This window comes from Rana temporaria, chromosome 3 (assembly GCF_905171775.1).
Source record: "Rana temporaria chromosome 3, aRanTem1.1, whole genome shotgun sequence".
Lineage (NCBI taxonomy): Eukaryota > Metazoa > Chordata > Amphibia > Anura > Ranidae > Rana > Rana temporaria.
In genome coordinates this window covers 372,787,564-373,075,921 of record NC_053491.1, presented here as the reverse complement: position 1 = coordinate 373,075,921, position 288,358 = coordinate 372,787,564, and the positions used below count along the sequence as shown (strand labels likewise).

Below are 288,358 nucleotides of genomic sequence, written 5' to 3'. Positions count from 1 at the left end.
ATCTGTGGGACGTCATCAAAACGTGAAGGTGGGGGAACACAAGGGACCAGATTCACAAAGAGATAAGACGGTGTATCTCATGATACGCCGTCGTATCTCTGACTTACACTGGTCGTATCTATGCGCCTGATTCATAGAATCAGTTACACACAGATATGGCCAAGATCCGACAGGTGTAACTGTGTTACACCGTCGAATCTTATTTGTAATTTAAAAATGGCGCAGGGGGCGTTCCCGCTGATTTACACTGAATAATATGTAAATTAGCGAGATACGCCAATTCACGAACGTACACGGACCTGACGCAGTGTTGTTACGACGTTTCCGTAGCGGCTTTCCCGGCGTATACTTACCCCTGCTTCTATGATGCGCAGCCAATGTCAAGTATAGCCGTCGTTCCCGCGTCGATTTAGAATTTTTTTATGTCGTTTGCCATAGGGTTTTTCCGATACCACTTTTTTAGGACTGCGTACAAGTACCGATACTTTTTTCAAATACTCGCCGATACCGAACACCGATCCTTTTTTTTAAATGTGTCCCCAAATGCAGCCATGTCTCCCCCCATATCCAGCCATGTCTCCCCCCATATCCAGCCATGTCTCCCCCCATATCCAGCCATGTCTCCCCCCATATCCAGCCATGTCTCCCCCCATATCCAGCCATGTCTCCCCCCATATCCAGCCATGTCTCCGCATCCCCGCTGCCGCCGACTGGTTAATACGCGCGGGGAACATCACAGCTTTCATTTGAATAGCTGTAATGATTCGCGCCGCGCATAGACGCTCGGCATTGGACAGTTCACCCGAGCAAGGGGGAGTGTCTATACGCGGCGGCGAATCATTACAGCTATTCAAATGAAAGCTGTAATGTTCCCCGCCCGTATTACCCAGTCGGCGGCAGCGGGGATGCGGCGCAACGGCGGCGGGAGGTGCAAGTATTCTATTTCGGTATCGGGGGTATTTGCGGGAGTACAAGTACTCCCGCAAATACTCGGAATCGGTCCCGATACTAGTATCGGTACAACCCTAGTTTGCGTAAATCGTTCTGTAATACGGATGGACGTCATTAACGTAAGCGTCGAAACCACTGACGTCCTAGCGACGTCAGTGGGAGCAATGCACGCCGGGAAAATTCTCGGACTGCGCATGCTCATTTAAATCGGCACGGGGACGCGCCTGATTTAAATAGTACACTCCCCCTAGCCGCGGAATTTGAATTCCGCGGGGGATTTACGATCCGCCGCCGCAAGTTTGGAGATAAGTGGTTTGTGAATTACCCACTTGCCTCTAAAACTTGCGGCAGCGTATCTTAAAACAGATAGATTTTGCGGATCTAAAGATCCGCTGATCTTTCAGAATCTAGCCCAAGGTGTCTAACATTCACCAGCTCTGTGATGTCGTCATGGAGGAGTGGAAGAGGACTTCAGTGGCAACCTGTAATGCTCTGGTGAACTCCATGCCCAAGAGGGTTAAGGCAGTGCTGGAAAATAATGGTGACCACACAAAATATTGAGACTTTGGGCCCATTTTGGACATTTTCACTTAGGGGTGTGTACTCACTTTTGTTGCCAGCAGTTTAGACATTAATGGCTGTGTACCGAGTTACTTTGAGGGGACAGAAAATGTACACCGTTATACAAGCTGTACACTCACTACTTTACATTGTAGCAAAGTGCAATTTCTTCAGTGTTATCGCATGAAAAGATACAATATTTACAAAAATTTGAGGGGTGTACTCACTTTTATCATTGTACCAAAACCTTACTGGGAATGAGGTGAGGGTGTATGCTGAACACTAGGCAATGTACACTAATCAAATTTGAGCTTTTTTTTTTTGGCAGATCAGGTTTGGCATGTAGCTTGCTGCGGGGGAAAAAAAAAAAAAAAAGTAAGAAATCTACCTCCCACCAAATAACGTTTTTGGATTTTAGTTCTGCTGACCGCACCTACAGCACCCCTGCCAGTGAATTGTGGCATTTCAGCACCACCAAACAACAGTTTTCTTTGAGAATCCTAGTGCTGAAAACATGGTGGAATAATGCTAGAAGGCACTAAGCCAGGGGTGCCAAACGAGTGGCCCGCGGAGCCCTCTGATGTGGCCCGCGACCTCCTGCTCTGAAATAAAATACTGTTATTAAAGGCAAGTTTATTACTAAAAATCACAGTGTGTATATATGGGCATATCTGTTCTGCAGTGGTTACTGGGCTGCTTTCAAACTGATCCACAGGTGCAGAGAAGTGCACCTGTGGGTTACCTGCACTGAGCCATAGACTTCTATTATCTGCGAGTTTGGTGTGCTGAGAGTAGAGTGGGTTTTATAGATCCGAGTGGGCTGCCATTCACCCGCTCTGCTCATTGTGGCCCTTGACCGATTACCAAGTTGCTTAAGTGGCCCTTGCTCTTCAAAAGGTTGGGCACCCCTGCACTAAGTGATGTAGATGCAGCTTTCCAAGTGAGATGGGAGCCCCTCCATTGATCTACCAATAGTCGCCGCAATCAAATATGGGAATCTTCATTTTGCATGGAGTTAACCTTTAAAAGAAACACTTACGCAGGACTCATGGTAGAGTACTGTCAACAAGTACATGGCATAATCCTCGTTCTGCATCCTTAAAGGACACCTGAATAACAGAAAGAAAAAATAGTCACAACCATACTGCTGCCCTCAGACTGACACCATGTCCAGTACCTGGATAAGAGAATGAGACATAAATAAGGACACTTTCAGTCACCTGTCTGTCTGGATTGTCAAAGTATCCCTTTCTGCATTGTACCGAGACCCTGCAAGTTTAATCAGCTTTTTCCTGGCGTGTTGATCAAGATTCAAATTAGAGAGCTTTATCTATAAAGAGAAAAAAAAAATTGTATCAAGTCTAGCAAAAAACAGTGTATGAAAATCTATTAGATTTATTTCATACAAGCATTAAAGACCTTAACTGGCCATAAATCACATAACTTTACTAAACACTTTTGTTGCTTATTTTGTGATCATCTAATGAAGCCCATGTACCTCTGCTCCTCACTGTCCGATAGTGGGGTGGGAGAGAAATTTCAATACGCGACAAAGCTCTGAGCCCAAGTAATATATGAAAGAACACATCCCTGGCATTCCTTTACACATGCATGCCTCCTTGCTGGCCAATGGGTGGTATAGACTTACTGTGGTTGTTTTACAAAAGGTAAATAGGCTGTGCACTTTTACAAGTGCATTTGCTCCAGAGCTTAGTAAATGAGGAAGAGTTTTGCCGACTTCCATCAGCCAATCATGTGCAAGAAAAAATGCATTTTGTTTTTGCATTTTACTTGCGTGCGATTGGGTGTTCTTTGTAAAGTGAAGCCTTACCTCATTTACTAAGCTCAGAAGCAGCTGCACTTTCAGAGTGAAACTACACTACAAAAGTGCAGTCTATTTGTCTTTAGTAAATCAACCCCCAGGTGTCCAATCTGCTGATCAGTTGCTTGATTACATACCATCAGATCTGCTTCTGGAAAAGATAGCACAATTAATATCTACAACACCCAGCAGTGAGAAACATGCACATCTAAAGGGATGTCACAAAGGTGTTCTTTGCATAACACTTGGGCAAGGCAAAGAGTGTCACACGGGGGAGTATTAATGGGGAGAAAAAAGAGGAAGTGCAGCCCTTCGTGCCAGGGGAAAACTGGGAATAAGCACACTGAGTGACAATGATGATTAAGCACTGATTATAGTGTGAAACGCGTAGGCTGTTATCTCCTCTTTTTTGCTGTATTTTGTAGTGCATTTTCCACCCATTTTATAATAAAGACAACCTAAGGGTCCTTTCACACGTGCGGACCGTTTTTTAGATCAGTTTTTTTATCATCAGTTGATCCGTTTTTCATCCGTTTTTTTTTTTTTTTGTTAGAACTTTATTTTTATTACATATTTTGATGAAAAACAGATGTTCCGTTTTACGCTATCCCATTGGAAAGCATTGCAGTCTGTAAACGGACGTATGAAAAAACGGATGAACGGTCCGCACGTGTGAAAGGACCCTAAAAGATTTTTGGAAGTGCGGCGGTCCATTCTTATAGCCTCTACGTTTTGCCTTGTGCATTGCCGGCACTCCTGAGAAGCTATTGATTGTTCAGCATACCCACCTGGAGCGGTAATCCCCTTTTACTGAGTGACAATGCTGAAGATGGAGTATCCGCTGGAATAGCATTGCCACACAGCAAGAGCAATTGTAGAGCCAATGATACTTTAAATATTAGATGCAAATCTGTTGACTACTGAGGTGTATTGGTAAAATGCAACTTGGTGGGAAATAAACAGTTCTATGAAACACAATTTCAATAAAGTGTCTGAAAGCATGTATTAAACAAAATGCTCAGAGGGCAAGCAAAAGAGAAACAGAATGTTGACCAGTGTTGTATAAAATGAGCCACCACCAGGATGCCTTTGAGTGAGCGTGCCCCTTATTTGTCACTGCCATCTGGTCACAAGCTAGCCTAGGCATCTAATCATGAGGCTAGAAACATTTCCCGATGTAACCAAGGATGACATTATCAGGAAATGAAACACAAGAACTGGAATGATCACACAACCCACTTTCGGGGGACAGCAAGAGAGAGAAAATAGGGCGTGGTTATATTCGCAATTCGCACTAGTCGTAGACCATGATTTCCAATAAGTACCATTCATATCTGTGCGACTTCAAGTCACAGCGACTTCAAAGTAGTCTCTGCAGTACTTTGGTCCCACTTTGATGCGACTTGAGGTCCACAGACCTCAAGAATACACAGGCATTGCTTCTAGTCGCATCAAAACTGCACGGCTTTGGGGTTGCAATAGTGGAAACCTAGGCTTAGTTAGGAATAGAACTAAGGTGTTTTACAAGCATGCTTTCCTTACAGCTTGAGTTACTGCTGCATGCGTTAAAGAATAACTTACTAGACAAGGCCAAAATAAACCATTAGAGCTGGATCAGAACATTACAAGACTTGCCTTGCTGTAGTGAGTGTATCTGGACATTTAGCACCATCACATGAAGAATTCCTCAGTGTCTAAATAATATGTTTAACCCAAGATTTGTGATATGGTGCATTTTGCAAGGGAATACTACAGATCAGACACGTTCTCCATTATAATAGGTCACTCTGCCAAAAACTGCCACTGATGCTTTTGCCAGGTGCTGAGGAATGAAACCACCTGCTGTCTCTTCCATCTCAGGGTTTCAACTTCTGAGTTCCCAGGTCTGCATACCTGCTGTGTCCATTATGAGAGGTTCCCACCATCCCTGCATTGAGTCCCCCAGATCTGTGCACCCGCTAGGGAGGAAACACCCAAAACTCCCAGGTGGACTGGAACAGAGTTGAGAATGATGGCAGGGAGATCTAACTGTCAGACACTTCAACAGATTTAAAATGCCTGCGGGTGAATCGCCCACCAATTCCATTTGTATCAAAAATACCACTTTTGAGTGAACTGGCCCTCTAAAAATCTGTAGAGCAATTAAGCGTCCTGTTGTGGTTTTGATACAGTTCTCAGCTTTGATAACCTAAATGAACAAGCCGTTTCACTCACCTGCAAGGTCACTACCCTGGCTTCTGGGTTGCGGATTGACGGCCCAGCGAACACATAATCCATAGACTTTAGCTCTATTGGGAAATGCTGCTTGCACTGGTCATCGTCGGAGAGTGCAGCTGGCCACTCAGTTGCAGAACTCTATAAAAATATACAAACACATCATATCTGCCCATACCCAAAAATAAACTGCATTATCGGAAGCCAACCTGATCGGCTTCAATCAAAAGGACTTTCATATTTTTCATTATAAAATTGAAAATGTTATTAATAGGTTTTCTTAAAGAAAAAAAAAAAGTCTGTCCCCTACATCAAAAACCTACACAAATCTATGACCCTTAAGGCCCCTTACACGCGGGTGGGTTCCGTTGGAGTCCCCACTGCTCAGTGGAGATCCCCATCCATCCATTTTTAGCAGACAGGACTGGATCTGTATCGGATGTCGACAGGTGTCAAACACGTCCGCTGACACCAGCCACTCCCTAAAAGAGACTGGAGGGTCTGCCTGAAAAACGGACAGGCACAGACAAGATTATATTTATATATATATATATATATATATATATATATATATATATATAATATATATAAAAAAAAACCGCACATCCCTAGTTTAAAATGTATCTAAACCCAGGAACAAATCTGGTAATGTATTGCAGCTTGCACCGCATTGGTTTTTCTTTTTTTCCCCAATTTTTTAATTCATGGTCCTGCCGGAATCACAATTCCTCTCCTTGGGTGACAACACTCACTTAATGTATCCATGGTTGAGCAGTGTTGTCACCCTAGGATGGGACTACAGTAACAGTCCCTCTTTTCCATATAAAAGAGAAGAGTTGTTCTGTAGTTCTCAAAGTTGGGAACAATTTTACTGATAAGAATTCAGCAGACAGAAAACAAAAAGGGAAGTCAGCTGACATGAGCAACATGAATTTTTTTAAACTTGCGATTGTCTATAATAAAGTGGTATGTTTAAACAGACCAAAATATGTTCATTGTTGGGGTTTACATACATTTCAAAGGGTTAATGCACCCACAACTGACTGTATGCGGTATAGCTGATGGTGAAGTCAACAAGGAGTGGGTTAAATGGCAGCCTGTTCCAAGGTCTCCAGGAACCCAGCAAATGGATTTCCCAAGAATCTCATGTCCCACTCCCTCACTGTGAAAAAAACTAAACCTGCTTTTTGCTGGAGCAGACGTCTAAAGTAATTATTCATGGAATCCAGCAGGGGGGGCAGATGATTATGATTTTATACCATTCTTCCTATCCAGCCAACAGAGTGGCATTCTAGTCCCATAGTACCCTTCTCAGCAGTGCTGAAAGGTAGACCCCCGTCTTATAAAACTCATTAAGGTCTCCACAGCAGAAACTCCTCCCTACCAGAGGAGTTCACCAAGAACCAAGGTTTCAATAAGACAAGGAGAGCCTCAGAGCAAGCTGTCTTTGCATCTCTTTAGCTCCTCCATAGGACATCATTTTTAAATGTATTGATGTACTGTAAGTAAAGTGTATGTAACCCAAACCATTACAGTGAGTCCCCCAACCATATGAACGTTCAACTATTGCCAACTTTCAAGATGCAGAACATGTGTTTGCATGTCCAATCATGGTAAAGTCTGGTACACGGCACTAAACTTTTTTTTCATTCAACTCAGCATGCTGAACGAGAAAAAAAAAAAAAAAAAAAAAAATTTGACAGATCAGCATACTAACACAAGCAGTGTTGGTGCTGCGATTTCCCCTACTGTGCTATTGTGTTCTGATAGGGGTACATAGAACACAATGAACAGCACTCACAGCCTTTGTCTGCAAGCGCTGATCTTTGTTGGACTTACGAACAAGCTCTAGGAATGGAAGGCGTTTGTAAATAAGGGACTTGCTGTATAAGAAATTATTGGTTTTGTCAAAGTAAAAAATACAGGGGGGGGGATCACACTCCTATTATAAGGGAATAAGTTGGCTCTACAGGGGTCCCAATGCATGTGGGATATAAGCCGATTCTCAGCGGCAAGCCTAAAATGAACCAAATTCTGATGCTCCATGCAGTCACCACAATAAAAGCTTTGAAAACCTCCCATTACTGCACCACCTGCAGATGTTCTTGAGTAAAAGCAAAAGAATGGTAACTGCCACGTATGGCACAATTGAAGTTGAAGCAAGGCACAATAAAATCATGGTAGACATAGTATCTATAGTGTAGTTCAGCTACTGTAAAACTAGACAATTGGCCAAAAGCTCTTCCATAAAGTTCAGTTCCACACCTTTTGCATGGTGTGCGGGCCGCATTTTTCTCGGGCACGGCAGCCCATTGATTTGAATAGGCCACTGTGCCTGTGTTTCCTGTAGAAAAAAGGTGCATGCACCGTTTCCAAATTGCTGGCCCGCAGGGAAATCCCTTGCAGTCCCTGCACCTACAAACATGCTGCGTTCTTTCTGCGATTGGCTGAATTGGATCGCATTGGGTGTGAACACACATACCATCCGATTCCAGTGCGTTTTTGAAGCACCTGCTTAGAGCCAAAGGCTCGAATAGGCTTTAAAAAAGATGAACTGCGAGTGCAAAGCATTGCGCTCACAGTCCACCCTGGTGTGTTAGAAAAGCGAACGAATATTCGCTTTTCTAACACTGACCGCCTCTCAATCAATCAGGTAGCACGGGTCTGATACCCATCACCCGATTGGCTGAAAGGAAAGGGTGTTGCGATTAGACGCCTATCAGGAGTAGATGCATGGAGGTCACAGGAGCCACTGTTCTGACACGCTACAAGATCCCACAGCTCGCCGCCCTCACCCGCTGCCTGACCCGCCACTGAGATAGGGTAAGTGCACAGTGGCGGCATTTGATTGACACAGTGAGGCAGCATATGTTTTTTTTCTGAATTTTTCAGTCGTTTGTGCCCCCAAAAATTTGGAGCACCAGCCGCCGATGTCTGATGTAAAATAAAGAGATGAAAATCTCCATAATGAAATACAGATTTGAGTGTAGTTGTAGTGAAGTTTCTACCGACCAGAAAGCAGAGCACTTACCTTTCAGAACAGCACAGTGCTTCTTAATAGCCAGGGGGGTTAGGTGCAGGAAGTTAGGAACCTGAAAAAGCATCAAGGAAAAAAAAAAAAACAGCTTACCGCAAAGCAGAATTTTTAGGGTAGAGGTGAAATAAAAGCTTTGGCGACATTTAGTTACTCAGAAATATTCAGCCAGTAGTTCAGCTATGTAACAATGTAACAGCACATCTTCACAGATAAATTGGTGAAAAAAAAATAAAAAAAAATAAAAGCCAGACCACACCCCTTTATGGGCGGCTGCGAGCAAATGGACTGCGCTGTCCATTTACAGCTGGCTGCCTCTGATCTGGTTCACCCAAATGGAAGACAATGCAGTCCGCTTCCATTTTTGTAGCGGGCCTGACTGGACCCAGAGGTAGGTGGGTGCAAATGGACTTGAGCTTCTGATAATGTCCGCCTAAAAAAAGTGACAGGCGAACCTGATTGGACCACCCATGTGAAAAGGCCCTTGATCTACAGATGAATGAAACAAAGCAGATACAAAAGCCAACAACGTAACTTTGCTTCTCTTGGTCTCATGTCTGAACAATGTTTATAAACACTGCACCAGACAGTCCAAAAGAGAAGCAGCCAGGGTTAGACTAGGTTTACATTACTGAAGGTCAGGACCGTTGCACGCATTTCTGACCTGCAGCAAACGCACTGCTCTTTAGCAGACGTACATTGCATCTGCAAACCCAGCACAAATTTTCATGCAAAATGCGACTCGGTGTGGCACAATTTAAAAAAAAATGGGACTGGGACTCTCCCCCCCCCCCCACACACACACACACACAAATCTGAAATTAATGGGATGCTTAGTCACAATATTGTGAATCTGGTCTTGGGGCCAAGTAAATCCTTGGCAAAAAAAAAAAAAAAAAACATCTGCATAGCTTTATTGCCTCCATTATCGTACTGACTGGCAATTATCACCAAAGGTAACCCCCGATTTCCATATTTCACCAGATGCTCCGCTGAAACTATCCGGCTTTTTATCACATTAACATGAGCGAACACATAATGCAATTCAACTCATGATACAGCAATAAAGTTTTTTTGTTTTTTTACAACTGCTTGACACATGCAAAGTAATACATTTTACCTTCATAAGCTCCAGATTGCCATACTTGTCTGGGGGTGCCCCCCTTCTCAGGGGATTGCCCATCCGCACAGGAAGGGGCACAGCTGAAGGCTTGAAAGATGCCGCAGTTGGATACACGCTGGTCCAGTCTTGATCCGGAAGCATTCTTTCTGTACGTGGAGCATAAACCTGAAGCAGAGCATTAAAATTAAATTGTGTTAGGATCAGTTTTATACAGAGACACATATAGCATCAACATCTTTCAGCGGCTACTGAACAATATATTTTTTTTTTAACACGGCCCTTTTTAAAAATTAAAATAAATATAAAGCGCGCACAGAAGAAAACGCATACGCAAGTCACGCCCCCAAATGTAAACAGTGTTCAAACCACACATGTGAGGTATCGCTGCGCTCGTAAGAGCGAGAGCAATGATTCTAGCTCAAGAACTCCTCCAACTCTAAACTGGTAACCTGTAGAATTTTTTAAAGCGGTGTCTATGGAGATTTTTAAGTTCCGTAGTTTGTCGCTATTCCACAAGTGTGCGCAATTTTAAAGCATAACATGGGGGGGGAGGGGGGGCTGTGTGATTTAAAGGGATCCAGAGGCACTGGGGCTGTGTAATTTAAAGGGGTCCAGATTATTATCTTAATTCGCAGGTGAAAGCAGCCCTCCATGCATTCACATACATTGAATCTGGCCCCTAAGTGGCACCATAGTTGGTGTCAGTGGGAGAAACCCGTGCCCCCCCAATCAGAGGTATCCACGGGAGAAACCCGTGCCCCATCCCCCCATCAGAGGTATCCACGGGAGAAACCCGTGCCCCCCCCCCCCCCCCCCGGGCCACAGTTTGGAGACCACTGCTCTAAGAGGTGAGAATATCACCCCAGTGTATTAGATGACGTTAGGCTTTAAACATTTTTAATTCAGTATTTGTAATGCTTCAAAATGCACCCAACAAAAAAATAAATACAAATTACTGGTATATGTTGTATTCTGATAAGTGTATATGGTTAATACCGCACGATAGTATTCAGTATATGGAATTTTTGAGAAAGTAGACAATGGTATTTAGTAAGAGGCATGACGAGCTGTAATTTTCATACGGTCCCCAGTGAAGAAGAAAAAAAAAAAAAAAAAAGATAGTTCTACTTTTGAATACTACCAGACTGCATCACAAGCCATTTAGGTTTGGTCCATAGTTACAGTAAAGGCATCTTACTGTTCTGGTTCGTCTCTGTGGAAACCGCTGTCCTCTGCGGGCTGGAACTGAATACAAAAAGGAAAAGAAGACAAAATTAAAGAACAAAAAAAAAAAATATATGCAATGCTACTTACCAGGTAGGTTTGGATACAAATGGTTACTGTGAACATATAATACACACACAACTTTACTAAACAGTTTCCTGGCATTTCATATACAGTAGCATTATCATTCATCAGAATAGATCCACCTTCTATCAATAAAAAACCATCATGAAGTGCCAGTCAGTGGCTTTGCCTAGGCTCAGATGATGTCATCAGTCTGCTGCAGGCAGGAGGAAGCATTTCCTCAATCTCCTCTCCCCAATGATCAGACTGTACATTGTAGTAAAATCACAACGTAAGGAGCAGATCTGTGTCAGACATTTGTGAACACTGCCAAGAACTGCACAGACACCAGGATTTACATGATTGTGTCATCTATGAGCTGAAATCTCAGTGCAGGAAGTAGATGGTGACCTGGATAAATATCACCATATCATAGTGGGGGGGGGGGGTATGTGATCTCTGTGAGGGGTAATAAATATCACCATATCATAGTGGGGGGGGGGTATGTAATCTCTGTGAGGGGGGTAATAAATATCACCATATCATAGTCGGGGGGGGGGGGGGGTGTAATCTCTGTGAGGGGGTAATAAATATCACCATATCATAGTCGGGGGGGTATGTAATCTCTGTGAGGGGGTAATAAATATCACCATATCATAGTCGGGGGGGGGGGGGGTATGTAATCTCTGTGGGGGGTAATAAATATCACCATATCATAGTCGGGGGGGGGGGGGGAATGTAATCTCTGTGAGGGGGTAATAAATATCACCATATCATAGTCGGGGGGGGGGGGGTATGTAATCTCTGTGAGGGGGTAATAAATATCACCATATCATAGTCGGGGGGGGGGGTATGTAATCTCTGAGGGGGGTAATAAATATCACCATATCATAGTCGGGGGGGGGGGGAATGTAATCTCTGTGAGGGGGGAATAAATATCACCATATCATAGTCGGGGGGGGGGGAGTATGTAATCTCTGTGAGGGTAATAAATATCACCATATCATAGTAGGGGGGGGGTATGTAATCTCTGTGAGGGGTAATAATATCACCATATCATAGTGGGGTGGGGGGGGGGTATGTAATCTCTGTGAGGGGGTAATAAATATCACCATATCATAGTGGGGGGGGGGGGGGTTATGTAATCTCTGTGAGGGGGTAATAAATATCACCATATCATAGTCGGGGGGGGGGGGGTATGTAATCTCTGCGAGGTGGGTAATATTCACCATATCATAGTCGGGGGGGGGGGGGAGGATGTAATCTCTGTGAGGGGGTAATAAATATCACCATATCATAGTCGGGGGGGGGGGGGGTATGTAATCTCTGTGAGGGGGTAATAAATATCACCATATCATAGTGGGGGGGGGGTATGTAATCTCTGTGAGGGGTAATAAATATCACCATATCATAGTGGGGGGGGGGGGTATGTAATCTTTGGGGGGGGGTAATAAATATCACCATATCATAGTGGGGGGGGGGGGGTATGTAATCTCTGTGAGGGGGTAATAAATATCACCATATCATAGTCGGGGGGGGGGGGGGGGGGGGGGTATGTAATCTCTGTGAGGGGGTAATAAATATCACCATATCATAGTCGGGGGGTGTATGTAATCTCTGTGAGGGGGGGTAATAAATATCACCATATCATAGTCGGGGGGGGGGGTATGTAATCTCTGTGAGGGGGGTAATAAATATCACCATATCATAGTCGGGGGGGGTATGTAATCTCTGTGAGGGGGGTAATAAATATCACCATATCATAGTCGGGGGGGGGGGGGGTATGTAATCTCTGCGAGGGGGGGGGTAAGGTAAATATCACCATATCATAGTAGGGGGGGGGTATGTAATCTCTGTGATGGGGGTAATAAATATCACCATATCATAGTCGGGGGGGGGGGGGGGTATGTAATCCTGTGAGGGGGGGTAATAAATATCACCATATCATAGTCGGGGGGGGGGGTATGTAATCTCTGTGAGGGTAATAAATATCACCATATCATAGTCGGGGGGGGCGGGGGGGGGTATGTAATCTCTGTGAGGGGGGTAATAAATATCACCATATCATAGTCGGGGGGGCGGGGGGGTATGTAATCTCTGTGAGGGGGGGTAATAAATATCACCATATCATAGTCGGGGGGGGGGTATGTAATCTCTGTGAGAGGGGTAATAAATATCACCATATCATAGTGGGGGGGGGGGTATGTAATCTCTGTGAGGGGGTAATAAATATCACCATATCATAGTCGGGGGGGGGGGGGGGATGTAATCTCTGTGAGGGGGGTAATAAATATCACCATATCATAGTCGGGGGGGGTATGTAATCTCTGTGAGGGGTAATAAATATCACCATATCATAGTCGGGGGGGGGGGGGGATGTAATCTCTGTGAGGGGGTAATAAATATCACCATATCATAGTCGGGGGGGGGGGGGGATGTAATCTCTGTGAGGGGTAATAAATATCACCATATCATAGTCGGGGGGGGGGGGGGTATGGTAATCTCTGTGAGGGGTAATAAATATCACCATATCATAGTCGGGGGGGGGGGGTATGTAATCTCTGTGAGGGGGTAATAAATATCTGGAAGTGATATAATGTCATATTATACATAGCATGCTGCACGTCACAAAATAAAATACATCTGGTGACAGGTCCTCCTAATATCCTGAACTCACCTGTGGGTTTTGGCGGACCCCTTTATGCTATTCTATCTAGTCTCACCCCAGTCAGAGACACTGTTCATGCTGATATTTGTAGTGCAACCAACAGAGGACCCCATTAAGACATATAGAAGGCACACTGGGAGTTGTAAGTGCCCCCTGCGGGAGGCAGAAAGAAGAATGCTGGGGAGTTGTGGTCCACGTGGAAAGCACGCTTACCTTTTCCTGACACGGCCGGCTCATTGGTGTAGTGCTCTCAGCCTCCCCGGGGCCACACCGCATAGCCCAGGGGTCCGCAGGGTCACACTTAACCCGGTTTCAGCATGGACGCCGCCATCTTGCTACACCCAGATTACGGACGCGGCCCAGGACACACCAGGGAAGGGGCGGAGCAACGACCCGCCTGCCAATCACAGGAGGGAGTAGGAATCTCAACGCCCGCTGCTGTCAGTGGTGCGCTGTGTGCTGTGTGGTGCGGAGATCCAGCACTCCATCACTATCCTCTGTCCGTGTATGCAAAACCAAATACTGTAAAGTATATTGAAAGAAGTTTAGATATCATAATTATTTTATCATTTTGTTTATGAATTATTAAATAAATAATACAAAATTAAATCTAAACTTGTTAAAGTGGTTTGTAACCCCCCCCCCCCCAAAAAAAAACAAAAAACTGGCAAGACAAAGGAATAATGAGCTAGCATGCATAGCATACTAGCTCACTATGAATTACTTACCTTAGATCGATTCCCCCGCAGCGGTCCTCGTCCCCCCTCTGGCAGCGACATCTCTCCCAGGGGTTACTCCTGGGTATCGCAGCTCGGGCGCTGCGATTAGCCGGAGACGCAATTACATCACTTCCGCGAATGCGTGCGGGAGCTGCTCGGTAACGGCACACGGACTGAAGCAAGGGCACATAGATGCCATTGCTTCAGTTTGCTTTAGTGCGCATGTGCCGATGACATTGGCACATGCAGGGGACAGGTGATATCCCCATAAACTGTGCAGGTTTAGGGGATATCCTGGGTAGCTGCAGGTACACCTTAATCTAGGCCACTTACCTGTAGCATAAAGTGGTTGTAAATAAGCTCAGGCGTTAGAGACAATTCAAAGCATTTCTTACTCCAACACTTCATATTCCTGATATGTGCCCAGGGCCGCCATCAGGAATTATGGGGCCCCTTACACAGCTTCAGGCATGGGCCCCCTGGAGCAGAGAACCGGGGGGGGGGGGGGGGGGCTGCCGCCTGAAATTGAGAAGGGGGGGGGGGGGGCTGCCGCGGATTGAGAAGCGGGGGGGGCCCTTTACACAAAAAAGAAGATATAAAGAAAAAAATGTATAAAAAAAGGGGGTAGCCATCTGGGGCCCTTTAATAATATATATAAATGTTTGTGTGTGTGTGTATGTATATATATATATATATATATAAAGAAATTACAAAAAAGAGGGGGGTTGCCATCCGGGACCTCTGGGCCCTTTAATAAAAATGAAAAAAAGAAACCTCTGGGCCCTTTAATAATAAAAAAAAAAAAATATATATATATATACATGGGGCCCTGGGGACCTCTGAGCCCTTTAATAATATATTATATATATATATATATATTATATATATATATATTATATATATATGTATATATATATAAAAATATATAAAGACAAAAAAATATATATATAAAAAAAAAATATATATAAAAAATATAATTTTTTTATTAAAAAAAGGGGGGTTGCCATCCGGGGGCCCTATAAAAAAATATATAAAGACAAAAAAATAAAAAAAAAATATATATATATATATATATATATATATAAAAATATATAATTTTTTTATAAAAAAAGGGGGGTTGCCACCCGGGGCCCTGGGGACCTCTGGGCCCTTTAATAATAATAATAATAATATTATATATATATGGGGACCTCTAAAAAAAAAAAAATGGCCCTTTATTAAAATATAAAATAAAAATATATAAAATAAAATATTTTTTTTATAAAAAATAAATAAAAAAAGGGGGGTTGCCATCCGGGGCCTCCGGGCCCCTGGGGACCCTCTAAAAAAAAAAGTTGGCCCCTAAAAAAAAAAATTTTTTTTTTTTTTTTTTTTTTTTTAAAGGGGGTTGCCATCCGGGCCCCTTACTGGTGTAATGCCTGTACCCCCCTGATGGCGGCCCTGTATGTGCCTACTGTAACATGTACTTGTATGAGAAAGTATCCTGTTCTCTCTGTATTGCTTCCTTTATGTGAAATCCCTGGTGTTCTTGCCAGTCCCTATGCTTTCCTATTGAGAACTGACCACACTAAGCAGGAGAGCACACCGTGTCACGTGGTCAGTTCTCTAGCTATGCTGGGAACTCAGTGTGCTCTCCTCCAATGATCAGACTTATCCTGACAACGCCCCCCACCCCCACTGCACAGCCATTCACTGAGAAGATCAGTGTGCTCCATTTTTTGGGGGGCAGCAAACAAACCCCCCCCCCCGCTAGGTGTGCACCTACCCATCCAAGTTGTGGCTTCCCTGGCTTCTCTTTCCAGCTAATCCGGTCTTAAGATCTCCCTCCTGTCCTGATTGGCCAAGAGGAGAAGCCGGAAGACCATAGCGAATATTGATCCGCTGATGTCACAAGTGGGTGCGCCCCCGAGCCCAACATTCTTCAAGCCAATTAAAACCTCAGGCTCTAATCATGTGCTTCATGAAAAAAAAAAAACTCATAGAAAATAGTTTCTATGAGTCCGGTGCTCCGCATGGAGATTAGGGGGCGGGGCATGGAGATTAGAAGGCGACACATGGAGATTGGGGGGGTGTCCATGCGCCCCCTTATGGCCCCCCCGCTGGAACAGAGGGAATGTGATCACTTATAAGAAAGGGGAAAAAGGTATTTAGAATTTTTTTATATCTATACACCAATGTTTTTGGCCTTTCATTTCTATTTTAAACTGAATGGGTTGTTTGACAAGGGGATAGTTTACAATCACTTAAAAGAGAAAGGGTTTTTTTCTTTTCTTTTTTCATACTTACTAGGTGGATGCAACATCGGTCTGATGCTGCATCTGTGCCCGTCACCTCTACCCTGAGAAACCGAGCGATCGAACATCGCCCATCACTCGGTTTCAGAGCTCTGTGAGCAGAGAGCTGGAGACTGTCAGTCACAGCTCTCTGCTCTTCTCACTCCTCTCTCATTGGAGCACTGGGCTGTTGAGGGGGCGGAGCATCTGTCTCAGGCTCTCAGGGGCAGAATCCATCCATGCGGATCCGCACGCCTCAACAGGGAATCTCTCGGCTGATCCCCGCTATGCAGAGCGGACACAGACCGCTGGTCTCTATGGGGCGGTCGGATAGAAACATACTTCATGCCTGTTTCCATCTGATTGTCATCCGATCCACAGAAGGATGACAAACGTATTCCCATCTTTCTGTTTTTGGCGGACCGGATCAGGTGATGGCAGACATGGGTGCTAGCTATAGGGGGCACAAGAGTCACGATCGTGACCCAGCTCCTGACTCCCCTGTCAGTCTACACTTGTGTGAGCAGAGTCGGGGGGGCTGAACCATCCACTGCCCATACTGAACACGTCTCACTGCCCTAATGACAATGTCCACTGCTCTACTAACCACATCCACTGACCCACTGACCACATCCATGCACTATTGACACGTCCACTGCCCTACTGACACCGTCCACTGCTCTACTGACCACGTTCACTGCCCTACTGACCACGTTCACTGCCCTACTGACCACATCCACTGTACTATTAACCACACCCCACTGCTCTACTGACCACATCCTCTGCCCTACTGAACACATCCACTGTACTATTGACCACGTCCACTTCCCTTACGACCACGTCCACTGATCTATTAACCACGTCCACTGCTCTTCTGACCACATCCTTGCCCTATTGAACACATCCACTCTACTATTGACCACGTCCACTTCCCTACCGACCACGCCCAATGTACTATTGACCACGTCCACTGCTCTACTGACACGTCCACTGCTCTACTGACCACGTCCTCTGCCCCTACTGAACACATCCACTGTACCATTGACCACGTCCACTTCCTACGACCACGTTCACTGTACTATTGACATGTCCACTGCTCTACTGACTACATCCACTGCCCTACTGACACCGTCCACTGCTCTACTGACCCACGTCACTGCCCTATGACCATGTCCACTGCCCCTACTGACCATGTCCACTGCCCCTAGTGACCAACATCCACTGCCCCTTACTGACCACGTCTACTGCCCTACTGGCCACGTCCACTGCCCTACTGACCAAGTCCACTGCCCTACTGACCAAGTCCACTGCCCTACTGACCAAGTCCACTGCCCTACTGACCAAGTCCACTGCCCTACTGACCAAGTCCACTGCCCTACTGACCACGTCCACTGCCCTGCTGACTGACACCATTGACAGTCCACACTGACACCACTGGCGGAGCTACCAGGGTTGCAAAAGTCCCACTTGCGACTGGGCCCTGGCCTTCCTTCACCATGGCAGGGCCCAAGACAGAAGGACTGCACAACATGAAAGGGATCCGCTGCAGGACCGTAAGGGGTCGTGGGATCAGTGGGAAGGGCTTTGGGCTCAGAGAGAATGGCCCAGGTTGGAGGTTAAGGGAAACTGGCAGTGAAGCCTTACCTGGAAATCTCCTGCGGCGAGGTCTCCCGGAAGTGGTGACAGTTACCTGCCAAAAACAGGTCTCCCCCCCACAAAAAGTGCCAGATGTGACACCAGAAGGGAGGAGGAGTCAGATAAGCGGGGCTTCCACTTTTGGGTGGAGCTCCGCTTTAACATGCTGCACCTAAGATGTAATATACATCTGATGACAGGTCCACTTTAAGAGCTGTACTGTGCATTTTCCATCCCTGGCACAGCACAGCACCGTATTTTGATCCAGAGGATTCATTTAGTTATGAGATTTGCGGTTACCAAAGACGGCGGAGAGGAGATATAAATAGCGAGCAATGCAGAAGCCAGATCTTCCGATACGTCGCCGAGGGAGGAGGGGAATCGTAATAAAATATTTGGGATCAGTAAATATTTGGCAGGCCTGATAATGACAACAATTGTTCTGTATGGTAGTCGGAGGGATACGTATTAAATAGGAAAGGCCAGACAGGCTGATAGAGGATAGAGATGACGCACGCACATTTCTCATTATCGCAGCGAGCGATCAGAGCGGCGAAATTGAGCAGAAACTATTTTATTTTTGTGTGCGCCGCGTCCTCCATGCTGAGCATATTAAAGGTAATTCCTGTGATATAATAATAATGTCACATTTCACTAGAAGCTGAACTCCAGGGCCCGGATTCACAAAGGACTTACGAAGGCGTATCTCCACGTACGCCGTCGTAAGTCCGAATGTGCGCCGTCGTATCTATGCGCCTGATTCTTAGTATCAGTTACGCATAGATTTGGCCAAGATACGAGCGGCGTAAGTCTCCTACGCCGTCGTATCTTGGGGTGCATATCTACGCTGGCCACTAGGTGGCGCTTCCGTTGATTTCGGCGTTGAATATGCAAATGACCTAGATACGCTGATTCACAAACGTAGTTCCGTCCGGCGCATCTATATACGCCGTTTACGTAAGGCGTTGGTCCGGGGTAACTTTACCCCTCATAAAGCAGGGGTAAGTCATGTTAGGTATTGACGTCGGAAACGTCGGAACAGCGTCGTATTTTACGTCGTTTGCGTAAGTCGTCCGTGAATGGGGATGGGCGTAGGTTACGTTCACATCGACTAACATTGAGCCGGCGTAATTTACGGATAAAATTCGACATGATACTGAGCATGCTGCGCGCATGCGCCGTTCGTTAGGTGCGTCATTTACGTAGGGTCACGATTTCATTAGCATACAACAGCCCCCTACCAGCCTACTTTGAATTAGGCGGGCTTACGCCGGCCCATATACGCTACGCCGCCGTAACTTCGGGCGCAACTTCTTTCTGAATAAACTACTCGACTGACTAAGTTACGGCGGCATAGCGCATATGAGATGCGCTACGCCCGCCTAAAGATACGCGCATCTTTCTGAATCTGGCCCCAGGATTCCCTTCAGGCTTGCACAGTTGTACAGGCTCCTCTCCTCTACTAAAATGACTTTGATTTCACTGCACACTGTGAGCTTCTCAGGCACAGCCCATCTCAATTTCTGACTGGAGGACCTCCAGCATCATCTGGCCCTTTCCTCCCCTGCTTGGCTGTCCCTGGCATGCCCCTTTTATTAATTGGATGCAGGGCTGGGGAAAAAATCGATTTGAATTCAAAATCGAGATGCAAGGTCAAATCGATTCAGGTTTTCAAAATAATCCTGTGGGCAGGAGTTTTTAGGCTAGTCCGTAAGGCCAGGACACCGACCTTGACCAAGTATTCGATGGTCGGCTTTGGCTGACCTAGGAAAACAGGGTCTGCCAGGCCCGTCTGGCTAGGCAGACCATGGAAACCCTTTGTATCTGTCAGGAGTCTTGCGTCCAGGGGGATCAGGGTAGAGGTCCTACTCCTTTGGGGGTGGACCTAAAGCACAACCCAGAAAAAATAAAATAAATTGATTCTGTTCCCTTTAAAGCATGTTATACAGCACAGTGCTTGTGCTGTGCAATTTGGTCCCCTTTATACACTCCGCCATGAAAACTGACCCACAGTTAATCATGGCTGCTGAGCCCCGACACCGTGGTCAGTTTACATGCCTCCGTCATCCGTAGCCCTCCTCTCTTTGCTCTCCCCCATCCTCTCCCCTCTCCCTGCCTGGTCAGCTCCATCCTCTCCCCTCTCCCTGCCTGTCAGCTCCATCCACTTCCCAGCCCTCCCCTCCTGCTGCTATCACAACACAGTAAAAAAGAATAGATTAGGAAGATGGTTATATTCTATTCTGTTATTTTTTTTCTATACTATTGTGTTATTTTCTATTCTATTCTACTCTATTCGAATGGATTCTATTTGAGTTTTGGAAAATGGTTAAATGATTTCTATTCTATTTTTTTATTCTATTCCTTTCTATTCTATTCGAATTTCAGAAGATGATTATAATCTTTCTATTTTATTCTATTCTTTTTTTATTCTATTCTATTCCATTATATTCCATTCTGTTCTTTTATTTTCTATCCTATTTTCTGTTGTTTTACTCTATTATATTATATTCTTTTATTATCTGTTATATTCTTTTTTTTTCTATTCTATTTTTTTCTATTTTATTCCATTATTTTCTATTCTATTTTATACTATATACTCTTTGGAAATTGGAAAACTATTCGACTTAGAAAACGATTTGAAACATTTTCGAATTAGAAAACTGTTCTAATTCGAAAAAAAATTGAATTCGCAAACTACTTGAAATTGATTTGAAAACTTTTCAAAACGATCCAAATTCGAAAAATTTGAAAACGAATAAACATAACGAATATTGAAAACAAATGAAACAAATTTAACTAAACAAATTTATGTAAATCACGAATCGAGACAAAACTAATTTTTTCGTTTCTACTCGCTGAGTTCTGTAAGCAGAGCACAGCTCCGGATATCATTTAACCGCTTGCCACCCGCCGGCCATCAAATGACGGCTGGTCGGTGCGGCTCTTGTTCTGGCCGGGCGTCATATGATGTCCTCGGCTTCTATGCCCTCTAGTCACTTGGGAACCGATGCGCATGCCTGGCAGCTGCGATGTCCGCCGGGCACCCGTGATTGCTCGGTAACAGAGCAGGACCGTGGATCTGTGTGTGTAAACAGACAGTTTCGCGTCCTGTCAGGTGAGAGGAGACCAATGGTCTGTTCCCAGTACAGAGGAACACTGAACACCTCCCTTTGTGAGTCCCCTCCTCCTACAGTTAGAATCACTCCCTAGGTAACACATTTAACCCCTTGATCCCCCCCCTAGTGTTCACCCCTATCCAGCCAGTCACATTTATACAGTAATCAGTGCATTTTTATAGCACTGGTCGCTGTATAAATGTAAATGGTCCCAAAATAGTATCAAAAGTGTCCAATATGTCCGCCGCAATATCACAGTCATGATAAAATCGCAACATCGTCACCATTAGTAGTGAAAAAAAAATCATAAAAATGGCATAAATTCATCCCCTATTTTGTAGACAATGGGGTGGATTCAAGAAGCAATTGCGCCTGTGTAACCATAGGTTACACAGCGCAATTGCTTACTTGCCCCGGCGTAACGAGTGCTCCTGATTCAGGAACCTCGTTACGCCGACTGCAGCCTAAGATCTGCGTGGCATAAGGCTCTTATGCCCGCATATCTAAGGCTGCATTCTTGCGATGGCCGCTAGGTGGCGTACCCGTTGTGCTCAGCGTATAGTATGCAAATTGCATACTAACACCGATTCACAACGTTGCGCGAGCCCTGCGTACGCAATTTACGTTGTTTCCGTACGGTGGTTTTTGCGTAAGGCTGCCCCTGCTATTAGCAGGGGCAGCCAATGTTACGTATACCCGTCATTCCCGCGTCGCGAAATTTGAATTTTACGTAGTTTGCGTAAGTGATTTTGTGAATGGCGCTGGACGCCATTCACGTTCACTTTGAAGCAAATGACGTCCTTGCGACGTCATTTGCCGCAATGCACGTCGGGAAAGTTTCCCGACGGAGTATGCGCTCTACGATCGGCGCGGGAACGCGCCTAATTTAAATGATCCCGCCCCCCTACGGGATCATTTAAATTGCCCGCGCTTGCGCCGGGCATTTTGCCGGCGTGCCCGCGCAATTCAGGGCAGCGGAGCAAAATTTGCGTAAATAATGCGCAATTCTACCTGAATCCGGGCCCATATAACTTTTGCGCAAACCAATCAATATACACTTATTGCGATTTTTTTTACCAAAAATATGTAGAAGAATAATATCAGCCTAAAGTGAGGAAAACATTTTTATTTAATCTTTTTTAATGGATATTTATTATAGCAAAAAGTAAAAAATATTGTTTTTTTTCCAAACTTGTCACTCTTCTTTTGTTTATAGCCCCAGGGAATTAAAATCGCAGAGATGATCAAATACCACCAAAAGAAAGCTCTATTTGTGGGGAAATAAATCATAAAAATGTAATTTGGGTACAGTGTTGCATGACTGCGCAATTGTCATTCAAAGTGTGACAGCGCTGAAAGCTGAAAAAATGGCCTGGGCAGGAAGGGGGTTTAAGTGCCATGTATTGCAGTGGTTAAGCAGGGATCTTAATCACCTACCCAGATGACCACTAGAGGGAACATTTTACACATCTGCAAATGAAATGCAATGAACAAAATATGGAACAGCAAGCCATTAAAAATTGGAAAAGTGTCATCAAGCAGTTGCTTTCAGGTAAACGTTACAGTAACAGCTCAAAAAGTGCCCTTGCTAAGAATACGCAGAGGTTTCTTCTCTGGTTAGTCTAGCTTGGAGCACAAACAAACAACGTGGTGGAAAATAGAATGTCCTTTGTTTCGGCTGGCGGGAACGGATCCCATCAGATTAGAGAATCATTTGGAGGAATTGGACAGTTATGCGCAATGATATGAGGTATCACGCCGCGGGCACCAGATCGACAGCCTGCGCTCATGGGGACAGATCGCAGATAAGGAGCTCATGTCTTCACTTCTCCGCTTTCATACAGATATAGAGACACAGAAGAAATCAATTATTTGTGGGATATATTTCAGCCCTCTGGTCACATACCATCCCCAGCTGGATATTTACAGCACACTATCCATTTCCACATGGAGCTCACGCTTTTATATTTGATTAAACATCGTAATTGTTTTCGCTTGTTATGTTTGGCTTACACTTATTCCGTCTTGTAAATATTAATGAATTAATTATTTGTAAATCTGAGACAAAATAATGGGTTTTTGTGGTGAAGTAGAGTAGAGTGTGACTGCTTGCAGGTGCATTATTGCTGTTAAAGAGACGAGTATCTCAGGATACTCCATCGTATCTCTCTTTTTTGACCCGCGTATCTATGCGAGTGATTCCTAGAATCATTTTCGCATAGATACGCTGAAGATCCGACATGTGTAAGTCACTTACACTGTCGGGTCTTAAATGTAATTCGCCGCCGGCCGCTAGGTGGCGTTTACGTTCAGGTCTCATTTGTTTATGCAAATGAGCCTGATACGCCGATTCACGAACGAAATCGCGTCGCGTAACCGTCGCTTACGTCGTTTGCGTAAGCGTAAGGTTACCCCTGCTATATGAGGGGTAACCTTACGCCAGTCCCACGTATGCCATGTTAAGTATGGCCTCGGGTCCGCGTCGTCTTTTCCCGTCGGGTACATCGTTTTCCTAAGTCGTTCTTGAATACGACTTTACGTCAATGACGCACACGTCGGCGTCATTGACGTTTTCCGCCGAGAACTGGAGCATGCGCACTGGGCTATTTTTAGCCCGGCGCATGCGCAGTTCGATCGAAACGGGGGCGCGCTTAATTTAAATATAAGCCGCCCCCTTTGAAATACGCGGGGATACGCCGGGCCTTTTACACTACGCCTCCGCAAACTACGGAGCAAGTGCTTGAGGAATACGGCACTTGCTCCAGTAAGTTGCGGCGGCGTAGTGTAAATAGCTTACGCGAGGCCGCCACAGAATATTGGAGAATCTGGCCCCCTGTCACCAACTTTAAATCTTACAGGTAAATGCACAGGAAGGCCAAGTACAGTAAAACCTTGGTTTGAGAGTAACTTGGTTTGAAAGCGTTTTGCAAGCCAAGCTAAATATTTTAATACATTTTGCCTTAATATACAAGCGATGTCTTTTATTCACTTGCAATGTGCCTCAGAACTTCCAAAAAAATATGACTACTCCAGGTAGAGTCAATTTTAATAGTACAGCCCCCTTCCTCCCTGCACGTCTAGCCCTCTCCTCTTTTAGGAGTTTCTGTGCTGACCCAGCTCCCCTGGCCCTCCCGTCACCTCCCTGCATAACATGACATCACTTCCAAATGTTTTTTCCTGTCGTATGAGAATTTTAGTACTTTAATAATATTTGTTTTCGATATGGAAATTAGCATCCAAAAAAAAAAAAAACATATGATCATTCGTCTGATAATCTCAATGGGGCAGATCCACATACCTACGCTGCGCCCGGCGCAGATGTGAGATACGCTACGCCGCTGTAACTTACTTTGCAAATCGTTGAATCCTGAAAGAATTTGCGCCATAAGTTACGGCGGCGTGGTGAATCTCTCGCGGCGTAAGGGCGCGGAATTCAAATGCGGCGAGTAGAGGGCGTGTTTCATTTAAATGAAGCGTGTCCCCGCGACGAACGAACTGCGCATGCCCCGTCCGTCAAAACTCCCAGGGTGCATTGCTCCAGATGACGTCGCAAGGACGTCATTGTTTTCGACGTGAACGTAAATGGCGTCCAGCCCCATTCACAGACGACTTACGCAAACGACGTAAAATTTTCAAAATTATACGCGGGAACGACGGCCATAATTAACATTGAGTATGCCACCAGATAGCAGCTTTAACTATACGCTGGAAAAAGCCGAACGGAAACGACGTAAAAGAATGCGACGGCCGCTCGTACGTTCGTGGATCGTCGGAAATAGCTAATTTGCATACTCGACGCGGATTACGACGTGAACGCCACCCAGCGGCCGCCGGAAAATTGCATCTTAGATCCGACGGCGTACTAAGGCGGATCTAACACAGATGCCGTCGTATCTTGTTTGGTGGATACCAAAACAAAGATACGACGCGCAAAATTTGAAATTACGCGGCGTATCAACAGATACGCCGGCGTAATTTCTTTGAGGATCTGCCCCAATATGTGTGCTAGGCTTTAGGCACACGCCTAGGTCTTCTTGCTCTACCATAAATGATTGGGTTATCTCAGTTGAATGCCAATCAACCTACCAAATCTTTTTTGGGTGGAAATCAGAGAAGCTGGAAGGACGAGTAAACTCTATGCAGTGTCCCTGCAGAAAATTCAAGCATACACCCCAGTTCTGCAAGGCCAAAGTGCCAATGACTCATCATTATCATAGGTCATTATCATAGGTCATTATCATAGGACTGTAATGGCTAATCCATTGGCCTCTAACGACACTGATCCACCACTGACAGATCTGGGATTAGCGGTATGTGGTTTGTGTCCGCTTCCTCCGTGGTCTGCGTTTTCCTGCGCTCCAGCGCCTGAAGGTCCAACGCGTAACAGACTCCTAAGTCATGAATCATTTGCCTGGCATTACCCACATGGAACGCACATACGCTCACACCCAATAGTTGTCCACCATATGCAAATTAGAATTTTAAAGTTGAAATATAGGTAGATAGAAAAGAATTCAGCTCTGTATTTATTATGACATCATTAAGCCCTCGTTCACATTGAATGCGGTTTTGAAATTGTGCAACTTCATCTGAAATCGCACAATTTCAAAGCTGCATAGTTACATAGTTACATAGTTAGTCAGGTTGAAAAAAGACACAAGTCCATCCAGTTCAACCACAAAAAACAAAAAAACAAAATAAAAAACACAGTACAATCCTATACACCCAACTCCATACCCACAGTTGATCCAGAGGAAGGCAAAAAACCCCAGCAGAGCATGATCCAATTTGCTACAGCAGGGGAAAAAATTCCTTCCTGATCCCCCGAGAGGCAATCTGATTTACCCTGGATCAACTTTACCTACAAATCTTAGTACTCAGTTATATTCTGTACATTTAGGAAAGAATCCAGGCCCTTCTTAAAGCAATCTACTGAGCTGGCCAGAACCACCTCTGGAGGGAGTCTGTTCCACATTTTCACAGCTCTTACTGTGAAAAACCTTTCCGTATTTGGAGGTGAAATCTCTTTTCCTCTAGACGTAAAGAGTGCCCCCTTGTCCTCAGTGTTGACCGTAAAGTGAATAACTCAACACCAAGTTCACTGTATGGACCTCTTATATATTTGTACATGTTGATCATATCCCCCTTATTCTCCTCTTCTCAAGAGTGAATAGATTTAGTTCCTCTGATCTTTCCTCATAGCTGAGCTCCTCCATGCCTCTTATCAGTTTGGTTGCCCTTCTCTGCACTTTCTCCAGTTCTCCGATGTCCTTTTTGAGAACTGGTGCCCAAAACTGAACTGCATATTCCAGATGAGGTCTTACTAATGATTTATACAGGGGCATGTCAGTGCCGAAATCACCAAAAGTAGTGCAGGAACAACTTTTTCAAACTGATGCGGCTCCACAAGGTTGGAGTCGCAAACAAATGGATCAGTGCAATTGCCGACAATAGGGTGCGACTTGTCATGCGATTTGACCTGTCACACTCCAATGTGAACGGGGGCTAAAGTCTCACTATCTAAATTTGTACCATCCCCACCCCCCTCTGACCTATTCTGACAGTCTTTTTTGCCCCCTTGTGAAGCCAGCAATACTCACCTATAGGCCTGTTCACACCTGTGCGTTTTTAGTATGATACTTGGGAATCTATGTTTATCATTCCTTTTGTCAACTTTCTATTGAATTTCAAATATTATCTTTACTACGCATTTGGATTGAAGTTTTTTGCCCTATGGGTAAGTGGTCTGCCCAGTAGTAATTATGTGATGTATTTCCATGTATTTATGTATATGCATCTTACATTGTTGTGATAAATTGTTTTCCCTTTCTTTTTTTCGTTTTTTATCTAAAAACATTTATTCAAATATATTATACTTGTTCTAAGTATGTGCACTGTACATTGAGCTTGTCAAATGATTATTGTCTCACTCTCAATTAGGGTTGTCCAGATACCGATACCAGTATCGGTATCGGGACCGATACCGAGTATTTGCGGGAGTACTCGTACTCGCGCAAATACCCCCGATACCTAATAGAATACTTTCCCCCCCCCCCGCCGCTGCCGCCGCATCGCGCCGCCGCATCGAGGGACATGGCTAGAGGGACATTGCTGCATATGTGAGGGACATGGCTAGAGGGACATTGCTGCATATGTGAGGGACATGGCTGCATATGTGAGGGACATGGCTAGAGGGACATGGCTGCATATGTGAGGGACATTGCTGCATATGTGAGGGACATGGCTAGAGGGACATGGCTGCATATGTGAGGGACATTGCTGCATATGTGAGGGACATGGCTAGAGGGACATTGCTGCCATATGTGAGGGACATGGCTAGAGGGACATGGCTGCATATGTGAGGGACATGGCTAGAGGAACATGGCTGCATATGTGAGGGACATGGCTAGAGGGACATGGCTGCATATGTGAGGGACATGGCTGCATATGTGAGGGACATGGCTAGAGGACATGGCTGCATATGTGAGGGACATGGCTAGAGGGACATGGCTGCATATGTGAGGGACATGGCTAGAGGGACATGGCTGCATATGTGGGGGACATGGCTGCATTTGGGGACACATTTAAAAAAAGTATCGGTATTCGGTATCGGCGACTACTTGAAAAAAAGTATCGGTACTTGTACTCGGTCCTAAAAAAGTGGTATCGGGACAACCCCACTCTCAATGTTTGATTGATTTTTTATACATGATTATTTTTCTTTCCTTATAGTATGTCTTGTACAAGCTCCTGATGAAGCCCTGCTCAGGGCGAAACATGTTGGGCACTCCATGTACAGGTTATCATTGTGGCTCCTTCTAAAGCCATGCATATCCTCATAGGATCAAAATGTGGTTGTTTCTACTTCCATTTTAATTATGTATGTTAAAATCAAATAAATTATGTATTTTTCTACTTGACATATTTTTCTCTTTATTGACACCGTTTAAAGTCCCTGGGTATGTTACCCTTTCCCCCTCTCATTTCTCTGTTTTACCTCTATACTGTGTCTAGGGTTGATGGTGGTGTTGAGAGCAGTAACTGAATGTCCAGATCGTTGCTTGACGTTTTCAATGCTTTATTCTCCGGTCAAACACGACCAACATATCAACTTGAGGTAGACAGGATAGGTTGGTGAAGGAAGAGCAACTTCACAGAATCAGGCTATGGATAGTAAGGGCAGTCCTGCCCTTTAGCAATTGTATTCATCTACGTCGCCACTCCAGCCGGAGTCGGTAAAGTGCCCCCTGGACAGACCTCTCCCACAGGCCTGGCAGCCAGAGCACCACTTAGAGTTTCTGGGAGGAACAAGTCTCTGCCACCGACTTGGCTCTAATTAAATTGGGATGTTAGGATGAGACCTCTGCCACAGGCCCAGGGCTGGACTGGGACAAAAATTTGGCCCTGGACTTCATCCAGACCGGCCCACTTTAATTCAATAAAATGCTGCCCCCCACCCCCCGAAAAATCACGCCCACCAAAAGGCCCCTACATCCATTATTGTATATCATGAGAGGGTGAGAGAGAGGGAGGGTTGAGGGAAAGGGGGTGAGAGAGGGGGGTGAGTGTAAGAAAAAGAGAGTGAGTGTAAAAGAGAGGGGGTGAGTGTAGGACCCCTTTTTACACTGAGGCGTTTTTTAGGCGCTTTTGGGCTAAAAATAGCGCCTGTAAAGCGACTGAAAAACGCTTCCGCTGCAGTCCCAGTGTGAAAGCCTGAGTGCTTTCACACTGGAACGTTGCCAGGGCGTTAAAAAAAGTCCTCCAAGCAGCATCTCTCTTTTAAAAAATAGCCCACTGAGCCATCGGCCCACCGGGAAACTCCCTGTAGTCCCTATGGCCAGTCCATCCCTGCACAGGCCTAGTGCTTGAAAGTTTGAAAGATAGAGCAAATCCTCCCAGCTTGTCTTTAGGGTCACCGACTGACAGTTTGAATGTGACCTGTCAATGTCCGGTACCCAGATCCCCGGTGGTTCGTTCAAGCCCTGTTGGATCACCTGCCTCTGGGTTCTCCTCAGACCGATTCCCCACCGAACAGCACCCAGCTTGGCATCTTCTCAATAGGGTTGGGAACCCAGTAAGTCACTGGGGTCCCCTGGCATCATCAGTTGCTCCGGGCTATGAGAGCCCAGAATCAGGAACTCCGCGTAGCACGCGACCCCGGCCCGGTAGGCCATAGTGGTGGGGCCCGTGATGTGCGCACACCCTAAAGGTGGGTGCCACACCTGGAACCAGGAACCCGCGAAGAACCCTAAACCACGGCCTCCGCCACAGAAATACCCCTCCCCAGCATGTCCCGCAAGGGAAAACTCCTCTAATTGGCTGCTGGGAAGAAGCGGCTCCGCCTGGACCCCCTCTGGCGCCACCTGCTGCCCAGAGATGAGACTGCATCCCTGAGGCACAGACTGACCCACAGGACAATCCAGATTTGGCGAAAGCCAAATTTAACAAATTAAGGAATGAGAGCAACATAACTCTCTCATTCCCCCACTAAATTTAAATATAGCACCTGTACGAAAGTACACAGGCGCTACATATATATTTTTGGGTGATATATATCAGAGCAAAAAGTCAAAAATATTCTTTTTTTTTTCAAAATTGTCGCTCTATTTTTGTTTATAGCGCAAAAAATAAAAACCACAGAGGTGATCAAATACCACCAAAAGAAAGCTCTATTTGTGGGAAAAAAAGGACCTCAATTTTGTTTGGGAGCCACGTTGCACGACAGCGCAATTGTCAGTTAAAGCGACGCAGTGCCGAATCGCAAAAAGTGGCCTGGTCATTGACCAGCAAAATGGTCTGGGGCTGAAGTGGTTGAAGGAGAAGTATAGGCAAAGCTTGTTTGGCTGTACTTCTTCTATGGATCACAGGAGTGCAGTTCGTTCTGCACTCCTGTGACCCATTTAGGAAATATCGCGACCATATGGTTGGGATCTGCCAACATGCCTGCACTGGCATCTGGCTTAGCTTCTCAGCGAGATGCTGAGAGCCTAAACTGGTCCACGGTCCAGCGCTCCAGTGAACGTGGGGGGGGGGGATAAGCAGAAAGACGGTGACTGACAGAACCTCTGAAAACCGAGCGATCGGCGGTGTTTGATCACTCAGTTATCAGTGTTAGAGCTGGCTAGGAACTGTGAAAGATGCAACATCCACCTAGGTAAGTGTAATTCTTAACTAAATTCCAATACTTCTCTTTTTGAAATACTGTTCCATTAGGCAGGCACTGTGGCTTGCCATATACCTGATATTTTGTTTTCCCTGTCTGTACGCATCTTCTTTAAATAAAAAATAAAACAAAAAAGAAAAAGAAATACAGTTCTAGGTTAGTGACGCCAAAGTTTTGAAGCCAGGGGACCAGTGTGACAGCCATGAAAATAGCATATTCAGAAGGAGAAGTTAGCAATGGCTGCCTTTGTGTTTCTCTTTAGATTACATTTCTTCTAAATGCAACAAATCTTTTGACTTCGGGGAAAGCACAGGTTGATCAACAGTTACATCAAAAGGGCTCTTTCAGCACCATCAACTGGCCAAAATGAATAGTGCAGCTAATGGGCTATGATGGTGACATTTTACAAGACATCACAAAGCGGAGTTCCAGTCATTTTTGTGTTTATTAAAAGTTAGCAGCTGTATAAAGTATAGCTGCTGACTTCTAATAAACACACACTCACCTGTCCCAGGATCCAGAGTTGTGACTATCCGAACCCTTGATTCTCTTCCACTCTTCTCCCCAGCGCTGGCATTACAACTGTGGGCACCCGGCTATGACAGCTTATGGCGAGTCGCGATGTGCTTTCTGAATGGTTGACCGGCAATCTTCTGGGACGTGTCCCAGAAGATTGCAGGGAGGGAAAGAGGAGAACTTCCGCTCGGATCGCTTAGGCAGTCTAAGCAGAAGTGGGCACCTGTCAAAACTAGATACCTGCTCCCCCCCCCCAAATAAAATGACATGCCAAATGTGGCATAGGAGGGGGGAGGAGTGCTTAAAATGGAACTTCCCCTTTTTGGTGGAGCTTCGCTTTAACCACTTAAGGACCGGACCAATATGCTGCTAAATGACCCAAGGGGTTTTTACAATTCTGCACTGCGTCGCTTTAACAGACAATTGCGCGGTCGTGCGACGTGGCTCCCAAACAAAATTTGCGTCCTTTTCTTCCCACAAATAAAGCTTTCTTTTGGTGGTATTTGATCGCCTCTGCGATTTTTATTTTTTGCGCTATATACAAAAATAGAGCGACATTTTTGAAAAAAAAAATCTAAATTTTTTACTTTTTGTTATAAGAAAAATCAAATAAACTAAATTTTAGTGAAACATTTAGGCCAAAATGTATTCAGCCGCAATAAAAAAAAATAGCTACCTAACGGGAACAGCGACACTAATACAGCGATCAGAAAAATGATCGCTTAGTGACACTGGCAATAGGGAGTGAAAGGGTTAACTAGGGCGGTGATCAAGGGGTTAAAACTTTATATGGGGGGGATAGGGGGCTACCCTGGACCTAACACTAACTGCCTGTCACACTGCCTGTCACACTGACACTAAATGCAGTAATCAGTACCTATATGATCACTGCATTCAGTGACACTGTGACAGGGGGGTGATCGGGGGGGGGGGGGGTTTAATGTGCCTGTGTGTAGTGTGTGTTAGTGTAGTGTTGGTGCGACTTACTGTGTGATGTGATCTCTCCTCAGCGGCGGTTGAAAATACCGCCGAGAGGAGAGATTACATCACTTCCTCCTCCTGTGTTTACACAGGAGGAGGAAGTGACACGCAGGGGGAGCGTGCGGATTGGCTGAGAGCGATCCGGAGGGGGCTGACAAAAACAAACAGCCGCCCCCTCATCCCGGATCGCTCGGACAGCCACGGGGACCTCCGCAGGTACCGGGGGGGGGGGGTCCCGATCGGACCCCCGACCCACGTCTAGGCAGGGACGTACAGGTACACCAATGTGCCTGTACGTGCCATTCTGCCGACGTAAATGTACATGCGGCGGTCCGGAAGTGGTTAAAGTGTTACTAAATGCAGGACCCTGCATTCACTATATCTGGTCTGCCACAGTACACAGAACATGGAAATGCAATCATTTTAGTAAACATAAACTGCTGAATATCTTTCATATCAGTAGTATATAGCAGTCTGTTGTGCCTTCTATCAGTGTCTGGTTAAAGCTTGTAGAAGGAGTTTTTATTCTACTCTGATTGTCCTATAAGGCTGCAGGACCCCTGACCCTCTGTCTGCCACCTCTTGGGACACATCACAAAGCACAGCGTGACTCAAGCATGCACAGTGGGACGCCAGTTTACCACAGTTAGCATGGCGGGGCTAGAGACTCAAAGACTGGTGAAGAATCAACCTGGGTGAGGACGGTGCTGGATCCCTGGACAGGTAAGTGTCCATTTATTCAAAGTCAGGTATATAGCATCCCCCAAGGGACTAAAAAGTAACAAACATATAAATGTATAAACATTTCCAGGATACATAAAAGTCCAAAGTAAAAGTCTATAAGTAAATAAGTTCAAGAGTCCGTAACACCTATGGCCATAGCCCCAAAAAGTGTCTTTCAAAAGTGTTTCCCAGTGCTAAACGTTTCATCCAATTTCTAAATTGCTGCATTTGTACATTTTAAAAGCCAATATAAAGGAATACTGGGCCAGATTCAGCAATAACTGCGGCGACGTAACGTATCGTCTTTACGTTACACCCCTGCAAGTTTTCAGCGTAAGTGCCTGATTCACAAAGCACTTACCTGTAAACTTGCGGCGGTGTAACGTAAAGCCGCTTGGCGCAAGCCCGCCTAATTCAAATGGGGCATGTACCATTTAAATTAGGCGCGCGCCCGCGCCGAACGTTCTGTGCATTGTTTCGGTAGTAAATTTCCCGACGTGCTTTGCGCAAAATTACGGCGCCCCGACGTGTTTGTGAATGGCGACGTGCGTAACGTACTTACGCCGAATTTTTTTTTTTTTAATTCGGCGCGGGAACGACGGCCATACTTTAACATGGCTGGTGTAAAGTTAAGGCATGAAAAAGCAGCCTTAACTTTGCGACGGGAAAAAACGACTTGCGACGACGTAACGCACGCGAGTACCTTCGTGGATCGCCGTAAAAGCTCATTTGCATACCCGATGCTGGAAAACGACGCAAACTCCACCCAGCGGCGGCCGAAGTATTGCAGCCTAAGATCCGAAGGCGTACGAAGCCATAAGCCTGTCGGATCTTAGCCAAAAGCCGTTGTATCTTGTTTGTGAATCACAAATTAAGATACGACGCGGCAAATTTGAAAATACGCCGGAGTATCAGTAGATACTCCGGCGTATTTGTTCTGTGAATCTGGCCCACTATTTGTAAAAAGAAACCTCTTGTAGGTTTAATTAAAAAATTTTTTGTATAATTCTCCTTTAACCACTTACCACCCGGCCTATAGCAGAATAATGGCCGGTCGTGGTTGCGCTATCCTGACTGGACGTCATATGATGTGCAGCAGGATAACAGCCGCCGTATTTTAAAAGTCAGCAGCTGCAGTATTTGTAGCTGCTGACTTAAAACATTCTATATATTTTTTTAGCAGAGACCCTAGAGAACAAAATGGTGGTTGTTATATTTTATGTCACACTGTATTTGAGCAGCGGTCTTTCAAAAGCAATTTTTAGAAAAAAATACACTTCAATCTTTTATTTTTTTTTAAAGCAGTAAAGTTGGGACAATTTTTTTGTATAACGTGAAAGATGATGTTACGCCAAGTAAATAGATACCTAACATGTCACGCTTTAAAATTTGAGCATGCTTGTAGAATAGCAAAGATCTACGGGCCAGATTCACAGAAGAGATACGACGGTGTATCTCTGAAACGCCGTCGTATCTCTCAGAGTATCTATGCGACTGATTCATAGAATCAGTTACGCATAGATAGCCCTTAGATCCGACATGTGTAATTGTCTTACACCGTCGGATCTTAGGATGCAATACCTCGGCCGCCGCTGGGTGGAGTTTGCGTCGTATTCCAGCGCCGGGTATGCAAATTAGCATTTACGGCGATCCACAACGGTTTTCGCGGTCGTTACGTCGTCGCTAGTAATAGTTTCCCGTCGCAAAGTTAAGGCTGCTTTAACATGGCTTAACTTTAGTCGAGCCATGTTAAAGTATGGCCGTCTTTCCCGCGTCGAATTTCAATTTTTTTTTTTCTTGCATAAGACGTCCGGGAATACGAAAGTACGCTACGCACGTCGCCGTTCCAAAAAATGACGTCACTTCGCGCAAAGCACGGCGGGAAATTCAAAACGGAGCATGCGCAGTACGCCGGCGCGGGAGCGCGCCTAATTTAAATGGCACACGCCCCTTTGAATTAGGCGGGCTTGCGCCGGAGGCCGCCGGTGTACGTTTTCACGCAAGTGCTTGGTGAATCAGGCACTTGCGATGAAAACTTGCGGCGGTGTAACGTATATACGATACGTTACGCCGCCGCACTTCTACGTGAATCTGGCCCTACAGTACTTAAAAATCTCCATAGGCAACGCTTTAAAAAATGTTAACAAACTGTTTAGAGTTACAGAGGAGGTTTTGCACCAGAATTATTGCTCTCACTCTAACGATCGCAGCGATACCTCACGTGATTCGCACACTGTTTACATTTGTGGGCGCGAGGAAAGGGGCACTTTAAAATAAAAATAATAATGTTCTCTTATTTATTGTAAACATCCCTTGAGACAGTAATAGGCAGTGACAGGTACTCTTTATGGAGGAACCTCAAACCCCTCCTCTGCATTTCAAAGTATTCAAAACGCCAAGATCTGCGTTTTTGAATATTTTGGATTTTTTAAAACTGGCGCCCTTGGCGGCCGAGTAAACCATAAGTGACGTCGCTTCTCGGTTACTACATCAGGGACCCGTTCAAAGCCGCTCCGGCTTTGTTCAGGACTCTGGCCAGCTGGCAGATGTGTTGGCTGGTCGATTGGGTCTCCCGGATGGGGCAGGAAACCGGGGCGGAGCAGCAGAAGGTGGCAGGAGGGGGAGGGACATCTCCTCCAGCTGCTTGTAATAGCAGTCAAAACAGCCAAGCGGCTGCTTATTACAAGAAAGTCAACCGTTGGCTCTAAAACAACGGAACCAGGGTATCACCCCGGTACAACCACTTTAGCAAAATGATGTACAGGTACATGATTTTGAGGGAAGTGGTTACGAAGTGGGCTGGCTGGTGAGTTGAGCTGGGAATTTTTCTTAGTTGGCGTTCGACATGCATTTGCCCTTGCTGTTATAGGCCAGTTATAAGTTGTGGGAGTTGCCGTTTTATATATATATATATATATATATATATATATATATAACCTTTATCCCAAAAGCAGTGGCGGCTGGTGTTCTTTTTTTTGGGGGGGGCAAACAACCACCCCCGGTCGGCCGGCAGTGAACCCCCCTGCTCCAGTTTCACACTTACCCTATCTAGGTTGCAAGTGGGCAGCACTCCTACGGGCAACAGGCAGCGGCCTCTATTGGGTCTCCTCTCCTCTGCATCATGGCGTCCTCTGCCGTGCGTCTCCTCCCTTCTCCTCCTAGGCGTCCAATAGGATTGCCTGTCCTTTTAGCCAATCGGGTGATGGGTATCAGGACCAGCTTCCTGATTGGCCAGGAGGAGGATCAGTGTGGCAATAGCAAATTTTAAGTTGCTATTGTCACACAACTGGGTGAGCTCGGAGCGCAATGATCTGCGCCCCGAGCTCACCCTTTTTTGAAGCCTATTAGGCCCCGTACACACGGTTGGACCGAACCGATGAGAATGAACCGAAGTTCAGTTTCATCGGACCAAACCGTCCGTGTGTATAGCCCATCGGTCTGTTTTCCTTCGGTCCAAAATTTTAAAACATGCTTCAAAACTGAACCGATGGACCGCTGCCCCATCGGACCAAACCGATGGTTAGTACAGAAAAGCATCGGTTCAAAACCCGCGCATGCTCAGAATCAAGTCGACGCATGCTTGGAAGCATTGAACTTTGTTTTATTCAGCACGTCGCGTGTTTGACGTCACCGCGTTCTGACCCGATCGGATTTTGGACTGACGGTGTGTACACATATCAGGCCGTACGGCCACTTCAGAGGTGAACCGATGAAAACGGTCCGACGGACCAGTCACATCGGTTTGGTCCGACCGTGTGTACAAGGCCTGAGAGCTTCTGACTCTAATCACGTGCTTAACCCCCCCCCCCCCCCCAATTGGAATCCATGGTCCGGTGCCCGGCATGTAGATCAGGGGGCCGGATACATGGATAGGGTGGGCGGCGCCCGTGCACCCATAATGGACAGGCCAGCACTGCCCAAAAGGAACAAAACAGTTTCTGTAACTGCTTATGAAATGTTAGCTGGGGTTTGGCTTAAATTATTTTAGGGTATCCAAATCTGCTAATACATCTAACACTCCCTCCTACGCAGACTGACAAGGCTGCTGTTCAAAGGTGTCTCTGTTTCTCCCTCATCCAGAGTGAAGGCACTCTAATGCAGGAGAAGTGTTACTGGCCGTATCACCAGAGGAAAACAGAGGAAAAAAATTGCATAAAAAAGGAAAACAAATGCAGCCACCACATCTAATGATTAATAAGTTTCAATATGTTGCCTTTTTGGTTTAGGGTTTAGAGTATGCAACAATGTATACTTATGTGAACGTGTTTCTTTAAAAAGGATAAAGCAATTTTTAAGTCCTGCTTGGCACCCGTGCCACGCTTTCACACCCTAAATTCACACCGCCACCGGTTCTCCCTGGACTCTCCACTCACTTGCCCATCACAGTGTACAGAGAGTATCCCCCCCCCCCAACCTTTTTCCAACGTGTCACAGACCCCCCTCCTTGTGCTGTGCCCACACGTAAGACAATGATAGCACACTTAAAGTAATTGGGTGAGGGTCAGGTGACACAGGAATTTCATATAATATCCGTGCCCTGGGAACAGACACCTGATCCGCCCGGTCACACAGCAGCCTCACACCGTCCCTCGCCTTTCATCGGCACAATGACACTGGCGAATGCATCTGTAAACAGTCCCCAGGGCTTACTACTAATTATACCCAGCGTGGCGGTTCAGATTCCCGCGGGAAGCTCTTTATGCGCAGACGGTTTAATGGTTACAGGACGACTCACTCTGAGAATCTTCCACTGACCCCTCGTGCGGCCAGGGATCAGCTTTGTTTCACGTTATTTTTAAAATGCCTATTGTAATAGGTAGAGAGTTTCCAAATGTGTAAAAATGCAAGACAAAGACAAAAGGCTCAATTCACAAAGCTTTGTGCAAGGATAGGCATCTTTATTTTCAGCCACGTGACTGCATTTGTCAAATCTCATTGGCTGGAAATAACTGTCACTTTTCTGAAAATAAGTATCTTTATCTTAACCACTTAAGCCCCGGACCATTTTGTTGCTAAATGCCCAGGCCAGGTTTTGCGATTCGGCACTGCGTCGCTTTAACAGACAATTGCGCGGTCGTGCAACGTGGCTCCCAAACAAAATTGGCGTCCTTTTTTCCCCACAAATAGAGCTTTCTGTTGGTGGTATTTGATTATTTTTTTCGCTATAAACAAAAATAGAGCGACAATTTTGAAAAAAATGCAATATTTTTTACTTTTTGCTATAATAAATATCCCCCAAAAACATATATATAGAACAAAAAATGTCCTCAGTTTAGGCCGATACGTATTCTTCTACCTATTTTTGGTAAAAAAAATCGCAATAAGCGTTTATCGATTGGTTTTTTTTTGCGCAAAAGTTATAGCGTTTACAAAATAGGGGATAGTTTTATTGCATTTTTATTAATTATTTTTTTTTTACTACTAATGGCGGCGATCAGCAAATTTTTTCGTGACTGCGACATTATGGCGGGCACTTCGGCCAATTTTGACACATTTTTGGGACCATTGTCATTTTCACAGCAAAAAATGCATTTAAATTGCATTGTTTATTGTGAAAATGACAGTTGCAGTTTGGGAGTTAACCACAGGTGGAGCTGTAGGAGTTAGGGTGCACCTAGTGTGTGTTTACAACTGTAGGGGGGTGTGGCTGTAGGTCTGACGTCATCGATCGAGTCTCCCTATATAAGGGATGACACGATCGATGCGCCGCCACAGTGAAGAACGGGGAAGCCGTGTTTACATACGGCTCTCCCTGTTCTTCAGCTCCGGGGAGCGATCGCGACGGAGCGGCTATAAACGAATAGCTGCGCCGTCGTCCCGGATCGCTCCCCGCGGGAATCCGACCGCCGCATGTAGCGGGGGGGGGGGTCTCGATCGGACCCCCGACCCGCGGAAAGGCAGGGACGTACATGTACGCCCATCTGCCTGTACGTGCCATTCTGTGGACGTACATATACATGCGGCGGTCGGCAAGTGGTTAATGTCTTAGCTTGGTGCAATGAGCCTTCATACATCAAGTATACCTATTGTGCCTTGGAAAACTATTTATACCATGTAAAATTTTCCACATTTTGTCATGTTACAACCAAAAACGTAAATGTATTTTATTGGGATTTTATGTGATAGACCTACACAAAGTGGCACATAATTGTGAAGTGGAAGGAAAATGATAAATTGATAAATTGTTTTCAATTTTTTTTACAAATAAATATCTGAAAAGAGTGACGTGCATTTGTACATACTCTGATACCTCTAACTAAAATCTAGTGGAACCAATTGCCTTCAAAAGTCACCTAATTAGCAAATAGAGTCCACCTGTGTGTAATTTAATCTACAACTGTTCTGTGAAGCCCTCAGAGGTTTGTTAGAAAACCTTAGTTAACAAACAGCATCATGAAGGCCAAGGAACACACAAGACAGGTCAGGGATAAAGTTGTAAAGAAGTTTAAAGCAGGGTTAGGTTATAAAAAAAATGAAAAAGAGTATGGCACAACTGCAAACCTACCAAGACATGGCATTATTCCGAGAAGCAGCCAAGTGGCCCATGGTAACTCTGGAGGGGCTGCAGAGGTCCACAGCTCAGGTGGGAGAATCTGTCCACAGGACAACTATGATGCCGCGTACACATGACCGTTTTTCGGGTTCTAAAAAATTTAGTTTTTTTTATGTCATTAAAAACGATCATTTTTTACAACCTTAAAAACGACAACGTTAAAAACGTTAAAAAAAAAAAATTGACCATTTTTTAGATCGTGAAAAATGCTCTGAAGCCCACAGGCTTCAGAGCATTTTTCACGATCTAAAAAATGGGCAATTTTTTTTTCGAACATTTTTTAACAACGTTTTTAACGTTGTCGTTTTTAAGGTTGTAAAAAATGGTCGTGCGTGGACTTTAACGACGCTCAGAAGCAAGTTATGAGACGGGAGCGCTCGTTCTGGTAAAACTACCGTTCGTAATGGAGTAAGCACATTCATAACGCTGTAACAAACAGAAAAGCGCGGATCATCTTTTAATAACACGAAATCAGCTAAAGCAGCCCAAAGGGTGGCGCCATCCGAATGGAACTTCCCCTTTATAGTGCCGTCGTACGTGTTGTACGTCACTGCGCTTTGTTAGAGCATTTATTTTTTCACAATCATGTGTAGGCAAGGCTGTTTTAATGATCGGGTTGAAAAAAACATTGTTTTTTCTAGACCCTTAAAAACATAATTTTTTAGAACCCGAAGTACGCGGCATTAGTCGTGCACTCCACAAATCTGGCCTTTATGGAGGAGTGGCAATAAAGAAACGCTGTGAGTCTCCCGGCAGGGATGTAGTCCCAAAAGGGGGGGGGCAAGCACACTGACTAACCCCAAGCCAGAATGGCTCGGATTATGGGGGCAAGCTTACTGAGGAGGAACAGGAAGTGAGAAATTCAAACAAAAAAAAAAAACATTTATGCCATGTACACACGACCGTTATTCATGTCATTGAAAAAAAACAAAGTTTTTCTCTACGTGATTCCTCTCAAGCCTGCCTTGCATACACACGATCGTTAAAAAAAATGCTAGAGGAAAGCACTGTGACGTACAACACGTACAACTTGCTTCTGAGCATGCGCGTCTTCCCCCCCTCGTTAAAGCCTACACAGGATCGTTTTTCATGACGTGAAAAACGACAAGAAAAAATAGAGCAGGTTCTAAATTTTTAATGGCCATTTTTTGCGTTGAGAAAAATGCTCTGGAGCATACACACAACCGTTTTTTACGACCAATTTAAAAAATTGCATTTTTCTTGCCATGAAAAACGGTCGTGTGTACGCGGCATTAGAAGGGAAATCTGAGTGTAGCGCCTGGGTACTTTATAGTACCAGTGCTAGTTAAGTTTTGAGGGAGATCTGATCCAAATTGTTATGTGCAAGGCAGGGTCTCTGTCTCGGCTTGGCTGTGCTGTGGGCTTATTCTGTTGCACTGGGGTGTTCTTCCAACCTGGGTGCTGCAGGTAGGAACAGTGGAGTCAAGGTTTGGATGCTCTTTCCCAGCAGCCAATCGGGAGGGTTTGGCGCCGCTGTGCATGCTGGGGAGAAGTATTTATGAGGCAGACGCCATTGGTTCTGGGTCTTCTTCTTGGAGTGTGGCGCCCACCTTTAGGGTGACCACATCACAGCGCCCCGGCGTTATGGCCTACCTGGCCGGGGCGTGCGTGCCACACAGTGTTTCTGGTTCCGGGACTATGTTGGCCCGGAGCATCTGAACAGCGACGGGGACCCAGCCAGTGACTGGGTTCCCACCTTTGAGGATCCCAAGCTGTAATACTGTTCAGTGGGGAGTCCGTCTGAGGAGCGCCATTGAGAGGCTGGCGGTCCAAAAGAGCCTTGACAAACCACTGGGAATCAAGGTAGCCGGACACTGAAGGATTGATCACCTGTCAGTCGGTACCTGGGCGACAAGTTGAAGGACACCCAGGCGTAATTCATCTAAGGAGGATTATCTCCGTAACTACAAATCAGAGAGGGCCTGTGGCAGAGGTGTCTCTCTGAAGTTCACCAAGGAGGGTCTGTGGCAGGGACTTTATCCTACAAATGTTCGAGTGATACTCCAGCTGCCAGGTCAGTGAGAGAGGCTTGTCCGGGTACGCTAAACCCACTCACATAGGAGTGGCGCAGAAAAGTGTTACACTTGGGAGCAGAACTGTTTCCCTACCATCATGCCTGAATCTGCTGTTCTCCTTTCTTCTTCAACTTTACTTTCCTCACCACAAGTTTATTGTTTTTACCGGGCTGGGTAATAAAGAGCACAGCAAAGTGCTCCTGTTGCGGACATTCCTTTACTTCTACCAAATGCAATACGCATCATTCACCCCTAGGAATTTGGGGGAGCCATGGGGTAAATGTGCCACCCAAAACAACCAGCAGCTAATCTGGGGGTAGTGCTACACGTGGGGGCTCATCCGGGATAGGCTGTTACCTCAAAATACCCGAATTCAGAAGTTTAATCTGCCATTAATTCAAGGAATTGTCGTGTGTTAAATTGTGCCTGGTGAGGAAGGAGTTAAAGTCACCATTGAAGTTGGGCGCACGTGTAGAAAAGAAAGAAAAATATCTTAGGTGGGAGCAGTCACCCACCCCTGCGTGAGACGCAGACTTAGTTTGGGGCCAAAGGACAGAGTGATTGCCCGCCCACGAGAGAAGGTCTGTGCCATCAACGCCATTCATGATGCTTCGACCCCCGATGTCTGTGCCAGGGGTCAACACGATGTCTGCTACTGCTGGAGTCCCCCTGACAGATACCGGAATTCGAATGCGGACCCAGGGGAAGTTCGTCCTATTTTCCAGCGGTAGCGTGGAGGCACTCGGACTGTCCTGCCCCTGCTGTTCGGAGCTGGCTGTCCGTCTTTTGTCATTTGCCAGGTGCAAAAAATGCCAGAGTTATTTGTTCCAAGTGGAGCCACCGACTGAACCTCCTCAGGAGTAGAGGGTGGATTGGATTACTGGGACAGTGACCGCGGAGGAGGAGGCCCCATGGCCAGAACCCTCTTCAACTGCTGTGATCGCTGATCCAGAGACCGTGACCGTCTCGTCTACATTGACTCTGCCATCGGCTGTTACCCCAATCGTGTCACCGGAGGTAAGCAATGCGGATGATGAGTGTGTGACTGTGGTGGAAGCGGATGCTGTAACGAAGACAGCGCTAACCAATGTGGTCTCTGTGTGGCACGCTATCGCTAAGATGGGCCCCGCTCAGGCCTCCCACGGCTGTGGTCGAGGCCTGCCTGTGAGCAAGAATGACAAAGCTAGTATCTTTGCTGGAGAGTGTACATGCCTGCCTGCTGAGGAGTATGACACATCGGACTTAGACTCATTATCTGATGATGGGGATAATAAATGGTTCGAGCCCGAGTTTCCCGAGTCGCAGCGGGGTAAAAACTCCCGGGCTACCAAGCCCCGTAGACACAAGAGACACTTTAGGGATTCCGCACCACCTGCGGATGTCCCACAGCTAACATGGGAAGTTGAAGTGCCAAGCACCAGTATTGTTAACCCCATGCCTGCTCTTCTGCCTGTACTGAAGAGAGCTCCTGATGCTATTGTCTTGTTGGGACTTGGACACCCCCGTACTCTGCCGAAACTGGCCCGCCTGCAGCGCATCTTCATGAGAAAGGTAGCCATGGACTACGGGTGGGAAAATCCCTATGTGTACAAGTGAAAAAAAGTGCGCAACCAAAATGGGCAATAAAAATTGCATGTGGAAAATTCATATACACAGTAAATAATGAATAATGAAAAGCATTCAGAATGTCCTTATTGCTGTGCAACAAAGGGTATGTAATAAAAACTAGCAAAGTGTCCTCATGAAGTTACATCAGTGCAATGGCTCAAACAGGGTCTAAAGCTTCTGTCTGATGACTGAATGGATGCATATAACTTCAAACAAAATTCCCACGAACAAAGGAAATAAGTGGCCGCTTACCAGATCTGTTGGATCCCTACAGGGATCAGACAGGCTCAAAGACACAGATGTCCGCGGTTGATACAAAGCGGTTACTCCTGGTTCACTCCTCTGTTTTGGATCCAAAGGGAAACTTCCATGGTCTCTTTTACTCATTCCAGGGATGGACCAGCCTCACACAATGTTGTGGGAACATATAGGTAAGAAGGAGAAAAAGCGCTTCATAGTGCAATATTGATTAAAAATGTTTCTCTTTATTCCATGCAAAGGAAAAGAACTGACATCTGATATAATATCAAGGACATAGGAAGCGTATACAAACAAACCAGCCTCGGCTCTGGCTGATCAGCTGGGGGCGTGGTGACGTCAGCAACTCTCGCTGTGTTTCTCCCTAACGGGCATTGACTGGGATAGGAGGCCTCCTTTCCCAGTCGATGCCCGTTAGGGAGAAACGCAGCATTGGGTGGAGTGAGAGTTGCTGAAGTCACCACGCCTCCAGCTGATCGGCCAGAGCCGAGGCTGGTTTGTTTGTATAATATACAGTATATATATATATATATATATATGTATATATAATTTTTTGCACAAATCATGACAATAGCCCTTACGAAAAGTTCTAGGAATGTTCTCATTCTAGAAAATGCATAAAAAGTGTTCTATAGGTAGTATTATACCCGAGCTAGACTGGCTCGTTTTATCCCCCTCCTATTCCCCTCATTGTTTGCGGGGTTGTTCGCAGACAGGAACCATGGCCCACATCTGGTGGACTTGTCCCAAAGCTTGCTGACTATGGGTCAGGGTCTACACCTTTCTTCGTAACATCCTCCATTCCAACCTCAAAAGGGACCTCTATGAAGCCCTCCTGTGTAAACCTATCCTTGAACTCCTCCGCCTGGAACGCCAACTGGCCCAGCACCTTTTCATGCACCTTGCATGCAACTAAGTTGACCATTGCAAAAGCATGGAAAACCTCAATACTCAGCTTCGAAGCAGTTAAAAACCGCATGAATGACATTATGATAATGAAAAATTGGCAGCCCTCGCCTCTGATACTCAGGCCTCGTACACACGACCGAGGAACTCATCGTAAATGAAACATTGTTTTCCTCGACCAGTTCCTTGTTAGGCCCCTTTCACATGTGCGGACCGTATGTCCGCTTTTTCATCCATCCGTTTGCGGATGAAAAAGGGACATACATTGGTCCCTATGTGATTTCGGGTGTCAGCGGATAAGCATCCGCTGACACCAGTAATCACCCGCCTCCGCAAAGATCCAATTTTGTGGAAGGAAGAAAACCCTATTTTTTCTTCCGTCTGCAGGTTGGATCGGATGAACACGGACACACGGTCCGTGTTAATCCGATCCCCCATTGTGGAGAGTGTGCGGGGACCGCCAAAAGTGTGCGGGGACTGCCCTGTCAGCCGCCGGCTCAGCGGGGATATACGGAGCGATCCCCGCTGAGCTGAGGGACACACAGAGGCAGATCATTAATGATCCGCCCCGTGTGAAAGGGCCCTTAGGCTTGTCGAGAATCTTGACAAGCTTTCTTTATGTACACACTGTCAAGACAAAATCTCGTCGTTCTCAAACGCGGTGACGTTCAACACGTACGACGGCACTATAAAGGGGAAGTTTTATTCCACTGACACAACCCTTGGGGCTGCTTTTGCTAATCTCATGTTACTGCGTGTTAAGTAAAAGTTTTGTAAGAGACGATTCACGCTTTTCAGTCTGTTAAAGCGTGACAAACTACTTTTACCGAAGGTGCGCTCCCGTCTCCTACTTTATGCGGGTTTCAAAGCATACACACAAACGTGTTTTTCGTCGTAAACCAGCCCGACGAGAAAAACGACGAGGAAATTGAGACTCCCGATGAGGAAAAAGAAAACTTGTTCTCTTTTTTCTCGTCGAATTCCACGTCAGTTTTCTCGACGAAAAACATACACACGACCGTTTTCCTCGGCAAAAAAGCTCTGCCACCAAGTTTCTTGATGGATTCTGTCGAGGAAAACGGTCCTGTGTACGAGGCCTTACAATAAGTTTCTTAAGGTCTGGCAACCATGGATATCATACAACCATCCTTCCAGGTTTAACAACCTACTACTTTCAATCTGAAGGTCTCTGGATTCACCCCCCCCCCCCCAATGTACTCGTCCTTTCTCTCCTCCTCCTCTTTTACTATCTCTGTCTTCTCCCGCGTTTTCTACGGTCCTGTATATTTTCTCTGACACTCCTGGTTTACAGGGGTCGATCCGGTGTAGATGGTAACAGTGATAAAATAGAGAATGAATAATAAATTAACGATAAATAAAGTAATCGCCAAGCAAATAATCACTTCTCTCTCTTAGCCATGCTCACTGTGCAGTTAACCTATGTCTGTATGTACCCCTCTTTACCGTTTGGGGTTTCTGAGCCTTTGCCTATCATACGGTTTATACTGAGATATTACTAGCTCTTTATCACGACAACGTGTTGTTGTTTACAATCAATTGATAAATATTGTACTATGCATATAATATCCCTTTGTTGGGACCTTCTTTTCCACCTTATGTTTGATATAACCATTCCTGCACTGTTGCACTAATCTGTTGTATTTACTTTTCTACCAATAAAAACGTTGTCAAATAAATAAGTATGTGTATGAAGAGTTTTGACTTCACTAGTTGCATGCTTGCTTCTAGGAAGAGACTCGGGTGTGGCGCAGCCACGGGATTAACATAACAGCCAGTCACCTGGTAATTTTCAGAATAAACTCTTCATTACTGGGCACTTAAACCCCTTTCCTGCCCAGACCAATTTTAAGCTTTCAGAGCTGACGCATTTTGAATGACAATTGCGCGGTCATACAACACTGTACCAAAATTATGTTTTTATAATTTTGTGCCCACAAATAGAGATTTATTTTGGTGGTATTTGATCACCTCTGCGGTTTTTATTTTTGGCGCTATAAACAAAAAAGACAGAAAATTTAGAAAAAAACACAATGGGCCAGATTCACAGCAGTAATACGCCGGCGTATCTACTGATACGCCGGCGTATTTTCAAATTTGCCGCGTCGTATCTTGATTTGGAATCCTCAAACCAAGATACGATGGCTTTTGGCATAGATCCGACAGGCGTACGGCTTCGTACGCCTTCGGATCGTAGGTGTAATTTTCCGGCGGCCGCTGGGTGGAGTTTGCGTCGTTTTCCAGCGTCGGGTATGCAAATTAGTTGTTTACGGCGATCCACGAAGGTATGCGCGTTCGTCGCATTCTCTTACGTCGTCGCTAGTCGGTTTTTCCCGTCGCAAACATAAGCCTGCTTTTTCATGGCTTACATTTAGACCAGCCATGTTAAAGTATGGCCGTCGTTCCCGCTTCGAATTTCAAATTTTTTTTTGCGTAAGACGTCCGGGAATACGAAACGACGTAACGCACGTCGCCGTTCAAAAAATACGTCGGGGCGCCGTAATTTCGCGCAAAGCACGGCGGGAAATTTTCACACGGAGCATGCGCAGAACGTTAGGCGCGGGAACGCGCCTAATTTAAATGTTACAAGCCCCATTTGAATTAGGCGGGCTTGCGCCGGATGGCTTTACGCTACGCCACCGCAAGTTAACACGTAAGTGCTTTGTGAATCAAGCACTTACGACGAAAACTTGCGGCGGAGTAACGTAAAGGGGATACGTTACGCCGCCGCAATTTTTCATGAATCTGGCCCAATATTTTTTCTTTTTGTTATAATAATATCCCAATTTTTTTTTTAAAAAAAGATTTTTTCCTCAGTTTAGGCCGATACGTATTCTACTACATATTTTTAGTAAAAAAAAAAAAAAACGCAATAAGCGTCTATTGATTGGTTTGCGCAAAAGTTATAGAGCCTACAAAATAGGGGATAAATGTATGATTTATTTTTTATTTTTTACTAGTAATGGCGGCGATCTGTGATTTTTGTCAGGCCTGCAATATTGCGGCGGACACATCGGACACTTTTGACACTATTTTGGAACCATTCACATTTACACAGCGAACAGTGCTATAGTAATGCACTGATTACTGTATAAATGTGACTGGCAGGGAAGGAGTTAACACTAGGGGGCGAGGAAGGGGTTAAATGTATTCCCTGGGAGTGATTCTTACTGTGTGTGGAGGGGCACTGACTGGGGGAGGTGACTGATCTGTGTCCCTATGTACAAGGGACACAGCATCGGTCTCCTCTCTCCCTGACAGGACGTGGAGCTCTGTGTTTACACACAGAACTCCACGTCCCTGCTCTGTCACTGGCGATTGCGGGAACCTGGCGGACATCGCGACCACCAGGCACTCGCATTGGCATCTCAGCGATGCGCCGGGCACAGTTTTTTCCCACTGCGTGCCCCCAGCGGTGCACGCGGGGAATGCAAATAAAAGGAGTTTAGAGCCGCGATGTGGACGTCTTTCGTCTAGAGCGTGGGTCTCAAGTGGTTAATGCCTGAAGGCAAAAACAAATTCTACCACCTGAATGCAGTTTTAGAACTTTAGGCCCCATGCACACGAGACGCTGGTAAACTCGAGTTCAGAGGCATTTGGGCATTTTTTTAAACTGCCCCTGAACACATTTAATGTTATCCTATGTGTCAATGCACACAGTCACGTTTTTTTGCGTTTTAAAGCAGTTGGGTTTAGGCTCGTTTTTGAGACGCAAAATTTTGGGTTCAGACGCAAACGTTTTTGCGTTTCAAAGCTTTGGGAGGGTCTACAATGTCTTTGTTATGAACGCTGATAGCCGCAAACGCGGTAAAACGCCACTAAACGCGGCAAAACCATGTGAAATTTGCGGCAAAAACGGGCGTTTTAAACGCCGTTTTTTGCCTTTGAAAACTTGAGTTTACATGTGTTTGCATTTGCTTCTCGTGTGCATGGGGCCTTATGTGCCAGTAAAGTTGCTCTTAGATTGTAAGCTCTAACGAGCAGGGCGTTCTGATTCCTACTGTATTAAAGTGTATTGTATTTGTACTGTTTACCCTCAAGTTGTAAAGCGATTTCGCAAACTGTCAGCGCTATATAAATCCTGTATAATAATAAATAATAACATTATAAATTACCACAACTACTAAAGCTGGCTACACATTATACAATTTAGATTTACCTTCAACTATGTAGTGCAAGGGCTTTCCTGATTGCATACAATTTGAAAGTGTTTAGGTGTACCTAAAATGATATGATTTTGGTAACGCTAAAGGAAAATTGTAATGTGTAGCCAGCTTTAATGTATCCAGGTACATTATAATTTTTTTTTTTTTCGGGATAAATTGGACCTTTATTAGGTGGTAAAGGGTATAGGATATATCCTGTTATTTTCTTATTATCAAAGAAAAATGGCCCAAATTTTTTAAAACATAGCGGTATATTTGCGTGTCATTACCATTACCCACCATCAAAATAAATAAATACATTTCTTGAATCTCCCTTATTCGTATCCTACATGAGATAAGTTAGTCACTGTCTCTCCTTTATATGCGCAAGCCATATTCAGTTGAGCCACCATTGTTAGACACCATTAGATACAATTATAGAACTTATGGTGGTCCCCTCTGCTGGATGCTACTATACTGTTTCTTTTTTTCTTTCACCCCCTCCCCCTTTTTTTTTCTCTTTCTCTTTCCTTCTCTTCTTCCCTTTCTTATTTTTGTTTTCAATTTCGTTTTATTCATCTTTTTCTCAAATACAAAAAGCTTTTACAATTATACAAGATTCAGTTACAATATACATTGTTCCCACTAATTATTCAATATACCGAATCTTGATAAGTATCTACTAGTTACTTTCTCATTAAACAATATACCCTTTATCATTTATCTACTTATACTCCTATTGTCTTCCATATCCATTCGTCCTCACATCCATTCATCCAGAACAAAACCAAACAAAACAAAACCAAACACAACAACAACAAAAAAAAGAAAAAAAAGAAAAAACAAAAACAAAAAAAAAATACCTTTTCTTATTTTTGATTTACCCTGACTTAGTTTCTCCCTGAAAAAGTTGGCATTGATTTAAAATTTTCTTTCACTGCATATTTGTGCAATTTTGAATGTATTAGATGCTCAATGGCAGGTGAGTATGATGAAACTTACAATATACATGGCTAGAGTACTTCCATTAAAGGGGTTGTAAAGGTTAGTTTTTTTATTTTCTAAATAGGTTTCTTAAGGCTCCATTCACATCTATGCGACAAAACGCCCGACGCCGGACGCTCGTGCCGCTAGAGGGGGGAATTCCCATTGCTGTCTATTGAGATGGTTCACATCTCATAGACGCCATACGCCTGTCGCCTGAAAAAAAGTCCCGGACCCTTTTTTTCAGGCGACATTGGCGTTCTCCCATTGACAGCAATGGGAAGAATTTGAAAAAAAAAAAAAAAAGTTTCACACTCGCGGCAAAATACGCCGCGTACGCCGTACGCCGTTGTCGCGGAGGTGTGAATGGAGCCTTAAACTAGTGCATTGTTGGTTCACTTACCTTTTCCTTCGATTTCCCTTCTAAATGTTTTTTTTTCTTTGTCTGAATTTCTCACTTCCTGTTTCTCCTCAGTAAGCTTGCCCCCATCATCCAAGCCGTTCTGGCTGGGGGTTAGTCAGCGTGCTCGCCCCCTCCCTTGGGACTACATCCCTGCGGGGAGACGCTGTGAATGTTCACATCATCTCCCCGCAGGGATGTAGTTCCAAGGGAGGGGGCGAGCACGCTGACTAACCCCCAGCCAGAACGGCTTGGATGATGGAGGCAAGCTTACTGAGGAGAAACAGGAAGTGAGAAATTCAGACAAAGAAAAAAAAACATTTAGAAGGGTAATTGAAGGAAAGGGTAAGTGATCTAACAATGCACTAGCTTAAAGGGATCTATTTAAAAAATAAAAAACGAACCTTTACAACCCATTTAAGTGCTGTTATTTTCATTATAATGCAATTTCCCTTTTCCCTTTTTTTAAATAAAAATATATTAAACATAAATAAATAAATTCTCCTACTTTTAGCTTTCTTGGTGATACCATTTATGTGTGTTTTATTTGTTGTTTGGACCCATAGACCACTTTGCACTACAAGTGCAACCTTTGCCCCAAACCCTTACCTTTAAACCCAACATTGACCCTGACACTAACCTAGATCAAGCCCTGATCTAGCTACTTTAATAATATAAAAATTATTATTATTTTGTATTATTACTGTTTTTTTTTTAATGCATTTTCAATTCTGGTTAGGAGACAAAGGGGGTTATTTACAAAGGGCAAATACATTTTGCACTATGAGTGTAAAGTGCACTTGGGTGCACTACGAGTGCAGTCGCTGTAAATCTGAGGGGTAGATCTAAAATGAGGGGAAGCTCTGCTGATTTTATTATCCAATCATGTGCAAGCTAAAATGCTGTTTTTTATTTTCCTTGCATGTCCCCCTCGGATCTACAGCGACTGCACTTCCAAGTGCACTTTACACTTGTAGTGCAAAGTGGATTTGCCTTTAGTAAATAACCCTCTATGAATCTTTTTTTCTCCACTCAGAAGAGAAACAGAGTACAGTGGCAGGTTTTACTGACTACATACCTCCCAACTTTTTGAGACGGGAATGAGGGACACCTATCAGCAAACACATGTAGGCATAGGACACACCCCCTTGCCACGCCCCCTTAACTACTTCCCGACCCGCGTATTGTAAATGTACGTCCTCTTTTTAAACATGGATATCTCAGTAACGGCAGCAGCTGCTGCCACAACTGAGATATCCATGTTTTCAGCGGGCGGCCGTGTAAACGATAACGGCGGTCTCCGCGGCGGATTCGCCGCGAGATCGCCGTTATCGGTGGCGGGAGAGGGGCCCCCTCCCGCCGATTTTCCGCGCCCTCCGCCGCTTATCGGAGCCGTCGGTAGCGGCGGAGGAGATCCGATGCTGCCGCCTGGAGAGTGAGGACTTGAGTGAGGGCAAGATGGCCCCCACCCGTCCTCATAGCTCTGCTGGGCGGAAGTGACGTCAAAACGTCAGTCCCGCCCAGCCTCTTAAAGAGACAATTTTTTTTTTGTCATTTTTTTAAATGACAAATTTTCCTTTTTTTATTTTTTTTTGCATTTAAGCCTAAATATGAGATCTGAGGTCTTTTTGACCCCAGATCTCATATTTAAGAGGACCTGTCATGCTTTTTTCTATTACAAGGGATGTTTACATTCCTTGTAATAGGAATAAAAGTGATCATTTTTTTTTTTTTATATTTTAGTGTAAAAAATAATAAAATCAATAAAATTAAATAAGAAAACAAAAAATTTTTTTTTTTAAAGCGCCCCGTCCTGACGAGCTCATGCGCAGAAGCGAACGCATACGCGAGTAGCGCCCGCATATGAAAACGGTGTTCAAATCACACAAGTGAGGTATCGCCGCGATCGTTAGAGCGAGAGCAATAATTATAGACCTAGAGCTACTCTGTAGCTCAAAAAATGCAACTTATAGAATTTTTTAAACGTCGCCTATCTAGATTTTTAAGGGTAAAAGTTTGACGCCATGCCACGAGCGGGCGCAATTTTAAAGCGTGACATGTTGGGTATCATTTTACTCGGCGTAACATTATCTTTCACAATATATAAAAAAATTGGGCCAAATTTATTGTTGTCTTATTTTTTAATTCAAAAAAGTGAATTTTTTCCAAAAAAAGTGCGCTTGTAAGACTGCTGCGCAAATACGGTGTGACAAAAAGTATTGCGATGACCGCCATTTTATTCTCTAGGGTGTTAGAAAAAAAATATATAATGTTTGGGGGTTTTAAGTAATTTTCTAGCAGAAAAAACTGTTTTAGTCTTGCAAACACCAAATCTGAAAAACAGAAAAAAGAAGAATTGTACAAAAAAACAAGATTGTGGTTAAACCCACAAGTGCCTTTTTACCACTACTATTCCTTTATATTGGCTTTTGGAATTTACAAATGCAGCAGTTTAGAAATCAGATGAATGAATTAGCACTGGAAAACATTTTTTCATAGATAAAAAGTGCATTTTATATTAGACTATGTAGATCAGACCAAAATGAGGGACAAATGAGGAGGAATGAGGGACAGAGGGACATTTCTCCAAATCAGGGACAGTCCCTCGAAATCAAGGACAGTTGGGAGCTATGTGACTAGCTATCACATCATGTCATCAGGTCTCCCAGCTCCCGATCCTTAGTACGAGGCCAAGAGCACTCGGTGACAGCTTGGTCTCCATGCTGGGAGTGCACTATAAAGTCCTCTTACAGTACAAAATCACATATATGTTATATACAGTAAGCTCCTCCCCTGGACTGAAATAACCTATCCTGATTTCAGTGCACACTGTGAGCCTCTGCCAATGTGCATTGAAGTAATACTAAAGGTACCACCCTTGGCCTTTTTACACAATGCGGGGGATTAACCCCTTAGGTTCCACAGTGTGTATAACAAGCATGCTGTACTGCATATACACACTGATTTCACTGTTGTGGGTTTAGTAACACCTTAAATAAGACCTCAGTAAGAAAAGGTAATAAGCATGTAGAAGAATTTTAAATTATTGGAAGCTGAATATGGGCACTGCCCTGCTTTATAATGCTATAGTTATCCACACTAGGGGGCAACGGAGAGATGCAGCACACCTCTCAATGACTCCCAATGATTGTATAGCAGGGAGGGCACAGACAATTAATTCTGAGTGTCTGATTTAGATCATTTATTTTATTATTAGCAGCCCTCCTATCTTCAAAAACATAGAATTGTTAATTGGGAATATCTATACATCTCAACATCTTTGCCATTGGAAACATTTTTGTCAATTTTGACTTTCCTGACTTCACTAGTCACATTCTTGTTCCAGATCAGTGACTTAGAAAGTGCCCAAGCCAGATGGAACCACTTACATTTTAAGAACAAGTCAGAAATGGAATGCTTTTGGCAATACAAGAACCCAGAGCACTGCAATGCACATATTCTTACCCTAAAGCAGTTATTTTAGGTCTCCTTTACACCAGTTGCATTAAGCTGCGTTGTTCTGCATTGATCAACGCAGGCTCAACACAAGGGCTCAAAGAAAACAGTTGTTCCCAATGTGCCCTTGCATTGAGCATTAGCCCTCATTCACAGCGGTGCGATTTGTCATGCGGCAAAATCCCATGAAAAGTCGCACCTCATTACCGGGGGTTCTATAGATTTGTGCCCTCCGCCGACAATTTCCCAAGTATGAGCAGAGCGGAAGGGCACTCCAGCTGATTTGCCGATCAGCTGGCGTGATGTCACTATAGTGCATGCGCACATCGTAGGATTTTTTTTTTTTTCTACGGGAGATGCCATTTCACAGGCACCGTAGATGTCAGATTCTGCGTCGATATAAACCCGCGGCGCAACGGCGAGGCACAGTATGACAAACATGGTGTCCCTCCACTGTTTGTATAGCATTAAATTGTGCCCGAGAAATGGTATCTCCCGTCGAAAAAAGGCTCCTACGATGTGCACAAGCGCTATGGTGACGTCGGGAAATCAGCTGGAGTGCCGTTCCGTTCAGCGTATGAATGGGCACTTTTCAATGCGGGCACATATCGACAGGACCCCGGCAAAGGAATTGTTCATATTGTTCAATTGTTGACATGTCGCAGCAATTAATAAAAAGGTTCCTGCACTACATTCTTTCGATTTTATTGCGACTTGCATGTTGGAGGAATTCGCATATTACTGTTCATATCTGTGCAACTTTAAGTTGCAGTGACTTCGAAGTAGTCCCTGCACTACTTTGGTCCCACTTTGATGCGACTTAAGGGTCCATAGACCTTAAGAATACACAAGCATTGTTTCCAGTCACATAAAAAAAAAACGTAGCAAAAAATCGCGGCAAAAACCTGCTACTTTCTGGTCGCAATAGTGGAAACAGAGCCTTAATCTAAAGTCATAGGCCCGGATTCACAAAGCACTTACGCCAACGTATCTCGAGATACGCCACGTAAGTGTAAATATGCGCCGTTGTATCTATGCGCCGGACTCTGAAACCAAGATACGCCTGAAAATGGGCTTCATCCGACCAACGTAACTTTCCTACGCTGGCGTATTGTGGGGCGCATATTTACGCTGGCCGCAAGTGGCGCTCCCATTGATTTCCTATTCAAATATGGAAATGAGGGAGATACGTTGATTCACGAACGTACTTGCGCCCGGCGTATAATATACGCGGTTTGCGTAAGTCGTACGTCCGGCGTAAAGTTATTCCCCATATAGGAGGCGCAACCCATGCAAAGGTATGGACCAGGGAACGCAAGCCGTCGTATCTTATGTTGTTTACGTTGTACGTGAATATGACTAGGCGTAGGTTACGTTCACGTCGTAGGCAGTGATCCGTCGTATCTTAGGGAGTAGTTCCGACGTGATTCTGAGCATGCGTACTGGGATACGTCCACGGGGCGGCGCATGCGCCGTTCGTTTTAAGTACTTGTATGGCGCTCGGCCCATCATTTGCATGGGGTCACGCCTCATTAGCATGGCTCATGCACCCCTTCCACCTACGACGGCTTAGGCCGAGGAAACCCAGCGCAGCTTGGGAGGCAAGTGCTTTGTGAATTCAGAGCTTGCCTCTCTGCACTGCGTTGGCGTAGCGTATATTAGATATGCTACGGCGGCATAAATATGCACCGATGTATGTGAATCCGTGCCATATTTGGGTACACCTTTTTCTTAACTATATTTACAATTTTCTGCAGTGCGTTGCAAAAAGACATACAAAGGCAGCACAGCTCCAATTCACATGTGTTGCAGCCCACCAGAATGCACGGTAGGGCACTAAGGGCCAGATTCACAAAGGAGATACGATGGAGTATCTCAGATACTCCGTCGTATCTCTGAGGCCTCGTACACACGACAGAGTTTCTCGGCAGAATCCGGCTCTGACTGAGTTTCTCGCCGAATTCTGCCGAGAAACTCTGTCGTGTGTACACTTTCGGCCCGATGGAGCCGCCGAGGAACTCGTCGAGAAAATAGAGAACATGTTCTCTATTTTCTCGTTGTTCTATGGGAGAACTCGGCCCGCCGAGCTCCTCGGCGGCTTCAGGGCTGAACTCGCCGAGGAACTCGACGTGTTTGGCACGTCGAGTTCCTCGGCCGTGTGTACGAGGCCTTAGAGTATCTATGCGACTGATTCATAGAATCAGTTACGCATAAATAGCCCTTAGATCCGACAGGTGTAATTGTTTTACACTGTCGGATCTTAGGATGCAGTACCGCGGCCGCCGCTGGGGGGAGTTTGCGTCGTAAACCAGCGTCGGGTATGCAAATTAGGAGTTACGGCGATCCACGACGGTTTTTCGCGTTTGCTACGTCGCTGCTAGTCTAGTTTCCCGTCGCAAATTTAGTCGTCGTTTTGGGTGCCCTAACTTTACACAGCACACGTATGTGCTGTATAAAGTATGGCCGTCGTTCCCGCGTCAAAATGTAAAAATTCACGTCGTTTGCGTAAGACGTCCGGGAATACGGAAGTACGCTACGCACGTCGCCGTTCGAAAAAATGACGTCAGTTCGCGCAAAGCACGGCGGGAATTTCGAAACGGAGCATGCGCAGTAGGTCCGGCGCGGGACACGCCCCTTTAAATTACGCGGGCTTACGCCGGAGGCCGCCAGCGTAGGTTTTCATTGCAAGTGCTTTGTGAATCAGGCACTTGCGATGAAAACTTGCGGCGGTGTAACGTATCTACGATACGTTACGCCGCCGCAGTTCTACGTGAATCTGGCCCCAACATACTTTGTAGTGCTCCGTGTTGCCAATAGTGGGGCACATCCACTTTCTTGGATGTTTTGGTGCATTTCCAGCCCACACAGCAGCGGAAAAGTGTAAACGCAACAAAAAAACAAGTAGTGTACATAATAAACTTTGCAAACCCAATTATTTACCTGGAATTTAGTTTAACATATTATCAGCTATGCCTTGCATGTCCTGTGTTTGGTAGTGATGTGTGCGAGTGCTGAGACTTGTAGTGCCTCTGCAGGGGGTGGATAGAAATGGCACAGGTAATGCTGTGGTTAAGTAGGCAGAATGGCATTACCGTTCTCTGCAGGATGGATGGGGAGGGGGTTAGGCACTGATGAGCCAGGAGGAGGGGTCATAGCCTGAGCCTTCAGTGGAGAGGCAGAGAGCCCCACACACCCACGGGCAGGTGCTGAACAAGTCATGGATGGTTGACAAGAGCCCTGTACAGCAAGGGGTTAATGGCAGAGTCTGGTGGAGACCACTGAAGGCTGATCGTCCCTAAATGTCACCGCAAGGAGGACCAGGTCCTGCAGGTAATGTTTGCCATGGCACAAAATTCTTCACCCTTGATACAGCTGACCTCTGCTGGAATTGGAATTATTTACTGCTGCAAAAGTTGGTGGGGGGCGTTGCGTGCTAACGTCTGCAGCAGTGCAATAGTCTGCCCATAGTGCAACAATCTGCAGGGGCAAAGGTTAGTGACAGCGCAATAGCCTGCAGAATACTTAAGTGGCACCTCACTATGTAACAGTCTGCAGCGGGCACAAAGGGCAAATAGACCACTGCGAAGCAATTGCAGTCGTGTTAACTGCAATTTAATGTATGGTGCAATGTTCTGCAGAGGGATGGATGCGACATATATTGAAATAGGAAGGTTTCGAAATATCATTTAGTTATTGATCAAGAAAGGGGAACAGTGTTTAAATCCAAAGGTAATGCTTTGCATTTTTTAAACTGCAGAAAGAGCCATGGCGTCCCGACAGCGATGGAAATAGAATTATTTGTCTCCATTTTCTTACAGGTGTGCACACTTACAAAGATTTCTTTTCAACTGTCAGCTTTCAACCGCTAAAACAGCGCATTAAGCATTTGGCGAGTTAAAAATTACGCTTTTTTTTTAGAAACAAAATAATCAACAACTGGCGTATGGGAAAATGTATTTGAATTTGCATTACATCTCCGTCGCAACTTATTGACACCAGATGTGCAGGAGGTAGATCTGCTTGTTAAAGAAAAGTTGTCATGACGCTGTAAATATTACACCATCTATAACACTAAATTTGACATTATTTGTAAACTTGATTGTTCAGAAATCAATTTATACCACTTTATCCATCCCCGGGGGTATGTGGAAAGTGTACTTAGGTACCCTAATGAAGAGTAATGAAGCTGGGCATTGCCATTTTGGCAAAGCATCCATAGTACATGACTGACCTGTATCATAGCTTGAAGCTCATGCAGCCGTTAGAGGACTACAAGTCCCAGCACTGTGGAGCACTCTGAGACTTGTAATACTCTGACAGCGGGACGGCTGCGGTGCTGCATTGGCAGATCACTGTGGGTGACAGTAAGAGTTATGCGTATTATGTAACTCAGTCGCCTCTCTGCACCAGCTTATTGAATAAGCCTGAAAAGATTGATGCATTTTGTCCTGCATGTGTTTTTTTTTTTTGTAATTTGTGTCTATTGCGTGCTGTGCTCTGAGCCTACCAGGTGCACTGACCTTGTGTTGTTCTTCTTGTTTCAGAGCTATGAGTGACAGAGGGTGACAGCAGGTGACACCGAGTGACACATCTGTGATCCTGTCTGCGGTGACTCTGAGCAAGACACTGATAAGAGGGATCAGGTCCCGCGGGAGCTTGCAATCCAACACCGGCAGCTGAGGATGTGAAATATTGATCAGCAGCAGTCTGCGCCATGTCGTGCGGTTCGGGGGAGTGCAGGGGGCTCCCCCTTTACAGCTTCTACACAGCCCCCCCTGCCACGGACCCTATGCATTACTCCTCGGTGTCCCACGACCCGGATCCCCCCTTAAACAATGGCTCTGGGACCCCCTGTTCTGCCCAGGACCCCACATTGCAGGTGAGCAGCCCCGCTGGGGGCGTGAAAGAAGGCCACCCGGACAACTCCCCCAAGCCTTTCTACCGCCACTATCTCACTCGAACCAGCATGCAGGGTGACATCTACAACTTCTTGGAAAGACCCAGTGGTTGGCGTTGCTTGATATACCATTTTAATGTGTGAGTACTTTCTTTTCTCACCCTCGCCCCCCCCATCTGCAAATTTGCGCTTATGGGCGAACTCATTGCTATCCTCACTGGTCACCTGAGCCTGGTCTAGTGTCCCTCTTATCTCTTTAGCCAGTCTCCTGTCCTCCACCTGTCTCTATTACACTGATAACACATTTACTATCTCCTCCATTTCCCCATTGTCAGATTGAGAATGCATAATTCAGGTTTCTACTGGCGGGATTGCTTAGCTGGGGTATTGTCCAATCGGAAAAAAAAGTCACCTGCTCAATCTTGTCCTCTAGATAGGCAGACACTCAGTTTTATTTTTCGGGGTTTTGGTTTTTCTGCAATCAGTCCTACAATTTAAATTAGACAAAAACTGTGAGGCCCCGTACACACGTCCGAGAAACTCGATGGGCAAAACACATGGTTTTGCTCGTCGAGTTCCTTGTGAAGCCGCCGAGGATCTCGGCGAGCCAAGTTTCCCCGTTGACTAACGATGAAATAGAGACCATGTTCTCTATTTGGCCCGACGAGATCCTCGTCGGTTTCCTCGGCCGAAAGTGTACACACGGCCAGGTTTCGCGGCAGAATACGGCTCCGATCGAGTTTCTGGCTGAATTCTGCCAAGAAACTCGGTCGTGTGTACGGGGCCTAACTGAATGACATTTAGTTTGCTCTGTGTATCATAAAAATCGCAATTTGTGTTATAAAATACTGCTTTTACTTTTTTTTTCATCAATTTTGCCATCTTAATGCTGCTGATCTCCCTCAGTCTCTATTAGCCACGTCCTATCTATATGCACTCGCTACAGTGTTGGCTGCTCATCATTGCTTTGGACTATCTTCCGATAGTGACAACAGGGGACCATGCCTGCACTTTGTGTGTCAGCACGGCCACTTGTAGCCTCCACCAGGGGTGCATATGATAGAGTGACAACGCAGGAGCACATTTGGGAGACAGTTGTCATTCAATCACATGAAGTGCCTGTACAAGGACCTTTGGGCCAGATTCACAAAAGAGATACGACGGCGTATCTCTGTTTCTATCTATGCGACTGATTCATAGAATCATTTACGCATAGATATCCATAAGATCCGACAGGTGTAATTGTTTTACACTGTCGGATCTTAAGATGCAGTACCGCGGCCGCCGCTGGGGGGAGTTTGCGTCGTAAACCAGCGTCGGGTATGCAAATTAGGAGTTACGGCGATCCACGACGTATTTTCGCGTTCGCTGCGTCGCCGCTAGTCTAGTTTCCCGTCGCAAAGTTAGTTGTTATTTGACCAATCGTATTGCTGTATAAAGTATGGCCGTCGTTCCCGCGTCGAAATTTAAAAATGAACGTCGTTTGCGTAAGCCGTCCGGGAATACGGAATTACGCTACGCGCGTCGCCGTTCGAAGAAATTTACGTCACTGCGCGCAAAGCACGACGGGAATTGCGAAACGGAGCATGCGCAGTAGGTCCGGCGCGGGAGCGCGCCTAATTTAAATGGCACACGCCCATTTGAATTGGCCCGCCTTGCGCCGGACGTCTTTACGATACACCGCCGCAAGTTTCCAGGTAAGTGCTTTGTGGATCGGGCACTAAAACTGAAAACTTGCGGGGGTGTAATGTAAACGGCTTAAGTTACACCGGCGCTATTGTTCGTGAATCTGGCCCATTATGCCCAGATCAACAAGGTTTTTTTTTTAATAGAAGCTGCAGATTTGAAAAGATTTAAAACATTTTTTTAAATAACATTGTTGAGATTTTATTGACTGGGTTTAGATCTACTTTAATGACAGCCAGAGTCTCCAGCTGGCAAATTTGATATGGTAAAGCAACACTCTACACTCTGCCAAGAGTCAATATTAACTCACTGTATGAAAGTTTTTGGAAAGTCCATGTCCTGCTGTGCAGGTTTTCCTACAGCGGCCTACAAGGAGCTCAGAGAGAAAGAGTATCATATTGGAATAGAAAGCCGGAAAGCCTCAGGCCTCGTACACACGGCCGAGGAACTCGACGTGCCAAACACATCGAGTTCCTCGGCCAGTTCAGCACTGAAGCCGCCAAGGAGCTCGGCGGGGAGAGAGCTCCCATAGAACAACGAGGAAATAGAGAACATGTTCTCTATTTCCTCGTCGAGCTCCTCGTCTGCTTCCTCGGCCGAAAGTGTACACACGGCCGGGTTTCTCGGCAGAATTCAGCCAGAAACTCGGTCGGAAGCTGAATTCTGCCGAGGAAACTGGTCGTGTGTACGAGGCCTGACATGCATTGGCGGCACGTGCGGTCACACATGACCGCAGCTGCCAACATTGTCATTTCGCTGCCCTCTAAGCTTATTGCATACAGTGTTGCCTCTGCAGACCACAAATGATTGTATAACTAGCGATGGCCTATATAACTTTTGTACTACATTTTAACCAATGTTAAATTTTAAGAAAGGACCAGGCCATAATAATTGATACAAATAGTTTAAATAAGACCCATTTCGAACAGTTGGTAGTCAGTAAAATAAATGGATTAGGTCTGCGTCCTGTTCCGTTTTTCTGGATCTAACCATGATGGATCAGAGGTAGAGTCTTATGTTAATAAAGGCAAGTCCATTTCTATCCAGCCGGCAATGGATCCAACACGGGTCCAGAAGGCTCCAGTTTGCAAAGGCAGAAAAAAGTGAATGGACGCGGATGTCACAAACGTGTTTTGATTTAGCACGGATCTGTTTGTAGATCCCCTGCTGATCAGACGAGACAGTGCCCATGTGATGACTTTTGTAAATCGGAATACTTTAATGCAGGGGCGGAATGACAACTCATGGGGTCCTCGGGCAATAGGAGATTATGGGGCCCCCGGGCAATAGGATATTAGGGGCCCTCCGGGCAATAGATTATGGGGCCACACAGTATACACACACACACACATACAAAACACATACACAGTATACACACACAGACACCCTGCTTTAAAGCCTAGTACACATGATCAGACAGTGGGATGAAAAATACAGCTTTCAGGGCGATCTTACGATAATCTGGTCGTTAGTCCGTTTTGAGAGCCGATCGCGACAGTTCATGACAAATTATCCGAAGGTACAAATACAAAAATGTTCACCATACAGTACCAGAAAGTATGATTTTCGTTTAATCAATACAGTATACATCCGAACAAAATCAGAAGACCATGACCATGCATGCTCCAAAACTACAGAATATAATAAAATACAACACATTACATCATTTCTGAAATTGTATTCTGTCGTAAGAGAATTTTCGTAACTTTAGTAAACCACTAACTTTCTATATGAGAGTAGCATGCAAAAAATTGATGGTCATTAATCGGATATTCTCATTGTGTGTACCAGGCTTCAGGCCGCGTACACACGGTCGGACAAAACCGATGAGCATGGACCGAGGTTCAGTTTCATCGGTCCAAACCGACCGTGTGTACGGCCCATCGGTCTGTTGTCCTTCGGACCAAAATTTTAAAACTTGCTTTAAAATCGAACCGATGGACCGCTGACCGATCGGTCCAAACCGATGGTTAGTACAGAAAAGCATCGGTTCAAAACCCACGCATGCTCAGAATCAAGTCGACGCATGCTTGGAAGCATTGAACTTCGTTTTTTTCAGCACGTCGTGTGTTTTACGTCACCGCGTTCTGACCCGATCGGTTTTTGAACTGATGGTGTGTACGCACATCAGACCATCAGGCCACTTCAGCGGTGGACCGATGAAAACGGTCCGTCGGACCATTCTCATGGGATGAACCGGTCGTGTGTACAGGGCCTTAGAGTACTTTGTAGCTGCACCTGCACCTTTCTTTTCTAGTTGAATGGTGACTATTTTCTCCTTTGCATGGGCATGGTGTCTACATAGGCTAGGTCTTCTTCTTCTGCCCGGAGCAAGTCTAGATCTTCCATGTGTTGCTGTAGCTTTAGGGCGGAAGGACAGCTTCTGATCCAGCATCATAATTGTCAAAGTTTGTGCACAGCTGACCATCACACCTACAATATGGCTAAAAATGTGTGGACCCCCCTCCAAATAATTGAGTTCAGGTGTCTCCAGGAAAGGGTACTGTTAATACTACAACTTACATACACATTTTAGACAATTGTGTTCTTTCAACCTTATGATAACAGTATGGAAGTGGTCCTTTTCTGTTCCAGCATGACTGTACCCCTGTAGTACAAAGCCAGCTCCATAAAGACACGTTTTGAACAGTTTGGTATGGAGGACATCAAGTGTCCTGAACATAGAACTGACCTCAACCCTACTAAACATCTTTGGTATGAATTGGAACACCAATTGTGGGCCAGGTCTTCTCATCCAACATTAGTACCTAACCTTAAAAATGAACACAAATTCCTACAGCACCCTCCAAAATCAAGTGGAAAGCCTTCCCAGAGAAGTGGAGGATGATATAGCACAACTAGGGGCAATTCCATATTAATGCTTATGGTTTGGGGAATGGAGAGCCAACAAACTCCTACAGGTTTGATGCAAAGTGTTTGCAAACCTCTGGCTATATAGTTTATACATTGTGTTGTATATGTTCTGTTGTTGCTGTTCTTTTACATTGGGAAAGGAGCATACGATATACTAGTTTGGCACTATGATACTGTGAGGCCCCGTACACACGACCGAGTTTCTCGGCAGAATTCAGCCAGAAACTCGATCGGAGCCGTATTCTGCCGAGAAACCCGGCCGTGTGTACACTTTCGGCCGAGGAAACCGACGAGGATCTCATCGGGCCAAATAGAGAACATGTTCTCTATTTCCTCGTTAGTCAACGGGGAAACTTGGCTCGCCGAGATCCTCGGCGGCTTCACAATGAACTTGACGAGCAAAACGATGTGTTTTGCCCGTCGAGTTCCTCGGACGTGTGTACGGGGCCTGACATGGCTCACATATGTATGCCCGAGGTTGAGGGGTCTGTTTATAAAGAATGCTGTGTTTGCCTTTTTTGTACAATTCTCAGAGCATTTTCACATTTTGCGCTATTTATAAAAATGTGAACTTAAAAAGAGTGTACTTTAAAAATTCCAAAGTTAGAGATTTCTCAAAATTATTCAAAAAGGTGCATTGAGATTGGCAAAACCTTGCTCGCTTCAAACTTGTGTAAAGCGCCTGCGTTTTTCTGATTGGCGCACACCTTGGGCCTAAGGATGACTGGTGGACAGGAAGGGGAGAACTTTTATCAAAATGCAGAATGATGACACCATTGGGGATCGTATGACGATGATCCCCCGTTTCAATGGAGGTCCGACAGCTGTCAAAGTTCACCTATGTGTACAAAGAAAAGCAATCTCCATTTGTCAATATAGAAATAATTGCATAATTTTTCCACTCTTTTTTGTAATTAATAGACAAAGCCGCAGAGAAACGATTTTTAGCTCTGAAACCTGCAACTAGCCAAAAGGCAGAAAAGACAAAAGGGATGAACTGTGTTTAAAAAAATCATATGAATAAGTAAATAAATTGCATCACAAAAAAATTGCATAAATTGCTTCTCACCCATTTATATATAGCAATTTTTTTTATCATTTTAGAAATGGGCTTTAATTAAGTCCCCTTTGATGGCTAACAGGTTGAATTGAATTGGATTTTTTTCCAGAATTCATTAGCTTTAAAAATGATGGATATTTCCAGGGACAAAACATTCCAGGGACAGATCTCCAAAACCTTGGACCGTGGTGACACCTTCATGATCGCCCAGTTGTGTTGTTTTTTTTTACCTTATTAATTATTTTCTAATATGTACAAAAAGCACGCCAATGAGACGGAGGGAATTTTTTCTATTTTCAATCCTATGGGCTTTGTAAGACCTGTTGAACATCAATTAACCAACTACAGTTTTCAAATTCCAGAGATGGGGTGTAAAGCGTATACTTTAGATTTAAAAAGACTGAAAATGAAGCAGCATTAAAATGTTAAAATTCCTATGTGATTATAATGATAGGATTCTACATTATATACTGCAGCAGGTATGTGCGGGCACAATAACGTACATGTACGTCATGCGCCTGCTCCCAGTTCAGGAGTGTGTTGCGCACTTCCCCTCCCTGCGATTGCAGATTACAGTGTTTTTTAGAATAATGCAGATCGTCGGGCAATGCCTATGACGATCTGTGCATGCGCGGTAGTGACGTCACTCCAGCTGATGGCTGGCTGGAAGGGAGGTAGTGCTGGGTGGAAGGGATGGAGGAGGGGAGAGGAGGATAGAGAGGGGCCAGCTTATTCGAAGGCGGCTCAGGCACGGCGAAGGCGAAAATGCATAGATCGGGTGGGTGGTAGATCGGTGTTCCCCCAGGAGAAGGACAGACCGGGGATGGGCACATGGGTGGTGTCTATATCAGAGTGTCCCCCCTAGATCGTTCCTCCCCGTGGGAGAGTAGATCGGTTTTTCCCTCGGTGAAGGATCGGGTCTGTCCCCCCTGCTGGGCGGTGCAGTGTAGCAGGAGAAGAAGGAGGGTAGATCCCGCTGCTGGATAATCAGTAGTTTCCCCCGGTGTTGGGTTGCCCCTGCCATGCGGTGCAGTGCTAGGGTCATTGACAGCTCTGTGCACATGGTTTGCTGATCGTCAGATAATGCCTCCGATGATCTGCACATGCACAGTGTTGACCTCACGCCAGCTGATCGCCAGATCAGCTGGAGTGACATCACTATCATGCATGCGCAAATCGTCAGAGGCATTATCCAACGATCTCCATTATTCGACAGAACACCAGTACTTAGGGCCCGGTGATCATATGATTGCTATGCAAATTCATTCAAAAGCTGTTTTTCCTATGCTGGGATTAGCCCATAGCTATCACATGTTCCCTGGGCCAATTGCAGCACCCTGTACCAAATGATTAGCTGTAGCCAATCACAGATCACTAATGATCATAACTGTCATGAATTCATGAAAACGTTGCTGTTACAATGATCTTCATTGTAACAGGAAACAAAGTGGCTTCATATACACATTCGCCTTCTTTGACATCCGGCGGTCAAAACGTTCCTATACTGAACACTATTCTTCTGTGTTCAGGAGAAGCTCCCCTAACCTCAGCAGCTCCTAAACTCTGCTAAAAGCCTTTGTATACATGGAGTTGAGTTTAGGAGCTTTGGCAAAAAAAATGCCAAAAGCTCCTAAACTCAAGTTTAGGAGCTGTAGTGTACATGAAGCTTAAAAAGAAAAAAAAATCCCTGATTACGTCTCAAAGTAGTACAGTGTTACTATGGTGACATGGAACTACTCTGATGAAAATATGTAAAAAAAAATAATAATTAAAAAAAAATGAAAACAATGAAAAAATTAAAAAAATTAAAAAAAAGTTTACAAGCTTGAATAAAAAACAATTTATTTAATTTATTTATTTTTAACATACTGACACCAGTCAGTGCCCTTGATCAGTCATATGATGACACTGCACTGCATTGGTAACAATGGGCCAGATTCTTAAAAGGCTTACGACGGCGCAAGGCCATTTGCACCGTCGTAAGTCCTAATCTGGCTCGGAGTATCTATGCGACTGATTCTTAGAATCAGTTACGCATAGATATCCCTTAGATCTGACAGGCGTAAGGCTCTTACGCTGTCAGATTTTAAATGCAATTTTTTTTCCCGCCGCTAGGTGTCGCCTCATCGTTTTCCCCGTCGTCTATGCAAATTAGCTATTTACGCCGATTCCCGAACGTACGCGCGGACGACGCAGTGAATTTACGACGTTTCCGTAAGCGTAAACTTGCCCCTGCTATATGAGGGGCAGGTTTACGAAGGTCCGTCGTAAGCCATGTTAAGTATGGCGTCGGGTCAGCGTCGTCTTTTTTCGTCGTTTACGTCGTTTTCGTAAGTCGTTCGCGAATACGACTTTACGTCAATGACGCTCACGCCGGCGTCATTGACGTTTTCCGTCGTGAGCTGGAGCATGCGCACTGGGCTATTTTTATGCCCGGCGCATGCGCAGTTCGATCGTCGCGGGGGCGCGCTTAATTTAAATACAAGCCGCCCCCTTTGAATTACGCAGCCTTACGCCGGGCCATTTACACTACGCCGCCGCAAATTACGGAGCAAGTGCTTGGAGAATACGGCACTTGCTCCAGTAATTTGCGGCGGCGTAGTGTAAATGCCTTACGCTACGCCGCCGCGGATTCTACCAGAATCAGGCCCAATATGTCAAAAAATAAAATGAAATTGTTAAAAAAGCCCAAATTTGATTAGATTATATATATATATATATATATATATATATATATATATATATATATATTTTTTTTTTTTTAAATGTGATACAAAATTACAACTTCCAAAAACTTGCCATGCCCCTTACTAAATTCCCCAGACTGCCTACTTTCCAAAAAGGCGTCATTTGGGGGTATTTGTACTCTCCTGGCATTTATCGGCCATTAGGACTGGCCAATTTTCAAATATATATACCATAGTTTGTAGATGCTATAACTTTCACACAAACAAATGAATCTACACTTATTGAAATTTTTTGTTACCAAAGAGATGTAGGAGAATACATTTTGGCTGAAATTTATGATGAAATTAGATTTTATTGAATATGTTTCATAATAGTGGAAATTTTTATTTTATTTTTAAATTTAGGGCCAGATTCACATACAAATACATTACGCTGCGGCGGCGTAACGTATTCCATTTACGTTACACCGCCGCAAGTTTACAGCGTAAGTGCCTGATTCACAAAGCACTTACCTGTAAACTTGCGGCGGCGTAGCGTAAATCTGCTCGGCGCAAGCCCGCCTAATTCAAATGGGGCGGGCACCATTTAAATTAGGCGCGTTCCCGCGCCGAACGTATTGCGCATGCTCCGTCCGTAAAATTACCCGATGTACATTGCGCTAAATGACGTCGCAAGGACGTCATTGGTTTCGACATTAACGTAAATGGCGTCCAGCCCCATTCACGGACGACTTACGCAAACAACGTGAAATTTAAAATTTCGACGCGGGAACGACGGCCATACTTAACATTGGTTACACCTAGAAGCATCTCTATGGAAACGACGTAAATTTAGATCGACGGGCAAAGCGGACGTTCGTGAATCGGCGTAACTAGTCATTTGCATATTCTACGCCGACCGCAATGGAATCGCCACCTAGCGGCCGGCCTAGAATTGCAGCCTAAGATCCGACAGTGTAACACAGTTACACCTGTCGGATCTTAGGGCTATCTATGCGTAACTGATTCTATGAATCAGGCGCATAGATACCACAATCGTATCTCAGAGATACGACGGCGTATCAGGAGATACGCCGTCGTATCTCTTTTGTGAATCTGGCCCTTAGTCTTTTTTTATTTATAAAATTAAAAATAAAAAAACCCAGTGGTAATCGAATACCACCAAAAAAATCTTTGTGTGAAACAATTTAAATCAATTTCATTTGCATACAGTGTTGCATTACAGCGCAATTGCCAGTTATAGTAGCGCCGTGCTGAATAGCAAAAAATGCCCTGGTCATGAAGGAGGTAAAACCAATCCGGAGCTGAAGTGGTTAACTTTAACTGCTTGCATGTCTAACCTATAGCATGTTGTTAAACGCATGTCGTTGGCGTGATGCCTAGATGTGAACCTAAAGGCAGCGAATGTTAAAACAGAAAACCTATTTCTTTGTTGTTTCAATAGGGTGCGATTTTTCTCTTTTGGTGGCGGGTTCACTGTAGGTCAGCAGGGCTCCCTCTTTCTCACTCTTTGTAAACAATTTTGGTGCCCCCCATCCTTCCGTCCCTGCTGTCACCCAGGCAAAAGATCCAGGATTGTCTGATGGTTTCTTGCCAAGTTTTGGGATCGGCCCCTCTTTCGAGGACAGCGGGCTCAGGCGGTAATCGCTGAGTGTGGATAAGCTCTGTCAGCTGGGCAGATGTTGCAGTGAGTGGCTGAGATAATCTGCAGCTTTATCCTGGTGTGTGCTGTGCGGCGTGAGGATATTATGGGCTTCTGCGTCCGTTCCACATGGCATCTGATCTGCGGGCCCCTTCACTCCTGGTTTGCAATGCGATGCCAATGGATAGTTCCAATTTATTATCGTCTGCCAGTGGCAGAAGGCTATTAGGTGATGATGTCACACAGGTTACAAATGCATCAAAGCTCAGCTGCAGTCAAAAATGTTTTTTATTCGTAGAAAATATTAAAATTATGTTCAAAGCTTTTTTTCATACTTCTACTGTGGGTCACAAGACTACAATTACGTTCAGTCTCCTGTGACAGCTGACTGAGCAGAGCCATGCAGGCTCAGGAAGAATCCCGACAGTATTGTTAGAATCCATCCCACTGCCTGATTGCTCTAGTGGGTCGGAGGGGTAGAGCTCTCTGTTTGGGGAAGCCTCCACTTTTCGGAACCCTTCCCCCCTCCGGTGTCACATTTGGCACCTTTCAGGGGGGTTCAGATGCCTGTATAATACAGGTATTTGCACCCACTCCCCCCTCCGCTGTCTTCTGGGAAACACACAGGTCCCAGAAGACAGCAGAGACCAGTGAGGACGCGCAGCACGACTCGCGCATGCGCAGTAGGGAATCGGGAAGTAAAGCCGCAACGCTTCACTTCCTGATTCCCTCACCGAGGATGGTGGCGGGGGCAGCCGAGAGCTGAGCAATTGATCGGCTTTGGCTGCCGACATCGCGGGCACCCTGGACAGGTAAGTGTCCATTTATTAAAAGTCAGTAGCTGCAGTATTTGTAGCTGCTGGCTTTTAATATTTTTTTTAGGCTGACTTCCGCTTTAAGGACCAGCTGCCGTCATTATACTGCGGCCGGTTGGCTTTCCTGGGCGAATCGCCGCTTTAGAAGTGATAGGGGGTGCGCGCGCCCGCGACACCGGAGCCGATGCGCATGGCCGATGCCCATGGGCCACCCACAGTCGCTCCACAGAAATCTGTCAATCTAAACAGACATCCCCGTTCTGACAGGGGAGGAGTGACAGATCTGCTGTTCCTAGTGATTAAGAACAGCGATCTCTCTCCTCTTCCACTCAGTCCCACACCCCCCCCCCACAGTTAGAAACACCTCCCAGGGAACACATTTAACCCCTTGATCGCCTCCTAGTGTTAACCCCTTCCCTGCCAGTGACATTTACAGAGTAATCAGTGCATCTTTTTAGCATTGATCGCTGTATAAATGTCAACGGTCCCAAAAATATGTCAAAAGTGTACGATCTGTCCGCCGCAATGTCGCAGTCTCGCTAAAAATCGCGAATCGTCGTTTTTGTTGGCTTTTATTATGGATATTTATTATAGCAAAAAGTTTAAAATATTTAAATATTTGTTTAATTGTTGCACTTTTTTGTTTATAGCGCAAACAAAAAAAACCTCAGAGGTGATCAAATACCACCAAAAGAAAGCTCTATTTGTGGGGAAAAAAGGACATCGATTTTGTTTGAGTACAACAGCGCATGACTGTGCATTTGTCAGTTAAAGCGACGCAGTGCCGTATCACAAAAAAATGGTCTGGTCATTAAGGGGGCAAATCCTCAAAAAGTAAAATTTCTTCATAAATTTAGGCCAAAATGTATTCCGCTTCATGTCTTTGGTAAAAAATAAAATGAAAATCCCAATAAGTGTATGTAGCGCTACCCCCGGAGGAGCCGCTGGTTAGATTTGGGATCGGCGTATTTAAGTTACCTCTGTGATGTGTCTAGGGGTGATGATGGTAATGAGAGCAGTAATGGAATGTCCAAGCTGTTGGTTGACGTTTTTCAATGTTTTATTTCTGGTCCAACACGACCAACAGTCAACTTGAGGTAGACAGCATAGGTTAGTGAAATAAAGATAAACTCTGCAGACCCAGGTTATGGATAGGGAAGCAGTCCTGCCTCCAATAATTGTAATCGTCATGTCGCCACTCCAGCCAGAGTGGGCAAAGTGCCCCTGGACAGACCCCTCTCACAGGCCTGGCAGCCACAGCGTCACTTAGAACTTCTGGGAAGGAACAAGTCTCTGCCACAGACTTGGCTCTAATGAAATTTGGATCTTAGGATGAGACCTCTGCCACAGGCCTAGTACTTTAGAAGTTTGGATAGTAGAGCGAATCCTCCCAGTGCGTAATTTGGGGCCACCGACTGACAGTTTGCCGCATACAACCTGTCAGTGTCCGTTACCCAGATCCCTGATGGTTCATTCAAGCCCTTTTGGATCACCTGCCTCCGGGTTTTCCTCAAGCCGATCCCCCACCGAACAGCACAACTCGCTTGGGATCTTCTTAATAGAGATGGGGGTACCCAGTAAGTCACTGGGGCCCCTTTGCAGCATCAGATGCTCCGGGCCATGAGGGCCCAGAGTCAGGAACTCCGCGTAACATGTGCTCCCCGGCCTGGTAGGCCATATCGCCGGGGCCCGTTATGTGTGCACATCCTAAAGGTGAGTGCGGCACCTGGAACCAGGAACCCGAACCCGCAAAGAACCCCGAGCAACGGCCTCCGCCACAGAAATACCCCTCCCAGCATGCTCCGCGAGGGAAAACTCCTCTAATTGGCTGCTGGCAAGAAGTGGCTCCGCCCGAACCCCTCCGGCGCCACCTACCGTCCAGCATCTCTGGAGAACAGAGTGACCCACAGGACAGTTCAGGGCTGGCGACAGCCAAATTTAGATAAATCAAACACAGATGAGAGCAAGTAAGTCTCTCATCCCACTAGATTTAACATAGCACCTATACTGATAGGTACACAGGCGCTACATGTATATTAATTGGTTTGTGTGAAAGTCATAGGGCCAGATCCAGAGAGAATTGGATCCGCGCAGCGTATCAGAGATACGCTACGCCGCCGTACCTTACCTGGCGGAATTTCGAATCCTCAACGATTTCGCGCCGTAAGTTACAGCGGCGTAGTGTATTTCTGGCGGCGGAATTCAAATCAGGGGGCGGGTTTCATTTAAATGAAGCGCGTCCCCGCGCCGAATGAACTGCGCATGCATCGTCCAGAAATTTCCCGCCGTGCTTTGCGCGAAATGACGTCGCAACAAAGTCATTTTTTGAGATTAGACATGAGTTACGTCCATCCCTATTCAAGGACGACTTACGCAAAAAAAAAAAAAAAATCAAATTTCGACGCGGGAACGACGGCCATACTTAACATGACAAGTCTATCTATACGCCGCAAAATACCAGCTTTAACAATACGCCGGAAAAAGCCGACTACAGACGACGTTAGAAAATGCGACGGGCGCGCGTACGTTCGTGGATCGTCGTAAATCGCTAATTTGCATACCCGACGCAGAAAACAACGCAAACTCCATCCAGCGGGCGCCGAAGTATTGCATCTAAGATCCGAAGGCGTACGAAGCCGTACTCCTGTCGGATCTTACCCAAATGCCGTCGTATCTTGCTTTGGGGATTCAAACTAAAGATACGACGTGAGAAATTTGAAAGTACGCCGGCGTATCAGTAGATACGCCGGCGTACTTGCTCTGTGAATCTGGCCCACAGGGTCTACACACTATGGTATATATACTGGAATTTATGCAGCTATAGATGATATACTTGGTGATGGCAGTGATCAGCCATTTATAGTCTCAGGCCTCGTACACACGACCAGTTTCCTCGGCAGAATTCAGCTTCCGACCGAGTTTCTGGCTGAATTCTGCCGAGGAAACTGGTCGTGTGTACACTTTCGGCCGAGGAAGCCGACGAGGAGCTCGGCGAGGAAATAGAGAACATGTTCTCTATTTCCTCGTTGTTCTATGGGAGCTCTCGTCCCGCCGAGCTCCTCGGCGGCTTCAGTGCTGAACTGGCCGAGGAACTCGATGTGTTTGGCACGTCGAGTTCCTCGGCCGTGTGTACGAGGCTTCACAGTGATAGGGTGGCTGGAAATCTAGTGCTAACAGACATTGGCAGGGAGGGACACTAACTGACACTGACGTCACTATAGACACTAATACAGTGATCAGGGATAATACTGTACACTGACTCCCAACTGTCCCTGATTTCGAGGGACTGTCCCTGATTTGGAGCAATGTCCCTCTGTCCCTCATTCTTCCTCATTTGTCCCTCATTTTGGTCTGATCTATTTTGTTGTATATAAAATGCACTTTTTATCTTTCAAAAGGTGTTTCCCAGTGCTAAACTTTTCTTCCAAATTTTAAAGTGCTGCATTTGTACATTTTAAAAGCCAATATAAAGGAATAGTAGTGGTAAAAAAAAAGTCCTTGCAGATTTAATTAACCTTTTTTTTAGCTAATTCTCCTTTAAGGGGGTGTGGCAGGGGGCGATCAAAGGGTTAACTGTCTGCCTAATCAGTGTTTTGTGTACTGTGTTAGGTGCTTTTACTAGGGGAAGTGATGGATTTTATTCCCTGCTTTGCAGGGACACAAAAAACATCACTCCCCCTGTCAGAATGATGTTCTGCCATTTTTACATAGGCAGAGCACCGTTTGGTGTCTCTGCCCAGCGATCCGCGGGTTCCGGCGGACATCCAGTGCCCGGCACCCGCAGATCGGCTTTTGCTGTGTGTATGACAGCAGACGCGCGCCCCCTAGGCAGAAGTACAGAGTCATGTATATCATTATATATACGTGATTTTGCACAGGAGGGCCATCCTGTAGCATTATATCTGCTATAGGGCGGTCCATAATTATGAAGTATTAGGAATATTTATTTAGAGATTTATAAGAATTAAGGGCCAGATTCACAGAACAAATACGCCGGAGTATCTACTGATACTCCGGCGTATTTTCAAATTTGCCGCGTTGTATCTTAATTTGTGATTCACAAACAAGATACGACGGCATTTGGCTAAGATCCGACAGGCTTACGGCTTTGTACGCCTTCGGATCTTAGGCTGCAATACTTCGGCCGCCGCTGGGTGGAGTTTTCGTCGTTTTCCAGCGTTGGGTATGCAAATTAGCTTTTACGGCGATCCACCAAGCTACTCGCGTGCGTTACGTCGTTTTTTTCCCGTCGCAAAGTACACGCCCCATTTGAATTAGGCGGGCTTGTGCCGGACATCTTTACGTTACTCCGCCGCAAGTTTATACTCAAGTGCTTTGTGAATCAAGCACTTACGATGAAAACTTGCGGCGGTGTAACGTAAAGACGAAACGTTACGCCGCCGCATTTGTACCTGAATCTGGCCCTAATTATTCATGTTATAATTTACATTGATACACATTTGACATTTTGATTTTTCATTGAAGCACTGTGTGTTAATTTTTTAGGGGGTATAGACCCTTTTATATTAGTGTAATGTAAAATAAACTTATATAAAATGTACAGAACTCTGTATATCTATAGCTCCTGTGGGGGGGGGGGGGGTTAAACATTTTCCACAATGATGCATAAGGGCCCTTCACACCAGCCTGGTCTGCAGTGGTGTGCTAAATGTATACATGTTAACGCATGTTGTATAGCCCATTAACACTCATTGCATTAGGGAAGCTCATTCAGCTTGACATAAAAATTATGTATAGAGAATTTTTGGCAGTGAACTGCTACACAACAGTCGGCACTACAACACATGGCTGTGGGCAAATTGCCCATAAATGGCACAGAAATGCATGTAACGTGTATTGCTGAGTTTGATGGTAGCGCGTACTAACATGTACATTACCGCATTGCTGTAGTGTAAATGGATCTTCTGATAGACTGATGTTAGGATGTCCTTTTTACTATGATGTTAGGATGTCCTTTTTACTATGATGTTAGGGTGTCCTTTTTACTATGATGTTAGGATGTCCTTTTTACTATGATATTAGGATGTCCTTTTTACTATGATGTTAGGATGTCCTTTTTACTATGATGTTAGGATGTCCTTTTTACTATGATGTTAGGATGTCCTTTTTACTATGATGTTAGGATGTCCCTGCACATTTCATCCCCCTCCATATACTGTATATCCTTGCTTGTCACACCAGAACTAGAAGAAGGAAAAATGTAAACATATTAAAATTTAATGAGACACCTGTTGGCAGCAGGTGATTATGGTGTTTACTGCCCTTTGTTGAGCTTATAAAAAGTGAATGTTTTCAAATGAGATCAGGCTGACATCAGACGGATAATATAATATTCATTTCTGACAGCTGAAAGCAAACATCTACATACTAAGCTGAAATGCATACATGGGCATAGTTATACTGGGCCAGATTTTGAAAGAATTACGTTGCTCCACGGCAGCGTAACGTATCTGATTTACAAAGCTATTACCTGTAAACTTGCGGCGGTGTAACGTAAATCCGCTCGGCGCAAGCCCGCCTAATTTAAATGGGGCGGGCACCATTTAAATTAGGCGCGTTCCCGCGCCGAACGTACTGCGCATGCTCCGTCGGGAAAATTACCCGACGAGCATTGCGCTAATTGACGTCGCACGGACTTCATTTGTTTAGACGTTAACGTAAATGGCGTCCAGCGCCATTCACGGACGACTTACGCAAACGACGTGATTTTTTAAATTTCAACGCGGGAACGACAGCCATACTTAACATGGCTTAGAACAACTAGAGCTCAGCCCTAATTTTACGACGCGTATCTCGACGGAAACAACGTAAAGTTAGAGCGACGGGTAACGCGGACGTTCGTGGATCGCCGTAACTAGTCATTTGCATATTCTACGCCGACTGCAATGGCCTCGCCACCTAGCGGCCGGCATAGAATTGCATCCTTAAAGCGGGAGTTCACCCAATTATTTTTTTTTTTCTCTTTTCCCCTTAGCTTCATGCTCGTTTTGTCTAGGGGAATCGGCTAGTTGTTTTAAAATATGAGCCGTACTTACCGTTTTCGAGATGCATCTTCTCCGTCGCTTCCGAGTATGGGTCTTCGGGAGCAGGCGTTCCTTCTTGATTGACAGTCTTCCGAGAGGCTTCCGACGGTCGCATCCATCGCGTCACTAGTAGCCGAAAGAAGCCGAAAGTCGGTGCGGCTCTATACTGCGCCTGCGCACCGACGTTCGGCTTCTTTCGGAAAATCGTGACGCGATGGATGCGACCGTCGGAAGCCTCTCGGAAGACTGTCAATCAAAATAGGAACGCCCAGTCCCGCAGCCTATACCCGGAAGCGGCAGAAGATGCATCTCGTAAACGGTAAGTACGGATCATATTTTAAAACAACTAGCCGATTCCCCTAGACAAAACAAGCATTCATCTAAGGCCCCGTACACACGGCCGAGGAACTCGACGTGCCAAACACATCGAGTTCCTCGGCCAGTTCAGCCCTGAAGCCGTCGAGGAGCTCGGCGGGCCGAGAGCTCCCATTGAAAACGAGGAAATAGAGAACATGTTCTCTATTTCCTCGCCGAGGTCCTCGTCGGCTTCCTCGGCAAAATTGTACACAAGGCCGGGTTTCTCGGCAGAATTCAGCCAGAAACTCGGTCGGAAGCTGAATTCTGCCGAGGAAACTGGTCGTGTGTACGGGGCCTGAGGGGAAAATGTGTCATGTGCGGGTGAACCTCCGCTTTAAGATCCAACAGTGTAAGTCAATTACACCTGTCGGATCTTAGGGCTAGCTATGCGTAACTGATTCTATGAATCAGCCGCATAGTTAGGACGGGCGGATCACAGAGATATGACGGCGTATCAGGAGATACGCCGTCGTATCTCTTTTGTGAATCTGGCCCACTGTACCTGCCAAAAGATTTCTCTTCAACCAGTCTTGAGATCCAGGCAGGTATAAAGACCTAAAAAAAACACAAAACACCCACGATCAATAAAATCAGAAAATAACACTAATGCCCCATACATACGATCGGAAATTCCGACAGCAAAAGTCCAATGTGAGCTTTAAAAAGGAAATCTCGACCATGTGTATGCTCCATCGGACTTTTGCTGTCGGAATTTCCGCTAACAAAAGATTGAGAGCTGGTTCTCAAATTTTCAGATGGAAAAAATTCCTATTGGAAAATGTGATCGTCTGTAGCACTTCCGATGCGCAAAATTCCGACGCATGCTCGAAAGCATTGAACTTAATTTTCTCGGCTAGTGGTGTACGTCACCGCATCCTTGATGAGCGAAAGTTCAGAGAACTTTGTGTGACCGTGTGTATACAAAACCAAGCTTGAGCGCAATTCCGTTAGAAAAAAACATCCAAGGTTTTTCCGACAAAAAAATCGGATACTGTGTACGTGGCATAATAGTAGTATGGAAAAGCTGCTAGCACAATTTCCCTGGTATAGAAAGCAATAACAATGTATTATAAGTACAGTGCTTATACAATGTTAATAGTCCAAATTTTCAAAAGAATATGACATCTTCATATAGATGAAAGTCAAATAAGTTCAGGTCCACACAAAAAGGTACTGGGAAGGATCCGTCACCAAAAGAAAAAGTTCACACTGACCCTGAATACTCCACTGCAGCTCTCCACACATGTGAGATGATACTGCGCAATGAAATCTCTGCTTGCCTATTTCCATACATTTCTGCTGTGAGACCTCATCCAAATAGGATCGTATCTGTTCTTAACCACTTCAGCCCCAGACCATTTGGCTTTCAAATGACCGGCCCACTTTTTGCGATTCGGCACTGTATCGCTTTAACCACTTAAGACCCGGACCATTATGCAGGTAAAGGACCTGGCCCCTTTTTGCGATTCGGCACTGCGCCGATTTAACTGACAATTGCGCTGTCGTGCGACTTGACTCCCAAACAAAATTGACGTCCTTTTTTCCCCACAAATAGAGCTTTCTTTTGGTGGTCTTTGATCACCTCTGCGGTTTTTATTTTTTGCGCTATAAACAAAAATAGAGCGACAATTTTGAAAAAACATTTTTTTACTTTTTGCTGTAATAAATATCCCCCAAAAAATATATAAAAACATTTTTTTCCTCAGTTTAGGCCGATACGTATTCTTCTACATATTTTTGGTAAAAAAATCACAATAAACGTTTATTGATTGGTTTGCACAAAAGTTATAGCGTTTACAAAATAGGGGATAGTTTTATGGCATTTTTATTAATAATTTTTTTTTACTAGTAATGGCAGCGATCAGCGATTATTTTCGTGACTGCGACATTATGGCGGACACATCGGACACTTTTGAAACATTTTTTGGGACCATTGTCATTTTCACAGCGAAAAGTGCTATAAAAATGCACTGTTTACTGTGAAAATGACAATGGCAGCGAAGGGGTTAACCACTAGGGGGCGCTAAGGGGTTAAGTGTGCCCTAAGGGAGTGATTCTTACTGTAGGGGGGCGTGGCTGGACGTGTGACGTGACTGATCGTCGTTCCCTATAACAGGGAACAGACGATCAGTGACAAGCCACAGAGAAGAATGAGGAAGGTTTGTTTACACTCACCTCTCCCCGTTCTTCAGCTCCTGTGACCCGATCACGGGACACCGGCGGCGATCGGGTCCCGTGGGCACGTTCACGGAGCTTCGGACCAGGGTCGCGAGCGCACAGCCAGCGCCGTGCGCACGGCCCACGGCTGGGCACTTAAAGGGCAACGTACCTGTACGTGCCTGTGCCCAGCCGTGCCATTCTGCCGACGTATATCGGCGTTAGGCGGTCCACAAGTGCTTAACTAACAATTGCACGGTCGTGCGACGTGGCTCCCAAACAAAATTGACGTTCTTTTTTTCCCATAAATAGAGCTTTCTTTTGGTGGTACAGTATTTGATCACCTCTGTATATATATCTTTTCCATTTTGCTATAATAAATATCCCCCAAAAATATATAAAAAAACACTTTTTCCTTAGTTTAGGCCGATACGTATTCTTCTACATATTTTTGGTAAAAAAAATTAGCAAAAAGCGCTTATTGATTGGTTTGCGCAAAAGTTATAGCATCTACAAAATAGGGGATAGTTTTATGGCATTTTTATTAATCATTTTTTCTTTTTACTAGTAATGGCGCCGATCAGCGATTTTTATTGTGACTGCGACATTATGGCTTATTGATTGGTTTGCGCAAAAGTTATAGCATCTACAAAATAGGGGATAGTTTTATGGCATTTTTATTAATCATTTTTTCTTTTTACTAGTAATGGCGCCGATCAGCGATTTTTATTGTGACTGCGACATTATGGCGGACATATCGGACACTTTTGATGCTATTTTGGGACCATTCACATTTATACAGTGATCAGTGCTATAAAAATGCACTGATTACTGTATAAATGTGACGGGTATTGAAGGGGTTAACCACTAAGGGGCAGGGAAGGGATTAAGTGTGTCCTAGGAAGTTATTCTAACTGTTAGGGGGCGTGGCTTACTGTGACACGTCACTGATCACTGCTCCCAAAGAGAGGGAGCATATGATCAGTGCTGTGTCACTAGGCAGAACAAGGAGAAGCAGTGTTTACACTGGCCTCTCCCCGTTCTGCAGAATCTATGGGGCATTGCCAAGAGAAAGATGAGAGACATGAGACCGAACAATGCAGAAGAGCTGAAGGCCGCTATTGAAGCATCCTGGTCTTCCATAACACCTCAGCAGTGCCACAAGCTTCCATGCCACGCCGCATTGAGGCAGTAATTGCTGTAAAAGGGGCCCAAACCAAGTACTGAGTACATATGCATGCTTCTGCTTTTTAGAGGTCCGATATTGTTCTATGTCACATCCTTGTTTTTTTGATTGCATGTAATATTCAAATTTTCTGAGATTGTAGATTTGGGGTTTTCATGAACTGTAAGCCATAATCACCACAATTATGACGAATCAAGGCTTGAACTATCTTGCTTTGCGTGTAATGAGTCTATCTCATATATTAGTTTCACAGTTTAAGTTGCATTAGTGAAATAAATGAACTTTTGCACGATATTCAAATTTTTCGAGTTTCACCTGTAAGTGAGGGGAAATCTCTTAAATGGAGGAGACCTTGTAAAACCACGTAGAGAATAATGAGATTTCCATTGTAATGCACTCCAGTACAACTGCAAATTCGGGGCAAAAGGCACTAATGTGAATGGGGGCTTAGTAATCTGATCCTTTTCCACTGTCCCACAAAATGTTATCGTTTTGGTTGGACATATACCTTAACCACTTAAGGACCAGAAGATTTTCCCCCTTAATGACCAGGCCATTATTTGCGATACAGCACTGCGGTTATTTAACTGACAATTGCGGGGTCGTGTGAAAATGTACCGAAACAAAATTAACGTTATTTTTTCACCCAACAAATAGAGCTTTCTTTTGATGGTATTCGATCACATCTGCAGTTTTATTTTTTGCACTATATGCATAAAAAAGACCAACAATTTTGAAAAAAAAAAAAAAAAGTCTTCATCAGTTTAGGCCAATATGTTTCTTCTACATATTTTTGGTAAAAAAAAATCGCAATAAGCGTATATTGATTGGTTTGTGCAAAAGTTATAGCGTCTACAACAGGGGTGTCCAAACTTTTTTCAAAGAGGGCCAGATTTAATGTGATAATGTGAACATGCGTGAGGCCCAACCATTTTGCCTGACATTCTTTGAACCTTTAAAATCCGGTCTAATAGCTAGATTCAGAGAGACTTATGCTGGCGTATCAGTAGATACGCCAGCCTAAGTCAGAATTTGCGTCGGCGCTAATTTAAGCGTATTCTGGTAACCAGATACACTTTAAGTAGGCTCAGATATGCGCGGCGTAAGTGTCTTACACCCTCGTATGCTAAAGTGTAATTTTTAGGCTGACCGCTAGGTGGCGCTTCCATTGCGGTCGGCGTAGAATATGTAAATCAGTAGATACGCCTATTCACGAACGTACGCCCGGCCGACGCAGTACAGATACACCGTTTACGTAACGCATTAGCAGGCCTAAAGTTATTCCATCAAATAGATGAAATAGTAATGTTAAGTAAGGCCGCGGTTCCCGCGTCGAAATTCGAAAATTTTACGTCATTTGCGTAAGTCGTCCGTGAATAGGGATTTACGTAGTTTACGTCCACGTCGAAATCAATAGGCTTGTGCGGCGGACTTAGCTGCAATGCACACTGGGAAATGTAGGCGCACGGCGCATGAGCAGTTCCAAAAAAAACTCAATCACTTCGGGTCAAGCCTAATTATCATAAAACACGCCCCCTCAGCCTAATTTAAATTAGGCACCCTTACGCCCGCCCGCTTTAGGCTACGCTGCCGTAACTTAGCAGGCAAGTACATTGTGAATCATGTACTTGCCTCGCTAACTTACGGCGGCGTAGCCTAAATGCCATAAGCTACGCCGCCGCAAGTATGCGCTCGCCATCCTGAATCTAGCTATAAGTGTGTTCATCCGAGCACTAATACACTGCCCAACAAAAATTCTCTTGCCTTTGTGGCTGTGTGTGGTGAAGAGATGAGCTTGGGCGTTTTATTGGGATATACCGTATTTATTGACATATAACACGCACAGGTGTATAACACGCATCTTCATTTTAAGAGGGAAGTTTCAGAAAAATAATGAAATTTTAAATAAAGAACTGTGAACTAAGGACCAGTGCCCATCAATGCAGGCGAATCGTCCAATGGCAGCCCAGGAGACGGGACTTCCTATTACAGACGCCGCAGAGTAAACAGGATATTCTCCTGTATGTAATCTGACAGCACTTGTCCCGCCCCCTCCCTGTGCCCTCCAAGGCAGCTCCTGGGGGGCCACCAAAGATATATACAGTGGAACCTCGTATTACGAGCATAATCCATTCCAGGAGAATGCTCGTAATCCAAAGTACTCACATATCAAAATGCGTTTCCCCATTGAAGTCAATGGAAACAAAAATAATTTGTTTCCGCATTGACTCTAAAGGCATACAGTACTGCATGCGGCCAAAGGCGGGGGCGCCGGAGAGCCTCGGAAACAGCTGGAAAGGCCCGAGGGCAGGTCCGAGCATTTCCGAACGGCTCCACCCCCCCCCCCCACCTCAGGTCAAACGCGGTACTGCACACTGCTTTGGCCTGAATCCTGCTTGTTTTGCGAGACAACACTCGCAAACCGAGTTAGGATTTTTCAAAATACAGTGCTCGTATTGTGAAACGCTCGTTAACCGCGTTACTCGCATTCCGAAGTTCCACTGTATATCCAAATTACCAGGGGGGCCGTGCAAATCCTCAAACAATCCATATTAAATCCAGGTTTGAGGCAACACAACACGAAAAATGCCAAGGGGGGTGAATACTTTTGCAAGGCACTGTATCCATCTATGGCAAGCATTATTTTTTCTGCTTTCTTGTCAGTAGTGTTGGGTGAACAGTTCGACCCAAGCATGAATTGTCATTCGACTGTTTATTCAGCCCGCCTAGCACCCCACAATGCACTGTGCGCCACCTGATTGGCTGAAGCAATGAAGGATTTGCCCAATCGGGGGACAAAACACTGTCAGAGCCATAATTGGAGAAAGTAATGATGACTGTGCCCAATATCAACTCATTGCCCATAGACCCACCCCCCACTATAAAAGGATCCTTCCCAGAGCAGCAATTTTCAGTGCAATATTGGAATGGAGATAGATAGAACAGGGCACTGTTCATTGCTAGTTAGTGTGCTTTTGTGATTCTATTGTGAGTGTAGTGTGAATATAGTGATAGTTCAGCGTGTAGTGCGACCATTCATTTTTACTTTAGTGTCAGTTTATTGTTTCAGGGCAGGTTTACTGCAGTATATTGAGGTGCGTTGGTGAACATTTACTGCAGTATATTGAACTACATTAGTGCACGTTTACTGCAGTATATTGAATTGCATTAGTGCACTTTACTGCAGTGTATTGAAGTGCGTCAGTGCAGTTTCACTGCATTATATTGCAGTGTGTCGGTGGAGTGTGTCTGCGTAGTGAGCACTCAAGTTAATTGAGTGCACCAAACACCACTTTCCATTGATTAAAGTGCATCCAAGTACACATTTTCTCTTCTCTATTACATTTTTGTAATAAGCCCCCCTCCTTCATGTCTGGAAGGCCAACAAGGAGAGGCAGAGGTTCCCATAGCACTGTGAGGGGGCCATCAGTGTCTGTGTCCACAGGCAAAGGTAGACATGGTCAGTCCTCAGGCAGGGCACTCTTTCCTCTGTTTAGTGATGTTGCCCGCAGGAGCGCTGATAGAAATCATGGGGCCCCGTACAGCCTACCTGACGGGGCCCCCTTCAGATCCACCCCCTGGTCCCTCCTTTAGCCCCACTCTGGCTCCACCCCTGGCCCCTCCCCAGATGCCATATTGTGCTGCAGACAGTGCCACCCATTCCATGCCTCCTGCCAATGCCATATTGTGCTGCAGACTGTGCCACCCATGCCGCCAATGCCGTAATGTGCTGCAGACACTGCCACCCATACCGCCAATGGCATAATTCTACTGGCAGCATGGGTGGCACTGTCTCTACAGGCAGCACATGCGTTATGACATTAGCGGCATGGGTGGCACTGTCTGCAGCACATTACGGCATTAGCGGCATGGGTGTCTGTCTCCCATGCTGCAATGTGCTTCAGACAGTGCCACCCATGACACTAATGCCATAATGTATGTGCTACCTGCTGACAGTGCCACCCATGCCACCAATGCCATATTGTGCTGCACACTGCCACCCATGCCGCCAATGGCATAATTCTACTGGCAGCATGGGTGGCACTGTCTCTGCAGGCAGCACATGCGTTATGACATTAGCGGCATGGGTGGCACTGTTTGCAGCACATTACGGCATGGGTGGCACTGTCTCCCAATGCCGAAATGTGCTGCAGACAGTGCCACCCATGACGCTAATGCCATAACGTATGTGCTACCTGCTGACAGTGCCACCCATGCCATATTGTGCTGCACACTGCCACCCATGCCGCCAATGGCATAATTCTATTGGCAGCATGGGTGGCACTGTCTCTGCAGGCAGCACATGCGTTATGACATTAGCGGCATGGGTGGCACTGTCTGCAGCACATTACTGCATTGGTGGCATGTGTGGCACCGTCTCCCATGCCGCAATGTGCTGCAGGCAGTGCCACCTATGATGCCAATGCCATAACTCATGTGATACCTGCTGACAGTGCCACCCATCCCGCCAATGCCATATTGTGCGGCATGGGTGGCACATGCATTATGGCATTAGCGTCATGAGTGTCACTGTCTGCAGCACATTACGGCATAGGCGCTTTGGCGGCATGGGTGGCACTGTCTCTGCAGGCAGTACGTGTTATGGGCAGACAAAGCCACCTATGCCACAATGTATAGGTGCCATTACCAGAAACAATGCAAATAGAGTAACGCAGTGTTACTAGAGGTGCCATGCTACAAATAAAACAGTGGTTGTAGATCTTTAAGCACCCCCCCCCCCAAGCAAGCACACACCTGACCTGTGTAATTGTTGGCTGGGCTAAGTCACTTATTCCTGGTGATCCTGTTGCTGCCTGGACTTGAGGGTCTCCAACAAACTTCCAGTCAGATGATCATCATGGGATGCCTCTGCTCTGCCGATGCCGATGCCGACATCCTCTGCCGCCACTGCTCCTCTTGAGTAGCTTCACTGCTATTTCTTCACGTGGAGCGAGAGGGGGGGGGGGGTGTGACGGCTAAATGGCTTTGGTGCTGGACGATGTTAAGGGACCCTGATCGTTTTTTTTTTTTACATTTCGCTAGTATTTTGTTCAGGTTGCCGGGCCCCCCTACTGCCCGGGCCCGGTACAACTGGGCCAGTTGTACTGGCCTATCAGCGGCCCTGGTTGCCCATGCTATCCACAGCATTCAGAGGAGGTGGTGGATTGGCTTACTAAACCATCCTCTTCCTCCTCATTCTCTATCACCCAAGCAGAGACTAGTGCGTAGTCCACCGCAGCTGCCAGAGTGGCATATTCTGCCTCCTTGTCCACTGCTACTTTCAGGGCAGGCCCTACCATGGGTCCCAGTACAACCACATATATACAATCAACCGTATGTTCCGCAGCCATGTGGGCTCTATGCCTGTAAAGTGTGGGCATTAATCAATAAAATCACTGATATTTAACACTAGGATTCGACTAGGAGCATCACCTGGATTGCATCACGATCAGCTTGTCAGAGAAGATCCACTGCTGCTAAGCAACCTGCAGGGAGCTCAACTGTCTTAAACCAATAGAGATGGGCTCGGGTATGTTTGAAATCCCACATGCCCGATCCCGCCAGGAAGCCGACACTCCAAAGTGCTAATCACAGCCACTGAGACATTTCCTTATCTGTGCAGCTGCGGACCGAGAAATGTCTCACTGCCTGTGATTAGCGCTGTGCAGTGTGGGCTTCCTGGCAGGCTCTGGCATGTGGAATTTTGAACATGCCCAGCCCATCTCTAACAACAAATTGTGCTGGCCCTCCTGTGCATCAGCCCCATAAAGTAACCAGCACTGGGTTCCAATGTGCTGCCGCCGCTGCCATGGAGACAGAGACCAGCGCTGTGAATAGCCGGGACAGGACAGCAACTCTGGTTGTTCCAGCACTGGTCCACACTGGGAGGATTCCCCCATCCACCTATAATGTGTAGATGGGGGAATTGGATCATTTCTTTTTTTTTTCATTCAACCTAATAGTTGAATAAAAAAAAGTGATCAATGTATGGGCTGCCTAAGAGCTAAGACCTGCCATAGACAGTTTAGATCTCAGCTGGTTCAGCAGGAACTGGCTGAGATTTGAACCATTAATGAGCAGACTAATTGAACAACCCCTTACCGTAACCATTTGTTCGTCTCACCCCTATTGTAACCTACAATAAAGACACTGACAACGACTTATTCTTGAATGGACGTATGGGTCGGCCACAGCTTTATTTTGTTAAATTACAACATGAACTTGTTAACCTTTATCAACCTTTCAAAGGTTGCTCACCAGGGGGAAGCAAACAGCCAGCCGCCGGCCTAAGCCGACGGGCATAATAGCCTTCCACCTCTCATTTCCATGGCTTTATTCTCCTGTACCGCCAGCTGTGACTTAAATAAGCAATAGAAACACTCATACATATCAAAGCAAATAAAAACCAGGGCCTGTCAGGCCAACGACATAACACCCGCGAAACATAAATATATCGAAATAAGCCCGCCTTTGTTTGCTGTATCCATTTTTATTGTGTTTTTTTTTTTAAAAACCTGGTACTCCAGAAAATAGGGGCGGGAGGGCGGGAAGCTTTCTCCGCTGGCGCTGTCCAGGTAAGAGGAAGTGGGGAGGGGTGTCACCCCTCCTTTTAGAACCTCTGTCCCACCTAGGCCTTCCCCCCAACTGGAAAACTATTGGTCCCGTGCCAACCTATGGGACGTCCCATCTACAGTAGAGAAAGGGAGGGGGGGGGATGAGGCTCACTTAACCCTGTCATGCCACCACCTCACTTAGTCAGTGACACCTAGGCCTAATTGGCCCGGTGTCAACCAGACTAATTGAACAACCCCTTACCGTAACCATTTGTTCGTCTCACCCCTATTGTAACCTACAATAAAGACACTGACAACGACTTATTCTTGAATGGACGTAGGGGTCGGCCACAGCTTTATTTTGTTAAATTACAACATGAACTTGTTAACCTTTATCAACCTTTCAAAGGTTGCTCACCAGGGGGAAGCAAACAGCCAGCCGCCGGCCTAAGCCGACGGGCATAAAAGCCTTCCACCGCTCCTTTCCATGGCTTTATTCTCCGTACCGCCACAGGAGGAGCTCGGTCCCTCAAACTGAGCTCCGACCCCCACCCAGAATATATAGGGCCTGCTCAATGCCATCCTGAAGGCCAGATAAGAATATATCCATCCCGATGTCGTTGAGGTGAACGCCATCTTGGCTCATAAGCCGCCTATTATCCCCTTCCAACTGTCTGTGCCGGACTACCACCCCGGACCTGGCCCTAACATAACGGGACATACGGGAATTTACGGTCCTGCGCGCCCTCTCTATGCCCACCGCGTCCCTGTCCTCCTGCCATGTGACCCGAGGGACAATTTCCGACCAAACAATAATCATTTCGGAAAAAAGAAAAACCATTCTCTCAAGATCCATACGCATAAGTACGATTATTTACGGGACTCGCAGGGAACGTATGTCGTTCCCACCAGCATGAACCACTAACACCACCGGCGTCCGAGATACACCGGCAATCTGGAAAACTTCCATGAGGATCCGGGACCAAGGGAGACCCCCAATACCTCTCCAATGCACCTTCACCGGAAATCCCAATGATCTACCGCCCGGCCGGCAGATAGCCCTCTGCGCGGCCCGATGAACGTAGGAGTGCCCCACAATGTGCACCACCGGAGCACGAGGACCTAAAAAGGGGAAAAATTATTAGAGCAACAATTCTGGGCGAACGTAGCCCGCATAGCACCCCGATTTCCACCTACCAATTCTCTGAATGTCGCCCACCGACAGCCCAACAAACTTCCAGTCAGATGATCATCATGGGATGCCTCTGCTCTGCCGATGCCGATGCCGACATCCTCTGCCGCCACTGCTCCTCTTGAGTAGCTTCACTGCTATTTCTTCACGTGGAGCGAGAGGGGGGGGGGTGTGACGGCTAAATGGCTTTGGTGCTGGACGATGTTAAGGGACCCTGATCGTTTTTTTTTTTTTACATTTCACTAGTATTTTGTTCAGGTTGCCGGGCCCCCCTACTGCCCGGGCCCGGTACAACTGGGCCAGTTGTACTGGCCTATCAGCGGCCCTGGTTGCCCGTGCTATCCACAGCATTCAGAGGAGGTGGTGGATTGGCTTACTAAACCATCCTCTTCCTCCTCATTCTCTATCACCCAAGCAGAGACTAGTGCGTAGTCCACCGCAGCTGCCAGAGTGGCATATTCTGCCTCCTTGTCCACTGCTACTTTCAGGGCAGGCCCTACCATGGGTCCCAGTACAACCACATATATACAATCAACCGTATGTTCCGCAGCCATGTGGGCTCTATGCCTGTAAAGTGTGGGCATTAATCAATAAAATCACTGATATTTAACACTAGGATTCGACTAGGAGCATCACCTGGATTGCATCACGATCAGCTTGTCAGAGAAGATCCACTGCTGCTAAGCAACCTGCAGGGAGCTCAACTGTCTTAAACCAATAGAGATGGGCTTGGGTATGTTTGAAATCCCACATGCCCGATCCCGCCAGGAAGCCGACACTCCAAAGTGCTAATCACAGCCACTGAGACATTTCCTTATCTGTGCAGCTGCGGACCGAGAAATGTCTCACTGCCTGTGATTAGCGCTGTGCAGTGTGGGCTTCCTGGCAGGCTCTGGCATGTGGAATTTTGAACATGCCCAGCCCATCTCTAACAACAAATTGTGCTGGCCCTCCTGTGCATCAGCCCCATAAAGTAACCAGCACTGGGTTCCAATGTGCTGCCGCCGCTGCCATGGAGACAGAGACCAGCGCTGTGAATAGCCGGGACAGGACAGCAACTCTGGTTGTTCCAGCACTGGTCCACACTGGGAGGATTCCCCCATCCACCTATAATGTGTAGATGGGGGAATTGGATCATTTCTTTTTTTTTTTCATTCAACCTAATAGTTGAATAAAAAAAAGTGATCAATGTATGGGCTGCCTAAGAGCTAAGACCTGCCATAGACAGTTTAGATCTCAGCTGGTTCAGCAGGAACTGGCTGAGATTTGAACCATTAATGAGCAGACTAATTGAACAACCCCTTACCGTAACCATTTGTTCGTCTCACCCCTATTGTAACCTACAATAAAGACACTGACAACGACTTATTCTTGAATGGACGTAGGGGTCGGCCACAGCTTTATTTTGTTAAATTACAACATGAACTTGTTAACCTTTATCAACCTTTCAAAGGTTGCTCACCAGGGGGAAGCAAACAGCCAGCCGCCGGCCTAAGCCGACGGGCATAATAGCCTTCCACCTCTCCTTTCCATGGCTTTATTCTCCTGTACCGCCAGCTGTGACTTAAATAAGCAATAGAAAAACTCATACATATCAAAGCAAATAAAAACCAGGGCCTGTCAGGCCAACGACATAACACCCGTGAAACATAAATATATCGAAATAAGCCCGCCTTTGTTTGCTGTATCCATTTTTATTGTGTTTTTTTTTTTTTTTTTGAAAAACCTGGTACTCCAGAAAATAGGGGCAGGAGGGCGGGAAGCTTTCTCCGCTGGCGCTGTCCAGGTAAGAGGAAGTGGGGAGGGGTGTCACCCCTCCTTTTAGAACCTCTGTCCCACCTAGGCCTTCCCCCCAACTGGAAAACTATTGGTCCCGTGCCAACCTATGGGACGTCCCATCTACAGTAGAGAAAGGGAGGGGGGGGGATGAGGCTCACTTAACCCTGTCATGCCACCACCTCACTTAGTCAGTGACACCTAGGCCTAATTGGCCCGGTGTCAACCAGACTAATTGAACAACCCCTTACCGTAACCATTTGTTCGTCTCACCCCTATTGTAACCTACAATAAAGACACTGACAACGACTTATTCTTGAATGGACGTAGGGGTCGGCCACAGCTTTATTTTGTTAAATTACAACATGAACTTGTTAACCTTTATCAACCTTTCAAAGGTTGCTCACCAGGGGGAAGCAAACAGCCAGCCGCCGGCCTAAGCCGACGGGCATAAAAGCCTTCCACCGCTCCTTTCCATGGCTTTATTCTCCGTACCGCCACAGGAGGAGCTCGGTCCCTCAAACTGAGCTCCGACCCCCACCCAGAATATATAGGGCCTGCTCAATGCCATCCTGAAGGCCAGATAAGAATATATCCATCCCGATGTCGTTGAGGTGAACGCCATCTTGGCTCATAAGCCGCCTATTATCCCCAGGGTCCAAAGGAACTGCGGGCAAGGCAGGCCCTCCTGAGCCGCCCCCGGGCACAGCGTGCGGAACTCCTGGAAACGGAAACGAGACAATAAATCAGCAGTCACATTGACAACACCGGGAACATGTCGAGATCTGAACCATATATTATACTCTAGACACCTGAGAACCAGGTGACGGAGGAGGGCCAGGACCGGAAGGGAGGAGGAAGACAGACCGTTAATACAATGAACCACACTGCAATTGTCAGTCCAAAAACATACCTTCCTATCCCTGAGCTTGTCCCCCCAAAGTTCAACCGCCACAACGATGGGAAAAAGCTCAAGGAGAGTCAGGTTGCGACACAACCCCTCATCCCGCCATTGTTGCGGCCACAATTCCGCACTCCAGTCCGATCCGAGAATTGCACCGTAGCCCACCGATCCAGCCGCATCGGTGAACAGGGACAACTCCTGATTACACATCTCATCTGACAAAAAACATGTACGACCGTTGTAGCGCCGCAAAAATTCACGCCACACCAACAGGTCCGCTTTCAGAGATGAAGTCAGACGGATCCGATGCTCAGGCCGCTTAGCCCCTTTGGTGGCCAAAGATAGCCGACGTGAAAAAACCCGACCCATCGGCATGATACGACATGCGAAAACCAAGAGACCCAAAAGCGACTGCAACTGACGCAAAGTGACCTTCTGAGCTCCGAAAAAAACGTCAATTAAGCTTATTAGTTTCTCGAGCTTGACCACCGGTAACCTAAAAACCATCTCATAGGGAATCTATTTCAATGCCCAAAAAGGACAGATTAGTAGTTGGACCCTCCGTCTTTTCGGCGGAAAGCGGAACACCAAACCTGCTCATCAAGGCACAGAAAGAATTCAACAAAACTTGACAAGTGGGAGACTCACCCGGGGCCACGATCAGAAAATCATCCAAATAATGAATAATAGACCTGCAGCCAGTGTCACGTCGCACCACCCATTCCAAAAAAGAACTGAACATTTCGAAATAGTGGCACGATATGGAGCACCCCATCGGTAAACAGGTATCATAGTAAAACAGGCCATCCACGCAGCAACCCAGAAGATGGTAGCAATCCGGGTGTACCGGCAACAACCTGAAGACGTATTCAACATCCGTCTTGGCCATAAGGGCGCCCCGACCGGCTTGCCGGACCAACATCACCGCCTTATCAAAAGAGACATAGGAAACCGAAGCCTCCTCCTTGGAGATGCCGTCGTTGACCGATGAGCCCTTCGGGTAAGACAAATGGTGAATTAGGCGAAACTTACCACTGTCCTTTTTGGGGACCACTCCCAAAGGAGAAACCCTCAAATTGGAAAAAGGGGGGTATGAAAACGGGCCCTCAATGCGACCCAGGTTACCTTCTTTACTAACCTTGTCCCGAAGAGCCTCCGGATAAAGTGCAGCCGATTGCAAATTGCCAGCCAGTTGAGGGGACGCTGAAGGAACAAAGGGGATGAAGAAACCATACAAAAAACCTATGCGCAGTTGTTCCCCCTCAGACCTATTGGGGTAGCGCTCTAGCTAGGGCAACATCTCGTCCACGCTCACTGGCGTCTTTCCCATCAGCAGGCGCTGCTCCCCTCTGTGCTGGTTTAGCACCGCGGGGGCAACGGACTCCACCGTGGGGGCCCCCACAAGAGGAGCACTCGTGCTTAAATTTGCATAGCCCGAAGAACTTGCAATGGCCCTCGTTAAAGAGCCAGCAAGTGCCGGGTCTTTTCGCGGCCGCCGCGCCCTGCTGACCTGCTGAGGACGCCGCGGCCCCGCCGAGAAAGGGAGTCTGTCTCTGCGCCATCATAAGACGCAGCCAGACGTCCGTGGCCTTGCAACCCCACCCCACTTCGGGCTGCAACGCCAAGCGCCTTCGGAACTCCTCATCGTATCTCCACCAGGCGCTGACGCCATGAGATTTGAATGCATTGTAGACCGAATCCAAATAGATGAAGAGTTCAGAACAGCGTTCGGGATGTTTCTCTCCCATTATACCACCCAGCACCGCAAAAGCCTGAAGCCAGTTACCTATTGTCCTGGCGACACGGGGCCTGCGCTCAGCTGACCTATCCGTAAAAGGCTTGCGCTCTCTATCAATTGTGTGTTGGTCCACCGATACCAGCGACCAGATGTCTACATACTTGTTATCCCAAATTTTTTGTCTAATGTCGTCGCTAACATGTGAACCCAACGGGCTAATCCCGCAGAAAAAAGACTCCTTGTGCACACCAGCTCTTGGCGGAGACGGAGCCCGTTTGCCGAGACCGCCCCCTGGGAACCGGACTCCAGCTGCGTCAACAAGGCCTTAAGGGCCGGAACCAACACCTGCGACCCGCCCCCAGCCCCCCAGGCCCCCGCGTAGTCAAACTCACCAACCACGGCAGGAGACGGAGAAGGAGGCATCTCTGAAGAAATCACGGATTGGCAGCATCGCCGGAGGAGCAGGCGCTGGATCACGTGGAGGCAGCACCGACATCGAAGGGAGAGCCCCTGGGACAGGAGCAGCCAATGGGATAGCAGAGGAGGCGGCGCGCCGGACCTGTCGTCCACGCGAGAAGGCTGCCTAGAGCGCCTTGACGATCCGCACCTGGACCTATGATGACCCTCCCGGCCCCTAGGGGTCCTGGAGCGGCTGCGAGAGGAGGACGGCGACCTCCAGCGGGAGGATCTAGAGCGCCTGGACCTACTGCGACGCCTGGGTGACCTATGGCGACGGCTCCTGCTATGCCTGTAATAGCTTCCTGAGCTGTGGGAGGAGGACCTGGAAGGAGACCGTATCTCCCGTCTGCGGGAGCGGTCGCGCTTGCGACACGCGGCGCGGGGGAGGTCATCAACGGTGGTAAATAAAAGGGGGGAAGAGGGGGCTCCAGCGTCCTCCCCAGCATCTTCAAATACAGACGCTGGGGGGTCATTATCAATGGGCTGATCGGGAGGTGGGTTTATAACATGTGCGGCTGCAGCAGTGGGGACAGCATCAGTGACTAAACCAGCCTCCTCTGTAGCTGAGGAGCTGGATCCACCTGGGGCGTTTGCGTTGCCCATAACTGTAGAGCTGAAGTGTGGAAGGGGACAGCTCTCCACAGGCACTCTGCAGGGGAGTGAAAAAATCCCACGAGGAGAGCTGCAAAAAGAAGGGGGCGGAGCTACCGCGCCAACGCGCGTACGAGCGGCGGCCCCGCCCCTTCCCCCCCTCCCAGCTCCAGATGCCACAGAGCTCCCCCGCCGCTGTGAAGCTCTAAGGGGGCTTGGGCTCAATCGATCCGGCGGCCGGATGGCCCTACGAGGGGCCCGCCGACCCCCCACATCGGTACCTGTAGTGTGGCACGGCGAGGAGGGCGGTCCCGGCACTCCCAAGTCGGCGGCGACACGGGCGAGGAAGTCGCCATCGGACCGCACCCGCTCCCGGGGGAAATCCATCAGCTCATCAGCCATCGTCAGCCAAAGCTTTCTCCGCTGGCGCTGTCCAGGTAAGAGGAAGTGGGGAGGGGTGTCACCCCTCCTTTTAGAACCTCTGTCCCACCTAGGCCTTCCCCCCAACTGGAAAACTATTGGTCCCGTGCCAACCTATGGGACGTCCCATCTACAGTAGAGAAAGGGAGGGGGGGGATGAGGCTCACTTAACCCTGTCATGCCACCACCTCACTTAGTCAGTGACACCTAGGCCTAATTGGCCCGGTGTCAACCAGATTCTCTTATGATTATCACTAGTGGTTGCTGTATAGCCACTAGTGAGAATCACTGTTTGTCAGGGCCAGGAATGCTGCTGATTTTCATATTTCCCGCCCACACATCCCCTCTCTTCAGATACAGCACACCGGGATAGTGTGGGCGGGACTGAAAGGAGGAGGAGGAGGAGCTGTATTCCTCCCTGCTCGTATGTGAGGAGAGTGAGGGGGGGGGAGGTGGCTGGACTCGCTGGGCTGTAAAAGAGTGTCATAGACTGACACTCGGCTCAGCTTGCAGTCACCACTCTCGGAATTTACAGGCTGGTTCTCCTGTCCTCCTATCCTAAGGACGGAAGAAATCATATCCCACATTTTGAGTTGTCCCTGGGGATCCCCAAGGGATTAGGTTTGCATGGATTTCCTCTCACTTCCTGTTTGGCTTTTGGACAGGAAGTGAAGAGAAATCTCCAAAATTGGACACAGATGGCGAAAAAAAATCTGACAGGGGTTATAATCCTTTATTTCTTGATCCAAAATGAAAAAAAAAAAGCTAATTCTAACCCACCAGCTGAATATGCTCACTTATGCTGTACTCCCCACTGATTCATTGAACACTGGGTAAGCAAAGCAAAAGTGAGTATGTGCAGCTAGGTAGGCCAGTGCTTTCAGGGCTAGAGACTGTCTCCCTGCTGTTATGTAACAGCACTGGATGCATGTCTTAGGCCCAGTGGCGTATCATCTATGTGTGCAGGGTGTTCACTGCACACAGGCCCCGAGAAGGGGGGGGCCCAATGTGACCCACACTGCACACGTGGATGGTCCCCTGGTTCACAGCCGGGGATGATCGGTGCGGCAGGAGGGACAGCTGCAAGCACCAATCTCACTGTATAGCTATCAGTGAAGCAGCTGACAGCCGCTTCTCCTCCTCTCCCTCCCACGGCTGTCAGCTGAAAAGCAATGCAGGGAAATCGGTGCTCACAGCTGTCCCTCCCACCACACCGATCATCCCGACTGTTCCCTGAGTCCTCCTCCGCTTGTCTCTGGCCCTCCTTCATGTCCTGCTCCTAGTCCGCCCCCCATGTGCTCCTTTGGGCCCCCCCCCATCCCCCGCAGCCGGCTTCCCTCCTCTCCTCTCCCGCTGACTGCAAGAGCTGTGTCAGGATGGAGAGCGGAGGAGGGAATCAGTAAATATTTGATTTGCTGGGCTCTTTATTTTCTAAATTGGACACAGTAAGAAATCGCTACCGGTCTCTCCTGTGTCCCTGTAACAGCTGAGCACATTAACCTGTGTTTGCCCTGCTTCTGTTTACAAATAGACAGGAGCCACTGTCTCCTGTTAATTAATTTTCAATGCTGAGAGAGGGACTGGGGAATATCTGTCCTCAGTCCCTTTCTCTGTCTCAAAGGGGAGATGTCAGAGGTCTGTTTAGACCCCTGATATCTCACCAAAGCGCCCCAACAGGGCTGATTAAAATAAATTGCAATAAAAAAAAATATATATTATATTGTCAAAAAATTATAAAAAATAAAATTGTTAAAAAAATTAATAAAAAAAAAAAAAATACTGGCAGCACCCCCCCCCCAGCCCTACTGACACTGGGGTAGATTCACGAACGATTTATGCCGGCGTAAATTCAAAGCTACGCCGGCGTATCTATTTTCTGTATTCAGAAAGCTAGATACACCGACATTAGCCTAAGATATGACTGGCATAATTACGCTGTCGTATCTTAGGGTGCATTCTCACGCTGGCCGCTAGGTGGCGCTCCCGTAGTTGTCAGCGTAGAGTATGCAAATTACCTACTTACGCCGATTCACAAACGTACGTGCGCCCGGCGTTCGTTTTTTTTTACGTCGTTTGCGTTAAGGCTGGTTCGGCGTTACGTTGCTCCTGCTATTAGGAGGCGCAGCCAATGTTAAGTATGGACGTCGTTCCCGCTTCGAAATTAGAATTTTTTACATCGTTTGCGTAAGTCGTTCGCGAATAGGGCTCGACGTAATTTACGTTCACGTCGAACCCAATACGTCGTTACGCCGTACTTGGAAGCAATGCACACTGGGATATGTACATGGACGGGGCATGCTCCGTCCGTACAAAACGTCAATCACGTCAGGTCATCCTTAATTTAAATAAAACACGCCCCCCTTCAACATTTGAATTACGCGCGCTTAAGCAGGCCCCTTTTACGCTACGCCGCCGCGACTTACGGAGCAAGTGCTTTGTGAATACAGCACTTGCTCCTGTAAGTTACGGCGGCGTAGCGTAAATACGATACGCTGCGCCGCCGTAACATTGCGCGCCCGTACGTGAATCTACCCCACTGTCTACAGCCCCAACCCTCTCCCCCCAAAAAGCAATTTTTGGAATTTTTTAATGCAAATTCAATTGTAAAAAAATAAATACATAAAACAAACTGCTGACACCATCCACTGCCCTAATAACACCATCCACAATGTCTTTGACTCTTGTCACCAGGGCAGGGTGATAAAGTGGACAAAATCTCCCAAAGACAATGACAGCAATAAAAATCTTATAAAAGTTCTGACCCTCCTTCACTCAAAGTGTTTCAGTTACTGTCTGTATCCAAAAAACAATTGAAAGGGTTCCGTGGCATCACTCACACATCTATATAGGTGTTCTCTGCAGTGACAAGCTAGAAACATTCCACTCCGCATAAAACCATAATAAATACTTTTGCTGTCAGGTTGAACTTCCTGCCTTGTACACAAAGCACTCTTCAGATACATGTTATCTCCATCATCATTTTCGCAGCAAAATGACTCAACCTCATTAAATAGGAAAATGACTACTCTTAAAATAGAAGGCAATCCTTAAGCCCTCCGGCTGTCAAAGAAATATGAACCCCAGCATGACCAATCATCATTAACTATATTATATGGCCAAAATTATGTCCCGTCCCGGCGGACGTATCGGACACTTATGACACATTTTTGGGACCATTAACATTTATACAGCGATCAGTGCTATAAAAATGCATGGATTACTGTGTAAATGGGACTGGCAGGGAAGGGGTTAACACTAGGGGGCGATCAAGGGGTTAAATGTGTATCCTAGGGAGTGATTCTAACTGTAGGGGGCGGGGACTCACAAGTGGAGGAGACGGATCCGTGTTTCTCTGTACTGGGAACACACCATCGGTCTCCTCTGACAGGACATGGATCTGTGTGTTTACACACACAGATCCACGGTCCAGCTGGGCAATCGCGGGTGCCTGGCCAGACATCGCGGCCGCCAGGCACGCGCATTGGCTCCCAAGTGCCGGGAAGCCCAGGACGTCATATGACGCCCACCCAGGATGGGAGATCCCTCCTGCGGACATCATATTTACATGGGCGGGATGTGTAGTGGTTAATGTCTAGTGTAGAGTGTAATAGAATTGTATTATGATCTTGTTCAATGGTCCTCGTGGTTGAGATGTAGTGTTCTATGTATAGAGAGTAATAGAATTGTATTATTATCTTGTTTAGTGGAAGGATGTGTTGGAGGTGTTATTATCTATGTATAGAGTGTAAAAGAATGGTGTTCAGTGGTCGATCATGTTGGAAGTTTAGTGTTCTTCTACATTGCCTTGAAAAAGTATTCACACCCCTTGAAATGTTTCAAATTGTTCCACATTTTGTCATGTTACAACCAAGTTGAGTGATAGACTAACACAAAGTAGCACATGATTGTGAAGTGGAAGGAAAAGGATAAATGGTTTTTAAGATTTTCAAGATTTTTTACAAATAAATATGTGAAAAGTAAGGCGTGCATTTGTATTCAGCCCCCCTGAGTCAATACTTTATAGAAACATTCTTCTTTGCAAAATAGCTCAAGCTCTGCCAGATTGGATGGAGAGCGTCTGTGAACCGCAATTTTCAAGTCTCGCCATCGATTCTCAATTGGATTTAGGTCTGGACTTTGACTGGGCCATTCTAACACATATGCTTTGATCTAAACCATTCCATTGTAGTATGTTTAGGGTGTTGTCCTGCTGGAAGGTAAACCTCTGCCCCAGTTTCAAGTCTTTTGCAGACTCTAAAAGGTTTTCTTCGAATGCCTCGTACACGCGATTGGGATTTCCGATGAAAAGAGTCAGACGAAATATTTTCATTGGAAATTTCGACCGTGTATGGGCCCCATCCGACTTTTTCCTGTCGGAGTTTAGAAATAGAGCATGTTTTATTTTTTTCCGATGGAAAAAACTCCTATCGGAAATTCCGACGGAGAAAAAAACACGCATGCGCAGAATCAAGTTGATGCATGCTCGGAAGCATTGAACTTTTTGTCTCGTTGTAGTGTTTTACGTCGCCGTGTTTTGGACGGTCGGAATTTGGTCTGACAGTGTGTATGCAAGACAGCTTGAACGGAATTTACCCTGTAATTGGCTCCATCCATCTTCACATCAACTCTGATAAGCTCCCCTGTCCCTGCTGAAGAAAAGCTTACCCACAACATGATGCTGCCACCACCATGTTTCATGGCCTCCACAGAACATCTGTATTTATAGTAAAATGTAATTATTATTTACTAATTAGGTGACTTCTGAAGGCAATTGGTTCCACTATATTTTAGTTAGGGGTATCAGAGTAAAGGAGACTGAATACAAATGCACACCACACTTTTCACAGATTTAGTGTAAACAAATGCGAAGACCATTTATTATTTTCCTTTCACTTCACAAGTATGTGCCACTTTGTGTTGGTCTATCACATAAAATCCCAATAAAATACATTTACGTTTTTGGTTGTAACATGATAAAATGTGGAAAATTTCAAGGGGTATGAATACTTTTTCAAGACACTTGTATGTTTAGAGTATAATAGAATTGAATTAGAATGGTGTCCAGTGGGTGTTTATTTTGGAGAGGTAGAGTTCTATAAATACAATGTAATGGAATTATATCATGATCGTGTCCAGTAGTAATAGTTGTGTATTACTATGATCTTGTTCAGTGGTCAGTCATGTTGGAGGTTTAGTGTTCTGTCTAAATTGTAATAGAATTACTGTAAATCATGATTATGTCCAGTGGTCACTTATATTGGAGGTGTAGTGTTCCGTGAATAGAGCATGATAGAATTGTATTCTGATCATGTCTAGTGGTCGATCATGTTGGAGGTGTAGAGTTCTTTGTATAGAGTGTAACAGAATTGTATTATAACTAGTAGTCGATCATTGTTGTTTATAATAGTTTGTAGTTTGTTATACAGTCAGGTCCATAAATATTGGGACATCAACACAATTCTAATATTTTTGGCTCCAAATCAGGTGAACGGTGTAGGAATTACAACAGTTTGTATATGTGCCTCCCACTTTTTAAGGGACCAAAAATAATGGGACAATTGGTTGCTCAGCTGTTCCATGGCCAGGTGTGTGTTATTCCCTCATTATCCCATTTACAAGGAGCAGATAAAAGGTCCAGAGTTCATTTCAAGTGTGCTATTTGCATTTGGAATCTGTTTCTGTCAACTCTCAATATGAGATCCAAAGAGCTGTAACTATCAGTGAAGCAAGCCATCATTAGGCTGAAAAAAAAAAAAAACCATCAGAGAGATAGCAAAAACATTAGGTGTGGCTAAATAAACTGTTTGGAACATCCGTAGAAAGAAAGAAAGAACCGGTGACCTCAGCAACACCAAAAGACCCGGAAGACCACGGAAAACAACTGTGGTGGATGACCGAAGAATTTTTTCCCTGGTGAAGAAAACACTCTTCACAACAGTTGGCCAGATCAAGAACACTCTATAAGGAGGTAGGTGTATGTGTGTCAAAGTCAACAATCAAGAGAAGACCTCACCAGAGTGAATACAGGGGGTTCACCACAAGATGTAAACCATTGGTGAGCCTCAAAAACAGGCAGGCCAGATTAGAGTTTGCCAAACAACATCTAAAAAAGCCTTCACAGTTTTGGAACAACATCCTATGGACAGATGAGACCAAGATCAACTTGTACCAGAGTGATGGGAAGAGAAGAGTATGGAGAAGGAAAAGAAATGCTCATGATCCAAAGCATACCACCTCATCAGTGAAGCATGGCGTGGTAGTGTCATGGCGTGGGCATGTATGGCTGCCAATGGAACTGGTTCTCTTGTATTTATTGATGATGTGACTGCTGACAAAAGCAGCAGGATGAATTCTGAAGTCTTTCGGGCAATATTATCTGCTCATATTCAGTCAAATGCTCCAGAACTCATTGGACGGCGATTCACAGTGCAGATGGACAATGACCCAAAGCATACTGCGAAAGCAACCAAAGAGTTTTTTAAGGGAAAGAAGTGGAATGTTATGCAATGGCCAAGTCAATCACCTGACCTGAATCCGATTGAGCATGCATTTCACTTGCTGAAGACAAAACTGAAGGGAAAATGCCCCAAGAACAAGCAGGAAATGAAGAGAGTTGCAGTAGAGGCCTGGCAGAGCATCACCAGGAATGAAACCCAGTGTCTGGTGATGTCTATGCGTTCCAGGCTTCATGCTGTAATTGACTGCAAAGGATTTGCAACCAAGTATTAAAAAGTGAAAGTTTGATTTATGATTGTTGATCTGTTCCATTACTTTTGGTCCTTTAAAAAGTGGTAGGCACCTATACAAACCGTTGTAATTCCTACACCGTTCACCTGATTTGGATGTAAATACCCTCAAATTAAAGCTGAAAGTCTGCAGTTAAAGCACATCTTGTTCGTTTCATTTCAAATCCATTGTGGTGGTGTATAGAGCCAAAAAGATTAGAATTGTGTCGGTGTCCCAATATTTATGGACCTGACTGTAGTTTGTAGTTTGTAATAGTAGTAGTTTGTAGTTTGTAATGTATTATGATTATGTCCTATGGCCAGTTATTTTGGAGGTACTGCATCTGTATACTGGTATAGTATTGTATTATGGTCATGTCCTCAGGTCCCATTGTCAGACAGGTTTTAGTGCTCTTGGCCAACTCTAGTTTTATGTTTTTGTCTATGTAGTAGAAAAGGGAACAGCTGTGATTGTTTTCGTGGAATTATAAATATTTTATTAGATTCTGAGCACACTGTAATGTTGTAGAATAGATAATACAAAATATATCCCCTAGCTAACAAACATAAACAGTTCATTCTCTATCCAACAAAAACAAACAGTTCTCTAATGCCGCGTACACGCGATCATTTTTTCAGGTTCTTAAAAATTACGTTTTTCAGGCTCTAGAAAAAAACAAAGACCCAGATTCAGGTAGCAATTGCGCCTGCGTAACCATATTCTCCTGATTCAGAGAACTCGTTACGCCGACTGCAGCCTAAAATCTGCGTGGCATAAGACTCTTATGCCACGCAGATTTTAGGCTGCATTCTTGCGTTGACCGCTAGGGGGCGCTCCCATTGTGGTCAGCGTATAGCATGCAAATTGCATACTTACGCCGATTCACAATGTTGCGTCGGTTGCGACGCCTACGCAAGTTACGTCGGTTGCGTAGGGCGTCTTTAGCGTAAGGCTGCCCATGCTAAAAGCAGGGGCAGCCAATGCTAAAGGATACCCGGTGTTCCCGCGTCGCTACGTTCGAATTTTACGTCGTTTGCGTAAGTGAATCGTGAATGGCGCTGGACGCCATTCACGTTCACTTTGAAGCAAATGACGTCCTTGCGACGTCATTTGCCGCAATGCACGTCGGGAAAGTTTCCCGACGGAGCATGCGCTGTACGCTCGGCGCGGGAGCGCGCCTAATTTAAATGATTCCCGCCCCCGGCGGGATCATTTACATTGCGTGCGCTTACACCGGGCAATTTTGCCGGCGCACCCTCGCAATTTACGGAGCTACTGCTCCGTGAATCGAGGGCAGCGCAAATTATTTGCGGGGGCGTAGGGCAAAATCCTTGCCCTGTGCCTCCGCAAATAATGCGCAAGTCCTACCTGAATCCGGGCCAAAGTTTTTTTCAACTTGATCATTAAAACGGCCTTGCTTACACACGATCGTGAAAAAAAAATGCTCTAGCAAAGCACGGTGACGTACAACATGTACGACGGCACTATAAAGGGGAAGTTCCATGCGGATGGCGCCACCCTTGGGGCTGCTTTAGCTGATTTTGTGTTAGTAAAAGACGATTCGCGCTTTTCTGTCTGTTACAGCGTGATGAAGGTGCTTACTCCATTACGAACGGTAGTTTTACCAGAACGAGCGCTCCCGTCTCATAACTTGCTTCTGGGCATGCGCGGGTTTAAAACGTAGTTTTTGCCCACACACGATCATTTTTAACAACATTTTCAGAAGCCGAAAAACAATGTGAAGCCCACACACGATCATTTTAAATGACGTTTTTAAAAACGTTGTTTTTTTTCCATGCTGAAAAACGACCGTGTGTACGCGGCATTAGCGATTGCAACCTGAATGCGCAAGCCCTCAGCCATACATCCAAATGTTATAATGTGAAACATGACATCCCATTACTGAATTCTTCCTTGCTGGCCATAATCTGGGAACACCATCAGGCCCATGAATTAAATGTGCCACAGGCAGACATTTCCTTCGCTCAGCTGTTTTTTTGCTGCATAGAGTGTATAATGGAAGTGTGCAGATATAAAGCACTGCTGACGAAGAATACAAGCTTTTCATGTCCTGTGCCCAACGGTCACAACTGGAAATGACATTTCTGTCGGAGCTGCGTGTTGTATGACCACAGCATGTTTTGCAGCTTTCAGCTATGTGTGTCACATGCCCGTGTGTCATATGGTGCTCCCTGACACACAGCGCTGGTCGGATTAGCCGTGTCTTGATCTCTTCATCTTTTATTCAGAGGTTACAGTTGTTCCAATCTAACATTACACACAGACAGGGCTGCCATGCTGTACTTAACACAGTGTCCCCATGCGAATCCAACTCTCTGAGCTTTCTTTCATGCTTATATGTCTTGACAACGTGTTCCCTAGCCTACCAGGGTACCCATGTGCTTGCCTATACTCCAGACCTTTTCCCCTATAATCTGTGATCTATTTTACCTGGGTACCTATGCCCTATGTTCTCATCCTTACCCCAGACCTTTATCCTTATAGTTGGTGACCCATCCTACCTGGGAACTTGTGCCTTATGTCCTTCCTTGTCCTACCCCTATAACCTGTGACCCATGATACCCAAGTACCCGTGCCCCAGCTGGTGTGTGCCAGTGTGCTTCCTCCAAGCTTGTATGTCTACAACCTATGACTCATCTTACATGACTATCTGTGCTCCAGCAATGTATATCCTTCTTACAGACCTGTAGCCCCACAACCTGTGCCACATCCTAGCCAGGTACCTGTGCCCCAGCTAATGTGATCCCTTAAGGCCTGTGTCACTATAATCTGTACCCCATCCTATCCAGGTACCTGTACCTTGTAGCTTTGTCTTTTCTCCAGACTAGTACCCCTACAACTTGTGCCCATCTTACCCAGGTACCTCTGCCCCAGCTAACACGCACCCTTGTGCTTCCTCCAGACCTGAACCACTAATCCTGTGCCCCATCTTACTTGGGTACATGTGCCTAGGTCATATAAGTTTACTAATGTTTGTTTGATGGCTTTTCTCCCAACATGTAACTCAATGACCTGTGCCACCTTTGTTCTTCCTCTAAACCTGTACCACAACAACCTGTGCCCCATCCTACCTGGGTACCTGTTCCTCTCTAATATATTTACAGATCTGTACCCCAATAACTTGTGCCTCGTTGTACAAAGGTACCTATTCTTCAGCTAAAGTGTGTCTCGTGCTACCTCCATGCCTGTTCCTTATAACCTATGCCCCATGTTATCTGAGTACCTGTGTCCCACTAATGTATGTTCTTATACTTCCTTCAGACCATTACCTCTATAACCTATGCCCAGCCCTACCTGGGTGTCTGTGACCAACTAATTGTCCTTGTGCTTCCTCCAAACCTTCTATAACCTGTGCCCCAGCTTACCCAGATTTCTGTGCCCCAGTTATGTGTGTCATTGTCTTTATATGCCTGTACCCCTTCTGACCTGGGTATCTGAGGCACAGCAATTGAGTGCCATTTTGCCACTTCCACTGGTCCTTTTGTGCCCCATCTCTCCTGGGTATTTTATGTCTTAAATCATTGCTTGTATAGGTTAAACCTCCACTAGTGTTTGGGTGAAGGAAGAAATGAACCAATATGAATATAGCCAAACACTTTCCAGGGAAAAACACTCCAAAGGGGCACTCAGGAAACCCCAGGACATAAATTCTTCCCGTGCAGCCACCATCTTGCCCAGGGCCTTCTTTAAGGCAGGGCAAAAGGGGACGCTGCCCTGGGCCCTGTCATTGTTGTGGGGCCCAAAGCAGCTGCCTCATTCTTGCCAACTATCCCAGTTTAAATTCCCTTGTCTCTTAAAAGTTTTAGTCCTGTGCTGTGTCCTGATATCTCAGTGTGAAGTGCTACTACTAATGCTACCCAGCTCTACCCTATTGTTGTGTACATATGACTCACCTGCAGACCATGTGTCTACATGTAAATAACCGGCATTCATATGTAAATAGCGGGAGCATTCATATGTAAATAGCTGAGACCGGTGGCATTCATATGTAAATAAAGGCGGCATTCATATGTCACAAGCCCCTCTGTAGTGAAGAGATGATGTGCTGTAAACTCTAACAACCAATCAGCGAGCAGTATTACTGTACAGTAATCTCTAGCAACCAAACAACAAGAAACCATGTGCTGTAACCTCTAGCAACTAATCAGTGAGCCGTAATGTGTGCTGAAATCTCTACCAACCAGTCAGTAAGTGGTAATGATATGCTGTAACCTCTGGCAACCAATCGCAATCGCTGCCTGATCTGATACAGTAAACTGATTTTAAGTCTAGCTGATATTTATTGTATGTTTCAGAGCAGGTGGAGCGCAAAATTGCATGGGGGGGGGGGGGTCCAATCAACATTAACCACTTCCCGCCCGGTCAATGGACAATTGACGTCCGGGAAGTGGTTGTGAAATCCTGACTGGCAGCGCGGCGATCGGTGATGCGGGGTGTCAGTTTGACACCCTGCATCTCCGATCTCGGTAAAGAGCCTCCGGCTGATCACGATGTAAACAGAAAGAGCCGTTGATGGCTCTTCCTCACTCGCATCTGACAGACGCGAGTAGAGGAGAGCCAATCAGCGGCTCTCCTGACGGGGGGGGGGGGGTTCGCGCTGATTGTTTATCAGCGCAGCCCCCCCTCGGATGCCCACACTGGACCACCAGGGAAGGGCAGTAATAAGAAAAGGGCAGTAAAAAAAAAAAAGAGAATAGATGCCAATCAGTGCCCACAAATGGGCACTGACTGGCAACATGGGCACAAGTGATGCCCAGCAATGCCATCAGTGCCACCCCTCAGTGTCCATCAGTGCCACCTCTCAGTGTCCATCCATGCCCAGTGCCCACCTATCAGTGCCCGTCTGTGCCACCCATAAGTACCCATCAGTGCCACCCATGAGTGCCCATCACTGTCGCCTATGAGTGCCCAGTGCCGCCTATGAGTGCCCATCAGTGCCGCCTATGAGTGCCCATCAGTGCCGCATACCATCGCCGCCCATCAGTGCCGCCTCAAGGGTGCCCATCAGTGCCACCTCATCGGTGCCCATCAGTGCCACCTCATCGGTGTCCGTAATAAAAGTAGAAAACTTACTTATTTACAAAAAAAATTAACAGAAAAAAATAAAAACTTTTTTTTCTTCAAAATTTTCGGTCTTTTTTTAGTTGTTGCGCAAAAAAAAAATCGCAGAGGTGATCAAATACCACCAAAAGAAAGCTATATTTGTGGGAACAAAATGATAAAAAATTGTTTGGGTACAGTGTAGCATGACCGCGCAATTTTCATTCAAAGTGCGACAGTGCTGAAAGCTGAAAATTGGCTTGGCGGGAAGGTGCGTAAGTGCACTGTATGGAAGTGGTTAAAGACGGCCCTGATCCTGCATCTATCCATTCAGATTCCCTATCACTCATAGACTTTCACAAGCTCCACCCTGGGTTCAGTAATGGTGGGATAAAGATCACAGGCCACAATACCAGGTCTCTTACCCTTCCAGTGGACTACACCGAGCAGTATCACACCTCAAGCCGACAGCCCCCTGAACTGCACTTATACAGTTATTTATGGCAGAGGAATGTTAAAGCGGATCTCCACTCTAAAGTGAAGTCGCGCTGATCGGCACCCTCCCCCCCTCCGGTGTCACATTTGACACCTTTCAGGGGGGAGGGGGGTGCAGATACCTGTCTACAGACAGGTATCTGCACCCACTTCCGGCCCTACGATACGGGCAAAAGACGGGTTTTTTCTCTGCTTCCCGTCCGTCCCCCGTTGTATGCTGGGAACACTCGGCTCCCAGCACACAGCGGGAGCCAATCGGCGGGCGCAGCGCGACTCGCGCATGCGCCGTAGGGAACCGGGCAGTGAAGCCGGAGCGCTTCACTTCCTGGTTCCCTCACCGTGGATGGAGGGGGGAGCAGCAGGGTGACGAGCGATCGCTCGTCATCTGCTGCGATCGGCGCTGGACTCCAGGACAGGTAAGTGTCCTTATATTAAAAGTCAGCAGCTGCAGTATTTGTAGCTGCTGGCTTTTAATATATTTTTTTAGTGGCACATCCGCTTTAAATTCAAGATGAACCTAGGGCCAGATCCACAAAAACCTGGCGTAACTTAAAAAATCCCATTTAAGTTACACTGCCTTAAAGTTTCTACCTAAGTGCCCGATCCACAAAGCACTTATCTAGAAATTTCAGGCTGTGTAACTAAAATTTCGCCGGCGCAAGGCGTTCCTATTCAAATGGGGCGAGTCCCATTTAAATGAGGCGCGCTCCCGCGCCGGCCGTACTGCGCATGCGCGAAGTTACGTTACGCCGAGTTTTGAGGATCGCGACGGCTTAAAAAAGTTGCGTCGGGAAAAAAAAAAAATAATGACAGCGTCGCTCGGCATGCATTCCTGAGGGAGAACTCCATGCCAATTTTCAAAGAAAAAACCGGCATGGGTTCACCCCCCAGGAGCATACCAGGCCCTTAGGTCTGGTATGGGTTGTAAGGAGACCCCCCTACGCCGAAAAATCGACGTAGGGGGTCCCCCTACAATCCATACCAGACCCGTATCCAAAGCACGCTACCCGGCCGGTCAGGAAGGGAGTGGGGACGAGCTAACGCCCCCCCCCCTCCTGAGCCGTGCCAGGCCGCATGCCCTCAACATGGGGGGGTTGGGTGCTCTGGGGCAGGGGGGCGCACTGCGGGCCCCCCCACCCCAGAGCACCCTGTCCCCATGTTGATGAGGACAGGACCTCTTCCCGACAACCCTTGCCATTGGTTGTCGGGGTCTGCGGGCGGGGGCTTATCGGAATCTGGGAGTCCCCTCAAATAAGGGGGCCCCCAGATACCGGCCCCCCACCCTAAGTGAATGGATATGGGGTACATCGTACCCCTATCCATTCACCTGTAGGCAAAAAGTTAAAGTTAGTAAACACACAACACAAGGCTTTTTAAAATAATTTATTATTCTGCTCCGGATGCCCCCCCTGTCTTCTTTATTAGCTCTATTAGCAGGGGGGTCTTCTCCGCTCTCCGGGGGTCTTCTCCGCTCTCCGGGGGGGGGTTTCTTCTTCTGCTCTCCGGGGGGGGGGCTTCTCCGGACTCCGGGGGTGTTCTTCCATCTTCTCCCCTCTTCCGCTGTTGACTCGGCGAACCCCGGTTCTTCTGCAGATGTCCGGTGCCTTCTTCTTCAGCGCTGGCTGCCTGCTATCTTTGTGTGTTAGCTCAATTACTAACAGGCAGCCGGCGCGGTCTTCTGTGACGTCAGGGTCTTCTCTTCCCTTCTTCCGATGTTGCCTCGTCGCCTGTTGTCGCTGTAATGATGGAAGCGCGCCTTGCATCCCATTTATATAGGCATCACCGTCCCATCATGCTCCGGTAGGTACCCACGTGGTGGGTGCACGTGGGTAGGCACCCACCACGTGGGTACCTGCCGGAGCATGATGGGAGGGTGATGCCTATATACTCACAGAAGACCACGCCGGCTGCCTGTTACTAATTGAGCTAACACACAAAGATAGCAGGCAGCCAGCGCTGAAGAAGAAGGCACCGGACATCTGCAGAAGAACCGGGGTTCGCCGAGTCAACAGCGGAAGAGGGGAGAAGATGGAAGAACACCCCCGGAGTCCGGAGAAGCCCCCCCCCGGAGAGCGGAAGAAGAAACCCCCCCCGGAGAGCGGAGAAGACCCCCGGAGAGTGGAAGAAGAAGCCCCCCCTGCTAATAGAGCTAATAAAGAAGACAGGGGGGCCTCCGGAGCAGAATAATAAATTATTTTAAAAACCCTTGTGTTGTGTGTTTACTAACTTTAACTTTTTGCCTACAGGTGAATGGGTAGGGGTACGATGTACCCCATATCCATTCACTTAGGGTGGGGGGCCGGTATCTGGGGGCCCCCTTATTTTAGGGGACTCTTAGATTCCGATAAGCCCCCGCCCGCAGACCCCGACAACCAATGGCAAGGGTTGTCGGGAAGAGGTCCTGTCCTCATCAACATGGGGACAGGGTGCTCTGGGGTGGGGGGGCCCGCAGTGCGCCCCCCTGCCCCAGAGCACCCAACCCCCCCATGTTGAGGGCATGCGGCCTGGCACGGCTCAGGAGGGGGGGGGCGCTCGCTCGTCCCCACTCCCTTCCTGACCGGCCGGGTAGCGTGCTTTGGATACGGGTCTGGTATGGATTGTAGGGGGACCCCCTACGTCGATTTTTCGCCGTAGGGGGGTCCCCTTACAACCCATACCAGACCTAAGGGCCTGGTATGCTCCTGGGGGGGAACCCATGCCGGTTTTGTTTTTACAAATTGCCGTGGAGTTCTCCCTCGGGAATGCATACCAAATGCCGTCGCTGGAATAGGCTTTTACATGGTGTGACTAGTTTACACTTTGTAACATCAGCCCTAGTTTTACACTTGCAAAATAACACTTACGGCGAAAAAACGAAGCTGGAAAGCTTTGTGGATCGCCTTAAGTGCTAATTTGCATACTAGAAACGGCATTTCGACTCGAAATGCCCCCAGCGGCGGATGCGGTACTGCATCCTAAGATTCGGCAGTGTAATTCAATTACACATGCCGGATCTTCTGCCTAACTTTGGAAAAAGCCTTTTGAGGATCGTTTCCAAAGTTAGACACAGACTGAACAGCAGTTAAGTCGGAGTATCTCTTTTGAGGATCTGGCCCCTAGTCTCAGATATATTTCTTCAATTCCTAATTGCAGCATGCTATGTAATATGTCACTGTAACACTAACAGGTATTTATTACCTACCACAGAGATCACAGTATTCCCCTGACAATTACGTTGTATTCTTTTCTCTCCAGAAAGACAGCGCCATCTTTAGTCAGGCATCATTCAGAGTCACCGGGGCAGATTCAGATAGATCAGCGGATCTTTAGATCCGCGTAATCTATCTTATTTACGATCCGCCAGCGCAATTTTTTGAGGCAAGTGCTGTATTCAGAAAGCACTCGCCTCAAAAGTTGCGCCGGCGGATCGTAAATCCCGCGGCGGAATTCAAATTCCGCGGCTAGGGGGAGTGTATTATTTAAATCAGGCGTGTCCCCGCGCCGATTGTACTGCGCATGCGCCGGCCGCGATTTTCCCCAGTGCGCATGCTCCAAATGACGTCGCTAGGACGTCATTGGTTTCGACTTTAAAGTAAATTACGTCCGGCCGTATTCGCAAACGACTTATGCAATCAACGCAAAAAATTCAAAACTCGGCGCGGGAACGACGGCCATACTTAACATGGGATACGCGGCACTTACCCCTGCTATAGCAGGGGTAACTTTCCGCCGGAAAAAGCCGAACGCAAACGACATAAAAAAAAGCGACGGGCGGGCGTTCGTTTCTGAATCGGCGGATCTCCTCATTTGCATATTCGTCGCGTATACAAATGGAAGCGCCACCTAGCGGCCGGCGGGAGAATGCAGTCTAAGATCCGAGGGTGTAAGTCACTTACACCTGTCGGATCTAAGGGAGATCTATGCAGAACTGATTCTTATGAATCAGTCGCATAGATCCGACCGTCGGATCTCAGAGATACGACGGCGTATCAGGAGATCCGCCGTCGTATCTCTATCTGAATCCAGGCCACCATCTACTTTCTCGACTAAGATGCCAGTTCAGAGGGAACACAATCATGTAACTCCTGGTGCCTGTGCAGTGTTTGGCTGTATTCACACATATCTGACAGAGATCAGCCTATGCTGCAGCCTCTCACCTTGTGATTTGCTACAATGTCATAGTGTTGTAATCTAATCCTGCAACAAAGGATCCTTCTAGGAATTAGTGGTCATACTCAGCTGTTCACGGAAATGCATTCTTCTCCATTCAGGCCATTCGTACCTGTTCTCTTTCTTCTGTGGATACCCATGCCACCGCTAAAGAGAGTAACTTTACCTTCAACTACCTGTGCCTCCTTAAATACATGTATCTGTGTCTCCTTCCATACATAGTTACATAGTAGATGAGGTTGAAAAAGACAAGTCCATCATGTCCAACCTATGTGTGTGATTATATGTCAGTATTGCATTGTATATCCCTGTATGTTGCGGTCGTTCAGGTGCTTATTTTATAGTTTTTTGAAACTATCGATTCTCCCCGCTGAGACCACCGCCTGTGGAAGGGAATTCCACATCCTTGCCGCTTTTACAGTAAAGAACATATATCCTTCCATACATGTACCAGTGCCTTCTCCCATACATGTTCCCCTACATCCCCCAATACATATACCTGTGCTTTCTTCCATACATGTTCCTGTATCTCCTTCAAAGCATGTACTGTACCTGTGCCTCCTCCCATTCATGTACATCATATGCCTAGGTCCATACATGTACCTGTTTCTCATCTTATATGTTCTGGTGCCTAATTCCATATCTGCACCAGTGCCTCATTCCATAGATGTACTTGTGCCCTCTTCTATACACGTACCTGTGCTTTCTTCTATACGTGTTCCTGTGCCTCCATTTATACATAAACCAGTCTCTCCTTCCATAATTGTAACTCTGCCTCCTCACAATTGTGCCTTCTTCCATACCTGTATCTTCTTCCATATGTAGCGCCCCCTTACTTTCAGTATGGGCACTACGCTAAAGTTAGTGGGGAATGGGAGAGTTATTTTGCTCACATTCGCAATTTGCTAAATTGGGGCTGCTGTCCTTTCAGAACTGTCCTGTGGGCCAGTCTGCGTTCCAGGGGTGCGATCTCACTCCTGGGCGACAGTTGGCGCTAGAGGGGTTTTGGCAGAGCCACTTTTCCCCAGCAGCCAATTAGAGGAGTTTTTCCCTCGCTGGGCATGCTGGGGAGGTGTATATCTGGGACAGACGCCATTGATGTGGGTTCTTCTTCTTCGCGGGGTCCCGGTTCCAGGTGCGGCATCCACCTTTAGGGTGCGCGCATCCATGGACCCCGCTGGCATGGCCCACCTGGCCGAATTTGCAGGCTTCACAGAACCTCATCCGGAGGTATAAGGGGAATCCAGTGACATACTGGCTCCCCAGTTCTATTGAGAGGATCCCAGGCTGGGTGCCGTTCGATTGGGGGTCGGCTTGAGGAGAACCCGGAGGCAGGTTGTCCAACAGGGCTTGAACGAACCAATCGGGGATCTGGTGACTGGAATGCTGACAGGTACGCTTTACTGTCATCCGGTGACCTATGCTAAAACTTACTGGGAGGATCCGCTCCAATCATCCATCTAGTTCGCTTAAAGTAATAGGCCTGTGGCACACACATCGAGGGGGACATGCAAGGAAAATAAAAAACAGCATTTTAGCTTGTACATGATTGGATAATAAAATCAGCAGAGCTTTTCCTCATTTCAGGTCTCCCCCTCAGATTTACAGCGACTGCACTTCAAGTGTACTTGTAGGCTAATTTCAAGTGCACTTTGCACTTGTAGTTTGCGCTTATAGTGCAAAGTGGATTTGCCTTTCGTAAATAACCCCCAATGACTAAAACTAAATTGAAATTTGACGTCAAAATTAACACTGGGTACAAGTATGTAAGGAGACACAGGAAAGTGTAAGGAAAGAAACACGGGTACACATATGGAAAGAGGCAAATGAATACGGTATGTACGGAAGGAGGCACGGGTACATGTATGAAAGAAAGCACAGGAACATGTATAGAAGAAGACACAAAAATCTATTGAAGGAGGCACAGGTATGTAGGGAGATACAGGTACATGCATGGAAGGAGACTTGTGAACCAGTATCCAGCATACAAGTTGCCCAAATTTCAATCACATGTGCTGTGATCACAGAGTACTTTCCAACGTGGACAAGCCATTGTGTTTTTTCTGGGGTCTAGAGCCTAGGGTTGCCATCTTTTCTTTAAGCCAAACCTGAACATTTTGCGGTACAGGGCAATTTTTTTTGTTGCAGTAAACACTATAGAATTATAAAAGACCTGGGACACATTTGGGTGCCCCAAAGAGAGTAGTAACATAGCGCACAGAGCGTGCCAGTGGGTGTGGCCAAATTGCTCTTGCTGACACCATCACCCCACCCTTCAGTGATGACAAACCTGCCCCCAAACAGCCACCCGCAGCGGAAACAGATTTGTGTATGACTATCTTGGTTACTTGGGGTTACTCAGGTGGACTGAAACCCGGACAAATGATTCAAAACCTGAACTGTCTGCGTGAATCCTGGACAGGTGGCAACCCTCCTGGAGCCGCACAGTGTGGCTCTTTGCTGTGAGACGGCTCAGTTTAAGCTTTCCATGTAATTGAGATTGTGTCAATAGAATCCTGTAACAGAGCTTGTTTAGTGAACTCTTGCTCATTCGATGAAGATATCCTGTACAGTTGGTGGAATGTTAAATCAGAATGACTTATAAGGTTTTCCTTTAAGCAATAATTTGATAAATCTTAAAATAAATAAAGAGCAAATTCAAAAGTGACAGTGCAAATAATATGAATATTTGACATTTGTTTGCACACAATAACGTAATCTTCACGCACCATAAAGGTGCCACAGTGTGTAAAGTGACAATGCAATGAATAACGTGCCCAGTCAAAGAATTTCATAGATAAAAGTGCGTGTGTGACATGAGCAGAAGCCAATACATCCAGTTCATATGAACTTCCACCATTTGTAGTGCAGTGGTTTGCCCCAGCCTCTCACCTCAGATAAAGACCACTACAGGTCTAGTTGAGCTTATGTATATGCGTGACTCCACATTTAAAACAATGGATTCCTACTCCTGGGACTTCCAGTCAGACAGGTTAGAAGTATTCCACTGGTGATATCTTTAACGGATCCTCACTTCCCTTCATATACTGTTCACATGCAACATAAAAGAATCTCCATGGTGCAGTCATCCGATTATATATATTTTTTTTACAGTAAAAGTTTTTTTATTTTTGAAGACAGACAACAACATACACACAATAATGACAGTACAAAGATTGCAAAGATGACAAAACGAATGCATAGAATCATACTTAAACAGCATAGACATAGCACAGTCCTGGTGGGGTGTTAGGTCAGCAATACCTACAAAGAGACACACAACACGGACAAGAAAATCGCCAGTCAAGGGGCGGACGCCACAAGGGCGTCACTCGGTCGTCATTCCCGCACCGTCACCCCCCCAGGGGGAGCGAGGGGGGCAAAGGAGGGGGGGAAACCACATGACGGAAGGCGGGAGGGGAGGGAAGAGAGGAGAAAAAAAAAGGGGGGGGGGAAAGGGGGAAGGGAAACCCCAGCCGCCCACAGCACCTCAGCGATCAGGACGCATTATAAGGGGAATTATCAGGAGTCACCAGATGAGTCAATCCATTTTGACCAGATTTTTTTCACATTTTGCTGGACAATTCCTGCTCTCGTACGTCAACCTATATAGTGGGAGCACTCTGTTGATCGTGGCCAGCCAGGAGGACACAGTGGGGAGGTCAGAGCCCCGCCATCGGAGTAGGATCTCCCTTCTGGCATAAAACAGTGCAAAGGTGATGCCCAGTTTGGTATATCTATCTCCCACGATCTCACCCAGGTAACTAAGGAGGAACACCGATTTTTTTTTTAAGACAGCAGTAGACTTTCAGTTAAAATCACGATAAATGGCTTCAGATATAACAGAACTTCCAGTCTCAGCCGAGACCGGAAGTGACATCACTGGCTCATCCCGACGCATTGCGTCACTGATCACGTGACTTCATCAAGGGTACCCTCAGTGACGCAACTCATTGGGAAAAGCCGGGTAACGTCACTTCCGGTCCTGGCTGAGACCGGAAGTTCTTAATGTTTTATTTTTTTTGTTGCTTCATTTTTAATGTTGGTAATATATTCAGGTAATATGTGCAATAGCACTACAGCCAATAGTTTACAGTTTTTTTTTTTATATCTTTAACCGCTTGCGGACTGCCTCACACATATATACGTCGACAGAATGGCACAGGCAGGCTAAGCAACGTATATATATGTTGCTTTGAATCCTGCCACCCAGCAAGCGCGCACGCGGTCTCCGTTACCGTGCAAGTGCGACCAGCGGACTCGGTGTCTGCCGGTGTCCCGCGATATGGTCACAGAATGGCGGGATGCCTTTGTAAACAAGGCATCTCCCTGTTCTGCCTGGTGACATGTCACTGATCGTCTGCTTCCTCTCATCGGAAGCAGCGATCAGTGACATGTCACACGTAGCCACGCCCCCTAACAGAATCACTCCCTAGGGCACACTTAACCTTTTGCCGCCCCTAGTGGTTAACCCCATTCACTGCCAGTCACATTTATACAGTAATCAGTGCATTTTTATAGCACTGATCGCTGTATAAATGTGAATGGTCCCAAAAGTGTTGAATGGGTCAAAAGTGTCCAATGTGTCCGCCATAATGTCGCAGTCACAATAAAAATCACAGATCGCTGCCATAACAAGTAAAACAAAATTAATGATAAAAATGACATAAAACTACCCCCTATTTTGTAGACGCTATAACTTTTGCGCAAAACAATCAATATACGCTTATTGCGATTTTTTTACCAAAAATATGTAGAAGAATACGTATCGGCCTAAACTGAGTCGAAATTCGCTTTGTTAAAAAAATGGGGGATATTTATTATAGCAAAAAGTACAAAATATTGTTTTTTTTTCAAAATTGTTGCTCTATTTTTGTTTAATAAAATAAAAACCGAAGAGGTGATCAAATACCACCAAACGAAAAGCTCTATTTGGGGGGGAAAAAAGGACGTCCCTGTGCCTGCGTGGATTTCCTCCCAAACTCCAAAGACCTGCTTATAAGTTAATTGGCTCCTGTCTAATTGGCCCTAGTATGTGTATGTATGAATGTGAGTTAGGGACCTTAGATTGTAAGCTCCTTGAGGGCAGGAACTGATGTGAATGTACAATATATATATATATATATATATATATATATATTAAAATGTATCAAACCAATAGACCCAAATCTGGATCAAAACATTATAAAACAGCTCTAAGGTTGGATGAACTCCAAAATCACATAAATAAATGAATGATGAAAGTCCCAGTGTGGTTTGTCTGAACACAGTTCAGAAAGTGGTAAGTGCTTCTAGGGTTGGAATAGTAGTGCACCCTACACCAGCTCCCAATCTTTACCACAGAAGTGAGGCACACTCCCCCTCTGGGGTTCACACTCACCAGATGACTGAATAAACTGAGCCTTGTATACAAATTCCTCCTGTTTAGAACAGCTGCTGCAACTTTTATCATATCATACTGATTGGTATTTAATATTGATTTACATATTTATTTATTTATCTATTTCTATACTCCACTAGTGAAACCTCATCAACAGTTAAGTTATTTTCTTTGGGTTCCCTTGTTTTAGTGTGCACCTTCTTTATATATATATATATATGTAAAGGGCTATATATATATATAATTTGATGTCTCTATATTAATACCTGTAATAAATAAAATAAAAAATTCCTAGTTTGGTTACATTTTAACATAAAGATCAGAAAGGCTCTTACACAGATCCACAGGAGTAGTTGTTAGTGAGGAGGTAGGATCTCAGTAATGCTTAAATTTTGTATCCAATTGATCTGCAATTCCTTTAAAACAAATCGAATCTGCAAGAATCCAATAGCCATAACTTCCCTTCCACTTGACTTATGCCACGTACACACGGTCGGGCTTTTGCCCGGCCAAAAGCAGATCGGAATTCCGACTAATTCCATTGGAGTAAAATAGATCTATATTTTAAACTCCGATGGAATTCATCGGAAATTTCCGATGGGGCATACACACGGTCGGAATTTCCGATGGAAAAAGTCCATCTGACTTTTTTCATCAGAAATTCCGATCGTGTGTACGCGGCATAAGACTCAGTTTTGATAAGATGCAATCACACTGAGTTGCTCAGCCAGGGCAGAAAATTATTGATTGTTTTGCATCATTCTGCAGCACTGAGATACTTTGTTCATGAATGCGATCGTATTTTGATCAATAAAATTATTAGATTACATGGTGGAAACAGAGATAATCAATAACTGATGATTGCATGATCCAATCTTATCTTAACTATTGATCTAAATCCATGTTCAATGTGTGGCATAACGATTGAATGGGTTGTTGACTATAGATGAATTATTTTGAACAGAAGAGATCAATTGGAAAATTAATCGATAATTTATTAAAGCATTTATGGCCACCATTAGACCACGTAGGCCTGACAGCTGCCCAGGAGTTTGGCGTCTCTTTGGTGGAGATTTCTTTAATTCATTATTTATATATCCTTATCAATGACAGTCCACGTGAACAGAAAGAGCCATATTTGCCAGGGAGATTCATGCCCACTATCCAATGTTGATTGGCACTGATACTGCAGGTACACATCAGTTACCATTAATCAGAGCTTCATACAGAGGGCAGAGCCCCAGTCCTCCCACTGACCTCCATCTCCCTCTCCAATTGTCAACTGACTTTTTTGAGCATGTCCCATATTACAGGCTGGGTACATGGCCTTGGCATCAACCAACAAGATGGCGACAAAATCATACAACACAGAGAAAAGACAAATAGGTAGATTCAGGTAGAGTGGAATAAACTTGCGGCGGCGTAGCTTAGCGTGTTTAGGCTACGCCGCCGTAAGTAAGCTAGGCAAGTACTTGATTCTCAAAGTACTTGCCTGCTAAGTTACGGCGGCGTAGCCCAAAGCGGGCGGGCGTAAGGGCGCCTAATTCAAATGTGTCTAAGGGGGCGTGTTTTATGTTAATGGAGCTTGACCTTACGTTTTTGACGTTTTTTTTAAACTGCACATTCGCCGGGCGCCTACATTTCCCAGTGTGCATTGCGGCTAAGTACGGCGCACGGGCCTATTGATTTCGACGTGGACGTAAACGACGTAAATCCCTATTCACGGACGACTTACGCGAACAACGTAAAAATTTCAAATTTCGAAGCGGGAACGGCGGCCATACTTTAACATTACTATTCCATCTATTAGATGGAATAACTTTAGGCCTGATAATTCCTTACGGAAACGGCGTAAATGTACTGCGGCGGCCGGGCGTACGTTCGTGAATCGGCGTATCTACTAATTTACATATTCTACGCCGACCGCAATGGAAGCGCCACCTAGCGGCCAGCCTCAATACTGCAACCTAAGATAGGACGGCGCAAGCCGTCCTATCTTAGATATGTTTAAGCATATCTCTGTTTGAGAATACACTTAAACATAAGTCGGCGTAGATTCTGAGTTAGGTCGGCTTATCTACTGATAAGCCGGCCTAACTTTTTCTGAATTTACCTAAAAGTGCATTCATCCTTTTTGCCCCCTTCCCTGACCTAACCAAATCCATCTTTCCCCTCCACAGATGTATACTTACCTTTATCTGACGGCTGCGGTTCAGCTGTTTGTTTAAATTGAGCGGTTCAAGTCTTCACGGTTCTGCCCGCCCCTGCGCATCGGTGTTCTGAGGCTGGGCATGACAGTCCTATAGAAGTCTATAGGGTTTTAATGCACATGACAATGAAAACTTGTGGTGCTGAAACTGGAGGGGATGGGGGGGGGGGGGGGGGGTTGTCAGGTCAGAGAAATAGGGCAAAAAAAGATAAATGCACTTTGTTTTAAACTAATTAACTGAACCTTAAACTAATAGATAGCAATCAAAGAAACAGTATAAATATGTGTAAAATAATGAAAACAACAAAGGAAAGCCATACATAAATATCCCTACTACAATATAATTACATCCGCACAGTAGATTATCTTTGTATGATTTCACGGATTTTCCATCAGTAATCTGCCAATCGTTTCTGGGGCCAGCTGTCTCATTATTCATTAATGTGATGATCATTATGGCTGGTCTCATCTGTGCGGACTTAATGCTAAACTGGATCCCTGATTACCGTCTCGTATTTAGCAGCTGTGGGGTGTCTTCGCCGCTTCTGTTATGACTAATGACAGGGCCTCTTTATGGGGTAGAGAATAAGCCATGAGATGCTTAAAGGATGGAGGGTTGTATGTTATATATATAGATCTGTTTTCATCTGCTCTCGTGTTCTTGACTGTAAGCCAAATTCGTTCTGTGAATCCTCTTGGCATTGTTCGGTCTGCAATGAATAATTCACCTGTTTATAAGTACTGCTGCCTGCAGATTAAAGTGAAGGGAGGAACAAAGTTATTGACCAAGAATCTGCAGCCGCTGCGTACGAGCACTGTGAAAAGTTTGCTGAATATGGTTGCCAGATTAAAGGATAACTGTGAACTGATGGCTGCCTTCCAGCTACTATGCCCCAGATGATCATTATAGTAGTGTCATGCTCTTGTTATAGACCTATTTTGCTGTCAAATGTGGATGCCAAAATTCTTAGCCCCCCACCTCAACCGTGTAATTCCAACTTTAATTCATGGAGACCAATCTGGCTCCATGCCAGGTACAGGCTGAAAGATGCAGATAATAACCTTCGGAAGTTATTCACTCTAAAGGCTTTTTCACACGGAGCGGATCCGTATTGATCCGCTCCGTTAGCCCGTTTGTCTCAGCGGGAATTCCTCCGTAAATCCCCGCTGAGCTGTCGGCGGACAGGGCGGTTCCCGCACACAGTGCAGAGACCGCCCTGTCTCTCCTCCGCTCTCCCCTATGGGGAATCGGATGAATACGGACCGTGTGTCCGTATTTATCCGATCCGTTCCGCCGGACGGAAGAAAAATTGGGTTTTCTCCCGTCCGCAAAAGCGGATCTTTGCGGACGCTGATGGTTGCGGACGTTAGCGGATGCATCATCCGCTAACGTCTGCAATCCCATAGGGATGCATTACAAGTCCGTAAACGGACTTGTAATAAACGGACCGTTTGTCCGTATGTGTGAAAGGGCCCTAAAAGCTTGCTCTAAGACACAGGTGTCAAACACAAGGCCCGCGGGCCGAATCCGGCCCTCCAGGCCATTTCATGTGACTCTCGTACCTCTCCTGCAGCTGCAGGAGAGCTCCAGCCCTCCTCTAGTCCTCCTCCAGACCCTTAGGCCTAGTACACACGAGAGGATCGATCCGCGGAAACGGTCCGGGGGACCGTTTCCGCGGATAAATCCTCTGGCGGATTTTGATCTCATGGTTGTACTAACGATGACGCGGCGACGTGCGCGACGCTGTGATATAAGGACTTCCACGCATGCGTCGAATCATTACGACGCATGCGGGGGATGGATTCGGACGGATTGATCCGCTGAGTCTGTACAGACCAGCGGATAAATCCGTTGGACTGGATTCCAGCGGATCGATTTCTTAGCATGTCAAGAAATTTTGATCCGCTGGAAATCCATCCCCGGGGACAAAAATCCGCGGAAAAAGATCCGCTGGATCGTACACACCAGGGGATCTATCAGCTGAAACCGGTCCGCGGATCAATTCCAGCGGATCGATCCTCTCGTGTGTACGGGGCCTTACTTTCTGCTTTCAAGCAATGCATTCAGCTTCTTCCCAGCAGCAGCATAAGGAAAGGGGGGTACACTGTGATGTAAGGGAGAGTGGGGGACTCAACTTCTGGTGGTGGGGTGGCTCTTGACATCTAATGTAAGGGGGAGGGGATGCGCTGGACATCTAATCTTACAGATACAACCGGCCCTTTTAAGGGGCAATCATAATGCTGATGCGGCCCACAATGAAATTGGGTTTGACACCCCTGATGTAAGACATTGGACACATCTGGAGTCAGAGCCTCTCTGGATGCTGAGAAGGCCTTCAAATTAGTTAAATGGGAATACTTGTGGAAGGCCCTCTGGAGGTTTTGTTTATATTTATTTTGCCACATTTTAGCTTGCAGTGGTGGACAAGGCAGGATTTCCCCCTATCACATGGTATATTTGCTCCAGCTATGGAACCGTTGGCTATACTCCTGTGCTTTTCTACCATAGTCCAGGGCTCGACAAATCCCGGTCGCCAGGTCGACTAGAAATAGTGTCCTGGCGACTTGGCTTGGAAGGGGGGCTGGCGCCATCTGGTGGTGAGCCGTTGGTATTACAAGTTATTACCACCAGATGGCGCCAGCTTACACATCTGGTGGTAATAACTTGGCCGTTGGTATTACAAGTTAAGCATTACAAGTTAAACAGCAATTCTAATGTAATTTTTCACTATTTTTCACTATTTTCACTGCCATCTTCTTCCCTCTAATTAGAACCCACAAACATTATATATATTTTTTATCCTAACACCCTAGAGAATAAAATGGCGATCGTTGCAATACTTTCTGTAATGCCGTATTTGCGCAGCGGTCTTACAAGCGCACTTTTTTGGGAAAAAATTACACTTTTTTTAATTAAAAAATAAGACATAAGTAAAGTTATCCCCATTTTTTTTAATATTATGAAAGATAATGTTACGCTGAGTAAATTGATACCCAACATATCACGCTTCAAAATTACGTCCGCTCGTGGAATGGCGACAAACTTTTACCCTTTAAAATCTCCATAGGCGACGTTTAAAAAATTCTACAGGTTGCATGCTTTGAGTTACAGAGGAGGTCTAGGGCTAGAATTATTGCTCTTGCTCTACCAATCGCGGCAATACCTCACATGCGTGGTTTGAACACCGTTTACATATGCGGGCGCTGCTCACGTATGTGTTCACTTCTGCGCTCAAGCTCGTCGGGACGGGGCGCGTTTTCTGGCTCCTAACTTTTTTAGCTGACTCCTAGATTCCAAGCAAATTTGTCAACCTCTGCCATAGTCCAATGTGTTACTATGGAAAACTAAGAGGAGAAACCAATCAGGAGTATATAACTGGAAATCCTTGCCTCATCCCAAATAAAGAGAACATTTTGGAAAAGGGGTGCCCACAATATCCCTGGGGCACCCTTGTGTTACTATGGGATCACTGGAAGAGAAAATACCTCTGTATGCTGATAACCCTATTGTGCCTGGGGGACGCTTCTACTTTGTTGACAGCAGCCCTTGAGGTTATTGACACCTTTGTCACCTTTTCAGATATTAAAATCAATTGGGACAAATCATTCTAATTTCCTTCAGGCACCCCAGGCATACTCTCACATGAAGTTCTTGTAATCAAATGTCCGTTTTGACTCCAGAGCAGAGCGGACACGGACCTGTCATCCACCTTCATTTATTTTGCACAGCTGCTTTAAATCAATATCAATGACATAGTATTGACAATAGCTCATTCTCTTGTATGCTGCCCTTTAACCACTTCCAGACCTGCGCACGACGATGTACGTCCTCTTTTTAAAGATGGATAACTCGGTAACGGCAGCAGCTGCTGCCACAACCGAGGTATCCATCTTTAGTGTGCGCGGTCCTGTACACGATAACGGCGGTCTTCGCGGCGGATTCGCCACGAGATCGCCGTTATCGGTGGCGGGAGAGGGCCTCCCGCCGCTCTCCCGCGCCCTCCGCCGCTTACCGGAGCCGTCGGTAGCGGCGGAGGAGATCGGGTGCGTTCGGCTGCTGACTGGGGACGAGACTGAAGGAAAAATCTCCTTCACCCGTTCCCATAGCTCTGCTGGGTGGAAGTGACGTCAAAACGCCTCTTAAAGAAACATTTTTTTTTTTGTCATTTGAAAAAATGACAGTTTCAATTATTTTTTTTTCTTGCATTTTAGTCTAATTATGAGATCTGAGGTCTTTTTGACCCCAGATCTCATATTTAAGAGGACCTGTCATGCTTTTTTCTATTATAAGGGATGTTTACATTCCTTATAATAGGAATAAAAGTGATCAAATTTTTTTTTTCAGTGTAAAAAGTAATAAAAATAAATAATAAAACAAAAAAAAAATTTTTTTAAAGCGCCCCGTCCCGACGAGCTCGCGCGCAGAAGCGAACACATACGCGAGTAGCGCCCGCATATGAAAACGGTGTTCAAATCACACAAGTGAGGTATCGCCGCGATCGTTAGAGCGAGAGCAATAATTCTAGCCCTAGACCTGTAGCTCAAAAAATGCAACCTATAGAATTTTTTAAACATCGCCTATCGAGATTTTTAAGGGTAAAAGTTTGACGCCATGCCACGAGCGGCGCAATTTGTAAGCGTGACATGTTGGGTATCATTTTACTCGGCGTAACATTATCTTTCACAATATATAAAAAAATTGGGCCAAATTTATTGTTGTCTTATTTTTTAATTAAAAAAAGTGAATTTTTTCCAAAAAAAGTGCGCTTGTAAGACCACTGCGCAAATACGGTGTGACAAAAAGTATTGCAATGACCACTATTTTATTATCTAGGGCAGGGATATGCAATTAGCGGACCTCCAGCTGTTGCAAAACTACAAGTTCCATCATGCCTCTGCCTCTGGGTGTCATGCTTGTGGCTGTCAGAGTCTTGCTATGCCTCATGGGACTTGTAGTTCAGCAACAGCTGGAGGTCCGATAATTGCATATCCCTGCTCTAGGGTGTTAGAAAAAAATTTATATAATGTTTGGGGGTTTTAAGTAATTTTCTAGCAGAAAAAACTGTTTTAGTCTTGCAAACACCAAATCTGAAAAATACCTAAGGTCTGGAAGTTAAGCTAGGAAAACCATCCTTTCCAAATGCAAGCTATCTGATCCTCCCACTTTTACAGCAATGGAGGTCTATGGTAATATATGGTTACCATTTTACAAACGTACGTATTTGGAACACAACTGCCTCACAAAATGTGTAAACATATAGGGGGAGGGGCATGGGTTGTGGCAAGAGACCAGCAGAGTAAGATATTGATATTATGGCTGGAAATATTTGAGGTCCCCTGAGTTTTGAGCTGGTCTTTGTTTATACCTGACTATCCACTCAATACATGCTTTTCGTTCTTGCCTCCTCTTCATAGTTCTTTGTCGCCCCCCACCCCTTTGTTTCTTCTCACACCCCCCCCCCCCTTTTTTTTTTGCTTCTCTAACCCTCTTTTGCCCCTTCCCTCCTTTTTTCTCCTGATTACTTTCATGCATATATGAGGGTTAATAGGCAATGCTTACTTGAGTGTCTATATTGTGTTTCCTTGTTTTGGATTCTACTACTACTGTTATTTAACCACTTCATTACTGGGCACTTAAACCCCCTTCGTGCCCAGACCAATTTTCAGCTTTCAGCGCTAACGCATTTTGAATGACAATTGCACAGTAATGCAACACTGTACCCAAATTATATTTTTATCATTTTTTTCCCCACAAATAGAGCTTTCTTTTGGTGGTATTTGATCACCTCTGCGATTTTTATTTTTTGCGCTATAAACATTAAAAAAATGAAAATTTTGAAAAAAAACACAATATTTTTTACTTTTTGTTATAATAATATCCCATTTTTTTTTTTAAAAAATTAAAATTTCCCTCGGTTTAGGCCGATACGTATTCTTCTATATATTTTTGTTAAAAAAAATCGCAATAAGCATATATTGATTGGTTTGCGCAAAAGTTATAGCGCCTACAAAATAGGGGATAGATTTATGATTTTTTTTTTTTTACTAGTAATGGCGGCGATCTGCGATTTTTATTGGGACTGCGATATTGCGGCGGACGTATCGGACACTTTTGACACAATTTTGGGACCATTCACATTTATACAGCGATCAGTGCTATAAAAATGCACTAATTACTGTATAAATGTGACTGGCAGTGAAGGGGTTAACACTAGGGGGTGAGGAAGGGGTTAAATGTATTCCCTGGGTGTGTTCTAACTGTGTGGGGGGAGGGGACTGACTGGGGGAGGTGACCGATGCTGTGTCCCTATGTAAAGGGACACAGATCGGTCTCCTCTCTCCCTGACAGCACGTGGAGCTCTGTGTTTACACACAGAGCTCCACGTCCTGCTGTGTCACCGACGATCGCGGGTGTCTGGCGAACATCGCGCCCGCCAGGCACACGCATCGGCTCCTGAGCGATGCGCCGGGCACGTTGTTTCCCCGCTGCGCGCCCCCAGCGGCGCGCACGGGGAACAACAACAACAGGACGTCCAGGGACGTCCACCCGGCACTTGAGAGCCGCGCTGTGGACGTCTTTCGTCCATAGCGCGGATCCCAAGTGGTTAATGAATGCTGATTATAGCCGACCATAGATGGATCGACTCTCGGCTGGTCCCTGCTGAACAAGCTTATGCCTCGTACACACGCTTGGGATTTCCAACGGGAAAAAAGAGGGCTGGTTCTCTTTTTTTTTCCGGCAGATTTTGGCATTTTTTCCGTCGGAAAAACTGCGAGGGAGGATACACACAGCTGGGATTCGCGGCCAAAAGCTCTCCTCGCAGTTTTTCCATCGGAAAACACTGTATTTTCCATATTACATCCTGTAAAATAATGCTAGTCAAGAAGATCTAATTGTTCCGTTATAATTCCCTTCTCTGTTTTATACACAGGTTTCTCCTCGTTCTTATATGTTTAATATTCAGTGTCCTCTCCACCATAGAACATTACTCTGAATTTGCCACAGGAACTTTATTCTGGATGGTGAGTAGCAGAATCCCTTTGAAACAAACTAGGTTTCCAGCAGTGCAGAGTATTTCAAGAGAGGAACATTAGAGCAAAGAGCAGAGTCCTCAAGCAATGCAGAGTATTTCAGGAGAGGAGAGTTAGAAAGAGGAAGGTGAAAAGTCATCAAGCAATGCAAAGTATTTCAGGAGAGGAGAGTTACAGCAAGGAACAGAGTCTTCCAGCAGTGCAGGCAGTGGCGACTGGTGGGTTCTCCTTTTGGGGTGGGCGGCAAACATGCACCAACCCCCGGCCACCGGGCAGCGCGGCACTAACTACAGCAGCACCCGCGGACCACCCACTGCTCTGACCACTTACTTACCTGCTGTGTGGCGGGGATTTCCTTCTCTCCTGCATTGGCGGGGCTGTCCTCCCCCTCTCCTGCAGTGGCGGGGCTGTCCTCCTCCTCTCCTCAAATGAAGGCAGCGGCGGCTCCGGTGTCCGCTCCTCAGGCTTCCTCCCCTGTGTGTCTCCTCTTCCTCCAAAGCGCTAGGCATCCAATGGGGTCGCCTGGCGCTTTGGCCAATTCGGGAAACAGGTCTCACAGACCTGCCTCCTGATTGGCATGGAGGAACTGTACTGTGACCATAGCAAAAATGTATTTGCTATCGCCACACAACAGGGTGGGATTGGGATGCAGCGCTCTGTGCCCTGAGCCCACCCTATTTTGAAGCCTATTAGAGCCACTGGCTATAATTACGTACTTCAAAATACACACCCCCTGCCTATCCCCGCCATAGTAATTCATGTGTCCGGCATCCTGAAAGAGGCCGGGCGCATGGATAGGGAGGGCGGTGGAGGTGTTGGGGGGGGGGGGGGGGTTGGCGGCCACTGAGTTCAGAGTATTTCATCAGCGGAGAGTTAGAAGAAGGAACAGAGTCCTCCAGCAGTGCAGAGTATTTCATGAGAGGAGAGTTAGAAGAAGGAACAGAGTCCTTCAGCAGTACTGAGTATTTGAGGAGAGGAAAGTTAAAGTAGAACTATAGGCAAAACTTTTTTTTTTCATTTTAGATAGAGTAAGGGAGGGTTATAACCCCTGTCAGGTCTTTTATTGCCATCTGTGTCCCATTGGGGAGATTTCTCTTCACTTCCTGTCCCATAGCCTAACAGGAAATCCCTACAAATTAAGTTAATTCCTTGGGGACCCCGGGTCACCAGAACTAGTGTCCCCATTGAAAGATTTCCCTCCTTTTACTTTTCTGAAGACAACTCATAATTTGGGATTTTCTTTTACTTTTACTTTCAATGATATTGGTAAACAGGACAAACGGGGACATAGACAGCAATAAAAACTGACTGTTTTAATACTTCTCAACTCTATCCAAAACAAAAACAAAAATAGCTTTTAGTTATACTTTTAATAGAGAAAGGAGCAGAGATCTCAATTAGTGCAGAGTATTTCAGGAGAGAAGAGTTAATAAGAGGAAGGAGCAGAGTCTTTCAGCAGTGCATAGTATTTCAGGAGAGGAGAGTTAGATAGAGAAAGGAGCAGAGTCATATAGCAGTGCAGAGTATTTTAGGAGTGGTAAGTTAGATAGAGGAAGGAGCAGAGTCTTTCAGCAGAGCATAGTATTTCGGCAGAGGAGAGTTAGATAGAGAAAGGAGCAGAGTCATATAGCAGTGCAGAGTATTTCAGGAGAGGAGAGTTAGATAGAGGAGGGAAGGAGCAGTGTCCTATAGCAGTGCAGAGTATTTCAGGAGAGGAGAGTTAGATAGAGGAAGGAGCAGATTCCTCCTGTAGTAATTCTGGTGACAAGTGTCAGTTATGTGTTGCTGAATTAGCCTGGTCTGTCAATAATCATTCTTTTCTCCCTCACCTTTATCCTATTCTCTTCTCCCCCTCTAGGAGATTGTACTGGTCGTGTTTTTTGGTGCCGAATATCTTGTACGTCTGTGGTCAGCCGGCTGCCGCAGCAAATATGTGGGTTTCATGGGGCGAATACGTTTTGCTAGAAAACCCATCTCGATAATCGGTGAGAGCATCTTTTTCTGTGTCCGGGGTTTCATTATACCGGTAGGACAGTGGTTCTCAACCTGGGGTCGGGACCCCCTCGGGGGTCAAATGATGATTTGCCAGGGGTCCCCGAATCCTGGGCTGTTCTTGAAGCATGCACCGCTCTCCCTGCCTTTTTGTGGCTGCCCAGCTGGGCTGTTCCTGGAGCCCGTGGCCTCCCACTCAGCTTCTTCGCAGCCGCCCATTCAGTTCACGGCATGGGTGGGGGAGAGGCTAGAGGTCAGCTAACTGGTGAGGAATGTGAAGTGGGAGGGGCTGGAGGAGACCCAATCTCCTGATTCCGGCATAGGTGCCACTGCTATGAGACGCCACAAAGCCGGAGGCACAGTGAGTAACACAACCTGTGATTATAGTTGCCATTAAAAGTCCTCACAACAGTGTACAAGTGGAAGGGACTCAGGGAGCATTAAATGTCTGTGGTTTAGGGGTGCAACTTACTTGTCTTGTCCCGGGTGCTGACAACCCTCGATATGAAAATAATTTTACTGTTAGGGGTCCCCACAACTTGGGAAATTTTATCAAGGGGTCACGGCACTAGAAAGGTTGAGAACCACTGTGGTAGGACTTGCTGTTGGGTTATCCATCAGACAAAAGAAACCAATGAGGTTAAGTGAATCAAATTGCATGTTTAAATCTGAATTCTGAGAGGTTTCTATAGGCAGAACTGTTGGATATCCATCACAGAGTGCAAAGAAAGGTCTAAAGGATTGCTGCTAAGCATTTATTGTCACCGAACATTGCAAAATACAAATTATGTGCAAAAATAAAATGTGCTGTTAGTGGCTCCCGTGTCCAAGTGGCATTAGGGATAAGCTAAATTTATAGATTTATTGCCCTAAAATTTTCAACAAAATTAGGAGATTTGGGCAAAATTTGGTAATTTTGGTGAAATGCATTGGAGTTCAAGGGGAAGGTGAAATGAAGGTGGTTTTGGTGTGTTTTGTAAAGCCCAATTAATGTTCGATCTAAATCAACTACCGTATTTGCCGGCGTATAAGACGACTGGGCGTATAAGACGACCCCCTAATTTTCCAGCCAAAATGTTGGTTTTGGGATATACTCGCCGTATAAGACTACCCCCATTCCTACTAGTCATGCCTCGCCTCACTGTGCCACCATTACATGCCAGACTGTGCCCCATTACATGCCAGACTGTGCCCCATTACATGCCAGACTGTGCCACATTACATGCCAGACTATGCCCCATTACATGCCAGACTATGCCCCATTACATGCCAGACTGTGCCCCATTACATGCCAGAATGTGCCCCATTGCATGCCAGACTGTGCCCCATTACATGCCAGACTATGCCCCATTACATGCCAGACTGTGCCCCATTACATGCTAGACTGTGCCCCATTACATGCCAGACTCGCTGTGCCCTTACCTTATCCTAAGACATGCAGAGTCGCGGCCGTACTGTACGTTTTTTCAAAAGCCGCGCCTCCTACGTCTTCTGTTCCGTGATAGGCGGAACAGTCAGCTTCCCAGGAAGCACTGTGTTCAGTGTTCGCCTATCACGGAGGCCCTCTCTTTTTTCTTTAGAAAGCAGCCACAGCTTGAAGGGAAAATCCTGTCCCTTGCCAGCATGCTGCAGAGATGGACCCGTGCTCTCTGTGTGGAAGCAGTAGCTTCTCTGAAGAGATCAAACACAGCCAGATATTCAACTCTGCAATCAATAAAGCTAATTGCTCCTGACTGGAGTTCTAGCTCTGACTTAAGCTGGCCATACACCATACATTTTTCTTATTCAATTTTCTTTAGATTTACCTTTACCATACAAATTTAAAGAGTTTAGGTTTGACCTCCTAGTGGGGTGCTTTTAACCCCCGCTAGCGGCCTAGAAAGGCCGCAATGTGCTGGTGAAGCGGTATAGCTGCGCTGTCCCATTGAGTTCAATGTGGAGGAGTGGTAAACACACCGCTCCTTCACCGCTCCAAAGATGCGGCTAGCAGGACTTTTTTTACCATCCTGCTAGCACAACGCTCCAGTGTGAAAGCCCTCGGACTTTCACACTGGAGACAATGGAGCAGCTGTTTGAGGGCTGATTGCAGGCGCTATTTTTAACACTATAGCGCCTGCAATACGCCCTCAGTGTTAACGGGGTCTAAAGGAAAGTTGTACAAGAGAACTGTATAATGTATGGCCAACCTTAGCAAGGGAAGCCCCCTCATAACAGACATGGCAACAGACCCGGGAATTCAGCCCAATGATAATGGGAACCCCTAATAATGGGCACAACAGTTGTACAGAGCCAGGAACTCAACGCACGGGTGTTGTGACTGGTATTCAACAGTTCTGTCATAATGGGTACAGCAGGTGTGCAGATCTGGGAACTCAGTGCTGGGATGGGAGAAGCAAGTGTACAAACCTAGGACTTCAGGCCGGGGATGGTGGCAACCTCTTGTAATAAGTACAGTGGGTGTGTAAACTTGGGAAATCAGCACAGAGGTGGGGAGAACCCTTCTCAAAGGGCACTGCACATGTGCAGACCTGGGAACTCAGTACAGGGATGGTGGGAACTCCTCATGATGGCACACCAGTTGTGCTGATTTGGTAACTCAGCACAGGGATGGTGGGAACCCGTCGTAATGCTCACAGCAGGTGTAAAGCAATGGAATCTCAGTGTAGGGACTGTGGAAACCTCCATAATTGACAAAGCAAGTATGCAGAACCAGGGATTGGTGGGAGCCCCTCATAATGGGCACGACAGCTGTATGACATCCATGACATACGCAAGGAGCTGTCGTCATCCATCAATTACTGAAATATAAGTTTGAGTGGACCATCCTTGTAATTGGTTGTATTTGATGATTTCAATAGCTGCTCATCTTACAGCGGTGTACAGCCTCTCAATTAGAGCGGAGGTCTTCTTTAACCTGTCAAGGAAATCTATAGGCAATGATGGCAGACAGAGTATAGAAGACAATAGAGTGCCATAAGATATACGTATAGGGTCTCCGTTCCGGTGATAGACACGAGCGGATACGGCTCTCACAACATGCCCTGATGAGAGACATTTATACCATGTGAGATTAACTTTCAAAGAGAATGCCACTTGCTGATTGTAAGCAATGCCTAGTTTTACAGTGGAGAAATATGAAATTGAGCTTGCAAAAATTATTTTTACAGCATTTAGTTTGAATATCAAAACATTAAAGGGCTGTGTTAATCAGTGATGGGTGAATACACTCTCTGGTTAAATCGCTCTTACAGGAGGTGTTGTCAGCCATTAAAATACTAAAAAATGGCGTCAGAAAGCTGGTATTTAAATATGGAACTTACTTCGAAGCTGAACATAAGATTGAATAAGTAGCAGGATGTGTCCTGATATCATCCCCCACTAGGAGTGGGAGGGGCAAAATACTGAGCCAATTAGGGCTCCATTGCTTTGCCAAGTGCTGTCAGTCTAATGCCGCATACACACCATCACTTTATGTGATGAAAAAAAATGACGTTTTTAAAAACGCCACTTTAAATGACCGTGTGTGGGGGAAAACGTTGTTTTATGTCTTCTGAAAAACGACAAAAAAAAATTGAAGCATGCTTCAATTTTATGTGTCGTTTTTCAAAACGTTGTTTTTTACTTCACAGAAATTGACCGTGTGTAGCAAAAAACGTCCTTTAAAACAACGTTTTTACACCCGCGCATGCCCAGAAGCTAGTTATGAAGCGAGCTTCAATGGAAAAAAGTGGTGAATGTAACCTCGCTTTGCTAGAACATTGTGAAAAAACGATGGTGTGTAGGCAACTTCGTCTTTGAAAATTTAAGTTTCAAAAATGTCGTTTTTTACTTCACAGAAAATGTCGTTTTTTTTCATCACATAAAGTGATGGTGTGTATGCGGCATTACCCTCTGAGTGTGCTTACAGGAGGGAATGTTAGTATGCAGCCTCCCTCTGATTGCCCAGGCAGGGGGAAGGTTGCAAACTAAACCGTATTGCTTAATCGCTGTAGAGAAAAGCATGGTCACCGAAGTTCTGCAATGTCTGGCAGGGGTGCCTTGATTGCAAACCTGGCTGAGCAGAATTTTTAAATCTTTTGACATGTAAAATAGTTCAAATATACAAACGTCTTTCAGTAGCTTGCCTGGATTTCAGTTTTATTTATCAAGGCTACAGGGCGTGTTATAACTCAAGGCCATATCTAAGGCCCCGTACACACGACCGGATCGATCCGCTGAAACTGGTCCGATGGACCAGTTCCAGCGGACAGATCCGGTCGTGTGTAGGCCCGAGCGGACAATTGTCCGATCGGACAGTTTCCAGCAGACAAAAATTGCTTAGCATGCTAACCAATCTGTCCGCTGGAAACCTGTCCGTCGGACGTGTTCGGTCGTCTGTACAGACTTACCGGACACGTCCGACCGACCGCCATCCCTCGCATGCGTCGTACTGATTCGACGCATGCGTGGAAGCTTTGAACTTCCAGGGCCGCCCACGTCGCCGCGTCATCGTCGCAGCGACGGCGCGGCCACCCCCCGCGTATTGTTTACGCACGGATTTCTGTCTGATGGTGTGTACAACCATCAGACAGAAATCCGGCAGCGGTCGCAGCGGATCTATCCACTGAAAACGGCAGACCGTTTTCAGCGGATCGATCCGGTCGTGTGTACGGGGCCTAAGAATGCATCTTTAGTAGGTATTTGCCACCGTACGTCTTGGGAGTTTTTCTTCATCAGGTGCCCTGCTGCAAAACAAAGCACCACTTTGTAAATTAGGTTACTTTAATGCAATCTCTGCCCGAATATTGTCCCCTAGTGGTCAGAATAGCACAAAATATACAAGTACAAATACAAATATTTACCCTGTTTCCTCTCATCCTCAGATCTCATCGTGGTCATAGCCTCTATCATCGTTCTCAGTGTCGGCTCCAATGGGCAGGTCTTCGCCACGTCTGCAATTAGGTTGGTGAGTTTATTGGGGTCCTGAAATTATGGCGTTCTGAAGTTCAGATTTGCCATCAAGCGAGCGGACCTGCCATTAAAATTCACACTTCGCAATATTAAATAAATAATTATTTTGAGTACAAAAAAAAATTCACAGGCCATGGATAAAATGATAATGAATTTTCTAATCATCTATGCTGGATCTTGCTGGAGGAGGCTAGCAGCCGGGTCCTACATAAAAAAACATGAAGTGGTCTGTAAGGTACTTGTGTTTATTTACGCACATATAGATGCATAAACATCCATACAGCATTTAGGTGCATAGATCTCTAAGTCAGTTCCATTTATTTGAGGCAGGTATGTGTGTACGCATGTACTCGAGTATAAGCCGACCCGAATATAAGCCGAGGCACCTAATTTTTTTGTAAATTATTTTTTATTATTTAATTTCAAACAGTACAGGTTACATCATGCCACGCAACCGGCCAATAGGGTGCCAACATATACAACAAGGGAGAAAAGGAGATGAAAAAAAAAAAACGTAATAGTTATAACAAAAAAGTCATCACATAAACCTGTGATACATCCCCCCCCAATGCTTGCCCAGACAGGTACGTAAACTTGTATATGAAAAAATGGAAAGAAACTGCGCTAAAATAACAGAAAAAAAGAAGGAGAGAAAAAGACCTGCAACGTAGTCACAGTCTATTCACTCCGAGTGCTGCGATTACCGTGTAAACAATAAATACAAGAAGTAAACATGAGAAAAATATAAATTGCGCTACCTCTACAACCCTTCTTGACAAACACAAACGTATACAAGTAGGTAATATCTAGTGATATATATGAGAAGCTCACTGCTATATCAGAACAGTGGAGTATGATGGCCACTAGGGTGCACTATGCAGCCACCTCAACACCCCTCAATAATAGTGATAATGGTGATTAAAAAGGGGAAAAAAAAAATTACACTTTGATCAGAAACCATAAACTGAAATTAGATTATAGCTCTAAATAAAATTAGTAGACAGTCCAAAATATTGACAATAGAAAAACCATAAATGTTTAGCAGGTGAAATGTCAAACACCCGTGCATCTGTGAAACATTACAGATTAGTTGCAAACGTGTCCAAAGGAAAAAAATGTGATGTGTCCTCCACCAGACTTATAGGGGCAGATTCACGTAGATCTGCGGCGGCGTAACATATCGCATTTACGTTACGCCGCCGCAAGTTTTACGGGCAAGTGCTTGATTCACAAAGCACTTGCCTGTAAAGTTGCGGCGGCGTAACGTAAATCCTCCGGCGCAAGCCCGCCTAATTCAAATGATCCGGGTAGGGGGCGTGGATAATTAAAATTAGGCGCGTTCCCGCGCCGAACGTACTGCGCATGCGCCGTCCCTCAAATTTCCCGACGTGCATTGCGGTAAATGACGTCGCAAGGACGTCATTGGTTTCGACATGAACGTAAATGTCGTCCAGCGCCATTCACGGACGACTTACGCAAACGACGTAAAATTTTCAAATTGCGACGCGGGAACGACGGCCATACTTAACATTGGATACGCCACCTAGGGGGCATGTTTATCTTTACGCCGCGTATCTCTTACGGAAACGGCGTAAATTTACTGCGACGGGGAAGCGTACGTTCGTGAATCGACGTAACAACTCATTTGCATATTCTACGCCGACTGCAATGGAAGCGCCACCTAGCGGCCAGCGTAAATATTGCACCCTAAGATACGACGTGCGGGCCGTCATATCTTAGGCATGTTTAAGTGTATCTCAGTTTGAGAATACACTTAAACATACGACGGGCTTAGATTCGGAGTTACGTCAGCGTATCTACTGATACGCCGGCGTAACTCTTTGTGAATCTGGCCCATAGATTGGCTCCTTACCAGATTTCCACGATCCCTTATGACAGGGGATCAGAAACAGCATGTATTAGGTCCAAATTTCGCAGTTTCAGGCATATACGGTCCTGATGGATCTCATTCACAAAAAATTTCACCGGTATCAATGCCCACCATGTAAGAAACAGTAACAGCTCCACATAGTGTATTAAATGAGTAGGAAATGTATTAAAAAGTTAAAATCGCACTTACTTATGCAGTTAAAAAATCGCCTTGAATCTAATGTGCCGGCCGGTACACAAAACTCTCAGGCACCCGTCCACTGGGGGAACGTTTGGAGCTTCTTTGGTGACGACAGCGCGCTGCTCCGCCCTACGTCCGTTTCGTAAAATATTACTTCTTCCAGGGGCACGGGCAGCGCGCTGCGTCACCTCCATATATATGAACACAAATAAACCAAGCCTCACTCTGGTTCATGGCCACCTCCCCAACCTGCACACATGACAGGAAAAAGGTCTACAATATGGCCCCCCATTATCGCAGACATGCTGCGCAACCAAAGGTGGACAGGGCTCCAGCATAGCACTTGACACCATATCTGGCCCCACTATAGTCACCCGGAGTAGACAAAACATATGTATCTAAAGCCTAGCTGCTCGTCATGGCGCGGATTTAATTAAGGTAAACACTAGAATAGGTTTAGATACATATCTTTTGTCTACTCCTGGTAACTATAGTGGGGCCAGGTATGGTGTCAAGTGCTATGCTGGAGCCCTGTCCACCTTTGGTTGCACAGCATGTCTGCGATAATGGGCGCCATATTGTAGCCCTTTTTCCTGTCATGTGTGCAGGTTGGGGAGGTGGCCATGAACCAGAGCGAGGCTTGGTTTATTTGTGTTCATATATATAGAGGTGACGCAGCGCACTGCCCGTGCCCCTGGAAGAAGTAATATTTTACGAAACAGACGTAGGGCGGAGCGGCGTGCTGTCGTCACCCAAGAAGCTCCAAACGTTACCCCAGTGGACGGGTGCCTGAGAGTTTTGTGTACCGGCCGGCACATTAGATTCAAGGCGATTTTTTAACTGCATGACTGTGTAGCCCTGTTGTGATTTTCAGCCATTTAAGAGGATGTAGATATATATATATATATTGCAGCAGGTGGAGCCAGAGAGCACATATTTGGAGGCTGCAGTACAGAACAGACATAGAGATACATTTCTACAGCAAGGGGCTGGATAACTGCATTTTTCCCAGGAGGCTTGGAGACAGGAAGTTCCAGGAGAGAGGGGAGTCAGGAGGAAGTAGTGAGGAGAGGGAGTCTGGAACAGTGACCAGGGAACACAGATCTGCATCACAGAGTGATTTAAGACAGCTTGTGTCAGAGCTGTGTGTTTGCCACTGAGACACAGGCTCTATGCTATAGTTCTTGGAGAGACTGATGTTCGTCTACTGAAACAGAGAGAGACTGTGTTTTGAGCGATCGAACTGAGGCCTGGTCGCAGGGCCGATCCAGCCACCGGAGTAATCCAGCCTGCCCAACTGAGTGAGTACAGCTGACGGAGGTTATTGCCAGATTCCCCAGACGGCCCCTAGACGATCTGAGATGTCCTGCCGGAGGCTTTAAAAGACTGCATCCATTTCACAGACGTCGGTCTGAGGAAAGAGGGACACTCGCTTCCGCAGACAACCATCCTCCTTCCCCAAAGAGACATTGGATGTGGTGAGCGGCCTTTGGCCATTGCAACAAGTGTATTTCCTACATCTGTCATACATCCAGGGCCCCAACGTTGGCTAGCCTAGGACAGTACTACTGGCCAGTAGTTTAGGGTGGGGTCGATACTGCTAAGTATATAGATATATTACTGTTCATCGCATTCAATCTAAACGTATTATCTCATTCTGTTATTAGTTGTATTATATTAGAGTGGGGAGACATTAAGGGCTTTTGCTCTATCCCACAGTCATTAAATCTGTTATAAAACTTCACAAGGTGTGCTGGTGTGCTGTGGATTCATTGTTTGTGGTGTGTCACAGAGGTGAGACAGAAGACCCGATAATTCAGCGGCTCCTTCGGGGGTGAGCGCTACACGTGGGGGCTCGTCCGGGATTTCTTCTGATACCTCTCGCAAAGTGATAACCGCACAAACGAGCCAGCAATGGATCCAAACACCGCAGCAGAGTGGTGCAAAGAACAAAATGGCCAATTAGGGCTGAGTATAGTAATGGACATTCCTGCTGACAAATGGACAGAGGAACAGATCCATCAAGCAGTAACTACACTAGCACCCGACCAGAAAGTGTTTGTAATAGACACGAAAATAGATCAAAAAGTCTCCCATACCTATGCCCTACTAGAATGGAAGAAAGGAGTCCCAACCTGCTTCCAGGGTGATAGCATCCAGCTAGCCGGAGAAGTTAAAGCACGGTTATTCCCTCTACTCACCTCAGCAAGTTGTCTGGAGGGACCAAGCCAGGCCATGTCAGACACAGTGGAAGTAACTACCACTTCTGTACCAACCACTAACTACCCCCCAGCTTCCTTCTTCATGGACATAGGAAAACTGGTAGAGAGCGTTAGAAAAATGTCCTCGCCATCTGTGAACTATGGCTACAGGAAGTTGAGAATTTTTTCTGGAGTGCAGCCTGTACCTCCTGGAGAAGAAGAGTATGAAACCTGGATGGAACAGGCTATGCAAGCACTGGAAGAATGGGATGTTCCAGAGGCTCAAAAGAAACAACGCATTACTGAAAGTCTGAAAGGCGTTGCAGCAGAAGCCATCAGAATTCAAATTCAGTCAGGAGTCTTGTACAGCATATGACTATCTTCGCATGCTACAAGATGAGTTTGGGCGCACAGAGAAAGCTACAGATCTAATCTTCCTATTTGAACACATGTTTCAACGGGAAAATGAGCAACTTTCCGAGTATATTCGACGACTAAACAAAATGCTATACCAGATTGTACTAAAGAAAGGAATAGAAGCCAGGGATATGGATCAAGTTAGAATGAAACAGATCCTGAGAGGCGCTCTGAGTTCCGATCCCATCTGGATCCAGTTGAAGACCTTACAAGGGGGTACCTCTTTGCAATACTCTGATCTCATTAAGATGGTAAGGGAGGAAGAGGCTATCCTAGAGGAGAAAAAGAAGGGCTCAGGATTTTCATTTCCTGCTGAGGTTCGAACGCTCAATGTGTCGAATGGGAATTCAGAAGTGGAGCAATTAAAGGCTCAAGTTTCCCAGCTGATGCAAATGCTAACCCTATTGTCTGCAGGTGTCAAGTCGCCCCTTGAAAAAGTCACTTCAGAACCAGTTCCTGAATCTACTACTCAGGTGGTGCCTATCAAGAAACCGTCAAACATCTGCTATAATTGCGGAGGAGTGGGTCATTACCGAAATACCTGTCCGAGCCCATCGAATTCAAGAGGAAGTTATCGACCGGCGGGAAACTACAGAGGGCCCCAGTGAGGGAGCAAACTGGGTGCCCAACTACTGAAGACTGCTCTGATTCCCAGGATACCAATAAGAGGCCCAAGTCTTTACCCAGAGCCTCACCTGCTACGACAAAAAGATCCCCTCCCCTGGCGTCTGGTCCTGTGTCAGAGGGAGGCAAGGCACACCCACAACCTAAACACCCGAAAGGGGGAAGAAAACAACCACCACAAGCGAGGAAGAGGGCTAGAGTGCAGCCGACTGGGTCTATGCCTTCTACTACTCCGAAGAAGTTCCCTGACCAGTTGATAGGCCCTTCACCCATTATCCCAGTTCAAGTAGAAGGGGTTTACACAAAGGCTCTCCTCGATTCAGGTGCTCAAGTAACACTGATTTACCGGGACTTCTACCAGAAGCATTTGAAGCATCTACCCCTGATGGAGTTAGAGGATCTCGAAATCTGGGGTATTGGGACTCAGAAGCTTCCATATGATGGGTGTCAACAAGTGAAGCTGGAGTTCAGTTCGGCAACTGTTGGACAACCAGGGGTCTGTGACGCCTTAGCCATTGTATGTCCCCGCCCACCAGGAGCTAATCGAAGTTCTATGATTGTGGGAACAAATACTGACTTGGTGAGACGCCTTATAACTCCATTAGTGACGGAAGAGAGTTCTACTTCAGAGGAGATGCACCCGATGTTGCGGCCAATCTACCAGCGGATTATTCAAGAACAGAGGGCCCCTGCAGAAGTAGGACGGCTTTGGAGATTAGAAAGAGCAGAGAAGGTCTTACAGCCAGGAGAAATGACTAGTTTCCGGGCCTCAGTCAAGTTGAATTGGTCACAACCAGGCCCCTATGTGGTCCTGGAAACTGATCCCAGAAATATGAAGAGATCTGGAGTGGAATTGGTGCCTGAGATAATATCCACCAGAGCTCTACAGCGGGCCCGTGGGAGAGTCTCTGTAAGTGTATGCAATGTGTCAGACTCCCCAGTGACCTTGAAGGCACGGATGCCGATTGGACAAGTGGCCACTGCCACACCCCTCTCACCCACTGAATTGATAGATGGAGTAGACAGAGAGATCCCAGCTGAACGATTCTATCCTAAAGATGCCCCTGTCTCGCCTGAGTGGAAGAAGCGAATTCAGTCTCAGCTCCTCAAGTGGCAAGATTTATTCTCCAAGGATGAGTTTGATGTGGGGTGTGCTAGGAGCACTCAGCACCGCGTTCGCCTCCAAGATGACAAGCCCTTTCGAGAAAGGTCACGGCGAGTCCCATTGGGAGATCTAGATGACCTAAGGGAACAGCTGGCTGAATTGAAAAGGACCAGGATAATCCAAGAATCCAGGAGTCCTTATGCCTCACCCATCGTGGTAGTTCGCAAGAAAAACGGTTCCATCCGTTTGTGCATAGACTACCGCACACTCAACCAAAGAACCATTCCCGACCAATACACTACTCCTCGAATAGAAGATGCCTTACAGTGTCTGTCAGGAGCAAAGTGGTTTAGTGTACTTGACCTGCGAAGTGGATATCACCAGATACCCATGCATCCTGAAGATAAAGAGAAGACTGCTTTCATCTGTCCACTGGGATTCTTTGAGTTTAATAGAATGCCCCAAGGCCTCACAGGAGCCCCAGCAACTTTCCAACGACTAATGGAAAAGACGGTGGGAGACATGCACCTGATCGAGGTACTAGTGTATCTAGATGACCTAATAGTCTTCGGAAGAACACTGGAAGAACATGAGCAGCGGTTGGAAAAGGTCTTGAAGCGGCTGCATGAAGAAGGATTGAAACTTTCCTTAGAGAAGTGTCAGTTCTGTCTGCCTTCAGTCACGTACCTGGGACATGTTGTTTCAGCAGAAGGCATATCAACTGATCCTAAGAAGTTGGAAGCTGTGGCTTCATGGCCGAGACCTCGTAATATTACTGAACTCCGGTCCTTCCTAGGATTCTGCTCATACTATAGGAGGTTCGTAGAGGGGTTTGCCAAGATAGCTCAGCCTCTGAACACGCTTCTAAGAATGGAAGGAGCAGAAGATGAATCAATGTCCTTTGAGCCGGGTTCATCAGCCCACGGAACTAGGAAGCCTCGTGAATCAATCCAGGAGGAATGGACCGACCAATGTGAAAAAGCTTTCCTCCAATTGAAAGGAAGTCTAACACAGGCTCCTGTCCTTGCCTACGCTGATCCTGCCAAGCCTTATGAACTACATGTGGATGCTAGCAGAGAAGGGCTAGGAGGAGTACTATACCAGGAATATGATGGCCTCCTGAGACCGGTGGCATATGTGAGTCGGGGTCTCACCCCTTCTGAAAAGAATTACCCCACTCACAAGTTGGAGTTCCTGGCCTTGAAGTGGACAGTGGTGGACAAACTAAAAGACTACCTGTACGGGGCCAATTTCGTGGTCAGAACTGACAACAACCCACTCACTTACATTCTCACTACGGCCAAACTGGATGCCACTGGGCACCGGTGGTTGGCTGCCCTGTCAGGATTCCGCTTCAGCCTCAAATATCGCCCTGGGGTCAATAACCAAGACGCGGATGCCTTATCCAGGAGACCCTATAGCACAGGGGTCCCAGAAACAGAGTGGACTCATTTGACTCCAGATGGAGTTCAGGCCCTATGCCAAGGGGTGGAGTGCCGAACCAAAGGAATGATTGGAGCAGAGGCCATAGGAGTCATGGCTGCCGGTGTCCCTAAAATGTATTGTAACCCTACACAGCTGAGGAGTGAGGGCCTGCCTACTTTTACGAAGAAGGACCTGAGAGTAGATCAGGCTGAAGATCCTTTGATCGGGTTAACTCTGAGAGCAATGAAAGCGGGTCAAAGAGGGCTCCTACTAACTGATTCACCAAAAGAGGCTCGTCTGGTCCACAAAGAGTGGGAACGGTTGAAACTGCTAGACGGGGTGGTCTACCGAAGGGGCCCCTCGGATGACTTAGAAGAAAAGCAGCAGTTGTTCCTCCCAGAGAAGCATAGAGAAAATGTGCTGAAAGCTTTGCATGATGACCATGGTCACTTAGGAGCAGAGAGAACTTTTAAACTGGTCCGAGACAGATTCTATTGGCCCTGCATGAGAACCGAAGTTGAAAGCTACTGCCATTCCTGTCTAAGATGTATCCAGAGGAAAACTTTACCTTCTAGGACTGCTCCAATGAGCCATCTACAGAGTCAAGGGCCTATGGACCTGGTGTGTATTGACTTCCTGTGCTTAGAGCCTGACACTAGTGGACAGGGAAATATCCTAGTGGTGACAGACCACTTTACCCGTTATGCTCAAGCTTTTCCAACCAAAGATCAACGTGCTCCTACTGTAGCCAAAGTCCTAGTAGAAAAGTTCTTTGTTCATTATGGTCTACCTCAGAGGATCCATTCTGATCAAGGCAGAGACTTTGAAAGTCGACTCATCAGGCAGCTCTTGGATCTATTGGGGATTCAGAAGTCAAGAACCTCCCCCTATCACCCCCAGGGTGATGCACAACCGGAGAGATTCAATCGGACTCTGCTCAATATGTTGGGAACACTGTCGATCAGGGAGAAACAGCACTGGAGTCGGCATATCTCTACCATTGTGCATGCTTACAATAGCACAGAAAGTGATGTTACAGGATACTCACCGTACCGCCTCATGTTTGGAAGAGAAGCCCGATTACCAGTAGATTTAGCTTTTGGCCTCTCCCTTGACCAGACGTCTATTGCCTCTCACCAGGGTTATGTGGATAGACTGAGGAGAAACCTGGCTTCTGCATTTGAGAAGGCCCGTTTGACATCCGGGAGTAGAGAACAAAGAAACAAACGGAACTATGACTTGAGGGTTCGGGTACAGGATTTACAGCCAGGTGATCGAGTTCTATTAAGAAATTTGGGTGCTTCGGCCAGACACAAACTAGCTGATAGATGGAGTTCTCAGATCTACATCGTCTGTAAACAATTGCCTGGCCTGCCAGTGTACCAGATTCGACCAGAGGGAAAGACCGGGCCACTGAAGAATTGGCATCGGAATCATCTCCTACCTCTGAATGAAGCTGTGCGGGTACCAGATAGAGATGAGTCTCCTTCACCCATTCCATCCACTTCCCGTCAAGCACCTGTTACTCGGTCCCAACAGCCACCTTCTACAAGAGAAAGTGAGGACGACAGCGATGAGGAAGATGTGTGTCCGAGTTGGATGTGGCCATCTGAACCTATGGATGTTCATCCAACTATTATGACTCCTGAGCCGGATTTGAGCAATCTGAGACCAGATGCCCCTGAATTTGTGCCTCAAGCAAACGAGGATAATTCTGAACCCTCTCAAGTGGAAAGTCTCTTGCCGGAAACCTCAGTGCTAGAAGATACCCCTGTTGAGCTAGTTGAAAAGGAAACTGAATTCCCTCAGTTAACACAGCAAGTAGAAGAGGACTCAGCAGATGAAGGCCCATCCGGGTTTCTAGAATCAAGGTCCAAACGACTGGTGCGACCTCCTCAGAGACTCACTTATGACTCACCAGGGAACAGCACAGAGGAAGCTATCACTACTGTACGCAGATCACCCAAAGTGTCCACCCTAACCACAGAGGTATCAAAGGACTTGTGTCCAATCCCGACCATCAGCACACCTTGGTGGAGTGTTCCTCTGCCCCCTCCACTTGCTAGACGTTGTCATAGACTGCATCTATCTATGCGCAGTAAAGGTATTCAGATGGTCTAGTATAAACTTTATATGTGCCTTTCATACTGTATATATTGTCTGTAGAACTTACAAATACAGTTTACCCTTTGGGGGGGACCCCAAAGACTTTAAGTAGGGGGAGAATGTAGCCCTGTTGTGATTTTCAGCCATTTAAGAGGATGTAGATATATATATATATTGCAGCAGGTGGAGCCAGAGAGCACATATTTGGAGGCTGCAGTACAGAACAGACATATATATAGGGGTTCTGCGCGAACCAACACAGTGATAAAAAGGTAAAATAATCTAGACATATAAATATATATGTAGTGAATGTGAACAAAGAAGGTGGGATAGTGAGTGCTCACACTTTCCAAAATCAAATATGTGTAAGTGTAACCTCGAAAAGAATAAAATAATCAAATATATTAATTAAATTAATTAAGTGGTTAAATAATTTGAGCAAACAGTCCAAAAAAGTGAGGTGATCAAAAAATATAATATATAAAATAGAACGTATGGAATATAAAAAATGAGGTGAAAAAATGAATGAGAAAAGTGAATAAAAAGTGTCCCAATAATGGTGTGCCAAGCTGTCAAATGGTGGCCGCAGTGTAGCTGGATATCCACTAAACGGGTTGTTGACAGATGTATAATTCACTCCCTCACCAGGCTCCCAGAACTCTTACCTCAAACCATAAATAAATGTGCATCCAATAGATATTGAATCACCATAGAGATCTTCTCTCTTGTTAGTATCAGCTGGAACGTCTCCTTGGCCACTTCCTAATACAGCTCCAGTACAGGGAAAAGAAAGGAACACAAGGGCTCCAATAGTGTAATATTGTAAGACTCAGGGGGAATTTATTAAGGAAAAAACCTGTGCTTACATCAAAACATAAAAACGAGTGCAGTGAATAAACATACGAGCGGCGTCTTCAGCGCCGGCTTACGTCACTCCAGGTGTACGCTCTGACCAATCCCTACGCGTTACGACACGGGATCACGTGTCTTCATCTGGGGAACCTGATTGGTAGGACGGCTAATGTTTATATGTATCCAAAACCGGAAGTAGCGGAGCGGCCATTTTATTGTAGCCCGCTATATGTTATGGGCCAGGCTAATATTGTAAGCAAAGTGGCGTCAGATGTCATTCGTATTGGCTGCATATCTGCTAATATATCCAAATACAGATGAATAAGAATGCCAGCAAAGTGACATTGCTCAACAGAGCAAACTGCTGAATAAAGAACGTTTTAATAAAACCATTAGACGATAAGTAAATGACTATAGGATAATAGGGCATCACCCTAGTAATGGGTAGATCTATTCCAAGCCAGTACTCCTCGCATACATCCAAAATAAAATATATTATGACATATATAAAATGTGTATATACAAATCCATATTACGGTATGTATATAACATATACATAAAAATGCATAAGATAAATGCACGAATAAAAGGTTAAAATAAAGGAATAAAATATAGAGATAAGAGGGTGGTGAACCCAAAATATGGTGAACGAACACCTGGTTTAACGTAATTACAACAATAGCTACATAGCTTAATGGTGTGAATCAATGCAATCCTATAATTAATAGAAATATAGATGAAAATAGACAAAGCTAATTCATAATGTGACCAAGGTAATTAAAAATGACTATACGATATCAGGGTCAGAAATTGCTGAGGAAGCAGTTGAGGTCGAATTCAACATTCATTCCTCCTGGTACAAGTGTACGCAAACAATGAATCCATTTTGATTCACTTTGGCTAATCATTCTAATCTTATGGCTCCCCCTCCAAGATGGATTGTATTTTTCGATCCCCCAAAATTGCAATTGGGTCGGGTCTCTATTATGTATCTGATCGAAATGCCTTGAGACATTGTGCTTCGGGAAACCTTTTATTATATTTTCGACATGCTCTTTAATTCTGACTTTCAGAGCTCTCTTTGTCCTTCCCACATATTGGAGGTTGCAGCTACATTGTAGCACATATACGACACCCTCGGTATGGCACCCAATAAAGTCTTTAATGACATGAGTCTCGCCCGTATTTGTTGCTACAAATTCTGTTTTTTTCCCCTGAAATCTATGTGACTTGCGGCATGCATAGCACCCCTTGCATGGGTAAAAACCTTTCCCAGAAAAGAAGGTATATCCAGGTTTCGGTGGGGGTTCGACTACTGTTTTCACAACTAGATTTCTCAGAGTAGGTGCTCTCTTATACAGAATCCTTGGTTTGTCAGGGAGGATTTGTTTCAAGTCTTTATCATTTTTCAAGATGTGCCAGTGTCTCTTTATCAGCTTGGCAACATCCTTATGTTGAGAGTTGTAATTCAAAATAAGACCCGGTGCTGCTTGTTGATAGGTGGATTTTTCTTTATTCTCTAACATCGTTTTTCTATCCATTCTTCCCACAGTATCTATTTGATTTTTTATCCAAGATTCCTTATAGCCTTTTTCTCTGAACCTTGAACCAATAATCTCTGCTTGCACTCTATAGTCACTCTCTCTGGAACAGTTTCTCCTCATTCTTACAAGTTGTCCCCTAGGGATATTAAAAAGCCATGGTTTAAAATGGCAACTGTCCATCGAGAGATAACTATTCGTATCAACATTCTTGAAATGTGTTTTGGTTATTATCTTATCCTTTTCTACACTAATAGTTAGATCTAAAAAGTCAATAGATTTCTCATCAATCTTCCATACCAGGGTAATGTTCTTATCATTCCTATTGAGTGATTCTAGGAAGTTTTCCAGGCTTTCTCGACTGCCAGTCCACAGAATGATAATATCATCTATATATCTCTTATAGAGTGATAATTCCGTGGGGGTATTTTCATAAATGGCGGTTTCCTCCCATAGTGCCATAAAAGCATTTGCCACACTGGGTGCAAATTTTGCCCCCATGGCTATACCGATAGCCTGTTTAAAATATGTCTGATCGTACCAGAAATAGTTACACTTGAGGCAGAAATCAAGACATTTGATGAGAAATTTCCTCTGTTTACAGATAAGGTTGCTATATTTGCGTAGAAGCCATTTTGTGGCCAAACAGGCATCGTGATGTTGCACAATAGTATACAATGAAGATACGTCTGCTGTTGCAAGTAGTGTTCTCCCTTCACATACGGGCACTGTATCCAAGAGTTGCAGAATGTGTTTGGTATCTTTAAGGTAGGCTGGTGTGGTTTGAACCACAGGCTGTATAAAATAATCAATATACTGTCCCATCCTTGAGGACAGGGAGTCTATCCCATTAACTATGGGCCTCCCTGGGGGATTGTCTTTTGATTTATGAATCTTTGGGATAGTGTATATTACTGGTATTCTACATGCTTCTGGTATTAAATATTTCGATTCTTTTTTGTTAAGAATTCCTTTCTTACTTCCCAGATGTACAAGTAGTCCCAACTCTTTTTTATATTTCACGGTCGGGTTACCAAGTAATTTAATATAGGTGTTTCCATCCTGCAGCTGTCTATTCAATTCATTATGATACTGTTCTTTTGATTGTATCACAACCGCTCCTCCCTTATCCGCGGGGCGGATGACAATATCTTTCCTTTGTGTTAGCAGTTTAATGCCCTTCTTTATATGTATCGGGTCGTTCCTCTTTTTCAGTTTCAGAGACTCCAGGTCTTGTAAAACTAGCCGTTTGAAGACTTCAATATGTTGGTTCTTGGTAAGTTGTGGGTTATAGACTGAGTTGTTTCTCAAAGTGCTATGTAAGGGTGCATTGTCCTCATTGGATGGGGCATTCCGAGGGATGAAGGAATTATTCAGAATAGCTTTTTTGATAGTGAGTTTTCTCACATACTTCTGTATTCCAATGTAGGTTTCAAATTTATTTAGGTTTTTTGTAGGGGCATGTTTCAAACCTTTATCCAAAACTGACAGTTCTTCTGCAGTAATGGATTTCCCACTAAGGTTTACAACATTTTCTCCAACTACTCTCTTTTGCGCTTGGACTCTCTTTCCCGCTCTATTGCCTCTCTTTGTTCGGGACTTAGCCTGTTTTCTTGAGGTCTTCTTGGAGAGTTGTACGGGTCTTGTCTTCGAGGAGAATAATCTCTCCTCTCCCGGTCTAAAAAAGCCCTTTGTGCATTATAGTCATATTGGCTCTGGTAAGGTCGTTGGTCATAATACGATTCTTGGTGGTTCCTAATGGGTTCAAATCTATTATAGGTATGTATGGGAGTTCTATCATATCCTCCATGATAGTCATAATGTTGTGGTAGTCCTCTATAATCTCTTTGATTGGTTTGATTATTTTGCCCATTGTTCTGGGGTTTCTTAAATGGTTTTTTGAAGGGTTTCTTCCCTGTTTTCTTTGGTGTACGTTGTCCCTGATTCCCATTATACGGCTGATCATAATAGGGTCTGCCATAATGGGGGGGTTCATAGTACGGTCTATTAACCTCAGGTTGAACATCCCTTTCTTCTATTCTGGATTCAGCACGACTAGCTATAAGTGTTGGATCAAGTATCCTCACTTCTCTCTCTGGTGTTGAGTATGTCGAGTTGGGCTGTGTTTGTTCGACCTTCTGTTGCCACTTGAACACAAGGTCTGACTTATAGTCACCGACATCACGTTGGTACTTTTTCATCTTCCGTTGTTGCACTTCTTGATCCTTGGCCATAAGATCTTTATTCAATTGTGTAGCTAGTTTTTTGAAATCCTCTGAGTCTTTCTGTGGTTCTATTTTGGATTTCAACTCCTCAATCTGTTTATCTAGACTCCGTACTTTTCGTTGCTTGCGTTTCAACAGAAACTTCAAGCCTTCCACACTTCTACTATTAAAAAATTCAAACCATTCGTCCATAGACTCCTTGTCAATCAGACCATCATTTGGGGGGAGTTCCCATCTGAGTCGCCGGGGGACAATATTTTCTCTTATATATCTGTCAAAGGTGTTAATGTCCCACCAAAGACTGACCTTTTTCTCCATATGGTGACCTAGCTTCCTAACTAAGCTTTCAAGGTCCATATTACGTGTTCTGTTCTGAGGGTTAAATACATCATCAAGGTTCACTTTTCTATTTTCAACAAATGAAAAGACATCCATAGTGGCAGCACAGGTGAATATGTAAATAAATAGTAACAAAATCAAAAAAGAGCCTCCGCGCTACTGTAGACTCCTAAACAGTAATAACCCAAAACAGATACGGTGCTGCAAAACCTAATAGTGTTTACAATACACAAATCAGAAATCATATATATAGGGGTTCTGCGCGAACCAACACAGTGATAAAAAGGTAAAATAATCTAGACATATAAATATATATGTAGTGAATGTGAACAAAGAAGGTGGGATAGTGAGTGCTCACACTTTCCAAAATCAAATATGTGTAAGTGTAACCTCGAAAAGAATAAAATAATCAAATATATTAATTAAATTAATTAAGTGGTTAAATAATTTGAGCAAACAGTCCAAAAAAGTGAGGTGATCAAAAAATATAATATATAAAATAGAACGTATGGAATATAAAAAATGAGGTGAAAAAATGAATGAGAAAAGTGAATAAAAAGTGTCCCAATAATGGTGTGCCAAGCTGTCAAATGGTGGCCGCAGTGTAGCTGGATATCCACTAAACGGGTTGTTGACAGATGTATAATTCACTCCCTCACCAGGCTCCCAGAACTCTTACCTCAAACCATAAATAAATGTGCATCCAATAGATATTGAATCACCATAGAGATCTTCTCTCTTGTTAGTATCAGCTGGAACGTCTCCTTGGCCACTTCCTAATACAGCTCCAGTACAGGGAAAAGAAAGGAACACAAGGGCTCCAATAGTGTAATATTGTAAGACTCAGGGGGAATTTATTAAGGAAAAAACCTGTGCTTACATCAAAACATAAAAACGAGTGCAGTGAATAAACATACGAGCGGCGTCTTCAGCGCCGGCTTACGTCACTCCAGGTGTACGCTCTGACCAATCCCTACGCGTTACGACACGGGATCACGTGTCTTCATCTGGGGAACCTGATTGGTAGGACGGCTAATGTTTATATGTATCCAAAACCGGAAGTAGCGGAGCGGCCATTTTATTGTAGCCCGCTATATGTTATGGGCCAGGCTAATATTGTAAGCAAAGTGGCGTCAGATGTCATTCGTATTGGCTGCATATCTGCTAATATATCCAAATACAGATGAATAAGAATGCCAGCAAAGTGACATTGCTCAACAGAGCAAACTGCTGAATAAAGAACGTTTTAATAAAACCATTAGACGATAAGTAAATGACTATAGGATAATAGGGCATCACCCTAGTAATGGGTAGATCTATTCCAAGCCAGTACTCCTCGCATACATCCAAAATAAAATATATTATGACATATATAAAATGTGTATATACAAATCCATATTACGGTATGTATATAACATATACATAAAAATGCATAAGATAAAAGTGTGAGCACTCACTATCCCACCTTCTTTGTTCACATTCACTACATATATATTTATATGTCTAGATTATTTTACCTTTTTATCACTGTGTTGGTTCGCGCAGAACCCCTATATATATGATTTCTGATTTGTGTATTGTAAACACTATTAGGTTTTGCAGCACCGTATCTGTTTTGGGTTATTACTGTTTAGGAGTCTACAGTAGCGCGGAGGCTCTTTTTTGATTTTGTTACTATTTATTTACATATTCACCTGTGCTGCCACTATGGATGTCTTTTCATTTGTTGAAAATAGAAAAGTGAACCTTGATGATGTATTTAACCCTCAGAACAGAACACGTAATATGGACCTTGAAAGCTTAGTTAGGAAGCTAGGTCACCATATGGAGAAAAAGGTCAGTCTTTGGTGGGACATTAACACCTTTGACAGATATATAAGAGAAAATATTGTCCCCCGGCGACTCAGATGGGAACTCCCCCCAAATGATGGTCTGATTGACAAGGAGTCTATGGACGAATGGTTTGAATTTTTTAATAGTAGAAGTGTGGAAGGCTTGAAGTTTCTGTTGAAACGCAAGCAACGAAAAGTACGGAGTCTAGATAAACAGATTGAGGAGTTGAAATCCAAAATAGAACCACAGAAAGACTCAGAGGATTTCAAAAAACTAGCTACACAATTGAATAAAGATCTTATGGCCAAGGATCAAGAAGTGCAACAACGGAAGATGAAAAAGTACCAACGTGATGTCGGTGACTATAAGTCAGACCTTGTGTTCAAGTGGCAACAGAAGGTCGAACAAACACAGCCCAACTCGACATACTCAACACCAGAGAGAGAAGTGAGGATACTTGATCCAACACTTATAGCTAGTCGTGCTGAATCCAGAATAGAAGAAAGGGATGTTCAACCTGAGGTTAATAGACCGTACTATGAACCCCCCCATTATGGCAGACCCTATTATGATCAGCCGTATAATGGGAATCAGGGACAACGTACACCAAAGAAAACAGGGAAGAAACCCTTCAAAAAACCATTTAAGAAACCCCAGAACAATGGGCAAAATAATCAAACCAATCAAAGAGATTATAGAGGACTACCACAACATTATGACTATCATGGAGGATATGATAGAACTCCCATACATACCTATAATAGATTTGAACCCATTAGGAACCACCAAGAATCGTATTATGACCAACGACCTTACCAGAGCCAATATGACTATAATGCACAAAGGGCTTTTTTAGACCGGGAGAGGAGAGATTATTCTCCTCGAAGACAAGACCCGTACAACTCTCCAAGAAGACCTCAAGAAAACAGGCTAAGTCCCGAACAAAGAGAGGCAATAGAGCGGGAAAGAGAGTCCAAGCGCAAAAGAGAGTAGTTGGAGAAAATGTTGTAAACCTTAGTGGGAAATCCATTACTGCAGAAGAACTGTCAGTTTTGGATAAAGGTTTGAAACATGCCCCTACAAAAAACCTAAATAAATTTGAAACCTACATTGGAATACAGAAGTATGTGAGAAAACTCACTATCAAAAAAGCTATTCTGAATAATTCCTTCATCCCTCGGAATGCCCCATCCAATGAGGACAATGCACCCTTACATAGCACTTTGAGAAACAACTCAGTCTATAACCCACAACTTACCAAGAACCAACATATTGAAGTCTTCAAACGGCTAGTTTTACAAGACCTGGAGTCTCTGAAACTGAAAAAGAGGAACGACCCGATACATATAAAGAAGGGCATTAAACTGCTAACACAAAGGAAAGATATTGTCATCCGCCCCGCGGATAAGGGAGGAGCGGTTGTGATACAATCAAAAGAACAGTATCATAATGAATTGAATAGACAGCTGCAGGATGGAAACACCTATATTAAATTACTTGGTAACCCGACCGTGAAATATAAAAAAGAGTTGGGACTACTTGTACATCTGGGAAGTAAGAAAGGAATTCTTAACAAAAAAGAATCGAAATATTTAATACCAGAAGCATGTAGAATACCAGTAATATACACTATCCCAAAGATTCATAAATCAAAAGACAATCCCCCAGGGAGGCCCATAGTTAATGGGATAGACTCCCTGTCCTCAAGGATGGGACAGTATATTGATTATTTTATACAGCCTGTGGTTCAAACCACACCAGCCTACCTTAAAGATACCAAACACATTCTGCAACTCTTGGATACAGTGCCCGCATGTGAAGGGAGAACACTACTTGCAACAGCAGACGTATCTTCATTGTATACTATTGTGCAACATCACGATGCCTGTTTGGCCACAAAATGGCTTCTACGCAAATATAGCAACCTTATCTGTAAACAGAGGAAATTTCTCATCAAATGTCTTGATTTCTGCCTCAAGTGTAACTATTTCTGGTACGATCAGACATATTTTAAACAGGCTATCGGTATAGCCATGGGGGCAAAATTTGCACCCAGTGTGGCAAATGCTTTTATGGCACTATGGGAGGAAACCGCCATTTATGAAAATACCCCCACGGAATTATCACTCTATAAGAGATATATAGATGATATTATCATTCTGTGGACTGGCAGTCGAGAAAGCCTGGAAAACTTCCTAGAATCACTCAATAGGAATGATAAGAACATTACCCTGGTATGGAAGATTGATGAGAAATCTATTGACTTTTTAGATCTAACTATTAGTGTAGAAAAGGATAAGATAATAACCAAAACACATTTCAAGAATGTTGATACGAATAGTTATCTCTCGATGGACAGTTGCCATTTTAAACCATGGCTTTTTAATATCCCTAGGGGACAACTTGTAAGAATGAGGAGAAACTGTTCCAGAGAGAGTGACTATAGAGTGCAAGCAGAGATTATTGGTTCAAGGTTCAGAGAAAAAGGCTATGAGGAATCTTGGATAAAAAATCAAATAGATACTGTGGGAAGAATGGATAGAAAAACGATGTTAGAGAATAAAGAAAAATCCACCTATCAACAAGCAGCACCGGGTCTTATTTTGAATTACAACTCTCAACATAAGGATGTTGCCAAGCTGATAAAGAGACACTGGCACATCTTGAAAAATGATAAAGACTTGAAACAAATCCTCCCTGACAAACCAAGGATTCTGTATAAGAGAGCACCTACTCTGAGAAATCTAGTTGTGAAAACAGTAGTCGAACCCCCACCGAAACCTGGATATACCTTCTTTTCTGGGAAAGGTTTTTACCCATGCAAGGGGTGCTATGCATGCCGAAAGTCACATAGATTTCAGGGGAAAAAAACAGAATTTGTAGCAACAAATACGGGCGAGACTCATGTCATTAAAGACTTTATTGGGTGCCATACCGAGGGTGTCGTATATGTGCTACAATGTAGCTGCAACCTCCAATATGTGGGAAGGACAAAGAGAGCTCTGAAAGTCAGAATTAAAGAGCATGTCGAAAATATAATAAAAGGTTTCCCGAAGCACAATGTCTCAAGGCATTTCGATCAGATACATAATAGAGACCCGACCCAATTGCAATTTTGGGGGATCGAAAAATACAATCCATCTTGGAGGGGGAGCCATAAGATTAGAATGATTAGCCAAAGTGAATCAAAATGGATTCATTGTTTGCGTACACTTGTACCAGGAGGAATGAATGTTGAATTCGACCTCAACTGCTTCCTCAGCAATTTCTGACCCTGATATCGTATAGTCATTTTTAATTACCTTGGTCACATTATGAATTAGCTTTGTCTATTTTCATCTATATTTCTATTAATTATAGGATTGCATTGATTCACACCATTAAGCTATGTAGCTATTGTTGTAATTACGTTAAACCAGGTGTTCGTTCACCATATTTTGGGTTCACCACCCTCTTATCTCTATATTTTAATATTTTATTCCTTTATTTTAACCTTTTATTCGTGCATTTATCTTATGCATTTTTATGTATATGTTATATACATACCGTAATATGGATTTGTATATACACATTTTATATATGTCATAATATATTTTATTTTGGATGTATGCGAGGAGTACTGGCTTGGAATAGATCTACCCATTACTAGGGTGATGCCCTATTATCCTATAGTCATTTACTTATCGTCTAATGGTTTTATTAAAACGTTCTTTATTCAGCAGTTTGCTCTGTTGAGCAATGTCACTTTGCTGGCATTCTTATTCATCTGTATTTGGATATATTAGCAGATATGCAGCCAATACGAATGACATCTGACGCCACTTTGCTTACAATATTAGCCTGGCCCATAACATATAGCGGGCTACAATAAAATGGCCGCTCCGCTACTTCCGGTTTTGGATACATATAAACATTAGCCGTCCTACCAATCAGGTTCCCCAGATGAAGACACGTGATCCCGTGTCGTAACGCGTAGGGATTGGTCAGAGCGTACACCTGGAGTGACGTAAGCCGGCGCTGAAGACGCCGCTCGTATGTTTATTCACTGCACTCGTTTTTATGTTTTGATGTAAGCACAGGTTTTTTCCTTAATAAATTCCCCCTGAGTCTTACAATATTACACTATTGGAGCCCTTGTGTTCCTTTCTTTTCCCTGTACTGGAGCTGTATTAGGAAGTGGCCAAGGAGACGTTCCAGCTGATACTAACAAGAGAGAAGATCTCTATGGTGATTCAATATCTATTGGATGCACATTTATTTATGGTTTGAGGTAAGAGTTCTGGGAGCCTGGTGAGGGAGTGAATTATACATCTGTCAACAACCCGTTTAGTGGATATCCAGCTACACTGCGGCCACCATTTGACAGCTTGGCACACCATTATTGGGACACTTTTTATTCACTTTTCTCATTCATTTTTTCACCTCATTTTTTATATTCCATACGTTCTATTTTATATATTATATTTTTTGATCACCTCACTTTTTTGGACTGTTTGCTCAAATTATTTAACCACTTAATTAATTTAATTAATATATTTGATTATTTTATTCTTTTCGAGGTTACACTTACACATATTTGATTTTGGAAAGTGTGAGCACTCACTATCCCACCTTCTTTGTTCACATTCACTACATATATATTTATATGTCTAGATTATTTTACCTTTTTATCACTGTGTTGGTTCGCGCAGAACCCCTATATATATGATTTCTGATTTGTGTATTGTAAACACTATTAGGTTTTGCAGCACCGTATCTGTTTTGGGTTATTACTGTTTAGGAGTCTACAGTAGCGCGGAGGCTCTTTTTTGATTTTGTTACTATTTATTTACATATTCACCTGTGCTGCCACTATGGATGTCTTTTCATTTGTTGAAAATAGAAAAGTGAACCTTGATGATGTATTTAACCCTCAGAACAGAACACGTAATATGGACCTTGAAAGCTTAGTTAGGAAGCTAGGTCACCATATGGAGAAAAAGGTCAGTCTTTGGTGGGACATTAACACCTTTGACAGATATATAAGAGAAAATATTGTCCCCCGGCGACTCAGATGGGAACTCCCCCCAAATGATGGTCTGATTGACAAGGAGTCTATGGACGAATGGTTTGAATTTTTTAATAGTAGAAGTGTGGAAGGCTTGAAGTTTCTGTTGAAACGCAAGCAACGAAAAGTACGGAGTCTAGATAAACAGATTGAGGAGTTGAAATCCAAAATAGAACCACAGAAAGACTCAGAGGATTTCAAAAAACTAGCTACACAATTGAATAAAGATCTTATGGCCAAGGATCAAGAAGTGCAACAACGGAAGATGAAAAAGTACCAACGTGATGTCGGTGACTATAAGTCAGACCTTGTGTTCAAGTGGCAACAGAAGGTCGAACAAACACAGCCCAACTCGACATACTCAACACCAGAGAGAGAAGTGAGGATACTTGATCCAACACTTATAGCTAGTCGTGCTGAATCCAGAATAGAAGAAAGGGATGTTCAACCTGAGGTTAATAGACCGTACTATGAACCCCCCCATTATGGCAGACCCTATTATGATCAGCCGTATAATGGGAATCAGGGACAACGTACACCAAAGAAAACAGGGAAGAAACCCTTCAAAAAACCATTTAAGAAACCCCAGAACAATGGGCAAAATAATCAAACCAATCAAACAGATTATAGAGGACTACCACAACATTATGACTATCATGGAGGATATGATAGAACTCCCATACATACCTATAATAGATTTGAACCCATTAGGAACCACCAAGAATCGTATTATGACCAACGACCTTACCAGAGCCAATATGACTATAATGCACAAAGGGCTTTTTTAGACCGGGAGAGGAGAGATTATTCTCCTCGAAGACAAGACCCGTACAACTCTCCAAGAAGACCTCAAGAAAACAGGCTAAGTCCCGAACAAAGAGAGGCAATAGAGCGGGAAAGAGAGTCCAAGCGCAAAAGAGAGTAGTTGGAGAAAATGTTGTAAACCTTAGTGGGAAATCCATTACTGCAGAAGAACTGTCAGTTTTGGATAAAGGTTTGAAACATGCCCCTACAAAAAACCTAAATAAATTTGAAACCTACATTGGAATACAGAAGTATGTGAGAAAACTCACTATCAAAAAAGCTATTCTGAATAATTCCTTCATCCCTCGGAATGCCCCATCCAATGAGGACAATGCACCCTTACATAGCACTTTGAGAAACAACTCAGTCTATAACCCACAACTTACCAAGAACCAACATATTGAAGTCTTCAAACGGCTAGTTTTACAAGACCTGGAGTCTCTGAAACTGAAAAAGAGGAACGACCCGATACATATAAAGAAGGGCATTAAACTGCTAACACAAAGGAAAGATATTGTCATCCGCCCCGCGGATAAGGGAGGAGCGGTTGTGATACAATCAAAAGAACAGTATCATAATGAATTGAATAGACAGCTGCAGGATGGAAACACCTATATTAAATTACTTGGTAACCCGACCGTGAAATATAAAAAAGAGTTGGGACTACTTGTACATCTGGGAAGTAAGAAAGGAATTCTTAACAAAAAAGAATCGAAATATTTAATACCAGAAGCATGTAGAATACCAGTAATATACACTATCCCAAAGATTCATAAATCAAAAGACAATCCCCCAGGGAGGCCCATAGTTAATGGGATAGACTCCCTGTCCTCAAGGATGGGACAGTATATTGATTATTTTATACAGCCTGTGGTTCAAACCACACCAGCCTACCTTAAAGATACCAAACACATTCTGCAACTCTTGGATACAGTGCCCGTATGTGAAGGGAGAACACTACTTGCAACAGCAGACGTATCTTCATTGTATACTATTGTGCAACATCACGATGCCTGTTTGGCCACAAAATGGCTTCTACGCAAATATAGCAACCTTATCTGTAAACAGAGGAAATTTCTCATCAAATGTCTTGATTTCTGCCTCAAGTGTAACTATTTCTGGTACGATCAGACATATTTTAAACAGGCTATCGGTATAGCCATGGGGGCAAAATTTGCACCCAGTGTGGCAAATGCTTTTATGGCACTATGGGAGGAAACCGCCATTTATGAAAATACCCCCACGGAATTATCACTCTATAAGAGATATATAGATGATATTATCATTCTGTGGACTGGCAGTCGAGAAAGCCTGGAAAACTTCCTAGAATCACTCAATAGGAATGATAAGAACATTACCCTGGTATGGAAGATTGATGAGAAATCTATTGACTTTTTAGATCTAACTATTAGTGTAGAAAAGGATAAGATAATAACCAAAACACATTTCAAGAATGTTGATACGAATAGTTATCTCTCGATGGACAGTTGCCATTTTAAACCATGGCTTTTTAATATCCCTAGGGGACAACTTGTAAGAATGAGGAGAAACTGTTCCAGAGAGAGTGACTATAGAGTGCAAGCAGAGATTATTGGTTCAAGGTTCAGAGAAAAAGGCTATGAGGAATCTTGGATAAAAAATCAAATAGATACTGTGGGAAGAATGGATAGAAAAACGATGTTAGAGAATAAAGAAAAATCCACCTATCAACAAGCAGCACCGGGTCTTATTTTGAATTACAACTCTCAACATAAGGATGTTGCCAAGCTGATAAAGAGACACTGGCACATCTTGAAAAATGATAAAGACTTGAAACAAATCCTCCCTGACAAACCAAGGATTCTGTATAAGAGAGCACCTACTCTGAGAAATCTAGTTGTGAAAACAGTAGTCGAACCCCCACCGAAACCTGGATATACCTTCTTTTCTGGGAAAGGTTTTTACCCATGCAAGGGGTGCTATGCATGCCGCAAGTCACATAGATTTCAGGGGAAAAAAACAGAATTTGTAGCAACAAATACGGGCGAGACTCATGTCATTAAAGACTTTATTGGGTGCCATACCGAGGGTGTCGTATATGTGCTACAATGTAGCTGCAACCTCCAATATGTGGGAAGGACAAAGAGAGCTCTGAAAGTCAGAATTAAAGAGCATGTCGAAAATATAATAAAAGGTTTCCCGAAGCACAATGTCTCAAGGCATTTCGATCAGATACATAATAGAGACCCGACCCAATTGCAATTTTGGGGGATCGAAAAATACAATCCATCTTGGAGGGGGAGCCATAAGATTAGAATGATTAGCCAAAGTGAATCAAAATGGATTCATTGTTTGCGTACACTTGTACCAGGAGGAATGAATGTTGAATTCGACCTCAACTGCTTCCTCAGCAATTTCTGACCCTGATATCGTATAGTCATTTTTAATTACCTTGGTCACATTATGAATTAGCTTTGTCTATTTTCATCTATATTTCTATTAATTATAGGATTGCATTGATTCACACCATTAAGCTATGTAGCTATTGTTGTAATTACGTTAAACCAGGTGTTCGTTCACCATATTTTGGGTTCACCACCCTCTTATCTCTATATTTTAATATTTTATTCCTTTATTTTAACCTTTTATTCGTGCATTTATCTTATGCATTTTTATGAATATGTTATATACATACCGTAATATGGATTTGTATATACACATTTTATATATGTCATAATATATTTTATTTTGGATGTATGCGAGGAGTACTGGCTTGGAATAGATCTACCCATTACTAGGGTGATGCCCTATTATCCTATAGTCATTTACTTATCGTCTAATGGTTTTATTAAAACGTTCTTTATTCAGCAGTTTGCTCTGTTGAGCAATGTCACTTTGCTGGCATTCTTATTCATCTGTATTTGGATATATTAGCAGATATGCAGCCAATACGAATGACATCTGACGCCACTTTGCTTACAATATTAGCCTGGCCCATAACATATAGCGGGCTACAATAAAATGGCCGCTCCGCTACTTCCGGTTTTGGATACATATAAACATTAGCCGTCCTACCAATCAGGTTCCCCAGATGAAGACACGTGATCCCGTGTCGTAACGCGTAGGGATTGGTCAGAGCGTACACCTGGAGTGACGTAAGCCGGCGCTGAAGACGCCGCTCGTATGTTTATTCACTGCACTCGTTTTTATGTTTTGATGTAAGCACAGGTTTTTTCCTTAATAAATTCCCCCTGAGTCTTACAATATTACACTATTGGAGCCCTTGTGTTCCTTTCTTTTCCCTGTACTGGAGCTGTATTAGGAAGTGGCCAAGGAGACGTTCCAGCTGATACTAACAAGAGAGAAGATCTCTATGGTGATTCAATATCTATTGGATGCACATTTATTTATGGTTTGAGGTAAGAGTTCTGGGAGCCTGGTGAGGGAGTGAATTATACATCTGTCAACAACCCGTTTAGTGGATATCCAGCTACACTGCGGCCACCATTTGACAGCTTGGCACACCATTATTGGGACACTTTTTATTCACTTTTCTCATTCATTTTTTCACCTCATTTTTTATATTCCATACGTTCTATTTTATATATTATATTTTTTGATCACCTCACTTTTTTGGACTGTTTGCTCAAATTATTTAACCACTTAATTAATTTAATTAATATATTTGATTATTTTATTCTTTTCGAGGTTACACTTACACATATTTGATTTTGGAAAGTGTGAGCACTCACTATCCCACCTTCTTTGTTCACATTCACTACATATATATTTATATGTCTAGATTATTTTACCTTTTTATCACTGTGTTGGTTCGCGCAGAACCCCTATATATATGATTTCTGATTTGTGTATTGTAAACACTATTAGGTTTTGCAGCACCGTATCTGTTTTGGGTTATTACTGTTTAGGAGTCTACAGTAGCGCGGAGGCTCTTTTTTGATTTTGTTACAGAACAGACATAGAGATACATTTCTACAGCAAGGGGCTGGATAACTGCATTTTTCCCAGGAGGCTTGGAGACAGGAAGTTCCAGGAGAGAGGGGAGTCAGGAGGAAGTAGTGAGGAGAGGGAGTCTGGAACAGTGACCAGGGAACACAGATCTGCATCACAGAGTGATTTAAGACAGCTTGTGTCAGAGCTGTGTGTTTGCCACTGAGACACAGGCTCTATGCTATAGTTCTTGGAGAGACTGATGTTCGTCTACTGAAACAGAGAGAGACTGTGTTTTGAGCGATCGAACTGAGGCCTGGTCGCAGGGCCGATCCAGCCACCGGAGTAATCCAGCCTGCCCAACTGAGTGAGTACAGCTGACGGAGGTTATTGCCAGATTCCCCAGACGGCCCCTAGACGATCTGAGATGTCCTGCCGGAGGCTTTAAAAGACTGCATCCATTTCACAGACGTCGGTCTGAGGAAAGAGGGACACTCGCTTCCGCAGACAACCATCCTCCTTCCCCAAAGAGACATTGGAAGTGGTGAGCGGCCTTTGGCCATTGCAACAAGTGTATTTCCTACATCTGTCATACATCCAGGGCCCCAACGTTGGCTAGCCTAGGACAGTACTACTGGCCAGTAGTTTAGGGTGGGGTCGATACTGCTAAGTATATAGATATATTACTGTTCATCGCATTCAATCTAAACGTATTATCTCATTCTGTTATTAGTTGTATTATATTAGAGTGGGGAGACATTAAGGGCTTTTGCTCTATCCCACAGTCATTAAATCTGTTATAAAACTTCACAAGGTGTGCTGGTGTGCTGTGGATTCATTGTTTGTGGTGTGTCACAGAGGTGAGACAGAAGACCCGATAATTCAGCGGCTCCTTCGGGGGTGAGCGCTACAACTGTAAGTGCGATTTTAACTTTTTAATAACATTCTACTCATTTAATACACTATGTGGAGCTGTTACTGTTTCTTACATGGTGGGCACTGATACCGGTGAAATTTCTTGTGAATGAGATCCATCAGGACCGTATATGTCTGAAACTGCGAGATTGAGACCTAATACATGCTGTTTCTGATCTCCTGTCATAAGGGATCGTGGAAATCTGGTAAGGAGCCAATCTATAAGTCTGGTGGAGGACACATCACATTTTTTTCCTTTGGACACGTTTGCAACTAATCTGTAATGTGTCACAGATCCACGGGTGTTTGACATTTCACCTGCTAAACATTTATGGACTTTCTATTGTCAATATTTTGGACTGTCTACTAATTTTACTTAGAGCTATAATCTAATTTCAGTTTATGGTTTCTGATCAAAGTGTAATTTTTTTTTCTTTTTAATCACCATTATCACTATTATTGAGGGGTGTTGAGGTGGCTGCATAGTGCACCCTAGTGGCCATCATACTCCACTGTTCTGATATAGCAGTGAGCTTCTCATACAGTATATATATCACTAGATATTACCTACTTGTGTTTGTCAAGAAGGGTTGTAGAGGTAGCGCGATTTATATTTTTCTCAGGTACGGAAACTTGCCGACCTCCGTGCGGAGGCGGTCAAACCTTATGTATGTGTACAGTCCCACCGCTCCCCATACCCCTCCACCAGATACAGGACCCCCAATTCCAAGTCACTGGACTCAATGCTAAGGGGTTCCCTCCCGAATTGTGTGTAGAAAGCATGCCTTAATTGGATGTACCTAAAAAAATGTGTATTGGGCAAATCAAACTTTACCTTGAGGTCATCAAACGACATCAAAGCACCGTTCGAGACAATGTGGAACAAAGTTTTGATACCATATTTAGTCCACACTGCCAACTCCTTGTCCATAAAGGGCACCTCAAGGCTGGCCGCCACCTCATCAGACAGCACCGAGACCTGAAGGGGACCCAGCAAGTCAGTCAGCACCTGGCGGTCATATGTTGGGATGGCAGTATATAGGTCAGATAACCAATCAAAAAAACACTGGTCAATACCACATCCGCCCCTTGCTGGCCCTTGCTGTGTAGAGTGGCGTGTATAGAGTGCATAATTAGCCATCGGGAGCGAGCGCGTCTACAGCTGATGAACAGCTGTTCCCGCTCGGAGGTTTCCGTCGGCTCGGGAACCATATCGATGGTAGGAACCAGCTCGCCAGAACACCGGGTCCAGGGGACCTACAACCAGCCGGTACCCTGTCCCCAAAGTCACCAAAGAAATTACCGTTTAACATAGGAGTCTATGGAAGTGGTGCCCGGCTTTGAAACATCAGTGCTCCCCGACAATAGGTCCCCCAGACAACAAACTTTGCACACTTGTAGAGGAAGAGTGGGGCTACATGTGTACCGGGCCCCAAAAAGTTCGGGAGATCAGGTGCGAAAAGGTGACTCGAGTATATGCCGAGGGGGTCATTTTCAGCACAAAAAAAATTGCTGAAAAACTTGGCTCGTATATATGGTACTTGTATTTAGATGTGTTTAAATGCATACACAAGTAAATTACTGCCCTTGTATTTGGATTATTCTATTTTCATTTTATGTATTTGAAAACAATGCAAGTTTACTTATCTTTATGCAGTGTGTGCATGGGCCTATAGAAAAAATAGAACTGCTCTTAGATCCATAAGGGTGAATTCACACGTGCAAATGCACCCGCAAGGCGATGAGATGCACAAACCCCAGCTGGGGGTTTCTGTGATTAGATGTGACAGGCATTGCCATTGAAAGCAGTAGGAGGCTGCCGGCTCTCACGGCTAATCGCATGCACTTGTAGTCTCTTTTTTTTTTTTTTTTTTGCATTTAAGCCCAAATATGAGATCTGAGGTCTTTTTGACCCCAGATCCCATATTTAAGAGGACCTGTCATGCTTTTTTCTATTACAAGGGATGTTTACATTCCTTGTAATAGGAATAAAAGTGATAATTTTTTTTTTTTTTTTCAGTGTTAAAAATTGTAAAATAAATAAAAATAAATGCGAAAAGCAAAAAAAAATTTTTTTAAAGCGCCCCGTCCCGACGAGCTCGCACGTAGAAGCGAACGTATACGCGAGTAGCGCCGACATATGAAAACGGTATTCAAACCACACAAGTGAGGTATCGCCGCGATCGTTAGAGCGAGAGCATTAATTTTAGCCCTAGGCCTACTCTGTAACTCAAAAAATGCAACCTGTAGAATTTTTTAAACGTCGCCTATCAAGATTTTTAAGGGTAAAAGTTTGACGCCATGCCACGAGCGGGCGAAATTTTTAAGCGTGACATGTTGGGTATCATTTTACTCGGCGTAACATTATCTTTCACAATATATAAAAAAATTGGGCCAAATTTATTGTTGTCTTATTTTTTCATTTAAAAAAGTGAATTTTTTCCAAAAAAAGTGCGCTTGTAAGACCGCTGCGCAAATACGGTGTGACAAAAAGTATTGCAATGACTTCCATTTTATTCTCTAGGGTGTTAGAAAAAAAAATATATATAATGTTTGGGGGTTTTAAGTAATTTTCTAGCAAAAAAAAATGGTTTTGTCTCGTAAACACCGACTCTGAAAAACAGGCCCGGGGCTAAAGTGGTTAAGCAGCGATCACATGCGAATGATTGGCCCTGGACACATGCAGTCTGTGTCCACGGCTGATCACTAGCATGTGATCGCTGCATGAGTGATTACATGCGAGTGGGCGCAATTAGCTGTGAGAGCTGGCAGCCTCCCATTGCTTTCCATGGGGCTGCCCCTTGCAGCAAATCGCAGAAACCCTCACTGGGGTTTTCTTATCTAATCCCCAAGCGGGTGAAATCGCAAATGTAGATGAACCCTAAAAGAAGAACACAGTACTGATAAAAATGCTGTGTGAGCCCTAAATGCACATATAACATACTGTATGATATAATATAATGTGTCAAAATGAATGGTCTGGCATCTGGCACACCATGTCCCTTGATCCGCGCTGATCAATGCAGGCTCAACGCCATGACACATAGAAACATTTTGTATCCTATGAGCCCTGTTCACACTATAATGCTGCATTGAGGTGCTTTGCAGTGTGTTACATTAAAATCCGGCATTTTTAAAGAACCAAAGATTCCCCTGGAGGTTGGACTTTGAGGGCACTGAATACAAATATAATAAAAATAAGTATAAAATATATGTACTTTTATTAAACACACAACAACAAAAAATATATCATGGAATGTATACAACAGAAGTGACTGGAGGTACATAAACTGGCAGAAGTATGGATGGCAACATATGGTGATCTCTACCCAACTCGTTTTAGAGTTACATTACAGCTCCTGTAACGTAACTCTGAGGCCGCGTATACACGGTCGTTCCAAACCGATGAGAATGGTCCGACGGTTCACCGCTGAAGTGGCCTGATGGTCTGATGTGCGTACACACCATCGTTCCAAAAACCGATCGGGTCAGAACGCGGTGACCTCAAACACACGACGTGCTGAATAAAACTAAGTTCAATGCTTCCAAGCATGCGTCGACTTGATTCTGAGCATGCGCGGGTTTTGAACCGATGCTTTCTGTACTAACCATCGGTTTGGACCGATCGGGCAGCGGTCCATCTGTTCGATTTTGAAGCATGTTTTAAAATTTTGGACCGAAGGAAAACAGACCGATGGGCTATACACACGGTCGGTTTGGACCGATGAAACTGAACCTCGGTCCATTCTCATCGGTTTTGTCCGACCGTGTGGACGCGGCCTGAAACGCGTAGGGTGGATATCACTATATGTTGTCATCCATACCGCTACCCGTTTGTTTACCTCTGTTGTATACATTTCATGAAAATGTTTTTATTGATGTGTGTTTAATAAAAGTACATATATTTTATACTTATTGTCTTTCTATTTGTATTCAGTGCCCTCAAAGTCCCACCTCCAGGGGAATCTTTGGTTCTTCAATTACCTAGGGATGTAGCACACCATGGAGCTAATCACCGAAACCCTCTAAACTGTATGCTTTTTTATGCCTCACAATACATGTCATTACATATTAATACAGCACATTGCAATGCACTAGAGGTGCACGATTAATCGCGGAGAGAATCGCGATCTCGATTCTCCCCGCCCACGATCTCCCCGTGGGATGACCCGCGATTCTTCCGTGTTCACCGCTGGTTCCACGTAACCAGCGTGGAACGCAAATGCCGCCGATTTTGAAACCGACGTCAGCAGCCTGCGCCGCTGGATAGATGTCTGAGCTTCTCTCACAACAGTAGTTTGTATCCATGCGCCACCCAGTGGTTGCCGGCGGTACTGCTCCTGATGTATTAAACCTTCTCACAGTTCTGTACAACTGTGTGTATCCATGCGCCACCCAATGGTTGCTGGCAGTACTGCTTCTGATCTATAAAAAAAGAGACCAGTGATATGTCTATAATGTTAAAGACCATATAACTCCTATGAAAAAATCAGAATTAAAGTTTTATTCTGCTTTTTTCATAGGAGTTATATGATCTTTAACATTATAGACATATCACTGGTCTCTTTTTTTATATATTCATATTTTCAAATAATTCACAGGTTTATTAATTAATTAATTTTTTTGGGGGGGGGGGGGGTTCTGGCATTACATTTTTGAGAATCGTGAGAGAATCGTGATCTTTTGTCTAAGCAAAAGAATCGTGATTCTCATTTTGACCAGAATCGTGCAGCCCTACAATGCACTGCATAGAATTGAATGAAGTGTCCTTTTGTTACACTTCAATAAAGTTAAAAAAGAACTAAAAATGAAACACTGTGATACATTGTAACAATGCACCATACCACCCCTACACAAGACACATCAGCATAAATTAGTTATATGGGCCATAAAACCTTCAGACTGGTATGATGAAGCACTAAGCTGCATCATGCTTTTTTCTGATCACAAGCCAGAGACAGCCAAGCAACTGGCATTTTTAAGTGGGGATCAGTAATGGCAGCCTACTTGTCTCAGGCTCCCTCTATTAAAGTGTAATATGTAGACAATAAATTTGCAGACTTTTCTGATTCTCCTGACAAATGACTGTGCCAGTTTGAGGATTACATGTAATAGGTCACTTACTACATATTGATACATTCATGTTGCAGTGATGGATTAAGCACAGCAGTAGAGACACACTCAGAGCCAGGCCCGTCGCTACAGGACAGGCAAAACAAACAATTGCTTGGGGCCCCCGAGCTGGCCTGGGGCCCCCAACTTCCCCTTCCCAGGCTGTAGCGTGGCCGATCTCCTCTTCCTTCCTCCTGGAGTCCTGTCAGTCCGGCCGGGTACCGTGTGTGGTATAGGAGATTCAGTTTCCTGTTCCCGGCCGGACTGACAGGAAGTGCACACTGAGTGCTCACTTCCTTTCAGTCCAGCCAGAAACACAGGAAACTGAATCTCCTGTACCGCACAGTACCCAGCCCAGCCCGGGCACTATCTGATTGGAAACTGGGGACCCATAATGATAGAACACCTGACTGACAGGAGGAAGAGGAGCTTGGCCACGCTACAGCGACAGCCTACAGGGAAGAAGGGGAGGTGAGAATAGAAAAACATCGGGACTAGGGAGGGGGGAGGAGTAAGAAAATGGGTGTAAAAATTTGTGTAGTGCTTAAGTAGGCTTTGCGTGCAGGGGGGGGGGTGTGCTTGGGGGCCCCCATTTTGCTTGGGGCCCCCAAATTCCTTCAAATGGCCCTGCTCAGAGCGATGAGTGGATAGCAGCCATGGGCAGAATTCACTGGATGTCTAAGCAGTGTTATGTGTGGCCCATGTAGAGTTCTTAGATCCACCTGTACCCACTCACTCACTCCAATAGAATATGGTCTCCACCTTCAATTTACTTTACTTTTTAGAACAGTGATGTCACAGAGTGGGCAGGGACTCTAGCCATAACGCTATTGGATCCTACTCATACGGAGAGGGGAAAGGAGCTCATGATCCAATGAAAAGCAAAGGATTCATCCATCTCTTCCCCTGAGGAGCTCACTATCTGGTGCCCCCACCACAGCCCAGGCTCAAACAAATACATTTGTTTAGATGCCTGTTAGCCCACTAGTTTGTCTTAATGTTTTGTGTGAAGTTGTGGGACAGAACAGACCACAAACACTCAATGCAGATGGAATTTTGGAATAGGGCCTAGGACCCCAGTGCTGCAAAGATCTTCAGGTTGTGGATGCTGCAGCAGTAAAGGCTTATCATTAATCATTATGGACCAGATCCAGAGAGAATTACATCCGCGCAGCGTATCAGAGATACCGCCGTACCTTACCTGGTGGAATTTCGAATCCTCAACGATTTCGCGCCGTAAGTTACAGCGGCGTAGTGTATTTCTGGCGGAGGAATTAAAATTGGCGATTAGGGGGCGTGATTAATTTTAATGAAGCACGTCCCCACGCCGAATGAACTGCGCATGCGTCATCCCGAAATTTCCCGCCGTGCATTGCGCTAAATGACGTCGCTAGGACGTCATTTTTTTAACTTAGACGTGAGTTACGTCCATCCCTTTTCACGGACGACTTACGCAAAAAAAAAAAAATTAAAATTTCGACGCGGGAACGACGGCCATACTTAACATGGCAAGTATATCCATACGCCGCAAAATACCAGCTTTAACTATACGCCGGAAAAAGCCGACTACAGACGACGTTAGAAAATGCGACGGCTGCGCGTACGTTCGTGGATCGTCGTAAATCGCTAATTTGCATACCTGACGCGGAAAGCGACGCAAACTCCACCCAGTGGACGCCGAAGTATTGCACCTACGAGCCAAAGGCGTACGAAGCCGTACGCCTGTCGGATCGAACCCAGAAGCCGTCGTATCTTGGTTTGAGGATTCAAACTAAAGATACAACGCGGGAAATTTGAAAGTACGCCGGCGTATCAGTAGATACGCCGGCGTACTTGCTCTGTGGATCTGCCCCTATATCACAGTACAGAGTATTTCTTTCATTTAGCTTTTGATCAATTATTTTGCATAACACTTTAAGTAGATCTCCAGGCACATGTTTATATATAGTACATTCATTCGATAACAGAACATTTTTTTCAAACACTGGTAATGTCATTACTTGAGATCTATGTTTATATTTATTTCCCACAATCCTCAGCGGGCCAGGGAATCAGTTATTAAATAGTGAGAAAATAACTTTGCTGGTTGTTTTTGCACATGACACTGAATCCTCAATGTGTGACTCTCGCTCTGTAGGGGGATTCGATTCCTTCAAATACTTCGCATGTTACATGTGGACCGCCAGGGAGGAACGTGGAGGCTGCTAGGATCTGTAGTTTTCATCCATCGCCAGGTGAGGGCAATGCGCTGTATGAACCTGATGTCCTGATTGGGTGTCCCAGTATATTGGTATCCCAGGAGTGGGGGAATGTGTCAATCCCCTCCACCTCTGACAGTTCAGAACTTAGTGCATGAATGGCCAATTGCCAGGCTGGACTGATGTCACATGGGGATGTATGGGAGCATATACTCAGTTGTAGATTGCATGGGAATTTTCAGGTTCTGCGGGGGCGGATTAGTTTGGCAGGGATGTGCAGAAAATTATAGACTCCTAAAAAAGCCTTCTATTAAAGTGGATGTAAACCCTCCATACACCCAGTGAAGTGAACAGCCTCAGATGATAAACAGGGATGAACCAAATCTCCCTACGTAGGTTTTACATCTATAGCTGCTGTCTTCACATTTATATACTGTTTAGAAAGTTCAGATGTGTTAGGAGATTTTCTCTTCCTGTTAGTGTGATGTCTGGGCATACAGCCAAGATAGCTAAAATTGTTGATTGGAGGAAAGGCACACACCCCCTCTCATCATTGGCAGAGACTCTCAGAGGTGTTTTGTAACAGGGCCAGCTCCCTGCTTATCTATTTTAGCAACCTCCCCTGACATACATTTTAGGCTGCTTTTATCTGATATGTCAGAGAATTGTCAGGCTGATAACAGAGGAACTGTATAGGAGAGAGCTATGGGACTTAGCTCTTTGAAAAGAGATAACAAAACACTGCAGATATATGTGCCCAGCTCAAATTTCATGAATCAGACAAACATCCACTTTAAGTGAACCTGTTACTTTGCTTAGTGCAGGTGAAGCACGGGTTTGCTTTAAAAGTGTTGTTCTACCTTTGCAGTCATATTTGAGAAAGCCCCCCTATGTGTTCTGTATGTGTCCCTATTCACAGAACATACCTAAAAATCATTTGAAAAATATCCTTACATTTTTAGTTGTTTCTTTGATGAAGGGTTATACAAAGGACTATAAAAGAGGAGAGTGCAATATGAAGGCCTAATACTGCACATCCGGCGCTAGGGGGCGTTAGAGTACCCTTCCAAGTGACTGTTAGAAAGTGTATGAAAGATACCAATCATAAAAACTACACACCAAGTGATGAAAAATGGTGTATAGGTGAAACAAGCTGCTATTTAAATTAAACGGGAGAACCCGTTTAAAAGATATGTGAATAAGAATCTATAAAATCGATGAACTGAAGTTCAAAAGATAAACAGCGCTAATAGAGTAGGTAAAATGACCAGCTCCAAGAACATGTAATATCCCGGTGAGCTCAGGTGTTGTGCAGAGAGTTCAAAACTAGAGTGCATGTGCACCTAACATCTCTAGAGTGATATACCACCAACTGGTTCTCCAGGTATTGCTAAGGCAGAGCACTTCTTAGCCAGTTGTCATGAAAGATAAAACAAAACAAACAAATAATAGTGCAGTGTGTCTGTAAATGACTCAAACTGGCAAAGTAGGTAGGTGACCATTAGTGAATGCCCGTACAATAATGACTGTTAAAATGAACGTAAGTAAAGCAAAGGTTTCACCGCTTCTCCAATCCTCCAGGGGCCGCGCGTGTGCTGTATGATGTCAGCTGCAACGAGATCCGTATGGTGGTTAGTGGAGCGCAGTGGAACGCAGGTCTGTATCCGGGTGTTGCGTCGCTGTAGCCACGCCCTGACGCGTTTCGTCACTTCCGACTTCGACAGAGGGCGTGGCTACACAGCGCAGTCACTCTCCCTTTGTACTCCGTCAGCGGAGGCTATTGGATGAGCTCTGACCGTCCTCCGGTGCTGATTGGTGCCAATACTGACCGGATGGACAGCGCGACTTCAGCCTCGCTGAGTGGAGTTTAATGAGGGGAAGGTGAAGCGAGGCTGAAGTCGCGCTGTCCATCCGGTCAGTATTGGCACCAATCAGCACCGGAGGACGGTCAAAGCTCATCCAATAGCCTCCGCTGACGGAGTACAAAGGGAGAGTGACTGCGCTGTGTAGCCACGCCCTCTGTCGAAGTCGGAAGTGACGAAACGCATCAGGGCGTGGCTACAGCGACGCAACACCCGGATACAGACCTGCGTTCCACTGCGCTCCACTAACCACCATACGGATCTCGTTGCAGCTGACATCATACAGCACACGCGCGGCCCCTGGAGGATTGGAGAAGCGGTGAAACCTTTGCTTTACTTACGTTCATTTTAACAGTCATTATTGTACGGGCATTCACTAATGGTCACCTACCTACTTTGCCAGTTTGAGTCATTTACAGACACACTGCACTATTATTTGTTTGTTTTGTTTTATCTTTCATGACAACTGGCTAAGAAGTGCTCTGCCTTAGCAATACCTGGAGAACCAGTTGGTGGTATATCACTCTAGAGATGTTAGGTGCACATGCACTCTAGTTTTGAACTCTCTGCACAACACCTGAGCTCACCGGGATATTACATGTTCTTGGAGCTGGTCATTTTACCTACTCTATTAGCGCTGTTTATCTTTTGAACTTCAGTTCATCGATTTTATAGATTCTTATTCACTTATACAAAGGACTATACAGGCAGCTTCTATTATTTAAAATAGCCTGCAATGTGCAATTAGGGGACAGATTGAGGAACAGTTTTTTGTTCATGTACAATGCAGGACATAAGCCTTGAGATCTTTAAAGTGGAGTTCCACCCATAAATATAACATTACTTCAGTAGTTTTAAAAAAATGTCATTAGCCCTTTAAGAAAAATGTTTTTTTTTTTTTAGATGCCTTCAAAGTGTTGTTGCTAGGCAGAATAGTTAATCTTCCCTCTTCCTGCACCTAGGTGCTTAACCTACACTGCACAGACTCCTGGGAATGTAGTGGGTGTAACTTTCCAGGAGTCTGTGCACTCCCCAGTCTCGAAGAATCATGTGACTTGGACAGTACAGGTGCTGAAACCTGATCTGAAACCTATTACACTGCTTGTGCAGCACTGAGCATGTGCGAGATCTGCAAGGCTGAAATCCAGGAAGTCATACAGTCTGGCTTCATGATGCCCACACTTAAGATGGCCCCAGTCAATTTCTATTTTATAAAGTGTCTAAATGCTGTAACAACCTAACAAAACGGACCTTAGTTTACAGAATAACTTTACTAGAATACATTAAGCTTGTGTATTACAGGGGTATTTATATTTAAAAAGTGAAATTGTGGCCGGAACTTCGCTTTAACTATTTGTTAGGACAGACATCGTGCACATCTAGCTTACAACTGATAATGAAGAGCTACCAGCACAGTACAGACAGGGTTAAATACGGGAAACATAACCCCCACGAACATTAAATAAAAAAGGAGGATTTTAAAGGAATTAAAAAAAAAAGTAAAAAGCTAGGCAGCAACAATTTTTTATGCTATGTGAATGGGAAGGGGTAACAAATATTATAAATTAGGTGTTATGCCAATTTGTCTGCAAAAGTGGAAATAAACTAGCTGTACTCCACTGCCCCGTCACAGGTTGAGGTGGGCTCTTGACCAGGTTATAGTCAGTGGCAAGTGGTGCTCAAAACCTTGGGGGGAGGGCAGCAAATAAACCTGCCCCCCTCATTTGCACATAACACCACCACCAAACCCCCCCTGCACAGGCCAGCCTCAGTTCCCACACTGCTCCCCAAACCGACTCCCGCCCATCCTCCCATCTACTGCTGTAATCTTCTCCTCGGCGGTGGGAGAGCGGCCTAATGGAGATCTGCGGCCAATACACGCTCATGGCTCGGGCTTCTGCTATGGGCTCTGCTAGGAGGACGGGACGGTCTCTATAGACCTGAAAAAGCAGAGATCAGTGCCGAGACTCCCTGGCCAATCGGGTCTCAGGACCCGCTTCCTGATTGGCTGGGAGGAGAATCAGGAAAACATTAGTGAATATGATTTCGCTAATGTCACACAACTGGGTGAGCTCAGGGCGCAGTGCCCTCCTGTACCAGGCCTGAGTCCTATCAGTTCAAAAGTGGGGCCTGGGCACTTGCTGAGTGGGAGGACCACTTGTACTGCCTTTTTGCAGGCACCGATCCTCTTGTTCCTCTCCCTGTAGCACTGCCAGCTTCTCATCATCTTCCTCCCTACAGGGGGATCGGGGGGAAGAGGCTACTAAATGCAATTTACTGGTCCCTTGCTTTTCTGAATGAACACAGCAATTGGTACCGATCACTCCTTTGTCCATTCATCACTGAAGTATAGTAAACCAGGTTTACTAAGCTTCCGTTTGTAAATAAATAGGAAGAACATAAGTGATTCCTATTCATTCATCTGTTCAGCTGAGGCTGTCTTAAATGTGAGGCATTAGGGGTCTTTTTAGGTCCCTGATATTTCACCAAAGCCCCCCCAACAAGGCACTTAAAAATGAAAAAAAAATGTATAGAAATTAAAAGAAAAAAAAAATCTAAAGTCTCAAAAATATTGGTTTGTTCTCTATAATTTCTGCCATGGCATAGCATCACAGCCTTGGCATATGCATACCCCTAACCACTGCCTCTGTTCTGTGTGAGCTTTGGGGTGCACATCCTAATGCGAAAGACTGCACACACCTCTCCATGTGACACCTCTTGACCTCCATATGACACCTCTTGTATCTTGGCTGCTCAGCCACCCAGCATTAAACTATAGGGTGAAGGGGAGACAGACACATGCTGCCCCATACCCAGAAGTACTGGGTGCTTCCTTTCACTCCATGTGGGGGATTGATCAGGGTGCTCCCCATAGATATTATATCATCGCCTGATCCCAGTGAAGACATTACTTTATGGCCATAGTCTTTAAACAGGTCTGTCAATGGGGTTTTATTGAAGATGAAAGCAATCCAAGTTGCAGGTGACGTATCCTGTAACTGTAGCTCTCGCAGCAGCTAGTATCAGGGATCCTCAAACTACGGCCCTCCAGCTGTTATAGAACTACACATCCCATGAAGCATTGTAACACACTGACATTCACAGACATGATTAGGCATGATGGGAATTGTAGTTCCTGAACAACTGGAGGGCAGTAGTTTGAAGACCTATAAGCTAGTTTATCCTGATCTATTGCAAGTAATGCATCAAGAATAAATACAGAGGCAAATCCAGTACATTTTCACACAATGCAATTGTTGCTGTCCTGATATTATTGGGAATCTTGTCCAGGATTCGGTTTGCGCTGCTTGAGTATGTTGCACATTTATCTGTATGTGGCTCATTGTGGCCCCTTTTTGTCTGTGTCCACCCCAGGAGCTCATCACCACTCTGTATATCGGCTTCCTGGGTCTCATCTTCTCATCCTACTTTGTCTACCTGGCCGAGAAGGATGCAGTGGATGAAGAGGGGAGGACCGGATTTTCCAGCTATGCTGACGCCCTCTGGTGGGGAGTGGTGAGTATGATGTAATATATTGGAATTGTGTGCTATGATCGCTGGCAGTTCCAGGGCACTTACTAACATTTTTCACCAGAAGTGCTATGTGTGAGGTTCTGCCTGTACTATATTCACACAATTATTCCTGTGTTGTAATAAAAAACATTATGGTCCCATTTACATTTTCTGTGCGTGGCTTTAGGGCAGCTGTTTGAAAATAATTGACTGCCAACACACCCAAAATGTTTTGAAGAAATGATATGTGACATTGTAACACAACTTAACGCACTACCATGCATTGCGGCACATTGCAAAGCATGTGTGTTTCCCTAGTGCATTGGGGTGCCATTCAAAATGAACAGAAGAGCAACGCACATTGTCGCACTTTACAACAATGCTCAAGTCTAAGTGAGCCCTAAATTGTATCTAAATCCAAAAACAAAAATGTAAAATCCTCTTTTTCATTGAGCTTTTTTCCTTTAGTTTTCCCGGTTGTTCCTGCCTGTAACACACTTTTGGATTGATTTAGTAAAACTGGAAAGTGCAAAATCTGGTGCAGCTGGGCATAGAAACCAATCAGGTTCCAGTTTTTTTTTTTTTTTTATGTTAAAGCTTAATTGAACAAACTGAAGTTAGAAACTGAGGGCCAGATTCACAGTTGAAATACGCCGGCGTATCTACTGATACGCCGGCGTATTTTCAAATTTGCCGCGTCGTATCTTTAGTTTGAATCCTCAAACCAAGATACAACGGCATTTGGGTAAGATCCGACAGGCGTACGGCTTCGTATGCCTTCGGATCTTAGGATGCAATACTTTGGCGCCCGCTGGGTGGAGTTTGCGTCGTTTTCCGCGTCGGGTATGCTAATTAGCTGTTTACGGCGATCCACGAAGGTACGCGCGGTTGTCGCATTCTCTTACGTCGTCGCTAGTCGGCTTTTCCCGGCGTAAAGTTACGGATGCTATTTTAATGGCTTATATTTAGACCAGCCATGTTAAAGTATGGCCATCGTTCCCGCGTCGAATTTTTTTTTTTTGCGTAAGTCGAGGAATAGGAAAGGACATAACGCACGTCGCCTTTCCAAAAATTACATCGGTGCAACGTCATTTCGCGCAAAGCACGGCGGGAAATTACAAAACGGAGCATGCGCAGTACATGCGCCTAATTTAAATGATACACGCCCCATTTGAATTAGGCGGGCTTGCGCCGGACGGATTTACGCTACGCCGCCGCAAGTTTACAGGCAAGTGCTTTGTGAATCAAGCACTTGCGCTGAAAACTTGCGGCGGTGTAATGTAAATGGGATACGTTACGCCGCCGGATTTGTACATGAATCTGGCCCACATTGTCTACCCTGCAAAGCTATACCAGATTTTGCACTCTCCGGTTTTAGTAAATTGACTCCTTTCTATCCTAGGGTAACACTCATCATACTGTATACATGGAGGAGAAGGATTGTCTCTCAAGCCTTGTACACACGCTCGGTTTACTCGGGAAGAATCAGCAAGAAAAGTTCTGGCAGAGCTTTCTTGCCGAGTATACCATGCGTGTGTATGAGGCTTTCAGGTTTCTCGTCAAGAAAACTGCCTAAAATCTCGACGGGAAAAATAGAGAACCTGCTCTCTATTTTCTCGTCATGATTCTCGGCAGTGTTTTCCTGCCGAGAAACCAGAGAGTGTGTATACTTTTAAACAAATACAAAAAAGAAAAAGTAGAGCTGCGCAACACAAAAAATGATAAAGTGAATTACCATGAGTGCCAAAGCTGACAAATCAATAACCAATGTGATGTGAAACATAAAGAAAAAACATATACCGTATTTATCGGCGTATACCGTGCACTTTTTTGCCCTGAAAATCAGGGCAAAATCGTGGGTGTGCGATATACGCCGATACCCGCTTTCCCGCGCCGAGTTTGAATACTGCGCCGGCATATACCGAGCGCAGTACACTCGTGTATCGTCGGCCAGTCTCGGCTCCTCTCGCGCTGACGTCCTGGACGTACAGGACGTCAGCGCGAGAGTTGCCGAGCCTGCCCGACAATACACGAGTGTACTGCGCTCGGTATATGTTGGCGCAGTATTCAAACTTGGCACGGGAAACGAGCGGGGAGGACGCGAGGACGCCGCAGAAGGACGCCGGACCTGACGAAGAGGACACCCGAAGCCGCAGACGGACGCCGGACCCGACGAGGCCGCCGATGGACGCCGCGCAAGACACCAAAACTGTAAGTACAAAAAATCTTTTTTCCACAGGAATTGGGGCAACTTTAGGGGTGCGCGCTATACGCGGGAGCGCGCTATACCCCGATAAATACAGTAATATATATAAATCAAAGTGCATATATAGTCCATATGTGAACTAGGGCTGCAACTAACGATTATTTTCATAATCGATTAGTTGGCCGATTATTGTTTCAATTAATCGATTAATCGGATAATCGCCTTAAAAACAATTTGTTGTTGGGCAGATTACAAAACACAGATTGCCACAAAAACACATTACATGCTTTTCTGCAGCTTCGCTATTGAAGTATACTGAACCAAAAAAAAAAATAACACCATTTTGCGTTAAAAAGTCCTTGCCCTTTCCAAATACGCAGCAGCTGAAAAAAAAATCATGGATGTGAACGTGTCCCATAGGAAAACATGTAAATGAACTGTAGTGTGTTTCTGCAGAAAGCACCAAAAAACAGGAGGTGTGAACCCAGGCATGAGATGTTTAGTAACATAATGGGGTTAAAAAAACAAAAATAAGTACAAAAAAGAGCAAATAATCGCTACTGTAAGGGGTTCATTTTTTTACTGTGGGACAGTGAAAGTAATGATTACAGTAGCAATTTGCTTTTTTGTACTATAAAGGGATAACTTTTGTTTTTTTAACCCCGTTATGTTACTGGCCGATTAATCGATTATGAAAATTGTAATCGATTAATTTCATAATCGATTAGTTGTCGATTAATCGATTAGTTGTTTCGGCCCTAATGTGAACCAACAAAAAGGGAAAAAGAAATATCCAATTTCTGATGAATCGATATGATAGTCCTATAGTAAGATACACAGTACAGCACCAGTGAGCAAATAGAAATCCTGTGCGAGGAAACAGCAGAACCAGAATGTGTCACCAATCACACCTGTGCACCACCACCTATAAAGTTGTATGCTTACAAGAGGTAAGCTGTAATGGGCCAAAAGTATTGAACGTGTTCCCAATAGATAGCGTTCTCCAATGGCAGGGAAAGCGAGCGATCAGGTGGAACGAACTCAATGGGCACAAAGGCCGCGAAGCTCAGCGTGGATACCCAAAATGAAGAGAGATTCACATAGTGTGCATCGTATGGTGAATCAGATTTAATAACCAAAATGGCAACTTACAGTTTAAAAGAGTAAAAATCATCCATATAGGACAATGGAGAGCCGGCCGGCATGCGATCTCCCGTTCAGAGCGATGACGTCAGCACGTCTACCTCCCGTATACCTGTGTATACTTACCTGTCGCCATGGAAACCCGTGCATGCTTGAAATGACTTTGACGCATGCGCGGTATGCATGCCGGACGAGTGCATGCTCATCGTACGCAATGACGTCACCGCGTTATTGCCATTTAAAAGAACCGCAGTTCTTTTGAATGGAGTGTCTGTACACTCGGGCGGCAAGAGATTCTTGCCAAGAATCTCGTCAGGAAAAACAATGTTTTTTTTTCTGGTGAGATTCTGGCCCGTGTGTACAGGGCTTCAAAGACAGTAAGTGTGTTTGGACTATAAACCCCCATATCCATTCATGGTGTTCTGTAGTTCTGCAGCACAGAATTTGTATCGACTGACCACCCCCTTTGCAATTTCAGTGTAGAAGAGGCGCTGTGTTGTCAGATTAAACAGGAAGTTAGGAGCTCACTGGATTTCTGGAAGATGTACTTAATATGTTTTATTTTGTGGTATATTAGGAAATCTTGCATAGATTTTATAGGCACTGGGAATCAGTTTCTTCCAATTATAAATAACAAACAGTTCTAAAAAAAAGTGTAGTAAAGTTGGTGTCACAGAAAGTCCCACGTGCAGAACTCTCTTCACAAGTCACCAATAAAGTGCTCCACCAAACACCCTTAGTGTGAATCACTCACCAGAAAGATTTGCCTCACAAAAAAAAGTTTGGCAAACAGCGATTGGGTGTACACTAGGGCTGCGCATCTTCACCGCATCTTAATAATAAAAACCTACCCACAAAAGCCTTAAAAATACAAGCATGACTTATCACAAGATCAAGCAGCATTCCTTAGCAACAATTGTCCCTGTGCTTCCCCACGGCCAGTATATTGGCGTCTCACCTGACACTCGGCACCCCCTGCACTCCAGATTACGGGATGGCGTGTAACGTCACCAATAAGTCGCCGTGCGCAGCCACATGGCTCATGGAGAAGCGTGGGGATTATTGATGTTAAGGAGTAGTGTTGGTCGAACGTTTCGCCCCATTCGGGGGAACACCCGAATTTGCAGGGTGTTCGGCGGGTGTTCGCTCTGCCAAACGCCCTTCACACTGATTTGGCAAAGCTTTGCCAAATTAAGGCGCAGTTAAAGCTGGTTGTTAAGGAGCAGGGCCGGAAAGCCGGCAGTGTTGTCCTTCACAACCGATGAGTCATCAGCTGTTAATGGGCTTCCCCGCTGACAGCTGAACAACATTTTTTTTTTACCAAGTCTGGCATAGTATTAAGGGTAGCCCCATGCCAAGATTCTTTTTAAAAATGGTGTGGGGTCCCCCCCAAAGTCCATACCGAACCCTTATTCGAGCATGCCGTAAGTTGATTGTCAATCACGATACTCGGAAAAAAAACGCTCTGCACTCATTGACGGCTGACCACCAAATGCCTCCTCTGCTGTTTAGCGGTTCTTATATAGGTAAGGGCAGGGCCACCTGGGGATGTGACCTAGCGGCACCGCTCCCTTGTGACGTCACTGACCCAGCATGCACAAGTGCATGATGTCACACCTGGGACGGTGCCACCGGTGACGTCACCAATTGACTCCACCCTTGCCTAAATAAGAACTGTCAGACAGCAAAGGAAGCATTTGGCGGTCAGCCGTCAACGAGTGCGGAGTGTCGGAGTGTTTTTTTTTTTTTTCTGGTTTTGCAGGCATCGTGATTGACAATGGATTTAAATCGGGGGACACAGTTTTTTTTGTTTTTATTTTTTCATAAAAAAATTGGCAAAACTGTTTTTTTTTTTACTTTTTGACACTTATTTTGGTAAATGGGTAGGGGACCCATGCCTTTTTTTTGTTGTTTTTTCTAAAAAAAAATTAAATAGCTGGTTGCCGGCAATTGCAAAGCGAGTCAATTTAAATGTGACTTGACTGGTTTTGTTTTTCTTGAGAAATTAAATTTTTGCTGCAGCAGGTTCTATACATGCGACAGATGTGTCACTTTTCAGACAGACTAAGGGGACCTCCCAGGCATTATAGTTAAAGCAATTTTTCATTTTTGCACTTTAAGCATCATTAAAATGACTGCTTCTTTAAAAACTATTGTTTTAAAAAAAAATTGCATTGATACATGTTCCCCCAAGGCAGTGCCCGGACCCCCATACACTTTTTATGGCCAATTACTTGCATATGAGCCTTCAAAATGGGAACTTTTGATTTTTCGGCTCCCATAGCCTTCAATGGGGTTTGCCGTTTGGGTCAGAACTCTTTCTCTGTTGGGGAGTTTTGGTGCAAACCAAACAGGGCGGTGTTCGGCCCATCTCTACTAAGGAGTGCTGCTTGATCTTGTGATAAGTCATGCTTGTATTTTTAACTCTTTTGTGAGTACAGTAGGTTTTTATTATTAATACATTTTAATCATTTATCACAGTAATGCACTATGGGAGCTTTTTAATGTTTGAGGAACTTATGAATGGGAAGTGTTTGGAATACTTGAACCATCCTGGAGTCAGATGAAACATTGTGACTAGTGTACACCCAATTGCTGTTTGCTGAACTGTATTGTGAGGCCAATCTTTCTGGTGAGTGATTCACACAAAGGGAGCACTTTATTGGTGATCTGTGATTGGTGAAGAGAGAAATCTGCATGTGGGACTTTCTGTGACACCAACCTTACTACACTTTTGCTTTTATTGCGACTGTTTGTTATTTATAATTTGAAGAAACTGTGATTCTCAGCGCCTCCGAAATCTATGCACTATAAAGATTTCCTAATATACCAGGATTGAACTAATTAACCACTTCCATACAGGGCATTTTCACCCCCTTCCTGCCCAGACCAGTTTTTAGTTTTCAGCGCTGTCGCACTTTGAATGACAATTGCGCGGTCGTGCGACGTGGCTCCCAAACAAAATTGTCACCCTTTTTTTCCCACAAATAGAGCTTTCTTTTGGTGGTATTTGATCACCTCTGCGGTTTTTATTTTTTGCGCTATAAACAAAAGAAGAGTGACAATTTTGAAAAAAAAAACACAATATCTTTAACTTTAACTATCTTTAATAAATATCATATTTTTTTTCCTCAGTTTAGACCGATACTTATTCTACATATTTTTGGTAATGTGACCGTGACATTGCGGCGGACATATCGGACACTTTTGACACATTTTTGGGGCCATTCACATTTACAAAGCGATTAGTGCTATAAAACTGCCCTGATTACTGTGTAAATGTGACTGGCAGAGAAGGGGTTAACACTAGGGGGCGCTGAAGGGGTTAAATATGTTCCCTAAAGTGTGTTCTAACTGTTAGGGGAGGGGGACTGACTGGGGGAGGAGATCGATGTGTGTTCCTCTGTACTGGGAACACACATCAGTCTCCTCACCGCTGACAGGACATGGATCTGTGTGTTTACACACACAGATCCATGGTCCTGCCGTGATTGCGGGTAATCGCAGGTGCCCAGCGGACATCGCGGCCGCCGGGCACGCGCACCGGGTCCCGAGGAATGCAGCGGGCGCGCGCCGTCGGCTCCGCACGCGCGCCCCCTAGCGGCCGGGAAAAGACAGGACGTCATATGACGTCCAGTCTGAAGGACGAGAGGTCCCCGCCGATGTCATTTTACAATGGCTCGGTGGGGAAGGTGTTAAGAGGCTGCGGAAGTATTACGAGTGTTTGGCCCCATACACACCATAGAATCTATCCGCAGATAAATCCCATCAAATGGGTTTCTGCGGATAGATCCTATGGTGTGTACACTCCGTCGGATATCTATCCGCAGATAAATCTCCCCTGGAATGGATTTCCAGCAGATAAATATTTGTCGACATGCACAGAATATCTATCTGCTGGAATCCATTCCAACGGATGGATCCGCTCGTCTGTACAGACTTACCGGATCCATCCGTCCAAAGGGATTCCCCGCACGCGCCGTAATGAATAGACGCATGCGTGGAATTCCTTATATGACAGTGTCGCGCCCGTCGCCGCGTCATAATAGCGGCGACGGCGCGACACGTCATCGGCAGAGGATTTCAGCGCGGATTTCAATGCGATGGTGTGTACACGCCATCGCATTGAAATCCTCTGAAATCTTAGAGAGGATTTATCCGCGGATACGGTCCGCTGAACCGTATCTGCGGATAAATTCTATCGTGTGTATGGGGCCTCAGTGTAACACATTGGGGATTATTTACGAAAGGCAAATCCACTTTGCACTACAAGTGCAAAGTGCACTTGAAATTGCACTGAAAGTGAACTTGGAAGTGCAGTCGCTGTAAATCTGAAGGGTAGATCTGAAATGAGGGGAAACTCTGCTGATTTTATTATCCAATCATGTGCAAGCTAATGCTGTTTTTTTTTTTTTTTTCCTTGCACATATGTCCCCCTCGGATCTACAGCGACTGCGCTTCCAAGTGCACTTTCAGTGTACTTTCAAGTTCACTTTGCACTTGTAGTTTGCACTTGTAGTGCAAAGTGGATTTGCCTTTCGTAAATAACCCCCATGGTTTTTCAATTCTTATTCACAGCACAGTGATATAATAGATTTAATGTTTTATTCTATATTGGTGAAACATACACATCAACAAATCTTTTGTCAGGTAAACATTTTCTGTAAGCATGTTTCTTTTTCAAACAATATAACAAAGTTATTTAAAGGCATTGTTTCAATTGTTAGAATCTAATTTATCTGGAGATAATTTTAGACAGTATCTGCTGGAGAGAATTATGTACAGTAGGATTATTGGATATCAACCTGTATGACTGGGCCCAGTTTCCTGTTGTGTAGGTCACTGTGACGACGATCGGTTATGGGGATAAAGTTCCTCAGACGTGGATTGGGAAGACGATTGCGTCTTGTTTCTCTGTCTTTGCCATCTCCTTCTTTGCGCTTCCAGCGGTAAGTAATACATTTTATATATCAATGTTACATGGAAATGAATCATATGTACAGTTCTTTGGATTTATTTTATAATCTCTGATAGGATTAAATTTACAACAAAAGAGTGAACATTTCTGACTACAGTAATTAGTGTTAAAAGGATATGGACCTGTGTAAATTAAGAGACGCTTGTTTCTTGGGAGGAAAGCAATGGCAAACCTATACAACATTATAAAAAGCAGAAACATCACCCTACCGACAAAGTGCCATATAGTCAAATCTATGGTATTCCCAGCAGCAACCTATGGCTGTGAAAGTTGCACCATAAGGAAGGCTAAATGCCAAAGAATTTATGCTTTTGAACTATGGTGTTGCAGAAGACTCTTGAAAGTCCCTTGGACGGCAAGAAGATCAAACCAGTCAATCCTGAAGGAAATCAACCCTGAATATTCACTGGAAGGACAGATCCTGAAGCTGAAACTCAAATACTTTGGCCACCTAATGCAAAGAGATGACTCATTGGAAAATACCCTGATGCTGGGTTCCATGGAAGTAAAAAGCAGAAGAGGACGACAGAAAACAAGATGGATAGATAGCATCATCGAAACACAGAACATGAAGTTAAAGGAACACTAAGATGTTATACTTACCTCCACTGTGCAGCTCGTTTTGCACAGAGTGGCCCCGAACCTGGTTTTCTGGGGTCCCTCGGCGGCTGTCTCGGCTCCCCCCGACAAGGACTCAACACCTTAATGCGAGCGAGCGAGCATTATGTTGAGTTCTTGCGGGCGCGCTCCCGTGATACAGTCGACGGTCATAGCCATCGCCTGTATCACTCGGCCCCGCCCCCCGGCGCGCCGCGTCATTGGATGTGATTGACAGCAGCGCGAGCTAATGGCTGCGCTGCATTCAATCAAACAGTGAATGAGCTAGGAAGACGGCCGAGAAGCCTACGTGTTCACGGCGCGGGACTTTCAAGGGGTCAAGTAAGTAAAGGGGGGCCTCTAATCCGCAGATGTTTTTTCACCTTAATGCATAGAATGCATTAAGTTGTAAACATTTTTACATTTACAACCCCTTTAAGCAAGCTCTGGGAGGCAGTGGAGGACAGAAAAGCCTGGTGCGCTATGGTCCATGAGGTCATAAAGAGTCGGACATGATTAAACGACTGAACAACAACAGACCCCCTACAGAATGCAACACTCCTCTTTATAGTGGCACCCTGTGATTGCTGGGAAAGTGTTTATGGTCTTGTCCAGGGTGCTGACTGTCTTTTTTTTTTAACTTTTTTTTTAGGGAATTCTGGGTTCTGGCTTTGCTCTGAAAGTCCAGCAGAAACAGCGACAAAAACATTTCAACAGACAGATCCCGGCCGCAGCTTCACTAATCCAGGTAAATTATATATTATACTGGGTTAGAAATGAGTGCCTTTATTTCAAATAGGAAATAGGGTTGGGGAGAGACTGAAGCATACAATGCAGAGAGTTGAGGACAGGAAAGAGAAGAATAAGAGAAATGAAAAAAAAAAAAGACATGAGAGAGAGGGAGAGAGAGAAGACATAAGAGAGAGAGAGAGAGAGAGAGAGAGAGAGAGAGAGAGAGAGAGAGAGAGAGAGAGAGATAAGACATGAGAGAGAGGGAGAGAAGACATGAGAGAGAGAAGACATGAGAGAGAGGGAGAGAGAGAAGACATGTCTTCTTCTCTCTCTCTCTCTCTCTCATGTCTTCTCTCTCTCTCTCTCATGTCTTCTCTCTCTCTCTCATGTCTTCTCTCTCTCATGTCTTCTCGCAATGTGACCAGGGGGTCCCGGAGGATGAGGAACACTTCCTGTTACATTGCGCCAAGTACTCATCAGTGAGGGACACTCACTTCCAGAGACTCTCCGCTCTCATCCCGGACTTCAACTCTACAGAAGAGAAGAGGAAACTCCAAATTCTACTGGGAGAAGAGGAGCCAATGGTGAAGATAGCCGCCCAATATGTGACAGCGTGTCACAGACTGAGAGGGACATGAAAAACCTGAGGACTTTCACAGACTTATGTCCATTCCCCTTTATATTACCCCCCCTTCCCCTTTATATTACCCCCTTCCCCTTTTCCTTGCTTTGGCAATGCTAACATGTATTTGGTCCTGCCAATAAAGCTTATTTGATTTGATTTGATTTGATTTGACATGAGAGAGAGAAGACATGAGAGAGAGGGAGAGAGAGAAGACATGAGAGAGAGAAGACATGAGAGAGAGAGAGAGAGAGAGAGAGAGAGAAGACATGAGAGAGAGAGAGAGAGAGAAGAAGACATGAGAGATAGGGAGAGAGAGAAGACATGAGAGAGGGGGAGAGAGAGAGAAGACATGAGAGAGAGAGAGAGAGAAGACATGAGAGAGAGGGAGAGAGAGGAGACATGAGAGAGAGAGAAGACATGAGAGAGAGGGGGAGGGAGAGAGAGAAGACATGAGAGAGAGAGATGACATAAGAGAGAAGACATGAGAGAGAGCGAGAGAGAGAGAGAGAAGACATGAGAGAGAGGGAGAGAGAGAGAAGACATGAGAGAGAGAGAGAGATAAGACATGAGAGAGAGGGAGAGAGAGAAGACATGAGAGAGAGAAGACATGAGAGAGAGGGAGAGAGAGAAGACACGAGAGAGAGAAGACATGAGAGAGAGAAGACACGAGAGAGAGAAGACATGAGAGAGAGGGAGAGAGAGAAGACATGAGAGAGAGAAGACATGAGAGAGAGAGAGAAGACATGAGAGAGAGAGAGAGAAGAAGACATGAGAGAGAGGGAGAGAGAGAAGACATGAGAGAGAGGGAGAGAGAGAGAGAGAGAAGACATGGGAGAGAGAGGAGACATGAGAGAGAGAGAGGGGGAGGGAGAGAGAGAAGACATGAGAGAGAGAGAGAGAGAGAGAGAGAGATGACATAAGAGAGAAGACATGAGAGAGAGGGAGAGAGAGAGAGAGAAGACATAAGAGAGAAGACATGAGAGAGAGAGAGAGAGGGAGAGAGAGAAGACATGAGAGAGAGAGAAGACATGAGAGAGAGAAGACATAAGAGAGAGAGAGAAGACATGAGAGGGAGAGAGAGAGAGAAGACATGAGAGGGAGAGAGAGAAGACATGAGAGGGAGAGAGAGAAGACATGAGAGGGAGAGAGAGAAGACATGAGAGAGAGAGAGAGAGAAGACATGAGAGAGAGAGAAGACATGAGAGAGAGAGAAAGAGAGAGAGAGAGAGAAGACATGAGAGAGAGGGAGAGAGAGAGAGAAGACATGAGAGAGAGGGAGAGAGAGAGAGAGAGAAGACATGAGAGAGAGGGAGAGAGAGAAAAAATGAGAGAGAGAGAAGACATGAGAGAGAGAGAGAAGACATGAGAGAGAGGGAAAGAGAGAGAGAGAGAAGACATGAGAAAAGAGGGAGAGAGAGAGAAGACATGAGAGAGGGAGAGAAGACATGAGAGAGAGAGAATACATGAGAGAGAAGACATGAGAGAGAGGGAAAGAGAGAGAGAGAGAAGACATGAGAGAGAGGGAGAGAGAGAGAAGACATGAGAGAGAGAGAGGGAGAGAGAGAGAAGACATGAGAGAGAGGGAGAGAGAGAAGACATGAGAGAGAGAGAGAGAGAGAGAGAGAGAAGACATGAGAGAGAGAGAGAGAGAGAGGGAGAGAGAGAGGGAGAGAGAGAGAAGACATGAGAGAGAGGGAGAGAGAGAAGACATGAGAGAGAGAGAGAAGACATGAGAGAGAGAGAAGACATGAGAGAGAGGGAAAGAGAGAGAGAGAAGACATGAGAGAGAGGGAGAGAGAGAGAAGACATGAGAGGGAGAGAGAGAGAAGACATGAGAGAGAGGGAGAGAGAGAAGACATGAGAAAGAGAGGAGGCAAAAGAGAGATATAGAGAGTGGACAAGAGAAAAAGACAGAAGTGAAGAAATGAGGGGGAAAAAGACACACAAATAAGAAAAGTAGATAGAGAGCAAGAAAAAGAGAAGACAAGAGAGTAATAGAGAGAAGAGACAAGACTTAGAAATATAAAGAGAATACAGACAGAGCTATAGAGAGTAGACAGTAGAAAGAGAATGCAGAGGTGAGTGGCAGAAAGAAGAAAAGAAGAAAAAAGAGAGGGACTTAGAGAGAAAATTGAAGAGAGAGAAAACAAGAGAGGCAGCGAAAGAGAAAAAAAGAGAGATAGGACAAAATAGAGGAGGAGAGGAAAGAGAGTGACATAAAGAAGAAAAGTATAAATGGATGGCGCTTAGTACCATGAGAGTGACAACCGGCACCCATTATAACAGGGCCACACACAGAACGGTTTTGTGGTGCCTTCTTCTTGTAGAGCAGTGGTTCTCAACCTGGGGGTCAAATGAGGATTTGCCAGGGGCCACCAAAGCCTGGGCTGTTCCAACTCGGCCTCTTCACAGCCGCCCATTTAGTTCATGGCATAGCTGGGGGGCAGGGACTAGAGGTCAGCTGACTGGTGAGGAATGTGAAGTGGGAGGGGCTGGAGGAGACCCTATCTGCTGATTTCAGCATAGGTGTCACTGCTATGAGAAATCACAAAGTCAGAGACACAGTGAGTAACACTACCTGTGATTAGAGTTGCCTTTAAAAGTCCCCACTACAGTTCTCAGATCAGCAGATGACCTTGATCAAGAGCATCTAAGTTGGCTGATCCCAACTCCCTGCCAGCACTGCCACTGATCCCAACTCCCCACCAGCACTGCCACTGATCCCAACTCCCCGCCAGCACTGCCACTGATCCCAACTCCCCACCAGCACTGCCACTGATCCCAACTCCCCGCCAGCACTGCCACTGATCCCAACTCCCCGCCAGCACTGCCACTGATCCCAACTCCCCGCCAGCACTGCCACTGATCCCATACTCCCCACCAGGGAGTAAGAGAAGAAATAAAAATAGAGAATACATGGAAGGGAGAGGAAAAGAGGGGGAGGAACAAAGAAAAAGGGAGAGAAAGAATAAAGGAAAGAACGAGAAAGATGTCTAGAGAGGGATGGGGATAACAAACCAGAAATTAGGATAGAGAGAGATAAAAGGGAAAGAAAGAAGAACAAAGAGAAAGAGTGGTACATCCTAAAATACACTATAAGGGGCTTTAATATTATGCGAGTGGAAGGGACTCAGTGAGCGCTAAATGTCCGTGGGTTAGGGGCACAAATTACTTGTCTTACCTTGGGTGCCAACAACCCACGATAAGAAAATAAATTTTACCGTAAGGGGTCCCCACAACTTGGGAAATTTTATCAAGGGGTCACAGCACTAGTCAGGTTGAGAACCACTGTTGTAGAGTATTTTAAAGTATGAAAGGGATTGCATTGTAATTGTATGTAATAAATATTTTTTTCTTATGAAATTGATTGGTTTTCTTTAAATGTCTGTGACATGACACAAAGATTTTCCTTGGATGTAATTTCTCAGATACATGTGTGGTTATGTCTTGTGCAGACCCTTTGGAGATGCTATGCTGCAGAGAAGTCCTACAATTCTACAGCCACCTGGAAGATCTACCTGACCCCTCCAGATCCGAGTAACAAGTCAGCGCCGACAGCGAGCAGTCCTGGTGCACGGAGACAGGTCCGGGGATTCCAGCAAGCCTAGTCAGATAGTCTTCAACCACCAACACTAGGGTTACTCCTTTTATAGACAGCTATCTACTCAGTAGTGCTGAGCATCCATCCTCTTCCGCCTGGGTGTATCGGATCCAAGGATAGAGTAGAGTGGGCTGTGTCTGCTCACGATATGCAGAGTGGACACAGACCTTTCATCCACCCGCTCCACTCATTGTGGCCCACGACCGGTTACAATGTCACCTAAGTGGCCCTCGCTCTTCAAAGGGTTGGGCATCCCTGCTTTATATGGTATATTAGTTTTAAGCCAGGCATGCCCTCATAATTTTCCCACAGTGCCATGCTCACACTTTTTTTAGCAAAAATTGGCAACCACTTTCATGTGGGGGGGCATAAATCTATGTAAATATGACCTTAAATAAGCAGAAATGCAGCCTGATTTGTACTGTTTGGTGACTGAAATTCCTTGCTCTTCCCCCAGAACAGAAGAAGTAGGAAGAAGACCAAATCTCTGCACGAGGCCCTTGTCACCCCCACCAGCCCCACCCTGGCACCTCTAAGCCTGACTCCGATGCCCTCGGGTCCCCAAGTGTCATCCCCAGAAAATGCCCTGTCTGTGCCTCACATCACCTACCGTCACGCAGAGGCTGACAAAAGCAGCCTGAACTTCCAGGGCCCAACAGGTAGGGAGCAATGGTCTTATAAGTGTTTGTTTAAGATATTTTAAAGTCTGATTTACACCTATGCATTGCCACTCTCCTGGAGCTTCCTGTTATAAAGACCGGTCACTGCTGCTCTCTCTCCTTGTGCAGGGTAACTGGTCTTGCCTCCGCCTCCTCCTGAAGTTTTCTGCAGGCAACCTGTAGTAGGTGCTGGGTCCCTCCCACAGTTCTACTCTCTGTACAGGCTATAAACAGTACAGTGATTATTTCACTGATAATTTTCTTCTTATGTCCTCTCTCCAATTTTAATTTAGGGCAAATTGTTTCAGATCACAGCACACAGCACCACCTACAGGAATTCAGAAGTTACTGCAACTAAAATAAAAGCAGTCGGCTTTCTTTGTTACTCGAGTCCAAAAAGAACTTATAGGTAGATTCACAAAGAGTTAGGCCGGCTTATCTACAGATAAGCCGACCTAACTCTGAATCTAAGCCGGCCTATGTTTAAGTGTATTCTCAAACAGAGATACACTTAAACATACCTAAGATAGGCTGGCTTGCGCCATTCTATCTTAGGCTGCAATGTTTCTTTTGCCCGCTAGATGGCGCTGCCATTGCGGCCGGCCTAGATTATGTAAATGAGGGGCTACGCCGATTCCTGACGATTTACGAGCGTACGCCGGGCCTACACCGTCGAGTTACGTAGTTTCCGTACGCGATAGGCCGCCTAAAGTTATTCCACCTATGAGGTGGAATAACAATGTTAAGTATGGCCGCCGTTCCCGCCGCGAGGTTCGAATTTTTTACGTCGTTTGCGCAAGTCGTCCGCGAATCGGAATTTAAGTCGTTTATGTACGCGTCTAAATCAATAGGCCCGTACGGCCTACTTAGCCGCAATGCGCACTGGGAAATGTAGTCGCCCGGCGCATGCGCAGTGTAAAAAACGTCAAAAAATGTGAGGTCAAGCCTCATTTCAATAATACACCCCCCCCTCCCAGTCATTTGAATTAGGCGCGCTTACGCCCGCTCGTTTTAGGCTACGCCGCCGAAAATTTGAAGGTAAGTGGTTTGAGAATCACTTTTAACCTAAAAAATTTAAGGCGGTGTAGCCTAAAAAGAGTAGGCTAGGCCGTCCTAATTTTAGGCGCCCGTACGAAACTTCTGCTTTTCGGATCTCTCCCCCCCTCCGGTGTCACATTTGGCACCTTTCAGGGGGGAGGGGGGTGCAGATACCTGTCTAAGACAGGTATTTGCACCCGCTTCCGGGAATACACTCTGTGGCAGTCACGCCCCTACCTGCACGCCCCGCTGTCTTCTGGGAAACACAGTTCCCAGGAGAGCGGGGACCAGTGACGTTGCGTCGTGCTACTCGCAAATGCTCAATAGGGAACCGGGCAGTAAAGCCGCAAGGCTTCACTTTCCGATTCCCTCACCGAGGATGGCAGCGGGTGCAGCCGAGGGACGAGTGATTGCTCGGCCTTCGGCTGCCGACATCGCGGGCGCGCTGGACAGGTAAGTGTCCATATTTTAAAAGTCAGCTGCTGCAGTATTTGTAGCTGCTGGCTTTTAAAAAAATAATTTTGGCGGAACCTCCGCTTTAAACGAAACAAGATAACATTTAGTTTGTTTAAAGCACTGAGTGTCATAAACAATTCTCTTGTTATTTTTTCATTTTTACCTTTTCCAATCTCAAAACTGGTAATCCCCTCCAATCTCTTTAAGCCACTTCCTGTCTAAATTAAGTTGCACATGCCTGTTCTGGGTCAGTTTCCTAGACAATGGGGGAGCAAAACTGAGAGCCAGTTGTCACCCCATAAAAAATGTGTGTAAACAAGAACCGTCATGGCAGCATCGCCAACTATTATTTTTGTAGCGCTCACCCCCGAAGGAGCCGCTGATTGATTTGGGTTTGGCAAATTAAGTTACCCTGACATGGCTCCAAGGGGTGCGGTGGTAGAACAAATAGTGAGCGAATGTCCAGACAGTGATTGGAAAGTTTTCAATGCTTTATTTCCAGGCCAACACGGCCAACATCAACATCAGTTTGGAAGGGCAAGGTTGATGAAAGGATAGAAGGAGAGAACTTTGCAGTATCAGGCCTGCATATCAATGGAGCAGTCAGTACTGCTCTGTATAGTACCAACTTCTATAACTCGTCGCCACTCTACTTGGAGTGGGTAAAGTGCCCCCGGACAGACCCCTATGACAGGCCTGGCAGCCGAAGCGCCACTACGAACTGTCTGGGAGGAACAGGTCTGTCTCACAGACCTGGCTCTAGGGCCTTTGCCACAGGCCAGTTTCAATAAAGGACTTAGGTGAATGAAGAGCAACTCCTCCCAGTAGACTTTTTCCTAAACCGGCCCCCGGATGACAGCAATCATACCTGTCAGTGGTCCGGACACTCGATCCCAGACTGGGATTTTCTCAATAGATCCTGGAACCCAGCGACACACTGGAGTCCCCTTTCTCCTCAGGATGAGGGTCAATGCAGCCTTGAGCTTTGGCCAGGTGGGCGGCACTGGCGGGGTCCATGAATACGCGTACCCTGAAGGTGGGTACCGCACCTGGAACGGGGACCCCGCAAAGATTTTGGAACACATGACACCTGTCCCAGATATACTCTCCCCCAGCATGCCTTGCGAGGGAAAAACTCCTCTAATTGGCTGCTGGGAAAGCTTGTTCTGCCAGAGCCCCTCTAGTGCCAACTGCCGGCCAGGGATGGCACTGCATCCCTGGACCACAGACTGACCTAGTGGATAATTCTGGAATGACAGAGGTCCCGGAATTTGAACAAATCATGAATGGGAGCAACGTAACTCTCCAATTCCCCACTAACTTTAGCGTAGTGCCCATGCTGAAAGCAAGGGGGTGCTACATTTTGATAAAAGCTGAATATTTTAAAACATTTAAAATTACTTTTGAAATGACATTAACATGTTAGCTTATGTGACTTTGGTGATTGGGTTTATATCTACTTTAGGAACCTGTCATCTGAACACTGCACCTTGCCTAGTTTTGAAGACAATTACTAGTGATGAATTACACCAGGATTAGGGTGGAGAAATTATTTGGAAACACGTTTGGTTAAAATAAAAGCATTTTGAGAGCTGCGGTGGCTCAAAGCGATTGGCACTGCGCTGACAAGCCATTCACCTCTGCAGCTAGGGGTTCGGATCCCGGTCTCGGCTACATGTGAATTGAGTTTGGTGGTCTCAGCCCGGCTCCCGGTGGGTGTGCTATGCGAGGTAAGCCTGCGCTTAGTACGCCCACCCCCCTCCCACAAAAACCACCACACTTACACGCACTCGAAATTGGGTTAACATGCACGCACTCTGACCACGCGGTCTCTAAAAAAGAGAGGCGAAGAACTAACGGGGCTGGTTGAGCGAGCAAATCCTCTCACTCCCTTATAGGGAGTCCCTCTGCCCCGTTGGGCTTCAAAGCGGAGCAGGTAGGGCGGGCTGTGTGGGAGGACCCCCTCACACACCCGCCATTGCCACCCGGGGCATGGAGAAAGGTGGCAGATTGCCTCTGGGGGAGGCCTGCCTACTCCCAACTCCTGCAGTCCGGCTCCTCTCTCGAGTACACGCACAAAAAAAATACACTTTAAAAAAAAAAAAAGCATTTTGAATGGGCTGGCAGTGCACAGGAACAGACCAAAAAAAAGCACAATTTTGTTTCCTGAAGCAGCACAACACTACACACGGTAGTGCATTACTGTGCATTTTGGTGTGGCGCATTGCATTTGCATCAGAACTGCATTGCCTTCAGGTGCTGTGCTAAATTAATGGCATTATAATATTCCAAATCATATAATGGGGGTTATTTACGAAAGGCAAATCCACTTTGCACTACAAGTGCAAACTACAAGTGCAAAGTGCACTTGAAATTGCATTGAAAATGCACTTGGAAGTGCAGTCGCTGTAAATCTGAAGGGTAGATCTGAAATGAGGGGAAGCTTTGCTGATTGAATCATCCAATCATGTGCAAGCTAAAATGCTGTTTTTTATTTTCCTTGCATGTGACTCTCGGATCTACAGCGACTGCACTTCCAAGTGCACTTTCAGTGCAAAGTGGATTTGCCTTTCATAAATAACCCCCAATGTGTATTGCAGTAATGCAAGCATTACCACAACACACCCTATCATAAACTTATGTTTCAGCCTTTAATAAAATTGGGAACATTATCCCAAAAATCCCAATCACGCTAATGGAAGTAAGCCAAATACGGGTGAATCATTCCCAGGGAGCAGTCATATACATGGACAGAAATGCGAGAAATTATAAAACTTCTATATACAAGAGTGCTGACCTGCAGTGGTTATAAAGCCTTTAGGTTTTTCACCTTAAAGTGGTAGTAAAGCCGCTGCTGTTTTTTTTTTTTTTTTCATACCTGAAAAGCAAAAGCCATAATGAGCTAGTATGCACCGCTAGTATGAAATACTTACCTTGGAACGAGGTTAGGGGAACTTACCTGGTCCACGCTCTGCCTCGGCGTGTCTTCTGGGTATCGCCGCTCCAGCGCTGTGATTGGCTGGAGCAGCAATGACGTCATTCCCGCACATGCGCGCGGGAGACTTCTGTCCGGCAAGGTCCGGCGCCTGCCGGCCTTTAGACGAAGATCCCCGCTGCGCATGCGCTGCTGCAGTCAGTGGCACACATGCGAGGGGAATATCTCCTAAACCGTACATGTTTAGGAGATAGTCTTTATACTTACAGGTAAGCCTTATTATAGGCTTACCTGTAAGTGAAAGTGGTAGTACAGAGTTTACTACCACTTTAATGCATTCTATGCATTAAGGTAAAAAACCTTCTGTGCTGCAGCTTCCCTGACCCCCCCCCCTCCTTTTTTTTCTTACCTGAGACCGATCTGAACCAGCGATGCAATGGCTCCCACTGCTGTCAATCAAGTGCTGTGACATGGGAGCGGGGGGGGGGGGGGGCGAGAATGCACAGGTGCCCCCATGGAAATTAGCCTTCTGTGGGGGCTGCTCTGTGCAAAAGCATTGCACAGAGCAGGTAAGTATGACATGCTTGTTATTTTAAGAAAAAAAAATTTAAGGTTTAAGACCACTCTCTTTCATTGGTCCGATATCTGGCGAGAGCATCTTCTACGCAACTTCTTCTGCATGCCAGGTAATAGCCATCTTCATGCGCAGGGTTTTTTACGGAATGTAAACTATCCTTCTTTTGCGTAGCTCAGTATACATTCGAAAGAAGACTGCGAGCAGGCAGGAAAAGGGAAGGTTTATTTCAGAAGCGACATTGCATATTGCGTCTGGTCACTTCTGCAATAAAGAGCCTACCTGCTTGCAAGGAGGAGACTTTAATAAGCCCTAGTTTCTTTACTGAAACATATGGCAGCCTGACCAATGACTCTGCTTTCTCATAAACATTAAAGAGCATCTCTAGTCAAAACTATTTTGAAAAGAATAGGGAAGAGGTAAACCCTCCTATTTTTCCCCCCTATGTCCCACTGGGGAGATTTCTATTGACTTCCTGTTCTAGAAACACAACAGGAAGTACAAAGAATTCTCTCCAAACTCAGAAAAATATCCTCTTAGAAAGTTGTTTACAGAACAGATGTCCCTATTTGAAGATTACAATGGTCATCAGGACCGATAAGTTAATAAAAAAAAAAAAATGACAAAACCCTGACAGGGTTTCTAACTTCTCACCACATCTAAACTAAACAAAAAAGGTTTTTGGTTAGAGATGCACTTTAAAATGAGGCAAAGAAGGACTTTGAACCCTCTTCAGCCTCCGCGTTTTTAGATCTTTATCTTACTTTCAGACTTCTCAGCTTGGCTTTTTTTCTCTCCTTTTCTGTCTTTTCACTCTTTCTGACAGGTCGTTGCCGATCTTGGTCCACCCTTACTATCTGCACATCCAGTTACGCCACCGCACAAGGTACCTCAGGGTCAGGATTACACAGGTGTCCTTCTTGTGTTTTGTTTTCCCTTGTTCCTTCCTCCCCTATCTTCAACATGCTAAGGACATTTTTTAACAAAACCTTTCCCTTTTCATTACATATCTTATTATAGAAACAAAAAGAGAATGCAGCGCTAATGAGTGACGAATCAACAATATAAGTGAATAATTGGTGATGTTAACGAAAAAGAACCAATGATTGAAACGATCATTCCAAGGAATAGACAATTTAAAAAATAAATAAAAAGAGAAAATCACCAAGCTGCAAATAGTCCAGAAATTAATGAATGATCGCACTTAATTTTCTCTTAATTGTCCCACAAGTGAAAATGTGAAAAAACTAAAAAAGAAAGGATGACACAGAAAATCCATATAAAAAAGATCCATAAAGGTTTCCAAGATGGTGAAGATAGGGTGATGAGAGATGAAATTCCACACTGCACCCGTGCTTGTAAAAATGCCTGCTTACCGCAATTAAAGACTGTATCTCACCAGTCTCATAAAGCCTATGGGAATTGAGGTATCCCACAACCCATCCACCTGGATGATCAGAGGGCTCAGCATAGGATCCGAACGGAACCGTGGATAATAAAAGAGAAAGGGATTCTCATAGCGTATAACGTTTAAAATCACAATAAGTATTTATTAAAAGTTGCACTTACAATTAAGTAGTGAATAACAGACAGTAAGGCCTCGTACACACGGCCGAGGAACTCGACGTGCCAAACACATCGAGTTCCTCGGCCAGTTCAGCACTGAAGCCGCCGAGGAGCTCGGCGGGCCGAGAGCTCCCATAGAACAACGAGGAAATAGAGAACATGTTCTCTATTTCCTCGTCGAGCTCCTCGTCGGCTTCCTCGGCCGAAAGTGTACACACGACCAGTTTCCTCGGCAGAATTCAGCCAGAAACTCGGTCGGAAGCTGAATTCTGCCGAGGAAACTGGTCGTGTGTACGGGGCCTAACGAGCAGTCACAGGAAGGAATCCTTCTCCGATGCTTCAATGCTACAATGCTTCCTCGCTACCAGGACTCACACACCGCTGGCGTTCAGGACGAAAACGCGATGACGGGTGCAGTGTGGAATTTCATCTCTCATCACCCTATCTTCACCATCTTGGAAACCTTTATGGATCTTTTTTATATGGATTTTCTGTGTCATCCTTCCTTTTTTAGTTTTTTCACATTTTCACTTGTGGGACAATTAAGAGAAAATTAAGTGCGATCATTCATTAATTTCTGGACTATTTGCAGCTTGGTGATTTTCTCTTTTTATTTATTTTTTAAATTGTCTATTCCTTGGAATGATCGTTTCAATCATTGGTTCTTTTTCGTTAACATCACCAATTATTCACTTATATTGTTGATTCGTCACTCATTAGCGCTGCATTCTCTTTTTGTTTTTATGTTTGTAAGATTGTTGTACACAATTTAATGCTAGCAGCTCTTCATTAACATAATTATTAATTTTTATTGTTACACTTTTTTTCACTCAATAATTCAGCGCAGCGCCAACCTTAGGGTTTTTTGTTATATCTTATTATAGACCTAGGAATTCCATCATTAGGTGTCTGTGCTTCTCTATGCAGTCAGGCAGATCATGGCTGGTGGGAGGGTCCAGCAGAGTACTCTATATAGCAGTCTGAAAACATGACAACACCCTGCTCCAGTGCTCTTCACAATTTCCCTCAGCCCTGACAGCAGTAGGGTAGCTCTTGGGAAGAGTTATGCAGATACAAAAATGTTTTGATCATTGCGTGTCAGTTTGGGGGAAGTGGGTACGCTTAGGCAGGCTTTATTTCCATGCAGACCCCCCTTAGGTAACACCCACATGTGATGCTTAGCCTCCAAGACTGAAAGAACTGAAATCCAGTGAATGAAAGCGGCAGGTCAGGGAAAGAAAGATGGCGAAGGAAGGAGCTAGATGATGCATCCTCCAGCCAGGAAATGAGGCAGGCAGATAGAGCATCTGACTTGCTCATTAGAAGCTCATAGTATCATACCTCCCTGCTGTAGCGCTACCCCCTCAGGAGCCGCTGGTTGTTGTTGGGATCGGCATATTAAGTTACCTCTCAGTGTTGTCTAGAGGTGTAGTTGATGAGTAGAGTAGTAGCGAAGCAGTGAGCGAATGTCCAATCAATGAATAAAGGTTTTCAAATGCTTTATTTCCAGGCCCAACATGGCCAACATCAACATGAGGTAGAGCAAGAAGGTTGATGAAGCGAGAGAGAGAACCTTGCAGTATCAGGCCTGGATATGAGAAAGAGCAATCCTGCTCTCAGTAGTACAATAGTAGTAGATACAGTTCGTCGCCACTCTAGCCAGTGGCGTAACGTATCCGATTTACGTTACGCCGCCGCAACTTAGACGAGCAAGTGCTGTATTCTCAAAGCACTTGCTCCGTAAGTTGCGGCGGCGTAGCGTAAATCGGCTGGCGTAAGCCCGCCTAATTCAAATTTCGATCACGGGGGTGTGTTTTATGTAAATGTACTGTGACCCGACGTGATTGACGTTTTTCACGAACGGCGCATGCGCCGTCCGTGGAAATCTCCCAGTGTGCATTGCTCATAATACGCCGCAAGGACGTATTGGTTTTGACGTGGACGTAAATTATGTCCAGCCCCATTCACGGACGAGCTACGCAAACGACGCAAAATTTTCAAATTTCGACGCAGGAATGACGGCCATACTTAACATTGTTACGCCTCACTTATGCCACCATATAGCAGGGGCAACTATACGCCGGGAAAAGCCTAACGTAAACGGCGTAACTTTACTGCGTCGGCCGGGCGTACGTTCGGGAATTCGCGGATCTAGCTAATTTGCATACTCAACGCGGAATTCGACGGAAGAGCCACCTAGGGGCCAGCGTAAAAATGCAGTTACGATCCGACGGCGTAAGAGACTTACGCCTGTTGGATCTAACAGCTATCTATGCGTAACTGATTATAAAAATCAGGCGCATAGATACGATGGGTCGGATTAGGACTTACGACAGCGTACATGGCGCTGCGCCGTCGTAAGTCCTTTCAGAATCTGGCCCAGTATCTATATACACGTGTATATTGTTGTTAATATTAATTTTTAACTCACTGGTGTAAAATAAGAAATAAGCCTTCTTCCTCTTATCACACCAGCTTCTCTCCCAGATTCTCCACCTCTGAGCTGGTGAATCTGGAAGGGAGATATTTCAGGTGAAGAGCTGTGAAATCTTCAGATCACGGTTTATTAAACTGGCCGTTTGTGACAAAACATCCATGTGCTGTGATGTGAAGTGGAGAATGTGTTCTCTGCTCCTTATCACAGTTTATTAAACCGGCAATGCCCTGTGATAAGCCGTGATCATCATGATCTCGGCTTATCACGATTTATTAAACGCACACCTGTGAATGGGAGCAAAATAAGTCTCCCATTCCCCACTAACTTTAGCGTAGTGCCCATACTGAAAGTAAGGGGGCGCTACACAACATTTTGAGATGGGAATGAGGGACACCTATCAGCAAAAGTATGCAGGCATAGGACACACACCCCAGCCACGCCCCCTTAAAAGAGAATTGTACAAAAAAACAAGATTGGTTAAACCCACAAGTGCTTTTTTTTACCTTTATATTCCTTTTATATTGACTTTTGGAATTTACAAATGCAGCAATTCGTATGAAAGGTTTAGCTCTGGGAAACATTTTTTGATAGATAAAAAGTGCATTTTATATACAACTATATAGATCAGACCAAAATGAGGGACAAATGAGGAGGAATGAGGGACAGATGGACATTGCTCCAAATCAGGGACAAAAAAATCAGAGACTGTTGGGAGCTATTCCCAGTACAGATGAGATGCCCGTACAACTGTGCAAGTCTGAAGGGAAGGCTGGAGTTCACATTGAGCCTAGGTTCATATTGCAGCGATTTGTCATGCGATTTGACATGTCAAATCGCATGCCAAATTGGCGGCTATTCCTGGCAATGGCACCGTCCGAATCGCTGCGACAGCGCATTTGCTTTGCCACACTGAATCCCCAAATGTAGTTTCTGTACTACTTTTAGTGACTTCGGGGTTCGATTTGTATAGACATCTGTGAGAAAACCCATGTGAGGTACCAGTCCTTTGCTTCACCCTTGTGAGGTACCAGCCCTCTACTCCACCCCTGTGAGATTCCACCCCCTTTTCAACTCCTGTGAGGTACAAGCCCTTTACTCCACCCCTGTGAGGTAGCAGCCCTTTACCCCACCCCTGTAAGGTAGCAGCCCTCTACTCTACCCTTGTGAGTTAGCAGCCCTCTACTCTACCCCTGGGAGGTAGCAGCCCTCTACTCCACCCCTGTGAGGTACCAGCCCTATACACCACCCCTGTGAGGTACCAGCCCTATACTCCACCCCTGTGAGGTAGCAGCCCTTTACTCCACCCCTGTAAGGTAGTAGCCCTCTACTCTACCCTTGTGAGTTAGCAGCCCTCTACTCTACCCCTGGGAGGTAGCAGCCCTCTACTCCACCCCTGTGAGGTACCCGCCCTATACACCACCCCTGTGAGGTACCAGCCCTATACTCCACCCCTGTGAGGTAGCAGCCCTTTACTCCACCCATGTAAGGTAGCAGCCCTCTACTCTACCCTTGTGAGGTAGCAGCCCTCTACTCTACCCCTGGGAGGTAGCAGCCCTCTACTCCACCCCTGTGAGGTACCAGCCCTATACACCACCTCTGTGAGGTACCAGCCCTATACTCCACCCCTGTGAGGTAACAGGCCTCTACGCCACCCCTGTGAGGTACCAGCCCTCTACTCCACCCCTGTGAGATTCCACCCCCTTTTCAACCCATGTGAGGTACCAGCCCTCTTCTCTACCCCTGTGAGGTACCAGCCCTCTTCTCTACCCCTGTGAGGTACCAGCCCCCTACTCAATCCCTGTGAGGTACCAGCCCCCTACTCAACCCCTGTGAGGTACCAGCCCTCTACACCAGCCCTGTAAGGTACCAGCCCTCTACTCCAACCCTGTGAGGTACCAGCCTTCTACTCCATCCCTGTGAGGTATGAACTATCTTCTGCACCCCTGTGAGGTCGAGCCCCCTAATGTACTATTTGAGTTACCAGCCACCTACTCCATTTTTTAGTTAGAGTAGAGTAACTAGATACTCAGACAGCGTTTTTTTAAGGAAAAAGAAGATATTTTCTATTATTCCATCATTGTTGATGAATGCATAATTTTAATGTTTTCTGTGTAGGGAAGAATCGGGCAGACGAATCCTTCCCAGATATCTCCCGGACTAACAGCTATACAGATGATATGGACGCCATGAGCGAGGAGAACCCCGTGCAACGGGTTACTGACCTCACACAGTAAGGACCTTTACACTGGCAATAGACCGGAATCTTATCAAGACCACTCCAACCAAAAAGTGATATTTCAGTTGCAGGTTTGAAGGGTAAAGCTGAGTCTCTGCTGCCTTTTATATCTCTTGGAGACTCCAGTGGTGAGATCTTTCCACCTCTTTTCTAGGTTCCTGCTTATCTCAAGGTGCTCTTATTCCTCCTGTTCGAGTAATATAAAATAATAATCTCTAAATGACGGTGGTAAGCGTGCAGACCTTCTGTAGTCCCCGAGTGATATGAAAAAATTGTGTTTTAACAATCCATAATGTATCAAACTGAAATATCAGTTTTTGATGGACTGACCTCCTAAAGTGAACCTGTGTTTTGATCAGGTAGGGCAAACATCAAGCTTACTTACCTACTACCTTACCCAGGAGCACAGACTTACCTTTTATTCATTGCTGCTTCATTCAGATGCCAATGCAAATTCAGTACTTTGAGATATGGGGAGCATTTTGTAACGACACCCGAGTATGAAAGGGGTTAAAATCGTTTAGGACATTCCATTCCCGAACACAAAGGCAGCTACCGAACACTCCAATCAGCCCAACAAGAAACCCATACACCTATTTCCCCCCCAAGTATCAGACGAAGCTCTGTATTGATTGTCAAGCAGGAATCAGGAAAGTCCCCACCAACCAACCCCCTCCTTGACCCAGCAGTTTTGATTTCAATTGGCCCCAAGCAGCCTCTTGTATCCTTACCTAGGTCTCACTTTCCACATATTACATGGGATGCTGGCACATTTTATATAACCTTACAGTTAGTTTAACAGAGGCGATACTCTCCCTTTTTGATCAGGAATCAGACTCGTTATTAGAACAAGAATACGAGTCTTATATACAGTTGAAGAGAAGGTACATACCTCCTGCTCATATTACTCTGAAAATACACCTGTGACCAGAAACCTAATTAACATGAACTAATTAACTAATCCCTTTAAGCAGCCTGGTCATTGTTATGATCAATCAGGATTTCACTACAGGTGAGGCCTCGTACACACGACCGATTTTCTCGGCAAAAACCAGCAAGAAACTTGCTGGGATTTTTTTTTGCCGAGGAAACCGGTCGTGTGTACATTTTTCGACGAGGATCCCGTCGAGCCAAAAAGAGAGCATGTCTTCTTTTTCCTCGACAGAAATGGAGAAACTTGTCTTGTCGAGTTCCTCGACAGCCTAACAAGGAACTTGACGAGGAAAACTATGTGTTTCGCCCGTCGAGTTCCTCCGTCGTGTGTACGAGGCTTCAGACTTGTTGTCACCGAGCTTCACACAGTAGATGATACATTATCATAAGTTTAAACACAGGACATCTTCTCACACTAGCAGGAGCTCCAGCAGGAGTCGGACTGTCTCCTACATTGTACAGAGGCCAATGTGATCAGCTCTCTTAACTAACATGTTGAGTTCAGAATCAAACAAACCAAGAATAGTCTTTACATATACCCTGGGAGATATTGTGGATAAATATTACTGGCCCATTTTAAGTAATAGAAGACATATTCTCAGTGTTCATTATTTTCTTGGTCACCCTGCGCCCAAAAGTGACTCCCGTCACACATGTGATCAACCCCATCCTCCCATGGGATAGCATTGGCTCTTGGCCAGTTAGAAGAGGTTCAAAAAATTATATATAATATATTGCGCTGAATATTAACTAAGATAATGTGAAAACCCCAAAATATACGTGATTCAGTATATACACAGATCCACAAACAAAGGAAAGACAATTAGTCCAGTGGATACACCAGAGTTTCTTCCGTGCAAAACACCCTGTGTAATGATTGGGAGATGTTTGATCTAATCACACTATGCAGACTTCTGTTTCATATGTGCAGCACTTCCTCCACACTGATACAGCTCATAGAAGAAACAAGAGAAAAATCTTCATAGCGCAAATAGCATGAACAAATATAGGTAGAAAATTTCAGACTAGGTCTCACTCACGAATCCGCCGAGTTAAAAACAGCATTTAGGACAACCTAGCACCAATCCTTCAAATTTGGCCGCTCAGCGTCTCTGATGAACTCTCCTCATTCGGATCTGCGATCCGTCCCGCTCGTAACTCCTCCCCCACGCGTTACGTCACTAGACACGTGACTTAATCATGGGTAACTGCTTGCCAGGTCTCAGCTGATGTTATTTATAGTCAGCGAGATACACAGGCAACAACGGGATATGCAGTAATGGAGTGTTTCATCTTACATCATCGCAGGCTCATAAGGATTGGTAATATATTCATATGTATAATTTATAATTTTAATACAAGTACAATTTAAAATAGGTACAATTTAAAATTATTTAAAAACAATCATTAAACAACTGGGGATATGTCTAAACATAGCAGCCTCCAGTGGTTACAAATGGTACAACACTATAACCTCCAACCCATTATCAATTTATATGGACAACTGTGGGTATGAAACAGCCCCCACAGGTCATTAGTGGTACAACACTTGTAATATAATTTATAAAAGGGGGACTCCAGCAACTTATCAATACCATATTTGCCGTACATAATAAAAATATTATATAAAATATATATATACATAGAATATATATTTAAAACATAATAGGTATGTTAAAATAATCGTAAATTTAATAAATTTAAAAAATTTAAAAACTTAAGAACTGAGGGTGTAGTCTATGCCTTACAATGTCCATGCTCTCTTCAGTACATTGGCCGTACCAAAAGGCCCTTGTGGAAACGTTTGAGGGAGCATGTTCAAAATATTGAAAAGGGCTTCCCTGACCATAATGTATCACGGCATTTTTACATGTGTCATCAAAAAAATCCCAAAGATCTCAAATTTTGGGCTATTGCCAAATATAATCCACATTGGAGGGGGAGCCATAAGGTACGGCAATTGAGTCAGACTGAATCAAGATGGATACACGAAATGAGATCATTATCACCGAATGGGTTAAATATTGAATTTGATCTCAATTGTTTCATCTCTGATTACTGATTTTTTAATTTTTATACATTTTTTTCACATATATTTATATTTTTATAATTATGTGTATGTTTGAAACAATTTCCTCTCTATTTTTTAAATTTATTAAATTTACGATTATTTTAACATACCTATTATGTTTTAAATATATATTCTATGTATATATATATTTTATATAATATTTTTATTATGTACGGCAAATATGGTATTGATAAGTTGCTGGAGTCCCCCTTTTATAAATTATATTACAAGTGTTGTACCACTAATGACCTGTGGGGGCTGTTTCATACCCACAGTTGTCCATATAAATTGATAATGGGTTGGAGGTTATAGTGTTGTACCATTTGTAACCACTGGAGGCTGCTATGTTTAGACATATCCCCAGTTGTTTAATGATTGTTTTTAAATAATTTTAAATTGTACCTATTTTAAATTGTACTTGTATTAAAATTATAAATTATACATATGAATATATTACCAATCCTTATGAGCCTGCGATGATGTAAGATGAAACACTCCATTACTGCATATCCCGTTGTTGCCTGTGTATCTCGCTGACTATAAATAACATCAGCTGAGACCTGGCAAGCAGTTACCCATGATTAAGTCACGTGTCTAGTGACGTAACGCGTGGGGGAGGAGTTACGAGCGGGACGGATCGCAGATCCGAATGAGGAGAGTTCATCAGAGACGCTGAGCGGCCAAATTTGAAGGATTGGTGCTAGGTTGTCCTAAATGCTGTTTTTAACTCGGCGGATTCGTGAGTGAGACCTAGTCTGAAATTTTCTACCTATATTTGTTCATGCTATTTGCGCTATGAAGATTTTTCTCTTGTTTCTTCTATGAGCTGTATCAGTGTGGAGGAAGTGCTGCACATATGAAACAGAAGTCTGCATAGTGTGATTAGATCAAACATCTCCCAATCATTACACAGGGTGTTTTGCACGGAAGAAACTCTGGTGTATCCACTGGACTAATTGTCTTTCCTTTGTTTGTGGATCTGTGTATATACTGAATCACGTATATTTTGGGGTTTTCACATTATCTTAGTTAATATTCAGCGCAATATATTATATATAATTTTTTGCACCATTTGTTTGACTTACATCACTTTATTGCTGCGTTTATTATTTGGTTATTTTGTTAATGACATTTTTTTAAATATTTAATTAGCGCTGTAGTATCAATTTTACATTTTTTCACATTAGTCACTTTATCACTATTCAGCAGCTATTATGGATATATTTAAATTTATGGAAAACCGCACAGTTGATTTGAAAGATGTTTTTACCACCAAACCTGTTTCAGAAGTAGGAGATCTTGATACTACTTTTAGGAAGTTTGGCCATCTAATGGAGAAGAAGGTTAGCATATGGTGGGATTTAACCACTCATGAACAATATATTAAAGAGGGCATTGTACCCCGGAGACTCAGATGGGATGTACCGATTAATGATGGCCTTCTAGACCAGGACTCTATAGAAGAATGGTATAAGTTCTTTAATGAAAAAGGGCTTGAATTAGTGCAATTTATAATGAAACGGAAACAAAGAAAAATTGCAACAATTAACAAACAAATTGCTGAATGTAAAGTATTCTTGGAAGGACACAAGGATACTCCTTCTTTTATAACACTCACTGCTCAACTTAATAAAGTATTGGAGCAAAAGGATCTTGAGATTAAACAACGCAAGAAGCGAAAATACCTTAGGGACACATATGATTATCAACAGCACCAGACCTTTAAATGGCAGATTAACCTTAAGGATGGTAAAAGGGGATCTGTCTCATCATCCCCAGATAGGGAGGTACGTCTAGTATCTCCTAGGAGGGAGATGAGATATAGATCTCCAGAACCCACCAGTTATAATGGAGGGGAATATGGAAGACCTTATAGGGATAACCCTAATGGTCAATACCCCAATAGTCAAGGTCGATCGACAAGAAACGATCAGAATGAACCGAGGACTCCAAAACCCTGGTGGGGTAATAAAAGCAATCAAAAACCAAGGTCAAAATCACCCAAAAAGGCCTTTTGGAAAAATAAGAATAACCAAAAACAATCAAAAGCTCCACAAAATCGACCGGACCAATCAGGGGGGCATCAATATGGTTATCAACAGGAACATCAGCACCATAGCCATGACTATAGGGATCCCAGGGATAACCATTCACAGAAACATTTGAGAGCCCCACCCCAACAATATCAACAAGGGAGCTCAACTCCAAGGGACTATCATCAATATGATAATAGAAGAAGTCCCGTCCCAATGTACAATAAATATGAACCATTGGGTAACTATAGAGAGGAAAATGATTCTAGATCTTTTTTAGAGTATCGCCGGAGCGACAGAACACCTCCACGATACGAACAAATGACACACCCGCGAAGTCCCAACGAAAGAGAGGCTGCAGAGGTGGACACAAGATCCAAAAGAAGAAAGGTCCAGTAGGGGAAGGAATTTATAATATTAGTGGGGTAAATCTAACACGCACGGAACTTTTAACCTTGGACAAAGGACTCAAGTTTGCCCCAAAACGAAATTTGAGCAAATTTGACGTATATGTGGATATACAAAAATACACCAGGAAATTAAATATCAAGAAATATATGATGAGTCAACCCATAAAGGGAGCATTGGATCAAACCTTGTTGGGGAGAGTTCAGCATAGTCAATTAAGAAATAAGTCATTATTCAATCCTCAGGTCCATAATAATGAACATGTTCAAGTTTTTAACAAAATGGTCCTGAGAGACCTAGAGAAACTAAAGACTAAAAAAGTCCCGGATCCCAAGAATATACACAAAGGAATTAAGGAACTGGAGGAAAATAAACAAGTCATTATTAGACCTGCGGACAAAGGAGGAGCTATAGTGGTATTATCTAAAGAATACTATTTTGAAGAATTGGAAAGTCAATTGGAAGATCAAAATACATATATTGAGCTTAGGGGAAACCCTACGTGTGAATATAAGGAAGAATTAATTGATTTGATCCAAAGAGGGAGGGACAAAGGAATACTTCATAAAAGAGAACAAAAATATTTGGTTCCAGAAAATTGCAGGGTGCCTATAATCTATACAATACCAAAAATTCATAAGGACCCACTCAGACCCCCAGGCAGACCCATTATTAACGGAATTCAGTCCATAAACTCAAGACTTGGACAATATGTTGATAAGTTCATTCAGCCATTAGTCCCGCAAACAAGAGCCTATCTAAGGGACACGAAACATCTGATTCAGATTTTGGATACAGTGAGGATCGATAGATCTAAGAAATATCTATTAGCCACTGCGGATGTGTCTTCGCTCTACACGGTTATCAACCATGCAGAGGCGATTCAGGCATCAAAATGGGCATTGAATGAATTTGGGTCACTTGTGTCGAAACAAAATAGGTTTGTGTTGAGATGTTTGGCATTCGGCCTACAACACAATTATTTTTGGCACAGACAGAAATACTATCGCCAATTGAATGGCATAGGCATGGGGGCAAAATATGCACCAAGTGTTGCCAATGTATTCATGGCGGAGTGGGAGGAAATTGCTATTTATGAAGACCCACCTGAACAATTAGTTCTCTACAAAAGATTCATTGATGACTGTATTCTCATATGGAGTGGTGATGAGGGTTCTTTGATCCAATTTTTTGAAAAACTCAATATGAACCAGAAAAACATTATACTCACCCACATGATTAATGAGAAAACTATACAATTTCTGGATCTAGAAATCACACTTGAAGCTCAAAGAATTACCACTAAAACTTATTTCAAACCAGTTGAGCGAAATAGCTACATACCGGTAGACAGCTGCCATCATGACCCTTGGTTAATTAATATCCCGAAGGGACAATTGGTCAGGATTCGTAGAAACTGTACTGACCCACAAATATTCATAGACCAAGCTAATATGATTGGCGAAAAGTTCGTGAACAAAGGATATGATACTGGTTTTATACAGACACAGATCCAAAAAGTACTAGAGATACCCAGAGAAACACTAATAAAAGATAAGGTCAAAAGAACAGTTTTGGATGATCAAGTGCCAATTATTTTAAATTATAACGTCCAACATAAACAGCTGGAGACCATTTTCAAAAGGCATTGGGCTATATTACAGGCGGACAAACAATTACAATGTATATTGCCAAGTATGCCAAGAATAATTTATAGACGGGCACCCACTTTAAGGGATTTAGTGGCTAAGAATGTACCGGATCCCCCTACTAAGTCCAACAGACTAACTTTCTTCCAAGGAAAAGGTTTCTTCCCTTGCAAAAGATGTTTTGCCTGCAGAAAGACTAATTTCAATGGACAAAAATGCTCCAGTTTTGTATCTAATGTTACCCAAACGGAATACCAAATTAAAGATCTAATAACATGCAGAACTGAGGGTGTAGTCTATGCCTTACAATGTCCATGCTCTCTTCAGTACATTGGCCGTACCAAAAGGCCCTTGTGGAAACGTTTGAGGGAGCATGTTCAAAATATTGAAAAGGGCTTCCCTGACCATAATGTATCACGGCATTTTTACATGTGTCATCAAAAAAATCCCAAAGATCTCAAATTTTGGGCTATTGCCAAATATAATCCACATTGGAGGGGGAGCCATAAGGTACGGCAATTGAGTAGGACTGAATCAAGATGGATACACGAAATGAGATCATTATCACCGAATGGGTTAAATATTGAATTTGATCTCAATTGTTTCATCTCTGATTACTGATTTTTTAATTTTTATACATTTTTTTCACATATATTTATATTTTTATAATTATGTGTATGTTTGAAACAATTTCCTCTCTATTTTTTAAATTTATTAAATTTACGATTATTTTAACATACCTATTATGTTTTAAATATATATTCTATGTATATATATATTTTATATAATATTTTTATTATGTACGGCAAATATGGTATTGATAAGTTGCTGGAGTCCCCCTTTTATAAATTATATTACAAGTGTTGTACCACTAATGACCTGTGGGGGCTGTTTCATACCCACAGTTGTCCATATAAATTGATAATGGGTTGGAGGTTATAGTGTTGTACCATTTGTAACCACTGGAGGCTGCTATGTTTAGACATATCCCCAGTTGTTTAATGATTGTTTTTAAATAATTTTAAATTGTACCTATTTTAAATTGTACTTGTATTAAAATTATAAATTATACATATGAATATATTACCAATCCTTATGAGCCTGCGATGATGTAAGATGAAACACTCCATTACTGCATATCCCGTTGTTGCCTGTGTATCTCGCTGACTATAAATAACATCAGCTGAGACCTGGCAAGCAGTTACCCATGATTAAGTCACGTGTCTAGTGACGTAACGCGTGGGGGAGGAGTTACGAGCGGGACGGATCGCAGATCCGAATGAGGAGAGTTCATCAGAGACGCTGAGCGGCCAAATTTGAAGGATTGGTGCTAGGTTGTCCTAAATGCTGTTTTTAACTCGGCGGATTCGTGAGTGAGACCTAGTCTGAAATTTTCTACCTATATTTGTTCATGCTATTTGCGCTATGAAGATTTTTCTCTTGTTTCTTCTATGAGCTGTATCAGTGTGGAGGAAGTGCTGCACATATGAAACAGAAGTCTGCATAGTGTGATTAGATCAAACATCTCCCAATCATTACACAGGGTGTTTTGCACGGAAGAAACTCTGGTGTATCCACTGGACTAATTGTCTTTCCTTTGTTTGTGGATCTGTGTATATACTGAATCACGTATATTTTGGGGTTTTCACATTATCTTAGTTAATATTCAGCGCAATATATTATATATAATTTTTTGCACCATTTGTTTGACTTACATCACTTTATTGCTGCGTTTATTATTTGGTTATTTTGTTAATGACATTTTTTTAAATATTTAATTAGCGCTGTAGTATCAATTTTACAGTTAGAAGAGGTTCCCACCCTATTTTCTCTTTACTCCCTATGTGAGAAAAGCACGGGGTTACTTTAGGGGCAGAATTTGTTGTTCTGTAGGAACTGCTTTAAAGCAGTGTGGCTGGCTTCCACACATATCAATTGAATAGTTCAATAACTAAACAGAAATACTCAATGAACAATAAGTTTGGTGAATTTTTTAACTGCACAGTGCGGTTTTCCTGCCTGCTTAAAATGTATGCTGGCCAAACAGGTAGCCATACAGTTGTAGTGCTCAACCCTGAAAGGGCCAGCTGAATTGCCCAAAGTTCCTTTTCTATTTTTAATGTGGCAGCCGCCAAGGACACAGCAACCATCCTTCTTCAGGCTCAGTAAACAGTCTACGGATTGCTTTTCTTTCAAATCTTTTGCTAAATAACTGGAATAGGGTATAGGGAGCCGCAGGAGACTCCAGAAACCCTGAGCAGTAACAAAAGGACACCCTTCACTTTGTAGCTACTCCCAGGAACAGTCTCTTCAGTTGTAGCCCGAAAATGGACAATACTGAGATACATATCTGTCTCTTTACCGCAGGGCAAACGGGGAAGCTGCCCAGGGCCCTGTCACTGTTAGGGGCCCAAAGCAGAGCCGCCCGTTATGTCCGCGTGCTGCCTGCAAATCGGCGCTGAAAATCATCAGTGGTGTGCAGCCAGTGCCAGTGCTGCTTTCTTTTTAGATCGAGTAGCGGCCCTGGCCATGGGTGGGTGGGGCCTTTAATTCCACTGACGCTATGGCCCGCCCCTTGCTATGCGTGCAGTGTTTAGTGGCCAGTGTACCTCGGAGGAGCAGGGGAGGAGTGAGACCGCGGAATGGAGAGGAGTGCTGCCTGGTTCCTGCTTTGTCAAGTGAAACTAGGCAGTGGCTAGCAGTGTGTGTGGACTGTGGAGAATTATTTAGCTCAGAGGCTGGAGCTGAGCTTGCAGGACAAGGTAAGGTATTCTTTCTCATTCCCTGGCTCCCTATCCCCATGCCATGCCATGCCATGTGTAAAATAGAGGAACTTTTTAAAACACTGACCAGACCTGCAGTCCAGGCTGAGGGAGGCCTCAGAGGACACAGCATAATTTACAGCACATGGCATTACTGTCTATATTTAACTGCTTGATGGGCTTATTTTGGGCCTAGCTGGTTCACATGTATGTGTTTTGGCGGCCCACATTTGCGCATGCACAGCAGCCCATTCATTTGAATGGGCCGCCATGCCTGCATTTCCTGCAAAAAAAAGCGCATTCATCATGTAATAGGCTGCGCACATGGCACACCTATGCCCATCAAGCAATGAAATACAACACTGTCTGTCCATTTTGCTGTGACTTATCTGCAGTTCCCGCACTTGATGCATTTTTAGATGTTTAGGTCACGCTTTTAAAAACACAGTGCGTTTGTGTGTGCAAGAACTGCAGGTAAGTAGCATGGTGCAAAAGCAGAATGGATTTCAAGGCAACTATATTTTTAAAATGCTGAATGCACCCTTTTTTCTGCAGGAAACAAAGGCATAGCAGCCCATTCAAATCAATGGGCTGCTGTGCCTGCACAAATGAGGGCCACCAAAACACATACATGTGAACCAGCCAGGCCCAAAATAAGCTGGAGGGGGGCCCAAAAAAAATGTTTGCCCAGGGCCCAAACCATATTAAAGACGGCCCTGCTGAGATACCATGTGCAATAACCCAGGCCAGGCAAGCTTTAGCCTTAATGTACAGGGGGTTGCAGCAGTAACCAGAATTCTGCTCCCGGGTCTGTACTCACTGGCCCAGATAAGCATGCGTATTTCAAAGTAGGCAGGTCGTGGGCGTGTTTTATTTAAATTAAGCGTGACCCCATGTAGATGCATGGCCGAACGAACAGCGCATGCGCGCGCATGCTCAGTATCACGTCAAATTTTCAAAGTAAATTACGCCAGCTCAATGCTTAGTCGACGTGAACGTAACCTACGCCCAGCCCCATTCACGGAAGACTTACGCAAACAATGTAAAATACGACGCTGTTCGTGCGTTTCCGACGTCCATACCTAACATGACTTACCCCTGCTTTATAAGGGGTAACTTTATGCCAGTCCGACGACTTGCGTAAACGACGTATCTTGATATGCCGGGCGCACGTACGATCGTGAATCGGCGTATCTAGCTCATTTGCATATTCCACACGGAAATCAACAGAAGCGCCACCTAGCGGCCAGCGTAAATATGCACCCCAAGATACGACGGCATAGGAGACTTACGCCACTCGTATCTTGCCCAAATCTATGCGTAACTGATTCTATGAATCAGGCGCATAGATACGACGGCTCGGATTGGGACTTACGACGGCGTACGTGGAGATACGCCGTCGTAAGTCCATTGTAAATCCGGGCCACTGTGTCCCTGGATACTTGGATGCCACCTTCTAATATCTGACAGACTATCCAGGCTGGATCCTCAGCAAAATCTCTTGTAAAGCTGCAGCAAATCTCAGCAAGTAGGTTCCCCAGCTCAGGCAGAATTTCAGCTAGGCTGCCTAGAAGGGCAGCAGCCCTTCAGGCTGAAGAAGACATGGCTGCCTCAGTTCCCTGACTATTTATGCACTCCCGGCCACTTACCGGACACCCTCTCCCAGGGATTGGCTGAGACAACATAAATATTTAGGTTGTAGATTTGCTTTTCCAGCCCACTACATTCTGCAATCCTTCAGAAAACAGGAAGAAACAATCAAAAACCTGTAACTAGTGGAACCCAGAACAGTCCAAACCAATCACAAACTGCTCCACTAATTACAGTGGAGCCAAACAGAATTTTTAAATTACTTAATTTCCCTAGCAACCTATGTGAGAAGGCGCTACACAATCATGAGACATAAAATAATTTCAATTGAAGAATCACATGAAGGGAATCCCTAGAATGCTGAAATGTGATTGCTTGTCTCTTCTGTGTCATATTAACCACTTAACGCCCGCCGCACGCCTATTTACGTCCACAGAATGGCACGTACAGGCAGATGGGCGTATATATACGTCCTTGCCTTCTAGCGGGTGGGGGGTCCGATCGGGACCCCCCCCCGCTGCGTGTGGCGGGCAGCTTACCTCGGGGAGCGATCCGGGACGACGGCACGGCTATTCGTTTATAGCCGCTCCGTCGCGATCGCTCCCCGGAGCTGAAGAACGAGGAGAGCCGTATGTAAACACGGCTTCCCCGTGCTTCACTGTGGCGGCGTATCGATCGAGTGATCCCTTTTATAGGGAGACTTGATCGATGATGTCAGTCCTACAGCCACACCCCCCTACAGTTGTAAACACACACTAGGTGAACCCTAACTCCTACAGCGCCCCCTGTGGTTAACTCCCAAACTGCAACTGTCATTTTCACAATAAACAATGCAATTTAAATGCATTTTTTGCTGTGAAAATGACAATGGTCCCAAAAATGTGTCAAAATTGTCCGAAGTGTCCGCCATAATGTCGCAGTCACGAAAAAAATCGCTGATCGCCGCCAATAGTAGTAAAAAAAAAAAAATGTATAAAAATGCAATAAAACTATCCCCTATCTTGTAAACTCTATAAATTTTGCGCAAACCAATCGATAAACACTTATTGCGATTTTTTTTACCAAAAATAGGTAGAAGAATACGTATCGGCCTAAACTGAGGGGAATTTTTTTTTTAATATATGTTTTTGGGGGATATTTATTATAGCAAAAAGTAAAAAATATTGCATTTTTTTCAAAATTGTCGCTCAATTTTTGTTTTTTAGCGTAAAAAATAAAAACCGCATAGGTGATCAAATACCACCAAAAGAAAGCTCTATTTGTGGGGAAAAAAGAACGCCAATTTTGTTTGGGAGCCACGTCGCACGACCGCGCAATTGTCTGTTAAAGCGACGCAGTGCCGAATCGCAAAACCTGGGCCTGGGCATTTAGCTGCCTAAAGTGGTTAAGAAATAAAAGGTAGTTTGGACTCGTGGTGCTTCTTATCCTCCATACATCCCTGTGTCACCGCACTTCATTTAGAATATTCCATAAAAAAAAACACAAATTTGAAATTGGTATTCAGTGCCCTCATGCATACCTCACAGTCTGTTTACATGTATGGCCAGCATGGCAGATAAGAGAAGACTGCTTGCATACAAGGAACTTTTACATTTTTACTTTAACATGCTAGAGAGCTTTTCTATCTACAGAATAAGTTTGCTTCTTACTGCTTTTGATGTCTGTTATTTGAGTTTATATCTCTGCCCATCCTTGTCTGTGTAACGGTTATACTTTGTCTTCCCCAACAGCTCAATGGGCAGGTGAGGATGTGTGCGGGTAGATGTGTATAAAAATGGATGCAACAGTAGCTGCACTACATGAATATATTGTTATAAAACTAAAAGCTCTGGACCACAGACACAGGATCTCTATAATTGCCCTGGCGTGTTTATTGTTACTAATATTGAATTTTTAAATCCATTTTTATACATGTGCCCCTGCATGCTTGAGTGTGATTGTGCCTCCCACGTGTGCATGCTTAGGATGAATGATTCAAAAGTACACATCCTTCTAAGTTTAAGAGCAATTTGACTTTACAACATGAATACAATAAACCCTTTACTCTCTAATCAGTTTACCTGCTTTTGCTTAAAGCTGGCCTTAGTAGGTTTTTTTGTTTTTTTTCATTGGCTGAATGAAAAAAACTAAAAGATTCCTCCATCCATACTAACAAGGTGGATGGAGAAACCCCCTGCTGAGACACTGTACTCTGATTGCGGCTCATGCTGTTGTCAGACTACACTGATCCGCCAGAGCTGTCTGTTGCACCCGTGGACGCTACTTTGTTTTTACTTAAAGTGGAGGTTCACCCGCAATTTTTTTTTTTAAGTTTAGATTCATGCTCATTTTGTCTAGGGGAATCGGCTAGTTTTTTTAAAAATGAATCAGTACTTACCGCTTTAGAGAGCGATCTTCTCCGCTGCTTCCGGGTATGGTCTTCGGGTCTGGGCGTTCCTTCTTGATTGACAGGCTTCCGACGGTCGCATCTATCGCGTCACGATTTTCCGAAAGTAGCCGAACGTCGGTGCGCAGGCGCCGTATAGAGCCGCACCGACGTTCGGCTTCTTTCGGCTACTCGTGACGCGATAGATGCGACCATCAGACGCCTGTCGGAAGCCTGTCAATCAAGAAGGAACGCCCAGACCCCGAAGACCATACCCGGAAGCGGCGGAGAAGATCGCTCTCTAAAACGGTAAGTACTGCTTCGTTTTTAAAAAAACTAGCCGATTCCCCTAGACAAAATGAGCATGAATCTAATCTTAAATTTTTTTTTGCGGGTGAACTTCCGCTTTAATTGTTCCCCTCAGGAAGTAAACAAGGGTTTGTCTTTTGGCAACATGAATTGTATTTGTTTTATTGGATTGTTGTCTATGCTGCACTTGCATGTTTCTAATGTTTAGCCCCCGTTCACATCGGAGCAATTTGACATGTGATTTGACATATCAATCACATGCCAAATGGCAGCCTATTGCCAGCAATGGCACTTTGCAGTGCCGCACCGATTTCCAAAAGTAATTCCTGCACTATTTCTGGCAACTTCTGTAGCATGAACCCGCACAGATATCTCTCAAATTGCCTCGGAACTTGCACTGACATGGGGGTTTGAAATTGTGCGAGTCTAGCTGAACTCGATTTCAAACCCGCCTTCAGTGTGAATGAGGGCTTAAAAAAATAAGCGGTTTAAAAAGAACAAAAAAAACCTTAACTGAACAAGGTGAAGTTAGAAGCTGATCGGCAGCTGCACCAGATTTTGCGCTCTCCAGTTTTAGTAAATCAACTTGAGTGTGTTGGTGTACTCCTCTGAGTGTACAAGCTGTGTGGTGTATTCCACTGAGTTTACATGTTTAGGTGTAAACCTATGAGTGTACTCCTTGTGTAAATGTTGTGTGGGTGTGCTCCTCTAAGTGGACATGCAGTGCCTAGAAAAAGTATTCATGCCCCTTGAAATGTATTGAATTTTGTCATGTTACAACCAAAAACGTAATTGTATTTTTTGGGGATTTTATGTAATAGACCAACACAAAGTGGAAGGAAAATTATAAATGGTTTTCAATTTTTTTTTTACAAATAAATATCTGAAAAGTGTGGCATGCATTTGTATTCTGCCCCCTTTACTCCCATACCCCTAACTAAAATCTAGTGGAACCAATTGCCTTCATAAGTTACCTGATTAGTAAATAGAGTCCACGTGTGTGTAACTTAATCTCAGTATAAATACAGCTGTTCTGCGAAGCCCTCAGAGGAGTGTGAACAAACAGCATTGTGATAGCCAAGGAACACACCAGACAGGTCAGGGATAAAATTGAGGAGAAGTTTAAAGCAGGGTTAGGTTATAAAAAAATATCCCAAGCTTTGCACATCTCACGGAGCACCGTTCAATCTATCATTTGAAAATGGAGAGTATGGCACAACTACAAACCTACCCAAGATATATATGGCTGTCTACCTAAACGAACAAACCGAGCAAAGAGAAGCAGCAAAGAGGCCCATGGTAACTCTGGAGGTATTCGTTGTGCACTGCACAAATCTGGCCTTTATAAAAGAGTGGCAAGAAGAAAGCAATTGATAAAATAAATCCATAAGAAGTCCTGTTTGCAGTTTGCGAGAAGCCATGTGGGGGACACAGAAAACATGTGGAAGAAGGTGCTCTGGTCAGATGAGACCAAAATTTAACTTTTTGGCCTAAAAGCAAAACGCTATGTGAGGCGGAAAACTAACACTGCACATCACCCTGAACACACCATCTCCACTGTGAAACATGGTGGTGGGAGCATCATGTTGTGGGGATGCTTTTCTTCAGCAGGGACAGGGAAGCTGGTCAGAGTTGATGGGAAGATGGATGGAGCCAAATACAGGGCAATCTTAGAAGAAAACCTGTTAGAGTCTACAAAAGATTTAAGACTGGTGCGGAGGTTCACCTTCCACCAGGACAATGACCCTCAACATACATCCAGAGCTACAATGAAATGGTTTAGATCAAAGAATATTCATGTGTTAGGCCTCGTACACACGACCGAGAATCTCAACGTAAAAGAAACATCGTTTTCCTCGACGAGTTCCTTGTCAGGCTTGTCGAGAATCTTGACAAGCTTTCTTTGCGTACACACTGTCAAGACAAAATCTCGTCGTTCTCAAACGCGGTGACGTACAACACGTACGACGGCACTATAAAGGGGAAGTTCTATTCCATTGGCGCCACCCTTAGGGCTGTTTTTGCTCATCTCGTGTTGCCGCGTGTTAGTAAAAGTTTGGTGATTGACGATTCACGCTTTTCAGTCTTCGTGCTTTCAGATCGTTTTCTGCGGTTCAGTTTGTGCTTGTGGGTTCGTATCTTGTCTTTCAGGGCGTGTGGTCAGGTCGTATTTGTTTTACAGTGCATTCCTGTCCGCTCGTTTCTGATTTTCAGGTCGTTCTTCATAGAAATGGCTGTTCTTCAGTGCGTTCTGTTTAGTTAGTTTGTTGCTGATTAGACGTTTGTTTCTAGCCATGTTGCAGGCACCTGCTCGTCGTCAAGTTCGTGTTATGCAGTTGGTGTGTGTTGGTCTTATTGTTTTAGACCTAGACGAGGCCATGAACAGGGTGAGGAGGCGTTCATGGACCAAGAATTGGTTGCTCCGTAGGAACCAATTCTCTCATATGCCTCTGCTGCAGGAGATCCAGCAGAATAATCCTGATGATTACAGGAATTTCCCTAGGATGTCTGACCCCGTTTTCCAGCAGCTCTTGGCTTTGTTGTTGCCCTATATCACCAGGCAGGACACCGTTATGTGGGAAGCCATCAGCGCTGAGCAGAGGCTAGTTGCCACGTTACGCTATCTGGCAACCGGGAGAAGCTTGCAGGACTTAAAGTTCACGACGGGCATCTCCCCCCAGGCTCTGGGCCTCATAATCCCGGATGCCTGTTCTGCTATCATACAGGTTCTGCAGGACAACTATATGAGGGTAAGTTTTCTCCTTTAATATCACATTTAATGTATTCTAATGTATTGTATTTATTTACTCCTTCCCTAATTAATTGTAATATGCCCCCATGCATGCTGTAAGCTTTTATTGCCCCTTTTTTGGCCTGCATGCACATTTCCCTTCACTAACCTCCCCAGCATGCTATACTGGGCCCAAACACACCTAGCCTAGTCACTTCCCAATGTATTTTGTTATATCCATTGTAGTGCTTTATCCCCCCCCCCCCCTAAAATGTGTTTTAAAGTATAGCTTCACCTTTTTTAATTATTTTTTGAGGTCTCAAACTCATCTAGCACCCCCCCCCTAAAAAATTTACAATGGTCCATCAGAGGGGGTGAGGAATGTGATAATTGGGCTTTATATTTTTGTGGTTAAATGCTCCTTAAAATGAATGTTAGCATGATGTTGGCCAATAATGTTTTTGTATAACCTGCTTGCAATGTTATGTGCAAAAGTAAATCATTTTTTTTTCTTGTTTGATTCCACAGCTTCCGTCCACGCCACAGGAATGGCAGACTGTGGCATCGGAGTTTGCTACGCGGTGGGACTTCCCCAACTGCGGTGGAGCCATTGATGGGAAGCACGTCCGCATCGTGCCACCACCCCGCTCTGGTTCCCAATACTACAACTACAAAGGGTTTAATAGCATTGTGCTGATGGCGGTGGTGTCAGCACAGTATGAATTCCTCTTTGTGGACGTGGGGAAGAACGGCCGGATGTAGGATGGGGGAGCCTTCAGGCAGACAGAGTTTGCGCTTCGTCTACAGAGCGATGATCTTGCATTGCCACCGGATGCAGAGAATGTGGAAGGACTCCCCTTCGTGTTTCTGGCTGATGAAGCCTTTGGACTGGGAAAGCATCTAATGAGGCCATTCCCCCAGCGGACCCTCTTCCCAGAAAGGAGGGTGTTCAACTACCGGCTGGCCAGAGCCCGAAGAGTTGTGGAGAACGCCTTTGGGATAATGGCCAGCCGGTTCTGCCTGTTTTTAACCTCTATGCATATGGGGGAATATAAATGGAACTATATTATTTTTTGTTGCTGCATATTACACAATTTCTTAAGGAGACAGTTTTCTACTAATATGGCCACAGTTGAGCCCGAGGCCGGACTTACCTCAGGTGTAATTGCCTTGCCGGGCCTAGAACATGGCCGTCCTGGCTTGCCCCCCCAAAGTGCCTGTGCAGTCCGGGATAAATATGTGGAATATTTCACGGGTAGGGGGGCCATTCCTATGCCAGCCAATCTGTAACTTTATTATTTTGAGCCAAATCATAAAAAAATCTGTTGAAATTCCATTTTTAATGTCTTGCTTGTGTTTATTTTAGCTGTCTCCTAGTATTTCCTAGTGTACTACTTGTAGTGTCAAGTGTATTTTCATTATGAACTAACAACCAATTCACTGGTAACACCAAAACTAAACACATCAAAAGTTCTAGGGTATTTAAGAAAAACAAGCCACACTTTGTTGGTGTTTTACTAAATGTTTACTTGGTGCTTATTCACACACATGGTCTTTCTCAAATATTTGTGGTGTTTAATTTTTTTTTTTTAATTATTATTTTCCATAAACTGGCATATTTTTTTTTTTTTTTTTAAGAAAAATAAAAAATGTAAATTACATAGCACAAAATATAACAATGTAAACCTCTAGGCAATAACTCTTTTAGGTAGAAAAATGATCCCTATTGTCAACATGTGCTATCTGCCATCATGGGTGATCAATGGACGTGTTTTGTGGGTGCAACCCCTTCTTCCTTTCACCTACTTAAATTGTGAGGAAGGGGTTGCACCCACAAAACGCGGACATAGATATCCCGAGATGGCAGATAGCACATGTTGACCCACTGTGTGCATCTTCAAATTTTGGCTTGTTTAGAAAAAGTGCCACAAATTTGGAGGTAAACTGGGAACAAACAAAATGGGGTTTTCTTAGTTTCCCACCAAGTCATCAATTATGTCCTTAAAGGTTTTCTCAATAAAGGCCATTTTTTGTTGATAACATACATCTCCCTACTGCACGCCTTGATTTGGAGGAGTATATTTTGGGTCCTGGAATGTGAGGATCGAGGCCTTTCTTCTGCCACATAATCATCCCCTAAACCAAAAACATAAAAAAAAGGGTATTAGGAAATCTGCAGGCCTACATCTCGTATTACCTGAAGCTGTGGTGACAGATACTGACCTGTTGTAGTAATTTCAACCACGTCTCCTTCCTCCACATACTGAGGTCTGGGTGGGCTTTGAGGTGTGGGTTCCTGGCGAGGTGGGCGGTGAGGTGTTGGTTCCTGGCGAGGTAGGCGGTGAGGTGTGGGTTCCTGGTGAGATGGGCAGTAAGGTGTGGGTTCCTGGCGAGGTGGGCAGTGAGGTGTTGGTTCCTGGCGAGGTGGGCGGTGAGGTGTTACTCTGGGCTCTGAGGAGTGGTGTCCTCCCAGTCTTCTGTCCCCTATGAGAATGAAACAAAAAGTACACTTAGCACACACATATTTGAGGGCAAAAATAGGAATATTAAACATTGCTTGGAAGTGGTGTACAAGTGTCTGTTTGGGCAGTTACAAGCAGAAGACATGTTTTTTGGCAAACACTATTCTTGAATACTCACCTTTTTGGGACAAGTTTCACACATGTAGACACCCCAAAAAATGCACAGGAGCACCTGTGTAGGTCACCCTAAAAAGGTTGTTCTGGTGGCACACACTAGTGCTCTTGAGTGCAGATGTGTAAACAGCTGCTGAGTGCCCTCTCCTTTAGACTGATGTAATTTTGATTTGAATTCTAGTTACAAACACATCAGCTAGACACCTATGTAAACATATTTCTTGAATATAATCAAGCCTATAAAAATGTATTTAACCCTGTATCTTCAGAAAACATCGTATGTAGTGGATGAACCGATGTGTCTGAAACGATCGTTATTTTCTAAGGTCCTATGTGCAAAAGCAACAACATGGAGCAACATGCAAGTTCAGAAAAACAATAATAATAGGGACACAGGAGAAGTACTTACTTTTTTCGAGCATTCTCTTAATGCTCCTTAACTGTTCCGGCTCCCTCAGTTTGAGGTCTGACCACCTCTTTCTGAGCTGCTCCTTTGATCGTTTCACCCCAAAATGACGATTCAGACTTCTTTGCACTTTTTTCATAATTTTGCCCTTCCTTACATTAGGGTGGGTATAGGGCCCATGCTTGCCATCGTAATCAGACTTTAGCAATATGTCCACCATTTCCGCTATTTCCGCGTAGGACATGTTAGATGCCTTGTATCCGCTCCGCGTTTCTGACGTTTCCTCATCAGGCTCTGGGCTTGTTGTGTCGTCGACAAATTTATAATTACAGACACCTGCTCATCTGATTCCGCCACGTCGTCTTTTCTGATGATCTAGGCCTAATTTCAGACACCTGCTCATCTAATTCCGCCATGTCGTCGTTTTCTGATGAACTAGGCCTAATATCAGACACCTGCTCATCTGATTCTGCCATGTCGTCGTTTTCTGATGATCTAAGCTGATTATCAGACACCTGCTCATCTCATTCCGCCATGTCGTTTGTGCGCCGAAAGAGAAGGAGCGGGGAAACATCGAGTAAGAACATCATGGGCGGGCGACGTGTGCGGAGTGTCACGCATGCGTAGTGTATATAAAGCTTAACACACATGTGTCGTGCGTACGTTCGGTGTGCGGAGGAAGACGTTAAAGCGAAGAACGTGTGAACGAAGGTATGATTTGAACTTGGAACATCAGTGGCCTATACTGCAAAGAGATTTAAGGGCTATATAGGGATAAAGATTACTAGAGTTTATAGACTGTGATTGACATTAGTACATTTGTCTTTTGTTTTGTCTTGCAGAAAATATGAATCCATTTCAGGAGAGGGAGTTCCTGGGGGAATTTATTGACAGGTTAAGGGAGCTGCCCGCTCTTTGGGCGACAAAAGACCCCATCCACCGGAAAAAGAGCTAAGGACAGCAGCACTGAATAGCCTGCTCCCATTTGTGAACACTTGCATGCCCCATGTAACATCTGAACAGCTGGACACTAAAATTGGGACCTTAAGAGGCACATACAGGGCTGCGCGTAACAAGGTTCTGGCTTCTCAGAGGTCTGGAGCAGCAGTAGGGCAGGTATATGTACCGTCGTTGTGGTACTACAGCAGACTGTCCTTTCTTGACGACCACCTTGAATCAAGGCCATCACTTTCCAGCCTTCCCCCCAGACAACCCTCCAGAAAAAGATCCATAAAAAGCACCAGACTTCCCTCCAGCCTTCCCACCAGCCCTCCCTCCAGCCAAGCCTCCAGCCTTCCCTGCAGCCAAGCTGATCCTTCTCAAAAGCAAGGTGAGCATACTCAGGAGCAAGAGGAGCCTTCCACCCTGGAGGAAGACCCGGATTTGGCTGTCTGGAGCCAGGTATAGTATTTAAAATTAATTTATTGTGGAAAAAAATGCTGTCAAATAGATGTTAATATGTAAAAAAGATATAATGTTTGATCTAAAAGTGTTTTCCATATCAATAGACAGTAGTGGCCCAAAAAGTTGGGGAGAAAAGAATGAAAACTGCTGGGGTCAGAATAATTGTATTTTCTATTTATTTTCAATCAATTTGCAACAGTCATGAGCTGAAAATTGTGTGTGATTTTTGAACTCAAAACTCAAACTGTCCCTTTTTTAAACACAGGAGGACATCAGCCTGGACGAGGGTCTGGAAAGTGTCAGGCAGGAGGAGGCCGGGGTGAGTGGCAGAGAGGAGGTGGCAGGAGTGAGTGGCACAGAGGAGGGGGCAGGAGTGAGTGGCACAGAGGAGGTGGCAGGAGTGAGTGGCACAGAGGAGGTGGCAGGAGTGAGTGGCACCGAGGAGGTGGCAGGGCCAAGTGGCAGCACAAGGTGCCAGGTGCCTCCCATCCACCTTCCTACAAGAAGGGCCAGGGGGGATATGAGGGTAAACGAGGCAGCGATGGCCCTGATTAAGGAGGCACAGGCCACCCTCCAGCAGCCTACCACCCCTGAAGAGGGCTATGGCACCCTCGTAATGGCCAAAATGAGCCAAATGTCCGAGGAACAACGCCTCATATTTGAGCCACTACTTATAAGTTTGATGAATAAGGGGGTGAGGGGGCTACTTACCGAGGACGCGGTCATTTGTAGCCACGGCCATCCTCCCCCACCAGCTTATTCTCAACCTCCTCCTCCACCTTCTTCTCCTCCACCTTCATCTCCTCCACCTTCTTCTCCTCCACCTTCTTCTCCTCCACCTTCATCTCCTCCACCTTCATCTCCTCCACCTTCATCTCCTCCACCTCCTCCTCCTTCTTCTCCTCCACCTTCATCTCCTCCACCTTCTTCTCCTCCACCTTCATCTCCTCAACCTCCTCCTTCTCCACCTCCTTCTCCTCCTCCTGGCACGAGTACACCTCCAGAGGCACAGGCTCCAGCCAATAGGAGAAGGAAGGCTGCAGAGAAGGCTGCAGAGAAGGCAGCAAGGAAGGCTACCAGGAAGACCAGGAAGTGATGGCCTTGCTTCAAGGTGGTCTGACAGAAGGCAGCCTGCTGTAGTACCACAGACTTGGGACATATATCTGACCTGCTGCTGTTCCTGACCTCTGGGAGTCCAGGACCAGATTGGGCTCCCTCCTGTATGTGCTTCTCAATGTCCCAATTTTAGTGTCCACACACAGTTGCACAAATGGCAGCAGGTTCTTCAGTGCTGCCTTGTATTTATTTTATTTCTTTTTTTTACCAGAATAAATTGTCATTTTGTTTTACAGTTCATACTTGCCTATGTGTTTTTAATCAACCCAAAAATGTAGCTTGTGAGTAGGTAGGTTAACTTTAAAAAAAACTACAAAAGGTCTAATTATAAAGGGACAGATCAGATAAGACCAAACAATAATGTTACAATGGTGGTAACTTGTTCTCTTTTTTTCTCGTCGAGATCCACAACAGATTTCTCGACGAAAAACATACACACGACCGTTTTCCTCTGCAAAAAAGCTCTGCCACCAAGTTTCTTGATGAATTTTGTTGAGGAAAACGGTCGTGTGTATGAGGCCTTAATCAATCAATTAAAATGGCCCAATCAATCTCCAGACCTAAATCCAATTGAGAATCTGTGGGAAGACTTGAAAATTGCTGTTCACAGACGCTCCCCATCCAATCTGATAGAGCTTGAGCTATTTTTCAAAGAAGAATGGGCAAAAATTTCACTCTCTAGATGTGCAAAGCTGGTAGAGACATCCCCAAAAAGACTTGCAGCTGTAATTGCAGCGAAAGGAGGTTCTACAAAGTAATGACTCAGGGGTGAAAATGATAAATGGTTTTCAAAATATTTATAAAATATTTTGAAAACCATTTATCATTTTCCTTCCACTTTTATGTGCCAATTTGTGTTGGTATATCACATAAAATCCCAATAAAATACAAGGAAAATACATTGGAAAATTTCAAGGGGTATGAATACTTTTTCAAGGCACTGTACTGTACTATGTGGGTATTCTCCTCGGAGTGGACATACTATGTGGGTGTACTCTAAATGCACATGTTGTATGGGTGTACTCTGAGTGCACATGCTGTGTGGTTGTACCCCTCTGTGTGCATATGCTGTGTGGTTGTAACCCTCGTGTGCATATGCTGTGTGGATGTACCCTTCTGTATGCTGTGTGGTTGTACCCCTCTGTGTGCACATGCTGTGTGGTTGTACTCCTCTGAATGTACACCCTCTGAGTATACATACAGTGTACAAGTAGTCCTCTGAGTATCTGTGTTGAGTCAGTGTGCTTGCTCTATGTTTAGAGTCCTGCATTATTTGTGAACTGTCACTCTTTCCCACAGGTTGACAGAAACTCACAGGACAGCAGTGAAGGTCATGCGGAGAATGCAGTATTTTGTTGCCCGCAGAAAATTCCAGGTACCAGAAATAATGTATCTTCAGAAACCAACCATCAGTAACAGCTTTTCTTAACCTAGGGTTTAGGAGCATCAAAGAAGTAGGCTTTCATTTATTCATGGTTTTGCACATGTGTTTTTACTGAGAGTGAGTACCCCAAGACCAAGGTGTCACCAGCAGTTCCTGGTCTCAGAGTAACAATTGGATTCCAGGAAGACTGGCTCCTGACCACCTGATCACTGTGATAGTAGGTTGACCACGTGTCCCGGTCTGCCCGGGATCGTCCCATAATGTACATATTTGTCCCCGGTCCCGGACACCTTCATTGCGGGACAATACAGTGTCCCGCAAAGAAACTGACAGTCTGGGAACAGGGGCGGACCGAGCCACCATAGCGCTGGCTCTGGCTCTGCCTCCACCTCTTCCACCTACTCCTGATCACTGGTTGCTATAGCCGTTTGGCGACTGGCAACCAGTGACATCACTGCCCACGTTGAAAGCGTTTCACTTCCTCCTCCTCCGCACTAGTGCTGCTGGGGAGTCATGCTGGTTCTCTCACCTCCGCTCCAGTGACTGGCTTGCTGCTTGGCTGTGGGGTGTTTCTGTTCCCACAGCTGCGAGGCATCTCTCCCTCTCACTTCCTCCCCCCTCCTGCCCACCTCACACTAACACACGGACTGAAGTCCCCCCCCCCCCCTTCTCCTTGGCTCGGATGTCACAGGAGGGGGAGGAGAATGGACACACAGCACTCAACAGGAGGACGGGACATGCTGATCTGAGGTTAGTACACAAAATATTAATGCTTGGCACTTGCAGGAGAAGGAGACACAGAGACAGGGGGCAAGTTGTCAAAAAAGATTACTTGCAGTGATTTTGGGGATAAGAGCATGCTGTATGTGCTAGAGGGCACTTTAGGAGGGGAGAGAAATAGTTTTTTATTCAACTCCCCCTTCCAGCACAACTTCTCTCCACTCCCAAAGTGTGCCCCCCTAGCACATACAACATGCTCTTTTCCCTAAAATCACTGCAAGTTTTCTCCTTTGACAACTTTCCCCCTTTCCCATCTTCAAAGACAAGCTGTCTGCTATTGAGGGTACAATTGTACCATCTGGAAACTTTACTAGACATTCAGGGCAATTGCTCCAGGTGCCAGTGCCCCCCTGTCAGGCAAGTTAGTGAAGCCAAGTGCCTGACCTTTTTTCAGCAATGGGCTCCAAGACTTAGGACTGGTTCACACCACAAATCACATAGGAATCCTTTGCAATTCACATGCCTTCCAGGTGCTGTGCGATTTCAGCCCTTTCATATGAATGGGCTGAAACCATGTCAGTCTGCACCGAGAGCTGTGCATGTGCTACTTTACAAAACGCACAGCAACTGGATCGCATGGTACTGCTGATCATACATTCTGGTGCAGGCAAACACTGCATTTGCTACCTGCATTTGGGTAGTCATTAATCCCTTGGCACTGGCCACACACAAATATGTGGCTTCTCTGTGCCTGGGCCTTGGCACAGAGTGGTCACATATTTGAATGAATTGCGATCAGTAGCGCTGTGCCGAGAGTGCACGCCCTGAGCACCCCCTTCACAGTTACCGGCTGTAACGGAATGGCCCGTGATACCCAGAGACTTTTGAAGGATGCGGGGTACTCCTGTGCCAGCTTCACCAAGGACTCTTGGGTCTAGGGTCATCCTATGTCCAATAGGGGCATAGAATGACTGAGAAATGATATCTTGGATTACATGAGATGGGACAGTAATGATAATTCATGTATTGCAGGATATCTTGAAATATTACAGGTGGTTAATTCTGACCCCAACAGGTCAATAGGACAGTATTCATTCATGTGGGGACACATACTGTTGAGGTGTTAATTGAGTCTGGCTCCTAAGATATTTCATTGTGTGAAAGTCTATTGATGATAGATGTGTCAGATGGCTGACTTTTCAGCTGTAGTGGATTAGCATGTCAATTACGTCTACAAAGGAATGTGTATTGTGTATCAGGTGAGAATAGCTTGTCGCGGAGTCAGAATGTCTGGGAAATGACTAGTAATTAGTTCATGTAGATTATCTGAATGTCATTATCTAAAGGAATGTGTATTGAAGTTTCTTGTGTCATGTTGTGGGTGGAGTTGAGTCATTGTCAATATTTGGTTGCTAACTGTATATAACAAGCTGAGTTTACCATTAAAGTATCCATTCTGTTTGGAACCAGAGACAGAGCTGTGTGTCTCGTTATTCTGGGGGAAATCCAATGGGTCCTGTCTGCTGGATTGTGGAGTGTCGGAAGCTGTCTTGGGTTGGTGGAATGGAATATCGTAAACGGCGTTAACCCCTGACCGTTACAATTGTTGGCTAGCAGTGGGATGATTCCATCGCCAGAAGAACAGCTACAAGCACACAGGACAATGGAGACACAGTATGAACGGCTGAAGCTCTCTTCCCTCAAGGACTTACTGGAGAGCCGGGGCAGACCGGCCAGCAACCGTAAGAAAAGGGACATTATCGCAGAACTTGTCGAAATGCATAGAGCTGAAAGGCCCAGCGTAACAGACAGGACACCCGAGGAAGAAAGTTTTGATCGGGCTGTTAAACGAGGACTGGCACAGTATGGTCCTAATTCGCCACCGGAGATCATAGACCTGGTTATAGCGGCTGTGGATGCAACTTGGCTACATCAAAGAGGTGCTGCAGCAGCAGAAGTCACAGCAGCACCAACTGAAGAGAGAGGAGAGGTACAGATACCAGTCGCCATGGAAGAGGAATTCAGAAGGAGGTTACAAGAGATGCGGATACAGCACAGAGGACCAGTATCAGAGGAGGCCCTGCTGGGATGGTCGGATTTGATCCGTTGCCAACTCTGGAAGGAAGCACTAGCTCTTGAGCAGCAACACCAGGGAAAGGTTCTCCCCTCCATCCATGTAAGGTACGGGCCGCAGTATGACGTATGAATGCCGTTGTTGGGGGAACAACCGAAGCAGGAGTGGACAGCAGAGTTAAGCAGGCTGATCCGGGCAGAGATGCGGTTGGACGAGAGCTACAGAGCCCTCCGGTAGTATGTAGCCCAAGAGTGCCCATGGTCTGTGGATGACAGCCCCATGGAAGGCTCTGACTATGATGGCCTGGGATTGTTGTATTGGAGGATGTCCAGTGATCCTGACTTTGGGGATGATCGGGAGTGGTGCTTGGAGGAAATAACGGAGCACAGAGAGCAAAAATTGAATGTCTCGGAAGGGCACTGGTTACAGGAAGATTTGGAGTTTCTGGCCATCCAGGAATGGGAGCTGGAGATCGCTTACAGACAACTGCTAGACTCTGCTCAGCAGCAGGGTGGGGCTCCCCTTGCCTGGGACTATGGGGAAATTTCAGATGACAACTCTGAAATCCTGGCTGATGAATCGGCAGTGGAAAATATGGAGATTGCCACCCCTAAAGCCGAAGCGGATGATGTGGAGTTCCAGGGGGCTAGGGCAGTTGGCTCATCTCCCCAGCCACAGATTACAGAATGCATGGACTTAATCGACCGTTCAGAGGATGTTACGGTTTATGCATCCCCAGCAGAAGTGCTGGCAACAGGGCAGAGTGCTACCAATCTCTGCGCAGCACCGGAACCAACTGTGGAGTTACAGGGAGCTGGGGCAGTTGTCCCCTCTCTCCAGCAACAAGCTGAGGTTGTAAAGCTTTTACTCCCAGCCGAATCACTGGCAGCAGGGCAGGATGCTGCTGACCGCTGCACCCAACTGCAGCTTGAGCTGATATCGGGGGATGGGACTGTGGTCTCCACTCACAGCAGCCCAGCAGAAGAGCTGGCAACAGAGCAGAGTTCCACGGGCCTCTGCTCTCAACTAACGGAAGAGGGAGTTTCTGTGGTAGTGGATGGGACTTCGGTCTTCACTGACACAACCCCAGAAAATGGTGCGGCACTGAGACAGGAGGATGTCAGCCTTGCTTTGCAAGCACTGGGGGATTTTCACCTCCCAACAGTGGATGGGACTTCAGTCTCCACTGGTATACCCCAGGGATGGGGGGCAGTTGGCCCAGATCTCCAACAGCATGATAAACTGAGCCCAGTCACCCTGTCTTCTCTCCAGTGGCTGAAAAGACTCCAGGGAGAAGGGCCAGTCCAGGCCTCTCCCCAGCGGCAGGCATGTTCTCTGAGAGGGGCAGAGGTTGGCTGGGTGAGTAATGCTCTGTTTGGAGCAATTTATTTGGGGTACTGTATGGATACCAGCATTGGAGGAATGGAACTATGGACTAACTTCGGAGTCAACCTGTCTGGGGTCCCCTCCTGTGTTAGTCTCCTACCGAAAGGGGAGAGATGTAACGGAATGGCCCGTGATACCCAGAGACTTTTGAAGGATCCGGGGTACTCCTGTGCCAGCTTCACCAAGGACTCTTGGGTCTAGGGTCATCCTATGTCCAATAGGGGCATAGGATGACTGAGAAATGATATCTCGGATTACATGAGATGGGACAGTAATGATAATTCATGTATTGCAGGATATCTTAAAATATTACAGGTGGTTAATTCTGACCCCAACAGGTCAATAGGACAGTATTCATTCATGTGGGGATACATACTGTTGAGGTGTTAATTGAGTCTGGCTCCTAAGATATTTCATTGTGTGAAAGTCTATTAATGATAGATGTGTTGGGGGTTGGCAGTCTGAAAGGTCAGATGGCTGACTTTTCAGCTGTAGTGGATTAGCATGTCAATTACGTCTACAAAGAAATGTGTATTGTGTATCAGGTGAGAATAGCTTGTCGCGGAGTCAGAATGTCTGGGAAATTACTAGTAATTAGTTCATGTAGATTATCTGAATGTCATTATCTAAAGGAATGTGTATTGAAGTTTCTTGTATCATGTTGTGGGTGGAGTTCAGTCATTGTCCATATTTGGTTGCTAACTGTATATAACAAGCTGAGTTTACCATTAAAGTATCCATTCTGTTTGGAACCAGAGACAGAGCTGTGTGTCTCCTTATTCTGGGGGAAATCCAATGGGTCCTGTCTGCTGGATTGTGGCGTGTCTTGGGTTGGTGGAATGGAATATCGTAAACGGCGTTAACCCCTGACCATTACACCGGCATCTAAGCGAAAGCTTGCGATCGCTGCAAGCTATCAGGAGTTTTTGGATCGTGAATGCCAGGAGGCAAAGTGTAAAGAGGTTAAGTTGACACCCACTACAGATCGCTATGGGAGTGCATTTTGAAATGCACACAAAACGCAGGATTCCCTCACAGCATTCTGGTATAAACAGACCCTTGGTCCGGATACACAGCATTTAATTTGTATCTCAGGAAGGTCCCACCAAAATCTTGCACACGGGCCCGCTGATTTCATACGCCCCTGCCCCAAAAGTCGGCAAAAAATATGTCAAAAATCATCTTTTTGTGGGGGGTCCCTGAATGGCAGTTTGGAAATGTGGCCACCCTATGTGATAGCCATCTAAATAATCGTGGGGTTGATTTACTAAAACTGGAGAGTGCAAAATCTGGTGAAGCTCTGCATAGGACCTGATCAGCTTTCAGGTTTTATTATTAAAGTTTAACTGATCAAGTAAGAAGCTGATTGGCTACCAGGCATAGCTCCACCAGATTTTGTACTCTCCAGTTCTAGTAAATCAACTCCCATCTAGATATAAAGAAGATGGTACTGTCGGATTGCAATACGTGCGTGTGACTGACTTTACATTAATCTAGCTAGCCACAATAAGTTAATAAAGTTCCTACCCAGTTTGGTAAGTCTATCTGTGTATCTGACTATAAAGCGGGGATATGCAATTAGCGGACCTCCAGCTGTTGCAGAACTACAATTCCCATGAGGCATAGCAAGACTCTGACAGCCACAAGCATGACACCCAGAGTCAGAGGCATGATGGGACTTGTAGTTTTGCAACAGCTGGAGGTCCGCTAATTGCATATCCCTGCTATAAAGGATCAACTCAACTGACCATAATGACCAGATGTAGCTGAAAATGGCACATAATCTGCTGGGCGGTATTTATAGGGTAAATGGCAAAATTGTATCATGTGCCTTTAATCTTTTTCTGACCGCTTCATCCACCTTCCCAGCAAGCTCGGAAGCCGTACGACGTCCGGGACGTTATTGAACAATATTCCCAGGGACACCTGAATATGATGGTGCGCATCAAGGAACTGCAGAGGAGGTAAAGGATTTAAAGATCCATTCAGAGGGTTTGTGTATTCAGAGGGCTCAGAATCCCAGCCCAGGGACAGAGGGGGGATGAAAAATTCAGGGTCACAATCTACAAAAAGTGAGAGTGGAAATAACACTATTTCATAGTGGGAAAGACAAATCACCAACTATTATAATTATCATTATTGCTGTGGATTTATTTAAAGTTTTTTAATATATTTATTTTAGTTTTTTTAATTCAAACCAAAAGTATTAAAAGTAAAAATAAAACTAGCAGCTAAATTCTGAGCTGCCTGAACAGTACATCCTTTTTGTCAATCCGTAGAGCTTAGGCTGTCATGAACCCACCCCTTGAGGATGGTGTCGTCACACTGCCTCAGCTCAAATAAGCACTGCATTGATTGGAATTTACATGTCCTTACAAGAACCACCCACCGCTGATGCGGTCCTTGTGACAATATGCTTTTTTTCTGTAATTCGGAGGCGATGGCAGGGGTATCTTTATGCTTGTATGTTTTTGAACGGTTTTAAATCTTTATTTATTTTTACTATGTACTACATATATAAGATCCTTGTTATAAAAATAAACACAAAGGATTGTCTAAGCACCTTGGGTTAGCTAAATAGAGAGCACATTAGACATAGCTTGCTTTGAGGCAGAATTTGCAGGAGTTAAACATTGGAGATGTGTAAGTGTAGCACCCTGATGTTTAGGCAGGGTTGCTAGTAAATTTACCTACCAGGGATAGTTGCCTTGGTCAATTGATAGGAGATTAATTGATTCCACTCTAATTCTGGAATTGTTGCACTTCTCTCTTCTGTCACTGGATGGCCGGGTATCTATTGACATTAGAAAAAAAGTGCATTGCAAGGACAGATTAGGAATAGATGGGGTATCTCAGCCAATGAGCAGGAATCTTCTTGGGTCCCTTGGCCTGCTGGGAGAGCCTATTTATTTGGGTGAGGTCAGGTGATCGGGGTTCTGTGTCAACTGGACGGCTGTCTGGGTGGATATGTGTTGTATTGCCCGGGCTGCTAGGCCAGATCCTGAGTCTGCGGCTTGCAGTTCACCCAGAAGTTACAGTTCTACCGGCCGGAAAACCTGTCGGGGTCAGAGATAGAGGGGAAGCTGTCGCCACTAAGGTACCATCCAGCTTGTCACCAGGGACCACCGTAAGTACCAGAGCAGTCTTCTCGCCAACCGGGGATGGCGAAGAATTGGGAAACTTCAGCAGGTGTCAAGCCAGGGACCCAGCCAGCAGAGGTGACGCTTGCAGAGCAGTCTTGTGTGCCAAGCCAGGGACTGAGCAGGCCAGTGGGGTGACACTTGAGAATTATCTGGAGTGCCAAGCTAGGGACCCAGCAGGGACGTGGGGGTGACGCTTGGGGAAGATACTCAGTGAGAAGATTGGAAGAGCTCAGGAGATCCAGTGACAGTGGATCAGCAAGTCTAGCAAGAGAGACTGGGAGTTCAGTGCAAGTGAAGATCTACAAGAGGAGACTGTAGAAGAAGTAAAGGAGTTTGTTACAACTTGTGTTAGAAACTGTTACAAGACTGTTGCTATAGGGGACAGCGATCCTACGCATGCAGATGTGGTGTCTTGCTGATGCTTTTCCCTGCATGACTGTCTGCCTATAGAAGTATCGGAGTCTGCCAAATTAACATTGCAACTACTAAAGGGTGTCTTGGCCCTAATCCTCTCTCCGCCAGTTCTGTTCAAGAGAAAATAAATCTCTTTGCATTCAAGAAGTGCCTGGCGCCCATGAATCTACCTTACATTGCACCCACCATGCCTCGTAACCCACTCTACACAGAAGGGTGTCAGCTGTCCCTAACTCTAGAGGTCACCATTAGGCCTGGAGAGGCTTGGGACTTGGCTACATAAGTAACAGTATTCTATCAACTCATTCACAGAATGTAATGAATTGTGGGAAAGTAGTAATATGGGTTCTTTGAAGAGAGGGAAAGGCAGGAGGTGGCCGATGGGCAGCACAACTTTTTTTTTGAGGGGAAAAAATCTATTCTCTATGGAGATGGTTCATATCTCCACTCCAAAACGCCCGAAGCCAGAAGCTCTAAAACGCCTGAAGCTCAAACAAGTTCTGGGACTTTTTTTTAGGCAGATTTGGGCGTTTTTCTGCTTTTTACATTGGTGACCTTTTGACCTGTACAAAAAAAGGCGGTAAAAACGCAGCCAAAATCGTGGTAAAATTGAGTGACTTTCTGCCTGAAAATGCTGTGTTTAGGTGTGAATGGGGCCTTAAGCCCTGTACACACGATCGGTTCGTCTGATGAAAACGGACCGATGGACCATTTTCATCGGACGAACCGATCATGTGTGGGCCCCATCGTTTTTTTTTCCATCAGTGAAAAAAAATAGAACCTGTTTTAAATTTTTCTTATGGTTAAAAAAACGATAGAAAAAAACGATCGTCTGTGGGGAAATCCATCGGTCAAAAATCCACGCATGCTCAGAATCAAGTCGACGCATGCTCGGAAGCATTGAACTTCATTTTTCTCAGCACATCGTAGTGTTTTACGTCACCGCGTTGGACACGATCGGATTTTTAACCGATGGTGTGTAGGCAAGACTGATGAAAGTCAGCTTCATCGGATATCTGATGAAAAAATCCATCGGATTAGATTCCATCAGATATCCGATCGTGTGTACAGGGCTTTAGTCTTCACAGCACTGGAAGACAGATGATCAGGGTTACCGCTTTTTCTTAGAAAGTATTTACATTGAACAAATAAATAAATATTGGAGCTATAAAAGCAAGAGTATTAGTGATATAATAATAATTATAATAATGATGATGATGATATTAGTGTTTTCTCTTGCTCCTTTCTACAGATTGGATCATTCCCTAGGGAAGCCAGGCCTTTTTCTGCCAGGTAATGCGCACCTCTCTATATAAACTTCCAATACCTATTAGTATGGGGCAGACTTATTCAAATGGACCTAGCATCAGATACAATAAAACCTTGGTTTGAGAGTAACTTGGTTTGAGAGTGTTTTGCAAGACAAGCAAAAATGTTTGACTTGATATACAAGCAATGTCTTGATATACAAGTAGCGTCATGTCACAACTGAGTATAAAAGAGAAGAGAGGCGCCTCTAAGTGTAGCAATATTGTTACATTTAATGTACAACATTTAGCAAAATATTGCTACACTTAGAGGCCACTCTCTTCTCTTTTATACTCTGTAGCTCCTGCTGGATTTTGCTTCTAATCCCCTTGTGGAGGTTTCCATTTGTAAATGGACATTTTATGGTTACACAACCTATCACATTGCTATAATCTTTTTATATGGACTTTAAACTGAAGGACCTATGAATAAATGGTTGTGGAACGAATCATCTGAGTTTCCATTATTTCTTATGGGGAAATTCGCTTTGATATACAAGTGCTTTGGATTACAAGCATGATTCTGGAACAAATTATACTAGCAATCCAAGGTTTTACTGTATATATCTTTATACACACGGGCCGAATGTCATCCGTTTTTTATTGAACCGATAGATGTCTTTTTTTTTTTTTATTCTTTTTATTGAAGCATTTGAACCGATAGATGTCTCCAGACATTCGGCCCGTGTGTACTAGGCTTTAGTGTGAGCACTGCATCTCTGGGAAAAACAAAAGGTGTTTCCTATACTTGCTGAAAATGTACTTAGCCTAAAACAAAAGAAAACTATAGCAGCTACCACATCTAAGGGCTGGTAAGTTGCAATTTATTACATTTTTGCACTTGTATTTAGATATCTTTTAACTGTAATAGAGGAAGAAAAATCAGATCCTCTTCCCTGCCACAAAGGCTGTGCTGTGTGGCAGAGCTGTGTAAATCTCAGGACTTAATGGACAGAAATATAAATCCTTGGCAGAGAAAACATTCCCATACTTGCATTTTCTGTGTATTTTTTTTGTGTTTTCTGTGTATTTAGCTATTTGCCCGGAGTTACGCTTTAATGGAAAGCTTCCTATTCTAAACAAGTCTCATTGATGGTACATTGTGTCTCTTTGTTACTTTTACCTTAGTTGTGTTTTAGACTGATAACAATTTTGCATGTCTCTGCAGAGAAAGGAGTCGATAAAGGATACTACACAGTTGGGGCAAGGCTCATGCGTCTAGAGGATAAGGTAATGGATTGAACATAAATATAGTGATTTTGGAGGAGTTGCACGGCTCCAATAGAAATTGGAAATTAGGGGGATTTCTATGCAGAAAACAGCAACTGTTCCAGTTTAAGGCCCCATTTACACGTGTGAATGGGGCCGTTAGCGATTACATGCTGGATACGCAGCAAGATTCTGGCTGCATCCAAGGCCAATCATTCGCATACAATTATGAACAATTACATGTGAGTGGCTGCGATGAGCTGAGGGAGCTGTTAGCCTCCCATTACTTTCAATGGGGCTGTTGTTGCAACACCAATCATCCTCCGGGTCAATCGGGAAGCGGAACTGATACCCATCACCTGATTGGCTGAAAGGACAGGCAATCCATTTGGATGCCTAGGAGGTGGGGAGGAGACCCACAGGTCCCCACTTCTGCTCCATGGATGCCCGCCACCGTTGCATGGGGAGCGGGCAGCTACTCTCCTCCTCGCTTCCGCTGTGTGTCTCCTCCCCTTCTGTATGGATGCCCAATCCCACCGCCACTCCATGGATGCCCGGTCCCCGCCACCGCTGCATGGATGCCTGATCCCCGCCACTCCATGGATGCCAGGTCACAGCCAACTAGATGGGATAAGTGCCGGTGGACCGACCGTCGGACAGCGGGGGTGTGGGGCATTTGAGTTGTGGGGGGGCTTTGGTTGTATGCATGTAGATAGTGGTTTAACTGGAATTTGTACTAAGTACACCAGTGCTGCAAGGCAGAAGTGCTAACCATTATGCCAGCAGGAGGGCAAAGAAAAGGTGAGTATGTACTATTGCAGCAGGTGTGCAGCAGAATTTGGGTAATGACACCTGAACAATTATCTTGTGGCTTTTCGAAAGAATACATAAATGAACCAGAGGCTGATTTTTTTTTTCCTGGAGTCGTTCTTTAGTGCATTTTTAAATAAAAAAGGGTAATTGTTGGCTGTTCAGCTTGGCACTCTGCAGAGCCCCGCTCCCATCCCCTGTCCTCTTTGGCTTTCTTTTTTTCTCTTCTTGGCACCTCCCCGATAATGCTGACATTTTCCCAGGCCTGAATAATACCATTGAAATCCCAGGCTGGCACACGGAGGGGAGAACAGGGTCAGGGCCTGGTGCCCCCTCCTGCCTCTCCTTCCCTACTTTGGGTGTTTTAGGAGCCTTGCCGGCCTAGTGAGCTGGAACATAGTCTGCTGTCTTGGCAGCGCCCCTGGCTCTGGCATCGCTGGGCAGCTGGACGGGCTGAGTACGGCCATTGTCTCGGCGGCTCGGAATCAGCCAGACGGCCAGCAGAACGCGGACCCTTCGTTTATTCTACATAATGAGCTCCTCTAATTATGTCTGTGTCACTCAGCAGCATGTCCCCGAATTACCCTCCCGTGTTTAGGTCCCACAGCCAGGCTAGGTGAACACAACACACTCTTCCACATTTATTGAAATTTGCTGAGTTATCTGCGTTTCCAATAGCAACCAGATCTAACCTGCACTAAAAAAAAATATAAAAAAAACTCAAAAGGTGTAGACAATGATTTTGTGTTAGACACTTTGACAAATGAGGCATGGCATGTCCTACATGGACAAAGCACAGGTTTGTTTTAGAGAGAATATTGGGACAAAAAAACATATACAGTAGATCCCTGCAATAGTGTACATGCACATCCCCCCATGTTCTACTCCAATCCTTCCCTTGTCCTGCTCTCCACAATACAAAGGCTAATCATTCTGTAGCCCCACAATAAGCGGGGTACCTAGAGGGGTGGATAAATAGACTCCTTAAGATAACACAGGATGTGAGCACAGGGCAGCTCCAAATTGCTGGCAGGACCAACATATGTATCAAAACAGACCAAAAGAGAGCAAATAGGAGAAGTTCATTGTTAACGTTTACATACACATAAAAGCATTAGTAACCCGCCAGAAAAAGAAAATGCAATAGCCCCCCCCCCCCCCCCTGCAGGTTTAAGTCATAATGTACTAATATGCACCACATACTCGTACATTATGACAGACTTACCTGTACAGTACACGGAGCCCTTCAGCACAGCGCTGTCACGGCTCCCCGACGCTGCCATCTTCACCCGGTCTTTCTTCCGGGTTCGCAGGCTCGGGCTGCATGAGTGTCCGGGCCGCAATGATGTCACTCCTGCCCAATGCGTCCGGGAGCCCTCGCCTCCAGCACGGAGCTCTGAAGGTCCGGCAGGATATGCCGTCCCTTCAGAACGCATGCGATGCTGACGTCACCGGCTGCATGTTGTGTGAATATCTCCTAAACAGTGAAAGTTTAGGAGATATTCACTGTAGCTACAGGTAAGCCTTATTATAGGTTCAAAAATATAGTTTACCTCCACTTTAAGTCGGTGTCAAAGTACTGAAAAGGGGTCAAGTTCAAGTGCTTCTTATTCCTCAGTGTTTCACTCTGAACCCTATGTGATGTCTGCAGGTCAGAATTCAATTTACGAAAATCCGAGTAGCACAAGATGGATTCTGATTGGTTGTTATCATAGGCGTGCGCACATAGGGTGTAAGGTGTGCCTGGGCACACCCTAATCACCCTGTACTGTGCAGATTCCCCCTGCTGCCTGGCTGCAGAGAAAGGGACTGGGGAATCTCTGTCCTCAGTGCCTTTCTCTGTCTCAAAAGTTAGACATCAGGGGTCTGTTTAGACCACTGATATTTCACCAAAGCCCCCAAACAGGGCTCCTAAAAAAAAATAAAAAAAATAATATTTAAAAAAAAAAATAATAAAAATAAAATTGTAAATAAAAAATAATAATAATACAAATAAAGATAAACTACTGACACCAATCTCTGCCCTGCTGACAAAGCTCTACTGACTTGCCTACTGCCATATATGGTATATTACACACGCATGTGTGTTTGAGCTTTGGTGTGCACACCCTAATGCAATAGGCTGCGCACACCTATGGTTGTTATGGATGCTGCACTTAGTGCATTGCTCCATGCACTAAATATGTTATTGGATCGCCGTAATTTTAATTTAAAAAACGGCAGTTTGGAACATGGGGTCATAAGCTCAAACAAGCCAAAGGAAAGTTCCAGAGTTATTTTAGAGAGTACACTATAAAGCCAAAAGTTGATAGACAGCAGATTATACTACTGTATGTATATGGACAACCCTCCAAATGATTGAGTTTAGTTATTTCCAGTGAAGGGGTTTCTGATGTTAGGCTAGGTTCACAACTATGCAATTGCAGTTGAGGCGGTTTATGGCGCATTTTGTGGTGCGATATATAGAACGCGTGATTTTGATGCGTTTTTGCATGCAGTTTTCATGCATCTTGCTTTTTTTTTTTCTGTAACAAACTGTGAATAGCTGGTTGTTAGGGAGCGGATCGGGAAGTGATGAGTCATCAGCTAATAGCTGAATGTAAAAACAAGATTTGCCAGCAATAAACAAATCAGAAAAAACGGCATGGAGTTACCAAAATAAAAAACAAAATGGCATGTGGTCCCCCCCAAAATCCACACCAGACCCTTATCTGAGTATGCAGCCCAGCAGGTCAGGAAAGGGAACTCCTCCTGAACTGTACCAGGCCACATGCCCTCAACATGAGGGGGTGCTTTGTTGATGGGGACAAGAACCTCTTCTCTACAACCTGGCTGGTGGTTGTGGGGGTCTGTGGGCAGGGGGCTTATCGGAATATGGAAGCCTCCTTTAACTAGGGGTCCCCCAGATCCCACTCCCCATGCGACTGAGTATGGGGTACATAGTACCCCTACTCATTCACCAAAAAGTGTAATGTGAAAAATGACAGTAGCCAGTTTTTGACAAGTCCTTTATTTTAAAAAACAATGTTCCCTGGTGTAGATCCATTGTAAACCATGATATCCACCGCTGACCCGAAAAACAAAAAAAGGTACAGTTCTTAAAGCGGTGGTTCCCCCTTAAAAACAACTTTTTTTTATTCCACTGCCCCCCCACATTCCATCACGATTAAGGCTCTTATTATTTTTTTCCTGCTGTACATGTCAACCGCTGACATCACTGGGTGACCCCGCCCCTTTGTGATGTCACCTTTGTTATTTAAGAACTGTCAGGTGGCAGAGCTGACAGACGACCATTTTCTTTCTTTTTTTGGCTCAGTGGTGGCAGTGGGCAGCATGATTGACGATGGATCTACATCAGGGGACATTGTTTTTTATTTTTGTTTTTTTAAATAAAAGACTGGTCAAAAACTCTTTTTTTGGACGAATGAGTAGGGGTACCTCCTACTCATTCACATAGGGAGGGCTGGAATCTGGGGGGCCTATTCTGATAAGCCCCCTGCCTACAGACCCCGATAACCACTGGCCAGGGGGGGCCAGGGGGGGCAGAGCTCATTTCCTCCATTTCTGGACTTGCCAGGCCGCATGCTCGGGTAAGGGTCTGGTTTGGATTTTGAGGGAGGCCCCAAGCTGAGTGAACCCCCGCACAACATCTATTTTTATGTACATCGTAGATTGTTGATCTGGGGAATTTACAATTGCCTTAGGCTGGGGTTTTTGAACAAATATTTGCAGGCTAAAAAAAAAAAATCCATAAATACATGAGTAAAATTTAAGTGAATGAATAAATGTTCTGAGAAAAACCTTCACATCAGAAGCCTCCCATCTCATCAACGGTTCCCTTACAGCTGAGTTCCTATCAGAATCTTCCCTTATATTGTGTCCCCAATAGAGCCTCACTTACATAAATTTTCCTCCTTACATCAGGGTCCCCATCAGAGTCACCCTGTCTCTGCACAGACTCACCACATATCACATTCAGCTTTGTGACAAGCAAACTGCCCAGGCTCTTACCTAATTACATACTGGAATGAATTTACTAAAGGCAAATGGATTGTGCACTTTGTAAGTGCAGTTGCATTCATTTTCCCCAGAGCTTATGGAATATGGTAAAGCTCTGCTGGTTTCCATCATCTAGTCATGTACAAGAAAATTGTTTTTTTTTTTTCCCTTGCAGCTGATTGGGTATTGTTTACAAAGTGAAGCTTCACTACATTCTCTAAGTTATAAAATGGGTAGGATAAGTGGTACTTTGAGCTCCCTGTCACTCCAGCTCCCAGCCCTGCCCCTCTTCCAGAACATTCTCCCTGGAAGCTCCTGCAGCAGCTTGTCTCTAGGGGTAAGAAGCCCAGAATCATAGACAGTCCCTGAACTAAAAGGCCTATGCACAATCAGCATGCTGGTTTCTTGCAAAAAGTAGACCCATTTCTCTGTTTAGAACAGGCATCCCAGCGCCCCTCAACCTGCATAAATGAGAACCCTAAATGACATCTAACCCTTCTGAGAACCCTGGGGGACATCTAACCCTTCTAAGAACCCCGGGTGACGTCTAACCCTTCTGACACTGTGACAAGGCGCAGCACTGTCACAATATTAAAAGGCAGTTATATTCTGTGCATTTAACCCCCTCAGTGGTATTCCCGAGTCAGGCTCGGGGTGGAAATTCAGCACCAAAATCTGTAACCCCGAGCCAGACTCGGGATCGCATCGCAGTATCCACAGGCTACTTACCTTGTCCCTGGATTCTGCGATGCCTCCCCGCTGTGTGATCGAGCTTTGTCCTTCTCGCTCGATTCACAGTGCCCGTGTGCCGCCGAGCTCTGTTCCCTGCAACGTTACGACGAACGTGGGTGGAGATCGGTGCCAAATTCAAAAAAGTAAATACACACAATACATACAGTATACTGTAGTCTTATAGATTACATACTGTATGAAATAAATACACACCCCCTTTGTCCCTAGTGGTCTGCCCAGTGTCCTACATGTACTTTTGTATAATAAAAACTGTTCTTTCTGCCTGCAAACTGGAGATTGTCCATAGCAACCAAAAAGTGTCCCTTTATGTCAAAAGTGGTTTTAGACCAGCTAGCAAACAGCGATTATAAATTAGGGCGCATTTACCTTGATCACCAGTGTTTTTTAATAAATTAGAATCACTTGCAGAATTGAGCGATAGTGATTTGTGGGGAAATTCGTCATAAAAAAATAAAGGTTATGACAGCGACAATTCTGCAACTGAGCAAATTTCAGTGTTTTTGATTTGATTACATTATTGAATAAATTTTATTATAATTACATTATTATTTGTTATAATTATTTATAGTTATTTATTATATTATAATTTATGATTTTGTTTTTCAAACTTTATCATACCCGGGATGTCTAATAGACTGTTGTTTGGACAGATTTAAGTGAGTTATTCCTAAGAATTACAGGCCTACAATATAAAACACCAAATTTCCATGCAAAATAATTGTACTGCTTTCAGCACCTAAAATCTGACATAATCATACCGCCAGGGAGGTTAAAAACACATCCAGGTTTTCTTTTTTCTCTAAACAATCTACATGCTTGGAATGAACATGGGTATATCCTCAGACAAAAATGTAGAAACAAATGGTTTAAAAATAGAATTTAAACATGATTCTTTTTTCTGTTATAGGTGTTCAAAATGGATAATAAGTTAGACGAGATCCTGTATGTCTTCCGTACTAAAATGGTGCCAGAAGAGAACCAACAGACCACCTCTCAGCCAGCATCCCCCTCCCCTCACAGGCTACTCCACCCGTCTCACAGCTCACCCATGCCAGGCCGCCGATACTGATGATCAAGGAATGCCACTCTGCAGCTCCTCCGAAAGCAAAGCGCCGCCTGAAGGAACTACACCACAGCTATGTGAGCAAACGTCCTCATGGGAAATGCTGGAGATGTCACAAAGAGGCAAGGCTTCCAAGAGGGTGACTTCCTGACACCCTGCTCTCACCCACCACACAGACAACTTCCATTCTTCTATCGCAAGGCCTGGTACATATATATATATATGTTCATTGGTACAGTTTTGGCATCATTGGCTGCCTACGGTGCGCTCCTCAGAACACTGCTCAGTTGGCAAGGCACTCTCACATCAGGTCCGCCTCATGCCAGTAACTTATGAGCCACTGAGTCACAGTGCAGGTGTAAAGAAATAGGTTTGCAGAATACATCTGCTTCTCGTATAATAAAACATTTAGTAATGAGATTAAAAGCAAAATTTGTGCTAGAAGAGAAGTAAGTGCAGTGCCGCAAAAACTTGCCTCTTTTTCAGGATCTTGAACACAGTTGCCTTACGTGCACCTCAGGAGATGTTGCCCCGATGTACGTTTTGATGTGTGCTGGTTGCCCCACCAGGACACAGGTTCGTAATGCCTAACCTTCCCTGCATGTGAATATATATATAAAAAAAATGACAGTTTTGCGTGTGACCCCCTGAACCCTTATTATTAATAAAAATTCAAGAAATTTCAGCGCTGGTGTCTCTGTCCTTATGCAATTGAGAATGAAAGTTTATCAATAAATCCCAATTCCAGACAAAATGTGAAGTAAGGGTAGTACATGTGTCTGGCAGTGGCATCTATTGTCACCTGGGTCTCTATTGATGAGATGTCCCTTCACTTCCTATCCTGGTGACCAAACAGGAAGTGAGAAGAAATCTTTCTCAATGAGGACACAGATTTAGGCTGAAGTTTAGCTATGGACATTTTTTACAGAGTTACATTGGTTCAGCTTGGACCAATGTACGTATATGTGTTTCATTCCTGTGGGATCCCCGTAGTAGCTGGAAATGACTGGAGTAGGCACTGTTATTACAGTTGTAGCGCTACCCCCGAAGGAGCCGCTGATATGTTGTTGGGATCGGCATATTAAGTTACCTTGATGTGGCCCAGGGGTGCAGTTGTAGAATCAAAGTAGTGAGCGAAGGTCCAGACAGTGAATAAGGGTTTTTCCAATGCTTTATTTCCAGGCCAACATGGCCAACATCAATTGGGAAGAAAAGGGTGTTGAAGAGAAAAGAAGAACCTTGCAGTATCAGGCCTGGATATGAGCCGAGCAGTCCTGCTCTCAGCAGCATCAAATTGTGATTTGTCGCCACTCTTTCTGAGTGGGTGAAGTGCCCCCGGACAGACCCCTCTCACAAGCCTGGCAGCCGAGGTGTCACTTAGATTTGCTGGGAGGAACAGATCTCTCTCACAGACCTGGCTCTAGGGCCTCTGCCACAGGCCAATTACTTTAAGTGAGCTAAATGGATGAATGAAGCGAATCTTCCCAGTAGGTTTTTAGAATAGGTCACCGGATGACAGCAAAGCGTACCTGTCAGCATTCTGGTCACCAGATCCCCGATTGGTTCGTTCAAGCCCTGTTGGACAACCTGCCTCCGGGTTCCCCTCAAGCCGACCCCCCAATCGAACGGCACCCAGCCTGGGATTCTCTCAATAGAACTGGGGACCCAGTAAGTCACTGGAGTCCCCTTTTACCTCCGGATGAGGTTCCGTGTAGTCTGCAACTTTGGCCAGGTGGGCCGCGCCGGCGGGGTCCATGGATGCGCGCACCCTGAAGGTGGATGCCGCACCTGGAACCTGGACCCCGCAAAGAGTTTTGAGCACATGACACCTGTCACATATATACCCTTCCCCAGCATGCCCTGCGAGGGAAAAACTGCTCTGATTGGCTGCTGGGGAAAACTTGCTCTGCCAGAACCCCTCTGGTGCCAACTGCTGGCCAGGTATGGTACCGCATCCCTGGAGCGCAGACTGACCCAGTGGACATTTCTGGAATGACAGAAGTCCAATTTAACCAATTGCGAATGGGAGCAAAATAACTCTCCCATTCCCCACTAACTTTAGCGTAGTGCCCATACTGAAAGTAAGGGGGCCCTACACAGTGATCTCCAGTAGTCCAGGCCATGTGTTGAGGGGCTGCTCTGCTGCATACTGAACACAGGATGTCTCTCGCTCAGCATGAGCGCCATTCAGGAAACTCTTTGCATTTTCTCAATTAATCCGAATTGTTCTTTGGTTGTACGAGGTAGAAGGGTTACATCACAATCTTTACCTTGTCTTATCACAAAACACTTTTATTCACTAAGAGAATATAAAGTGTTTTCAGAATGGTGCCCAAGCCGGCACGGGCCCTAGAAGCTAGCAGCAGTCACTATTGTAGCGGTGACTACTACAGTGATTGCCAGCTTCCACAGGCATCCAACAGGTATGGCACAAATACTTACACTGATCCAAGCTGGGCCAATGTTCAGAGTTCATTTACACTGTACTGCACACGGGCGTAATAATTTACTGATATTTACACTCAGGATCAGGCCCAGACTGGGACAAAGAATAGGCCCGGGCATTTTAGACTGAGCGGGGGGGTGGGGGGGCACAGCGGCGGCGCTTTGCGGCGGCGGTTAATGATGGGATGTGGGGTTCCAGCACCTTGTACCTCTGGACCCCTTTACATTACACAGCACCCTGCATCTCTGGGCCCCTTTACATTACACTGCACCCTGCACCTCTGGGCCCCTTTACATTACACTGCACCCTGCACCTCTGGGCCCCTTTACATTACACTGCACCCTGCATCTCTGGACCCCTTTACATTACACAGCACCCTGCACCTCTGGGCCCCTTTACATTACACAGCACCCTGCACCTCTGGGCCCCTTTACATTACACTGCACCCTGCATCTCTGGACCCCTTTACATTACACTGCACCCTGCATCTCTGGACCCCTTTACATTACACAGCACCCTGCACCTCTGGGCCCCTTTACATTACACAGCACCCTGCACCTCTGGGCCCCTTTACATTACACTGCACCCTGCATCTCTGGACCCCTTTACATTACACAGCACCCTGCACCTCTGGGCCCCTTTACATTACACAGCACCCTGCACCTCTGGGCCCCTTTACATTACACTGCACCCTGCATCTCTGGACACCTTTACATTACACTGCACCCTGCATCTCTGGACCCCTTTACATTACACAGCACCCTGCACCTCTGGGCCCCTTTACATTACACAGCACCCTGCACCTCTGGGCCCCTTTACATTACACTGCACCCTGCATCTCTGGACCCCTTTACATTACACAGCACCCTGCACCTCTGGGCCCCTTTACATTACACTGCACCCTGCACCTCTGGGCCCCTTTACATTACACAGCACCCTGCACCTCTAGACCCCTTTAAATTACACAGCACCCTGCACCCCTTTACATTACACAGCACCCTGCACCTCTGGGCCCCTTTACATTACACAGCACCCTGGACCCCTTTACATTACATAGCACCGCACCTCTGGACCTTTTTACATTACACAGCACCCTGCATCTCTGGACCCCTTTACATTACACAGCACCCTGCACCTCTGGGTCCCTTTACATTACACAGCACCTTGCACCTCTGGGCCCCTTTACATTACACAGCGCCCTGCACCTCTGGGCCCCTTTACATTACACAGCACCCTGCACCTCTGGACCCCTTTACATTACACAGCACCTTGCATCTCTGGACCCTTTTACATTACACAGCACCCTGCACCTCTGGACCCCTTTTACATTACATAGCACCGCACCTCTGGACCCCTTTACATTACACAGCCCCCCACAGTTTGTTACACAGACACCCCCCTAACAGTTCTGGACCCCCTGCATGTTACACAGACCTCCCTACAGTACAGACCCCCTCCCTACAGTACAGACCCTGTCTCTACAGTGCAGACCCCCCTCCCTACAGTACAGACCCCCCTACATTTTAGCCCCCCTCTACAATACAGTCCATACAGACTCCCCCTACATTACAAAGACGTGACCTGTGGCCCGTGGGCCGCCGCTGCCCACCGGGTACATGCCTGGTATGCCCTATGGCCAGTCCGGGCCTGCTCAGGATCTTGTTGAAAGATCCTTAGTAAAATGTTCCCTACAGACTTTGCAGAAACAGGTGTAAGTTTATAGACAAATACAATTCTTCTTCATTGCCAGTGTTGTAATATACTCATTTGTGGTCGGGTATACTTACAGTAATGAAAATATGGCCTGAGGTGTGCCCCGACCGTAGACAAGAGGGTATGCCTGAAAGGGGGCATACCCTAGATATGATGGTGGAACATTTAATAAGAGAAGGGCGGGAGAGGGTGGGGAAAAATGTAACACAGTGACCACTAGAGGGAAGCGTCTAGGGGTTTAAATAGTTTAATAGCCCCCTTCCACAAATACAGGCTAACTACCTTAGCCTTAAAATGTATCCGCTTTTGGACCGCCCAATGCTCATATACCTAGTACGTGATCCGTGGAGCGGGGTAGGGGGCATGCTAGCGCCCCCCTCTGCCCTGCCTGTGCTGCAATTCCCTGCAGCACAAGATAATCAGCGGCTGCCGGACGCTGATTGGTCACTGGCACCTGCTGATTGGCTCCGGTAGTTACCAACGAGAGCCTGTGCTTGTAAGCAAAAAACATGACTCTCTTCTGACAGCAGCATTCTGATGTCATCGGAACATGTGATTATTTTGTGTTTATGTTATTTATTTTTCTTAACCACTCAAATATTGCTTTCCTTTCTTATATTATTTTATTTCTTGATATATATATATATATATATATATATATATATATATATATATATATATATATATATATAGGTGTATTACAATACTATTATTTTCCTTAAAAGAAGTCATTAAAGAGTTAAAAAACCTTCAGTTGTGATAAGTGAAAACAGCTGCTACTCCTCCCTCCTTCCGGCCCCTTCCATCGACCGAAGCAATATGGCCCCCAAGGCTGTGGAATGTGAAGCAGCGTGGCAGAGAAGTCACAAGAGGAGACCACATATGGACTAGCGAATCAGTTGTACCCATATGAATGATGTCACTCTGTCTATAAAGCTATGATAACAATAAAGGTTCCGCCTCTTTTGCGGTTGGACACTGAAGGCAGCAGACTGTTTCTCCTCATCTGCATGCTTTCACTATTATAGATTTGAATCAGAGGCAGTTTAGGTTGCCCTGGAGTTGTGCCAAGGGATATCTATTTCACATGTGCACTGGGGCAAACTGAAGAAATGGCTCGTATGTGCCGCTGCTTCAGTGAGTGTGCTGTTACCAGCAGCTCCCACGCGCATGCGCAGGAGTGACGTCATCACCGCCAATCACATCGCTGGAGCCGCGATACCTGTAAGTAACCTCGGGAGACATGTCAGCTGCTGCAGCGGTGTACGAGGATGGCTACAGGGGCTTCGATCTCAGGTAAGTAACTCATAATGAGCTAGTATGCTATGCATACTAGCTCATTATGCCTTTGTTTTGCAGGGGGTTTTTTTCACTAAGGCCCCGTACACACGGACAGACAATCTGCTGAAAACGGTCCGTCGGCGATGACGCGGCGACGTGGGTGGCCTTGAAGTTCAAAGCTTCCACGCATGCGTCGAATCAGTATGACGCATGCGAGTGACGGCGGTCGGTCGGACGTGTCCGGTGAGTCTGTACAGACGGCCGAACACGTCCGACGGACAGGTTTCCAGTGGATAGATTTCTTAGCATGCTAAGAAATTTTGATCCGCTGGAAACTGTCCGATCCGCCGGACAATTGTCCGGTCGGGCCTACACACGACCAGATCTATCCGCTAAAACTGGTCCGTCGGACCAGTTTCAGCGGATCGATCCGGTCTTGTGTACGGGGCCTAAGGGTTTACAACCACTTTAACATAGCTCCCAACTGTCCCTGATTTGGAGGGACTGTCTCTGATTCGGAACAATGACCCTCTGTCCCTCATTCGTCCTCATTTGGGTCTAATCTATAAAGATGTATATAAAATGCACTTTTTATCTATCAAAAAGTGTTTTACAGCGCTAAACCTTTCACCTGATCTCTAAATTGCTGCGTTTGTTAATTAATTCCAAAAGCCAATATAAAAGAATAGTAGTGGTAAAAAAGAACTTGTGGGTTTAACGTTTAATGTCATTAGTACAGTGACAGTGCATATTTTTAGCACTAATCGCTGTATTAGTGTCACTGGTTTCCACAAAGTGTCAAAAGTGTCAGTATCAGAATGTCTGCCGCAATATCGCAGTCCCGCTATAAGTCATTTATTGCCGCCATTACTAGTATGAAAAAAAATTCCAGTATATATACCATAGTTTGTAGACGTGATAACTTTTGCATAAATCAATTAATATACCTTTATTGGGTTTTTTTTACACAAAAAATATGTTGGAGAATACATATTGGCCTAAATTGATGAAGAAATTTGATTATTTTTATTTTCAATGGTTTTTATTTCCAGTTTTTACAATTTCCACAATAAAACAGAAATACAAACTACATTAATAGTTACATGGCGGTTTTGCAGCACTGCTCCTTAACCACTTAAGCCCCGGACCATATTGCTGGTCAAAGACCAGAGCACTTTTTGCGATTCGGCACTGCGTCGCTTTAACTGACAATTGCGCGGTCTTGCGACGTGGCTCCCAAACAAAATTGGCGTCCTTTTTTTCCCACAAATAGAGCTTTATTTTGGTGGTATTTGATCACCTCTGCGGTTTTTAGTTTTTGCGCTATAAACAAAAATAGAGCGACAATTTTGAAAAAAATGAATATTTTTTACTTTTTACCATAATAAATATCCCCCAAAAATATATAAAAAAACGTTTTTTTCCCTCAGTTTAGGCCGATACGTATTCTTCTACATATTTTCCTAAAAAAAAAATCGCAATAAGCGAATCGCAGTGGCTGCTTCGCGAGGGGACGTTATACTACTAGATCTCGCGCAGGGGAGCCGACCTGCCGCCGGCGGCTGGTCGGCATGTAGTTAAGGTAAATACAATCTTCTTATGATATGGCGCTGACACAGTACCATCTGGGATGTACCGTATATTATTATTACAACTACATACTTATTCTTCTGGTGGGGTCCACGTCTAAGCTAAATAAACATTTTTAGGTTTCAGATAGGTGGCCCCCACTTATTTTGTCAGCCCAATCAGTGGTAACAAAGAGGATAATCAAGAAATTCGATTTTTTACATTTTTTGATTTTATAGCAGAAAGTAAAAAATAACAGCCCACTTCCTGTTTCTTGTCTGGTCATAAGCCTAGGCTTATGATTATGATATCATGCACAGCTCCTTTTCTCTTTGCCAGGAAGTGAGGGGAGATGAGTCATAAGAGAGCCAATCAGAGCTGCAAGGCTGCAGAGCTGTAGGTGTGCCTCTGTAAATCCAGGAAGTGAACAGGCAGCAGCTTCAGCTTCCCACAGTTAGAATGGCTGCAGCCAGACTCAGTAGAGGGAGATTTCTGCAGCATATTTGGTAAGTACAGAATCACAGTATATATATAAAATAATATGCAAAGTGTTCTGTCACTGCAAGGAACGATTGCGGATGGCCAGCGGACATTGAGTGCACCAGACCCGCTGATTGGCTCCCCAGCTGGCCAATGTGAATGGGAGCATCATTATACTGCGGCAAGGTGGCACGCACGCGCCCACAAAAGCGAGCTCCCGAGCCGACGTACACCTACGGCGATTACGGGATTGTGCCACCTTGCCACAGAATAATGACAGCGGCTGGTCGGCAAGCGGTTAAGGGGTGCCTTGACTGAAAAAAAGGTTGACAAACGCTGCCATAAACAACAATGCATCTCATTTCAAATTGGTAAAAATGTGGCGGTTTTTAATCCTGTGCGCAAGAGGCGTTAAACGCATGTCGATGCACATTGCAATCAGTAGGCTACAGTGTGAATAGGCCCTTATTAGGCCATTTTCACATTGGTGCGCTTCTCCAGGCTGACAAAATCTCATGAAAACGATTCCTCATTAAATTCTATGTAGCTGCTCAGACTGCCCTGCTCTTTGAAAAGTCCCACATGGGGCATCTTTGGTGCAGTTTTTCAAAAGCACGCCAAAAAGGCACATTCCATTATAAGTCAATGGGAATGCATCAAATTCGCATCAGTGTGAAAGCACTTTAAGCTGCAAAAAATTGCATCAAAAACGCACAAGTGTGAAAGCGCCCGTACTGTCTGTGCCCCCTGGTGAAAAGTTTTTGCCCACTGTCTGTCTGAAAATTACTAAACAGGAAGTGAAGGAAAATCTCTCATTAGTTACAGCAATAGAAACCACGGGCCAGATCCACAAAAGGGATACGCAGGCGTATCTACTGATATGCCGTCGTATCCCTGTTTCTATCTATGCGACTGATTCACAGAATCAGTTACGCATAGATATTCCTAAGATCCGGCAGGTGTATTAGTTTTACACTGTCGGATCTTAGGATGCAGTACCTCGGCCGTCAGGGCCAGATTAAGAACATCATGGGCCTGGTGCTGAGGATTTTGGTGGGGCCTTTTAGGCTGCATTCACACCTCCACGACAAGTAACGCCGCGTACGCGGCGTATTTTGCCGCGAATAGTGTAACTTTTTTTACAAATCCTTCCTATTGCTTTGTATGGCCGAACGCCAATGCCGCCTGAAAAAAAGGGTCCGGGACTTTTTTTCATGCCGCAGGTGTACGGCGTCTATGAGATGTGAACCATCTCATAGACAGCAATGGGAATTCTCCCCTCCAGCGGCACGAGCGGCCGGCATCGGGCGTTTTGTCGTGGAGGTGTGAATGGGGTGTAATAAATAATAAATAAATGCGTGGGAATGACATGAACGCAGCCCGGCCAAGGCAAGTGACCAAAGGCACAGAACCCAGAAGGAAGACCGGGTGAAGATGGAAGTGTCCAGGCCCCGCCTGATTCATCGCAGCACTGGAGGGCTCAGTCTGAAAATTGAAGTGTACACTAATGTGCTAATATGCTGTGCATACTTGTACGTTGTGGCATAACCTACCCCAGGGCCTCTAAAAAGTAGTAATGTCAGGAAAGTTTACTACCGCTTTATTATCACAGGATCCCAGGAGCCTCTCATGGGGCCCCCTACTGACCCGGTGGACGGTGGTCCTTGGGCAGTGCCTAAGTGCACAGTTGCCAACATTTAAAAAATATTTTCAGGGCCACTTTTTTATATAAGTGCTATATTTAGAGTAGCTGAGATCCCCGATGTTCCTCTATACATCATAGTAGTAATCACAAAATTAAATAAGTACTAATAATGGGGCAGAACAAATATGAGAACTGATATTTCCTTTAGTTGAACTGACAAAAGTGTGTCCATTCTAGAGCTGGTAACATTGAGGATATTCAGTATAATTTTAAAGAACTGTTTTTGTGGGTAAGCGACATAGGGGAGGAGTATGGACGGTATATAAGTGGGAAGTATGTGCAGGTGAGGGAGAGGAATGTGGAGGGTCTAACAGTGGGCACTATGTACAGGAGAGGAGTACAAAGGGTACGCAAAAAAAGCACTATGTACAGGAGAGGAGTGTGAAGGGTATGACAATGGGCAGTATGTACAGGAAGAGTGAGGGAGTATGACAGAGGGTAGTACGTACCAGGGAGAAGTGTGGAGGGTATGATGGGGCAGTATGTACAGGAGAGGAGTGTGGAGGGTATGACAGTGAACACTATGTATAGGAGAGGAGTGTGGAGGGTATGACAGTGGGCACTATGTATAGGAGAGGAGTGTGGAGGGTATGACAGTGAGCAGTATGTACAGGAGAGGAGTGTGGAGGGTGCGACAGTGGGCACTAAGTACAGGAGAGAAGTGTATGACAGCAGGCACTATGTACAGGAGAGGAGTGTGAAGGGTATGACAGTGGGCGCTATGTATAGGAGAGGAGTGTGGAGGGTATGACAGTGGGCACTATGTACAGGAGAGGAGTGTGTAGGGTATGACAGTGGGTACTATGTATAGGAGAGGAGTGTGGAGGGTATGACAGTGGGCAGTATGTACAGGAGAGGAGTGTGGAGGGTGCGACAGTGGGCACTAAGTACAGGAGAGAAGGGTATGACAGCAGGCACTATGCACAGGAGAGGAGTGTGGAGGGTATGACAGTGGGCGCTATGTATAGGAGAGGAGTGTGGAGGGTATGACAGTGGGTACTATGTATAGGAGAGAAGTGTGGAGAGTATGACAGTGGGCACTATGTACAGGAGAGGAGTGTGGAGAGTATGACAGTGAGCACTATGTACAGGAGTGGAAGGATATTTAGGGACTGAGTAGTGGTTAAGCGGGTCATACATGGATTGAAATTACGCCAATTATGCAGAGACCAGCCATAGTCAATCTATGTATGGGCTAGCTGGTTTTACACAAGTCAATCTATTAATCAACTTGAGTACAACCAGCCTGTTTTTTTTTCTTAAAACAATCAGTGCTGCCAGCTAAAGTTAGCAACACTGATCATTGTACGCACTGGCAGAACACAATAACACTGCAGGAGTGATTCCCCCATCCACAGGTCAGCAGGTGAGAGGGTGTGTGGGGACAGGCTGGGAGAGATACTAGTCAGTGGCTGGGTAGGCACTGGTAGTATCAGAGCCAGATACACACAGGTTACATACGCCACGATCGTTAGAGCGAGAACAATAATTCTAGTACTAGACCTCCTCTGTAACTCTAAACATGTAACCTAAAAAAATGTAAAGCATCGCTTAGGATACCAAAAAAAATCGTGCTAACTTAACTAACTGTTTTTTTAATGAATGAATTTTTTTTTCCAAAAAAACATGTTTGAAAAATTGCTGCGCAAATACCGTGCTAGAGCTGCACAATTAATCGTTAAAAAAAAACGTGATCTCGATTCAACCCCCCTGACGATCTTCAATGCAGAGTTTGCTGATTCTTTCATATAACAAGTGGAGAGACTTTCAGCTGTCAAAAGAAAATATCTGGGCAGTCTGCCAAGTTTTTAACAGGAAACATTGTAACTGACACTTCCTTCTTAGATCAAAGGGATACACTTCTGTGTGTAAAGAACAAATCTGGGCAGTCTGCGAAGTTTGTAAACAAAATGAAACATTGTAACTAAATTTAACCACTTAAAGTCCAACACTTGTTTCTTAAGTTAGAAAGCAATATTATTTGCTGGAAAATTACTTGGAACTGCCAAACATTATATATATTTTAGCAGAGACTCTAGGGAATACAATGGCTATTGCTGCAATATGTTATGTCACACTGTATTTTCACACTTCAATGAATAATAAAAACCATAAAAACAAAACAGTGAAGTTAGCCCATTTTTTTTTTTGTTTTAATGTGAAAGATGATGTTACGCCGCAACAATCGTGAGAGAATCGTGATCTATCTTCTAAGCAAAAAAATTGCAATTCTCATTTTAGCCAGAATCGTGCAGCTCTACACCCTGCAACATAAAAAGTGCAAAGACCACCATAGAGTAATTTTCTAGCAAAAAACAAATGATGATTTTTACATGTAGTAGAGAAGTGTCAGAATTGGCCTGGGTGGCAAGGGGTTAATTACCATGAGTAATATACAAATAATTATTATAAGCACTGTGATCCTATCAGTTTGCTGTAGTGTGTCAGCTTGTATTTATATTGGCCGCTATGAATGTAGCTTCTGACAGGCTGTGCAAGCAGGCCCGTATCTCCGGAACCATAAATGATAGCCGTCCCATATTTTAACCAGTTGTGGGGTAGCTCTTCCCATGCCTACCCCCAAATGTAGGGTTTCTGTGACCTCTGGTCATCGAGCTACAACCCCCCAAATTCGATCTTAGAAAATAAAAATTCTTAAAAAAAAAAAAAAAAAAAAAAAAAAACAAATTTTTTTTTTTTTTTTTGGGCAAATGGGCCTATCTTGAGAAAGGGGCCTGGAGCTGCAGCTCCATCAGCCCCATTGTTAATCCGGCCCTGTCGGCCGTAGGGTGACCACCTGTCCCGGATTGCCCGGGACAGTCCCGCATTTTGCAGGTCTGTCCCGGGCACATTCATTCGAGGACAATACAATGTCCCGGAATGAAACTGACACAGCCACCCCCCTGGGCCAATCTGATGCCCCCAAAAAAGGCCGCCACATCACCGTTTTACTCACTGACAGTACTTGTCCTGGCCGGGAATGCCTGGAGGAGCACAATCCCACCCCCTGCTTGTGATTGGAGAAATCATAAATCCCTCCTCTTGTGTCCAATCACTTTGCTGTAATTCGTTACAACACAAGCTGATTTTTGGGAAGGTGGGTGTCCCTGAATGGTAGTTTGGAAATGTGGTCACCCTACTCGGCCCCTGCTGGGGGCATTTCTCGTCGAAATTCCGCGTAGGGTATGCAAATTAGCACTTACGGAGATCCACGAAGCTGTTTCCCTTCGTGAAGTCTCCGTAAGTTGTTAGTTTGCAAACGCAAAATTAGGGCTACTTTTACAAAGTGTAAAGTTAGTACACCATGTAAAAGTAGACCCTTCTTTCCCGCGACGCTGTAAATTTGTTTTTTAAAAAAAAAAAATTCCCGCCGCATCTCTTTTTTTTCCCAACGCAAATTTTTTTTACCCGGCGCGATTCACAAAACTCGGCGTAACGTAATTTCGCGCAAAGCACGTCGGGAAAATCGCGTCAGGAGCATGCGCAGTACGTCCGGCGCGGGAGCGCGCCTAATTTAAATGGGACTCGCCCCATTAGATTGGGCACGCCTTGCGCCGGACAGATTTAAGTTACACAGCCGAAAATTTCTAGGTAAGTGCTTTGTGGATCGGGCACTTAGGTAGAAATTTTGCGGCAGTGTAACTTAAATAGCAACATTTAAGTTAAGCCCGCTGGCTGTGGATCTGGCCCCAAGGTTCTAACCCTTTTCTTTCCCAAAGCTCAAAAAAACATTTTGCTGGAGTTAGAGTCAGTTTTCTTTTTTATTATTATTATTTGCTTGTGATATACAGTAAATGGTTCTTTTTTATCAGTGTGTGTTTAACTGCTTGCCGACCAGCGCACGACTATATACATCGACAGCATTGCACGGACAGGCATAAGGACGTATATATAAATTCCCTTTTAGATCGCGGCATTGTGGACGTGAGCTCCGTAAACCCTACGGACTCGTTTGCCATGGGAAAACCCGCGATTGTATCACGGTGAGGAAGAACGGGAAGATGCTGATATAAACAAGCATCTCCCCCGCTCAGCCTAGCCACAATGACAGTGAACACAGCTTCCTGTAATCGAAAGCGGTGATCACTGTCCTGTCACACACAGCCAATCCCCCCTACAGTAAGAATCACTCACTAGGGCACACTTAACCCCTACAGCGCCACCTAGTGTTTAACCCCTTCACTGCCAGTGTCATTGTCACAGTAATCAGTGCATTTTTATAGCACTGATCGCTGTAAAAATGACAATGGTCCCAAAAATGTGTCAAAAGTGTCCGATATGTCCGTCATAATGTCGCAGTCATAAAAATAACTAATCACCGCCATTACTATTAAAAAAATAAATTATTAATAAAAATGCCATAAAACTATCCCCTATTTTGTAGACGCTATGGGGTAGATCCACAAAGAAATTACGCCGGCGTATCAACTGATACGCCGGCGTAATTTCAAAATTCCCGCGTCGTATATTTGTTTTGAATCCTCAAAACAAGATACGACGGCATCTTGGCTAGATCTGACAGGCGTACGTCTTTGTACGCCGTCAGATCTAAGATGCAATTTTTCGGCGTCCGCTAGGTGGCGTTCCCGTCGAAATCCACGTTGAGTATGCAAATTAGCTATTTCCGACGTTTTTTTTTTCGACGCTATTTTTTTACGCTGTTTCCGTTCGGCTTTTTCCAGCGTATAGTTAAAGCTGCTATATGGTGGCATACTCAATGTTAAGTATGGCCATCGTTCCCGTGTATAATTTTGAAAATTTTAGGTCGTTTGCGTAAGTCATCCGTGAATGGGGCTGGATGCCATTTACGTTCACGTCGAAACCAATGACGTCCTTGCGACGTCATTTGGAGCAATGCACCCTGGGAGTTTTTACGGACGGCGCATGCGCAGTTCGTTCGGCGCGGGGACGCGCTTCATTTAAATGAAACACGCCCCCTACCCGCCAAATTTGAATTCCGCGCCCTTACGCCGCACGAGATACGATACGCCGCCGTAACTTATGGCCCGGATTCGTTGAGGATTCAAACCAACTGAAAGTGAGTTACAGCGGCGTAGCGTATCTTAGATACGCTGCGCCCAGCGCAGATGTATGTGGATCTGCCCCTATAACTTTTGCGCAAACCGATCAATAAACGCTTATTGCAATTTTTTTTACCAAAAATATGTAGAAGAATACGTATCTGCTTAAACTTGGGAAAAAATATGTTTTTTATATATTTTTGGGGATATTTATTATAGCAAAAAGTAAAAAATATATATTTTTTTTTAAAATTCTTGCTCTTTTTTTTAGCGCAAAAAATAAAAACCGCAGTGGTGATCAAATACCACCAAAAGAAAGCTATACTTGTGGGGAAAAAAGGACGTCAATTTTGTTTGGGAACCACGTTGCACGATCGCTCTATTGTCAGTTAAAACAACACTGTGCCGAATGGCAAAAAATGGCCTGGTCTTTGGGGAGCGAAATGGTCTGGGGCTGAAGTGGTTAAAAGACGCAGTTCCTGTCACTTTTTCCAAAACTGCAGCTGCAAGGAAAACTGCGTAGCGCTATCAGTAAGAAAAAGTGCTGCGGCTTCCAGTGCATGGGGGTGCCATTAATTCTTAATAATTCTTATTGGCACCCTCACATATCTGCTGACAGCAGCGCGTTTTTTGCTGCTGCGGTTTACACTCAGTCCTGCACCCGCAGAAGCGTGATCTTATCCTAACAAAGAAAGTGGTGTCACCCTCCTGACTGTCCTGCCTGGCAGAGGTATATGAATCACAAAACTGGCTGGATAGAATTACAATCCATTGGCAGATAAACATTTCACATCTGCGTATTGAGCTGTTTTAGCATATGCTGAGTGAAAGCCTGACTGTAATGTATAGAGACCGCAGTCTTTCAGGGGCCTACAATCGTTGTATGGGGGGGGGGGGGAACAGGTGGTCTCGCTGCAAGATTGAAATAGATTTCTGTCTGTCGGCCCAGAACAGTGGGGCGCTTGTTGTCGGGTAAGGTAAGACGTTAACTGTATGCCTTCCTCCAGACACGTTCCTGGGCTCGTGTTACTGTGGGCTCTGTACCTTTAAATCTGCTCTGCGCTCAATCTGCAGTGGGGGGACCCATATAATGTACACACAGGGGCCACACACCCTTCCACCATCACTAAAGGCCTGCGTTAGGAAGCCAGTCAGTAACACCAAATTGTTTATTATTTTGTCTTTGGATTTAGCTTTTTGTTTTTTGGGAGTTTTTTTGTTATTTTTTATTTTGGAGTGTGGGAGATTCACCTTCTCTGTTGGCTCTGCTGACCAGAGTGCTCGTTCACACATTCAAGTTCAAGTTCATTGAGCTGCGTTAATCTGCATAGGTCAGTGTGGGCCTCAACACAGGGCCATATAGGAAAGAATTGTTTTATAAGTGCCCCAAACACACTGTCAAGTCAAGTCAAGCTTTATTGTCATTCTACTACACGTGAGGACAGTCACACGCTAGAATGAAATGTCGTATCTCACAGTGCCACGGTGCAACATACTAATTAAAACATAATTATAAATATACAAAGAATAAAACACAGTGAAGAACTGAAAATTAAAAAAAAAATTGCTGCACTGAGGTGCATTGTGGTGCACCACATAAAAACTGAATTTTTACGCAACGCAATGCACATCACCTCATGTCACCACCAGGGCCGGATTTCAGACAAGGCCAACAAGGCCAGGCCTCAGGGCGGCAGTGGGTGCAGGGGCGGCATTGCAGCTGAGAGGAGAGGACAATTTTATTTCGGGAGTCCCCCCCAGGTCATGTCACGGATGGTGAGAGGAGAGAAAACAGAGGGAAGAGGAGGTGAGATGGTTCTCAATGTCATATTCGGCAGCAGCACCCCCTCCCGCTTCTCAGTGTCCTGCCGAAAAAGTCCCCCGGTGGATAATGTCCCTCCTGTACTGCGCAGGCGGGGGCGGCATTGAAGGACCCGGCCTTGGGGCGGCAAAGGGAGTAAATCCGGGCCTGTGCATAACGTTGAATACAGTGTCATTCTGTGACATTTTAATAAAGTTTTCAAAAAAGGAAACAGTTGATGCATTGTAACCACGCACCTTCAGCAGCTTGACACAACGACCATCAATGAGCACGCAATTTAGTATGAGGGCTGGTGTGACCGAGCAAGTGAAGTAAATCCAAAATTTAAAGTGGAACTTCACTCTCTTAATCAACATTGATTACTTTTAATACTTATGCTGCTAGCATTAGTAAATACAGCGGGGAAAATAATTATTTGATTTGATTTTATATGTTTGCCCACTTACAAAGAAATTAAGGGTCTACCATTTTTATCATAGGTGTATTTTAAATGATAGAGACAGAATCTTAACCAAAAATCCAGAAAAAACACATAATACAAATGTTATGAATTGAGTAAAATAAGTACAGTGGAACCTCGGATTACAAGCATAATCTGTTCCAGGATGGATCCAAAGTACTTGCATATCAAAGCGAGTTTCCCCATTGAAGTCAATGGAAACGAAAATAATTAGTTCCGCATTGACTTCAATGGGATGCAATACTGCATGCGGCCAGAGGCGGGGGGCGCCAGAGAGCCTCGCAAACGGCCAAAAAGGCCCGAGGACAATTCAGCTGACCTCGGCAAAACCTCAGAAAGTCTTCCTACCCAAGATTTGCCAAGGTCAGCCGTGCTGTCCCTGGTCCTTTCTGTGTATTTCTGAATGGCGCGGATCGACTGCGATCGGCGACGTTCGGCTCTGCTTGGCTTCGGCGCCCCCCCCCCCCCGCAGGCCAAAAGCGGTACTGGCCACTGCTTTGGCCTGAATCGTGCTCGTTTTGTGAGACAACACTCGAAAACCGAGTCACGATTTTTTTAAATACAGTGCTCGTTTTGCGAAACGCTCGTTAACCTCGTTACTCGCAATTCGAGGTTTCACTGTATTTGATCCCCAAGCAAACACGACTTAGTACTTGGTGGAGAAGCCCTTGTTGGCAAGCACAAGGGTAAAACGTTTCTTGTAGTTAGTGACAAGGTTTGCACACATCTCAGGAGGGTTCTCATCCAAGATTTTACAATACATGGCCCCCCCCTGTCCATTGGCCCCTCAATGTGGCAAAGTCGGTTTGTATCTCTAGCATAGAAAGCCCCAAAGCATAATGTTGCCACCTCTATGCTTGACTGTAGGGATGGTGTTCTATGGGTCATAGTCAGAATTTTTTCTTCCTCCAAACTCATGCCAAAGATCTTAATTTTGGTCTCATCTGACCACGGCACTTTCTCCCAATCCTTCTCTGAATCATTTAGATGTTCATTGGCAAACTTCAGATGGGTCTGTATATGTGCCGTCTTGAGGAGGAGGACCTTGTGGGCACTACAGGATTTCAATCCATGGCGGCGTATTGTGTAACCAATTGGTTTGTTTTGGTGAATGTGGTCCCAACTGCCCTGAGATCATTCACAAGCTCCTCCCGTATCGTTCTGGGCTGATCCCTCACTGTTCTCATGATCATCCTTCCCCCATGAGGCGAAATGTTGCGTAGAGCTCCAGACCGAGGGTGATTGATGGTTATTTTGTATTTCATCCATTTGTGAATTATCACTTCACAGTTGTCTCCTTCTCACCAAGCTTCCTGCAGATGGTCTTGTAGCCCTTTCCAGCCTTGTGCAGGTTTACAATCTTGTGTCTGACGTCCTTGGTAAGATTAAATTGACAGGACTAAAAGCAGCCAAGTGGTCGGGTCACAGGCAACCCCAACCCCCCCAGTCGGTCGGGTCACCAGCCCCGCACTTACCCCATCTAGGTCGTAGGCACGGCTTCATCCTGTGTCTCCTCCTCCTGGTGCTTCATGGCGGCTTCCCCTGTGTCTCTTCCCTCCTCGGTGGCAAATAGGATCACTTTTCCTCTCGGCCAATCGCGTGACGGGTCTGGGCCGGGAGGAGAATCAGAAAGACAATAACTAATATTAATTTGTTATTGGCACACAACGGGGTAGGCTCGGGGGCTCTGCCTACCCTTTTTTGAAGCCTATTAGAGCCTCTGGCTGTAATAACGTACTGTACTTATAAAATAGAAAAAAAATTCAGTGGGAGGAATAGTGCCCCATCATCGGTGTCACTGGGAAGAATAGTGCTCCATCATTGGTGTCACTGGAAAGAATAGTGCCCCATCTATGGTGTCATCGGGAAGAATAGTGCCCCATCATCGGTGTCACCGGGAAGAATAGTGCTCCATCATTCGTGTCACCGGAAAGAATAGTGCCACATCATCGGTGTCAGTGGGAGGAATAGTGCCCCATCTATGGTGTCACCGGGAAGAATAGTGCTACATCATTGGTGTCACCAGGAAGAATAGTGCCCCATCATCGGTGTCACTGGGAAGAATAGTGCTACATCATTGGTGTCACCGGGAAGAATAGTGCCCCATCATCGGTGTCACTGGGAAGAATAGTGCTACATCATTGGTGTCACCGGAAAGAATAGTGCTACATCATTGGTGTCACCGGAAAGAATAGTGCTCCATCATTGGTGTCAGCGGGAAGAATAGTGCTCCATAGTTGGTGTCACTGGGAAGATTAGTGCCCCATCATTGGTGTCTGTGGGAAGAATAGTGCTCCATCATCGGTGTCAGTGGGAAGAATTGTGCCCCATCTATGGTGGCAATGGGATTAATAGTTCTCCATCTTTGGTGTCAGTGGGAGGAATGGTGCCCTAATCTCCAGATAAAGGCAAGCAAGGGGCCACAACCACAGCTTGGAGACCACTGCCATAAATGAACCTCATCCCTGATGTTGGTGTGACAGAGATCTACCATTATCAATGAAGCTCGGTAAACGGGGGCACACTGTATTCCCACACTGTAAGCGCAGGTTCACACAGGGGCGGCGCGACTCCGCAAGGCGATCTGCAGACGACTTCAGAGGCCACTTGCAAAATGACTTCTGTATTGAAGTCAATGGAAGTCGCCCCCAAAGTAGTACAGGAACCTTTTTCTAAGTCGGAGCGACTCGAAGTCGCTCCTACTAGAACGCTTCCATTGTACAGAACGGGACGCGACTTGTCAGGTGGCTGAGACGCCTGACGAGTCGCTCCTGTGTGAACCGGCTCCAATAAGTACAACTCCAGCAAAAATGTTTTATTGACTATAGGATGAAGTGGAAAAGGCATACAACCTCTGGATCAACTGTGGGTATAGGATTGTGTACATGGAGGTTTTTCCATGTGTGTGTGCTTTTCTTTTCTTTTTTCTACCCAATGAACTATGTAATCTCTGCTGGATTTATAGAAGGAGATGGCAGCATTGGAGGTGTCTATATTTTCTCACGACGTGTCTTGGGGCCAGATTCAGGTACATTTACGTTGCGCAGTGGCGGCATAAAGTATCTGATTTACGTTACACCGCCGCAGGTTTACAGCGTAAGTGCCTGATTCACAAAACTCTTACCTGTAAACTTGCGGCGGTGTAACGTAAATCCGCTCGGCGCAAGCCCGCCTAATTCAAATGGGGCGGGCACCATTTAAATTAGGCGCGTTCCCGCGCCGAACGTTCTGCGCATGCCCCGTTAGGAAATTTCCCGACGTGCTTTGCGCGAAATTACGGCGCCCCAACGTTTTTTTTTGAACGGCGACGTGCGTTACGTCGTTTCGTATTCCCGGACGTCTTACGCAAAAAATAAATAAATTTGAAATTCGACGCGGGAACGACGGCCATACTTTAACATGGCTGTTCAAAAAATAAGCCATGCAGATGATGGCATTGTCAGGGGAGTACTTTGTTCTCTGTAGGAGGTAAAAAATAAAGGTTATAGATGGATTGAAATTTGACCAGTGCACAAGGAACTGGACAGATTTTGATTCATGTACGGGCAGGCTGGTTGTATCTTTCGATCGACTTAGTAGAGCCAGCCTGCTGATTTTTTTTTTTGTTTGTTTTTTTCGATTACTGGAAAACATAAAAGAGAACAACCCCCTGACGGGGCTTTAAAGGCCCACAACATAGTAACAAACCGTAGTGCAGTATGAATTGGCAAGAGAATATTTAACAAAATCTCAAGTATAACTTGTATTAACAAAATCTATAAAACAGGTTATGGCCGGTGCCATACTACAAACCATAGGTGTGCACAGCCTATTGCACGGCTGGAGGGCCAAGGTTGCCTACCCTGCATTATTGTGTGCACCCTAAAGCTCAATAACACATATGTCTGCATTTACTGTATATGGCATCGGTAGGAAGAGCAATCTCCCTGCTGGCACAGTGAAAGGGAAGTGCATAAGCACTTCTCTTGTGGCAGAGCCGGTAAGGTGGTGATCTTCCTGCTGGCACACAGAGTGATAATGCTAATGTGCATGGAGTGATTAGGGTGTGCCCAGGCACATCCGGCACACCCTGTGTGCACCCCTATGATACCAACATAATGCGGATCAAATATACTGTGGCCCGGATTCACATACATCGGCGCATATTTATGCCGGCGTAGCGTATCTAATATGCGCTACGCCGACGCAGCGCAGAGAGGCAAGCACTGGATTCACAAAGCACTTGCTCCCACTCGCTCTAAGGCCTCGTACACACGACGGGACATGTCCGATGAAAACGGTGAACGCGGTGACGTGGCCGCACCGTCTCCGCGGCGACGTGCGCGACCCTGGAAGGTCAATGCTTCCACGCATGCGTCGAATCACTTCGACGCATGCGAGGGCTTTCGGCCGAGCGGACATGTCTGGTGAGTCGTACAGACGACCGAACATGTCCGACGGACAGGCTTCCAGCGGACATGTTTCTTAGCATGCTAAGAAACATTTGTCCGCTGGAAACCTGTCCGATCCGCCGGAAAATTGTCCGGTCGGCCGTACAGACGACCGAACATGTCCGCGGAAACTGGTCCGACGGACCAATTTCAGCAGACATGTTCGGTCGTGTGTACGAGGCCTTAAAGATACGCTGGGTTTCCTCGGTGTAAGCCGGCGTAGGTGGAAGTGGGTGTGAGGTATGCTAATGATGGGCCAAGCGTCATAGAAGTACTTAAAACGAACGGCGCATGCGCTGTCCCGTGGGGGCATCCCAGTGCGCATGCTCAGAATCACGTCGGAACTACTCCCTAAGATACGACGAATCACTGCCTACGACGTGAACGAAACCTATGCCCAGCCCTATTCACGTACTACGTAAACAACGCAAGATACGACGGCTGTGTTCCCTGGTCCATACCTTAGCATGAGTTGCGCCTCATATATGGGGAATAACTTTACGCCGGATGTACGACTTACGAAAACCGCGTATATTATGCGCCGGGCGCAAGTACGTTGTGAATCGGCGTATCTCCCTCATTTGCATATGTGCATAGAAAATCAATGGGAGCGGCAAATGCGCCCAGCGTAAATATGCGCTCATGATACGACGGCGTAGGCAAGTTACGTTAGTCGTAGGAAGCCTATTTTTAGGCGTATCTCAGATTGTGGGCACGGCGCACAGATACAACGGCACATAGATACACTTACGAGGCGTATCTCGAGATACGTTGGCGTAAGTGCTTTGTGAATCCGGGCCTGTATGTATTCAGTTCTGCATGTTCCGAGAATACCACAATGAGAACACCGTGGCACAGCTTGGTATTCTCGGAACATGCAGAACTGTATACATACTGTTTATATGATTCCGCATTATGCCTGTAGTATGATGCACCAGCCATAACCTGACGGTGCCCGCGGGACCCGCGGACTCGATGTCCGCCGGTGTCCCGCAAACTTTGTCACAGAGCTGCAGAACGGGGGGCAACAAGGAATCTCCCTGTTCTGCCTTGTGACCTGATACTGATTGTCTCCTTGTAATCGGGAGCAGTGATCACTGTCGTGTCACAGGAAGCCCAGCCCCCGCACAGTTAGAATCACTCCCTAGGACAAACTTAACCCCTTCCTTGCCCCCTAGTGGTTAACACCTTCCCTGCCAGTGTCATTTACACAGTTATCAGTGCATTTTTATAGCACTGATCGCTGTATAAATGACAATGGTCCCAAAATAGCATCAAAAGTCTCCGATGTGTCCGCCATAATGTCGCAGTCACGATAAAAATCGCAGGTCGCCGCCATTACTAGTAAAAAAAAATTATAATAAAAATGCCATAAAACTATCCCCTATTTCGTAGATGCTCTGGGTGGGGAGGGGGGGCGATCCCTCGGTCAGAACACAATAGCACAGCGGTGGAGATCCCTGTACTAACATTACTCATGTTAGTACATAGATCTGTCCGGTGTTTTTTTTTTCCTCGTTCAGGTTGAATGACAAAAAAACGTAATAGTGTATACCAGGCTTATGTTGATGGGGAAATCAAGCAATTTTGGAAACCCGTGGTTGATGGAAATATTTTTGCCCTGACAGGTTCTTTTTAAATCCAGAGGCAAATGTGTAAAAAATATATATAAAATACAGATTATTTTTGCTCATCAGAGTTTGCAGAAATAAAAAAAATTCCTAACGCGTGGAGATATTAGATTGTAAGCTCTTTTGAGCAGGGCCCTCTTAATCCTCTTGTATTTTATTGTATTATAACTGTATTGTCTCCCTTTTTATATTGTAAATCGCTGCGTAAACTGTTGGCGCTATATAAATCCTAATAATAAGAAATAATAATAATACATTGACATATACGTGAAGAATCGTGTAACTATCTGTCCGTTCCACCTTAATTTTTTCGCCCTGCCCCCCTCCTCTTCGCCTATGCCTTAAAGCCGCACCCTCTAGCCTTGCCCTGATTGGCTGCTCGCCCTGTCTGTCACCAAGCTCAGAAAAAAAAAAAGTTCTGTTGAAAAACAACCGGAACACGAAGGAAAAACTGGATATGCGAGGAAAATAAAATATGCAAGTTTTATACAATGCTGCGTATGAGCAGTAAATCGGGGCTGACCACCCACAGCCTCGCCTGCTCCCTACTCGTCAGATGTTGTCTTGTAGGGAGTAATGTGAGTGTAAAAGTAAACATGTAGCAAAGGAGTATTAAAAAAAAAAAAAGAAAACTCAAATCAGAGAGCCCGGGGCATGCTGGGTAATAGATCATGTTACATTTTGACACACAGCAAAGTTCACAGCAGAAAAGCTGAAACAGATACGATATATAAAGACTAAAGAGAATAAAAAGATACATAAACATGATGTGTTCTGCGGGTTTGTTTTTCATTTTTCGATTTTACGCATCAAAATTCACCATTAAAAAAGACAATTAAGACAAAAACTGCAGATATGTGAACTAAGGGGGGGATCTTTCTTATCCCCCCCCCCAGCTTTTCTTTTATATAAAAAACATACTCACACGTCACACGCCCAGCGATCCAACGCTGTTCTCCCACTGCGACACAATTTATTGGCTCCTTTTACATACTTACATGGTATTTGTGCCACAAATGAATTATCTTTTGCCTGAAATTCCTTGTGAAAAACAGCAGAGTACTTCCTGTGCCTAGGCCATCCTTTCTCAACCTTTTCAACATAGAGTAATTCTAGAAATAACTTTAATGTCTCAGGGAACTCCTTCTAAAAATGACAGTGGGCCATATTCTCAGAAGAGTTATGACGGAGTATCTCAGGAAACTCCGTCGTATCTCTGTTTTTTGACCCGCGTATCTATGCGAGTGATTCCTATAATAATTTTCGCATAGATACGCTGTAGATCCGACAGGTGTAAGTCACTTACACTGTCGGATCTTAAATGTAATTCGCCGCCGGCTGCTAGGTGGTGTTTACGTTCAGGTCTCATTTGTTTATGCAAATGAGCCTGATCCGCCGATTCCCGAACGAAACCGCGTCGCGTAACCGTCGCTTACGTAAACTATATGAGGGGTAACCTTACGCCAGTCCGACGTATGCTTTTTTAAGTATGGCGTCGGGTCCGCGTCGTCTTTTCCCTTCGGGTACGTCATTTTCGTAAGTCGTTCTTGAATACGACTTTACGTCAATGACGCACACGTCGGTGTCATTGACAATTTCCGCCGAGAACTGGAGCATGCGCACTGGGCTATTTTTAGCCCGGCGCATGCGCAGTTCGATCGGCACGGGGGCGCGCTTAATTTAAATATAAGTCGCCCCCTTTGAATTACGCGGGGATACGCCGGGCCTTTTACACTACGCCGCCGCAAACTACGGAGCAAGTGCTTGAGGAATACAGCACTTGCTCCTGTAAGTTGGGGCGGCGTAGTGTAAATGGCTTATGCTACGGCCGCGGGAAAACTACGAGAATCTGGCCCTATATCTACAACTCAGGATACATTAGTGTGATGGTCAGTAAGAAGAATGTTTCTTAAAGCGGAGTTCCACCCAAAAGTGGAACTTCCGCTTATTCCACTCCTCGCCCCCTTACATGCCACATGTGGCATGTCATTTTCTTGGGGGGGGAGTGGGGGCTTCAGGAGGAGTGGGAATTTCTGTCCCACTTCCTCCTTCTGCCCAGGGACCACTAAGGCGATACGTCATATCGCCTTTTAGTGGCCCTCCCTGTAGGCCAGGGGTCTTCAAACTACGGCCCTCCAGTTGTTCAGGAACTACAATTCCCATCATGCCTAGTCACGTCTGTGAATGTCAGAGTTTTACAATGCCTCATGGAATGTGTAGTTCCGCAACAGCTGGAGGGCCGTAGTTTGAGGATCCCTGCTGTAGCCGATCACCTGTATGTTTATTAAAGGCCAGCAGCTACACTTTTTGTAGCTGCTGACTTTTATTAAACATAAAAAAAAGCCTGGAACACCCCTTTAAGCCTCGTACACACGATCCAATTTTATGACAATAATTGTCTGATGGACGCATTGTGTCGGATAATCCGACCATGTGTATCAGGGATCCTCAAACTACGGCCCTCCAGCTGTTGTAGAACTACACATCCCATGAGGCATTTTAACACACTGACATTCACAGACAATACTAGGCATGATGGGAATTTTAGTTCCTAAACAACTGGAGGGCAGTCGTTTGAAGACCCATGGTTCGCATGCTCCATCACACAATTGTTGGCTAAATTAACGACAACAAAGGTTGGCTGTTCATGCTCACCAGCTGTCTGACAATAAATCTGTTCCGTCGGATTATCCAGTCGTGTGTACACAAGTCCGTCCAACTAAAATCCAAAGTACAAACACGCATGCTCCGAACCATGACGCAGCAATAGCAGAAGTTGCCAAAGGGTGGTGGTATAGAGCTGAAAAACCACTTGATTTGGTGAATGTTGGCTGAAAATGTTCTGCAGCGTGTATGCAAAACAAGTTCACGGCCAACGCCCTTTGGACCAAAATCCACGGAAAAGTCCAATGGAAGTCCGATCGTGTGTATGAGGCTTTACACTTGTGGTCATTGGGAAGAATTACCCCCTTACAGATAGGTAATAAGGTCAGTGGTGTCAGTGGGAACTTAGCTCAGAGGCAGAAATTGCTCAAGGAACCCACAGCAACCTCTGGAGGAACCCCGGTTGAGAAACCCCTAGCCTAGGCAATCCTGTTTTGTAGTCTCAAAGCTCTGTATCTGCAGTGTGAGATCATCCAAAGTACTGCTGCCTCTAACTGTTTGTCTCCGATTTGGTGATGACACCACTGTGTTGCTCACTGTTCTCCTTACTGGAGAAGAAGCTGTACCTGAGGACCTGCAGTGCAAGGATCTCCTTTCTTCTGCTTCCTCCACCCCCCTCCGCCATCTACCCTGCTGCTGAATGATTATTCCTCCACCAGTCATCAGGGGAGGGGTGCAGCTCTGACACTGGAGGGAACAGCCCTTCCTTTATTTTATTTATTAGTTTCAGGTACTTATATAGCGCCGTCAATTTACGCAGCGCTTTACATATACATTGTACATTCACATCATTAGCTAGACGGCCACCTCTACACAGTATAGAACATTATATAGTAATTCAGCAGCAGTGACATTTTTTATTTTTTTACCTTTTTCTTTTTTGTGGGGGACAATTTCCAAGGTACGGGTCCTCGTTAAGGACTTTCTAATCCTCTTGCTTAGTACAGGGTTCATGTAACTGTGTAGGATTTTGAAGTTAGTTGCAGTTCACTTTACAGCCTGATGTTCCCATAACAGTGGAAATCTGTAACAGGCTGCTCTTCAGCCTCAAGGCACCTTAAAGCTACTGCGGTTGATTCTCACCAGTCTTGTACTACACAGTTGTACAGGTTCTTCTCATGTATTGAAATCGAAGTCACTGGACATTGTGAGCATCCCTCACCAGCCATGATATGCCTGACTGCATAGAGAAGATAGATGTATACAGGTGGCAAAGATTGTACTGTATTTATCGGCGTATAACGCACACTTTTTTCCCCTTAAAATAAGGGGAAAATCGTGGGAGCGCGTTATACGCCGATCCCCGCTTTCTAAAAGCCGCCCCCGACATATAACTAGTGCAGTACACTCGGGTACACTCGGCTGGGCTTGGCTCCGCTCGCGGTCACACCCTGTGCCGCCTCCTAGCCTTTATGCAAGAGGAGCCGAGCGTGGCCGAGCCCAGTCGAGTGTACCCGAGTGTACTGCACTCGGTATATGTCGGCAGCGGCGTTCAAAAACAGCGCGGGAGACGCGGGGAGGACACCAATGCCGCAGACGGACGCCGGACCGGACAAGGTCACCGGGCAACTGTAAGTAACTGTAACTGTAAACTGTCAGTATTTCTTTTTTTTCCTTAGGATTCCCTTCTAGGTTTGGGGTGCGCGCTATACGCCGGTGCGCGCTATAGGGCGATAAATACGGTATTTAAAATTGTTATTAGCATGTTGATGAGAAGGGAAAGGAAGAACCTATGAATGGGAAATATAAGCAGATTAAACATCAGCTTTAGTGTATCTAAAGTCAACAATTTCTTTTTAGTTTTGAAAGATTTATTGAAAGCTTGGAGGTTGTCAGGTTTTTGTTGTCTGTGTCACCGCTGGGGAGATTTAAGCTGCCCATAAACCAATCAAAATATGTCAGGTTCAGCAGGGACCAGACAAATTTCCATCCATCTGTGGCCATTCTCACTCAACAGAAGACAATCTAATGATCGACTTCTATCGAACGGGACTGTTGGAAAATGTTAGGCCCCGTACACACGTCCGAGGAACTCGACGGGCAAAACACATAGTTTTGCTTGTCGAGTTCATTGTGAAGCCGCCGAGGATCTCGGCGAGCCAAGTTTCCTCATTGACTAACGAGGAAATAGAGAACATGTTCTCTATTTGGCCCGACGAGATCCTCGTCAGCTTCCTCGGCGAAAAGTGTACACACGACCGAGTTTCTCGGCAGAATACAGCTCCGATCGAGTTTCTGGCTGAATTCTGTCGAGAAACTCGGTCGTGTGTACGGGGCCTCATTCGATCCTTGGCTTACATCCAATCAGCTGGTGGAGTCCCAGTCATAATTCAATGGCACAGCGGGTAGGAACGATATCTCTATCCACCTCGATTGTGTGGATGCAGGAATTAACTATGGCCAGCCCAGCATTACCCTCTCTGTTTGTCTTGACAAAAACTGATGGAAATCCAATATTTTTACAATTGTCACCGAAAAGGGAATAGAGGGGAAATCCACTCAGAACACATGTTCTGGTGACAACTAACATCCTTATGCCCCATACACATGACCAGTTTTGCGTTGGAAAAAGTCAGATGAGAGCTTTTGGCCGGAAAAACCTGACTGTGTGTATGCTCCATCTGACTTTTTCCAACAGGAAAACTGCGGGAAAAAAAAAAGAGAGTCAGGAAAAAATCCTAGCGGAAAAATCGTTCGTCTGTATGCAATTTCAACACGCAAAAAAACAAGCATGCTCAGAATCAAGTATGAGACGGGAACGCTCGTTCTGGTAAAACTAGCATTTGTAATGGAGATAGCACATTCGTCATGCTGTAACAGACTGAAAAGCACGAAGACTGAAAAGCGCGAATCGTCTCTCACCAAACTTTTATTAACACAAGTTTAGAAAAAGCAGCCCAAAGGGTGGCGCTGTTGTAATGGAACTTCCCCTTTATAGCGCCGTCTTACATGTTGTAGGTCACCGCGTTTTTGACGGAATTTGGTGTGACTGTGTGTAAGCAAGACAAGCTTGAGTGGAATTCCGTCGGGAAAACCATTGACAAAAAAAAAAAAAAAAACAGATAAGGGTTCTGACCCTCAACCACTTTATCCATAAACCTAAAAAGAAAGATAATTTGTAACAAAAATGGAAATTGAAGCACCACACCACTGCTAAGTGGTTCAGACACAATTCTATTCCAATAAAAGTCAGGGGAGCAAGCCAAAGATTTGGATCCAAAATTGCCTCCTTCATTGGGACTTGATTGAACATAATGAACTGGACATTTTTTTCAGTGTGATATCCAGCACAGGTCTTGTTAACAGATGGTTTTGGCAGCAAAAAAAATAAAAAACTCCGCCATGGCCGGTCCCAAGCCCATGCTGCAAAAGGAGGAGGGTGAAAAAGTTTTGGTTTTAGATATTGTGATTTCCAAGTTTCCTTGTTGAAGGATACTTCTATACTCCCGCACTTTCCAAGTCTCAGTTTTTAGGCTGCCTATTCATAGTTGCTCATCTAAATATGTACCTGTCAGTGTCGCAGTCTGACATCTGCTAGGTTGCATTGTCACAGCTGTATTCTGGACCTCTGCCATTTTGAGATCCTCTTGTATTATCAGACTGCCTAGATACAGGGACAGGAATTCGCCAGCACTTCTAAGGAAATACTCACAATTTTGTATGTGATATTGGGTGACATTTTGGGGCCCTTTTAGTCACTATATAGCAGGGATATGCAATTAGTGGACCTCCAGCTGTTGCAGAACTACAATTCCCATGAGGCATAGCAAGATTCTGACAGCCACAGGCATGACACCCAGAGGCAGAGGCATGATGGGACTTGTTGTTTTGCAACAGCTGGAGATCCGCTAATTGCATATCCCTGCTATATAACCTTGAAGAAGGAACATTGAGGGGCTGGAAAGCTGGCAACTTTCTGCCCTTGTATCTTGGCTTTGCATGGCAGTCACTTCAAGCACCCTACTGCTGTGCCGGTCAAATACTTTAAAGGGGTTGTAAAGGTTTGTTTTTAATTTTCTATATAGGTTCCTTTAAGCTAGTGCATTGTTGGTTCACTTACCTTTTCCCTCCTAAATTGTCTGAATTTCTCACTTCCTGTTTCTCCTCGGTAAGTTTTCCCCATCATCCGAGCCATTCTGGCCAGGGGGTTAGTCAGTGTGCTCGCCCCCTCCCTTGGAACTACATCCCTGCAGGGAGATGTTGTTTTCACAGCATCTCTCCGCAGGGATGTAGTCCCAAGGGAGGGGGCGAGCACATTGACTAACATCCAGCCAAAACGGCCCGGATGAAGGGGGCAAGCTTACTGAGGAGAAACAGGAAGTGAGAAATTCAGACAAAGAAAAAAAAAAATTTAGAAGGAAAATCGAAGGAAAAGGTAAGTGAACCAACAATGCACTAGCTTAAAATGAACCTATAGAGAAAATTAAACATTTACAACCCCTTTAAGAAGTGCAGCTCAGATCTACGTTATTCTATTATCAGATAGCTCAACATCATCAAATAGTGGAAAAAACTACCTCAGCTCAACCACTTCAAAATGAGCATGCGTTGTCAGGAATCTAAACCCGAGTTCCTTGTTCCCCATGGCATACCCTAGATCAGTAGTCATCAACCCTGTCCTCAAAGCCCACTAACAGGCCAGGTTTGCAAGATAACTGAAATACATGACAGGTGATATCATTTGCTGCTCAGTGATTGCAGTATTCTAGTCTGCATCTCCCCAAGGTAATACATAATACCTGGCCTGTTGGTGGGCCCTGGCCTGAGGACAGGGTTGATGACCACTGCCCTAAATCGTTCCCATCCTCCCATCTCTGGCCACTGCCCCCCATCCTTCTCCTTATGCAAAAGAAACACACACACACAATTTTTGTGCAAGAATTTATTATTTTTTAATGATTGCATGACGTTGGAACAGAAATTAAAAAAAAATTCAAACTTATAAAAAGTATTTTTTTCCTCCATAAATGTCATCTGGCTCAGTCTGCAATCTGTTTTTGTTTTGTTTTTCTACAGCCAAATTATTACAAAAACGTAAAAAAAAACCCTGCTAAAAGTCAGAAAAAAGGAAATTATATGTATATATAAACAGCATTTACAGTTGCACAAAATTTGCCGCTTTGGCTTTTTCGAAAAAACAAAAAAATATTATCTAGATTAAACAATTTTTTGACTTTTTTTCTTCTTTTAAACATAAATAAGTTAGTACAATGTTTCAGTGTCTTTACACAGAGATACACACACACACACCTCAAACTTGGTCATGATATGCTACATACAAAGACAATGCACAGGCGTCACAAAGGGAAGGGGGGTTTACGAGAGAGTACTATATCTGGGCGCCAGCGACTTTGGCTCCCAGGAAGTGCAGTACTATCATATCGTAAGGCCTGTGGTGAAGAAGGCATAAAAAAATAAAAATAAAAAGCCGCCCCAACTTTTTGTGATGGGAGGGTGGACCGTGCATCAGGAAAACTGACCTTGAACATGTGTGTTGTGACAACCGGATAGAACATGATTAAACCCCCTACTGTCCTGGGGGTGCATTGTACTGGTTCAGGGAACGTGATCGACCCCCCGACTCTTCTGATAACGGAAATAGTTTGCTTGCATGAAGACATAAAGCTTAGAACCAGACTCCTGTCACACAGCTGTGCCAGTGTACAAAAGACCAGAATCATTTTTCAACCCCATAACAAATTAAAAAATAGATATATTTATATGTACACACATAAAAAAAAGAAAGGTAAATAAAAAATAAAAAAAATACTGTGGAGCCATCTTTCGACACAAGCAGAGGCCTGAATACATTGTGTAGAAAGGGGAGAGTACCTCATCGACCATATGTGAATTATGCAAGATTTGACATGTTGCTGAAATTGAAAGTGCAGTACCCTGCCTGACCTGCAGTGGCGTTATTCACGGGTCAAGTTTTACTACCAGAGTCAAAGAGAGTGGCTGAATATAGAAAAAATATACAACAATTTATTTATATAAAATTTGCTTCCTCAGCTTTTCCTGTAATCCTCCATGACAGCTACTTAACCCCACCAATCTATCGAATGAGAAGGGGTTAAAAAAAACTCTGAACATTCCCAGAAGTGACCGCAGTGCAATGGCCAGAGAAACCCAAACAACAACGACATCAGTTCGCAAATGCATGATGACAGCAGTTGTTAACGCGTTTCACGCAGCAAGCATTTAATCATAATGATTAGGCACCTGCTGCGTGAAACGCGTTAAAAACTGCTGCCATTTGGGAACTGTGATGTCGTTATGGATTTTACTGAATACGGTTTGGATTTCTCTGGCCATTGGTTAGCGGTCAACCTCTGTTCTCTGGATGTTTGGACTAAGATAATCATGTATCGGACCATAACCTAATTGCACAGAGGGTGGGCTGATACATGGGGAGTCCACTTTGAGCAGTGCTTGTTTTTCTGTTGAAGCTCAAAAACTCTGCCCTTCCTCACCTTCCACCAATCAGATATAACTAGAGATCTCCACCGTCACCTTCTAGTCTTACCTGGTAGGCAGGGTTCTACCTCTTGGTTATGGAGGATGAACTAGAAATGTAATCTACTGCGGGTGAATTATGCAAAAAATGTACTTGTTAAATTGACCTTTGTTATGTTCCTACATGGTTAAAGCGGGTTTTTTTTCTTTCTAGCATCTCATTCAGCATAGTAGCGCGAGCTACAGTATGCCTTTATATTTTTTTTTTTGGCGCCGTACTCACTGTGTAATCGCGTAGTAAAGTTTCAGGGGAATGGGCGTTCCTATACAGAGGGCTCGTGATTGACGGCCGGCTATGGCGCGTCACGCTTCACGGAAATAGCCGAAATAGGTGTTTGCTCTTCACGGCGCCTGCGCAGTCAGCTCCGATGTCTGTGCACAGGCGCCATATAGCGCCGGGAAGAGCCGAGACCTACTCCGGCTATTTTCGTGATGCGTGACGCGCCATAGCCGGCCGTCAATCACGAGCCCTCTGAATAGGAACGCCCATTCCCGGGGAGTCTGAAATTTTACTACGTGATTAAACAGTGAGTATGGCACCAAAAAAATATATGAAAGGCATACTGTAGCTCGCGCTACTATGCTGAATGAGATGCTATAAAGTTGTTTTTTAGGGTGAAACACCGCTTTAACTTGAGTTAGCTCTGAACTTTCAAATGGAAGCCTGTCTGAAAAAAAATTGCCTATCAAATCCAAGGCACCTATCCAGCTCACGGTCACCCAACTCTCATAAATAGTGCTGGTGGCAGGGGCAGAACACACCTTTGCAATGTCAACTACTGCTTTGGCTGCCCTGTAACTAGCACCACCTCTGAGAATCAGGCAAAGCCAGATCTAGGTGGAAGCCTCAGCTGTGACAAGCAGCAACAGTTCTGACAGGTCCCCTTTAACAGCGGAAAAAATAAAATAATGAGTTCTTGTTTAAGTGCTACAGGGCAAGCAGTTTTATTGGACATCTAGCTGCCTTGCCCAATCCTGAGCTGCGATTCATTCAACCAGCATGCAAATTTTTTTTCTTAATACCCAAGGTTCGCCACATAAAAATAAAAACTTTTTTTTTTCTGTTTATCAACTTTTTAAACTCTTTAGTTTAGAACGGGAGAGGCCCTTCTGCCTAATTATATAAAAGGAAATGTGTACAAAGGCTTGTTGAAAGGAAACCTCCAAAATCTGTACTCGCTCAGCTGATTAGTCTATATGCCTCTGGTTTGTTTAGCGGAGCTTAAAATTTTGCGCCATTCTATAGCGGAAGCTTGATGCAAAGGACACTGTCAAAACTGGTGCAAACAATAGAAAAGGTGATGTTGCCAAAGTAGAGTTCTACTATGAAGAGGTTCTTGGGGATGATTTCAATTCTTTCTATGCTTCACTGCAATGGCTGAGCCCAGATCTGAAAACAGCCATGCTAAGGTGCGCCATCTATGCTCCCAGAACTAAAAAGGAAGCTAAGGTAACATTGCTTCTAAGGCTCCATTCACACTAGTGCGACTCCAAAGCGGTGCGATTTCCAATGCGACTTTGATCTGACTTTACACTCTATAAAAAAAAACAAAAAGTCACATCAAAAGATGCATCAAAGTAGTGCAGGCACCTTTTCAAAGTCGCTGCGACTTTAAGCCGGGTGCCACTGAAAAAAAAAATGGGCCGCGACTAGTCATGCGAGTTTGATGCCCAAAGTTGAATGGCAAGTCGCACAAGTGTGAATGGAGCCTTAAAATCGCGACTCACAATCAGTCCTTCTGGTTTCTCGGATCAGGGCTCTTAACCATAAAACAACCCCCATCCACAAGAGTTTAAAGCAACTCTGTAACTAGATTGTCAGCCTGCAAAAAAAAAGATTAAGAATAGTAATCAGTCCGATGTAAAAGGACTACAATCTTGCGCTATTTAAGAGTCTGGAAGTGCCGCCAGACTGGCAAGGATGTTTTATCTTTTTTTTTGAAGGGGAACTTAAAAAATAAAAATTGCGACAGAGTCGCTTTAACTGATTTCTGGAAATCACTTAAAATTCACAACAAGTTTTTTCAGATTTACACCTACTTTTGAGATTTCTGAGAATGCCCCCCCCCCCCCCCTGCACTGGAACTGTTACTAGAGGCAACAACCCCTTTTTTATCCTTTGTGCCAGCAACCAGAAATGCCCCCTCTCTTCAATGTATAACAGGCCTGGCCTTGTGGAAGAATTCAAAAATCAGTCAGGTGATGTTGTACTGGAGCTCCAATGTTTCTCTTCGCTCCGATTGGCACGACACCCTTCTTGTATGCGCACCCCCAACTGCCACTCTCTCTCTAAAAATTATGTGCTACATAAGAGGAAGGAGGGGGGGCAACTGAGTGTCGCGGGGCAGTAAGAGAAGTGGAAGGTGCCAAGTTGTACAATGCTACATGCGATGCCCGTCCTCTGTAGTGTTACTCTGTATCAGTGCTCTGCAGGATGCTTCCGCCAGTGACAGAGTCCGGGGGCTGAGCGGGCAGGGGGTCAGCCAACACTGGGGGAAGGGGGAGGCTGGATCCTGCAAGAGAAAAATGACAAGACCTTTGTGAGGATCGCCAGCTGGCACACGGGCTCTACAAAAACATTCCAATACTGAACACATGCATATAGGGAGCCACCAATACAATACTTTTTAAGACCAAGTACGAGTACCAATAGATTTTTTAAAGTACTCACCGATACCAATTGCTGGTGCCTACTTTGCCCATCAATGCATCTCTGGTTCACAATAGTGCGGCTTTGACATTGGGCTACTTCAATGCGATTTCAAAGCTGCAGGTCAATGCACTTCGGATCTCCGATTTCTTTGCGGCTTGCAACTTCATTTTACAGAAGTCACAATGCAAGTCACAATGAAATTGAAAAAAAGTGGTGCGAATTCAGTCGCACAATGTGAACGGTTCCATAGCCGATAACGGTTCTGCACTCTTCCCAATATTCCTGGGAAAATGGCTGTACAGTGGAACCTCGGATTGCGAGTAATGCGGATAACCAGCGTAATACGAGCACTATATTTAAAAAAATTCTAACTCGGTTTGCGAGTGTTGCCTTGCAAAATGAGCAGGATTATAGCAGTGTGCAGTACCGTGTTTGGCCTGAGGTGGGGGAGCGCCGGAGCCGAACTGCTGATTGGCGCTGTTTGGAAATGCTCAGCAATACTCCCTTCCCGAGCTCAGCTGAGCTGTCCTCGGGCCTTTTCGTGTTTTTCTGAGGCTCTGAGGCTCTCTGGCGCCCCCCCACCTCTGACCACATGCGGTATTGCATGTCATTGAAGTCAATGTGGAACAAATTATTTTAGTTTCCATTGACTTCAATGGAGAAACTCGCTTTGATATGCGAGTACTCTGGATTACGAGCATTTTTCTGGAACAGATTATGCTCCTAATCCGAGGTTCCGCTGTATGTCTAAGTGGGTGCTGAAGTGCCCTCTGGCTGGAACCGTGAGCAATCAGAATGAGGAATGTCACCAGCACACCATGAATCTCCAAAAATTGGGTCCAAAGCTTTATTAAGTGATCACCTCATTACAGTAAACAGCAAAGATTGGGAGCCGGGCATGCAACGATAAAGGGGTCATGTGAGGCAACGAAATGTTGCTGTGTGCTGTAACAATGTAATCGTTTAATAAAGCTTTGGACCAAATCTTTGGAGACTCATGGTGTGCTGGTGACATTCCTCGTTCTGATTGCCGCTAATGGGGTGCGACTTGTTATGCGATTTTTTTTAACTCTCAAATTACATCACAAATGGCACAGTCTGTGGACTTGAAGGTATCAGTTTTAGTATTGTAGCATTTGCACCAGTACAAGTATTCATGTAAAAGCTTAGGATCGACACCAATACCAGTGCATTGCTATATGCATACGTCATATTTTTTGTATTATTTTTTAATTGTACAGTCCAAACAAATGACCCCTTTAACCACTTCAGCCCCGGACCATTTTGCTGGTCAATGACTGGGCCACTTTTTGCGATTCGAACTGACAATTGCGCGATCGTGCGACGTGGCTCTCAAACAAAATTGGCGTCCTTTGGCGTGAGGCTTGGTTCACACTGCTGCGCTACGAATCTGTTCCGTTTTTTGTCCTGTGTGAGGTGCGAATTTACCCCGAATTTCAGAAGTTGGACATAGCTGCGATTGATGTTCTAATCTAGCCATAATTTAAAAAAATATAACATAACATAATAATAAAAAAAAAAGTGTTAACTTCCTGTGTACTTCCTGTTTTTTGTGGAGAATAGTGTGGTGGAATTCACACATATGTGAACCATCAATGCGATTCCAGAACGATTTACATTGATGTCTATGGAGACTAAATTTGCAACGCTGTAAACTCGCACAAGACCCTTTTTTTATCACATCACATTCGTAGAGGAATCGCAACGCATGTATGTGAACGACCGTCATTGAAAACAATGACTTTATGGATGACATTCGAATTTAGAATGTTTTTGACGCATCACAGTCGTTATGAACTCGCATCAGTGTGAACCGGGCCTGAAGGAGAGTATAAGAAGGTCCAAGGGTGGGCTTCAAACAAACATAGTCATTGTTCTTTAACCATCACCTCTACACTGCAAGTACAGGCAAGCTGGCGAGTGTCTCGGCAATTCCTTAGGAAATGGTGACACCATGGTGGGGGAAACCTTTGAATGAACATGTACTGACTGTTCTGTGGATGGGAGACCCCATGGGTCATACTGCTGCAAGCACAGCTCCCATACACCTCCAGTCATTCTGTTCTAGTCTTAGGCCCCGTACACACGGCCGAGGAACTCGACGTGCCAAGCACGTCGAGTTCCTCATCGAGTTCTGTGATGAAGCCGCCGAGGAGCTCGGCGGGCCGCCTTCTCCCATAGGACAACGAGAAAATAGAGAACATGTTCTCTATTTTCTCGTCGAGCTCCTCGGCGGCTCCATCGAGCCAAAACTGTACAGACGACAGAGTTTCTCGGCAGAATCCGGGTTTTGACCGAGTTTCTCGGTGAATTCTGCCGAGAAACTCTGTCGTGTGTACGGGGCCTCAGGCCCTTCCCCCACTCCTCCCCGGAGAACCTTCCATCACACAACTATTCTAAGGTCGTCTTACATATTTGACACATTTCTGCTATTTTCTATCACAGCTTTCAGATAAGTCTCGTGTATAATTCTGAGTCAACGTTTCACTTAGAAAGTCAACAAAGTGTCACGTAAACGGGGTGCACAGCTGTGTACTATGTGTATATACACTGCGTATTACACGTACAGCACACACCCCAAGGCATAAACAAAGCCCTGGAAACCGCAGAGCGATGTGCAGTTTGTTTTCAAACAGAAGACACGTCACTGCCATGCTCTCGCAGCTGCCCACTTCCTGCCCCCTCCCTTCTTCCACTACCACTTGTTTACTGCGAGGTCAGCACAAGGAACCAGTCACATATACATTGGATTTATGTAACCTGATAACACTCAACCCTACAGAGCGGGTGTACACAAATAATAGAGGGGGGGTAAAGAAGAGGGGGTGGAATGAGAAAGGGAGATAAAGAAGAGGGGGTGAAGGAGAGAAGTGGGATAAAGAAGAGGGGGTGAAAGAGAGGAGGATAAAAGAAGTAGGGGGTAATAAAGAAGAGGGGGTGAAGGAGAGAAGGGGATAAAGAAGAGGGGGTGAAGGAGAGAAGGGGATAAAGAAGAGGGGGTGAAGGAGAGAAGGGGATAAAGAAGAGGGGGTGAAGGAGAGAAATAAGAGGGGGTGAAGGAGAGGAGGTGAAAGAGAGGAGGATAAAAGAAGAGGGGGTAATAAAGAAGAGGGTGTGAAGGAGAGAAGGGGATAAAGAAGAGGGGGTGAAAGAGAGGGGGATAAAAGTAGAGGGGGTAATAAAGAAGAGGGGGTGAAGACGAGCGGGGGAGATAAGAAAGGAAATGGATTAGAAAAAAAGGTAGAGGGAAAGAGTTGGGTCAGGATTAGATGAACCCAGGCGGGTGAAGATTAGAGGAGCCCAGGCGGGTCAAGATTAGAGAAGCCCAGGCGGGTCCAGATTAGAAAAGCCCAGGCGGGCCGGGATTAGAGGAGCCCAGGCGGGCCGGGATTAGAGGAGCCCAGGCGGGTCAGGATTAGAGGAGCCCAGGCGGGTCCAGATTAGAGGTGCCCAGGCGGGGCCGGGATTAGAGGAGCCCAGGCGGGCCTGGATTAGAGGAGCCCAGGTGGGTCAGGAATGGAGCATACACGCTGTAGTAAATCCTCTTACCCGAATCCTTTACGTGCAGGGTCTGCTCTTCTTGGGGGTCTGCTCAGGCAGAGGTGTGGAGCTTCCATCTGATGTCTCTCCAGCGTCTGTTCTGTGTGTCCCCTGTGAGCTGCCGGAGGGGGGCTCTGAGGAAGGAGGATGGATATGTCAGTCCAGAGAAGGAAGACACATGATAAAGACGCCTCATACATGCTTTGGTGTTCCTCAGTCAGACCCCAGCAGTGGCGGGACAACAAGTCCCAGAAGTCCATGAGAGCAGTATACACTGTTTTATCATTGAAGGGTGACAGCACTGAGCTGGGATCACATATCACCATCCAACCGCATAGCTGGCCATACACCTGCCAACTTCCCTCCACATTTCACCGAGTTGGGATTATAAACCTGAGGGATCGTACGCGAAAGTTTCCCTGATTGAACCCGGAGGAAAAATCTGATCTCTTTCATCAATATGGCTTTTCTGCTTTGCCCCCGATACCCCATACTAAAGCGGTCCCTGTATCACCCACATCAATCTATTAATCAGGGGACTGATGGGGACTGGGGGGACTTGTTTTGTCACACCTGCCATGGTGGGTGCCATGTATACAGCCAGCTTATGTGATACATTGTACACAAACCTCCCACATTACACATGTATCACCTCAGCAGCCTCATTCTCCTGCAGCACAGAATGTGGTCTCAGTGTGATGTCACCAAGTGTGGTCACTGTTAGTGAACTGCAGAATGCGGTCTATGGAATGCACTCACTGTAGTGTAGTCAGCATGCAATGTGGCCACAGCAGAATCCTGTCCTAGCACACAGGGTGCAGTCTGTAGTGCGGTCAGGGGACGCAAATGATGGTCACCTTGCGGTGCAGTTGCAGCCAAAACATTACAGTCACCAGAAGTACAATGGGGTGACATTCTGCAGAAGGCGCTCATCAGAAATCGTGTGCGGTCATGAGCAGCAGATTACGGTTACAATATGCTAAATGTAGCCGCATAGTGTGGTCACAATATGCAAAGTGCGGTCTATAGTGTACAGTCCACAGATAATGGTCATCAGATGCAGAGTGCGGTCACAGGATACTATGGTCCCCATATACAGAGTGCGGTCACAGGATACTATGGTCCTCATATACAGAGTGCGGTCACAGGATACTATGGTCCCCATATACAAAGTGCGGTCACAGGATACTATGGTCCCCATATACAAAGTGCGGTCACAGGATACTATGGTCCCCATATACAGAGTGCGGTCACAGGATACTATGGTCCCCATATACAGAGTACGGTCACAGGATACTATGGTCCACATATACAGAGTGCGGTCACAGGATACTATGGTCCCCATATACAGAGTGCGGTCACAGGATACTATGGTCCCCATATACAGAGTGCGGTCACAGGATACTATGGTCCCCATATACAGAGTGCGGTCACAGGATACTATGGTCCCCATATACGAAGTGCGCTCCTATCACACAGAAGTCTGTAGAGTGCGGTCATAAGTAGTCGTTTACGATCTATAGAGTGAAGTGAATACAGTGTGGTGCCCGTACACTGAGCAGTCTGCAGAGTGCGGTCCCCATACACTGAGCGATCTGCAGAGTGCGGTCCCCATACACTGAGCGGTCTGCAGAGTGCGGTCCCCATACACTGAGCGGTCTGCAGAGTGCGGTCCTCATACACTGAGTGGTCTGCAGAGTGCGGTCCCCATACACTGAGCAGTCTGGAGAGTGCGGTCCTCATACACTGAGCGGTCTGCAGAGTGCGGTCCCCATACACTGAGTGGTCTGCAGAGTGCGGTCCTCATACACTGAGCGGTCTGCAGAGTGCGGTCCCCATACACTGAGCAGTCTGGAGAGTGCGGTCCCCATACACTGAGCGGTCTGCAGAGTGCGGTCCTCATACACTGAGTGGTCTGCAGAGTGCGGTCCCCATATACTGAGGGTGGTTATTAGGGTAAAGTGCGTACAGTTAGAGGTCGGTGGAGTGTGGTCAGTAAGGTGACCCGACACAGATTGTGGTCTGTAGCAAAGTGAATACAAAGCAGTCTGCAGAATGTGGTCTCCATGCACTGACTGTGGTCTAGGGTGAGATAAAAACAGTGCAGTCCCCGTACATTGAGTAGGTCCCTATAGTGAAGTGAGTCTAGTGCGGTCCATAGTAAGATGTGTAGACTGCGGTCCCTATACACCAACTGTGGTCTGTAGAGTGAAGTGAGTACAGTACAGTCCATAAAGTACAGTCCTATCACACAGAGCTCTGTACAGTGCGGTCCGTAGAATACAGTCCTATCACACAGAGCTCTGTACAGTGCGGTCCGTAGAGTACAGTCCTATCACACAGAGCTCTGTACAGTGCGGTCCGTAGAGTACAGTCCTATCACACAGAGCTCTGTACAGTGCGGTCCGTAGAGTACAGTCCTATCACACAGAGCTCTGTACAGTGCGGTCCGTAGAGTACAGTCCTATCACACAGAGCTCTGTACAGTGCGGTCCGTAGAGTGCAGTCCTATCACACAGAGCTCTGTAGAGTGCGGTCCATAAAGTACAGTCCTATCACACAGAGCTCTGTACAGTGCGGTCCATAGAGTACAGTCCTATCACACAGAGCTCTGTACAGTGCGGTCCGTAGAATACAGTCCTATCACACAGAGCTCTGTACAGTGCGGTCCGTAGAGTACAGTCCTATCACACAGAGCTCTGTAGAGTGCGGTCCATAGAATACAGTCCTATCACACAGAGCTCTGTACAGTGCGGTCCGTAGAGTACAGTCCTATCACACAGAGCTCTGTACAATGTGGTCCGTAGAGTACAGTCCTATCACACAGAGCTCTGTACAGTGCGGTCCGTAGAGTACAGTCCTATCCCACAGAGCTCTGTACAGTGCGGTCCGTAGAGTACAGTCCTATCACACAGAGCTCTGTACAGTGCGGTCCGTAGAGTACAGTCCTATCACACAGAGCTCTGTACAGTGCGGTCCGTAGAGTACAGTCCTATCATACAGAGCTCTGTACAGTGCGGTCCGTAGAGTACAGTCCAATAACACAGAGCTCTGTACAGTGCGGTCCGTAGAGTACAGTCCTATCACACAGAGCTCTGTACAGTGCGGTCCGTAGAGTACAGTCCTATCACACAGAGCTCTGTACAGTGCGGTCCGTAGAGTACAGTCCTATCCCACAGAGCTCTGTACAGTACAGTCCATAAAGTACAGTCCTATCACACAGAGCTCTGTACAGTGCGGTCCGTAGAGTACAGTCCTATCACACAGAGCTCTCTACAGTGCGGTCCGTAGAGTACAGTCCTATCACACAGAGCTCTGTAGAGTGCGGTCCGTAGAGTGCAGTCCTATCACACAGAGCTCTGTACGGTGCGGTCCGTAGAGTACAGTCCTATCACACAGAGTTCTGTACAGTGCGGTCCGTAGAGTGCAGTCCTATCACACAGAGCTCTGTACAGTGCGGTCCGTAGAGTACAGTCCTATCACACAGAGCTCTGTACAATGCGGTCCGTAGAGTACAGTTCTATCACACAGAGCTCTGTAGAGTGCGGTCCGTAGAGTACAGTCCTATCACACAGAGCTCTGTACAGTGCGGTCCGTAGAGTACAGTCCTATCATACAGAGCTCTGTACAGTGCGGTCCGTAGAGTACAGTCCAATAACACAGAGCTCTGTACAGTGCGGTCCGTAGAGTACAGTCCTATCACACAGAGCTCTGTACAGTGCGGTCCGTAGAGTACAGTCCTATCACACAGAGCTCTGTACAGTGCGGTCCGTAGAGTACAGTCCTATCCCACAGAGCTCTGTACAGTACAGTCCATAAAGTACAGTCCTATCACACAGAGCTCTGTACGGTGCGGTCCGTAGAGTACAGTCCTATCACACAGAGCTCTGTACGGTGCGGTCCGTAGAGTACAGTCCTATCACACAGAGCTCTGTACAGTGCGGTCCGTAGAGTACAGTCCTATCACACAGAGCTCTGTACAGTGCGGTCCGTAGAGTACAGTCCTATCACACAGAGCTCTGTACAGTGCGGTCCGTAGAGTACAGTCCTATCACACAGAGCTCTGTACAGTGCGGTCCGTAGAGTACAGTCCTATCACACAGAGCTCTCTACAGTGCGGTCCGTAGAGTACAGTCCTATCACACAGAGCTCTGTAGAGTGCGGTCCGTAGAGTGCAGTCCTATCACACAGAGCTCTGTACGGTGCGGTCCGTAGAGTACAGTCCTATCACACAGAGTTCTGTACAGTGCGGTCCGTAGAGTGCAGTCCTATCACACAGAGCTCTGTACAGTGCGGTCCGTAGAGTACAGTCCTATCACACAGAGCTCTGTACAATGCGGTCCGTAGAGTACAGTTCTATCACACAGAGCTCTGTAGAGTGCGGTCCGTAGAGTACAGTCCTATCACACAGAGCTCTGTACAGTGCGGTCCATAGAGTACAGTCCTATCACACAGAGCTCTGTACGGTGCGGTCCATAGAGTACAGTCCTATCACACAGAGCTCTGTACAGTGCGGTCCGTAGAGTACAGTCCTATCACACAGAGCTCTGTACAGTGCGGTCCGTAGAGTACAGTCCTATCACACAGAGCTCTGTAGAGTGCGGTCCGTAGAGTACAGTCCTATCACACAGAGCTCTGTACAGTGCGGTCCGTAGAGTACAGTCCTATCACACAGAGCTCTGTACAGTGCGGTCCATAGAGTACAGTCCTATCACACAGAGCTCTGTACAGTGCGGTCCGTAGAGTACAGTCCTATCACACAGAGCTCTGTACAGTGCGGTCCGTAGAGTGCAGTCCTATCACACAGAGCTCTGTACAGTGCGGTCCGTAGAGTACAGTCCTATCACACAGAGCTCTGTACAGTGCGGTCCGTAGAGTACAGTCCTATCACACAGAGCTCTGTACAGTGCGGTCCGTAGAGTACAGTCCTATCACACAGAGCTCTGTACGGTGCGGTCCGTAGAGTACAGTCCTATCACACAGAGCTCTGTACAGTGCGGTCCGTAGAGTACAGTCCTATCACACAGAGCTCTGTACAGTGCGGTCCGTAGAGTACAGTCCTATCACACAGAGCTCTGTACAGTGCGGTCCGTAGAGTACAGTCCTATAACACAGAGCTCTGCAGAGTGCGGTCCGTAGAGTACAGTCCTATCACACAGAGCTCTGTACGGTGCGGTCCGTAGAGTACAGTCCTATCACAGAGCTCTGTACAGTGCGGTCCGTAGAGTACAGTTCTATCACACAGAGCTCTGTAGAGTGTGGTCCGTAGAGTACAGTCCTATCACACAGAGCTCTGTAGAGTGCGGTCCATAGAGTACAGTCCTATCACACAGAGCTCTGTACAGTGCGGTCCGTAGAGTGCAGTCCTATCACACAGAGCTCTGTACAGTGCGGTCCGTAGAGTACAGTCCTATCACACAGAGCTCTGTAGAGTGCGGTCCGTAGAGTACAGTCCTATCACACAGAGCTCTGTACGGTGCGGTCCGTAGAGTACAGTCCTATCACACAGAGCTCTGTACAGTGCGGTCCGTAGAGTACAGTCCTATCACACAGAGCTCTGTAGAGTGCGGTCCGTAGAGTACAGTCCTATCACACAGAGCTCTGTACAGTGCGGTCCGTAGAGTACAGTCCTATCACACAGAGCTCTGTACAGTGCGGTCCGTAGAGTACAGTCCTATCACACAGAGCTCTGTACAGTGCGGTCCGTAGAGTACAGTCCCATCACACAGAGCTCTGTACAGTGCGGTCCGTAGAGTACAGTCCTATCACACAGAGCTCTGTACAGTGCGGTCCGTAGAGTACAGTCCTATCACACAGAGCTCTGTACAGTGCGGTCCGTAGAGTACAGTCCTATCACACAGAGCTCTGTAGAGTGCGGTCCGTAGAGTACAGTCCTATCACACAGAGCTCTGTACAGTGCGGTCCGTAGAGTACAGTCCTATCACACAGAGCTCTGTAGAGTGCGGTCCGTAGAGTACAGTCCTATCACACAGAGCTCTGTACAGTGCGGTCCGTAGAGTACAGTCCTATCACACAGAGCTCTGTAGAGTGCGGTCCGTAGAGTGCAGTCCTATCACACAGAGCTCTGTACAGTGCGGTCCGTAGAGTACAGTCCTATCACACAGAGCTCTGTAGAGTGCGGTCCGTAGAGTACAGTCCTATCACACAGAGCTCTGTACAGTGCGGTCCGTAGAGTACAGTCCTATCACACAGAGCTCTGTACAGTGCGGTCCGTAGAGTACAGTCCTATCACACAGAGCTCTGTACAGTGCGGTCCGTAGAGTACAGTCCTATCACACAGAGCTCTGTACAGTGCGGTCCGTAGAGTACAGTCCCATCACACAGAGCTCTGTACAGTGCGGTCCGTAGAGTACAGTCCTATCACACAGAGCTCTGTACAGTGCGGTCCGTAGAGTACAGTCCTATCACACAGAGCTCTGTACAGTGCGGTCCGTAGAGTACAGTCCTATAACACAGAGCTCTGCAGAGTGCGGTCCGTAGAGTACAGTCCTATCACACAGAGCTCAGTATGGTGCGGTCCGTAGAGTACAGTCCTATCACAGAGCTCTGTACAGTGCGGTCCGTAGAGTACAGTCCTATCACACAGAGTTCTGTACAGTGCGGTCCGTAGAGTACAGTCCTATCACACAGAGCTCTGTACAGTGCGGTCCGTAGAGTACAGTCCTATCACACAGAGCTCTGTACAGTGCGGTCCATAGAATACAGTCCTATCACACAGAGCTCTGTACAGTGCGGTCCGTAGAGTGCAGTCCTATCACACAGAGCTCTGTACGGTGCGGTCCGTAGAGTACAGTCCTATCACACAGAGCTCTGTAGAGTGCGGTCCGTAGAGTACAGTCCTATCACACAGAGCTCTGTACAGTGCGGTCCGTAGAGTACAGTCCTATCACACAGAGCTCTGTAGAGTGCGGTCCGTAGAGTACAGTCCTATCACACAGAGCTCTGTACAGTGCGGTCCGTAGAGTGCAGTCCTATCACACAGAGCTCTGTACAGTGCGGTCCGTAGAGTACAGTCCTATCACACAGAGCTCTGTACAGTGCGGTCCGTAGAGTACAGTCCTATCACACAGAGCTCTGTACAGTGCGGTCCGTAGAGTACAGTCCTATCACACAGAGCTCTGTACAGTGCGGTCCATAGAGTACAGTCCTATCACACAGAGCTCTGTACGGTGCGGTCCGTAGAGTACAGTCCTATCACACAGAGCTCTGTACAGTGCGGTCCGTAGAGTACAGTCCTATCACACAGAGCTCTGTACAGTGCGGTCCGTAGAGTACAGTCCTATCACACAGAGCTCTGTACAGTGCGGTCCGTAGAGTACAGTCCTATAACACAGAGCTCTGTACGGTGCGGTCCGTAGAGTACAGTCCTATCACAGAGCTCTGTACAGTGCGGTCCGTAGAGTACAGTTCTATCACACAGAGCTCTGTAGAGTGCGGTCCGTAGAGAGTACAGTCCTATCACACAGAGCTCTGTACTGTGCGGTCCGTAGAGTACAGTCCTATCACACAGAGCTCTGTACAGTGCGGTCCGTAGAGTACAGTCCTATCACACAGAGCTCTGTACGGTGCGGTCCGTAGAGTACAGTCCTATCACACAGAGCTCTGTACAGTGCGGTCCGTAGAGTACAGTCCTATCACACAGAGCTCTGTACAGTGCGGTCCGTAGAGTACAGTCCTATCACACAGAGCTCTGTACAGTGCGGTCCGTAGAGTGCAGTCCTATCACACAGAGCTCTGTAGAGTGCGGTCCGTAGAGTACAGTCCTATCACACAGAGCTCTGTACAGTGCGGTCCATAGAGTACAGTCCTATCACACAGAGCTCTGTACGGTGCGGTCCGTAGAGTACAGTCCTATCACACAGAGCTCTGTAGAGTGCGGTCCGTAGAGTGCAGTCCTATCACACAGAGCTCTGTACAGTGCGGTCCGTAGAGTACAGTCCTATCACACAGAGCTCTGTAGAGTGCGGTCCGTAGAGTGCAGTCCTATCACACAGAGCTCTGTACAGTGCGGTCCGTAGAGTACAGTCCTATCACACAGAGCTCTGTACAGTGCGGTCCGTAGAGTACAGTCCTATCACACAGAGCTCTGTAGAGTGCGGTCCGTAGAGTACAGTCCTATCACACAGAGCTCTGTACGGTGCGGTCCGTAGAGTACAGTCCTATCACACAGAGCTCTGTACGGTGCGGTCCGTAGAGTACAGTCCTATCACACAGAGCTCTGTACGGTGCGGTCCGTAGAGTGCAGTCCTATCACACAGAGCTCTGCAGAGTGCGGTCCGTAGAGTACAGTCCTATCACACAGAGCTCTGTACAGTGCGGTCCGTAGAGTACAGTCCTATCACACAGAGCTCTGTACGGTGCGGTCCGTAGAGTACAGTCCTATCACACAGAGCTTTGTACAGTGCGGTCCATAGAGTACAGTCCTATCACACAGAGCTCTGTACAGTGCGGTCCATAGAGTACAGTCCTATCACACAGAGCTCTGTACAGTGCGGTCCGTAGAGTACAGTCCTATCACACAGAGCTCTGTACAGTGCAGTCCGTAGAGTACAGTCCTATCACACAGAGCTCTGTACAGTGCGGTCCGTAGAGTACAGTCCTATCACACAGAGCTCTGTAGAGTGCGGTCCGTAGAGTACAGTCCTATCACACAGAGCTCTGTACAGTGCGGTCCGTAGAGTACAGTCCTATCACACAGAGCTCTGTAGAGTGCGGTCCGTAGAGTACAGTCCTATCACACAGAGCTCTGTACAGTGCGGTCCGTAGAGTACAGTCCTATCACACAGAGCTCTGTACAGTGCGGTCCGTAGAGTACAGTCCTATCACACAGTGCGGTCCATAGAGTACAGTCCTATCACACAGAGCTCTGTACAGTGCGGTCCGTAGAGTACAGTCCTATCACACAGAGCTCTGTAGAGTGCGGTCCGTAGAGTACAGTCCTATCACACAGAGCTCTGTACAGTGCGGTCCGTAGAGTACAGTCCTATCACACAGAGCTCTGTACAGTGCGGTCCGTAGAGTACAGTCCTATCACACAGAGCTCTGTACAGTGCGGTCCGTAGAGTACAGTCCTATCACACAGAGCTCTGTAGAGTGCGGTCCGTAGAGTACAGTCCTATCACACAGAGCTCTGTAGAGTGCGGTCCGTAGAGTACAGTCCTATCACACAGAGCTCTGTACAGTGCGGTCCGTAGAGTGCAGTCCTATCACACAGAGCTCTGTACAGTGCGGTCCGTAGAGTACAGTCCTATCACACAGAGCTCTGTAGAGTGCGGTCCGTAGAGTACAGTCCTATCACACAGAGCTCTGTACAGTGCGGTCCGTAGAGTACAGTCCTATCACACAGAGCTCTGTACAGTGCGGTCCGTAGAGTACAGTCCTATCACACAGAGCTCTGTACAGTGCGGTCCGTAGAGTACAGTCCTATCACACAGAGCTCTGTACAGTGCGGTCCGTAGAGTACAGTCCTATCACACAGAGCTCTGTACAGTGCGGTCCGTAGAGTACAGTCCTATCACACAGAGCTCTGTAGAGTGCGGTCCATAGAGTACAGTCCTATCACACAGAGCTCTGTACAGTGCGGTCCGTAGAGTACAGTCCTATCACACAGAGCTCTGTACAGTGCGGTCCGTAGAGTACAGTCCTATCACACAGTGCGGTCCATAGAGTACAGTCCTATCACACAGAGCTCTGTACAGTGCGGTCCGTAGAGTACAGTCCTATCACACAGAGCTCTGTAGAGTGCGGTCCGTAGAGTACAGTCCTATCACACAGAGCTCTGTACAGTGCGGTCCGTAGAGTACAGTCCTATCACACAGAGCTCTGTAGAGTGCGGTCCGTAGAGTACAGTCCTATCACACAGAGCTCTGTACAGTGCGGTCCGTAGAGTACAGTCCTATCACACAGAGCTCTGTAGAGTGCGGTCCGTAGAGTACAGTCCTATCACACAGAGCTCTGTACAGTGCGGTCCGTAGAGTGCAGTCCTATCACACAGAGCTCTGTACAGTGCGGTCCGTAGAGTACAGTCCTATCACACAGAGCTCTGTAGAGTGCGGTCCGTAGAGTACAGTCCTATCACACAGAGCTCTGTACAGTGCGGTCCGTAGAGTACAGTCCTATCACACAGAGCTCTGTACAGTGCGGTCCGTAGAGTACAGTCCTATCACACAGAGCTCTGTACAGTGCGGTCTGCAGAATGTCCCCCTGGGCAGTGCCCTCCTCCCCTCCCCCATTCGGGTGTCAGTCCCCTTCCTCACCCAGGCTGCTCCTCTTCTTGGTCGGTTTGCGGTGCACCGGGCGGCGGTAGAATTCGGGCGTGTCCGGGCCCGCCTCCTCCCACTGTAGGGCGCCGTCCAGCGGGCGGTCGGTGCTGAAGTCGAAGTTCCATCGGGTGCGGCTCTCCTCCTCCATCTCCGCCCGGTACCGAGCCGCCTCCCGGGCCAGACTCTGCCCGTCCACCGGGCCGAAGAGACAGCGGCGGGCGAAGGGGCGGGGCGAGCCCGGAGCCCGAGACACCCGCTCTACGCCCGGAGAACCCGGGGATAGGCGTACGCCCGACATGGCTCAGCGGGTCACTGCCCAATATGGCGCCCGGCGGGGGGATTTAAACGCCCCCTGCCGGCGATTGGCTGCAGCCCGGAGCCTCCCGATTAAGGTGGACCGGCGCAGACATTTGAGACCGACGGGGACAGAGGGACAGAACACGGCGAGGACCGACCAGAGGACAGAGGGACAGGACACGGCGAGGACCGACAGAGAGAGACCAGGGACCACAGAGAGAAAGAGACCAGAGGACACAGCGAGGACCGATACAGAGAGACCAGGGGACAGAGAGAGACCGGAGGATAGGATATAGCCAGGGACAGAGGGAGAACAGGACACAGGGGGGACAGAGAGAGACCCAGCCCATACAGACACAGACCCGGCCGTGACGGGACACATATTGGCCTAACCATAGCAAATATGGGTCCAGCTACATCGGGAGGGGGACAGAACCCGAGACATCCACCCAAAGATAGGGACACCAGACATGGGAAGGGACAATGACCTAAAGGAGTTGGACAGCCACTTCAATACCAATATGGGAAGGGGGGAAAGGCCATCTAGGAAGGGGGGACAGACAGGTGACCTAGGAAGGGGGACAGACACAGACAGGTGACCTGGGAAAGGGGGGCAGACACAGACAGGTGACCTGGGAAGGGGGACAGACAGGTGACCTGGGAAGGGGGACAGACAGGTGACCCGGGAAGGGGGGGACAGACAGGTGACCTGGGAAGGGGGACAGACAGGTGACCTGGGAAGGGGGACAGACAGGTGACCTGGGAAGGGGGACAGACACAGACAGGTGACCTGGGAAGGGGGACAGACAGGTGACCTGGGAAGGGGGACAGACAGGTGACCTGGGAAGGGGGACAGACACAGACAGGTGACCTGGGAAGGGGGACAGACAGGTGACCTGGGAAGGGGGACAGACACAGACAGGTGACCTGGGAAGGGGGACAGACACAGACAGGTGACCTGGGAAGGGGGACAGACACAGGCAGGTGACCTGGGAAGGGGGACAGACACAGGCAGGTGACCTGGGAAGGGGGACAGACACATGCAGGTGACCTGGGAAGGGGGACAGACACAGACAGGTGACCTGGGAAGGGGGACAGACAGGTGACCTGGGAAGGGGGACAGACAGGTGACCCGGGAAGGGGGGGACAGACAGGTGACCTGGGAAGGGGGACAGACAGGTGACCTGGGAAGGGGGACAGACAGGTGACCTGGGAAGGGGGACAGACACAGACAGGTGACCTGGGAAGGGGGACAGACAGGTGACCTGGGAAGGGGGACAGACAGGTGACCTGGGAAGGGGGACAGACACAGACAGGTGACCTGGGAAGGGGGACAGACAGGTGACCTGGGAAGGGGGACAGACACAGACAGGTGACCTGGGAAGGGGGACAGACAGGTGACCTGGGAAGGGGGACAGACAGGTGACCTGGGAAGGGGGACAGACACAGACAGGTGACCTGGGAAGGGGGACAGACAGGTGACCTGGGAAGGGGGACAGACACAGACAGGTGACCTGGGAAGGGGGACAGACACAGACAGGTGACCTGGGAAGGGGGACAGACACAGGCAGGTGACCTGGGAAGGGGGACAGACACAGGCAGGTGACCTGGGAAGGGGGACAGACACATGCAGGTGACCTGGGAAGGGGGACAGACACAGACAGGTGACCTGGGAAGGGGGACAGACAGGTGACCTGGGAAGGGGGACAGACAGGTGACCCGGGAAGGGGGGGACAGACAGGTGACCTGGGAAGGGGGACAGACAGGTGACCTGGGAAGGGGGACAGACAGGTGACCTGGGAAGGGGGACAGACACAGACAGGTGACCTGGGAAGGGGGACAGACAGGTGACCTGGGAAGGGGGACAGACAGGTGACCTGGGAAGGGGGACAGACACAGACAGGTGACCTGGGAAGGGGGACAGACAGGTGACCTGGGAAGGGGGACAGACACAGACAGGTGACCTGGGAAGGGGGACAGACACAGACAGGTGACCTGGGAAGGGGGACAGACACAGGCAGGTGACCTGGGAAGGGGGACAGACACAGGCAGGTGACCTGGGAAGGGGGACAGACACATGCAGGTGACCTGGGAAGGGGGACAGACACAGACAGGTGACCTGGGAAGGGGGACAGACACAGGCAGGTGACCTGGGAAGGGGGACAGACACAGACAGATGACCTGGGAAGGGGGACAGACACAGACAGATGACCTGGGAAGGGGGACAGACACAGGCAGGTGACCTGGGAAGGGGGACAGACACAGGCAGGTGACCTGGGAAGGGGGACAGACACAGACAGGTGACCTGGGAAGGGGGACAGACACAGACAGGTGACCTGGGAAGGGGGACAGACACAGGCAGGTGACCTGGGAAGGGGGACAGACACAGGCAGGTGACCTGGGAAGGGGGACAGACAGGTGACCTGGGAAGGGGGACAGACAGGTGACCTGGGAAGGGGGACAGACACAGACAGGTGACCTAGGAAGATAGACAGACACAGACAGGTGACCTGGGAAGGGGGACAGACACAGACAGGTGACCTGGGAAGATAGACAGACACAGACAGGTGACCTGGGAAGGGGGACAGACACAGACAGGTGACCTAGGAAGGGGGACAGACACAGACAGGTGACCTGGGAAAGGGGGACAGACAGGTGACCTGGGAAGGGGGGGGACAGACAGGTGACCTGGGAAGGGGGACAGACACAGACAGGTGACCTGGGAAGGGGGGACAGACACAGACAGGTGACCTGGGAAGGGGGGACAGACACATACAGGTCACCTGTGAAGGGGGACAGACACAGACAGGGGACCTGGGAAGGGGGGACAGACACAGACAGGTGACTTGGGAAGGGGGGACAGACACAGACAGGTGACCTGGGAAGGGGGGACAGAAACAGACAGGTGACCTGGGAAGGGGGGACAGACACAGACAGGTGACCTGGGAAGGGGGGACAGACACAGACAGGTGACCTGGGAAGGGGGGACAGACACAGACAGGTGACCTGGGAAGGGGGGACAGACACAGACAGGTGACCTGGGAAGGGGGACAGACACAGACAGG

At 45.5% G+C, this 288,358-nt stretch overlaps 2 protein-coding genes across 4 annotated transcripts in view; one reads left to right on the top strand and one right to left on the bottom strand.

The window, feature by feature from the left end:
- Window positions 1–13,773, bottom strand: part of MRPS35 (mitochondrial ribosomal protein S35) — a 17,188-nt gene extending 3,415 nt beyond the window's left edge. The window contains exons 1-7 of the mRNA XM_040341683.1: window positions 13,716–13,773; window positions 10,904–10,950; window positions 9,703–9,870; window positions 8,561–8,640; window positions 5,549–5,687; window positions 2,733–2,842; window positions 2,552–2,621 (exon numbers count right to left, since the gene is read on the bottom strand). Of these exons, the coding sequence (XP_040197617.1) occupies window positions 2,552–2,621; window positions 2,733–2,842; window positions 5,549–5,687; window positions 8,561–8,640; window positions 9,703–9,870; window positions 10,904–10,950; window positions 13,716–13,773 (672 nt within the window). The remainder of the gene's footprint in view (window positions 1–2,551; window positions 2,622–2,732; window positions 2,843–5,548; window positions 5,688–8,560; window positions 8,641–9,702; window positions 9,871–10,903; window positions 10,951–13,715) is intronic.
- Window positions 13,774–56,334: 42,561 nt separating this feature from the next.
- On the top strand, window positions 56,335–237,429 carry LOC120932804 (potassium voltage-gated channel subfamily KQT member 1-like). 3 transcript variants are annotated; one of them, XM_040345536.1, is made up of 19 exons: window positions 56,335–56,480; window positions 57,695–58,187; window positions 123,142–123,232; window positions 125,100–125,226; window positions 130,096–130,174; window positions 164,868–164,964; window positions 170,166–170,306; window positions 178,491–178,601; window positions 179,880–179,975; window positions 184,040–184,168; window positions 184,643–184,844; window positions 190,674–190,733; window positions 195,966–196,080; window positions 209,263–209,274; window positions 219,799–219,874; window positions 225,933–226,027; window positions 228,873–228,913; window positions 230,096–230,157; window positions 236,606–237,429. In XM_040345536.1, exons 2-19 carry the CDS (start codon window positions 57,865–57,867, stop codon window positions 236,765–236,767), a joined length of 2,019 nt encoding a protein of 672 aa, XP_040201470.1. In that variant the 5' UTR covers window positions 56,335–56,480; window positions 57,695–57,864; the 3' UTR covers window positions 236,768–237,429. The 3 variants fall into 3 exon arrangements, with proteins under 3 accessions (XP_040201470.1, XP_040201472.1, XP_040201471.1); XM_040345538.1 differs by lacking the exon at window positions 190,674–190,733; XM_040345537.1 differs by lacking the exon at window positions 209,263–209,274.
- The last annotated feature ends 50,929 nt before the right edge of the window (window positions 237,430–288,358 follow it).

What these genes read in the sequence shown, in the direction of transcription:
- LOC120932804 (XM_040345536.1), top strand. Translation starts at nt 57,865, where the DNA reads ATGTCGTGCGGTTCGGGGGAGTGCAGGGGGCTCCCCCTTTACAGCTTC. An exon ending in TTCGCCACGTCTGCAATTAG is followed by an intron (nt 130,175 to 164,867) that starts GTTGGTGAGTTT and finishes CTCGCTCTGTAG; the next exon opens with GGGGATTCGATTCCTTCAAA. An exon ending in GCCAGGCCTTTTTCTGCCAG is followed by an intron (nt 228,914 to 230,095) that starts GTAATGCGCACC and finishes ATGTCTCTGCAG; the next exon opens with AGAAAGGAGTCGATAAAGGA.